Source organism: Dromiciops gliroides, chromosome 1 (genome assembly GCF_019393635.1).
Source record: "Dromiciops gliroides isolate mDroGli1 chromosome 1, mDroGli1.pri, whole genome shotgun sequence".
Classification (NCBI taxonomy): domain Eukaryota; kingdom Metazoa; phylum Chordata; class Mammalia; order Microbiotheria; family Microbiotheriidae; genus Dromiciops; species Dromiciops gliroides.
The window spans coordinates 486,713,005-487,001,362 of NC_057861.1; the positions used below are offsets into that span (position 1 = coordinate 486,713,005).

At 39.8% G+C, this 288,358-nt stretch overlaps 5 protein-coding genes and 2 pseudogenes across 6 annotated transcripts; 2 read left to right on the forward strand and 5 right to left on the reverse strand.

Moving 5' to 3' along the window:
• Nucleotides 1-9,271: 9,271 nt before the first annotated feature.
• Nucleotides 9,272-41,843, reverse strand: LOC122735819. The gene is made up of 5 exons (XM_043977616.1): nt 41,656-41,843; nt 23,170-23,346; nt 15,306-15,405; nt 14,035-14,165; nt 9,272-11,336 (listed from the first exon to the last, which is right to left on the reverse strand). Exons 1-5 carry the CDS (start codon nt 41,698-41,700, stop codon nt 11,073-11,075), a joined length of 717 nt encoding a protein of 238 aa, XP_043833551.1. The 5' UTR covers nt 41,701-41,843; the 3' UTR covers nt 9,272-11,072.
• A 2,698-nt stretch (nt 41,844-44,541) lies between these two features.
• EXOSC3 (exosome component 3) lies at nt 44,542-51,579 on the forward strand. Its single transcript, XM_043979804.1, has 4 exons — nt 44,542-45,100; nt 46,294-46,443; nt 49,141-49,292; nt 50,677-51,579. Exons 1-4 carry the CDS (start codon nt 44,795-44,797, stop codon nt 50,876-50,878), a joined length of 810 nt encoding a protein of 269 aa, XP_043835739.1. The 5' UTR covers nt 44,542-44,794; the 3' UTR covers nt 50,879-51,579.
• Nucleotides 51,580-67,864: 16,285 nt separating this feature from the next.
• TRMT10B (tRNA methyltransferase 10B) lies at nt 67,865-77,655 on the reverse strand. The gene is given in 10 exon segments (XM_043976580.1): nt 67,865-68,221; nt 68,224-68,283; nt 69,598-69,658; nt 69,660-69,722; nt 71,617-71,636; nt 71,639-71,683; nt 72,434-72,526; nt 76,692-76,798; nt 77,536-77,603; nt 77,605-77,655. Coding segments are annotated over 10 exon segments (612 nt in total). The 3' UTR covers nt 67,865-68,177.
• An 18,390-nt stretch (nt 77,656-96,045) lies between these two features.
• Nucleotides 96,046-238,696, reverse strand: FRMPD1 (FERM and PDZ domain containing 1). Of its 2 annotated transcripts, none has more exons than XM_043972109.1 (16): nt 238,368-238,696; nt 169,562-169,666; nt 143,613-143,770; nt 140,990-141,092; nt 137,823-137,868; nt 133,627-133,734; nt 128,762-128,857; nt 123,066-123,191; nt 121,486-121,605; nt 119,227-119,363; nt 114,620-114,746; nt 109,328-109,423; nt 103,201-103,383; nt 101,619-101,763; nt 99,880-100,716; nt 96,046-98,632 (listed from the first exon to the last, which is right to left on the reverse strand). In XM_043972109.1, exons 2-16 carry the CDS (start codon nt 169,660-169,662, stop codon nt 96,162-96,164), a joined length of 4,854 nt encoding a protein of 1,617 aa, XP_043828044.1. In that variant the 5' UTR covers nt 169,663-169,666; nt 238,368-238,696; the 3' UTR covers nt 96,046-96,161. The 2 variants fall into 2 exon arrangements, with proteins under 2 accessions (XP_043828044.1, XP_043828037.1); XM_043972102.1 differs by having other exon boundaries at nt 103,192-103,383.
• On the reverse strand, nt 129,951-130,567 carry LOC122731873 (annotated as a pseudogene).
• Nucleotides 148,730-149,734, reverse strand: LOC122731863 (glyceraldehyde-3-phosphate dehydrogenase-like). Its single transcript, XM_043972124.1, has one exon. The coding sequence runs from the start codon at nt 149,729-149,731 to the stop codon at nt 148,730-148,732; it is 1,002 nt and encodes a 333-aa protein (XP_043828059.1). The 5' UTR covers nt 149,732-149,734.
• Nucleotides 223,426-224,553, forward strand: LOC122731852 (annotated as a pseudogene).
• Nucleotides 238,697-288,358: the final 49,662 nt, after the last annotated feature.

Consider the following 288,358-nt stretch of genomic DNA (forward strand, 5'->3'; position numbering starts at 1 on the left):
ATGATGCCAAGTAATCATGTTTACTGTGGACTGGGAAAATATCTAACTTTTCTACAATGGACAGCTCCCCTCTGTGCAGCCGTTCAGCCCAGGCAAATGCTAGGATCATAGATTTAAAGCCTAGAATTCTCTCCCTCCTCATCTTCAAGGTCTCCCAAGCTTCCTTCAAGTCCCATCTAGAATCCCACCTTCTACAAGAAGCTTTTTCCTTGATTCTCCTTAATGCTAGCATTTCCCCTCTTTTATTATCTCCAATTTACTGTATATATCTTTTTTCCATAGTTGTTTAGGTAGTTCTCACTATTAGTCTGTGAGCAGCTTGTGAACAAAGACTGTCTTTTGCCTGTTTCCCCAGCACTTACCAAAGTGGTCGGCATGTAGTAGGTACTTATTAACTGACAGATCTTAATCATCTATAGCTAGACTAATCCTCTTATGTTTATAAAGCTACATTTCCAAGAGGTCAATTGACTTGACCAAAGTCGCACAGATAGTAAGTGGAAAAGCTGGGGTATGAACTCAGTACTTCGGATTTCAAATCCATCACTCCACTATATAAAACCAGATAATCTATAGTGCTTTGCAAACCTTAAGGGGCAGCTAAAGTGGTACAATAGATGGAACAATGAGCCTAGAGTCAAGAAGACCCAAGTTAAGACACTTCATAGCTGAATGGCTTAACTTCCATTTGCTTCAGTTTCCTCGTCTGTAAAATGGGGATAATAATAGTATCCAGTTCCCAGGATTGTTGTGAGGATCAAATGAGATAACTGTAAAGCACTTAGTAGAGGGCCTGTAAGTGCTATATAAATGTTAGCTAGTATTATTATCTAAAAGCATATAAAATATAAGCATTATATAAGCTAGTATTATTATCTAAAAGCATATAAAATATAAGCATTAACTCATAATCAATCATACCACAACCACCTCCATTCAGGAAGCAGCAGGGAGAGCTTGGATGGAAGGAGCAAGACTCAGGAAGAAGTCAGTTTTTAAAGTTTATAGGGTTAAATAACTTCTCCTTAAAACTGCTTAGGGGCAGGGGCAGTTAGGTGAACAATTACTAGCTGTGTGACCCTGGGCAAGTCATTTAACCCAAAATGCCTCACCAAAAAAAAAAAATGCTTAGGGGCAGCTAGGATGTCACAGTGGATAAAGCACCAGTCCTGGATTCAGGAGGACTTGAGTTCAAATCCGGCCTCAGACACTTGACACTAGCTGTGTGACCCTGGGCAAGTCACTTAACCCCCATTTCCCCCACAAAAAAAAGAAAAAAGAAACTTATTAGTATTTGTTTTTCTGGGTTCGTGTATATTAGTATATTAGCTTCTTGAAGAAAGGATTGTTTCATTTCTGTCTGTCTTCAGTACCCATCTTAGGACCTTTTATACCTAGTATGCATCTCATAAATGTTTATTGAATTGAATTTTGGAAAAAGACATTTGGAAGTGAGGGCTAGCAGTTAGAATTTGAAGTCAAAGACCCAGAGTTCAAACCCTCACTCTATGTGACCTAGACTTCAGTTTCCACACCTTTACTATGAGGTAGTTGGACTCAGGGATCTCTATGGGACCATCCATCTCTAAATGCATGATGCTATCAAATGCTGGTATAGACAATAAGCATTCCAAGACTTCAGGGAGACAATCCTGGGATTTGATTAATTCAAACCACCTGAATGAACTACATCCTTAAGTACTCAAAGGACACATGGATGTGATCACTGAGCTGCCATCAGAGATAGTTCATAGAATCACCACATTTTAAAATTGAAAAGGACCTTTGAGGGTACAGGTTAAGCTAGATGACTACTGAGGTCCTTTCTGACCAAAATTCTGTAATTGCTACACCAGTGAATGAGCTTTTATTAGCATGACAGTGACTCTTAGGTAGCCCTGCTTGTAAATCAAACATCCTGCAAAAGCCAAACACAATATTCTTGAATCTAGTTCTGACCTAGACAGGAGACTCATTATGACAGCCCATTATTGACAACTCCTCCAAACCACATTTAGGAAGTGATATTGGTCTGGTTCCTGACCAATATGGACAGGAAAAAAGCATGTTAGTGCTCCAAGCCTGGGGGCATGATTATGGGTCCCTTCTTGGGTAAGTTCTGTCAGAGTTAGGGTTATTAGATTCCACCAAAGAAGTTTCACTTTTCTGTAGGGCATGTGCCAAAGCAGTATCTCTCCTTGAGTCAATCCCTTCTGAAAGATCCAGCACCTTAAGGTTGGGGTTAGGATCCAAGGGTGCATTGCTGTTTGATATTTGGGGAAGAAAAGCATCGAATGCTAGACTAAGGGCTCTGAACTTGGATCAGAGAACAAGATGAACACAGTATTCATAGACTAAAAATGGAGAAGTTAGTTAGGAGGCCATTTCACTTTAGACCCTTAGTAACATTGTGCCTATACTATAACCATTTCCTTCTAAACATGTTTCTGTGATGAAAACTACACAAATACTTTTATTATTAAAATAGTCTAGAAGTCCTAGGCTCTGACATAAATGTCAGTAAAATGTAGGTGCTGGGGGTGGGGAGGGAGGGAGGAAGAGAATTTGGAACTCAAAGTTTTCAAAATCGATGTGAAAATTTCTTTATACATGTAACTTGGGGAAAATTCTAAAAAAAATATTTTTAAAAAAATTTTTTAAATAAAAAAGTAAAATGTAGGTGCTATGGCCCTACATCCCAAATTTTCCAGAATAGTTCAGATTGAGAAAATAAATTAAAATCAGCAATCTTTTGTTAAGATGCCTGCTGTATGCTAGTGATCAGGGAAATATACAATTTAGATAAAAGTCTCTGCCCTAATGGAACTTAGGGTCTAGTATTGAGGCTCTGAAAGCTATATCCTTTTTCAGACCACATCTCAATTTTTTGAATCTCAAAATATGGTCATATAAGAGACAACCTAACCAATATGATTTTAAACTCTTCTAATGGGTTGAACTGCCCACTCCTAGAATATCTATCCTACCAGTCTTCTATGGTTTGAAATTCTCATCATAGAATTGTGAGACAATAAAGGAATATTCTCTAGAACCTAGCTTCTTAAACTGTGCATCATGACTCCATATGGGGATGAATGTGGGGGTCACAAAAATTTGGCAACAGTAAAAGGTTATACATACCTATTTTGTATAATTATAGACCCAGGATTGCATAAAAATTACTCAAGCAAAAAGGGTTCAGGAGCTGAAAAAGTTTAAGCCCTGGTCTAGAATACTACGGTTAAAACATCCCTTACTATTAAAAAAAAAAATGCAGGGGCAGCTAGGTGGTGCAGTGGATAGAGCACTGGCCCTGGAGTCAGGAGTACCTGAGTTCAAATCTGGCCTCAGACACTTAACACTTACTAGCTGTGTGACCCTGGGCAAGTCACTTAACCCCAATTGCCTCACTAAAAAAAAAAAAATGCACAGTAGAGAACAGAAAGCCAGAAAGAATCATAGACAAGTAGAATAGCTTTAAAAGTCACATATTGAGTTTTCATATTATATTTTTAAAAAGCTACACACAATACAGCGACAAATTCCATTTGTGTTATGCTATGTTTATGGAAATGCTGGTCAGTTAACTAGCATTTATTAAGTGTCTACTATTGGGGCAGCTAGGTGGCACAGTGGATAGAGCACTGGCCCTGGATTCAGGAAGACCTGAATTCAAATCTGACCTCAGACACTTAACAATTACTAGCTGTGTGACCCTGGGCAAGTGACTTAACCCCAATTGATTACCAAAAAAAAAAAAGTGTCTACTATTTGCCTGGAACTGTGTGTTAAGCACTGCAGATACAAAGAAAGATCCATGATTTTTTTTGGGTTTTTTTGGTGAGGCAATTGGGGTTAAGTGACTTGCCCAGGGTCACACAGCTAGTAAGTGTCTGAGGCCGGATTTGAACTCAGGTACTCCTGAATCCAGGGCCGGTGCTTATCCACTGCGACATCTAGCTGCCCTGATCCATGATATTTTATATTTGTTAAGTTCAGAATTAAATGAATAACTTTTCTTACAAGCCATTAGGCATTAAGCAAGTTTAATTAATTAGGTTAGGTAGTTAACACTTTGAGTCACCAGAGGATAAGAGGGAAGAGTATCATGGGGAATTGGGGAAGAGAAATATTCTGTGTGGTAGTGCAAGAGATTCTTCGAAAGGAATAGAAGGGGGGAAAGCTAAGTGGCACAGTAGATAAAGCACCAGCTTGGATCCAGGAGGACCTGAGTTCAAATTCGGCCTCAGACGCTTGGCTTTTACTAGCTGTGTGACCTTGGGCAAGTCACTTAACCCTCATTGCCCCACAAAAACAACAACAACAACAAAAACCAAAAGTAATAAAAGGGGACCTGAAGAAAATTGCATTAAGCCAAAATTTTGCTTCCTAATTACTTCACTTCCCTGTATTTGTTTTGGTTTGGTTTCTTCATTTTAACCTTTATATACATTCCTAAGAAATAACATGTAAGAACGAATAACATAGTTAGAATGTACACAGCATTGTACTAAGCATTGTGAGGAAAATATACCAAGTTTAAGGAACGTATGATCCCTGTCATCAAGAAACTCATAGTCTTGGATTGAGGCAGGAAACCTAACATACAGGATATTCCTAAATAAATAAATAAATAAATAAGTAGTAATGGGTGAGATGCTCACTTAACCAGTCTTCCTCAGTCTAGCTCAAACCCTAGAGTTTGGTGAAGGTTTTTCCAGTGTCTATTAGCTATCAAATAGAGGAGAGAGAAGTGGGAAAGAATGGGAGCTCCTGGTGGCTTCATGCAGATGGGGGCTGTTGATCTGGACCCAGAAAGGAAAAGCATTCTAGACAAAGGAAAAAATGTTTGCAAAGGCATAAAGGTGAAGGAGTGCGGGTATTTGAGGAGTGGGAAGTAGTCTGGTTTGATGTGAGAATGGACTAAGTGTAGGGGAGTCTAGAAAGGTCAAATCACAGACAGCATTGAAGGCTAAGGAGTTTAAATTATGTTCAATAGGCATCGAGGATCACTATAGTGATAGGGACCTGATGTATTATTTCACTGGTTTAAGGAACTCCCAGGAAACATAGTTCCTTCTACCAATGCAGGTCAGCACCTGATCTGCAATTTGCAGTCTCAGAGATTTGTGTAGAACACTAAGGTTAAGAGACTTGCCCAAGGGTCACACAGCCAGTATGTATCAAAGGCAGGACTCGGAGCTCACGTTTTCCTTACTTCAAGGCCAACTCTCTTAACCATTAAACCATGCTACCTTTCATGGTCACCACGCTTTAGGGAAATTACTATGGCAGCAGTATGAGAATGGCTCCGGGAGTCTAGAGTTAGATAATTAAGCTTTGGACTAGGATGGAAGGAAAAGGCAAATGAGAAAGGCAGGAGGAAAAAAACCAAAGGACTCGAGATCCAGAAAGGAGAGTGAGGCAGAGGAGCACTATTTAGATACAGCAGATACTTGAGGAAGATCAGTCATTCTGCTCCTGTTGCTTTGGTCTGTGTTGACAAAGTAGAAAAAGAAATAGGTTGCAAGTCAGAATAGGAGGAAAGATTAACTCCCGCCAGATGCCTCCCTCTCTTTTCTCTCCCAACAGGTATAAATATTATTCAAGTTCATATAACAGGGGAATGCAGAGCTTCTTATTTTGCAGTTACTCTAATAGATAGGTAACTGTTCAGAGGATAAGGTACAATTTTCAGAGAAAAACAAACTAAGAAAAAAAATACCCCAAATCACTAAGAATGAATAGAATTGGAAATTAAAATGACTCTTGAGCTTTCATCTCACCTATCCAATTTGCAAAGAGGATTAAAAATAGGAAGTCCTTGATGAAGGAGAAGTGAATGGGGAAAGACAAGCACAGGGAAGCACTGTCGGTGTGGCTGTGATTTGGTCCACCTGCCCTGGAAAACAATTGGGAATTATAAGAGAAAAGTCGAGAAAGGATCTTTGACCCAGCGAGCCTACTAATGGGCATTTAGTCAAGAGTGGTCAATGACAGAAAGCAAGCTCCTTTTAACACAACAAAATACTCACAGTAGCACTTGGTGGTTACAAAAACCACCCACACACATGGCAGAAATTAGACATAGACCAACATCTTACATCTTATTCTAAAATAAGTTCAAGATGGGTACGTGATTTAGACATAAGAGGTGGTACCATAGGTAAATTAGGAGAGGAAGGAATAGTCTACTTTTCAGATTTTTGGAAAGGAGAACAGTTTATCACCAAATAAGAGATAGAGAATATTATGAAATGTAAAATAGATGATCTTGATTACATTAAATTAAAAAGGTTTTATACAAACAGAAGCAATGCACCCAAAATTAGAAGGGAGGCAGAAAGCTGGGAAACAATTTTTATGGCCAGTACTTCTGATAAAGGCCTCATTTCTAAAATATATAGGGAACTAAATCAAATTTTTAAGAATCCAAGTCATTCCCCAATTGAGAAATGGTCAAAGGATATGAACAGGCAGTTTTCTGATGAAGAAATCAAAGCTATCTATTCCCATATGAAAAAATGCTCTAAATCATATTGATTAGAGAGATGCAAATTAAAACAACTCTGAGGTACACCTATCAGATTGGCTAGTATGACAAAAAAAAGGAAAATAATAAATGTTGGAGCTGTGAAAAATTGGAACACTAATGCATTGTTGGTGGAGCTGTGAACTGATCCAACCATTCTGAAGAGCAATTTGGAATTATGCCAAAAGGGCTATAAAGCTCTGCATACCTTTTGACCCAGTAATACCACTTTTGGGTCTTTTTCCCAAAGAGATCATAAAAAAGGGAAAAGGACCCACATGTACAAAAATATTTACAGCTGCTCTTTTTGTGGTGGCAAGAAATTGGAAATTGAGGGGTTGCCCATCAATTGGGGAATGGCTGAACAAGTTGTGGTATATGAATGTAATGGAATTCTATTGTGCTGTAAGAAACAGTGAGCAAGAGGAGTTCAGAGAAACCTGGAAGGACTTGCACGAACTGATGATGAGTGAGATGAGCAAAACCAGAAGAACATTATACACAGTATCATCAACATTATGTGTTGATCAACTGTGATAGACTATTCTCACCAATACAACAGTACAAGAAAGTTCCAAAGGACTCATGATGGAAAAGGCTCTCCAAATCCAGAAAAAAAACAAACTGTGGAATATGGGTGCTGATCGAACCATACTATTTCTTTTGGTTAGGGTGCTGTTGTTTTTCTTTTTTGAGGTTTTACTTTATTGCTCGGATTCTTCTCTTATAACATGACTAATGCAGAAATATGTTTAATGTTTTATATATATATATATATATATAAACCTATATCAGATTACCTGCTGTCTAGAGGAGGGGAGGAGGGGAGAAAAATTGGAAATTGGAAATCTTATATAAACAAATGTTGAAAACCATCTCTACGTGTAACTGGAAAATAATAAATTACTTTTATTTAAAAAAAAAAACACCCATACACAACTTGTAGCAAAAATGGGCATTTGACAATTGGGGAATGGCTAAATAAATGGTACCTTATGAGTGCAATGAAATATTATTACACTGCAACAAATGATAAAGAGAAGAAATTCAAAGATACCTGGAAAGATTTGTATGTAGTGATACAGAGTGAAGAAAAACAATTTGCATAATGACTACAAACACATAACACTAAAAAGCGGTGGAACTCTAATGAATGGTGATAATCTTGATCCTACAGAATTTTATGGCCATACTCATCCCTTCCTCTTTCAAACTATGGATCTGGAACCTAGCTTCGTTTTTAGATATGGTTATGATGTTTCTTGGCTTTGCTTAAATGTTTTTGTTACCAGGGTAGCACCCCATCCCTCCAGGGCCAGGTCCCCATTTCCCACCCACATAAGCAGACTGGGTCCTGGGGGAAACCCCTGAGGTGATGGGATTTCTGTGGCTCACAAGCACCCACCAGTGTGTTCCCCCATTAATTAGCAGTCAGATTTTATTAGCTTTTAGAAAGGGTATAGCAGAGACAGTTGTTAAGAAACTACCCCCTCCCAACTGTAATTTTGAGTGGCTTCAGACTTGAGTAAAATGTGGTGCACATGTAACACAGGGATGACTCACAAGCCCTGGCTACTAAGAGTCCTTTTCTCCTTCCATAGATGTTAGATGTAGCTCTCTTCTGCACTTCAAGGGCCAGTCCCCATGTAGAGTCCATAGCCTGCATTTCTTTCAGCCCCTAAGGAATCATGACCTCTCAAGTTGCCTTTCTTCAGTGTACCTAAGGTTGTCCCTCAGTGTGCCTCTCCAAGAAACTTTCAATGCAGATGCTGCCATCTGTCACTGTGCTCCATGGACATTGCTACTGATGCCAATGAACTCCAGATCTTTCAAGCTTTTAAACATTCTTCTTCTTCTCTTTTTTTTTTGTAGGGCAATGGGGGTTAAGTGATTTGCCCAGGGTCACACAGCTAGTAAGTGTCAAGTGTCTGAGGCCGGATTTGAACTCAGGTACTCCTGAATCCAGGGCACCACCAAGCTTTTGAAAGCTTGAAAGGTTGTTGTCTGGGCAATGGGCTCCTCTAAAGGCAATTCATTTTTCTGGAGTCTTACCCCATTGGATTCGACCATCACTCAATTGACTAGCTTCAGACTACCTTATTATTTTCACGCATAACCCCATGGAGCCTGGGGAACCATATTTTCTTCAATCAGGCATAAGATAGTTCCTATGTGGCATCATCTCCTATCATCTAATGACTCAAAGCTCTATGATTCTTTTTAATTGGTTAAGGACTTAGTCACATGTAATTTACTTTTTTTTTTTTTTGCAGGGCAATGGGGGTTAAGTGACTTGCCCAGGGTCACACAGCTAATAAGTGTCAAGTGTCTGAGTCCGAATTTGAACTCAGGTCCTCCTGAATCCAGGGCCAGTGCTTTATCCACTGCGCCACCTAGCCGCCCCCATGTAATTTACTTTTGATAGGCTCAATCAAGATATCTGAACCTTCAGTGATCAGTTCGGGGTGGAGTTGGACTCTTCCCCTTCTACAAGTATGGGTTCATGGTGAGGAGGAGAGGGGGTAGAAATTAAGGAGAAATCACTGTAATGAAAAGACAAAAATACTTTTTTTTTTTCAAGGAAAGAGGGACCCCTTTTGAAATATTTCCTTGAAGGCCAAAAATTCCTGGCTTTGCCAATTCTTCAACAAGTCAGGATATAATACACTGATGACTCCTTGTTATGCTCAATTAGCGAATCTGGGATTTGTCAACACAACTTTCAATATTACACATTCATCGATTTAATTAACTTTATTTGTGAAATTAAATTAACCCTACTTTAAAAGGTTATATTCATGAGGTACAGTATTTGAGGTACAGTCAACAATTCCCTCATATTTGATATTTTTTCACAGACTCAATCCTATTTCACAGTTAAATATATCTCAGCTCTTAAAGTTCATTATGATTTGTTTACTGACTAATTCAGAAAATATTGAGAAAAGACATGACTAGAGAAAATACTATGTAGGCTTTATATAATTCTTATAACCACATAAAAGCTGTGAAAACACTTCAAAAAGTCAGAGTACCATACAAATGTAAAGAAGAAACAGCAGAATTACATAGAAACAATTCCCCTGTAAAATAGAGCTTGAAAGAATTGCTTCAATACAAGAAATCGCTATCAAGTTTTGTATTTCTTCTGCCCTTACTCAGTAAGAGGGTACCCATTGGCTTATGATATGAGCTCCTACACCTCTCACACAACTCTTATTTAAACCTAAAGTAGAATAGTTATTTATGGATCAAAATCCTATTTAAATGACTAATTTCACAATCCATTAGCAAAAGCCACTGGAGGTTGATAAACTGAGATAGAAGGCACCTAGTACACCTCAAGTACACTTAATACACATCAAGTACTCATTTAAAGGTTTAAAAAAAAAGACAGGAGGAAGTATCATAAAATAGGCTGTGTTACAATAAAATGTGTCTGCTCATACTGACATGTATTTCATTTGAGAGTCCCTTAATATACTTCAGAGAAGAATTAGCTTCAAATCATGTTTATACTTTGAACAGACTCATTTTTCATCTAACAACAAAACAGTTGTTGGAAAACAATGAATTTTTTTTTTTTGGACAGGGCAATTGGGGTTAAGTGACTTGCCCAGGGTCACACAGCTAGTAAGTGTCAAGTGTCTGAGGCCAGATTTGAACTCAGGTACTCCTGAATCCAGGGCCAGTGCTTTATCCACTGTGCCACCTAGCTGCCCCCAGAACAACAAAATCTTAAACCCTAAGGTTTTAAATTAAAATGGCTAATCCAATATAGTTGGTCATCAATTCTTAGAATTTCCCTGAGTCTCATCTCTGCTTCCCTTTCCTCCAAATGCTCTTTTTAGATCATCTAAAAGCAACAGTGTGCCAACACAATCATTGGGAAATGGCTCAATATATTGTAGCGCATGAACGTAATGGAATATTAGTGCACCACCAAAAAAAGTGAAGAATTCAAGAGAAACCTAGGAAGACTTATGAATGAAGGCAGCAGAATCAGTAATGTGCATAATGACAGCAATGTCAATCCAAGCTTAGCTCCAGAAAGGAGTTCAGAAAAATGTGCCTCCCTCCCTTCATAGAAGAGGTTGGAGATTACAGATGTGGAATGTTGCATATACCATCAGACTGAGTCAATGTACTGGGGTTGCTGGAATGTTATTATTCTTTTTAAATCTTTTTTTTTATAAGGGAATGTTATGTAAAGAGGAAAGTGGGAAGGATAGTTGGAAATGAAAGTAATTTATTTTCATATTAAAAATATGGAGGATAGCTTCCTTTATAGATAAATGGCCTTCTGAATTATCAATTATCAATGCTTACACAAGTGCTAAATTTCATCAAGTTTCAACAATTACCTTTAACTGTGATGAACTTAGCAAAAGCGGCATTACCAGGTAGAACAGCAAATTAGTTTTTTCCCAATGTATATATAGACTAAATATTAAGGGGAAACCTATTAATAGGCATAAAATAATTTGCACAAATAAAATAAATACACACATTTTATGGTGTCTCTGTGGTGGACATGCTTTTACAGATCTTGACCATTTGTTCTACCCAATGAATAAAATTCTTTGTTGGGTATCAGGTCAATAAAATGAGCAATACGGTTAGACATGCAAAAGAAAGCAGAAATGGAAGCTATGTCCCAAGCATCTTCTCGATCAAAACCCTGCAATTCCAGCTTTTTAAAATGTTCTTCTGTTATGTCATCAGCCCGACTAACAGCAAGGGCAAATTCTAGCATAGCTAACTCTCGAGGTGATAAGTCCGCCTTTTTCCAATTGACGATGACCTGTAGGAAAATAAGCGAGAAAAAATTTGGTGTGTCAGCATGCTTAGTAAACGAACTTGACATTAAGAATAAAATATTGGGGGGTAGCTAGGTGTCGCAGTGGATAAAGCACTGGCCTTGGATTCAGGAGGACCTGAGTTCAAATCCGGCCTCAGACACTTGACACTTAACTAGTTGTGTGACCCTGGGCAAGTCACTTAACCCTCATTGTCCTGCAAAAAAACAAAAACAAAAAACCCCCCAAAAACCAAAATAGAATAAATATTGGATTATACCAAAGAGTCAAAGTAAAAGGAAATAAACTGTCTAAAAGCATGATTTGCTTAGAAAGCTAAGTGATAAGCTGCCCTTTGGCAGTGGTTTTCAAACTATCTATAGTGATGCTTTCCTTACACTCCATGCCTTTTAAAAAAATTAATAAAAACACTGATTTTCACACACTTTTATTTAAATAATTTATGCGAATAATTCTCTCAGCTCATCTTTTCTAAGAAAATTTATAAAATGTATAATTTTCATAACAAATCTTAAATATAATAAAAATGTAACATACACAGATAGTTGAATTTTATTTATTTTAATTTTTAATTAAAAAAATTTTTTTTCCAGGGCAATGAGGGTTAAGTGACTTGCCCGGGGTCACACAGCTAGTAAGTGTCAAGTGTCTGAGGCTAGATTTGAACTCAGGTCCTCCTGAATCCAGGGTGGGTGCTCTATCCACTGTGCCACCTAGCTGCCCTGATAGTTGAATTTTAGGGTTATGGGTGGGATTCAGATATTTTTGACACAAAATATCTCATGTCATTGATAGTACTGCCACAAATTCTTTTTTTTCCCCACAAATTCTTTAGGGAATTATACTAATAAAGATAAAATATTTTTCTTTATGATAACTATAGTAAAAAGAAAAAATCCTGTTTTACATGACAACAGTTATGAAAAATATAAAAATCTGTATCATTTTTGTTCACTAAACCACAGAATTTTTTTCACCCACAGCCAAAAAATTCAAACATTTTTTTCAATGTACTATCAGAAGACAAGTCTATTAACTTTTCTTATTTAGATGGAATGAAACTATTGTATTTGTCCATGGCAAAAAAAAGTTTCTTATCCAATCATATTTAAAAGTATCTTTTGTTGTTTAGTTGTGTTCCATTCTTCATGACTCCATTTAGGGTTTTTTTGGTAAAGATAGCAGAATGGTTTGCCATTTCCTTCTCTAGCTCATTTTAAAGATGAGGAATTCCAGCAAACCCGGTCACATAGCTAGTAGCTAGTAAATGTCTGAGGTCACATTTGAACTCAGGAGGAGGAGTCTTCCTGATTCCAATTCCAGTGTTCTATCCACTGCACCACCTCGCTGCCTTAAAAGTATCTAAGTTTCACCCTGTTGGGAGCTTGATCATTTGTACAAAGCCAATTCAACAGTCATTCCTCATTGACAGTAACAGTATTTTGTAAGTTCCAATGCTATTTTCTCAATTTAGGCTTTTTATTTGGTGTTTCTGTATTTCTGATACTTAAATGGTGTCTTTTGTCTGTGAACATACTAAGTTTAGACCACTACAGTTGCTTTCTACCTCAAAATGATTATGTATTTATTCACATGAGGGGTATTTCACTCTTTTCTTTTTTTTAAGTGAGGCAATTGGGGTTAAGTGACTTGCCCAGGGTCACACAGCTAGTAAGTGTTAAGTGTCTGAGGCCGGATTTGAACTCAGGTACTCCTGACTCCAGGGTCGGTGCTCTATCCACTGCGCCACCTAGCTGCCCCGGTATTTCACTTTTTAAAAATGAAAGACTAAAAAACTTGAGTCACATTTGCTTGCTGAACATCTCACATGATTATAATTGTTCTCAAGTTATATCAATTTTTTAAAAAAGTTGCACATTTTTGGAAACCAGGTTCTTGTACTTATCAAAATGAATGTCATTGAGAAATGCAATAGATATTGATACTATTAACTTCCATATAAAAATTACTCCATTTCCAGTTTGTGTACATTACTACATCCCAGAAAGTTCATAAGTATGACAGAGCTATGACTAGAAATATTTTCACCTAGAACTAAAACACTTGTGCAAGGGAGAAGGTTGCTTTGAGCAGTGAGTACAGTATCACATGGCAGCATGTGACCATTATGTTAGCCCCAAGAAGGATGCATAAATATAAATTTAGGGAGAGTGTTAAGCTAACAACAACAAAAAATGGCTGCTAGCCAAAAGACAACTCAAATAATCTGCACAAACTGAATATTCACATCGAAGTATATGATCATCTAGTCTCAGTCTCTTGCTTTGCAGATAAGGAAACTGAGGCACAAGAAGATTAAATGACTTTGTCAGAGTCATGCAGCTAGCACCAACTTGTCATATTAGAAAATTAATAGTTAAGGGCAACTAGGTGGTGCAGCGAATAGAAAATTAATAGTTCAAAGAAGTTGCCAAATTCAACAGAGCATTGTATCGTATTAAATTGCCATGTGAAAAAAAAAGCAAAAGAACAAGAATTAAACCTCAAAGCACAAAACATTACTAATAGAGAACCAAAAACGATTTACAAGTGTAAAAGGCAGCAGCTACCCTGCCTTTTATACCATTAGTAAGTCGTTTAAGCAAGGTTTTGGAGTCAAATGACACTCTGACCCTCATAAAATTTATTTAGTAGGAAGAGGCTTTATTGTCAAATACTAACCTGATCGGCCAGAATGTCATTTTTGGAATATATTCTGTGCACAGCACTATGGGCAATTACACAGTAGGGACACCTATTACTAGCACTTGTGGCTACGATGATGAGTTCTTTATCAGCCTTGCTGAGACGTCCTATTAAAAAAAAAACCAACAACAATGAAAAAATATTTGTATACAAATCACTGGAATGGCAGATTTGTGTATAAAATAAATGCCCAGAGCTTAAAGCCATTTCAAAAAGAACAAAGTTTAAATAGAGACTGTCACCAAGGTTAGGTGTCTACATTTCAGTGTACTGACCAAAAGACATGTGGGGGAACTAAGCCATTTTGCAGCCCTGAATTTCACCAGTGAAAACCACCCAAATGAATCATTCAAGCCTAAAAAATCCTTTTCCCCTCTTTTGAGGCAGGCTTTTTTAATCTAAAAAATTCTATGAACTGTATGAGGTAGCTGGTGCTGCCTCCTGACCACCACTTTAGCATGAGGGCCGCTTTTCCTCATTATCTATTGCTATTTCCTGGTATCTGGAATGCAGGGCTCTTTCTTTTCCACCTATTCAGTTTCCCACCGTATCCTTCAAAGCTCCAGGTTCTCTGAAATGCCCTCCTCCTTCCCTGACCATTCCAGCTAGAAGCCTCAAGAGGGCTAGTCTTACAGCAAAGGGCACAGGGAAGAAACCAGACCGTGGAAGATAAAGAAGAAAACCGAAAGTTTGATGGTGAAAAGAGACATGGGATGGTAGAAAGAGATATGTGTCATTTTTTTTTCAAGCAAAGATTTTTTTTTAAGATGGAGGAGAGATATTCATATTTTAAGGAACCAGAAGGAGTCAGCAAAGTGGGAGACATTGAAGCTTCAAGATATAGAAGAAAGTGAAAAGAGATAAGATCAAGACCTAATTCATGATTCCTCTGGAATAATGCCCCAGCCTTGGCTTAACGGCTTTACACTAGACTAGAAAATACAGCTTATACTTGGTTCCTTTTAACTGATGTGAGCTGTGATTATTATTTTTATTTTTTTAAAAAGGGATCCATGAAATATGTTTTGTAGGACTTAATATGTATAATCAATATTATATTGCTTGTCTCCTCAAGGGGTAGGGTAAGGGCAGTAGGGAAGGAAAGAATTCAGAACTCTAATTTTTTTAAAAAAATAATGTTAAGAAAATTTTAATGTAATTTGTAAATATTTAACCAAATAAATAAAAATATATCTAAAAATCAAATTTAAAGTTTCCATGAATAATTGTGTTATCTTTTACTTTACCTGTTTCTTTGTTGATGATGGCATTGTAGTAAGCAAAAAAAGCTCTGAATTCCCCTGGACGATGTGCTAACACTTTAAAGATGTTTGGTAAAAATCCAGTCTGTGTTTTAAAAAAGAGAAATCATTATCAAAGATTGATATTTACTTAGCAATAACTACATGGAGTCGGCATCTACATCAGAAGTTGACATGACAATGGTCAGCATACTTTATTAATATCTTGATGCCACCACCCCCTCTTCCCTAGAAGACTGCCTACTCTATTGCTTCTATTCTCACTCCGATCTTGAATCTAACCCTATGTACTGGTTCATTCCCTGCTAGCTACAAACACATCCAGAACACCCCCATCCTCGAAAAAGATTCTCACTGGATCCTATCACCTGTGCTAGTTATCCTCTATGTCTTCTCCCCTGCTCCTTCAGTTAAACTGAAAAATCATCCACGCTCGGCCTACTTCCTCTCCTCTCTCTTCTAAACCCTTGCAGTTCTTAATCCCTCTCCAGGCTCCTGTCTAGATTCCTTTACCATGCCATAGAAGCCTCACTGTTGGAAATTCATCCTACTTCTGGACTTCTCACACCAGAAACACCCTACCTCAGCAGCCTCTTTATCTGATTGCCTGGTTCCTCACAGGACCTCCATTTTAAAGAAAACTTCCAGGCTAACCCAGGTCTAGGAGCCTGAAGGCTTCACTCTCACCCCCTCCTGACTTTCATGCTTTGATATGAGTTTCCTCACCTAGGAATATTATGATTAGGGCAAAATTGTTAAGGAGGTGAAGGTTGTTATTGGCAGTCTTGACCTTCCTCTTATAATGTCCCCTTCTCTCACCCTGCGTCCAGCATTTCATCCCCAAAGCTATGGCTCCTTTCCAAGATCTCATTGAGGTATAAGCTAATAACCACTCAGTGTTTCACCCCTCTAAGTATATCACTTTGAGTTCAGAACAAAAAAGATCCAAAGGAACGAATTTCTCATGGTGTAATTTCAGGTACCATGACAGGCTGATGGAACGTGGGACCTTCTCAAGGATCCTCAAATCACAGAGAGGCAACGAACACCCTACTCTGGCTTTTCTGTGCTTTGGTTCTCTAAGGGGCAGGTTGTTTCCAGAGGTCCTGTGGTAAGGGGAAAGGAGACAGACAAGCCAGATGAGCTGAACAGTGGCAAGGGGAGGGCCTTGTGTCCTCATCTGCCCTCGGATGATTTTTCTTCCCATGAGGATCTTGCTCTTCTTCTTGATCACCTTAATGATAATGTCTTCCCTTGGTGATGATCTGCAATTTAGCCTGTTTGTATATAGTTGTTTGCCTGTTGTCTCCACATTAGACTGTGAGCTTCTTGAGAGTTGAACCCGTCCTTTTGCCTTCCATTGGATCCCCAATGCTTTATAAATACTTCTTGACTTGATGTGGCTTCTTTCAAAAATCATACATTTTTACCTCAGGGACAAAGTCCTCCATTGAAATTCTTCTCCAGTGCCTCAATATAGTGTAGGGGTGCCCCAATGGGTTCTACCAAGAGGCTTCTGAGTGTGGTACCACTGATAAACTATATCTGTTGTCCAGTGACCAGCCTAAATTCATAGAGATTCATCACTAAAATATGGCCACATCTGATTGGCCACCGGATGATAAGATTTTTGGCCACAGCAAACAGAGGTGTTATGAAGAGTGTCAATGGAAGGAGTAAACGACAGCTCTTCTTAAAAAATAAAGTATGCTAATATGACAAAAAAGGAAAATAATAAAATGTTGGAGAAGCTGTGGAAAAATTGGTGGAGTTGTGAACTGATCCAACCATTCTAGAGAGCAATTTGGAACTATGCCCAAAGGGCTATAAAGCTATGCCCAAAGGCTATAAAGCTGTGTATACCCTTTGACCCAGCTATACCACTTTTGGGTCTTTTTCCCAAAGAGATCATAAAAAAGGGAAAAGGACCCACATGTACAAAAATATTTCTAGCTGTTCTTTTTGTGGTGGTAAGGAATTGGAAATTGAGGGGTTGCCCATGAATTGGGGAATGGCTGAACAAGTTGTGGTATATGAATGTAATGGAATTCTATTGTGCTGTAACAAACGATGAGCAGCTGATTCTTCTTGGATAAAATGACTAATGTATAACATGACTAATGCAGAAATATGTTTAATGTTATTCCTATATTAGATTACCTTCTGTCTAGGAGGGAGAGAGAGAGGGAGGGTAGGGAGGGAGAAAAATTGGAAATTGGAAATCTTATCCAAACAAATGTTGAAAACTAAAATAAATAAAGAAAAAAGAAACGATGAGCAGGAGTTCAGAGAAACCTGAAGGAGTTGCATGAATTGATGATGAGTGAGATGAGCAGAACCAGAAGAACATTATACACAGTATTATCAACATTATGTGTTGATCAACTGTGATAGACTAGATTCTTCTCACCAATACAACGGTACAAGAAAGTTCCAAAGGACTCATGATAGAAAAGGCTCTCCAAATCCAGGAAAAAAAAAAAAAGAACTGTGGAATATGGATGCTGATTGAACCATACTATTTCTTTTGTTTTGGGTGCTGTTGTTTTTCTTTTTTGAGGTTTTTCCTTTTTTGCTCGGATTCTTCTCTTATAACATGGCTAATGCAGAAATATGTTTAATGTTGATATAGGTTATATATATATATATATATATATATAAAAAACCTATATCAGATTACCTGCTGTCTAGGGGGGGGGGAGAAAAATTTGAAATTGAAAATCTTATATAAACAAATATTGAAAACTATCTCTATATGTAACTGGAAAATAATAAAATACTTTTATCAGGAAAAAAAGAAATAAAGCATGCATCTACTTATCACACATATTTTAAACACATTAAATCAATTTACTATTCACACAAATGATAGAGCCAGAAAAACACAGCTCATGAGAGATCTAATAAGAAGATATTCTATGAAGTGGGTAACTTTTTTTATTAGCACTGAAACCCTGAAGGCAATTTTCTTACAATTAGGATTGTCTTGAATTCCTTTTATCCTCTTTTTATAGATTTTGAAATTGTAGTCTAATTTTGAATGGATGAAAAAATAAAATTTCTATTTCTGTATGACTGAATGACATTTATTTTGGGGGTGGGGTGTGGGCTATTACAACCCACGGACCATAATACTACCTGTTTGTTTGGTTCACAATCTTGCAAACAGCTGACTGTTTGCATTGAGGATCTATGGTCACCATGGTTACTGAACATTAAGTCAGCAGGTTTGAGGTATGGGATGCCTGTGTTTTATTTCTTAAACAGATTTTTCAGGACTGGTAGCAGCTGCAGCTGATAGAAGCTGGGACAGGCCTTCCACAGCCTCCTTAATTTTTTCTGTTTAAAAAAAGCAAAAAAAAAAAAAGCCACACCACTGAATTGACTGGGAATACTAGGGTGGTCCTATTATATGCTGCCTAAATCAGAGATTTATGGTTATTTAAAAGGTATGCTCTGGGGCAGCTAGGTGGCACAGTGGATAAAGCACTGACCCTGGATTCAGGAGGACCTGAGTTTAAATCCAGCCTCAGACACTTGGCACTTACTAGCTGTGTGACCCTGGGCAAGTCACTTCACCCTCATTGCCCCACCAAATAAATAAATAAATAAATAAAAATAAAAAAGGTATGCTCTTTATTTGACTGTCCTTTAAAGCCAACTTCTTAAACTGTGGGTCAACACCCCACATGGAGTCACGTAACTGAATGTGAGGGTTGAAAAAAATTTGGCAACAGTAAAAGGTTACATAGGGGCAGCTAGGTGGCACAGTGGATAGAGCACCAGCCCTGGAATCAGGAGGACCTGAGTTCAAATCTGTCCCCAGCACTTGACACTTACTAGCTGTGTGACACCGAACAAGTCACTTAATCCCAACTGCCTCACCCCCCCCCCAAAAAAAAGGTTATGTATACCTATTTTATACCAATATATTCAGAGTCACACAAAAATTTCTCTGGCAAAAAGAGATCATGAGTGGAAAAAGTTAAAATTAGGCCTACCTTAAAATAGATGGGTCCACAACTGAAATCTAAAATGTAGATGGAAAACAGTCAACACAACACAAGATTTGAACCCAGGTCCTAATTCTAGATCCAGTGCTTGCCCATGGTAGCACATTTCTAAATTCTGTTTAGCTTAGCTAGTATTTTTTTTTTGGTGGGGCAACATAGGGTCACAAAGCTAGTAAGTGTCAAGTGTCTGAGGCCGGATTTGAACTCAGGTCTTCCTGAATCCAGGGCCAGTGCTTTATCCGCTGTGCCACCTAGCTGCCCCCCTAGCTTGTATTTTGTACTTTGAGAAAAGCAGGAAGCAAATCTGGAAGCTTGTCATAGAAAGATTGGCCTTTACCTGGTTGGGTGAGAAAAGAAAATTAAAATGAGAAGGGAAATGTGAGGCATCTTTTGTTCAAGGCCAATATAGGAATTTGTTTTGCTTGACTACATGTTTGTTACAAGGATTTTGTTTTCCTATTTTTTTCTTTTAAACTGGGGGGAGGGGCAGGAATAGAAAGGAGGGGGAAAATACTTGGTTAAAATTTAAACGATGGAAAAAGAAGCTACTTTAAAGTGTTAGGCATAGGGGGCAGCTAGGTGGCACAGTAGATAAAGCACCAGCCCTGGATTCAGGAGGACCTGAGTTCAAATCTGGCCTCAGACACTTGACACTTACTAGCTGTGTGACCCTGGGCAAGTCATTTAACCCTCATTGCCCCCCCCCAAAAAAAAAGTTAGGCACCTTAGGAAGGCAAGTCTCAAAGGAAAAAAAGAAACTGTCATGTCTGTCAGAAAGTATATCAGTATCTGACAGCTTAGTGCCTCAAACATTCATAGGTCCTATTACAAGGGTGTCAATAAATACTTGATCTGATTTACAAAAAGAAGTGTAAAAACCCATGTAAGATAATAACGTAAATGGAAACATCACTAAAAAGAAACACAATTCTAAGTGAAAAGCCAATAATGGGCCTGGAGAACACATAAAGAAATATACCTTTTCTTTTCTTACCACTGAGGACTAAAAGAACAGAATGTTGCCTAAATAGTTGGGTGCAACTGCTATACACTGGGGGTTTCTCCATCACCCTTTTTTTATTTCCAAAGAACAGTTGGGGGGGGGGAGAAAAAGAAGAAGGGTGTTCAGAAATGACTAATATAAAAACAAAAGGCACTGATAAGCCTTTTTTTAATAGAAAGGTAATAGACTAATATGCAGAACCACATTTTTGGAAGTGGCCAATATAGGAATTTGCTTTGCTTGACTATCTTATGTAATAATAACAAGGGTTGTTTCTGTTTTTCTTTCTTTTTCAGTGAATGAGAGATGGGAAGAAAAAGGACACAAGAATTAAATAAGTGCCTACTATGTGCCAGGCTGTGTACTCATGCTTTACAAATATTATCTCATTTGTACAGAATATATAATAATGAGATCCAGAAGCTGCTTTAAAATATAAACCAGGAGGGCTTTTAAAGAAGTAAATCACTTATACAGAGAACTGAATCAAATTTATAAGAAAACAAGACATTTCTCAATTGATCAATGGTCAAAGGATATGAACAGGCATTTTTTCAGATGAAATTAATGATGTCTGTAGTCATATGAAAAAATGTTCTCAATTACTATTGATTGGAGAAATGCAAATCAAAACAACTCTGAGGTACCACTTCAAACTTATCAGATTGGCTAATATGACAGCAAAGGAAAATGATAAATGTTGGAGAAGATGTGGGAAAATTGGAACACTAATGCATTGTTGGTGGAGTTGTGAACTGATCTAACCATTCTGGAAATCAATTTGGAACTATGCCCAAAAGGTTATAAAACTGTGCATGCCTTTTGATTCAGCCATACCATTGCTAGGTTTATATCCCAAAGCCATCCCCTCAAAGAGAAAAAGACCTATTTGTACAAAAAAATATTTATAGCAGCTCTTTTTGTGGTGCCTAAGAATTGGAAATCAAAGGAATGCCTATGAATTAGAGAATGGCTAAACAAGCTATGGTACATGAGCAATTTCTTGATAATTTTCTGACTTGTTTCCTCAAAAGTTTTCGTCACTTTAAAAAATAATTTCCATTCTGCTTCTTCAGTTTCATTCACCTCTTCTTCAAAATGTTTGTCTTTCAAGGACAGCTCTGACACTATTGTGTTGAATTTATTATATTTTTTCAAGTGTAAGTTGCAAATAATAGAGATTTGTGATTTCATGTCCAACCCTCTTTTTCTGGACATAGAAATACTCATGTTGTTTTTTGTTTTTGTTTCTGGTTGGGGTTTTTTTGTGAGGCAATGAGGGTCAAGTGACTTGCCCAGGGTCACACAGCTAGTAAGTGTCAAGTGTCTGAGGCCAGATTTGAACTCAGGTCCTCCTGACTCCAGGGCCGATGCTTTATCCACTGTGCCACCTAGCTGCCCCCAATACTCATGTTTGATGGCGTTTATCAAGTGAAGAATGAAAAAAATTAATATTTGTTTTTCATCACTTCCTTTGAGTCAAACTTAACATTTTTCTTTCGGTGCTTTTTTTTGGGGGGATTCTTTGCTAAAGGACAAACTTGTACATTTCACCTTGGAGATATAAAAGTTAATTTGTGGGTTACTGATGCATAGGCAGATTGAGAATTTCAGTAATGCACAACATCTATAAAGGACAAAACAGGATTAGAAACAATTATGATTTTGCCAAATGATGCTCAATGGAGAACAGAGAGAAGAGTCTGCTACATGGGGAGGGTTTTATTACATGTCTGAATACACATGAACATGTGTGTCAGCCAGTCCTACCTCACAATACATAAATTGGGACTTCCTAAAATATTCACAAGTCAAGTCATCAAGGGACTTCTCACTGCCCTCACTGAATCTTTCTGCTCCTCTCACTTGTGCCACATGTACTACTATTGTCTCATGTTGCATTATTGTGTTCAGTAGTTTCGGTCATGTCCATGCCTTCATGACTCCACTTGGGGTTTTCTTGGCAAGAATACAGGAGTGGTTTTTCATTTCCTTCTCCAGCTCACTTTGCAGATTAGGAAACTGAGGCAAACAGGGTGAAGTGACTTGCCCAGGGTGACACAGACAGTAAGTGTCTGAGGCCAAATTTGAAATCACGAAGATGAGTCTTCCCAATCACAAGCCCAGTGCTCTAACCATTTAGCCACCAGTTGCTCTCATATTGCATAGTTTATAGCTAATTCACATGTAACTTAATACCACCAAGTGACAGTTAAATTCCACTTACAGGTCCAAATTAATCATTTTTACATATATGTAAAACAACAAGAAATTTCTGTAAAGAGTAAGATATATGTATGACTTGTGTATATTACAGTGTTGTGAAGAGCAAATGAGATGATATGTATATATAGCACTTTGTAAACTGTAAAGTACTATATAAATATAAGACATGATCATTAATTATGATATAATATATCATAATATATTCTCTGTAGTTATCAATCATAATTACATTATTTTATGACATTATTATTGATGATAATGAAAGAATCCATAACATGATTAAATGCTATAATTAATTATATTAGAAATAAAATAATCAGCTATCATGATATATGTAATATTATCTAAATATAAATGTACCACATAAAATTAATGCAATTGTAAATATGATCATTAAGAATTATTTAAAATAACTATATAAAGGGGACCTAGCTAAACTATATGAGTGGGGGACAGATATTAAAACTAACCATTAACTATAGCAGTATTGTGACTAGTTAATATGATATGTCCATTAAAAGAAAAGCAAACCAGGCATACAAATAGGTATTAAAATAATTTTATAAATTCATGAGGCTGTATTTATTTCTGAAATTTTTAAACTTACCTTTTTTTCTACTTCTTCCATGAGCTCCACTATATCAAAAGGTAGTTCCTTCTTATAAGGAACAGGATAACGACCAATAGGCTTTTTGGATTCTTCTGGCTGAGTATCATTCAAATGGTTTGTTATTTTAGCTGTTGAAAGGGTCCCCAGTCCATTTGCCAATATTCGAGGAACGTACTAAAATAATAAGAGGGGGAGGAAAAACAAAGGTCATGTTCGTTTGATAATGAAATTTTTATTTTTTTCATTGCTTTAAATTTTTTTCTGTTAAAATTTTTAATTAATATAATTTTTCATATTTCCAAACATAGCTACTTCTACCCCCCACCCACCCATCCCTCATAACAAAAAAGAAATAAGAGGAAAAAAAAACAATTCAACAAAACCAAGTTTGACAGCACAGGCAGTGTTCCACACCCATAATCTTATACCTCCAAAAAGAAGGGAGAAAGGTTGACGTTGAAATTTAAAGAATTTTTTTCCCTCAAGAACATCTAAATATCTGGATGTAAGTAAATTTTGGTGTTTATCAATTAAAAATGTTCTTAATTTCTGCGTTTTAAGTTTTGCAAAGTGACTTAGACCATTTTATTAACTTAACATTGATAAGAGGCAAGTAAATTAAAATAACCCTGAGGTTTAACCACATACCCAGCAAATTGGAAAAAAAAATAACAAAATACAGAAATAATGCTGTAGAAAGACAAACATACTGCTTATTCTTTGTAAATTGTTCTAACCATTCTGAAAAATAATTTGCAATTATGGGAAGAGTCACTAAACTATTCATACCCTTTGTTTTAGTAATCCCATTGCTACACATAGACCTTAATCTAAAGAAAGAGAAGTCCTACATATATAAAAATATTCTTTACAATACATTTTAATGGTAACAAAACACTGGAATCTAAATGGATGCCCAATGGTTTAGGGGATGGCTAAACAAATTTATGGTTCATTAGTGTAATGGAATTCAAATTACAGGTGGAAATAGATAATAATACTGTAATGTTGAGGGACTTGAACTCTCAGAATTAGATAAATCTTAACAAAAAATAAAAAGATGTTAAGGAGGTGAATAGAATCTTAAGATAAGCTAGCATCATAAATATCTGGACAGATTGTGAATGGGAAATAGAATGAAATACACCTTTTTCTCTGTGGTACATGGTAACTTTTCAAAACTGACTACATATCAGGGCATAAAAATTTTATTGTTAAATGCAGAAAATTAGAAATGTTAAAGCATCCTTTCAGATCACAATGCAATAAAAATTATATTTAGTAAGAGACCACGGAAACAAAATTTGGGTTCAAGAAACAATAATTTCATTAAAGAGAATGACAATAATGAGACAACATATCAAAACCCATGAGATGCAACAAAAGCAGTAAGCAGAGGAAAATTTCTATCTCTAAATGCTTATATCATTAAAATAGAGAAAGAGCAGACCAATGAACTGGGTGTGCAATTAAATGAGAAAAAGAACATTTTTAAAATCCCAATTAAACACCAAATTGAAAATCTTTATTTTATTTTATTTTTGGTGGGGCAATGAGGATTAAGTGACTTGCCCAGGGGTCACACAGCTAGTAAGTGTCAAGCATCTGAGGCTGCATTTGAACTCAGTCCTCCTGAATCGAGGGCCAGTGCTTTATCCACTGCAACCACCTAGCTTCCCACTAAATCTTTAATTTTTAAGGTGAGATTAATAAAAAGAAAACCATTGATTTAATAAATAAAACTAGGAACTGGTTTTGTAGGAGAAAAACAATAATAAAATAATATGATTTAAAGAGGGAGAAGAAACCCAAATCACTAATATTAAAAATAAAAAGGATAAATATACTACTGGGTGAAGATGAATAAAAGCATCATAAGGAGTTACTTTTGCTCAATTATATGCCAATAAATGTAACAATTCAATTGAAGTGGAAGAATATTTGCAAAAAAAAAAATAAACTGCCTAGATTTTTTTTTTTGTGAGGCAATTGGAGTTAAGTGACTTGCCCAGGGTCACACAGCTAGTAAGTGTTAAGTTTTCTGAGGCCAGATTTGAACTCAGGTCCTCCTGAATCCAGGGCCGGTGCTCTATCCACTATGCCACCTAGCTGCCCCATAAACTGCCTAGATTAACAGAAAGGGAAATATAATATCTATATAAACCTATTTTAGAAAAAGAAACAAACAGGCCAAAATGAACTTCCTAAGAAAAAAGCCATCAGGACCAGATGGATTGACAAGTAAATTCTACCGAACATTTAAAGATCAACTAATTCCAATAAAATAAATTATGTGTAATAATAGGCAAAGACGGAGTCCTACCAAACTTCTTTTATGAAACAAATGTTATTGATACTTAAACCAGGACAAGCAAAAATGGAAAGAAAATTAAACTAATTTCATTAATGAATATAAATGCAAAAATCCTAAATAAAATACTATAACAATATATTACAAAGATTATACATTGTGACCAAGTGGGATTTATACCAGGAATACAAAGATGATTTAACATAAGGAAAACTATTGTCATAAATGATTATATCAACAACAAAAGGTACAAAAATCATATGATTACATCAATAGATGCAGAAAAATCTTTGATAAAACACAAACTAATTCTATTCAAAACTACTTGAAGACGGATTTTTCCTTAAAATTATAAGAAGCAGGGGGGCAGCTAGTGGCGCAGTGGATAAAGCACTGGCCCAGGATTCAGGAGGACCTGAGTTCAAATCTCACCTTAGACACTTGACACTTACTAGCTGTGTGACCTGGGCAAGTCCTTAACCCCCACTGCCAGCCCCCCCCCCAAAAAAAATTATAGGAAGCAGTTACCTAAAACCATCAGCAAGCATTATTTGTAATGGGGATGGGGATAAGCTAGGAAGCTTTCCCAATAAAATTAGGACTGAAACAAGAATGCCCATTGTCACCAATATTATTTAATATTCTGTTAGAAATGCTAGCAATACCTGTGCTCCCCCCACCCCCCAAAATGCTAGCAATAGCAATAAGAGAAGAAAAAGAAATTGAAGCAATCAGAAAGGGCAATGAAGTAATACAACTATCTCTTTTTTGTAGATGATAGGATGATATACTTGGAAAATCTATTACTATAATTTCTATGTATCACCAACAAAACCCTGCAGGAAGAGATAGTAAGAGATATCCTATTTAAAGTAACTTTAGACAATATAAAACATTTGGGAATATACCTACCAACAAACCCAGGAGCTATGTGAACATAATTACAAAACACTTTTTATAAAAATAAAGTCAGATTTAAATAATTGGAGAAGTATTAACTGTTCATGGGTAGACAGAGCCAATAAAATGAGTGCCAATTTTACCCAAACTAATCTATTTATTCAATGCAATTCCAATTAAATTACAAAAAAACCCTATTTTACTAAGGTAGAAAAATAACAGAATTCATTTGGAAGAACAAAAGGTCAAGAATATCAAAGGAATTGATGAAAAAAGTAAAGGAAGGAAGTTTAGAAGTACCAGGTCTTAAACTATACCAAAAAGCAGTAATTATCAAAACTATCTGGTAACTGGCTGAGAAACAGAAAGGTTGATCAGTACAACAGAATACTCATACAATACACAGTAGCAATCATTATAGTAACCTTGTGTTTGGTAAATTTAAAGATTTTAAGCTTTTGGGATAAGATTCATATTCAGTAAAAACTGGGAAGCTGGAAAGCAGTCTGGCATATATTAGGGCATAGACCAATATCTTACACCATTTACCTAGATACTGTCCAAATGGATACATGACCTTGATGTAAAGGAGCTATAAGAAAATCAGAAGAACATGGAACATATACTATTAGACTTATGGATAAGGGAAACAATTTATGAATAAACAAGAGATAGAGAACATTATAAGGTATAAAATGGATAGTTTCTATTACATTAAATGAAAAAGGGTTTATACAAACAAAACTACCTAGCCAAGATTAGGAGAAAAAATTGGAAGAAAAATTTTATGGACAGTTTCTTAGATAAAGATTTCATCTCAAATATATACTCTGCCAAATATATAAGAATATGAGTCATTCCCCAATTGATAAATAGTCAAAGGATATGAACAGGCAGTTTTTTGATGAAGAAATCAAAACTATGTATGTGTGTATATATACATACATACATGTGTATATATATATATATATATAATATAAAATCATGAAAAAATGCTCTAAATCATAGCTTCTTAAACTGTGGGTTATGATACCATATGGGGTCACATAACTGAATATGAGGGTTATAAAAATTTGGCAACAGTAAAAGGTTATGTATACCTATTTTACATACTTACATATGTTGGGTTGCATAAAAATTTCTCTGGCAAAAAGGGGTCACAAGTGGAAAAAGTTTAAGAAGCCCTGCTCTAAATAACCATTGATTAGAGAAATACAAATTAAAACAATTTTGAGATATCATCTTGCATTTATCAGACTGGCAAAAATGATAGAAGGGGAGAGCAACAACTGTTGGAAGGGATGTAGAAAAACTGGGACACTTATTCAACCTATTTTGGCGAGCAATCTGGAATTATGCCCAAGAGTTATAAAATTGTGTATATACCCTTTGACCTAGAAATATCACCATTAGTTCTGTTTCCCAAGGTGATTAGGGAAAAAGGAAAAGAACTTAAATGTTCTGAAATATTTAGAGCAGGTCTCTTTGTGATAGCAAAGAACTGGAAATTGAGGGGAAGTTCATCGATTGGGGAATGGCTAGACAAATTTTGGTATACAATAGTTATAGGATACTACCTGTGCTATAAGAAATGATCAGCAGGTTGAATTTAGAAAAACTTGGAAAGACTTGCACAAAACAAGGAAGAGTGAAATGAACAGAACCAAGAGTACACAGTAACAGCAGTACTATTCTAAGAACAACTTTGAACGACTAAATAATTTTGAGTTTTATAACTACAAAGGACTGATAAAGGAAGATGCTATCCACATCCAGAGAAAGAACTGGTAAATCGAAGTATGTGGGCAGCTAGGTGGCGCAGTGGATAGAGCCCGACCCTGGATTCAGGAGTACCTGAGTTCAAATCCGACCTCGGACACTTAACATTTACTAGCTGTGTGACCCTGGGCAAGTCACTTAACCCCAATTGCCTCACTAAAAATAATAATAATAACAAAAATAATAATAAATAGAAGTATGTATAGTATGGTTTTATGTGTGTATGTATATACACATACGCAGACATATCAAGTGTCTAGCCTTCTCTAGGATGTGCTGGGGAGGCAGGGAGAAAAAAAATGTAGCAGATAACAAAAATTTTAGAAGGGGGAGCAGCTAGGTGGTGCAGTGGAGAAAGCGCCGGCCCCGGATTCAGGAGGACCTGAGTTTCTGCCCTCAGACACTTGACATTTACTAGCTGGGTGACCCTGAGCAAGTCACTTAACTCTCATTGCCCCACAAAACAATAACAACTTAGAAGGAAGCACAGGAAAGTAGGTTAGCTTTGACAATGACAACTAATATTTGTCTTTATGTACTTAAATTCAAAATGAATATTTTTTAAAATTAAAAAAATATATACTTAAGGGGGGAAAAAGTCCTTTGTATCTGGCCCTTTCACCTCAGCTCATCCTGAATGCCCCTGATACTATTCTTATAGGGCTATGTCACTCTTTTTTTTTTGCATGCATATTAAGTTACCTGCTCCAGTTTCTATTTTATATACATGTCTTTGTTAAATTGGATTGAATTCCCTGTGTAGCCCTACGGATCTTTTTAGACCTTTCCCTTTCCTTGATCAATTAGATGGCCTTTGTGTCTTCTAAAAGGTTGGTGTTCCTTCCTTCCCTCTTGAGCTGACTTAGAAGTTTTAGGCCTAGAATTCTACCTGTCCTTGTTCTGATCTCTTTGAAGGATACATCAGATTATACCTCACTATTATCTCTATACCAATGATTCTCAAATCTACTTATCCAGCCCTGACCTCTCCTGCTGACCTCCAACTGCCTATTTGACATCTCAAAGGGGATGCCTCATATACAGCTTTTGTGTATGTGTGTTGCTAAGGTTCATTTTATTTTATTTTTTAAATAATTTTTTCCAATTACATGTAAAGACAATTTTAAACATTCAACTTTTAAAATTTTTGATTTCCAAATGTTCTCCCTATTTCCCTCATCTCCCCCCATACAAAGAGGATAAGCAATTTGATATAGTGGGTATGTATATATATATATATATATATATATATATATATATATATATGCATATATGTATAAAATCATGTAAAACACATTTCCACATTAGTCATGTTGTGAAAGAAGACAAAAAAACCCAAAAACCATGAAAAAAATAAAGTGAAAAATAGTAGACTCCAGCAGTTCCTTCTCTGGGTGTGGATAGCATTTTTCATTACCTCACATACATCTTAAACTCAACGAGTCCAAAACATAATTCATTATCATTTTTCCAAAACGTTCCCCTCCTCTTAAGTTTCCTATTCCTGTTGAGGGTACCACCATCCTCCCCAGTCACTCAGATTAGAAATGTAGGTGTAGGGGGCAGCTAGGTGGCGCAGTGTGAGTAGCAGCCCTGGATTCAGGAGGACCAGAGTTCAAATTTGACGTTAGACACTTGACACTTAATAGCTGTGTGACCCTGGGCAAGTCATTTAACCTCAATTGCCTCACCCCCCCCCCCACCCAAAATGTAGGTGTTGGGGCAGCTAGGTGGCTGTGTGAGCCTGTGCAATTCACTTAACACCAACTGCCTCACCAAAAAGAAAGAAAGAAACGTAGGTGTCATCCTTGACTTCTCACTCTTTCAACCTCCATATCCAATCTGTTGTCAAGGTTGATGTTACCTTAAATAAAATCTATCACATACACCCCCTTCTCTCCACCTTGGTGCAGGCCCCTCATGCTGGGACTACTGAAATAGCCTGCGGGTTTGTCTCCCTACCTTAAGTTTCACCCCAAACCAGTCTAATCTCCACTCAGCTGGCAAAATGACCTTCCTAAAAATCACTCAAAATATTATGCCTCTCCATCATCTCTAGGATCAACTACAAAATCCTGTTTGCTGTTAAAAGCCCTTCATAACCTGTCCTCTCCCTTACCTTTCCAGTCTTTTTCCTCCTTACAGCCCTCAAAGTACCCTTCAGTTCAGTAACACCGGACTCCTTGCTGTTTGTTGAACAAAACACTCAACTGTAGGCATTTACAATGACTGTCCCCCATAGCTGGAATGATCTCCCTCCTCAGCTCCAATCCTGGTTTCCTTCAAATTCCCACCTTCTCTAAGAAGGCTTTCCCTCTATTCATTATCTCCTGGTTATCTTGTTAGAACATAGTTCTTAGTGTAATGATTAGAATGATGCCACCTACTGGAGACTTGCTGTGGGAAAGCTCCGCCATGAGGAAAATGCCTCAGAGGCATTGTGGCTTTTCCTTGGCGTCAGGAAATGACTTTTACTCATGGGTGCTGTCTATCAAGGCTACCAGCCAATCAACTTGAGGAGCCTCCTATTTTCTGGGAGGAGACAGGAAGGAGGAAAGGGAGCCTACGCGGAGAGCTCTCTCTCTTTTGGGTTCCTGACTTGGTGGTGGTGGCGGCAGAGGACTTCACAGGAAATTTGAGGAAAGATAGGAATGCCAGGCTGTTGGAATTCTGTTCTCAATCTTTTTCTATTTTCCAATAAACCCTTAAAAACCTAAACTCGTTTTATCAGTGATTTTAGTCAGTTTCCCCCAAAACTGGGGGAACAGATTAGAATCCACATTTAGAATCTTAAATTACACATTAGGATGTTGTGATGACCTTGCGAGAAGCAACTGTCTTTTACCTCTATATTCCTAGCACTTCGCATAGTACCTGGCACATTGTAGGCACTTAATAAATGTTTATTGAATGACTGACTTTCCTCCTGTTACCACAAATCTTAAAATGGTTCACGCAAGGTTCTCATCATTTTAAACTCAGAAAACAATTCCTCCTTCCTGGTCAGAATATGATCTAAAAAAGAATAATCACCTTCATGGCTTCTTGTCACTTTTTTGCTGACATCATTATTATTATGTCAAATCAAGCACTTATCAGACGCCCAGAGGGAGCTTCAGCAGAATATCCAGCTGGCACTGGATCATGCCTCTCTAACTTTTCTTCATTTTTTTTCTTTCTAGTTGCTTGGAGAGTAAGAATACAAAATCATCTCTCCTTTCATTGATTCTCATCCTTTAGAAGCAGCTGGTGTTACAATGGATACAGCACTGGGCTTAGAATCAGAAAGACCTGAATTCAAATCTGACCTCACATACTTACTAGCTGTACGATCTTGGGCAAGTCACCTAACTTTCTTTTGCCTTAGTTTCCTCAACTATAAAATGGGGATGATAAGAGCTAGGGTGGTTGTGGGGATCAAATGAGATATTTGTAAAGCACTTAATGTAGTGCCTGGCACACAGTAGATGCCCTATAAATGCTTATCCCCTCCTCTTCCCCTTTTTTAGCTGATAGCCTTTAGAGCTGGAAGAGACTTTTAGAGATCAACTAATCCAGCCTCTTGTACTACTGGGGTGGAGTGGGGGGGTGGAGGAATAGAGCACCAGTCCAGAGTCAGGAAGAACTGAGTTCAAATCTGGCCTCAGACACTGTTATGGGGATAGGAAACTGGCCAGCTAAACTAAACACAAGTCTGGGGTAACTCTCCTTGAGAAGCTAGACCATAGGACAGACACACCTAAAGAAGCAAGGGAGATAAGCACCCCCTTGGACTAAGATAATTCCAGGACCACCACCCTTCCCAGTCTCCCTTGCCCCTGGGGAGATAATTCCATTAGGCATGGCTACTGCCCTGAGTGACACCAAGGGGACAGGTAAGTCCAGAAGTCAGGACCATCTCTCCTCATTCCAGCTTTCCCCATCCCCAAAGGGAACTTTCCATAGTGAGATGATCACCCCATCTGTCCCTCCACCATCTGAACTCTATAAAAGCTTTTGACTTTCTCCTGCTGCTCAAGGAAAACCCCAGACCCCTCTGGAGGTTTCCTTTCTGTAGCTCTTATTTTTTTAAATTTGTGTGTGTGTGTGTGTGTGTGTGTGTGTGTGTGTGTGTGTGTGTGGCAATGCAGGTTAAGTGACTTGCCCAGGGTCACACAGCTAGTAAGTGTCAAGTGTCTGAGGCCGGATTTGAACTCAGGTACTCCTGAACAGGGCCAGAGCTTTATCTAGTGTGCCACCTAGCTGCCCTGTAACACATTTATAATAGTTAATCTAGGGGCGGCTAGGTGGCGAAGTGGATAAAGCACCGGCCCTGGATTCAGGAGTACCTGAGTTCAAATCCGGCCTCAGACACTTGACACTTACTAGCTGTGTGACCCTGGGCAAGTCACTTAACCCCCATTGCCCCGCAAAAACAAACAAACAAACAAAAAAAAACAAAAACCCCAACAAAATAAAATAGTTAATCTATACTATATATGTATTAATTTTGTGATGTTGTCTCCATGTATTATAGTGAAGACTCAAATCTTTTGGGAGATAGTAATATGCAATTCTGTTATTTACTATGTCTTGTGGCCTTAGTGCATGTTTCATAATAAGCTGTAGCCAAAAATACTTCATCACCTAAAGTCCATAAGCTGGAGAATCTTTGGGAAGGGATAGTTTGTTTGGGGGCGATCCATAAGTCAATCAAGAGTCTGGAATTGACAAAGACTGGCTAGCCCCAGGCAATTCATTGTTCTTGTTCTCAGTAAATTTGTGGTTATCAATCTTTACTGTTGTTCAGTCTTTCAGCTCTGTGGGCCTCTTCATGACCCTGTGGACCATACTGTCCATGGGGTTTTCATGGCAAAGATACTGGAGTGGTTTGCCATTTCCTTCACTGTTGGATTAAAGCAAACAGGGGTAAAGTGACTTACCCAGGGTCCCACAGTTAGTAAGCGTGTATCACTGGAGAAATTGTTGGTGTGGTGGTCCTTATGATATAGGAGGCAAAAAAAAGGGTTAATAGAAAAACCTAAGATCCAAGCTCTAATTCAGATATTAGCTCTCAAAGGGAGTTAGATCCCAGTTAATGGATAACTTACAAGTCAGGATGCTAAGTTCTCATACCCACATAAATCAGTACCCATAACGGGAACAGAGGGAGCTAGGCCATGGAGACCTGAAGACAATAAAGGAAATGACAGCCTATAGAAATTCAGACTAGAAATAAAAGAAAAATGAATATGTTTTGAAACTAGCTATGGGAACCAGAAAGAGACATGCACAGAAAAAGCCAAATTTGTCCCTAAATTCACCTTATGAAGTGTAAACCCCCAAAACAGACCTCCACAGAAAAAGGTAGCCACCTTGGGGGTTGGCTTAGGACCCAGGAACTCCAAATAAGGATAAACCCTCCCCTGTACCTCCCCAAGGTGGAGAATATTATAATGAGACTGATAAATCAATTTATCTATACTATAAATATAACTGTCTTTTCTTTCACTATTAAAGAGATACCTTTCTTCTTCTCACAGCATTGCAATAAAACTTGAGAAACTTACTAGCTGTGTGACCCCGGGCAAGTCACTTAACCCTCATTGTCCAGCAAAAAAAAAAAAAAAAAGGTTATAGAAAGTCAATCATCAAGTGCCCATCTTCTGGAACCAAGTTCATGGTCTGGTGAGAGGGCTGAACTGGTGGGGCAGTGAGGGATGGGGGAGTCTATGGAGTATATGCAGGAGCTAAGGGGGATTTGGATGTCCTACCCCAGTGGAGAACCAGGAAGAAACCTTGAGGGGTGGCACCCCAGTTGGGGGACGGGTGCAAGCTTTCAGAGTTAACAACCAATAGCACACAAAGTTGTGCTGCTTGGTTAATTAGCAAGTTGGCCTGGGGTTATCTATGCAGACCAGAGAAAAAGGCCAAGTGAGTGAAGAAACTGCCCCTCATTAAATTATAACACCTGGGACCCCCTAAAGCTTGGGATAGTATAATCTGGAAGCAGGACCCCACACTAAGAAAGAGTTAAAAGTCAAGTAAAAGATGGGCAAGATGAGCAGGCAGAGAAAGCTGCAAACCATAGAAAACTTCTTTAGTGACAAGGAAGATGGAGGTGAACCCTCAGAAAAGGATAGCAACGTCAGGGCCCCTACATCTAAAGCTTCCAAGAAATATATGAATTGGCCTCAGGCCATACAGGCCCTCAAAAAAGACTTTGAAGAAAGTCAACTATCCTTCTAGTCACCCGGGTTTATAACTTTAGTGGCCATCTTTGATTTTCCTTGCTCCATTACCACCATATATCCAATTAAAGGCCATGTCTTAATTTATTAAGCACCTATTATCTGTAAAGCAAGTGTTAAGCTCTGTGGATACAAAGACAGACAGAAAACATCCCTGTCCTAAAGGAGCTCAGGGGTTGACAACACATAAAAAGAAGCTAAAAAGATTGTGGATGAATGAAATCAACAAAGTTAGAATTACAAGGGAAACAGTTAACTGGGAAATAATCTTTTCAGTAAGTTTCTAAAAGGAAAGTGCAAGCAAGCAATTGTAAAGGACTAAAAAATAACTATAAATTATAAAGGACCCAATGAAATAACATCTGTGAAACCACTTAGCACAGTATCTGGCACATAGTAGGTGCTATATAAATACTTATTCCTTTCTCTTTCCCCTTCACAAAGCAAAGATGAACTGTGTACATTCTAATATGGGGAGATGATACATGTGTCCCCACAGAACTGCATAAATCATCAAGGATAAAGGAAGTCTAATAAGACAGAGGACTTGGGATCAGTTTTTTTATGTTTTCATGATTTTAAAGAAGAGTGGAAAAAGAAGGGTGTGCAAGTAGAAGGCTTGTACAAACAAGAAGGGAGGGGCAGCTAGGTGGCACAGTGGATAGAGCACCGGCCCTGAAGTCGGGAGTACCGGAGGTCAAATCCGGCCTCAGACACTTAACACTTACTAGCTGTGTGACCCTGGGGAAGTCACTTAACCCCAATTGCCTCACTAAAAAAAAACAAAAACAAAAACAAAAAACCAAGAAGGGAGAGCAGGCAACACCTTAACCTCACTACCAGCTGAACTGGTGAAAGGAAGGAAGATACCTCCTCTCAACAGGGAAACAGGAAGAGGAAAAGGCAAGTAAAGAGAGAAGGTAGATTAAGAAAGGGAATAGTCTCAAACAAAACAGGGAAGAGGGATTTAAAAAGAATGAAAGGGTAAAATCCAGGGATTAGGCTCTGCTCAGGGAAAGAGATTAGGGGCAGGGAAGCTGAGATCAAGCCTAGATGTCTCCTCTCTCCCTACACTTTTCTTTATAAAGCAAGGACAGAGAAAACTGATAGACAATGAATAAGCACAAACAAACAATGAATAACCACAATTCCACAAGCAATATACTATACTCTTCCAGAGGAGGATAAGACTCAGGGTAGAGGTTAACACTTTTGTTTTCAGACAGGGCCAACACAGAAAATTTGTTTTCCTTAACTATGCCTATGGGGTGAGGATTTTGGTTTTCTTTATTTTTCAGTGTGTGTGGACAAGGGAGGAGAAGGTAGCTTTTGCCAATTAAAAACCCTAAATTTTAAAAATGAAATGATCAATCACCCCAGAGGTCACATGATAAAACATGCCAGAGGTGAGAGACTAGAGCAGCTGAATGAGACATCATTTTCAAAAATGGCCAAGAGAGGGGGCAGCTAGATGGCGCAGTGGTTAAAGCACCGGCCCTGGATTCAGGAGTACCTGAGTTCAAATCCGGCCTCAGACACTTGACACTTACTAGCTGTGTGACTCTGGGCAAGTCACTTAACCCCCATTGCCTAAAAAAAAAAAAAAAAAAATGGCCAAGAGATAAATGATCAGAGGATGTGAATATGCACTTCTCAAAAGAAATGCAAGCTATCAATCACCATATAAAAATTTATCCAAATCACTAATAACAGGAGAAATGTAAATTAAAATAACTCTAAAGCTCCACCTTAAACCATGAGCTTGACAAAAATAACAAAAAAGAAAAATGGCAATTGTAAAAAAGGAAATGAAAGGACAGATACTGATACATTGTTCATTGAGCTATGAATTCCTACAGTCGTTCTAGAAAGCAATTTGGAATTATATCTAAAAAAAATCACTAACTAAACTGACCTGACAATATCACTGCTAGGCATAGACCCCAAAGTGATCAATGAACGATCCACATGTATAAAAATATTTATAAAAAGCATTTTGGGGGGACAGCTAGGTGGTACAGTGGATAGAGCACTGGCCCTGGATTCAGGAGGACCTGAATTCAAATCTGACCTCAGACACTTAACACTGACTAGCAGTGTCACCCTGGGCAAGTCACTTAACCCTCATTGTGGGGGGGGGGCATTTTGTTGTAGTTGTAGCCAAGAACTGGAAACTTAAGGGGATACTCATTGATTAGCTTAACAAATCATGGTATATGAATGTAATGCATTTTAAGAAATTATGAAAGAAGGGGCAGCTAGGTGGTGGTGTGGATAAAGCACAGTCACTGTATTCAAATCTGGCCTCAGACACTTGACACTTACTAGCTGTGTGACCCTGAGCAAGTTACTTAACCCTCATTGCCCTTCCAAAAAAAAAGAAAGAAAGAAAGAAAAAAAAGAGATTATGAAAGGAACATGGAACAACTTATATAAACTGATTCAGAGTGAAGTGGGAAGAGTCAGGAGATTTTTACAATAACTAACTTCAAAGCAGAACAACTTTGAAAGACCTCTGAACTCTGATCAATGCATTGGCAACCTCAGTCGATCAGGAAACATGCTTCCCTCCACTTAACAGAGAGGATAGACTAGAAGTAAAGAATGAAACATAAATTTCCAGACACAGCCTATGTGTGGATTTATTTTCCTTGATCATACTTATTTGTTATGAAGAAGGGCTTTTCTGAGCAATTAATGATGCAAAAAAAAAAAAAAGAGAGAGAAAGAAAAGGGCATCAATGAAGCCCTTTTTATAAACAGAACAGAGTGAAAGGAAGTTCAGAAGGAAACAAAGATAAACAGGGCAATATTGGTAACACTGTATTAAATTTATTTTTATATATACATGAATACATGTATGTGTATCTATATCTTTTTTTAAAAAATTGAATGTTGAGCCAAGATGGCGGAGAGAAGCTAGGAACTTTCCTGAGCTTTCACGGATTTCCCTCAAAAACATTAAATCAAGCCTCTAAACAGATTCTGGAACTACAGAACCTACAAAAAGAGAGACAAAATCCTGCTACTTGAGATAATTTGGAAGACTTCAGAAAAGGTCTGTCTCCTGGTTGAAAGGGGAAGGCGGCTCAGCACGACTCGTCTCAGCTGGCAGGTCACCTCAGCAAAGCTTGGCTCAGTGGACTGCTTAACACTGTTGCAACTTGACACAGCCAAGAGTGGGGCAGCTGAGAGTGAAGCACCTGAGAGTGGGGCAGATGAAAGTGGGACAGCTGAGAGCAGTAAGAAGCTTGCAAGCGTGAACCCTGTGCCACAGGAGCAGACTTCAACTTGATAAGTTTAAAAATAGGCTACAACATGAGCAAGAAACTAAAAAAGACCCTTACTATTGACAACTTCTATGGTGAAAGGGAAGACCAAAACTCAAACTCAGGTGAGTTGATCAAAACGCCCACAAGTGAAGACTCAAGAGGGAAGATGATCTTATCTCCAGACCAAAAAGCCTTCTTTGAATAGCTCAAAAAGACTTTTAAAAACCAAATGAGAATATATAGATATAACCTATATCAGATTACCTGCAGTCTAGGGGAGGGGGGAGGGAGGGGAGGGAGGGAGAAAAATCTGAAATTGGAAAGCTTGTATAAACAAAAGTTGAGAACTATCTTTACATGTAACAGAAAAAATAAAATACCTTATACATTAAAAAAAAACAAATGAGAGAGGTAGAAGAAAAAATGGAAAAATAAATGAGAGAAATTAGAGTTACACTGCAAAAAGAAGCACAAAAAATGACTGAGGAAAACAATTCCTTGAAAAATTTGGTCAAATGGAAAAAGAAGTGCAAAAGCTTACCGTGGAAAATAAGGCCTTAAAATTAAAACTGAGCGGATAGAAGCTGATAACTCCATAAGACAACAAGAATCTGCCGAGCAGAATCAAAAGACTGAAAAAATAAAAGAAAATGTGAAATATCTCATTGGAAAAACAACTGACCTGGAAAATAGAACCAGGAGAGATAATCTGAGAATTATTGGACTACCTGAAAACCATGATTAAGAAAAGAGTCTAGACACTGTATTCCAGGAAATTATTAATGAGAATTGCCCTGAAATTGTAGAATCAGAGGATAAAATCATCAATGAAAGAATCCACCAATCACCTCCTGAAAGAGAACCCAAAAGGAACACTTCAAGGAATATTGTAGCCAAACTCCAGAATTGTCAGGTGAAGGAGAAAATACTCCAAGCAGCCAGAAAGAAACCATTTAAATACCATGGAGCCACAGTCAGGATCAACTACCAAGCAAAATTTCTGATTTATTCTAAGTCCAATGTCACAATGATGCTAGAGAGAATATATATATATATATATATATATATATATATTTTTTTTTTAGTGAGGCAATTGGGGTTAAGTGACTTGCCTAGAGTCACACAGCTAGTAAGTGTTAAGTGTCTGAGGCCGGATTTGAACTCGGGTACTCCTGACTCCAGGGCCGGTACTTTATCCACTGTGCCACCTAGCTGCCCTGAGAGAATACATTTTAAAAGGCTCCCAGAAATTAATCCTCAAGATATTTTGAAATGAGAAAGGGAGTAAAAGAAGAGGAAAAATAGGAGATGCTCAAGGAAGAACTTCTGAAAATACAAAGAGAGAGAATTCCAGCAAGGAGAAAAAAAAAAACCTAAGATTTGTCTGAAGAGAATGATGTGGATGGCCAAGGAAGCTCACCAACCAACTTAGATCTTAAAAAGAAATGTACTGAAGAAGAAAGCAAGAGTAAGTTTAAGAAAATGAATACAAGGGTGACCCAATCCTAAGGGGGGGGTGGGGAACGACACATCAAGAATACTAATGTTCAGAATAAATAGAAGGAAGCTGTTAAGGGAAGCAAAGGACAACAAAAAAAGAGTTTAGTTTTTGTTTTTTAGCTATACAAGGAGAAAAGGGAGAATCACAGAAGGGATAAGACCTTTTTTGGGAGGTTATATGGAATGAAGATTACTGACAACAGAAAGAAGAAAAGGCAGAACTACTCAATTCTTATTTCCTTTGTTTTTTTTGCCACAGAGAATGGAACTTTGCTCTGAAAATGACTGAACAAAAATTATTAACAGGGATTTCAAACATAGGATACAATAAGAGAAGATAGTAAGAGAGCACCTAGTTGCTCTTGACAAATTTTTATCACTTGGCCCAGAAGAACTATATCTTTGTGCACTAAAATAACTTCCAGATATGATTGGTGAATTAATAAAATCTGAAAGATCATGGGAAAAAAGGAGAGGCAACACAATACTAGAGGAGAAATGTCCACATTTTTTTAAAAATTGAAAAGACTAGAGTCTGCAAACTGTAAGCGAGTGAATATGACTAACTATTGAGAAATTTATTAAAGAGATAGTTCTTTGACATTTAGAGAGTCCCCCCTAGGAATCTTTGCTTGATCCTGTGCTGTTTAACTGGCACTAACTAACATAATTACTTCAAACTTCATCCTGTTCTGTTTAATTCACCAATACTATCTGTCACTGATACTTGTCAGATCACAATGGAGTAAATGCTGATTAAATTGAGTAGGGGTATTATCCTCCTGGCATGGGGATCCTGAAAATAGTTATAGGGAAATGCCAATAAGAAAACTCCCTCAACCAATGCAGACTGGCACTTGCTCTTCAATTTATAATTTGGGGAAGTTAACTGGAGACACTTAGAGGGAATAAATTACTTCCCCAAGGTCTCAAGATTAGAATGTGCCACTGGTGGGGCTTGAGCCTAGGCCTTCCTGACTATTTTTAGTCAGCTCTCTACTTACTCACTACACCATGCTGCCTCTTTATGACTTATAGCAGCTATGTAGTACAGTGGATAGGGTGCTGGATCTGGAGTAAAGCTAGACATGAGTTCAAATCTGGCCTCAGAAACTTAACTAGCTGTGTGACCTGGACAAGTCGTTTTATTTATTTAATTATTTTGCAGGGCAATGAGGGTTAAGTGACTTGCCCAGGGTCACACAGCTAGTGTCAAGTGCCTGAGGCCAGATTTGAACTCAGGTCCTCCTGAATCCAGGGCCTGTGTTTTATCCACTGTGCCACCTAACCATCCCCTGGACAAGTCATTTAACATCAGTTAGGTAGTTGTTATAACCATTTTACAGACACTGTAAAAGTATGACAGCAACTACCTCGAAGGGTTGTTGTGAGAATTATCCTGAAAATCAAATTAGATATTTATAAACCTCCTGGAGCATAGTAGACACTATATATGTTTATGCCTTTCCTATATGTGTATATGTATAAACAAATAATGCCAGTTTCATCTGAATTTTAACCCTTATGAACTGTGTGGGCAAGTCACTTCTCTGAGACTCAGTTTCCTCTATAATATAATCCCTCATATTTCAGGGCAACTATGTGGCATGGTGGATAGAGCACTGGCCCTCCAGTTGGGAGGACCTGTGTTCAAATGTCACCTCAGACACTTACTAGCTTATGTCACCACGGCCAGTCACTTAACTCCAAATGCCTTAAACATCCAAGGCCATCTCCAATCATCCTGATGTATATCTTGCCACTGGACCCAGATGGCTCTGAAGGAGACAGTGAGGCTGGTGACTTGCACAGCCCTGCCTCGCTTAAATCCAATTCACTGCAAGTCATGACATCATCCCTACGTCATGGTCCTCTTGGAGAAATTTATAAAAGGTTTGGAAAAAAAATCCTTGTAAAGAGGAAGGGGGCAATTATCATCTCTTCATTTTACCAATTATTTTTTCAGTATTACCACTTAGAGCTAGAAAGGTCGTTAGGGGTCACCTCCTCCTATCCCTGTAATATTACAGATGAAGAAACTGAGTCCTGAGAGAGGAAAATTAACTTGCCCCCAAGGTCACACGGTTAAGTACCAGCACCAAGATTCGAACCAAGAATCCGCTGAGACCCAAGCGCCGGAGACACTCAGGATCCCCCTGAAGCTTCTAAAAGTTTCACCTGGGCTGTGTGTGTGTGTGTGTGTGTGTGTGTGTGTGTGTGCGTGCGTGTTTGGGTGTGTGTTTGGGTATGAGTGTGCTGAGGCGGGTAAAGACTGCACGATGAACGCGGTGCATTCCGCTCGCAGGCACCACCGAAGTTCCAGGGGCGGTGGCATTGGCCGTGACCGTGACCCGCGCGGCACCCCTTCCCCCTCTCCTCCAGATTCTTCCCACCCCAGGCACGCTGCGTGTTTCCCCGTCCCCCACCCCCCGCGCGGCGCTGAGTTAAGCCTCTCTCTGGCCTCCCCCGGACCTCGGGCCCAGCAACTCACGGAAGCCAGCCCCGGGCGGAGAAGGCGAAGGAGGGGTCCCATCATGGAGCGTTCCGGACCCGCTCGGCTCCTGTCCTCGGGGTCGCTAGCCTTTCCCAACCAGGCTGACTTCTAGGGACTGAGAGTAAAACTGAGCTTGCGCCCGCAGGACTCGTCCCTACCCTTCCCCCCTTTCCCCACCCCGGGAAGGGTCTGCCCCACCGGGGGAGGGACGGCACAATTCCGCCCACTTCTTGCCCGCCCCTTCCTCTCTCTTCCCTGCATTCTCTTACCCCCTCCTACTTCGTGTCTTCTATACTTTCTCTCCCCTCTCTCTCCCAGCCTTCCTCTGCCCCTGTCTCTTCCCTTCCTCTTCTCCTCTCCTACTTCTCTTCCCTAGTCTCTCCCCGCTCCCTTCCAAACTTGCATTTTCCCTGCTCTCTCTTCCTTTTTTTGTCTCTTTCTCAGCCTGGAGTTCTAGGAATTCCAAACTCAGGCTGAGGGAGAGGAAGAGATTGCTTTCAAAACCAGCTCACTGATCTCAAAATTCCTGGGTTTTGACCCTGAGGATGCAACTGCCGGGGACCCATCGTTTTCCCGTTTCTGGCTTCAGTTTTCTCTTCAGTATTACTGTAGAAAGGATCAGCCTTGGCTGAGAAGTAATATTGGAACGATTATATTTTGTTTTCTCAGTAGGAAATAGCCCATTCACTAAGTAATTTCTCATCACCCTGTGGGGATGCAGAAGAAACACAGTTCTTGAAAACTCCATTTCCTTTGGCTATTTATCTTTTTTATTTTTGTTTTGTAGATGTTTGTCAGTTCTTTAGAGATTTTAGGAGTCAGACTTATCAGAGATACTTCAAGCAAGAGAAACAAATGGAAAGTTGACCTTAGAAACCAGAAAAGACTTAATACTATTTTTTTTTTTGGTAAGGCAATTGGGGTTAAGTGACTTGCCCAGAGTCACACAGCTAGTGTCAAGTGTCTAAGGTCGGATTTGAACTCAGGTCCTCCTGACTCTAGGGCCGGTGCCCTATCCACTGCGCCACCTAGCTGCCCCAAGACTTAATATTATTAAGTGGGGTATAATGAATGGAAACTGGCTTTAGAACCAGGAATAGTTAAATATTAGCATTTATATAGTGCTTTAAAGTTTGCAAAACTCTTTCTTTGAAGTAAGTGGTATTAACCGCATTTTACAGAAGAAGGATTTTGAGAAAGATCGCCCAGTGTCTCACAGTTAGGGAAGGTCTGAAGCATAATTTAAATTGAGGTCTTGCTAATTCCAGTCTATTCCTCTATCCACTGGGCTACCTAGCTGAAGAATACGAAAGGTCCATTCCGCACTGGATCTGTGATCCTCTTAAATTCTAAACCAGTCTGTGTGTTCATGGACAAGTCACTTAATCTCAGTACCCCAAGCAGCTCTTAAAACAAGTTACAAATGATTCGCAGAGCAGGGATAATTGCTAGGTCCAGATTAAAAAAACAAAAAAACTAATGCAATTTTTTTCTCCTGATCCATCTTTTTTCCTAATTTAGCCATATTTATTTTGTTTGTGCAAAATATTTTTAATTTTATAAAATTTGAATAGTTTGTGTATAAATCATTTTTTTAAAATTATCTCACTTTTTGGTACCTGTTTTTGGTACCTTTTTGGTACCTGTTGTGTGTGTGTGTGTATGTGTGTGGTTATATGCCTCAAAAGCTGGGGTTTTTTCAAAAGGTTCAGGACTCTGGATTTCTGAGAATACAAAATTATTACTATCATATCATATATCATATAATTATTGACTATAAAATTATCAATTTGTAAAAAAAATCATAGTCAAATCTAAGGAGTTTTCCTTTCAGAAGACAGAGCTCTTTGCTGATGACAGACAGTAGACATGGAGACGAAAATCTGGGATTTGGAATCAGAAACCTGGGGTATGAATCGTATCTGAGCTATTTATTACTGGGGTGCCATTGGGCAAGTCACTTTCCTTTTCTTGGCCTGTTTTGTGAAATGTTAAAATGTTTTATTTGGAGATATGGGGAACCATAGGAATGAGTTGTTGAATGATTTTGCTTGGTGATTTTTTTCCCTTTGTTGAAAAGAAGTCTCACTTGGAGAGAAGAAAAGGTAGAGGATTATATTAATATTTGACTTTGATGTAAAACAAAATTAAATAAAATGAGTTGCATTAGATGATCTCGAAAGTCCCATCTAAGATAAATCCTATGACCCCATGAATACAGAGAAGCCTTTGTTGCTCTCAGAAAAGTCCCTACTTAGGAGAGACCTGGAGGGCACGGGGTAATTCGGCTAAAATCCAGGAGCTGGCACCGACAGTGACAAGCTGAGGTGGGCGGGGGCGGCCTAGAGAGGCGGGGCTGGGGCGAAAGAGGGCGGAGTCTATGAGCCGTCCTGAGTCTGGTGTGCAGTTGCGGGGCGGAGCCCGAATGGAACCACAAGGGTGGCGAGTCTGGAGTGGATGGGGTTGGGACAGGGAGTGGAGGTTCAGGGCTCCTCCTCCTCTACTAAGGAGGGGGAAGGGGTTCTTGGGGGAAGGCCTGGACTGCTTCTAAGTTCACTTAGGATGGAGCAATCACGAAGGGCAGGGCCATGGTGGAAGGTTTAGGGCTACCCCTCTTCCATCCCCGAGGTTCAGGGGTTCAGGGTGGGAGGGGCTGAGTCAGAGTGAAAGAGTGGGTCAAGGTGGAGGGGAAAAAGCGGTGCTTTATCACGTGGAATGGACTCACAGGGAAAGGAGCGGGACCTGGGGACTGGGGGTGGGGGTGGGGCCCCGAGCAGCTACTTCACTGACGTGGGTTGGAACTACAGTGTAAGGGACGGGCCTGGGAGGGGTATGGGGTCGAGGTAAGGAAGAGAGGGGCGGAACCAGAGTGAAATCGTGAATCTTTGGTGGTCTTCTAGTCACGTGGAATGGAACCACAGTGGAAAGGCGGGGCCTTGGAGGCGTTGCTCCTTCTCCACTCACGTGAGATGGAGCCGCAGCGGAAGGGGCGGAGCCTGCAGGGGCCGGGGCAGGGCTGCTTCTCCACTCGGCCATAGAAACACAAAGGAAGGGGCGGTTCGGGGCATATTTCCTCCTCTCTCCTCCGGCCCGCAGGGGTCGCTCTAGAAGGCGCAGCCGAGGTAGTGCTCGAACAATGGCGGCCTCCGTGATCCCCGCCTCGGGTCCACGGGCGGCGCGGTCCATGCTGGGGCTTGTGGTACTGCCTGGGGAGGAGCTGCTGCTGCCCGAGTCGGCGGGGCCGGGCAGCGAGGGCTCCGCGGAGCAGACGCTGCGCTTGGGGTCAGTAGTGCGGCCTCGCGCGCGCGTGGTGTGCGGCCCGGGCCTACGGCGCTGCGGAGACCGCCTGCTGGTCACCAAGTGCGGGCGGCTCCGACACAAGGAGCCCAGCGGAGGCGGAGGCGGAGGCGGCGTATACTGGGTGGACTCCCAGCAGAAACGAGTAAGTGAAGGAGGCCCGGACCTCCAGGCTCGAACACGTGGAGACGACGCCCAGGCGGCACGCCTGGGTCCCTGCCTCAGTTCGGACGTCCCCGGCCTTTGTTTCCCCTCCTGTAAAATGAGAGAACCGGACTTGATCTTGAGGCACTGGGCCTCAGCCTCCCCATCTCTCCTTCCTGAATTCAAATTCAGAGCTTGATTGACTTAAGATCAGCATTTTCTTCTGTGCCTTGCTGGTCCTTCTCAGAATTCTTCCGGCTTTTAAAGGCTCTAGATTTTGGCACTTGTCATAGAGTGTTGTCTTCTCTGTGCATAACCGAACATTTTGTTTACAACCTAAGCACATACCACAATTCAAATATTTAAATGCCTAGTATATACAGGTCATTATTGCTAGGTTCCAGGAATACAAAGATAAATACAAAGTTTTTGCCCTCAAGGTAGGAGAGGCCAAATCACATGTACATAGATGAAGCATAGTAATAGATTCCATAAAGATTATGGAATGATGGGAGTAAAGGAGAGACTACTATAAACTCAAAGAATGTTTGAGGAAGAGAACGTTAAGGATGGATTGTTGATGGGAGAGACTGGGAGGGGGATGACCATTTAGGAGACAGTTACAGAGGTGCACTGTCATATTAGTTAATGCTATAGTTGCTTTTGTATGTGTAATATCCCTCTACTAGACTGTAAAAACTCCATGACAGTAGAGGTGGGTTGCATCCATCCTTAGTATCTCCCTCAGTGCCTATGTGGTAGATCAGTGTTATCTAATTGGTGCAAATATTCTCTCAGAAGACAACAGCCTGTCCCTGCTTGCCTATTCTGTGCAATTATTGTCTGTGACCTCTTCTAAGTTTGCCTGTAGATCCAAAACCCTAACCCTCAAACAGTTTATGTTTTTCAGCATACAGCTATGTATAGATATGGATATGGATATATCTATGTATGTATATATGTATACATACATACAAGAGGTCTCATTTATGGATATGGCCTGTACTTGAGGATTGCCTGTATTTAGACCATTGTGGTATTTATAAAATAATATTGACCCTGAAATGTTAAAATATTATATAGCCTTTTAAAAGCAGAAATATAAAAATCTGTTGGCAGTCTTTGGTGAAATTTTTTTTTCTATTTTCAGATACATGTCTATATGCTTGTGTTTTTGTGACTTTTCTCTTTCAGTATGTCCCTGTTAAAGGAGACCATGTGATAGGCATTGTGACTGCTAAATCTGGTGACTTGTTCAAGGTTGATGTTGGAGGAAGTGAGCCAGCTTCTCTGTCTTACTTAGCATTTGAAGGAGCAACCAAAAGAAACAGACCAAATGTACAGGTAACATTCGGTTTGTTATTTTTTCATTAAGTGATTATTTTTGCATTATCATAAGATCAAGTTAGATACTTGTAAAGTGCTTAGCACATTACCTGGTATAGTTGGTGCTTAATAAATGCATGTTCCCTTCTCCTGTCCCCTCTTCCATTTTTCTGAAAGAACAGTGTTCTGAAGTCAATGATGCCCCTACACCATGGTTTTACTCACATGTCGAACTATCTTATTTAGAAGTATTTGAGACTTACATAATTAGTCTTATTCTGATGCTCTTCATTTTCCTCATTTGTTACAGCTCCTCTGCCAGGCAAGACAGTTGATAAGTTAAATGATGAGTAGCAGTGGCTACCAGAAATCTCTCCCTAAATGAGCACATTAACTTATTGCCTGACATTCCCTGAAAATTAGACTCTTCAATAGACTCTTCTTAGCATAGGCCAAGTTCATTCTTTCCGTGCTGTAATAGTGAAAACAATAAATGTGCATTTGTGATTTGGCAAGGAATTTTTGTTGTTGGCCTCTTTGGGATTAGGGTGGAGAATTGAAACCTTGCTGCAAAAATTATTTTTCTGTGGGCAGATTTGCCACCCGGAAATTTACATGCAGTAGGGGTCTTCAACCTAAACTGCAAAGCTACCAGAATTGTGAGGATGAGAGAGAACTCAGAAATTCTCTTGAACATTTTGTATCTAGTTGTTGTTTGTCCTTTGTTCTCAGAGAGGACCAGGACATTGGGAGGTGATGTCTTCACTTTCAGTAGATTGGAGGTAAGTTAGGGAGGGCTGTGCAGAGTCACCAGCCTCACTCTCTCCTCCAGAGCCATCTGGGTCCAGTGGCAAGATATATATCAGGACAACTGGAAATGGCCCTGGATGTTTAAGGCAATTGGGGTTAAGTGACTTGCCCAGGATGACATAGCTAGCAAGTGTCTGAGGTGACATTTGAACTCAGGTCCTCCTGATTCTAGGACCTGTGCTCTATCTACTTTGCCACCTAACTGCCCTATATCCAGCTGAATGTAAGTTTGAAGGCAGGGATTGTTATTCATTTTGCTTATGTATCCCAGTATCTGTGAGAGGTAAATACAGAACTGGCCTTGCCTTGGAGCCAGAAAGACCTGGGTTCAAATCCTACCTCTAACACACTGGCATTCTGTTCCCAGCCAGATCACTTAATCTTTCAGACAATTTTAATTATGTAAGCTCCCCTGCCCAAGAAAGTTCCATGGCTTCTTTGATGCACATGGAATAAAATACAAACTCCTGCTTGGTATTTAAGGGCTTCACAGTCTCAAAATTCCAATCCATAACAAGTCACTTAGAGTTCTAAGCATGTTCAGTTTCCTAATCAGTTGGGTCCAAGACCTCCCTCATGGTCAGGGACCCTTCTGCTTGAGGAAAAGTTGCTGTTATAGCCCTCATGGGAGTACCAAAAATAGAATGGGGAGGTACAATTCCAAGGTTGTTCAGTTCCAGAAGTGAGGAAATCTTATGGTTGGCTAAGCAAAATGTCCCCACTTGGTCAGTATGTGGCAATTATCTAGGGTGCTGTTAATGTGGGGGTTAAGATTGTCCATGGGGCAGCTAGGTGGCACAATGGATAAAGCACCGGACCTGGATTCAGGAGGACCTGAGTTCAAATCCGGCCTCAGACACTTGACACTTACTAGCTGTGTGACCCTGGGCAAGTCACTTAACCCTCATTGCCCCCCCCCCCAATTGTCCAACCTGCCAGAAAAAAAAAAAAGATTGAGGCAGAGTCTGAGCCAGTGGCACTTTATTAAAGGGTCCATGGTCTCCTCTAATGAAGTGAACCGTAGATTTTCCTCAAGATCTGAGAGGCCAGGCCTCCTTCCAGGACCTTGTTTTTGTAAGGTTTGAGACTAGATCTATTATCTGGATGTTGTAAAGCAGCTATACACAGTACAGAATTCCATTGGTTGACATATGACACAAACTAAAATAAGCAAAAATGGTATGTCAGCAGGGCCATGAGTTGGGCAAAGCAAGGGGCTATCTCCTTTAACCAGATGGTCATAAGATGGTCACTTGCTCGTGTTGGACAAGAGAGAATGGTCTAGAGCTACAAAAATAAGTTGGAGGACTTTCCATGTAATTGAGTCACCTCCACCACACTGGGTAGGCTTGGTCACTACGACAAGGAAAAACAAGGGTGGAGGGCCTCTAATTAGCTTCCTGTGGTTATACAAGTGAATTTACAACCTGCAGTTCACAGTTCTAGAGCCTAATATACCGAACTTATAATCACTACCCCTATGGAACCATATCAAATTGATTCATACTGATTGGAATAAAGTAGGGGTCCAAATGAATTATTTTTCATAAGTTGGCCATCACAGATCATTGGTACAAGTAAGTCATCAACTGTTATTTTGTCTTAATATTAGTGCTTAATAGATGCTTGTTGAATTTGTCATTCACTGTTTGTGGTTGATAGGGAATAGCAACCGGAAAGTAGGTCATTGGGATGGAACGTTTACTGCCTTGTCTCTTATCACATAACTCTTTTTCTTTGTTTTTTTGTGGGGCAGTGAGGGTTAAGTGACTTGCCCAGGGTCACACAGCTAGTGTCAAGTGTCTGAGGCTGGATTTGAACTTAGGTTCTCCTGACTCCAGGGCCGGTGTTCTATCTACTGCACCACCTAGCTGCCCTCTCATCACATAACTCTTATTGTTTTAGGTGGGAGACCTCATTTATGGCCAATTTGTTGTTGCCAATAAGGACATGGAACCAGAGATGGTCTGTATTGATAGCAACGGAAGAGCCAATGGAATGGGTGTAATTGGACAAGATGGCCTGTTGTTTAAGGTGACACTGGGTTTAATCAGAAAGTAAGTACTGTAGTCTGGCCTTCAGTATGCTTTACAGGGAAAATACCCAAGTTTGAATTTTTGTTTTGCATCAGTAAGTCTGAAATTTTTTCCTGCAAGGTACAATGAATGGAAATTTCAGTACCTAATTTAAAGACAAAGTTTAGGTATCTCTGGTAGTCATATGGTTTCGTACAGCGTTTAGTCCATGACAGCATTTCCTGGCAGCAGAGTAGCTTCTTCTTTCCTTAATAATAACACCTTAAATCCATATACAGCCTTGTCATTTTCTAAGCACCACCATGTTGTACTGTGGTGTTCTGAAGAATGTAAGTGAAGAATCATAGTTGTTTGAAAGAATTAATTCTTTCCAAACACAAAACTTAGTCTAGAGGCAGCATCCTGGGGTAGAACTTAAATTAGGAGCCCTGAGTTTCAGTCCTAGCCCCCTGGCTGTGGAGGTTTGAGAAAATCCCTTCATCTTGCTGAGCCTCACTCTCCATCAGCAGGCACACTCATTGGACTGTCTCCCTCCAAGGGTTATTATGGAGAAAACACTACGTACCTTGAAAATGCTGTATCAATTATTGTTACTATGGCATCTGGCAGGAATAGTGTCCATGATCGGCTAACTCCAGTTATTAGGAAGGTAATGAGGGCATACGTGTGTTTGTAGGCATTCAGTAAATATTTGTTGCTTCAATTAACTTGATATTAAAAATAAGTTGTGGGGGCAGCTAGATGGCGCAGTGGATAGAGCACTGGCCCTGGATTCAGGAGGACCTTAGTTCAAATCTGGCTTCAGACACTTGACACTTACTAGCTGTATGACCCTGGGCAAGTCACTTAACCCCAAATGCCTCACCAAAAAAAAAAAAAGCTTCAAAAATAAGTTGTGGTTTTTGTTGTTGGTTTGTTTTTGCCTTGAAAGCATTTGGGGAGTTAAAGAGGATTTAGGGTTAGAAGGAACCTCAGAGTTTGTCTAAGCCAACCTCCTCATTTTACAGATTAGGTCTTACTATGTTTTTTTGGGGGGTTTTTTTTGCGGGGCAATGGGGGTTAAGTGACTTGCCCAGGGTCACACAGCTAGTAAGTGTCAAGTGTCTGAGGCCGGATTTGAACTCAGGTACTCCTGGATCCAGGGCCGGTGCTTTATCCACTGCGCCACCTAGCCGCCCCCCTTCCTATGGTTTTTGGTGCAAAGTCGGTGAAATGTGGGGGCTGATTTTATTAATTAACCCAAAAGCTCTTACATATTCAGAAATAGAAGACAGGGTGAGGATTGGTATGGGGGAAAAAAACAATCTATAAAATTTGTCATAGTTTATCATTGAAATCAGAGAAATTTGGGATGTTTCTATGATTTCCACTTTTAACTTCATTTATTTCTTCAATTCTGCACCAGGCTTTTAGCTCCTGAATGTGAAATTATCCAGGAGATAGGAAAACTCTACCCATTAGAAATAGTATTTGGAATGAATGGAAGAATATGGGTAAAAGCAAGAACTATTCAACAGACTTTAATTCTGGCGAATGTTTTAGAAGCCTGCGAACACATGACAACAGAGCAAAGAAAGCAGATATTTTCCAGGTTGTCAGAAAGTTGATGCTGCTTCTCCGCTTCATTCTTTTATGTGGAATATGATATGAACTAGTGGTAACACTGAGGCTTTTATAAGAACTTCTTCATCTTCAGATGAAACCTTTCCTTCTCACCAATTCCTTGGGATAATGTAAAATAAATTTTTTTTGAAAAAAATTTTTATTAGTAAGAAAGCCATTAATCTGAGCCATTAAAAAAAGCCATTTTCTGCGAGGATACCCCTTCTCAGTGAAGTAGCCAATCCCAACTGGGCTATCTTCAGTGGATCCAGGCCACAAGAAGAAGTGGTTCACAAAGAGCAAGAATGAGCTCGAGGTTGGGAAGGAATGGGGTAAGAATTATTGAGGACAGCAGCAGAGTTTGTTACTCCGCATGCCAACCCTGCAGTTCCCATTCCTGTCACCTGCCGTTTGGCCTCCTTTCTTGAAACTGAAACCACGGAGCTTGTGAATGCATGTCAGCTGTTAATAAATGGTTTTTAGTACATTCTTGGCTTTGCTGTATCTAGTGCTTGTTTTGTGCTTTCTCCCCCTTCCCCTCTCTCTCCATTTTCCTCTTTCAAAGCATGTGTTTTCTTGCAGATGAATGAAAACTGCCATCCTCATTGAGGGTGGGGACTCCTGGGGATGCAGTGCTCTTCTATTTCCCTTCTTAGCTTTCTCTGTTTTACTGTAGAAACACTGCGTAAACTTTGTTAAAACTCCAGTATTGTTTCTCTTGGATTTTCTTCACTTCTCTTCTGACCTACATGCTTGGTTCTGGGTTGCTCTGGCTCCAAAGACGCAAATAGGAAAGAATTCCCCAAGTTGTACCATTTGTTGACCTACATGTAGACTGTGCCACCTAGCTGCCCCTGGTCTTTGCTTTTTAAAAGATTACATTTATTTTTTAGTTTCACATGTTACATGTTTGGTAAGTAATTTTTAAATGCAGGTTTATACAAATAAAGTTGACTTTGTGTTGTGTTGGAAAGAGTGTTAAGCTCACTACCCTTTGCCACATATTTTGCATCTAGCCCCAGTGTTTCTTTGTCCCCAAGAGTAAAGAGTCAATAGTGAGATGCTGTGCTTCCCATTGTCATTTTTTAAAAATAGGTCATGAAAGGGGGCAGCTAGGTGGCACAGTGGATAAAGCACCAGCCCTGGATTCAGGAGTACCTGAGTTCAAATCTGGCCTCAGACACTTGACACTTACTAGCTGTGTGACCCTGGGCAAGTCACTTAACCCCCATTGCCCTGCAAAAAAAAAAAGGTCATGAGAGCTGACCCTAGGATCCTGGTGATGTTGTGTCTCATTCAAATTTGTCAAGAATCTTGAAGCATCTCATCATGGGTAGCTACAAAGTTGAAAACCTTTATCTCTTAGAAGCTGAAGGCTCAATGGGGAGTGTTTACTTTACACTTGCAAAATACTCAGGACAATAAAAGACAAGAGCTTTAAGGTTGGGGATACCAGTAGCTAAAAGGAAGCCAGCATAGGGCTTCTTGGAAACAGTGGCTACTTAGGTCAGTCCATGTAGACATCAGCATTGCTGTTGACTCCTGATTCCTGGCTTCAGTTAGTTATCTTTGTTCCATAGTTACAGCAACATATAGGACCCCTTCCTCCTCTTTACTGCTTCCTCCTTCCTTCCACCTGTCATTCCCTCTGCCCCTAAGATAAGAAACCATTTGTGTAACACCAAGTAATCCAAGAAAGACATCCATTATGTGGTTGTAATCACAATAGATACTTTCAGATGATTTACATCTTCAATGTGGAAAAGATTAAGAACAGCAACAAAAATCTCAACTAATGGTTAATCCAGTTGCATTTTAAATGTGAGAATGGAATTCCAAACACAACCCATTCTGATTTATGACAGAAGGTAAATTTACGGATCTGGTATTTTGTGAATGATCTCTTAACTAAAAGAAAAGCTTCAGTAGTTTTGTTAAAGCCACTAAAAAAAAGTCTTCTGCATATAGGTTGATTGAACTAAAGACAGTTAATAGCTGTTGCTTTATAAGACTTAGAGAGGCCTCGTTTTCAGTCCCTTTACCTTCTCTGCTTAAGCCAGGCCTTAGAATAAGCCACACAATCAGACATTGAACTTAAATATAAAATGGGATCTTGAAGGTTTGGGGTAGTAAGCATGCTTGTCACGATAGGTTAATTTGATGACAGGATTCAGAACTTATTGCTGACAGGCATATAGGAACATTTATTAAGCATTTATGACGCCAACAGTGACGATTTAAAAGGTTAACCATTTAAAACTTGACTGTCTAGAGTTAAAAAGCCAATGTTAAAAAAAGTTTCAGCCGCCTTTCTGCTGTTTCTTTAGCTGGCAGCTTTCCCCTTTTAGACAGAGATTGATGGTCCTTTGGAAGCCTGTGGTGGTACCCTAGTTCTTCAATTCTCTCATCTTTATCACTCTTGGAAAAGAACCATTGTGGGGTAAATTACTGAAGAAGAAATTTCACCTAAGGCAGAATGGGATCCCTGTCTTTGATCTATCTATCTATCTAAAGCAAGTATAGAACTCTGGGGAATAGTATTTTTTCTTTTAATGGAATTTATTAAAATGTGACATGGCTGATGCATTGTTAACTCACTTATTTAGATACATATAGATGAAATAAAACATCACAGTGCAGTAAAGAAGAAGTCTACATAAACCAAAGAAGCTAGCTTTAAACTTTTTCCCTTGGAGGTGGAAGCTGTGGAGTTAACTTGGATTCTTTTTTCCCCTACGTTCATTTTTTTATAAGATTTTGAGTTCCAAATTTTCTTCTCTCCAATCCCCCTTCCCCAAGATGGCAGGCAATCTGATAAAGGTTATACATGTGCAACCATGTAAACATTTCCACATTAGCCACGTTGTGAAAGAAGAAACAAAAAGAAAAGCCACAAAAAATAGTGAAAAGTATGTTTTGATTGGCATTCAAACTCCATAGTTCTTTCTCTAGATGTAGATAGCATTTTCTGTCATGAGACTTGGAGTTATCTTGGATCTTTGTATTGCTGAGACGAGCTAATTCAATCATAGTAGAAAATTTAGCAGGCAGGTTTTATTCCGTAGTTTCAGCAGAACCCAAGGGCACTTGAATCACCTTGATTCAGTAGGGTGACTTTAACTAGCATTTATTAAGGGCTTTCTACGTTTGAGGTGTTGTGATAGGACCTGGAGATTCAAACACAAAATTTAAACAACTACTGACAACTAGGGATTTTACTGGGATAGGCAACAAGTACATAAATCTGTACATAGAATAATATAGAGAAAAATACAAGGTGATGAAGGAAAGGGTTAGGGGGTGTGAGAAATAATCACCATACTGGGGGACCCAGAGATCTTTTTCTTAGTTCTCCCTCCTCTACTCAAAAGGCCAGCTCTCCTTGAGAAATTCTATCATCTGGGTCAAACACAACCCAAACTCAAGCTCACAAAGGAAAGATGGAGACTGATCCTTTTGTCTAGCTATCTCAAAGACTTATACTGCTGAGATTAAACCACACCTAAATGAATGGGTTTTGCTCTGACCAGCTTGAGTGGGGGTCTTGCATTCTTTTCTCTGATGTCATCCTGGAACTTTTTAATATAACCCACCTTCAAATCATGTCAACCAATTAGATTTGAATAATGCTAACCAATTAGATTTGTTTGCTGTGTGATGGTCCTCCTACAGTGGAAGGGTATATGAACTAAAACCTAACCAAGAGGAGGGGAGGGGTCTTTGGCCTGAGAAAGGCAGCCATATATCTGCCTCTTATTGAAAAGAGATTGGGGCAGCTAGATGGCACAGTGGATAGATCACCGGCCCTGGAGTCAGGAGTACATGAGTTCAAATCCGGCCTCAGACATTTGACACTAGCTGTGTGACCCTGGGCAAGTCACTTAACCCCAACTGCCTCACAAAAAAACCCAAAACAAACAAAAAAAGAGATTAAAAAACCTGGACAGGTAGCCATGCACTCTCTTGGGACAACAAGAAGGTCCCTTACTGGCATAAAATAATAAACTGATTATATGCTTACCCCAAACTTGTGTCTATAGTCATTATTTTCACCCTCATGGGGAAGGTGAGCATGAAGGAGGAGAAGGATTCCATGGTGCCCAAGTGAAGAAGGAGGCAGCCCTGATTCTGGGAACACTGGGCAAAGGCACAGAAATGGTATGCCATGGGTGAAGAAGAGAGACAGCCAGGGGGCTGCACTACAGGATTCTTCATCCTGGCCGTTTCCTACCCTGCCACTCCCAGTTTCTTCCTCAAAACTGCTCAAGAGAAACCAAGCCACCCTTCCTGTGTTGCAGGGATTGTGCAGCCTCATGTTCACTTGGCCATTTATACCCTGTGGTCAGGTAAGGACCATCCCCCCACTCCCTTTCCAGCTCTACCTCTAAGACTTGATTCAAATTGACATGAGTATTGCCTCTGGAAGGGGCCTATCAATCAACTCTGACCAGAGCTACTGTCTTTGGCACCATTCATCCTCCTCTTGGTGTTGTAGGGACTGTTGTTTTGATCACCAGTGTTTGACACTTAGTAAGTGCTTAATAAACTCTTCATTCTTTCATCAGTGCTAGACAGAGAGTGATATATAGTAAGGCTAGACAGAGGAGGCCAGGTTGTGAAGGGCTTTAAAAACTGAACAAGTGTTCATTGTATCCTAGAGGTAACAGCCACTGGAATTTAATGAGTAGGGGAGTTGACATGGTCCTATCAGTGCTTAAGTAAAGTCACTCACTGGCAGCAAGGTGGAGAATGTGCTAGAACTGGGAAAGATCTGAAGCAGGAAATGATTAGGAAAATATTGCAATAGTCAGTGCAAGAGGTGAAGGAGAGGGAAGAAAGGCAAAATTTGGTAAATATATGGGGCAAGGAATCAGGTATGGTGCTGAAGTTGACCTGGGTGACTGGAAGTACCTTTACAGAAGTAAAGAAGACTGGAAAAGGGTGAGTTTTGTGAGGAAAGAAAGAATTTTACTTAGGACATATTGAGCTTGAGATATCATCTTCAGGACAATCAGTTTGAAATGTCCATGAGGCCACTGGTAATAAAAGACTGAAACTCAGGAAAGAGTCTTGAAGCAGACACAGTGAAAGGGCTTGATAGAAATAAAGAAGTATAAAGGAGACTGAGGAGGGGTCAGATAGGTAGAAGGAGAAGCAGTAGAGAGTGTCATGAAAACCCAGAAGAGAGTATGCTGGAAATGAAGATGTCAATGCAGCGTGTGCAGCAGGGAGGGGAGGAGTTTGGGGACTGAGAAAAAAAAGTCATCCGATTTGGCAATTAGGAGATGATTGCTAACTTCGGAGAGAGCAGTTTCAACCCAGTAATGAGGTCTGATACCAAGCTGTAAGGTCTCAGGGTGGTGATGGGAAGGTAGAGGCAGTGTATACACAGGTTTTCCTAGGAGGTTACAGCTGAAAAGAGAAGGTGGGGAAAGGTTTTTTGGTGTCTGTGTTTAATTTTTAAGATGGGGGAGGTTGAGGGTATTAGGAAGCAAAGAAGGAACCAGTAGATAGGGAAAAGTGGACTCCAGAAAAAGGATGATTAAAGGGCCACCTGCTGGACAAGGTGGGTGAGGATGACAAAAGGCATGGAGAGGCATGAAGAGTCACTCCATTATCAGATACTTCAGGAGAAGAAAGAGTAGGGGAATGTCGATGTCTCTGCCGGATTCCTCCCACATTCTGGACCATATTCCATGTAACCTACTTTGATTTAAATTATATTCCAAGAGAAACCATTTAAAACCAGAAGGGGGAAAAATTGAAGTGATAAAAACTTTTAGAATCATAAAGAGAGGGTGGGGTAGTGGAGAGAAAATGGGATTTAGAACCAACATTTCGGTTCAAATCCCAGCTCTGACCCTTAATTACTATTTGATCTTAAACAAGTTATTTTACCATTTAGGGCCTTGGTTTCCTCAACTGTAAAATGAGGGGATTTGGACTATCTCTTTGGTCCTTTTCAGTATTAAATTCCTATGAGGGGCAGTTAGGTGGCTCACTGGGGTTGGAGTCAGAAAGACTTGAGTTCAGACCCAGCCTTCAGGCACTTAATAGCTTTGTATCCTTGAGCAAGTCACTTAATTTGTTTGCCTCAGCTTCAACTGTAAAATAAGCTGGAGAAGGATATGGAAAACCACTCCAGTATATTTGCAAGAAAACCCCAAATGGCGTCAAAAAGAGTCAGACACGACTGACATAACAAGAAACAAAGATAATATAAAGAAAAGAGTCACAAGGACTCACGATGGAAAATGCTCTCCACATCCAGAAAAAAGAACTGTGGAATCTGAATGCAGGTTGAACCATACTATTTCTACTTTTGTTTTTTGTTTTTTTGTTTCTTGAGGTTTTTTCCCTTATGTTCTGATTCTTCTTTCACAACATGACTAATGCAGAAATATTTTTAATGTGATTGTACATATTTAACCTATTATCAGATTGCTTTCTGTCTTGGGGAGGGAGGAGGGAAGTGAGGGAGGGAGAAAAATTTGGAACTCAATCTTACAAAAATGATGTTGAAAACTATTTTTACATGTAACTGGAAAAAAATACTATTAAGATTTGATCTTTTTTTGGTTATGGAATGAACAATGGTTGGCTGTACACTGTTGTTTTATCTGGTAAATTTTTTTTTTCAAAACAATGATTTTAGGTGAGGTGTGCAATGATAGCTAGATTTTTTTTTTTTTTGGTGAGGCAATGGGGGTTAAGTGACTTGCCAGGGTTACACAGCTAGTAAGTGTTAAGTGTCTGAGGCCGGATATGAACTCAGGTACTCCTGAATCCAGGGCCGGTGCTCTATCCACTGCGCCACCTGGCTGCCCCGGTAGCTAGATTTTTTAAAAAATCTATTATAAACAAAAGTATAATCTGTTATCTTTCATGCTCCCTCATGCTGTCACCCATATAAAAACTATATTGATTGTAACATCTTGCAAATTTACCCTTTTCAGGCTACAGAGCAGAGAGTACCAAATCTGAAGAATTATTTTCTTTCAGAATGAAATGTAGGATTTCTAGATCCCCCTTTATTTGCATACCTTTAATAAGAGAAGCAATAAAGAGAAAGGAAAAAAACAGAAAAAGGTGTTTTAGGGTTTTTCATTTAAGGGTCCCCTCAGTTATCAGGGATAGACACAGTTTAAGATCTAATCCCAATATAAACCAAAAAATAAATAGGATTGCAAGCTATGATGTAATGCAGCTGTTCAAAAGTTTGGACTTCCCCCAGCCACCAAAGGCAGTTTATAAGCTACACAAGGAAAATCAGTGCCTGCATTAGTGACCAATAATAGTATTAATCAGGCTTGATCATCCATTTGATTCATGTTACTTGGCTCCCAATGACTTTTGTTTGATCTAAATGCAGAAAGACACATGAAAAAGGGAAAAGACTTACCAGCTCTGTGATCTACTGCAAAGATTTTATGTCAGGACAAAGGGTTTAAATGCTAGTTCTGCTACTTACCTTGTTCAGTCGTGTCCTACTCTTTGTGACCCCATGACTTGTCCACAGGGTTTTCTTGGTGAAAATAGTGGAGCAGTTGCCATTTCCTTCTCCAGTGTGTCCCCATTTTACAGATGAGGCAAATAGGGGTTATGACTTGACTAGAGTCACACAACTAGTGCCTGAGGTAAAAACTGAACTCAGACCTTCCTGACTTCATGCCCAGTGTTCTATCCACAGCACTTCCGACTCCTTCTGACTTTCTATGTAACTCTGGGCAAATCACTTAACCTTTCTGGGCCTCAGATTTCTCCTCTATAAAATAAAAGTTTTGGGCTAGATTTTCTCTGATGCCCCTTCTAGTTCTAAATCTCTGACCTTATTAACAATTGAAGGGGGGCAGCTAGGTGGCGCAGTGGATAGAGCACCGGCCCTGGAGTCAGGAGTACCTGAGTTCAAATCCGGCCTCAGACACTTAACACTTACTAGCTGTGTGACCCTGGGCAAGTCACTTAACCCCAATTGCCTCACTAAAAAAACCCCAAAAAACAATTGAAGCTCTTCAAAAGAGTGGAGGTGATGGGAAGACTTAACATGAATTGATACAAAGTAAAGTGAGAAGAACCAGGAGAACATTGTACATAGTAGTTGTTTGTCCTTCATTCTCAAAGAGGACCATGACTTTGAGAAAGTGATATCATGATTTGCAGTGAATTGGATTTAAGTGATGGAGGGCTATGAAAAGTTACCAGCCTCACTCTCTCTTCCAGAGCCATCTGGGTCCAGTGGCAAGATATATATCAGAATGACAGGAGATGGACCCAAATGCAGTGGGAGAACTTGGTCTTTTTAAGCTCAGGCCTTTCCCAGGTCTCATATCTCAAAGACTTAGTTTCCAAAGGGAGAGGCCACTTCACCCAAAAAGGACTCCTCTCTGAAATCATTAGCAAAATAATCATACAAGAAAAGGAAGGAGAATATTGGGAAAATGCTGTTAGTAGAAAGTATCTCTTGAATTTACTTTTGATTAGGCTGATTCTTGGAGAGGGTTTTTTTTTATTATTTTTATTTTGTTTTTTAGTGAGGCAATTGGGGTTAAGTGACTTGCCAGGGTCACACAGCTAGTAAGTGTTAAGTGTCTGAGGCCGGATTTGAACTCAGGTACTCCTGACTCCAGGGCCGGTGCTCTATCCACTGAGCCACCTAGCTGCCCCATTGGAGAGGGTTTTTAAAGAGGGTTTATATGGTTTTGAGAAAATGATTCCTCAGGGTATGCTGAAAATTAAGTAACCATTGCTTTGTGTGATGAAGCAAAATATTAACTGAACTTTCATCTGAGGTCCATAACTATAATTTTATCTTATTGTGGAATTGTGTCTTTTGCTTGAGTATACTACAAATTGTAACTCAAATATGGCTCGTATTAGAGAGAAGTTTTCAAAGGCAGAGGTCATATACCCTTAGAATTCCTCTGCAGCTCAAAAATCAATAATGTCTGCAAAGGACGTGTGGAAACCTTCGTACATGATTTTCTCAGCTACGATTTATATAACTGATATCAATTCTCTTCCCCAGTCTAATCTAACCACTGCAAAAACAAATTTGACCATGTCACTTTCATGCTCAAAAATTTCCCTTGACTCTCCAATGTCTTGAGGATAAAGGTTAAACAAGTCAGCCTACCACTCTAGATTTTATGCAATATGGTTTGGCTTTGCCTATCCAACTTTGCCTCCCATTACTCTCCAACAGGAGTGATGTACTCAAACAAAGCTTTTTCCTTCCCATAAACATGTTCATTCCCAAACTACAATATATACATATATATATATATATTTTTTGCGGGGCAATGGGGGTTAAGTGACTTGCCCAGGGTCACACAGCTAGTAAGTGTCAAGTGTCTGAGGCCGGATTTGAACTCAGGTACTCCTGACTCCAGGGCCGGTGCTCTATCCACTGCGCCACCTAGCTGGCCCCCAAACTACAATATATTAAGAGATTTATTAATAATGATAATTAAGTACCAACTATATGCATGGAAATGTGCTGAAGGCGAGGGAACCAGAACAAAGAAGCATGGAAGTAATAATCGAGCTGTAGATACTTGGCAGCAGTAATCCCATCATAATTATTGGGGGTGGGGGTAATCTGGTAGCACTTTATTTTATTTTCTAATTACATGTAAAAATTGTTTTCAACATTCATTTTTGTAAAACTTTGAGTTCCAAAATTTTCCCCCTCACTCTCTTCCCTCCCCCCTGCCAAGATGGCAAGCAGATATAGGTCATACATGTACAATCATGTTATACATATCTCCATACTAGTCATGTTGTAAAAGAAGAATCAGAACAAATGAATCCCATTATAATAAAACATTTACATATGCATAAAAAGATAATCAACAAAACCAAGTAGAATAGAGGCAGAGACAGTAAGTCCTACATTGATTCCAGAGACAGGATAATAAAATCAGCATTTTTTTTTCCAAAATTGGGGCTTAGAGGATAGGGGGTTGTGGAAAGGGGGGATTCTTTCAATCTTATATAATTCCCAGACATCTATTTTTAAGCATAAAAGTGCCTACAAGGGGCAGATAACATTACTAATCTGTCCATCTTTAGAGTGGGATTAAAAATAAAATATTTTTTCCAAAGAATTGAAGCTATGATGCTTCGACCCAAAACAGAAGACTTGCTAATTCTTTTCAGATAAGATGATTTATTCTGCTTGCTCATAGCAAGATAAAAGAGATACCTTAGGACATTTTTCCTATCAGTTTTCCCTACCTGGTAACTGCTAGCCAAATTTTTAGGATGTTATTTCACCAAGAGAGTCACAACAACAATCACCTGACCAGAACTCTTTTGCTAGTCCTTCTGGAGATACACAATTAGGAAAAGCGAAGAGTACTAACTTATAACCATATTTTCTAAAACATAAAATGAGATTTGGGGAATCAAAACAATAGTGACAAAAGGTATTGGACTTGCCATTGGGAGGTGGAGAGGGAGGATTTAAAGCCAAGCTCTTACATACATATGCTGTGGATTTCTCCATCCCTACTTTTTGATTATTTCTCATGGGTTATTTATCCTTGGGTTATAGATTTCCCAATAGTTCATGACATCACAGCCCAGCAAGAATATAATCTCCCTAGGACTATGACTTTTGAAGTGGGCTGTAAAGTGAGAAAAGGAGGATAGGTAAATCACTATTACATAACACAGAGCCTGATTTTCTGGTCTCCGTACTTCACAATAAACAGAATGCCCACATAAGTGAAATAGTGTGTAAAACAACCTTCAAGGAGCTGAATTTCCACCTAGAGGCAGCTAAAACATGAAGATGATGTTAGCAACTGAGTGGACAATGTACAACACATTAATACTATAAAAGTGCTGAAAAACAAATTACCAAAATCAAAAATGAAAAGGGTGAATGCACCACCAATGAAGAGAAAATTAAAGCAATAATTAGGAGCTATTTTGCCCAACTGTATGCCAATAAATTTGATAATCTAAATAAAATGGGTGAATATTTACAAAAATATAAATTGACCAGATTGACAGAAGGGGAAATAAAATCCTTAAATATCCCATTTTAAAAAAAGAAATGAACAAGCCATCAATGAACTCCCTAAGAAATCTCCAAGGCCAGATGGATTTGCAAATGAATTCTACAAAACATTTAAAGAACAATTAACTCCAATATATACAAAACTTTTCGGGAAAATAGATGAAGGAGGAGACCTACCAAATTCCTTTTATGAGACAAATATGGTGCTGATACCTAAACCAGGAAGAGCGAAAATAGAGAAAGAAAATTATAGACCAATTTTGCTAATGAATATCAATGCAAACATTCTAAATAAAATATTAGCAAAGATATTACAATAATTTATCACGAGGATAATACATTATGACAGGTGAGAGTTATACCAGGAATGAAGGGCTGTTCAATATTAGGAAAACTATCAACATAATCAACCATATCAATAACAAAACTGACTGAAATCATATGATTATCTCAATAGATGCAGAGAAAGCTTTTGACAAAATACAGCAGCCGTTCCTATTAAAAACACTAAAGAACAAAGGAGTTAATGGAGCTTTCCTTAAAATAATAAGCAGTATCTATCTAAAACCACAAGCAAACTTTATATGTAATAGGGATAAATTAAAAACATTCCCAATAAGATCAGGGTGAACAACGATGCCCATTATCACCACTGTTATTGAATATGGTACTAGAAATGTTAGGTTAGCAATAAGAGAAGAAAAAGAAATTGAAGGAATTAGAATAGGCAAGGAGGAAATAAAACTATCACTCTTTGCAGATGACATGATGGTATACTTAGATAATCCTAAAGAATCAACTAAAAAACTACTTGAGACAACAACTTTAGCAAACTTTCAGGATATAAATAAACCCACATAAATCATCAGCATTTCTACATATGGCCAACAAAGCCCAGCAGCAAGAGATAGAAAGAGAAATTCCATTAAAATAACTATAGACAATATAAAATATTTGGGAATCTATTTGCCAAGACAAACCCAGGAACTATATGAACACAATTGCAAGATACTTTTCACTCAAATAAAATTAGATCTAAACAATTGGAAAAAATATCAATTGTTCATGGCTAGGCTGAGCTAATATAACGAAGATGACAATTCTACCTAAATTAATTTACTTTTCAGTGCCATACCAATCAAACTATCAAAAATATTTTATAGAGCTAGAAAATATAATAACAAAATGCATCTGGAAGAATCAAAGGTCAAGAATATCAAGGGAATTAATGAAAAAAAATTCAAAGGAAGGTGGCCTAGTCATACCAGATCTAAAACTATATTATAAAGCAGCAATCATAAAAACTATTTGGTACTGGATAAGTAATGGTGGTGGATCAGTGGAATAGGTTACACATACAAGACACAGTAGGAAATGACTATAGTAATCTACTGTTTGATAACCCAAAGACTACAACTTCTGGGATAAGGACTTACAAAAACTGCTGGGAAAACTGGAAAACAGTATGGCAGAAACTAGGCATAGACCAACACCTTACACTGTATACTAAAATAAGGTCAAAATGGATACATGATTTAGACATAAAGGGTGATACCATTGGCAAATTAGGAGAGGAAGGAATAGTTTACCTGTCAGATCTATGGAGAGGGTAAGAATTTATGACCAAAAAAGAAACAGAGAACCATTATGAAATGCAAAATGGATCGATTTGATTACATTAAATTAAAAAGGTTTTGCACAAACAAAACTAATGCAACCAAGATTAGAAGGAAAGCAGAAAGCTGGGAAACAATTTTTATAGCCAGTGTTTCTGATAAAGGCCTCATTTCTAAAATATATAGAGAAGTGAATCAAATTTATAAGAATACAAGTCATTCCCCAGTTGATAAATGGTCAAAGGATATGAACAAGCAGTTTTCAGATGAAGACATTAAAGCTATCTATAGTCATATGAAAAATGCTCTAAATCACTTGATCAGAGAAATGCAAATTAAAACAACTCTGAGGTACCACCTCATACCAAACAGATTGGCTAATATGGACAAAAAAGGAAAATGATAAATGTTGGAGAAGATGTGGGGAAATTGTGAACAGATCCAATCATTCTGGAGAGCAATTTGGAACTATACCAAAGAGACTGTAAATCTGTGCATACCTTTGACCCAGCAATATCACTGCTGGATCTGTATCCCAAAGAGATCATAAAAAAGGAAAAAGGACCCATATGTAAAAAAATATTTATAGGAGCTCTTTTTGTGGAAATTGAGGAGATGCATATCCATTGAGGAATGGCTGAACAAGTCGTAGTATATGAGTGTGATGGAATTCTATTGTGTTATAAGAAATAATGAACAAGTGGATTTCAGAAAAACCTGGAAAGACTTAAATGGACTGATACTGAGTGAAGTGAGCAGAACCAAGAGAACACTGTATATAGTAACAGCAACATTGTATGATCAACTGTGAAGGACTTGGCTCTCTCAGCAATGCAATGATTCAGGGCAATTACAAAAGAAAAGACTCTCCACATCCAGAAAAGAACTATGGAGTCTGAATGCAGATCAAATATACTATTTTCACTTTGTTGTTATTATTTTTTCTTATGGTTTTTCTCTTTTGTTCTGATTCTTATTTTACAAACATGATTAATATGGAAATATGTATAACATGATTGTACATGTATAACCTATATCTGATTGCGGAAGGGGGAGGAAGGAATGGAGGGAGAAAAATTTGGAACTGAAAATCTCAAAACCAATCTTTATATGTAATTGGAAAATAAAATAAAAATACTACTGAAATACTATAAAAATGCCAATACATGCCAACTATACAGTAGTACCTTCTCAATAGAGCATATGGTTTGGGTCTTAGGCATGCCAGTTTATACACGGTAACAGCAATATTGTATGATGATCAACTGTGAATGACTTAGCTTTTGTCAGTATACAATGATTTCAAAACAATAATTCTAAAGGACTCATGATGAAAAAATTCTCTCGACCTCCAGAGAAAGAACCTATGGAGTCTGAATGCAGATTAAAGCATATGTTTTTGTATCTTTCATTATTATTCTTGTTTTTTGTCTGTATTTCTTTCATAACATGGCTAATATATAATCTATATCCAATTGCTTGCCTTCTCAAGGAGGGGAGAAGGGAATGAGGGAGGAAGTCATTTTGTAACTTTAAATTTTAAAAAAAACCCAAATTCTTAGAAAAAACATTGTTTACACAATATAATAAAATAAAAATTAACGGTTTTTTTTTAAGAAAGAGTGGAGGTGAACATTCAGCTGTGGAAGAAGGTACCTCAGAGGCTCCCAATGAGTTAGCTTGATAAAGCTGGTGACACAGTGGATGAGACCTCTTGGGTCAGGAAGACCTGAATTCAATTACAACCTCAGGCACTTACTGTGTATCCTTCAGCAGACAAGCCAGTTCACCATGTTTGCCTCAGTTTCCTCAACTGTAAAATTGGGATAATAAGAACACCCACATTACAGAGTTGTTGTGAGATCAAATGATATAATACCTATGAAGTGCTTATACAGCACCTGGCACTTAGTAGGTGACATACAAATGATTTTTCCCTTCCTCCCTCCCACCATGCCATTGAGCACAGCTGTCAGGAGTCTTGGTGACTGCCCAGGGATATGGTTGCTAACATACATAAAGGAGCAGACTTAAGCAAGGGCACTCAGGAAGATGGCACTGTGGACAAGCCAGGTTTCTGATTCTGTTCCTTATATGTGGCCTTTTATGCATCTTGGATGCCTTCATCTAGGAAATTCATCAGAGTATCTGTGTGTGATGTTCATGCATGTGTCTCTGGCCTCAAAGTTAGGAGGGAGTGTGAACCCAGGGAAGCAGGGTCAGTAATGACAAGGTAAGGCCATGGTCAGTGGGTGCCTTGTCCTTTAGAATCCTCTTGCTGAGTGACTCCCCTCCTAAAAAATTTTATTCAGAGCCTGGGTCAGACATCCTGGTTGTTAGAAGTCATAGGCATGTTTCATACACGCGCTGAAGACAATTTCAAAAGTGCTTTGGGAAATGTATTGTGTTCAAAGAGGACAAAACCTATTTGGGTTTTTGTTGTTTTTGTTTTTGCAGGTCAAAGAGAGTTAAGTGACTTGCCAGGGTCACACAGCTAGTGTCAAGTATCTGAGGTTGGATTTGAACTCAGGTCCTCCGGAATCCAGGGCTGGTGCTTTATCCACTGCATCACCTAGCTGCCCAAAACCTATTTGAAGAGAAACATCTTAATTGTTTTCTTTTTGAAAATTAGCCATTACCTTCTAGTCACATGTTGTCCTATTCCTCTTGTTAGAAAATTCACGTGGCCTAGAAAAGGAAACAAATGCAGCTTTGGACTGATTTGTTGAGTCCTTGATGACATAGCAGAGTATAGCCAAAACAAATGCATCATCTTGCAAATAACCCCCCCAGGCATCAAGTGGGCCACACATTGCTAGCATCCATCAGCTATCCCATGAGGACTCCCCAGAAATCTGATTACTCATACTAAAGGATGACACTGATGTAGACCAAACACTAGAGACGATTGATTCACATTACTATATCTGCTCAAGAACAATTATTGTCCTCCAATGCCTTCTCCAAAAGAAAAGATTTCTCTTTTGCCAAGAAACAGATTACTCCATCCAGCCCGGATAAGCTGGCAAGGAGGAGCCTCCCAAACTGCCACTTGATCTAAGGCTCCTCACCTGAAAGACAAATTCCATCCTGCCACCAATTGATAGATGGTTCTTGGGTACCATTATCCTTACATTTATTGTTGTTCAGGGCTTTCAGTCATGTCTGACTCTTTATGGCCCCATTTGGATTTTTCTTGGCAAGGATACTTGAGTGGTTTGCCATTTCCTTCTCCAGCTCTTTTATAGATGAGGAAACTGAAACAAGCAGAGTTAAGTGACTTGCCTAGGGTCACCTCACTAGAAGTGTCTGAGGCCAGATTTGAACTTACACCTAAAAGGTTATATATGTGGACAGGATTCAGAGAAACCCCAAGAATTCACTTTATTTTATTTATTTATTTTTGGTGAAGTGATTGGAGTTAAGTGACTTGCCCAGGGTCACACAGCTAGTAAGTGTTAAGTGTCTGAGGCGGGATTTGAACTCCAGGTCCTCCTGAATCCAGGGCTGGTGCTCTATCCAAGGATTCACCTTTAAAAAAATAGTCAGCCAGGTGGCCAAATGACGCTCCCAAGGATATAAACTGCAAATAAACTTTATCATAGAAAAACTAGAAAGGATGGAAATCTTGAGAACTCTGAGGAGTGGAATCTATGAAGACAAGAACAGGAAGAGATTTTTATGGAGCTCTCTAGACTAAATCAACACAGAAATTTTTTATGTTCCAGGCCTTCAGGGATGGTTAAGATATTGCTTACAGCTGTTATTTTTCATGGTACAAACACCTATGGAAAACAAATTTCCCAGGTGAGTAACTTTTATGTAACAACAAATGTCAGTAACAAAGGAACATTTTTATACCATTTAAACAAATATTTAAACAAACGTCCAATTTTATTTGATAGACATTTATTTTTAATAGTATTTTATTTTTTTCAATTAAATGTAAACATTTATTTTGGGGGGCAGGTCGGTCAATGAGGGTTAAGTGACTTGCCCAGGGTCACACCAGTTAGTAAGTGTCAAGTGTCTGAGGCTGGATTTGAACTTAGGTCCTCCTGAATCCAGGGCCAGTGCTTTATCACTGAGCCACATAGCTGTCCCATGTAAACCAATTTTTAACATTCATTTTTTATAAAATTTGAGTTACAAATTTTCTCCTTCCCTCCCCCTCCCTTCTCCCCTAAGACAGGAAGTAATTTAATATATATATATGTGCAATCATGTGAAACATTTCCATATTAGTCACATTGTGAAAGAAGAAAGAGAACAAAAGAAAAAAACAGATAAAAAGTAAAGTGAAAATAGTATGCTTCAATTTGCATTCATACTCCATCAGTTCTTTCTCTGCATGTGGACAGAATTTTTAAGCATGAGTCTTTTGGAATTTGACAAGCATTTATTAATTTGACAAGCATTTATTAATGCCCAAGGGACGATGTTCAGCCCTGAAGATACAAAAAACAGAAAAGTCCATGCCTTCAATATCTGAAGTATAAGAAATACTTTTGAAGTAGAGTAGCTCACTTTTAACTATAAAAGTAAAAAATTCAGACCACCCTTTACTGACAATACAGCTGGTTTAAATAATCCCTCCCCAGCCATTACAACAGAAGAAAAGAAACACCTCTGGACATCATCTATAAAAGATATACCTATCTCTTATTCCATTGTATTTGGAATAACATAACCTTTTCCAAGAGAACTCCTGTTTTCAGTGCTTCAGGCCAATTTCGAGTCTCCACATATGTCAACAGGATATCAAACACTGTTTAAAAAGCAGAGAATAAACTAAGTGACTACAAGAGAGGAGAAATGATCGATTTCAAAGAGGAAGCATAATCTTGGATATTTTTTTTTGGTGAGGCAACTGGGGTTAAGTGACTTGCCCGGGGTCACACAACTATTAAGTGTCAAGTGTCTGAGGCTAAATCTGAACTCAGGTCCTCCTGACTCCAGGGCCGGTGCTCTATCCACTGCGCCACCTAGCTGCCCCTTGGATATTTAAAAAAAAAATTATTCTCCTAATCTGAGCAGTGTATTACTTGAAGTCTTCCCCACAAGATACACATTCAGGACTCTAATTCTTTTCATGCAGATAATGTCATGAAAGGAATTTAATTCCTCTTGATTAATGTCAAGAGCAGAATGAATGGGGGATATCAAATCATGCTTCAAAAATACAGCAACATTTCACTTCCCTAGAAAACTCAACTAAGTGGAATACAGTCAGAATGAGGATGTAAGCAGAAGAGGCCCCAAGCAGCCAAAGAGCTGTTAAAAAGCCCACCACCATGGTCTGTCTATTTAAGTCAGAGAAGAGCCCCTGGATTACTCTTACTTTTAGAGGCAATTCTAACAAGCTCAGTCATTTCCTTTCTGAGATCACATGAATTAAAGGGTGGACTGGGAAACAGGAGGCACATGTTCAGTGGAAAGGAATGACAGGTGACAACATGGGGAGGAGACAGAAAAGTACAAAAAGCACAGCAGACAAGAGGCATTCAATGCACAGGCAGGCAATTGTATTACACCTTAGTAGCATCACCATATTGTAGCCCAGGACACTAACTGATATTTATAATGATGAATCAAATCATTAAGAGATTATGTTCACTGTCCTTTACTTAAGAGAGAATCATGTAACATATTCTTCAAAGATTTCAGCAGTCATGGTTAAAATGAAAAATTGTTACAGTGCTTAAAGGGTTAAATTTTGATTATGTGGAAAATTCACTTTGTGTAAGGACTCATTCCTTGATAAGGCTGGATGGCTTAAGCACTGCTACTACCCTATGAAACTGAGAACTGATTTCTGCGTATGTGACACTCCATGTGACACTATGGGACATCTTGTCTGAACCTCAAAATTATTATAAAAGTGGGGCAGCTAGGTGGCGCAGTGGATAGAGCACCGGCCCTGGAGTCAGGAGGACCCGAGTTCAAATCTGGCTCAGACACTTAACATTTACTAGCTGTGTGACCCTGGGCAAGTCACTTAACCCAACTGCCTCACCAAAAAAAAAAAAAATATTATAAAAGCTTTAAAAAACGATCTAGAAGTGGTTAGCCCGATCATCACCTTGATTGATTGCCAGTATCTCTGAATGGTAGTTCTTGGCATTGGCATTTTTAACCATGTATTTCCTGGATTGGCAGGCGTGCAGTCTGGATTGAGTGTTCTTGAGCCTTCTGAAACGTCAGCTTCTAGAAATCATGCAATTAAATGTGTCATGTTAGGTTGTAAGTAACCAACATCAGGAACACTAGAGATTCTGGAAACCATACAAACGTTTGTCAAATGTAACATGGAGTTGAATTTGATTTTATTTCCATATCTAATAACACCTTGCTTACTTGGAGGCCAGCCAGTAATGTGGCAGCTGCACCTACCTGGAACAATATTAAGAAACAGAAAAAGCTCCTTGCCTGCCAAAATGTGTGTTGAAAAATCCATGCACTAAAGCTCAAGTCACCAGGAGACCTTCCTGGCTTTCACTCAGGGCCAATTTTTTCTTATATTGGGTACAATTCTAACCTGCATGTATATACATACATAATACAATAAATCCCTACTTTGGAGGAATTTACAACTCAGTGTCCTATTCCCTGCTAATTTAGAAGAAAAATAAGATTCTGTCTGAAGAGTCCTCTTCTTCCTAGGCTATTATTATTTAGAAGCTGAAATGCCAAAATGGAGTGATTCACTGTTGTAGAAGCAGCATGTTACACAGGGCAGGAAGCTGTATAGAAATCTTTATCCCAGGCAGTAAGATTCTTACTGACATAATTGCTGAGAGGAGAAGCAAAGGCAATTTGTAAAAGCTGCACATTTTAGATATTAAACAAGGTTACAGTCTCTGTACTTGAATGCCCAAATTCTCAAGTAGAACCAGTATCAATGATGTGGGAAAACAGTAACTCTGCTTGGTGATCAGATATTCTGCAAGAATCCTAATCATGCTAACAAAAAATGCCAACAAAAGGAAAAATCTATCTAACAGCCAAGTTTTAATGTCCCCTGAGCCCTCTAAGTATCAAACAAAATCCCATTCTCAAAGATTTTTTTTTTAAGTGAGGCAATTGGGGTTAAGTGACTTGCCCAGGGTCACACAGGTAGTAAGTGTTAAGTGTCTGAGGCCGAATTTGAACTCAAGGTACTCCTGACTCAGGGCTGGTGCTCTATCCACTGCGCCACCCTAGCTGCCCCCAAAGATTTTTAAAGACTTAAAAAGTGGATTTCCATAAGTATGGAAAGGGAGCTGGCTATTGTTTCAAAGATGGAAGAGGAATGTGGAAATGTCTTGCTTTGATATTCTACCTCTTCTTGATAAATCAGAAGAGAATAATTTTTAAAAGCCAGCTTCAGTAAAATGTAATACTGTCCCTTCACAAGGAAAGCGAGAGCCAGAGAAAGAAATTAGTCTATTTCTGGCATTCTGAATATACCACCCACTTGATTCAAGGCCTAACAGGTAGACCCAGATCCCTGACACAGTTCTTGATAAGTGAATGACAGAATTGTCAGAGAGGTGACCAGTTAAGGAAAGTTATACTTTTCTGCTTTTTACTCTAAATTCAGGTGGCACAGTAGGTAGAGTGCCAGGCCTGGAGTCAGGATGACTCATCTTCCTGAGTTCAAACTCTGGCCTCAGACACTTACTAGGCATGTGACCTGGACAATTCACGTAATCTGTTTTGTCACAGTTTCCTCATCAGTAAAATGAGCTGAAGAAGGAAATAGCAGACCATGCCAGTATCTTGCCAAGAAAACCCCAAAAGGTGTCATGAAGAATTGGACATGGCTGAAAAACAACCTGAACAACACCACCACACGATATTCTGAGCTCTTCAACCTTTCTTTGGGGGGGGGGGCAGGGCAATGGGGGTTAAGAGACCTGCCCAGGGTCACACAGCTAGTAGTGTCAAGTGTGTGAGGTTGGATTTGAACTCAGGTCCTCCTGAATCCAGAGCTGGTGCTTTATTCACTGAGCCACCTAGCTGCCCCTTCTTCAAAACCTTTCTTGAGTTGATGAGGCAGAATGTTTGAAATATATGTCAGTTGGGAAATACAGGTTTATATTTTGGAATGTTCACTCACCTTTTGAATGCTTTCATCACGAGTCCGCCAATGATATAAACCTTATCAAGATCCACGTCTTCAAGGGCTAACAATAAAATAAAGTAATTAGGTTCCTTCACAGAATAATTTTAAAACGAACAATCACAACATTTAGTAGTAGAACATTCAGTTTGGACAACACTCTTTCGGGTACTGTTAAAAGGATAGCCACCTGGTGCTGGTAAGATATTCATTTAACCTAACTTTTCATCACCCACTCTTAGCTTGGAAGGGAACTTCATTCAGTCCAACCTCCAACTCAGGCAGGATTTTTTTACTAGCATCTGTGAGAATATGCTGGAATGCTGAATGACAAATACTGAGAGCGCACTGCCACCTAATAAGGCAGACGATCCTGTTGCAGGGCCACTCCAACAGTTAAAGTTCTTCTTTATCTAGAGTTCAAATTGGCTTCCCTGAAAAGCCTGTCTTTGGTCCTAACCATAAAGAAAGAGGTGCTTTTAAACATTTTCCCAAGAGAATCAGGTACCTGAGATTTTTGTGCAATGTGCGGGATGCTGAGAAAGAATCACCACTTTCTGGTAGCTCCTTCTTTTTGGCATGCTAGGCTGACTTTGCACAGGGCCAAGAGGTTATGATACAGAAGGTGTATGACAAAATCAGCATTCTGGTTGATATGAGATCAGTTAGGAAAACTGTGAATGGTTTGTTACTATCAAGTCTATTATCTTTCTCTTCGTTTATCTCAATTTGTAAAAGGAATGTGGGAAGCCAAGACAGCATGATCCATCAGGTTGCACTGGCTGGGGAACCTTATCACAAGTAGAGTACGTACCATGCTCTGAATCAGGCGTTAGGTACACAAGGCTTTTCCAAGGAAATAAATGAAAACAGTCTTCTTCTGTTGTATCTATCTGAAAATGCAAGGTTTTAAATGTGGTGTTAGTTCACAGAAAACAGTAAAGTCTTCTTTATACCTTCCTACCTCAGGTCGAAAGTTATAAGTAAATAAACAGGGAAAATTTTTCATAACATGATTTGGCAGAGGTGATAATAACTCATCTGGGCTTGTTTACATTAGGGGACCACCTGTAGGTGGGTGTGCGAAGATATCACTTCCCTCTGAGATCACAGAATCTTAGGGGATTGTTAGTCATGTACATGCTGATCATGCGGTCACAGCATCAGAGAAGCAGAGGATATGGGGTAGGAAAGGCCCTCAGAGGAGATCACCCTCAGGTTTAGTGACTTACCTAAGGCTGGGAGGAGAACAGGCTTCCTGATGTCATGTCTGAAATGGTCCAATCAAAGCAAACTATTTTCTTGTTAAATCCCCACCCTCTCTGTCTTCTCATTCCCAAAGGGTTTTCTCTTCACCTAAGATTCAGGCTTCTTAATAATATACTCCAAGAATAAGAGAAAAGTGGTACACCTCAGGAAAAAAAATATATGGGGGGGCGGGGCAATGAGGGTTAAGTGACTTGCCCAGGGTCACACAGCTAGTAAGTGTCAAGTATCTGAGGCCAGATTTGAACTCAGGTGTTCCTGAATTTAGGGCCGGTGCTTTATCTACTGTGCCACCTAGCTGCCCCCAGGAAAAAAATTTAACATCACTTACTTCAGGTTCTAGATGAAAACAAAATTTCACACTATCTCCCTGAGTATCAGTCAAGAATTTTGTTAATTACCAAAAAAGTGAAAACAATAAAAAAATGTGAAGAAAATGTTGAGGGCTGATAAATTTCAGTCTGTCCTTAGCCTGCAATAATTATCAGATTATAAAATCACATCTTCACTTAGCACCAAACTAGAAACAATTTTAAAAGACAGTCCCAAATACTTAACTGACCAACAACCAGAATCAATTTCTCAGAGTAGCTTTGGAAAAATTTTATATGAAAACTATATATATATATAAATAATATATATATATATATGTATATATGTATATATATATATATAAATAATGTAATAAACTGAATGAATGAAAAAGTATTTATCAAGTGCTTATCTGCCAAGCACTGTGTGAAGCACCTAGGGATACAAATACAAAAGCAAAGACATTTCCTGTCCTCGAGGAACTCAACATATTAACAGGGGGTGGACAAACCACATGGGTGGTCAGGGCTGGGAGTTTGGTCTAAAACTACAGATGCTGGGTGGGGGGCCACAGCAGAGTGGCCTGACCAACAACAATGTAAGCAGAAAGAACAAAACCCAAATCTGGAATGGTACATTTAATTATAATGACCAAGGGTTTTTGGATCTGCTGAAAAGATAAGAAAATCTCTTCCCTTCTTTGTGGGGTGATGAGACTATGGGTGTGGACTAGCACATGTTTCTATTCAGGTTTTGCTGAACTGCTTTAATTCTTTTTTTAATAATAGTTTGCAGGCAATGGAGGATGAAGGCCAATGTACGGAAATGAAATGTCTTTAAAAACAAAAGCTATGAATACAATTGCCTTTTTTTAAAAAGAAAATTTCATGAAGACACTTACAAGATAGTTAGAGATCCATCATTCATCCTTAAAACACTCTTCATATAACAGGCTATCCAGTTGTGAACTCCAGTGAGGCAGATCCAGAACGGTTTCTTTGCTTTTTTGGTTGGAACCGTACAACCTTCTGATTTGTCCAGCCAATCCGGCTTAACTCCTTCAAAGAGATAACTCTAAGCTGCATATATTTCACCACTTAGGTCCGTTCATAAATACATCTAGTTAGTAAAGACTTTGTTCACTTTTTAGGTTCTTTTCATCCAAGGAGTTTGGGTTTGGATTCACATCAAGATTTGTTGCTGATCTTTCTAACATTTCTATGAGATACCCGACATGAGCCACATTTCACAGAAAGCGAAGCCCAAGATAGAAACAACGCCTTAAGAGGGAGCTGAGAACCTTCCCTCATTCCCTCCACCTGGAATGCCCTTCCAAGCTGTGATCCAATAATTTACACTCATGAACCACCTACTAGGCTCGCAGGGAGCAATGCTAGGCTCTTATCAAGACAAAACAGCCTTTGCCCTCAAGGAGCTGACGTTCATAGGAACATCTCTCTCTCTCTCTCTCACACACACACACACACACACACACACACACGCACACACACGCACACACACACGCACACACACGCACATGCACGCACGCGCGCTTGCACGCTCACGCTCACGAATGAAAGTCCAGAGAAATTCAATGACTTGGCTCAAGTCACACAGGTCGTGAGCAGCAAAGCTGAGGTTCAGACCTGGGTTGTTTGGCTCTAAACCTGTCATGCTTTTTCATTCACCAAGCTGCCTCAATTCATTCTGCCTCCTGGTAACTCTACAAAAGATGTCGGCCAATAGCATTTATTAAGCACCGGCTATGTCTACCAGACTCTGTGCTAAGTTCCAGGGATACAAAAAAGAAGCAAAGACAATCCCTTCCCCCAAGGAGCTCCTGATCTAACAAGGGAAGCAACAAGCCAACAAATACAATGGATTGTCATCATTCACAAAGTCACCACGAACACTGAATTAGAGCATACTGAACACTGCTCCTGGGAGGAACAGAGGAGGAGGATCCTTCCAGCCTCGGGTGACCACATTTACTTATCACTTTCTGAAGCAACTCACCTGCAGATGTCCTCTATTGTTGGTCATGAGCATCATACCTGAACAAAGCTTATTGAACTCATGTATTTTCTCCATAAGGCGCCCTCAGGAATACCAGGCAGCACTTCAGCATTACACTTGGGAGCTATTTTAATTTGTTTTTTTAATGAGGCAATTTGGGCTCAAGTGACTTGCCCAGGGTCACACAGCTAGTAAGTGTCAAGTGTCCGAGGCTGGATTTGAACTCAGGTACTCCTGGACTTCAGGGCCGGTGCCTATCACTGCACCATCTAGCTGCCCCTTCGAGCTATTTTAAACCAACAAAAAGAACAAAAATGCAGAAAGTGTGCCATTAAGTAGACTGTGACAAGGACACTTGTTTACAGTGTGAGAGCTGAAAGAAGGCCTTCCTTATTCAGCCTCAGCTGAGAACATGCTTATTGGGTGACTCAGATTTTCTGCTAATCTGTGTATGTCTGCAAATGATGAGTGTTAAGATACATATATATAAACAAGCTGTACAGGATCAACAGGAAATAACAGAGGAAAGAATAGCATTAAGAGGGGTTGGGAAAGACTTCTTATAGAAGAGATTATATTAAAACTGTATAAATCCAACAAGAAGAGAAGCTCCTGAGCTATGAGTAATATTTGGTTTCCGGTTCTAGGCTTTGGGTGAGATTTAACGATTACATGATCTAATCTCAGATTTTTGAATTCTGGTTCAATACCTATTCTCTGAAAACATCATGGTAACTTCCCTCATAGCCTAGGTTTCCCTTCTCTGTGTATCAGAGCAAAGGGATATGTTTCAGCCTTTTCCTTTTCCTTACTTTGAAAAGTGCAGTAATACCCCACATATCCAACAATTAGACATCTACCCATTATAACCTATTGGAATATACCCTTGAATAAGATAGGAAGAGCTGAGTTCAAATCCTAATTTTGCTGCTACTACCCTGTGTGACCTCAGGCAGCAATTTACTTACTCTTTTGGGGACTCAGTTTCCTCATTTGTGAAATGGAGTATCTCAGAATTACTGAAACACTTCTTTATTCATTCTGGTTGTGAATACCAACTCTAAAAAGTTATGATAAGGATGGCTGCAATTATCAGGTAGTATTTTATATATTAATTTTCAATCCTCCATTCTTTTGGTTTCTCCTCTATAGCTGTGGTTTCATTGGGCACACTCACTAACCCCTTACAAAGCTTTTCCGCCATTGTTCAAACCCTAGAACTCATCATTAATTCACATGGGAGCAGTACATCTGAGTGCTGATTATGTGAAAAGCACTGCTCATCTTCCTTCCCCAAACCAGCCTCTATTTGTTTTTAAAGTTTTTTCAGTCAATTTTCAGTGCAGCTGGATATATTCAGTCAAACTTAAGGGGAAAAAAATGCCTTCACCCTTCTATCATCCATACCAATAAGTAAAAACAACAAACAAAATGAATTTTAATATTCTGCCCAGCATTACCTTCTTAGTCATCCTATTGGTCATACTCAAGTCTATGCAAAGTTTGGGTCCTGAATTCTTGGCTGCCAAAAGTCTCTCTCTAGTCATGGCTTTCAGAACCCGCTTGCTCTGCTGAGGGCTCACACCTGGTACACAACCACAGGGAAAGAGCAAAGAATCTACATCAGTGAACACAATTTAACCAGGAAAATCTGGCTCAGCTTCCCCTTTCGGTGAAGTACTTTCGACATGTATGAAAGGAAACTTTCACTTCAAAAACGGTAATCAACAGAAAAAGTGAACATGGGCCTTCATTAGTTTCAAGTATCAAAATAAAGATATTCATTGGACAAGAGATAGTTTAATGATATAACTTGTAAAGTTGGTGCTTTGCTTCTACTTCTATACTTGTTGCTTGTCCTTTGTTCTTCAAGAGGACCATAACATGGGGTGATGTCATGACCTGCAATGAATTGGATGTGAGGGAGGGCTGTTGCAACTTCACTCCTCCAGAGCCATCCTGGTCCAGTGCAAGATAACATCAGGGACGATTGCAGATGGCCCTGGATGCTTAAGACAATTAGGGCTAAGTGACTTGCCCTGGGTCACACAGCAAATAAGTGTCTGAGGTCAAATTTGAACTCAGGTCCTCTTGACTCTAGGGCCAGTCATTTATCCACTGTGTCACCTAGCTGCCCTTATTTTTATACTACCCATCACAAAAAGAGGAACAAAACAGGGACAGTGCGTACAAATTCATGTGGATAATTCGGATTTTTCTCATTTACAGGGTTTACCATCTAACTAGCTATGTGAAGGTCACCATCACAGATACTCAATTAAAAGAAAACCTCAGCATATTCACAGTTGGGTTTATGGGTACCTGCATTTTCTGTACGTTGTGCTCTTCTTCTCTCTCTTTCCTGTTTTCTTTTGTTCTTCTTTGCTGGCTACTATCTTTTCCCAGTGCCTCTGTTTCCGCAAGACATTTTTCTTATGTCATCCAGAAAACAAAATATTTGAGAACCTCATAAGCATAAAAATTCAAAGTTATAGCTATTAAAGTTTAGAGGTAATAATCATTCCTTAACATTTCAATGTTAAACGTCAAAATCAATATTGAATGTCCAATATTTAAAAATTGAAATTTCAAAGATTCAAATATTGAAAATTTCAACATTTCAATAACACAACAAAATGTGGCAAGTCCTCAAAGACATGGGAGTAGCAAGCCAAGAAGCAACAGTTATAACTGAACATGGAACAACTTACTGTATTCAGATTGGAACAGAAGGGGCAGCTAGGAGGTGCAGTGGATAGTGGCCCTGGAGTCAGGAGGGCCCTGAGTTCAAATTTGACTTCTGACACTTACTAGCTGTGTGACCTTGGACAAGTCACTTAACCCCAACTGCCTCAAAAAAAAAAAAGATTGGAAAAGGAGTATGACAAGGCTATATATTGTCACCTTATTTGTTTAATTTATAAGCAGAGTACATCATTAAAAATGCCAGGCTGGATGAATCAAAAGGCTGGATTAAGGTTGTGGGGAGAATTATCAACAATCTCAGATATGCAGATGATTTAACTCTGATTATCCTGTTTATGGCTTGTTTGTACCTAAGTTATTAGCATGTTATCTCTCCTTTTGGACTGTGAGCCACTCAAGACAGTGATTATCTTTTGCCTTTCTTTTTATCCCCAGTGCTCAGCATGCTGCCTGGCACATAGTAGGAGCTTAAATGTTTAATGATTACCAATGATCAGCTTCAAGACAACTTATGAGGCAGGCAAGGCTGATTTTATCTCCAATCTGAAAATGGTAAAACAGAGATGCCCAGATTTGCAGACATTTTGGTCCAAGGCTCTTTCTACTAAATCACACTGTATCTATTCACTTTTCTTCATGAGAAAGGGTTTGTTTCTTTCTTTTTTCCTCCTTCACTCCAATGGAACTATCTGGGATAACATCAATCAAATGGACATTCATCTGTCCATCTAGATGTATTCCCTCTTTCCATTAATACAAGCTGAGAAGGGCTGTTTTTGCTCGCCCACCCCCTTAGTTTCTATATTTTTAATTTTAATTTATTTTAAATTTTTTTTTGTGGGGCATTGAGGGTTAAGTGACTTGCCCAGGGTCACACAGATAGTAAGTGTCAAATGTCTGGGGCCGGATTTGAACTCAGGTACTCCTGAATCCAAGGCCGGTGCTTTATCCACTGCACCACCTAGCTGCCCCCCCCCCTTAGTTTCTATAAAGTTCAAACACTGACACCTGTACATACCGAGCACCACATCTCTCCCTCCATGGGCAAGGCCCTTCCACTCTCAAACTCAATATCAATCTGCAAAAGCTGGAAACTCTCAAGGGCTATTTCTTCATCTCTGTCTTCCAGGAGGACTTCTTGCCTCTTTAGCAAGCAGATTCAGCTTTTGGGGGAAGACCCTTCCAGTTTGTGCTCCATGTCCTTAAGCATGCTTTTTTTTGCTTTTCCTACAGAGTACAGTTTGCAGAAAGAGAACAATTTTCAAGACAGTACATAAACTCATTGAAACTGCTATTCCCTGGCTAAATAAGTTGTGGTGTATGAATGTAATGGAATTACTATTGTGCTGTAAGAAATGATGAACAGGCAGATTTCAGAAATACCTGAAAGACTTATATGAACTGATGCTGAGTGAAGTGAGCGGAACCAAGAGGACATTGTACACAGTATCAACTGTGTGATGATCAACTGTGGTAGACTTAGCTCTTCTCAACAATGATCTAAGACAATTCCAAAGGACTCATGATGAAAAACGTTCTCCACATCCAGAAATACAACTATGGAGTCTGAATGTAGATTGAAGCAAACTATTTTCACTTTTGTTGTTGTTTCTTCTTTCTTGTATTTTTTCCCCTTTGTTCTGATTCTTCTTTCACAATATGACTAATGTGGAAATATGTTTAACATGATTGTAATGTATAACCTATATCAGATTGCTTGCTAGCTTCAGGAGGAGGGTGGTGGACAGGAAGGAGGGAAAAAAGTTTAGAACTCAAAATCTTATAAAAATGAATGTTGGGGCAGCTAGGTGGCACAGTGGATAAAGCACTGGCCCTGGATTCAGGAGTACCTGAGTTCAAATCCGGCCTCAGACAATTGACACTTACTAGCTGTGTGACCCTGGCAAGTCACTTAACCCCTATTGCCCCACGCAAAAAAAAAAAAAAAAGAAAGAAAAAAAGAATGTAAAAGAAAAAAGAATGTAAAAATTATCTTCAGGGGGCAGCTAAGTGGTGCAGCAGATAAAGCACTGGCCCTGGATTCAGGAGGACCCAAGTTCAAATCTGGCCTCAGGGGCAGCTAGGTGGCTCAGTGGATAAAGCACAGGCCATGTAGTCAGGTGTACCTGAGTTCAAATCTGGCTTCAGACACTTAACACTTACTAGCTGTGTGCCCCCTGGGCAAGTCACTTAACCCCAATTGCCTCACTAAAAACAAACAAACAAAAAAAACCCAAAAACAAATCAGGCCTCAGACACTTGACACTTACTAGTCACTTAACTCTACTTGCCTTGGCACCCCAAAAATATCTTTGGGGGGCAGTTAGGTGGTACAGCAGATAAAGCACCAGTCCTGGATTCAGGAGGACCAGAGTTCAAATCTGGCAAGTCACATAACCCTCACTGCCCCCACCAAAAAAAATCTTTATATGTAATTGGGGGGCAGCTAGGTGGGGCAGTGGATAGAGCACCAGCCCTGGAGTCAGGAGTAGAATACCTGAGTTCAAATCCAGCCTCAGACACTTAACACTTACTAGCTGTGTGACCCTGGGCAAGTCACTTAACCCCAATTACCTCACTTAAAAAAAAAAAGTTGAACTCATTATATGTAATTGGAAAAAATAAAATGAAATACTGTTTTTGGGGGCGGGGCAATGAGGTTAAGTGACTTGCTCAGGGTCACACAGCTAGTAACTGTCAAGTGTCTGAGGCCAGATTTGACCCAGGTCCTGACCCTTCTCCCTTCTTGAGGCAGCTTTTAAGAATACAAAAAAAATTCAAAGTAAATGGCAAAACCCACCACAAAACAGTAAAAGTTAATGTGGCAAAATTATACAGGCGCGTCCCCAAAGAAGAGATGAGACCCCCACTCCTTTTCAGGGGTGGGAAGTTCAGGGTGGTGGTATTTTGAAGGTTTTTTTAATGTTGATCAGTTTTGCTGCCTTTTTCCTCGTCCCCTTTTTCTTTCGGAATAAATGTCACTTGTTATATGAGATGTTTCTCTGGGAGAGGATTGGCGAGGAATACTGAGAGAAATTCTTGTGATGGAGAAAAACATTTCAATAAAATTTATTTTTAAAACAAACATATACATATGTATGTGTATATACGCTCGGTATATATGTATATTTAAAACACAGATTGTATAGAAATATTAATATATGTATGTATATATACACGTGGTAAAGTCTAATTCAACCCAGCACCCTTCAGACAGGTGCTCCCAGGGAGCAAAGACAGGGCCATGTGACCAACCAAAAGAAACCTAAAAGGCCAAATGTCCCAAAGTCCACGAAATGCAAAGCCCGGCAGGGGGCGCCGCCCTCCGCGGGAAACTCATCGTAGCCACGCCCACTTCTCCCAACTCCCACCATATCTCACCGAAGATAGCACCGGAAGGCAGCCCTGAGATCCCGTCTTCTCGAGTTTCCGCAAAGAATACGAAACCTTCCTGTAAGCTCCAGGACACAAAAGTTTCTAGAGGGTACGGCCCCTACTCCAGCACCACACACATGGATCCAGCTGCATTAAAACACCACCATAACGACCCCGCCCGCTTACATCACTTCCGGACCTGACCACCTCCCGTGATGTGCATTCTGGGAGTTGTAGTTCGGTGCGCGTTCTTTGTTATACTTTTCGTAATCTGATGAAATGACAACTGTCGAATTAGATGGTGACCGAGGGGTATCTTAGAATTAGATGACCTTAGAGATCATTCTCTTCACTTTACAGGGGACGAATCTGATTCATAGAGAAAATACGTTTCTTACCCAAGGTCATCAACATACAATCATTTAAAATCATCATTAAACATAAAAAGGCATTTAACCCTGAGACAGGGCAGCGATAGAGAGGTGTGTAATGAGGAAGGAGGCTATTCAAATAACACAGTCCTGTTGTTTTATAGTATTGGTGATAAGAGAGCTCCTTCTCTGTAGCCTAAGTAGCCGTCAGCCAATAAGCATGTATTAATTACCCACAGTGTGCCAGGCAGTGAGTTGTACTAAGCTCTGGGGATACAAAGAAAAGTTAAAGACAGTCTCTACCCTCAAGGAACTCACGTCTAATGAGGGAGAAAACATGCAAAAGAAATATATACAAACGAGCTACATACAGGACAAATCACAAATAACCAGCAAAGGAAATGCACTAGAATAAAGGGGGATGCAGAAAGGCATCTTGGAGAGGGCAGGATTTTTAGCTGGGACTTGACCAAGGAAGGCAGGAGGCAGAGATGAGGAGGGAGAGAATTCCTAGGCATGAGGAATAACCAGCGACAATGCCCCTTGTCCAGGGATGAATTGTCTTATTGGAGGAACAGCAAGGAGGCCACTGTCACTCGATCACAGAGTATGAAGGTGGGGCATATGGTGTAAGATGACTAGAAAGGTAGGTGGGGATCAGTTTATGTAGGACTTTGAATGCTAAACAGAGGATTTGATCCTGGAGGTGAGAGCCACTGGAGTTTATTGAGTATGGGGTGTGACATGGTCAGACCTGGGCTTCAGGAAGATCCCTTTGATAGTGGAGTAGAGAATGGACTAGGGTGGGGAGAGACTTGAGGCCGGGAACTCAACCAGAGGCCTTTGCAAAAGTCCAGGTATGAGATGTTGAGGTCCTACACCAGCATGGTGGCAAGAGAGGAGGAGGAGGAGAATAGGAGAGATGTTATGAAGATAAAAATGTCAGAGCTTGGCAACAGATCTCTCCTCACTACCCACCTCCACTGAGGGAAAAAACCAAACAAACAAGAAAACAAGAAAACAAAATCCTTTAAACAATGTAAATAGTCAAGAAAAAACATTTCCATATTGGCCATGTTCAAAATGTATATTTCATTCTGCATATTTATCCATCACCTCTGTCAGGAAATAGAGAGCATTCTTCCTTATTCATCAGAGTTCTTAAGTTTTTCACAGCTGTTCATTTTTACAATGTTATTATAGAAAGAATTGTTTTTCTGACCTGATATCTTTCATTTTGTATCAATTTATAGAAATCTTCCCAGGTTTCTCTGAAACCTTTATTGGTTTTTAAGTTGCTCACTTTTCTCCTTCCTTTTAGTGATCTTTAAATTTACACTGAATGATGAATCTGGTTCTCCTTACTTCACTGTTTCAGTTCACAGAAATGTATTATTTTCTCTAATTCCTCATGTTTAACATAGGTATACAATAATATTCCATAGTGTTATTTTTATTTTATTACTATTATTTCACATATGATTATATTTCACAATTACATTCATATACCAAAATTAAAAAAAACAACTATTCCCTAATTGGGTTACCCACTTTGTTTATAAATCACTGCTAGTGCACAGGGACACTATTTTGGTACATTCCTCTGTCTTGTCTTATACACAATAATATTCTACTACATTCATACACCATAATTTGCTTAACCATTCCCCAACTGATGAGTGCATTTTTTAATTTCCAGTTCTTTCCCACCACAAAAGGACCCCGCCATAAATATTTTTGTACACATGGGGCTGTTTTCTTTTTTCTTGGTCTCTTTGGGGGTATAAGCCTCGTAATGATATAATGGGTACACAAGGTGTGTACAGTTTAGTAAATTTTTAGGTATAGTTTCATATTGCTTTCCAGAATGGCTGGATAAATTGACAGCTCCACCAACAGTGGATTAATGTGCCTTTTCTCTCAAAGCCTCCACAGTTGTCATTTTCTTTTTCTTGGCCAGTTTTGCCAATCTGACAGGTGTGGGGCAGAACCTCAGAGTTACTTTAATTTGCATTCCCTAATCATTATGATTTGTAGCATTTTAAAAAATGTTGTTGTCATTGTTGTTGTTTCATTTCAGTCATGTCCAACTCTTCATGACCCCTTCTGAGGTTTTCTTGACAAAGATACTGGAATGATTTGCTACTTCCTTCTCTAGCTCATTTTATAGATGAGGAAACTGAAGCAAACAGGGTTAAGTAACTGGTCCAGGGTCATACAGCTACTAAGTATCTGAGGCAAAAATTTGAACACAAGTCTTCCTAATTCCAGGCCCATCACTCTATCCGCTATTTCACTAGCTGCTCCCTCTCTCCCCACCTTTTTTATTTTTAAACATAGCTGTAGATTACTTGGATTTTTTCCTTTAAGAATTACCTGTTCAGGGGGCGGCTAGGTGGCACAGTAGATAATGCACTGGCCCTGGATTCAGGAGTACCTGAGTTCAAATCCAGCCTCAGACACTTGACACTTACCAGCTGTGTGACCCTGGTCAAGTCACTTAACCCCCATTGCCCCGCAAAAAAAAAAAAAAAAGAAAAAGAAAAAGAAAAAAAAAGAATTACCTGTTCATAGAGACTGAGTTTCTAAATAAACAATCGTATAATCTCCAGATAATTGTATTTTTTTCCTCTTTTTAGATTATATCAATTCCTCTAACTAATTTTGTCTCTTGTTGCAATTCTTAGCATATCTAATGGTATACCAAACAGAAGTGTTGAGAGTAGGTACCCTTATTTTGTACTTCTTACTACTGGAAATGTTTCTAGTTTTTCTCTGTTGTATAGGATAATTTGTTGTTGTTTAGTTGTGTTCAACACTTTGTGACCCTATTTGGGAAAGATACTTGGCAAAGATACTGGAATGGTTTGTCATTTCCCTTCTCCAGTTCATTTTACAGATGAGGAAACTGAAAGCAAACAAAGTGAAGTGACTTGTCCAGGGTCACCCAACTAGTAAGTTGTCTGAGGCCAGATTCCTGACCTCCAAGCCTAATGCTGTCTCCACTGTGCCACTTAGCTGCCTAATCATAGGAATTTTTTTTTTTCAGGGTCACACAGCTAGTAAGTGTTAAGTGTCTGAGGCTGGATTTGAAACTCAGGTACTCCTGACTCCAGGGCCGGTGCTCTATCCACTGCGCCATCTAGCTGCCCCCTAATCATAGGATTTTATATTTATATATATGTATATATATATATATATATATATGTGTGTGTGTGTGTGTATATACATATATATATACATATAATAAAGATAGATAGATATAAATAGAAAGATAGATGGGATCTTAGAGGTAATCTAGTCCAATTCTATCATTGTATAGTTAAGAAAATTGGCCTCGTTGGCAATTTATTGATCTGACCTGTAATTTATTTATATTTTTCTTGTCAATATATTTCTTTTCTTAATATTAAGTAAATCTTGCACTCCTAGTATTCTATGAGATTAGTATTGTTTGCTATATTTAATTTGTTAATTTTTGTTTAATATTTTTACATCTATATTTATTTGAGATTGCCCTACAATTTTATTTTTGGTGTTATATTTATCAAACTTTAGAATAAAGTCTATATTTATCTGAGAAAAAGGATAGAGTAGCAATTACATATTTCTGTACAATTAGAAAATCTAGGGGGCGGCTAGGTGGTGCAGTGGATAAAGCACCAGCCCTGAAGTCAGGAGTACCTGAGTTCAAATCCGGCCTCAGACACTTAACACTTGCTAGCTGTGTGACCTTGGGTAAGTCACTTGACCCCAATTGCCTCACTAAAAAAAAAAAAAAAAGAAAAGAAAATCTATATGGAAGTTACTAGTGATGAGATGACGACCCATCACACACCTCCCAGAACATGTAATAATTGTTCATATCCTTCCATAAGTTTGCCATCAAAGATGTTTGGGTGCCTCCTCAATTTTTCCTGATACTATGAGGATACCAAAGAAGCCCATCTTTTTTTTTCTATCATAATTTTTGCTAACAATATCCATTATTAGACTTTCTTTGAATTGTCCTTATTTTTTATATATTATATCCAGTTTATACCCACTTTGAGTTTCTCCCTTTCCATTTGCATGATATTAATTTTCAATTCCTTGGATACTTATGTTTCATGACTCATAGTCATTTACAACACTACTAATAGAATATTGATTTTAAATATTGATATTTTTAAAATCCAGGGGTCTTTATTTATGGGAGAGGTTTGGGATCATGGAGGCAATTGGATAGAGAGTAGTTTCAGGGGAGATAGTTTAAAAAAGAGCTGGACTTGGAGTTAGGACGTTGTTGTTATTGAGTCATTTTCAGTCATGTACAATTCTTTGTGACCCCATTTTGGGGTTTTCTTGGCAAAGATACTGGGGTGGTTTGCCATTTTCTTCTCTGGCTCATTTTACAGATGGGAAAACTGTGGCACAATGGGTTAACTGACTTGCCCTGGGTCATACATTTGAACTCAGATCTTCCTGACTCCAGGCCTGATGCTCTATCCACCATACCACTTAGCTACCTTGAACTTAAGAAGACCTGGGTTTAAATCCTGACCCTGAGCAAGTCATGAAGAGGCCAGATTCAATGGACTCTAATACCCCTTCCAGCTCTAAATCTATGATCTTTTGTTCATTAAAGAAACTTTGCTACTTCCTGAGAACAACCCGGGATTCTTTTGTTCTCCTGTTAAATTCTGGGCCCAACTTGTCATCTGTCCTGTCTCCCAAATACACATAGCAATGAATAGACTCTATACGTTGTCTGTCTCATTGCATGCCATAATCCAGGCAACAGATGTTTTTAAATTTTCATTCTTAAAGACTGTATTTCAACAAGTTGCACATTATACATGGCTAAATTTCAAGATTTCTTGAAAAATATAACAGAGACAACGTTGTTTGACAATGCTCTGATCATAAATATCAGGCAAGGCATAAAACAAGGGCTGCTAGGTGGCGCCATAGGGTATCTTTCTGAGTTCAAATCTGCCCTCACTAGCTGTGTGACTGACCCTGGGCACCTGTTTGCTTCAGTTTCTCATCTATAAAATGAGCTGGAGAAAGAAATGGCAAAACCACTCCAGTATCTTTGTCAAGGAAACCCCAAATGGGGTCAGGGAGAGTCAGACACGACTGAAAACAACTCAACAGCAACAAAGCATCAAACAGGGAGATGTGTATTTGCCAAAGGTATTCTTTGTAGTGATGGAAGAGATTGAACATAGTGTTCAAGTTGAATTGGAAGTCTCTGTGGGTGAATTTGTGTAGATGATCTTGTTTTTGGATTCCATTGTTCTGGCTGGAACATTACAGAGCCTTTTAGAAGAGATCTATACTCGCTCAAAGAAGTTTGACCCATTAAGTACTAATACATTTTGCCTATTCATACTTTGTTGGCCATATCTCATTGACTTGCATAAGTGGTATTCACCTCATCACCATTTTTTTTCCTTTGGTCAATGTTTTTTTCTGGTTTTTCATCCTTTTATTTTCTTCTTTCTTTCTTTTCAAGGTGTTTTACTGATGTCTTTTGTCTTTACAGTTATTTCAACTTCCCCCTTTTCCCTTCAGGTTGAACCTTCCCTCGTAACAAAGAAAAACAATCAAGTAGAAACATCAGATAGTGACCCCCGGGGACAAGTATAAAGTATTCTGTTCTAGTAGGTCCCGCTCCTCTCTTTCAGGAGAGGGTAAGTATATTTTGTTATTTATTCTTCAGGACCTTGTTGGTTTTTACATTACTCACTTTTCATCTTTCTTTTAGTGATCTTTTGATTTACACTGAATCATGAAGAGTCAGACATGACTGAAAAAATGGCTGAACAATAATGATTGTTATCTTCAGGTCTTTGAAATGCTGTCATGTGGAAGAGAGATTAGCCTTGCTCTGCTGGGCCCCAGAGGAACAAATTACAAGGAAAGGGCAGAATTTGCAGAGAGGCAAATTTCAACTCCATGTCAGGAAAAACTCCCTAACAATATAACTGTTCAAAGTGGCCTGGCTTGCCTTGGGAGGTAGTGGGTTTCCTCTCACTGGAGGTCTTTGAGCTGGGTGAGATGACTATGATTTAGGTATGTTATTTGGAAATTAAAGAGATGATTATTGAACATTTAGGTACCAGTAATCAAAAAGAACCAGCATGGTGTCATCAAGTACAAGTCAAGTCATACCAGACTTCATTGCTTGCTTTTTTTTTTTAAACAGGGTTAGTAGATTGGCAGATCAGGGGAATGCTGTGGATACAATTTACTTAGACTTCGGCAAAGCATTCGATACAGCCTGTGTGTATCAGAAGCATTTGGTGTCTTGGGTTAGATGAGTGCTGATGGCCTCTGCAGTCCCTTCTGAGATTCTTTCAGATTTTCAACAAGAATCTTTGACATTGAGTCCATGAGAAAGTGGGGGTAGCATATTTGTATTCATGTTGGAACTTGAACCCAGGTCTTCCTGGGTTCTCTATCTATTACCTTGCGAAATTAACTCGTTTTTTAAAATTTATTTTTTTTTTTGGTGGGGCAGTGGGGGTTAAGTGACTTGCCCAAGGTCACACAGCTAGTAAGTATCAAGTGTCTGAGGTGGGATTTGAACTCAGGTACTCCTGAATCCAGGACGGGTGCTTTATTCACTGTGCTACCTAGCTGCCCCAACTAACTCGTTTTTTTTAATCCAGGTTAGCCTTCTTTTGGAGGTGTTTATTGCAGGGCTGAGTCTAAGGCAAGGTTTATGCCTGCCCAGAAGGAGTTTTTGCTACTTTAATTTAAACATTTGTCTGCCCTGGTAAAAGCCAGAGATGCCCTGTTGCTGTTTGAAAACAGTAAGTTCTTAAAAACAAGAGCCCGGGTCATGACTGAATAGCCATTGGTGATCTCTTAAAAATGGTGAACAGGATATGTTTCATAAGACTGGAGATAATTTTTCAGAAAGAGATAGGAGATAAAATCTTAAAATTACAGGTAGGTAAGCATGACTTCGATTTTTGAAAGAATTCTAGAATGTGGTGTTTGTTTTTTTGTGGGGCAATGAGGGTTAAGTGATTTGCCCAGGGTCACAAGCTAGTGTCAAGTGTCTGAGGCTGGATTTGAACTCAGGTCCTCCTGAATCCAGGGCCAGTACTTTATCCACTGCACCACCTAGCTGCCCCCATAGAATGCATTGGGGGGGGCAATGGGGGTTAAGTGACTTGCCCAGGGTCACATAGCTAGTAAGTGTCAAGTGTCTGAGGCTGGATTTTAACTGAGGTACTCCTGAATCCAGGGCTGGTGCTTTATCCACTGCGCCACCTAGCCACCCCTATAGAATGCATTTTTAAAGGGACATGTAGTTGATAAGGCCTTGAAAAGGGAAGCAGTAGTCACTAAGAACCCAAATGGCTTCATTATTTTTATAGCCAGTATTTCTGATAAAGGCCTCATTTCTAAAAAATATCAGGAACTAAATCAAATTTATAAGAATCCAAGTCATTCCCCAATTGAGAAATGATCACAGGATATGAACAGGCAGTTTCCTGATGAAGAAATCAAAGCAATCTATTCCCATATGAAAAAATGCTCTAAATCACTATTGATTAGAGAGATGAAAATTAAAGCAACTCTGAGGTACCACCTCACACCTATCAGATTGGCTAATATGACAAAAAAGGAAAATAATAAATGTTGGAGAAGCTGTGGAAAAATTGGAACACTAGTGCATTGTTGGTGGAGCTGTGAACTGATCCAACCATTCTGTAGAGCAATTTGGAATTATGCCCAAAGGGCTATAAAGCTGTGCATACCCTTTGATCCAGCAATACCACTTTTGGGTCTTTTTCCCAAAGAGATCATAAAAAAGGGAAAAAGACCCACATGTACAAAAATATTTATAGCTGCTCTTTTTGTGGTGGCAAGGAATTGGAAATTGAGGGGTTGCCAATCAACTGGGGAATGGCTGGACAAGTTGTGGTATATGAATGTAATGGAATACTATTGTGCTGTAAGAAACGATGAGCAGGCAGATCTCAGAGAAACCTGGAAGGACTTACATGAACTGATGCTGAGTGAGATAAGCAGAACTAAGAGAACATTGTACACAGTATCAACAACATTGTGTGTTGATCAACTGTGATAGACTTGACTCTTCTCAACAATACAATGGTCCAAGATAGTTCCAAAGGTCTCATGATGGAAAATGCTCTCCAAATCCAGAAAAAAAGAACTGTGGAATCTGGATGCAGATTGAACCATATTATTTCTACTTTTTTTTTTGTTTTTCCCTTTTGTTCTGATTCTTCTTTCATAGCATGACTAATGCAGAAATATGTTTAATGTGATTGTACATATATAACCTATATCAGATTGCTTGCTGTCTGGGGGAGGGGGAAGGGTAGGGAGGGAGGGAGAAAAATTTGAAACTAGAAATCTTATAAAAACAAATGTTGAAAACTATCTTTACATGTAACTACAATATTTTTATGATTTAAAAAATAGGTCAATGGGGCAGCTAGGTGGATAAAGCACTGGCCCTGGATTCAGCAGGACCTGAATTCAAATCCAGCCTCAGACACTTGACACTTACTAGCTGTGTGACCTTGGGCAAGTCACTTAACCCTCATTGTCCCCTCCCCCCGCAAAAAAAACCCAGAATAGGTCATTCTGTTTTTTTTGTTTGTTTGTTTTGTGGGGCCTCAGACACTTATTAGCTGTGTGACCCTGGACAAGTCACTTAACCTGTTTGCTTCAGTTTCCTCATCTGTCAAATGAGCAGGAGAAGGAAATGTCAAACCACTCCAATATCTTTGCCAGGAAAACCCCAAATGGGGTTATGAAGAGTCAGATACAACTGAAATGACTATCCAATATATGTCAGACCAACCCAATATCATTTTATGATAGCATTATTAGGTCAGTAGATCAGGGGAGAGATATAAACTTATATTTCTGTGAAGCATTTAACAAAGTTGCTAATAACATCCTCATAGACAAAATAGAGATGAATAATCCAGGTACATTTTTTCATTTTGTCTCTATCAATCAATTACTAAGTGGTTATTAAGCACTTACTCTGTATCAGGCTATGTCAAGTGCATGTGCTATAAATAAAAACCAAAAATAGTCCTTGCCCTCAAGGAACTTATATTCTAATGATAATATTGCTTTTTTGATGTGTCGTTGTTTTTTTTTTTTTTGGTGTGAGGCAATGAGGGTTAAGTGACTTGCACAAGGTCACACAACTAGTAAGTGTCAAGTGTCTGAGGTTGGATTTGAACTCAGGTCCTCCTGCTTTATCCACTTCACGTCTGTCTAATGATAATAGTGTGAATACTAATAATCACAATAGCTAGCATTTTATAAAACTTTAAGGTTTGCAAAGTGCTTTACAAATATCTTATTTTATCCTTACAACAACCCTGGGAGGTAGGTACTATTATCTTCATTTTATAGACGAGGAAGCTGAGGCAGAAGGAAGTTAAATGCCTTGCCCAGAGTCATACCACTACTAAGTTTCTGGGGTTGTTTGAATTCAGTTCTTCTTGAATCAAGGTCCAGTAATGTATCTATTATTCTACCTCTGCAGATCTTATTCAACAGCCGGGGGCGAGGGGAAGGTGATTAATAGTGTAGGGGCCAAATTTAATATATACAGAGTTAATTGGGTGGCTCACCATAATATTTGGACCTCTAGGTCCAAAACTTCCTCCCCTCCGAACTGCCTGCTTCCTTCTAAAACATGTCTAAGGAAATTCAGAATCTTTTAGATATTTATTAATGGGAATAAAATACACAGCAAAGGTGAAATTAATAAAGTCAAGGACAAGGGAATAGGGAAAGAGGAAAATGGATAATCTCCCTAACTCTAACAAAAGCTTATACAATCCCCAAACTCACTTCCAGCTCAGCTTATTCAAAGAACCAGACTTGTTTTTATTAACTCACCACCTGGGGTCTGTAGTTTCAATGGGAGACAGCTGTGCAGCCAAGGCCCACAGGACAAAACCACCAGGAAAAACTCTCCTCCGCTCCCAGAAGCTCACTGTCTGGAAAAGCCCGAGCTTCCCTCAGTGAACGTTTTCTCTCCCTCCCCCAAAAGGGAGGTCCTTCCAACTGCCTGTGGAGAGTGGTTTCCCTGCTGACATCAGCAGCATATGTCACTCAGGGCAGACCAGGTGTGGCCCATCTCCAATCATCCCTAGCAGGTTTTCCAAACACTACTAGATTCCTTCAGGTGAGACCCCTAGGCGTCTGCCAAATTCCATTATTTTACCACAATAGACTGATGTCGGTCTGGGAAAAGGTCTTTAAGCGTCATTCCACAGAAGTCTATTCATGGCCCTGTTCTGTTCAGAATTTTTTATAAAAGCACAGATGGCATGATTATTAAATTTATAACACAAAGCTAAAGGATATACCTAATAATTGGTAATCCAAAAATATTGAGGGCTTTGAATGATGGGTCAAATGTAATAATAAAATATTAGAAAATCAGTTGACTGTAGGATGAAGGAATCTTGGTTAGATAATAGGCCATGAGAATGGAACTGCATAGAAATTAGGGAGTATGGCATAGTGGATAAAGCATTGGCATTTGAAATGAGATCTGAAATCAAGTCTCCTGACTCTGACACTCACCAGCTATGTGATAAGGGGCAAACTCCTTAGCCTCTCAAAGCCTCAGTTTCCTTATATGTAAACCTCCCAGTGTTGTGGTAGGGAAAACATTTTGTAAGACCGATAGTGCTATGGAATGTGAGTTATCATTACGGCATGTCCAAAAAAGCTAATACAATCATAAGTCACATCATAAATGTCCAGAATCCGGATGAGGGTAAATGATGGTTCTGCTCTTTAGACCACATCTGGAGTCTTGCGTTTAGTTCTAGCACCATACTTTAATAAGGCATTTCCAGAGAGAGGTTCATACAGAGGATGGGGACTTGAAAACATACCATGTGACAACTAGTTGAAGGAACTGGTAATATTTAACCCTGAAAACGAGGACATTTAGACAACACACCTGTCTTCAAGAATTTAAAGGTAATCAATGCATACTATTTTCACTTTAGCTTTTTTCCTTTTGCTCTCTTTCTAATTTCACAACTAATAGACTAATATGTAAATATGATTTACATGATTGTACATATATAACCTATATAAAATTGTTTACTATCTTAAGGAGGGAGAAGGTGAAGGAGGGGAAAATTTGGAACTCAAAATCTTATAAAAATGAATGTTAAAAAGTGTCTTTACATATATTTTTAAGCATACTATTTTATTTATTTATTAAACCAAAATTTTTTGTTTTTTTTGCGGGGGCAATGGGGTTTAAGTGGCTTGCCCAGAGTCACCCAGCTAGTAAGTGTCAAGTCTCTGAGGTCAGATTTGAACTCAGGTCCTCCTGAATCCAGGGCTAGTGCTTTATCCATTGGGCCACCTAGCTGCCCCAAAACATACTATTTTCATTTTTATTTATTTATTGATTGATTGATTGAGGCAATTGGGGTTAAGTGACTTGCCCAGGGACACACAGCTAGTAAGTGTTAAGTGTCTGAGGCTGGCTTTGAACTCAGGTACTCCTGACTCCAGGGCTGGTGCTCTATCCACTGCACTACCTAGCTGCCCCAAAACATACTATTTTTAAAAGGGAAAGGGAAACCAGATTAGACTTGTTTTACTTGGCTCCAGAAAGTGGAACTAGGACCAGTGGATAGAATTTGCAGTCAAAATTTAAGATAGAAGGAGCTTCCGGGGCAGCTAGGTGGTGCAGTGGATAAGGCACTGGCCCTGGATTCAGGAGGACCTGAGTTCAAATCCGGCCTCAGACACTTAACACTTACTAGCTGTGTGACCCTGGGCAAGTCACTTAACCCCAATTGCCTCACTAAAAAAAAATGCACAGTAGAGAACAGAAAGCCAGAAAGAATCATAGACAAGTAGAATAGCTTTAAAAGTCACATATTGAGTTTTCATATTATATTTTTAAAAAGCTACACACAATACAGCGACAAATTCCATTTGTGTTATGCTATGTTTATGGAAATGCTGGTCAGTTAACTAGCATTTATTAAGTGTCTACTATTGGGGCAGCTAGGTGGCACAGAGGATAGAGCACTGGCCCTGGATTCAGGAAGACCTGAATTCAAATCTGACCTCAGACACTTGACACTTTCTAGCTGTGTGACCCTGGGCAAGTCACTTAACCCTCATTGCCCGGCTCCCCCCCCCCAAAAAAAAAGATGGAAGGAGCTTCTTTGAAAGATAGTGAAGTCCCCATTTCTGGTACTCCAAGCATGGTCTGGATGGCCATTTGTAGGGAATGTTAGAGAGTAGATTTCTGCTACCTAGTCCATTCCATCTACATCCTTCATTCATCTAAGAACAGATAAGAATAAATCAGAGGCAGCTGGCAGCAGGGGGCCATTGCTGCCACCATTGCTACCTCATCCTTTCTCCCCACCTGGAGGCTTTCAGTGTTCCTTGCTTCACTCACCACTGGGAGAGAGAAAAGAAGGCTCCTTTGGCTAGTTATTATCTTTTTGCCTCACACTCAGCAGCCAACCAAAAGACTTTTTCTTCATCAATTATCAATTACCAAATTGGTTAGGAAACAGTAATAGAATACCTGCATATGTTATGAAGTCCACATTGGTGACTGTTATCAGGCAGAGCCTGCTGCATGTGCTCATAAGGACTGGGCTGTCATTGACCATTCCTTAACTTTAGCAATCTGAATATGTGTAGGCATTTTCCTCACTTGGAGTACTGAATATTGATGAAGTCACAGGCCTAGATCAAAAGATTCAAGAGGCTAGGTCCTTCCTTGAGCTCTATAAAATGATAGTTGGCCCAAGTGAAATCTTTGAAGGTTTCCCACAGCATCTTTTTCTTAGATCTCTTTCAGGCCTAAATCCTGCTATCTCTGTCCTTTATTCCTGCATTCCCATGAACTTTTAGGAGCAAATATGTGATTTTTAAAATCTGTGTTGTTGTTGTTATTTCTCTTGGGCAAGTTCCTTTAAAAAGAGCTAACTAAAGGTGTTGGTGGATGACAGTAGCAACAAGGACATTAGTGAAGAATGAACAACCAGTTTCCTGAAAATAATAGGAAAAATGCTTAACCATCATGCATACCTTTAAAAAATACCAGTTCTTATGCCCAAAGGGCTATAAAACTGTGCATACCCTTTAATCCAGCAATACCACTGACCTCCCCCAAAGACATCCCTCAAAAGAGAAAAGGACCTATTTGTACAAAAATCTTTATAGCAGCTCTTTTTGTGGTGGCTAAGAATTAGAAATCAAAGGAATGCTTATCAATTGGGGAATAGCTAAACAAGCTATGATATATGATGGTGATGGAATATATTGTGCTATAAGAAATGACAAGCAGGACGATTTCAGAAAGGCCTGGAAAGATTTATATGAACTGATGGATGGATAGCGAGTTGAGCAGAACCTGGAGAATGTTGTGCACAGAGACAGCAATATTGTTTGATGAAGAATTGTGAATGACTGAACTATTCTCAGCAATACAATGATCCAAGACAATCCCCAAGGACTAATGATGAAGCAGACTATCCACCTCCAAAGAAAGAAATTATATTGATCGAACAGACTGAAGCATGCTATTTTTCACTTTCTTTCATTTTTTTCTTTTATTCGTCTTCTTATACAAAATTACTAACATGGTAATTTACATAATTGCACATGTATAACCTATATCTGATTGCTTACCGCCTCAGGGAGGGAGAGATAGAATTTGGAACTTTAAATAAAAATGTTTATTAAAAAAAATACTGGTTCTGCTCACAGGCTGTTCTGAGGGTAGAAGAATCATGCTGCAGGCTAAAAGTGCCTCTTGAGTATTCTGGTTGCATCCTGTAAGTAGGTACAACGATTGACCTAAATACTTTCTCCTTCTTTCAGTAGTCAATATATGCTCAAAGGTGGGTTTTGTATTTTTTTTTTGAGGGGGGGAGGAGAGTAATAATGCAAATAACATAGTACTTAGCTCTAGATTAAACAAAGGCAGATGTCCAATAGGTGCCTTTTAAAAAAGAATGGACTTTTAAAAAAATTTAAAGGAATTATTCTACACATAAGATCATAAAGGTTAGAATTAGACAGCACCTCAGAGGTCACCTAGTCCAACCTTCCTCTTTTATAGATGAAAAAAATGGAGGCAGAGATGTTCAATGACTTTCAGTCTGAAATTTCTCTTTTGCTTTTTTGGGAGGGTCTAGCATTCATCTCCACTCCCCCATTCCCATATCCTTCCTGCCTCCCACCAAACATGAAAAATACTACATCATGGAAAGTAGGCCAAAGATCTCCCTCTTCTCCCCACCATCCTCAACGAAAGGATATGGCCTGTGGTTCTCTCGTGAACCACACCTTATGACACATATGATACGGACTACCATTCAACATCAAGGTGTTTATTTTGAGAACTCTCTAAACAGTAAATGTGTGCGGGTTGTTTTTTAGGGTCATCCCCACGTAGATGGGATAGGAGTCAGTAAACTGGTGGGATGAGGTTCACAAGGCCATGGATGCCCGGAACTTCTGGGTGAGACAAAATACAGCTGCCGTGAGGGCGGTGCACTGGCGTGCTAATAATTTCACGCTCAAATCTCGATAGCCTTTCTCACAGGTCAGCTTCGCTGCCTGAACGAACTGATAGTAGGCGCAAACAACGTCTCTGAGGTTCACCATGACGTCTCTGTGCGTCCTCACGCAGCGGCCGCAGTTTGTAAACTGGAAGCACAAGCCCACCAGCTGGATGAGGTTTCGGAAGGTTTCTTGCACAGCGCTCTGCATTTCTTCAGGGGACTGGTCGATTTTAATCACGTGCTGACAGCTAGACATGAGCTTCTGGGATCCTGTACAGAGGCTATTCCTGTTTTCAGAAAAGTACCAGGCACATCTGTCTTGGGGGTGTTTGTTCCCATTCCCCCCAAACTGTTCTAAAATATCCTGTAATTCCACCACACGATCCAGGAGCTGGCAAAAGCCGTCTGGGGATTTGCATAGTCCAGCTTTCAACTGGTTTACGATTTTGGTATAATACTCAGACCAGAGGCAGTTGTTCCTTAGATGGGTCTCACTGCCGCTGCAGCTGTTGCTTCTGGTGAGCTCGGGTCTCCAATGCACAGAATACTGGCTTCCTGAGGAAGGGGGAGTCGTGAGCGGGGCCGAGGAGAGCGTCGTTTCTAAATCAGAGTTCTCATCATCGACCTCAGGGTCCAAGCCACGGAAACAAGTGGCGTAGGCTAACTGACAACTGCACTGCTCCATCCCGATTTTGGGTAAGATTACGTCTTTCATCCCTGCAAAATCCAAAGAACGGTCTGACCTGTGATTCGTGGAAACAGTAGGATTGCTTTTATGAACAAAACACAGGAGAGGCTTCTTTGAAGAAGGAGGCACGATACTAAGGCTTTCCTTGTCCGTTTCTAAGATATCACCACGCGCAGCAGAGAAATAGTTTGGACACTTCAGTTTCTTTAGACTGCAATCTGTTCCCTGCCCGAAAGCATCTCCCAGGTGATAGGAAGGTGGATTCTGTGGCGATTGCCCCTTCTTAAAATCCACGGGTAGGAGCGTGACACTAGGAGGCGCCTTTTCCCTCGTTTCATTGTCAAGGTGCTCTGGTACAGAACTACCTTCATGAAACGTCTGCAAGCCTATTGGAACGGACAGGTGCCCATGAAAGCCATCCGAGCCTAAATGCTTCTCTGACAATAATAACTCCTGCTCTTGGGGGAGGCCGGCTTGGCCTATACCAACGAGGTGGGCTGCTTCTCTGCCTTCTTGCTCGTGCCACAGTGATGCTTGATTAGTCTTTGTTCCAAATGCCTGCCACTTGGGCAGAGGGGCAATTTCACCAGAGAAGTCGTTGATTTCCAAAGGCAGCCTCACATTAGCTAAAGACGTTTTACCTGTATCATCCAAATCCTTCCTGGGTTCCTCCTGAAATAAAATGCCACTGTTCTGGTTGATGTCACAAATAGAAAGACCTGCCTCTTTGCTACCCCCAAAGGAAGGTTGCTTGAGGCGTTCCCCTCCTTGGTCTGTGATAGCAGAAAGAGGCACCTCCTCTTCTGAATTTTTAACACATTCACTATTTCTGGGTCGGTCCCCTGAAGAAAACAAAGGCTCTAGGCATTTTTGGATTGTTTCCTGTATTGGGTTTTCAAACAAATGCCTGAATCCCATTTCAAATTGTGGTTTTGTATTGACTCCTGGGATTCCCTGGCTTACTTCCTGTTGTTCTGGGCTGCCTGCTGAATTGTCTTTGGTTCCTGGAGGGACATTACAGGGATCTGAGGGGCAGGTCTGAGTCTCTGACATTTGGTCTTTGCAAACCCTGACATTTCCATCTTGAAGTTGAAAGGTTTTTTCAGAAGGATCTGACCGGTCATTTTGTTCAAACAAATCTGAAGAGCGATGATGGGGGACACTGCTTGGAGTGCTACTAGTGGTCAAAGGGGCAACACTAGAATTTTCTTTATTTTCTGGATCAATCCTAAGGCGAACTGCTGAAATGGAAGAAACAAAGGAATCAATAACTGATTTGGTTTCCATTGTTTCAGGTTCCATTTCCATTAAATCCGAGGAATGGTTTTTACTCTTGGCTTCCCTTGGAGAAGTCAATAGTCCAAGGGCCTTTGTTTCAAGAAGACCAGGTTCTCCTTGCATATCTTGTAACGATGACACAGTTGGTGAGTGAGAGACAAAGGAAAGGTAGGGCTCCCGTTCATAGTAGCACATGTGGTCTACACTTTCCAGGGAGTATGATGGAGCCAAAGGAAAGGTAACCTGAGATGTATAGTCAGTCTGTAAGAAAGACCTTCTTTTTCTCAGAGTCTTTGCATATTTCTTCACCCCCACTCTTCTGCTATGCTCTCTTTTATGTGGTCTTGGAGTCAGGCCTTCCTCTGAGTTCTCTCTTTTTTTAACTTTACATCCCAGATCACTCCATTCCTCGGTAGGGACCGTGCTGTGATCTAGATATAAAGAAAGGAAGTACATGACAAAGTTACTTATTGCACTTGATGTACCACCACCACAACAACGGTTACAATAAAGCTGTAGTCTCAGCACTACAGATAAAATTTTTGGTCATCTCCAGAAAAAGTATGCTTGTTGGGACTGAAAGGCAGAGTCATATCATTTAACTTGTTAATACCTCATCTCCTCAGTCCAGTCACTATTCTAGTGCATCATTCTGCCTTCCCTAGATGTGTATAGTTCCAACTTCTTTAAAAGATGATTTAAAAAAAAAGAAGGCTCCTTGAGGGAAGGGACTATTTTTTGCCTCTTTTTGTATCTCTAGCACTTAGCACAGTGCCTTGTACATACCAGGCACTTAATAACTGTTATAGGTTGATTGATTGTTTTAAGAAAAGATGATTTTCCCCTCCATGTCCTTCTTTAATTGTCAAGATACTATTACAAGATACTCTGTTTTTCAGAGCTAAGACCCAGGAAGCAAGCTGTGCCCTGAGCTTGGCATAACAAGAATCCTTTGTGCTCACCCTCTGGATGATCTCAGCCACAGCAAAATTCCAGAATTGTTTCATATAATTATTGTATTGCTTTGACTGGCACCAGGTATTCTCTGAGCTCAGACAAGTACCTGCTGTATCCATGTCCCTGTCATGAAGCCCTGCTATGAATCAAACTTGTCTTATTGTCAGGGCTACATTTCACTGCAGTAGCCATTGCTATAAGTATTGAGATCTCCCAACACCAAAGTGGGTTCCCCTCCTAAGAGGGTGCCCCGGTACATATATCTAATTTCCCTCCTTGCTTGGAAGCTGTTTCCCTCACTTGGAAATTAAATTTCTGTTTCATTCCTGACTCTCCTGTCTCTAGCCTGCTCTGTTGGACTCTGACCATCCACAGGTTAGAGGTTGGTCCAGTTGACATAATTTTGTGTGTGTGTGTGTGTGTGTGTGTGTGTGTGTGTGTGAACTTTGTAGAAGACTCTTTAGATAACTTGGGAATATGTGGGGGGGTATATATGTATGTCTCTCTGTCCTCTTGGGGTACAGGAGAATTATGGGCAGAGAGATACAGGATCTGGCAGAAATACATTCATAAAGCTCCCAACTTTCTCCACTGGAGAAACCCTGGAGCACCGCCAAGCCCTCTGGCACCATTACTAATTAGTAAGTACCTCCTTGTCTCACGGCACTTTCAACACTCCTCCAAGGTCACCGATGACAGATACAACCTACCATCAGCTCACCTGAGAGGGAATCTGAGGGTGTCAGTTTATCAGCTGCATCATAAAATTCATCATCCGAGCTGGTGTCTTCAAAACTTGGAGAAGGATTTAAAAGAAGGGATTCTACCACTGAGGCTGGAACAGCTTTCCAGACGCTCCCCTCCTGAACAGGCCGCGATGGCCCATTCCTAGAAGAACTGCTCTCTGAGCTGTTGCTTAGGACACTGGCAGGAGAAACGTTAGAACACAGATTGTAGTAGTCCATGCTGCTTCCGTCATAAAGCCTGGGGTCCACCGTGGATGCATGCAGCTCATTCCCTAGGCTAGATTTCAGGTCGCCTCTATAGTTGGAGAACTCGGTCTTCTGGAGCTCAGCATTGGCTCTCTGGTTTAAGTCCAGCAGGCAAAGGAAGCCACTGGTTTCAATTTGTCCCCTTTCCTCCCTGCCGTCCAGAGAAGGGGGCGGATTGTTTTTATCCAAACTTTCTTTAAAGTTGGCTGTATGGAAGTGGAAAAACTCAGGCCTGCTGGAGGAGCAGGCATCTAAGTCATCCTCTTCGAGGGCATCCATGGAGTCACTGGAGCCGCTGGTTTTGCAACCTCGGCTCTCGGTGTTGGCCGAATCGGAGCCTTCAGAGGTGTTGTCGGTGATGTTGCTGACTCCGTTGCAGATGCTCTTCTCAGCCTCTGTTGGGGTGATGCTCTCGTCTTTCTGCTCACTGAGCATTTCCTGTTCTTCCTCTTCACAGAGGGGACTTATGTGGTCAAATTTCACTGGGTGCTTGTCTGAGACGTATTCCAGGGAAGAGTCAACTTCTGAGGATTCCTCTGAGTCACTGCAAGCTCTTGATTCATAACCTGCAAAGAGAGACGTAGAGCAAGGACTCAGCTTTATTGTATCATGGAGCCCTCTGGCTGTCTGGAAAAGCCAGATTCCTTCTCACAATAAATAATGTTTCAAAATAATTGAAGGAAATAACCATGCCATATAGAGGTTAGTAAAAATAAAGATGCCATTTTTTCCCCCATCCAAGTTCACAGATCCCACTGAAAGTTCCCAAGTTAAGGACCCCTGAAGTAGAGAATGTATGCAAAACATACACATTTATCTGTCTATCCATTCATCCATCCACCCACCCATCCATCCATCCACCTATCCACCCATCCATCCACCAATCTAGTACCCATCCATTCATCCATTGACCCACCCATCCATCCATCCACCCATCTATCTATCTATCTATCTATCCATGTATTGCATGCACAAAGAGAAGTAATTAGCGTAGCTGGAAAGGTAGGTTGGGGTCAGGTTGTGAAGGGATTTAAACGTCAAACAAAGTAGTTCATGATTTATTCTAGAGGCAATGGGGGGCTATTAGAATTCATTGAGTAGGGAACTAACAGGATCAGACCTGCAATTAAGGAAAATAACTTTGTCAGTTATGTGGAGATGAATTGGAGGGAAGGAGAGACTTGAGGCCAGGACACATTGGGAGGCCATTGCAACAGTCCAGGCAAAAGGTGATGAAAGTCAGAACTAAGGTGTAAAGGAACAGCAAAAAGGACAGTTTGACTGGATTATAGAGTGTACAGAGGAGAGTAATAAGTAATTATATATATATATATATATATTTATATATCTACATATATATGCACGGGGCATATTCTGGGCTCCTGGATCTCACTTCGAATCATAACTCTCTCTGAGACCAGAAAAATAAGACTGTATTGTGATCCTTCCAAATAGCTCGGAGTCTTACCTTCTTCAGCAGAGATCCGATGAACTTGTTTATTTCTACCACAGAGGAATATGGAGGCAGTTGAGTCAACAAACAGTCTGTAGTAGCCAGCAATGAGGCAGGCAAGGTCTTTAGCACTATTAGATTCCAGCAACAGAGTGAGAAGCTTCAAAGGTAAAACAAGGTCTAATATTTATATAAGGACAAGAGAATTTTCAGAAGATAACGACGAGGCCTACACATGACCCACAGTCTGACATGGTCAATATATTCCACCATCCACTGCCATATTGGTAATGAAATGGATGAACCTATAAGGGTACTTGTGGTAGAGATGGGGAGGGCAGGGGAAAGAAAGTGGGAAGGTTTGCCCCTTTTGCCTCCCTCAGGGCAACTACCCTTCCTTAACACAATTATCTTTTTTTTTGTTTGTTTTTGGTGGGGCAATGAGGGTTAAGTGGCTTGCCCAGGGTCACACAGCTAGTAAGTGTCAAGTGTCTGAGGCTGAACTTGAACTCAGGTCCTCTTGAATCCAGGGCCAGTGCTTTATCCACTGCGCCACCTAGCTGCCCCCATAACGCAATTATCTTATAGTAATGACCCCTTCCCAACACAACCACTAAGCCTACCTCACCCTAACTTCTCCCTGCACCATTTTCCTTGAATCACAAAAGACAATGTAGTAAGAAGAGGGAGGAGGGAAAGGAATAAGCATTCACATACCACCTACTATGTGCTGGCTACTGTGCTAAGAGCTTTTACAAATATGACCTCATTTGAAGAGGGAGAGAGAGGGGCAGCTAGGTGGCGCAGTGGATAAAGCACTGGCCCTGGATTCAAGAGGACCTGAGTTCAAATCCAGCCTCAGACACTTGACACTAGCTATGTGACCCTGGGCAAGTCATTGCCCCACCAAAAAAAAAAAAAAAGAAAGAAGAGGGAGAGAGAGGCAAAGAAGTTGAAAGGGGAGGGGACAGTACAAGTACTGAAAAAAGTTGGATCAATTTAGGATTTCTAAGCATGCCAAGTCAATCTCCTGATTTTAGTTCCTATAATACCCCCCAATCTAGCTTCTTGAGCAACTGATCTGACCCCATGTGTATATGGTATAATCTCCTGGTCCTCACAGCTAAGCTTTACAACCATATCGCAATTTCCCCAACAGTTTATTTTCCCACTTTAATGTTTTTGTATTTTGTTTCAGGCAATGAAAACATTTCAGAATCTTCCCAGGGGTTGGTAGACTTCATTGTAATAGGCACAATCAACATTATGACTAGTGGACAACGTGATACATTTTCCTGGGCACGGATGCTTCATCTTTAATTTTATTTTTGTACAAATTACTTTTTTTTTTTTTTTAGTGAGGCAATTGGGGTTAAGTGACTTGCCCAGGGTCACACAGCTAGTAAGTGTTAAGTGTCTGAGGCCGGATTTGAACTCAGGTACTCCCAAGTCCAGGGCCGATGCTCTATCCACTGCACCACCTAGCTGCCCCACAAATTACTTTTTAATCTTAAAGCCATCACATCCCTTTGCCACAGAAGATTTATGGGGACAAGCTTTGGAACTTTGATACTTAGGGTTGTCTAACCTTAGTTACCTTGACATCCTGAAGATAAATTTTGACCATGCTCACTTTCTCCGACTCTTCCATCAGTTCTACTCGGCTAATATTTCCAAACTCTGCCAGTGTTGACATAATGTTGAGTTTACTGTTAATAATCTGGCTGATTCCATACTTGGCTCCAACTAGAAGGGCGATGTATGATTCCCTATCCTGTAACTATAGGAGAATAGACAAATGAGCAATCAATTTCCTCCCATATCCACAAGATAACACATTACATTCAGAATGAGAGAAGAAGGAAGGCAATTTATTTTTATTTAATAAAACATTCCTCATTCATCCAGTTGTCAAATTGGCACATGTGCTATTTCATGTTTTTTTGGTTTTGTTTTGTTTTTCATTGATGGGAACATTGTCTGGTTACTATTAATAAGAAGGCTTCTTGATTTCAGTTAACCCAAGGGCAATTACTGGCTATTTTAGGAATAAGGTGATGCTTGTGCTTCTTTCTATGAAAGATACCCACAATCACCTATCTGGTCATGTTTCCACGGCACCTTTCATAGGACATAAGGGTTTTGTTTTGTTTTTTTTAGTGAGGCAATTGGGGTTGTGACTTGCCCAGGGTCACACAGCTAGTAAGTGTTAAGTGTCTGAGGCTGGATTTGAATGCAGGTACTCCTGACTCCAGGGCTGGTGCTCTATCCACTGCGCCACCTAGCTGCCCCTCATAAGGGTTTTAATAGATAATGCATAAGATTCTTAGTAAGTCCAATACAGAGACCTTTACATTATTGTTGTTCAGTTGTATCTGACTCTTTGTGTCCCCATTTGGAGTTTTCTTGGCAAAGATACCAGAATGGTTTGCCATTTCCTTCTCCAGTTCATTTTATGGATAAGGCAAACAGGGTTAAGTGACTGGCCCAGGGTCACACAGCTAGTAAGTGTCTATGGCCATACTTGAACTCAGGAAAATGAGTCTTCTTGACTCCAGGCCTGGTGTTCTATTCACTATGCCATCTAGCTGCCCCTAATTATAGAGACCTAGACAATAACAATTAAAAGGAATAGAAGTGGAGACTCAGGAATACCAGCTGTTGCTAAGCAAACAGGACATACCCATCTCATAGCTAGGACTGAGACTGACAAAGGTTTCTATAATAATAAAAGCTCACATTTACATGGCATCTACTATATGCCAGGCACTGTGCTAAGTGCTTTATAATGATCTCATTTGATCCTCACAACAACGCTGGAAGGTAGGTTATCCCCATTTTACAGAGGAGGAAAATGAGGCAAACAGGTTAAAGTGACAGGCCCAGGGTTGTGCAACTATTAAGCGTCTAAGGTCACATATGGACTCAGGTCTTCCTGACTCCAGGTCTAGCCACTGCACCATCTGGCTGCCATCAGTACAGAATCTGTTACATGGGGTTAGTCTGTCCTTCTCAAACCCTTCTCCTCCCACAGCCTTTGACTGGACAGTCCAAGGAACTGGGGCACAAGGAGCTGATGAATTAAGTGACAGGGAGGAAGAAGGCGGGGGGGGGGGAGAGAGAGAGAGAGAGCAGGGACTAGAAAGGACCAGAAAGCAAGTAAAATTTGTTTTGTTGGCTCTCTTTCTAGGAAGAAGGGGGGGGGGGAGAGAGCAGGGACTAGAAAGGACCAGAAAGCAAGTAAAATTTGTTTTGTTGGCTCTCTTTCTCTTGTATCTCCCAATGTCCCTTCAGTCCTCCATCCTTCCCCCCCTCAAGCTAGACCCCAATCCCCCATTCAGGGGGATTGCTGCTCCAAAGTGGACCTTTATTTCTTCTCCTCCAATCCATTAAAAATCTGATTCTTGCAGCAGCTAGGTGGCACAGTGGATAGAGCACTGGCCCTGGATTCAGGAGGACCTGAGTTCAAATCCAGCCTCAGACACTTGACATTTACTAGCTGTGTGACCCTGGGCAAGTCACTTAACCCCAACTGCCTCACCCCAAATCCCCCCAAACCCCCAAAACCCCAAAAATCTAATTCTCAAAAAAAAATATCTGATTCTCTCCTTCCTTCTCCCCTAGGTGTAAAAAAAGGAACCAGGTTAAACCAACCCACACAGAAAGCTGGTAGGGAAAGCAGAACCGAGATCCTTCTCTTAGGGCCTCCTTCTAGCACAGGAAAGGAGTCACAAACTCTCCTTCCCCATCCCACTTCCATGATTTAATCAGATGGAGAATCAGGAAGGCCTGGCTATGATGTTCTAGATTCCGGGGCTCTTCAGAACATCTTCTGGCTCCACCAAATCACTTCTGCACAAGTGACCCCAGAAATGCTTGGTCTATCAGTTCAAAAGTAATATTAATTGGAGTTATTTATTATGAACAGCTTCCAATTTATGTCCAATTACTGTGGCAGAGAAAAATGATTATGCACAGCATTAAATATATTAGATGAAAACTTATGTTTTATTTGATTACAGCATTAAACTGTTTTCATGTGCTGTTGCCAGTGATTTGTAGCTTAGGCATCCACTCACAACTTAAAAAACAAAACAAAACCACATCACGCATTGGGTTCATATTCCTACAACTAACCAAACTATAATGGAGTCTTTATATATTGGTCATCTGGCTTTGACTCAAGATTAAAACACACACATGGGGCAGCTAGGTGGCACAGTGGATAGTGCACCGGCTCTGGATTCAGGAGTACCTGAGTTCAAATCTGGCCTCAGACACTTAACACTTACTAGCTTTGTGACCCTGGGCAAGTCACTTAACCCCAATTGCCCTGCAAAAAAAACAAAAACAAAAACAAAAAAACACACACATAATAAAATGGTATTTGATAGACTATCCACAACTTGCCTGATTATTTTTTTGGGTCAGGGGAACGGAGGGAGAGACGACAATACTGAGGGTGTCAACAGGGAACCCAGATCTGGTGTAGGGAACTTCTGGCGAGAAAACTCCCTCTACCAGTGCAGACTGCTGCCTGCTCAAGGAAGTTGCCTGGGGAAGCTGAGGAGCTAAACAATGAGCCTGGGGCAGCTAGGTGGCACAGTGGATAGAGCACTGGTCCTGGAGTCAGGAAGACCCGAGTTCAAACCCGGCCTCAGACACTTAACACTTACTAACTGTGTGACCCTGGGCAAGTCACTTAACCCTGTTTGCCTCACTAAACAAAACAATGAGCCTCCAGGCTCAGATACCTAGGAGGTATCAAAGGCAGGAGCAGAACCCATGGATTCAATTTCTGACTCTGGTTCTTGACTGGACACTAACTGGAAATCATGAAAGATTAAGACTGAATTATAGACACAGAATGTTAAGGTGGGAAGGGACCTTTTGAGATTATCTAATCCAGAGGTTTTTAGCTTGGGGTCTGTGAACTGTTAAATTTTTATTTATTTCTTTGCTTGTGGAGGCAATCGAGATTAAATGACTTGTCCAAGGTCACACAGCTAATAAATATCTGAGGCTGGATTTGATCTCAGGTACTCCTAACTCCAGGGCCCCTGCTCTATCACTGTGCCATTTAACTGCCCCTCTGTGAACTTAAAAAAAATTTTTTTGATAACTGTGTTTCAACATAATTGGTTTCCTTTGTAATCTAATGTATTTTATATTATGCATTTAAGAAAGATTATTCTGCTAAGGAGTCCCTATGTTTCACCAGATTGCCAAGAGGGGCCATTTACACAAAAAAGGTTAAGAATCTTTGCTCTTTGTCCAACAGCCTCATTTCACAGGTGAGGAAAGTTGAGTTCCTTCAAACACGGAAACACGGTTTGAAAAGTAGCTTCCAATCCCTTATTCACTGTAAGCTTGGACATCCTTGTTCTCTGGAAACTAAATGAAAGAAAAACAGCTTCCTCATGTGAGTAAAAAGCCAAGAATAATACAAAAAAAAATTCTGTAAAATCCTAAACCATATTGAAATTGATGTGAGTCTGTCACCAAAGGATGCTATTTCTCCTGATAGTTAAAAAAAACCCAACAAACCCAACATAGCAACTCCAAGATCCCAAGCAAATAGCAAGTCCTTAAAATATATAATCTCCAAGGTCCCTGTGAACTCTAACATTCTGATTCTCTATTCACACAATGTAAAAATAATATCCAACATTATCCAAAATGTTTGTATGCAGTGTTCTCAGAAACAAATGAAGTTACTGTGTAATTCCGGCCTTTTACCTTTGTTTTTGCTTTCAAGAACAGAATAAAAAAGGAAAAAACAAGCATGTGTTTCGCTGGTACAAGTATGATCAGGTAAACCATTTCTGTTTATAATAATTGGGTGGTTGATTCACTAGGAGCAGAGGCAGAGCCAGGAACAGAAATGATACAAAAAGTTCTCATCATTTTGGCCATCAAACATTCTGTACCTCAGGCAGGAGGCTACATCCTCCGGGAACTGGAATAAGAACACTTTCCTGGGAATAGCTGGGCCAATTCTCTGCTTGTATGGAAGCATAAGCCTTTAGGAACACTATTAGAAAGCAATGGGGCAGCTAGGTGGCTCAGTGGATAAAACACTGGCCCTGGATTCGGGAGGACCTGAGTTCAAATCTGACCTCAGACACTTAACACTTACCAGCTGTGTAACCTTGGGCAAGTCACTTAACCCTCATTGCCCTGCCTCCCCCCCCCAAAGAAGGCAATGAGCCTTTATTAAGCACCTACTATTCATCAGGCACTGTGCTAAGGGCATTTTACAAATATTATCTCATTTCCTTTCTGGAACATGGCTAAAGTATAAATAGGTTCTGCATGACTTCATATTTGTGATGGGTTTGATATCTCTTGCCTTCTCAATGGGTGGGGGTGAGGATGTGGGGACAGGGAGAGAATTTGTAACTGAAAATAAAACTGAATTTTAAAAGTAGTGTCTACATTACTACTAAGGTTGTATTCAATAAAGTTTCAATTTTGTGGCTTTTGGATAGGTAAAGTGACTTTACCTTTTCAAAAAAAACCTATAAGACTTCATAAACTTTTAAAATGTTAATCATTTTATATGAAGTATCACTTTGCTTTTATGATAGTACTCTCATATCTTCAACAAAAATTCACATTAAAAATAAACAACAGCACCGGCCTTGGATTCAGGAGTACCCGGGTTCAAATCCGGCCTCAGACACTTGACACTTACTAGCTGTGTGACCCTGGGCAGGTCAAAACTCCCATTGCCCCGCAAAAAAAAAAAATAAAATAAACAACAAAACCCCAAATACTATATCATTTGATCCTCACTAATAACCCTTGATTTTGTTGTTGTTCAGTTGTATCTGACTCTTAGTGATCCCATTTAGGGTTTTCTTGGCAAAGATAGTGGAGCAGTTTGCCATTTCCTTTTCTAGGAACAGGGTGAAGTGACTTGCCCAGGGTCACATAGTTAATAAGTATCTGGGATCAGATTTGAACTCAGGAAGTCTCTTCCTGACCCTAGGCAGGGTACTCTATCCACTGTACCACCTAGCTGCCCAAATAATAAACCATAGGAGGTATGTGCTGTTATTATCCCCATTTCACAGTTGCAAAAACAAGGCAGACAGGTTAAATGACTTGTTAGGGTTACACAGTTAGTAAGCATCTGAGGCTGGAGAGCAATTCAAGTCTTCCTTACTCCAGACCCTGAACTCTATCCACTGAACTTAGCTACCTCTAGAACCTGGAAAAGGGAAGAGGAGGAGCTTCAAGAAGAAACAAATGATAAAGGCTGAATAAGTATACATGGATGACAAAATGCACTAAATGAGCTTTTTCCCTTTATTCTTCAGTATTTGTACCAGGAAAGACCATGTGCAGCACGGTGCAAAGGGAAGAATGGAGTCAGAAGACCAGTGAGTTCATATCTAAATTCTGTTATTTAAAAACTTCTGTGACACTAGGCAAGTCATTTAATTTGGGGGGGGGTGTCAATTTTCTTAGCTGCAAAAAAAATGAGGTTGAACTCAATGACCTCTGTGTCCTCTGCCAGCCCTAAACCTAGGATCCAAAGGACATACTTTAACAGAACGAAGTACAATTGTTTGATACCTCAGGTCAATTTCTCCATTTCTGTCTTCTACTGACTGTGTAATCCCTCTGCATTATTTAGCCAAAGATAAAATGATCTACACAAATTCCATGAAATGACCTAGACCAAAAATCAATTTTTGCTTCTGACTGATACATACCATTAATGTGGCATTAAAGATTTTCCCGCCATACGTTTTCAGTTCTCCAAGGATTTGTAGATAGTTCAGACGCAGCTGTGCAGCGGATATAAGTTGCTTGAATAATAAAAGAGACAAAGATTGTTTTAAAAAGGGCAAATCGCCTCAACCCAAAATAGATCTGAGAATGATCTGAAAAATTTACAACAGAACTGAATGAATCTGAGAGAAAGGGCAAAAATAAGCTCACTGCAGAGGTATTGCAAGGGGAAACTAGAAAACTGTGATGGATAAAAAGCCTATAGATAAATACTCTGCACAACCATACTGAAAATGTACAATTAAAAAAAATCAATCAACAAACATTTATTAAGTACTTACTATGCGCCAGCACTGTGCTAAACACTGGAGATACAAAAAGATGCAAAAGCCAGTCCCTGCCCTCACAGAGCTTACAATCTAATGGTGGAAATTTGCAAACAAATATATGTGTACACAAAGCAAGTTATATACAGAATAAATAGAAGATAAGTAACAGGGGGAAGGCACTGGAATTAAGAAAGGTTGGAGAGGGGCAGCTAGGTGGCGCAGTGGATACAGCACCGGCCCTGGATTCAGGAGTACCTCAGACACTTGATACTTACTAGCTGTGTGACCCTGGGCAAGTCACTTAACCCTCATTGCCCCACCCAAAAAAAAAATACAAAAAAACCAAAAAACAGAAAGAAGAAAGGTTGGAGAAGGCTTTCTATAGAAGGTAGAATTTTGAAAACATACAATATGCTTAAAAGACTGAGCATTTCTTTTTTTTAATTAATAAAGTATTTTTTTTCCGTTACATGTAAAGATAGTTCTCAACTTTTGTTTATACAAGTTTTACAATTTCAGATTTTTCTCCCTCCTTCCCCTCCCTCCCCCCCCTCCCCTAGACAGCAGGTAATCTGATATAGGTTATATATATATATACACACACATAATAACATTAATCCTATTTCTGCAATAGTCATGTTATAAGAGAAAAAATCAGAGCAATGATGAAAAACCTCAAAATAGAAAAAAACAATAGCAACAAAAACAAAAGAAATAGTATGGTTCATTCAGCATCTATACTCCGCAGTTCTTTTTTTTTGAGCATTTCTTTTTTAAAAACATTTTCCAAAAAAAGATTTGTTCTAAACTTAACCTAATAAAAAACATTTCCATATACAAAACAGAATACAAAAAAGATTATGTATGAAACCATGAATCTCTATTATATACAGTCTGGCTTTAAAAAAATATTATGTTTGTTTTTGCAGGGCAATGAGGGTTAAGTGACTTGCACAGGGTCACACAGCTAGTAAGTGTCAAGTGTCTGAGGCCGAATTTGAACTCAGGTACTCCTGAATCCTGGGCCAGTGCTTTATCCACTGCGCCACCTAGCTGCCCCTTTAAAAAAATATTATAAATTCATCATGTGTGGGAGAAGCATTTCTAAGAGTATATGTGTGTTGCTCTTTAGTAATTTTAGTCATTGACCCCATTTGGGGTTTTCTTGGCAAAGATACTGGAGTGGTTGGCCATTTCTTTCTCCAATTCATTTTACAGATGAGGAAACTGAGGCAAACAGGGTTAAATGATTTGCCCAGGGTCACACAGCTAGTAAGTGTCTGAGGCGTGATTTGAACTCTGTGCACTGTGGCACCACCTAGCTGCACATATACTCCACCTCTCCCTGGAGTTCTATAGTGTAGTAGCAGCCTGGTAGGCCTGAGCCCAGTTAGGGATGCTGTGGCCCTGAGGGGGACACTATGACCCTGGAGAAATATGGGTGATCAGCTTGTTGGGGTCAGTTAGAGATTACTCTTTCCTTGGAGAAGCAAAGTAATTGATTAACCAGGTAGTGGTTGGTCAAACAGATAATAAAGCAGCCACCCAGAAAGGTGGGTTCCTTGAAATTTACAACATGAGCTTAGTTGGGACCCAGTTGTGTTTTACTGTGATTAGAATCACGTAGTGACAATAATTTTCAGTCTTAGGTCTCTATCCCCACCCCCTTCTCGCCTCTATAAAATTGTGATCTTCTCCTTTGTTCGGGGAGTTGAAGTTAGGCTTCTTCTCCCAGTCATATCTCTATGGCTGTCTGATTAAGGAACATGCCATAAACCTGTACCTCCCTGGGAATCGAAGTCTAGGCTTCTTCTCCCGGCCATGCCTCTGTGTGCCAAATAATAAAAACTTTTACTTCAATTTTGATCAGATTGTGTGGGCGAGTAATTCTTCGAAAGAGGAATGTTTTCAAGAACCCATCTAGCAGTAACAATAGGGTACACACAAAAAAGGGGTAGAATCAGCTAACAAATGTAGACCCGTTCCACTATACCTTTTGATTGCCAGTAACTACACCCCTGATAGTTTCAGAGAGCTGCATAGGACAAAGCTTCTTCAACTTTTTCCGCTCGTGACCCTTTTTCATCCAAGAAATTTTTACCAACCTCAATTATATAGGTATCTAACCTTTTACTATTGCCAAGTTTTTTGTGACCCCTCCCCCCACATTCAGTTATGGGGTTGTGACCCAAAGTTTAAGAAGCTTTGGGCTAGGGCAGAGGTGTGACTCTTGCTGGTCCAAATACAGCTATAACTCCCTATAACAGCCTGAACCTGAAAGTGGGAAATAGGTAATAAAAAAAAAATCAATAAAATATTATGCAACGTGGATAATGTTAATTTGTGATTTTCTAGGTCTGCCTGCTGTACTTTAGTTTGATAACACTCATCCAGGACATGGCAAGGTCATGGGGTTGTGGTGGCTTTGTTGTCACAGCCCCGATGGCCAACAGAAACCAGGACACTGATTCAGGATCACACCAGCCTGGATAACCACATCACAGGATTTTATCCCTGTCTCCTGCCTTCTCTTGACCTAGAATTCTGCAGCTCACCCTTCTAAGCCTAGCATCACTAACTTCCAGCAACTTCTGAACAGTCTTTCTCTCCCTAACCCCACTTTGGAATAAAGCTCTGAGATTTCTGCTCTTCAAAGAGAGCTATGTTAGATTAGGGGCAGCTGTGGGGCACAGTGGATAGAGCCTGAAGTCAGGAAGATGAGTCTTCCTGAGTTCAAATCTGGCCTCAGACACTTCCTAGCTGTGTGACCCTGGGCAAGTCACTTCACCCTATTTTCCTCAGTTTCCTTATCTGTAAAATGAGATGGCAAAGGAAATGGCAAACCACTCCAGTATCTCTGCCAAGAAAACCCTAAATGGGGCCACGAAGAGTCGGACACGACTGAAAATGACTAAACATTAATAAAACGTTTGCTCAGGTGCTGCTTTGAACACTCAGGGTGGGCATGCTACCTAAATTAATTATCTATTCTTTATCTATATTCATTATAGCAGTCTTGTCGAGCAAGTAATGCTTGGTCCAGACCTTCCCTCAAGAAACCACAGACATCCAGGTGTGGTCAAGTCATGAGTTTTCCTAACCTGCTTGTACATCGCTGCTAGGTTTCTGTAAGGTTGTACCTATCCTCCCCCCACAGACACTATGCATGGTGGGAAGAGTGTAGCCAAGATTTATGAACAGATCGTGCTTTGATTACCTTTGCTTTTGCTTTTCCCTTTAGTAAATGTTTCATATTTAAGAGTTAATGGCGTCCCTGTGACTGACTTGTGTAAATGGGAAACACGGTGTGGGCCCTCAGAAGTTAGACTTGTTAGCTGAGCTGTGCACACATAAAGGTTACTCCTAAAATGCTGACAGCCGGTTCTTAGCAAGGTGTCAGTCACATCGGCTGTGGCCAGCCCCAGCTCCGGGAAACCCAAGTCCCTTCTGACTGTAGATTTCCATTAAATTTCCTGTCTTCCTGGGCATCAGAGTTTATTTTATTTTATTTTTTATTTTTGCAGGGCAATGAGGGTTAAGTGACTTGCCCAGGGTCACACAGCTAATAATAATAATAATAATAAGTGTTAAGTGTCTGAGGCCAGATTTGAACTCAGGTGTTCCTGAAGCCAGGGCCAGTGCTTTATCCACTGCGCCACCTAGTTGCCTCCCAGAGTTTATTTTTGTTTGTTTTTTTGTCATTTCTCTGGCATGCACAAACTAGGGTTTACCAATTCCTAGGACTTATTTGCCTGTAACCTAAAGGATACTTGCTAAAGGCAGGAAATATCCAAACAGGGGCATTCCCACTAGGTCACTGGTACAAAAGAGTAGGCCTTTTCTCCTGGAAGCCAAAGGACAATATACTTCAGGAGAAAGGAGGAAAAACCCCTATTCTGAGAGTCTTCCTTTCTAACTATGTATTTGAAGGGGGAAGAGAAATTATAATCTCAAAGTAGAGAAGACATTCCGAAGAGGATGTACCATGAACCACCAGTGGGGTATATTTCAGCACTAACACTTTTGCCTTCCCCACCCCACCTTCTTGCAATCATCCAGCCTCATAAAAACAAGCAAACTCCTTGACTGGGGACAAGGCCTTCTTTCCACTCTGCTTCCTGCTTTTATCCATCTCAAATCTGATACTTCTCAGAACACAGGCATGTGCTTAAGCTCGTTCATTGATATTCAAATAGGATACCATGACATTTTAGCAACCCAAAGAAATATCAGACCAGTGTGGCCTATAACAGGAACAGAAATCCCAGGGGCCACTTGTCTCGGCTTAGACAATATAAACACAACCCCAAGGACTCTGAGGATTTTTGCCATTCTGAGAACTATAAAGGCCTGGAGGATTTAATATATTCCCAGTTCAATTCCCGGACATGCCCAAGGGCTTTATGTCACACAGGGGACATTCAAGGGTTCCCAGAAGGGTACATCAGGCAACGTCTGAACTGGAAGTCTAAGTAGAGGCAGTGTGTCTAAAACCTAAAGAGTTTTAGGCTATTAAAAATTCAGTCCAAATGTAATCACTTAACAACAACAACAACAATTATAGCATTTATATAGCACTTTAAGGTTTGCAAAGCTCTTTACATAATTTCTCATTTGATCCTCAAAACAACCCTGTAAAGTAGAAGTTATTTCCCTGTTTTGCAGATGAGAAAACTGAGGCTGAGATGCTGACATTCCCAGGGTCACATAGCTAAGCGGTGCCTGAGGCAGGATTTGAATTCAGATCCTCTTATCATGAATAGTCAGCTCATGTCAGGGACAGGATTCAAAACCACATCTCCCAATCCCAAGTTCACTGCCTGTGCTATAACCAATCTGATAGAATTTTAAGTGAAGTCTGAGAAAAATTTAATTAAAAAAACCCCAAACCCTCTCATGCTTACACAGGTCTCAATGACAGATTTATCATCAACAAAACCGTACCTTTTGCCTGGGCTCCAGTAAGCTCTGATTCCTCTTCATATGGAAGCTAATGGCTTTTTTTATATCTTTGCCTCGCATGTTCCGGAGCAAAGTTGGAGATATAAAATTCTCTATTCCCCAGTCTTTCCTGTCAGGAGACAAAGATGATGATTTTAAAGTGCACTTTACTCTGATGAAGAGTGTAATTATATTTTATCCCCTACTTATTGTTCCCACAAGCCTGTAATTAGGAGGCCATTTTGCCAGTGGAAGGCCCATTTATACCAACCTCCACAGCAATTATCAACAGCTATTCAGAAATTAAGCCGCAGCCAGTGACATTCCCTGTTCTTTGATAGAGCCAGTAGGGAGAGGGAATACAAACCTAACAAGGACAGAATGGGTGAGTGTCCAGGGCCCGGAGCTGATAATCAGTAGATAACTCTGTCTACAACTACCAACGTCCCTTCAACTCTGGGGATCACCCTGCAAGTCTCAGTTGTCATCCAGGTATATAAAGGGAATAACAGCCTATCTTATGGTGGATCAACAAGGCCACATGTGTGGGGCCAACATGGATGTATCTGAGGGCCTGGGGACCACTCACTGTTTCCCATGACTCCCAAGTAATATATAAAACATGTGTTATGCCATAAGGATGACCTTTAGAGCTTCTCACCAAAAGGGAACATGGATAGAAATAAGAACAGAGGTGACACCATCAAGTACATGTTGTAATTTCTGGGGTGTTTCTCAAATCCCTTCCACCTGTGCCATGCAGCACTCAACTACACCAACAAGTCAATATTTATTAAGTGCACACTTAATAACTTCCTGAGTTCAAATCTGGCCTCAGACACTTACTAGCTGTGTGACCCTGGGCAAGTCACTTCACCCCATTTGCCTCTGTTTCCTCATTTGTAAAATGAATTGGAGAAGGAAATGGCAAACCCCTCCACTGTCTTTGCTGAGAAAACCCCAAATGGGGTCAGGAAGAGTTGGACACAACAGAAATGACTGAATAACAACATATGATATGTTCTGGGGATATAAAGAAAGGCAAAAAGACAGTCCCTGTTCTCAAGGAACTCCTAGTTTAATGGGGAACCATACCTTGAAGGGTCAGCTCAAATACTGCCATTACTAATCTCCCTAACCAAAAATGATCTTTTCTTCTTTCTTATGGGTGTTGTCGGACGTACCCTTCGATATGGGCCATATTGGCTTCTACAGCAGTTAGTATGGCCATGTCTTTTTTTTTTGCAGGGCAATGGGGGTTAAGTGACTTGCCCAGGGTCACACAGCTAGTAAGTGTCAAGTGTCCAAGGCCGGATTTGAACTCAGGTACTCCTGAATCCAGGGCCAGTGCTTTATCCACTGTGCCACCTAGGCCATGTCTTTTTGCTACCATGCTTGGAAGGCCCTTCCCCTCACCTCTGCCTCCTGACTGCCATGGCTTCTTCAAGACACTTGAAATCTCACCTCCTGCATGAAGCCTTCATAGGACTTCTCATCTCTGTCTCTCTGAGATTACCATCCATTTATACATATAGAACTTGTATGCGTAGAGTTGTTTGCACAACTCCAATAGAATGTAAATTCCTTGAGGGTAGAAACTACGCTTCTGCCTTTCTCTGTACTCCCAGTGTTTAGCTTAGCCTGTCTAATAATACTAAGAAAGAAGGTACTCAGGGGCAGCTAGGTAGCACAGTGGATAAAGCACTGGCCCTGGATTCAGGAGGACCTGAGTTCAAATCCAACCTCAGACACTTGACACTTATTAGCTGTGTGACCCTGGGCAAGTCACTTAACCATCACTGCCCTGCCAAAAAAAAAAAAAAAAAGAGTACTCCCCACCCCAATGTTTTATTTCCCTCTCCCAATCTCATGTATCATAACAACAAAATATATTAGTTATCAATTATTACACATTGCTAACTACTTCTGTTACTTTAGCATTATGGGTACTAATGATGCTCTAATTGATGTTTTGATTATCTTTTGGTCTAATGGATTAATATGATGGTGAAAATGTATCAATACAATCACAGAATCCCAGAGCTTGTAGCTATCTTGTCTGGCTTGTAAATATTTGAACAAGAATATTTTCTATGATATGCCGAACAAGTAGTCATCCAGCCTGGACGTGAAGACTTCTTGCACGGGGAAAGCCACCGCTTCCTGTGGCAAGTCATTACAATTTTGGATCGCTCTACTGTTATGAAGTTTCTATCTCTATGGGGCCTATCTATGCTTCCCTACAAATTCTATCCACTGCTCCTATTCCTAACTTTTAGTGCGAGCAGAGGCATAAATCTAAAACTCCTATCACATGACGACTCTTCAATACCTGAAGACAACCTCAAAGCATTCTCTTCTGCAGCTAACTATTTCCAATTCCTTCAGCTGATCCTTTGGTGGCCTGGAAAATTGCCTTGGATTGCCTTTCTCTGCATACTCTTGACCTGGTCACCATGCTTCTAAATCACAAACTAATTCATTGTGTTACTTTCCACATTGATTCAAAAATCAAGATACTGGATAAAATAATTTTTGAACAGCGTCATAAGTTTAGACCCTAAGCTAGAATCTTTAGGGGGGGAAAAAGCACGAACTAAACAGTGTATCCCTAATGATCCTACTTTTTTTGAACCTTTTTTTCCCCCACAGTGACGCCCCTTGACTCTTTTTGATGATGAAAGAATCAGGCCATTGGAATTATCACACCTGCCAACTGGAGAGCTGAGTGGGGAGAGAGCTCGTCCCCAAACCTCCATCTAAGAGGGGACTCAGGTCAGCCCTTCTCCCCCACCCCCTCTTCAGCTTTCTGTGGGCCCTATTAGATCACAAACTCCTCCAGGGCAGGGACTGTTCTTGGCACATAGTAGGCACTTCTTAAATGTTTATTGACTGACAGTAACCTGGTAGCACCTTTTCTTCCTATTATCAGGGTCCTTTTCTAATTTGAAAAAAGCTGGGTGGTTAGTGAGCGGACCTTTGTTTCTCTGAGTGCTCCTCGTTTTATTCCTGATGTTTCTGACCTGGACAGATGTACCCTCTCTGGGTCCCCCTTTCCCAGGGGGTTACCATATTGATGAGGAACTTAGTGTGGACACCAGATTGGCACAGCACACAGTAGCCCAGAAAGTCCTGGGATCCTCCAGCCTCAGCCTCCCAAGTAGCTAGGACTACAGGCATGTGCCACCACACCCAGCATTCCTGAAGTTTTTGGCTGATTGATACATACTTTAAAAACAAATTACTTTTTTTTTTTCAGCAAACTAAAATCTATTTTCTTTCTCCCTGCCTTGGGGTAAAAATAGGAATATCAAAATCCTTGTAACTAACATGCATAATTTAATTAACCAAATTTCTGTATCAGCCATGTCCAAAAACAGCATGGTTCCCTGGCATTGAATCCATCACCTCTGTCAAGAGGCAGGTAGAACCCTTCATCATCAGTCCTCTAGAATCATCGATAGTCATTGCATTGATCCAAAGCTGTTTGTCTTTAAATGGTTCATATATAAATTGTTCCTCTGGTCCTGTTCACCTGATGTATGCTTACAACCATACTCTCTTTGTTTGCAGAGAGCTTGAACTTGCTATTCAGAGTCTATTCTACTTTTGTTTGGCTCCAGGCTTAGATATCCCCCAAAGAATGTTCTACACTCTAGCTTTGGGTTGTTTCCCTTGTGATTATGGGACTACAGCCTGTGCTGGGCTCCAGGAATCAGGGGATCACACATTTTGAGCTGGAAGGAATCTTCCCCCTTTGTTGTTGGGTTTTTTTTCAGGGCAATGAGGGTTAAGTGACTTGCCCAGGGTCACACAGCTAGTAAGTGTCAAGTGTCTGAGGCTGGATTTGAACTCAGGTCCTTCTGAATCCAGGGCCAGTGCTTTATCCACTGGGCCACCTAGCTGCCCTCCCCTTTGGTTTTAACAAAGGAGGAAAATAAGGCTCATCAATCAAGCCAGAAAGGTAGTACAGTTATAGAGCACTGTACTGGAAGTCAGGAAGACTTGAGTTCAGATGTGATCTCAGATACCAGCTAGTGGTATGACCCTGGGCTAGTCACTTAACCTATGTCCATTTTAGCTTCTTCATCTGTAAAATGGGGACAATAATCCCAGGGTTCTCGTGAGAATTAAATGAGATAACATTTATAAAACTGTTTGCAAATTTTTCAGAGCTATATAAATGTTATTATTATTGTCACCATCATTATTACTATTATTAGACATGTCCAAAGTTATATAGGTATCAAGCTTATCAAGGCAAATTAAAATCCAAGCCCTCTGGTTCCAAAACCCAGCTATCTTTCCATCACATCACACTAACTCAAAATTGATTCTCTCCATGCCTTTGCCTCTGCTGTGGCTTTTATGTATAGCCATGTTGATTTTTTTGTTGTTGTTCAACAGAAACAAGATGTCAATGTGATCCACATGGGTTACCAAGCCTCTCTGCTTGCTGCCTTTACAATCTATTTGATTACTCTGACCAAGTGCCTCAGGGATGGCCATACTGTCTATAATACCAAAGGTGAACCAAAGCCAATAATTCTGAATGAACCGCATATGGCAAGCCTCTGTGAGAGGAGAGAGTATCTGGGGATCCCACTTACTCTATGTATTTCAAAGAGATCTTCTGTGGCTGGGCACAAGCATAAATCCGTTCTTGAATGTGTAATGCTGCTAGTCGTAAGGCAGAGCTGCATTTCATTTCAACTGCGAACCTTTCCTGGAGCACGTCACTGCAGCTCTGAATTCAACAAAATTGAACCAATGAGAAAGCAGAACAGGCAGCTGTTAGATAGAGTGTTCATGGTCATAGGTTTGAGAATTAATGGGATAAAAAATTAGTGATGGCAAACTGGAAATAAAAGTTGGATAAGGCCCCCCCAAAACCCCACAAAAAAACAAAAACGACAAGTTGTTTAAGGTTTGGGGGCAGCACAATCCTACTAACTCCTGAGCAGTTTCTTTATTTGTAACATGTGGATAACTTCCAGGCATCTCCCTCAACAGTATCACACAGATTAGCTGAATGAGAGCCCTAGCAGTGGGTCAGGATGGAAAGAGAGCTCAGGCCTAAAAACTGGCCTTTTTATTTTTTTTTTACTAACTAGCTGTAGCAACTCAGGTAAGCTTCTATGAATCTCAGTTTCCTTAGCTATAAAATGAAGGGATGGAGAAGATATTTATTTTTTTTTGTGAGAAATAACCTCGGGGCAGCTAGGTGGCACAGTGGATAAAGCACTGGCCTTGGATTCCGGAGGACCTGAGTTCAAATCCAGCCTCAGACACTTGACACTTACTAGCTGTGTGACCTTGGGCAAGTCACTTAACCCTCATTGCCTTGAAAAAGTTTTTAAAAAAAGAGAGGGAGAAATAACCTCAATGATTAAAAAAAATATTTAAGTCATGTCATTTACACAGAATCATCAAGAACTAGATTTTCCTGAGTCTCAGACCTTCCATCAAAGAAACTTCATTAGTAACACAGGGAAACAATGAGGTTTTGGGGCTGGCCAGAATACCAGAATATAGTATAAAAGTCAGAGATTTTGCTGACACACACACATAATAAAGGAAGCAATGTGACCCAGGTGTTCTTCCTTGCCTTGTGTCCTTAATCTAACTTCACAGGCATGTTCTTCAAAAAGGAACTAGAGAGTGAGTAGCTCTCATGGCCCTAGTTCTACACAGCTTCTGTAGGTTTTAGAGTGTTGCAATAGGTTTTAAAGATGCAAGACCACAATCATAGAGGTAACAAGAGAATAAGAAATTTTCTAATCTTAAATCAGTCAGTCTACCACTAAGGACTTGGAATCAACACCAGACAAAGGTAGAAAAATAAAAGTCTCACCCAGTGGTGTTCTCTTATGGCTCTTGTGGCCTCTGTGACTCTTGGAGTAGCTGGTGGCCTTTGGCTATGCAGTGAAAGAGCTGTTGCTCTTTCCATCAGGGAGAGGCTTTACAGTCACTGCATCCCAGCACCGATAGTAGCAGAATGTAATAGCTAGCTCTAAAGAGGCTATCTATCTGAATCTCAGATGATAGTAGAGATGTGACAGAGAGCAAGTAGAAAAGCAACATCTATTGCAGACATGTTATACCCAGAAGCAATATCCAAGGAAGGATAGTAGAGAGGGGTATAGCGAAATCACCCAGAGAATGTTGACCATTCTAAAGCATCAGTTGCCTCAGATATGCTTGTTTTCTACCTATGTGTGCTCCCCTACTGGTGGTATGATAACTGGTAGGAGAATGCACAACATTTGTAAACATGAAGACCTTTTCTTATCACTTTAGTTGTTATGCTGGTTCATTAAATGTTATTTTTGGGGGGCTAATTTGTCCTTAGGAGCAGCTAGGTGGCACAAGAAGACTCATATTCCTCAGTTCAAATCTGGCCTCAGACACTAGCAAGTCACTTAACTCTGTTTGCTTCATGTTCTTCATCTATAAAATGAGCTGGAGAAGGAAATGGCAAACCATGCTAGTATCTTTGCTAAGGAAACCCCAAATGGGGTCACGAAGAGTCAAACACAACTAAAACAACATAATAACAACAATTTGTCCCTGGTTGCATGATAAAATAAAAACAAATCAGTGGGTGCACTTGAACTATGATTTTTGAATGGAAGTTTGAGAGAGCATCCCTGGTGTTACACTGAAAACAGAAAGCTAAGGAACAATCAAGGTTTTTTCTCTTGCAAGAAGAATTGATGTGTTTTGGAGGGTTTTTTTGGCCACAACATTGTGTTAACTATTTCTTTTCATTATTAAATCTTAACTTTTTTCCTTTTGAAAGATATCCTAACAAATATATCATCTTTTGAGAAGGAAATCCATCACTACATGATACAATACATACTCACCTGCAAATAGAGATATTCAAAGGCAACCGGATCTTCTTTCAGGAGATCCAATGGATCCTTTGGGACAAAACACAGTCTAAAAAGGCATCTATAGTCATGTGACTCTTTTCTTTGTACCACCTACAATGTTTAAGTTAAACACAATTAATCATTTTAATTTCAACCCCGATTACAAAAATAGCACTTAAAAAGGTAAGGCAGTAAAACACCGTTTTTGGAGATCCTAATTATAAGCAAATGCACAACCGGGGCGGGGGGGGGGGGACGGGTAATGAACCTTTGGGTTCAAATTTTGTACCAATCGTAATAGGAACAAGAGAAATAAAAAAAACAACACTTTACTGTTGGCTAAACAGGAAAATAAATGGGTTTGGGATTAGAATTCTTCTGTTATTAAAAATACTTTTAGACTCAATGAACATATTCTCTCTCTTAAATAGGAAAAAACTTTCTTCAAAGTCTTCATCAAGGAAATAACTAAGAATGTCAACATTCCATGAAGTATGACTAACTTCTTTCCCTCATTTCTCGTCTTCTAATTTCACAGACTCACATCATATCTCCTCTAATACAGATTTACAAGGTCCAACTATAGTAGTGGAGGGAAGGTGGGAGAGAATCCTATCATTGACCAATTTTAAAAGGCATATTTATATGTAGTTATACATACATATACATATATATACAGCTATACACACGTACACATATGCATACACACACGCATGCATGGATGGGGAAAAGGTTTACTGTTTTAGAAAATAATTACTGTAAGAAAGAAAAAGAAATAACTGTAAGAAATAGGTTCCTGATGGAAATGTAGAAAGTTTAACCAAGACAGGGGAGGAAAGGAAGGAGACAGAAGTATAAAGAAAAAAACACTTAAGAAGTAAAAAGGTCAGAGGAGCAACAAAAGAGAGAAAAGAAAACAGTTTTAAATCAACAAGTGCACATAAACACAATCCATTACTGCAGGGGTTTTTAACTTTTTAATGTCACTGACTTCTTTGGCAGTCTAATGCAGCCTATAGACCTCTTCTCAAAATAATGTTTTTAAATGCATAAAATAAAATACATAGAGATAAACAAAAGACAAAAAATTTGAAATAGCTATCAAAATATATTTTTAAAGTTCAGAAGTGGACACCAATAGGGCAATTTTGTTACTGCTTCATTAAAACTTTTATGCACCCTAAAATGTATAATATTTTCATATATAATGCTCTTCCTCCCTCATCTCTGTACATTCAAATATTTGTTTTCTGATGATTGTTAAGATTATAATTTTTTAAAAGGCAAGTGAAGAAAATACAAGTTTATTCATTATTGACTAAACAGATTTCTCTCATATCACATCTATTTTGGGGGGGGCGGGGCAATGGGGGTTAAATGACTCGCCCACACAGCTAGTAAGTGTCAAGTGTCTGAGGCTGAATTTGAACTCAGGTACTCCTGAATCCAGGGCCAGTGCTTTACCCACTGCACCACCTAGCTGCCCCTTTATCACATCTATTTTTAAGAGAAATAGATGTACTAGGGTCGACACAGAGTTTAATTCAGCACAGCATCTAGCACTGACTTACCTGCTCAATGAATTCATCTTCATGGAGAAGGTGCAACTTGGAGATATTATATTGCTCCTCCAGAGCAAGAGCAAAGTGGTCAATGCTATGGATGGACAGCTTCTCCTTCACAGTGAGGATGATGTCCTGGTAAGTAAGGAGAATAACCAGGGACATATTTCAATGATGATAGCATTACTGAAAACATCCTTGCCAGGGAACATCAAACGTTTCTTTGCTAGAAGAAGAGATAGGCTTTTGGCTATATGTTCAGGTTAGGTGACAAAGATAACAACAAGTTCTCCTTGGCTGTCTTCAGGGCACAGGTAGCCAAACTGGGATACATGAGCCCCTAGGGGTTATACAAGCTACTCGACAAGGGTGTATGAGGAATAGTTGGCAAATAATTGCACTGTTTTATTGGAATATTCCAAAAAGTAGTAGTATTGGTAGAAAAACTTATGTACTAAATAAAATTTTCTTTAGGAAAATTAATTTATTTGATTTTATTTCTTTTGTGAACATTCATGGTAGAATCTAGATTTCATTTCTTTTAACAGTGAAGATAATATACAGGGAAACTTATTCAAAAGGCACGGAATACAAGGATAGAAAAAGGTTGGAATGTGATGGAATTTTACTGTGCTATGAGACATGATGAGCAGATTGATTTTAGAGAAACATGGAAACACCTGCATGAAATGATGAAGAGTGAAATGGGCAGAACCAAGAGAATGTTATATGCAATAACAGCCATAGCTGAAGAACAAGTGTGAACAATTAAGTTATTCTGAATATTATAAATACTTAAATCAACCACAAAGGACCGAGGAAGGAAGATGCTATTCTCCTCCGGAGAAAGAACTGATTAAATAGAAATACATATAGTATAGTTTTACATATATATAAATATATGGATATCTGTATCAAATATAGATAAAGATATTGGTGTCAAACGGTGGCCTTCTCCAGGGCAGGGTGGGGAGGGAGTGAGAGAGACAGTTCAGGACTTAATTAAATTTTTAAAAAACAAAAAGTTTGGAAACTCCTATGTAGGAGAAGGGAATCTCTTGATCTAGGAAATTTGTTTTTCAAATCATCAGTGGGATTGCTAGCTATTGGTTTAAAGCAATGTATTAACTGTCAATAAAAACAAATATTAAAATACACAACAGTAAAATGATGATGCATGAAATAGGCAAACTTCATTATTTATGATCAAGTTAAAATGTACATTTTAATTTTAATAAGGTTTTTTTTTTGGGGGGGGGTTGGATTCATTTCACCAGTGTGGGAAGCTCCTTCCTACTAATACATATTGACAAGACTGTAACTTATAGTCTTAGAGAACTGCCAGAGAAACTGAGAGATTGATGTGACTTGTCTCCTAGCACAGTTAGTCTAGGTTGGAGGCAGACCATGGGCCCAGGGCTGGCTCTGTATTCACTTAAACCACATGATGTCCTCCTTTTAAACAAGATAATAACAAAATCCATCTCTGTTTTCATGGACTCCTATTTATTTTTTCAGATTTGAGTGCTATAGGGTGGACCAAAAGTCACAAAGGGATTTCAATATTTAATAACTCATTTTTTGGTTTTTAATTTACAATACCATAGCATCATATACAGTATATATAGGAAATAAATTTACATTACCTATGAAATCAAATCTCATAAATGGCAAAAATTAAAGAAAAAATAATTTTCAAAAAGCTATTAAAACAACGCGACTTTTGGCTCACCCTGTATAATGCTTAGTTGACGTTGAGTAATATGTATACAAATGTATATGTGTGGAGATAGATGTGTGTGTGTATTATATATATATATATATATATATATATATATTTAGAATTTTCCCCAAGTTTACATGTAAAAAAAACCAAAATTTTTTTCGCTGGATATATATTTCTTACTCTGTTTTATTCACTCCCAGCAGACTCTTCTCATTCTTCACCCAACAGACATCTCTCATATCCTTCCTTTCCTGACTCACTGAACAACACATGTAGGCAACAACAATGATTAACTACTAAATTGTTCTCCGAGGCCTCCTGGGTTGCATAAAAGTTGGATGCAAAATCTTTTGTCTTGAGGCATCCACCCAATGATGTTTCCCCCATAAGTTTGAAGAGCTAATAGTCTTTCCATCCCCTTCCCTGCTGCTTCCTTTTCATTTCAATTACTCATGGAAATGACACTAAATAATATGTATTATTCTCTGCCTTGCAGCTGGAACTTAAGGACCATTTGCCCTTCCCATTGGCCCTGAAGCTTAATCCTGTTTCTATGTGTTGTTTCACAGGCTCTCTGAGGTTTGCAAAGCACTTTGCATATTAGTATCTCATTTGATCTTCACAACAATCCTCTAAGGTAGATGGTATATTATCATCCTCATTTTACAGATGAGGAAACTGAGGCTGAGAAAGGTTAGGTTAAATAACTTGCCCAGCATCACCCAATTGATAATTATCTGAAGCAGGTGTTGAACTCTGGTCTTGCTGGCTAATTCCCAGGTCAGTCAGTCAATGAGAATTTATTAAGTGCCTATCATGTGCCAGGTGTTGTTCTAATCTCTAGGGATACAAAGAAAGGTAAAGACAAGTCCTGCTTTCAAGAAGCTTTTGGTCTAATGGGGAGACAATATGAAAACAACTCTGAACAAACAAGAGACATATAAGATAATGGGAAGGGGTCAGCTAGGTGCGCAGTGGATAGAGCACTGGCCCTGGAGTCAGGAGGACCTGAGTTCAAATCCGGCCTCAGACACTTAACACTTACTAGCTGTGTGACCCTGGGCAAGTCACTTAACCCCAATTGCCTTTAAAAAAAAAGATAATGGGAAATAATCAATAGAGGGAGGGCATTGGCATTAAGGGGTATCAGACAAGGCTACTCATAGAAGATGGGATTTTAGCTGTGAACTCATTGAGAAGAGGGACTGTCTTGCTTTTCTACTTACATTCCCAGCACTCAGCATGATTTGCATATGGTGAGCACTTAAAAAATATGGTTAGGGGGCAGCTAGGTGGAGCAGTGGATAAAGCACCAGCCCTGGATTCAGGAGGACCTGAGTTCAAATCTGGCTTCGGACACTTGACACTTACTAGCTGTGTGACCCTGGGCAAGTCACTTAACCCTCATTGCCCCCCCCCCAAAAAACGATAAATAAAATAAAAAATATGGTTATTCTTTCATTCATCTAATCCATTTTGGCCAAAGATGTTATGGACAATAACCCTACTGATATTGGTAAAAGGAGTTCACACACCAGGAGTTTCCATAGCTCATTCTTATATTCAATCATCAAATCTTCCTTTTCTGCTTTGACCATTTTTCCTAACTCTGAAATTTATCTCATACCAGGGGTATGTCAATGCACTAACTTCTTTTATTCTTTCTAAAAATACTCCAGGCATTCATTAAGCAAAGCCTAATGTCCAGAAAGAGGGTGATAATAATAGTCCCACTCCTAGGCAGACCATATCTGTTCAGTCCTGAGCACTACATTTAAAAATTTTTTTTTTTTTTTGGTGAGGCAATTGGGGTTAAGTGACTTTCCCAGAGCCACATAGCTAGTAAGTGTTAAGTGTCTGAGGCAGGATTTGAACTTCCCCCCACCCCCCACACCAGTACTACATTTTAGGAAGAACATTCATAGGTAGGGGAAGGGGTGATCTGGATGGTTGAAAACTTTGAGGATTAATGAGAGCTGAAGAAATCTGGGGGGGGGGGAAGAGTCTGGGGGGAGTCACAAGGGTAGAGGTAGGAGGGAAGGTTGATAACTGATATCTGATGTGATGCCATATGGAAAAAGGAATAGAAAAACCTTTCCTGATTTATCCCGCTTGATCCCCCAAAGGCAAAACTAAGAATGGGTAGAAGTATCAAAGTGACAGATCCAGACTGGTGATAAGAAAAAAAACATCCTTGCAACTAGAGTTACCCAAAAGTGAAACTGATTGTTTCACTAGAGGTTTTTGAGGAAAGGCTAGATGATCACTTATTGTGGGCACTGGAGCTATTAGTTATATTTCAAAGGGTTCAGGAGAAAGCTGGGTAAGAGATCTCATCGATTACAGGAAGTTATCCCAGGAGAGACGCAAAGAGGAAAAACTTTCTAAATCAGAGCTGTCCAAAAATGTCATGGCTCCCGCAAGACATATTGTCTTCCCATTTCTTAGAGGTCTTTGAAGCAGGAGTCATATAATTACTTGTTGGATACCTTATAATGAGAGTTCTAGATATGTATGGATGGGGCTAAATGGAAGCCTAAGTCCCTTCCAACTCTCAAGTTGTCTGATTTTTGTCTTTGGACTTGATGCCCCCAAGTTACCTTCCAATTTGGAGATTTTATAATCTCTCTCCACAAAATCACATGCAATCTATACTTAGTTTAAAAATAACTTAATGGGGGGGCAGCTAGATGGCGCAGTGGTAAAGCACCGGCCCTGGATTCAGGAGTACCTGAGTTCAAATCCGGCCTCAGACACTTGACACTTACTAGCTGTGTGACCCTGGGCAAGTCACTTAACCCTCATTGCCCTGCAAAAAAAAAAAAAAAAAAAAACAACAAAACAACTTAATGGGGCAGCTAGGTGGCGCAGTGGATAGAGTATCGGCCCTGGATTCAGGAGGACCTGAGTTCAAATTCGGCCTCAGACACTTAACACTTACTAGCTGTGTGACCCTGGGCAAGTCACTTAACCCCAATTACCTCACCAAAAACCAAAAACCAAAAAAACCTAACTTAATTCTCTCCTTCCTAGACATCATCTTGGATATAAAGAAACCATCTCAGGGGCAGCTAGGTGGTGCAGTGGTTAAAGCTCTGGCCCTGGATTCAAGAGGACCTGAGTTCAAATCTGGTCTCAGACCCTTGACACTTACTAGCTGTGTGACCCTGGGCAAGTCACTTAACCTTCATTGCCCTACAAAAAGTAAAAAAGAAAAAAAAAGAAAAAAAAAAGAAAAGAAACCACTTCTTTTGGGATGTTCTCCTTTCGGCTTATACCCAAGAAGAAGAGAGAATATGGGACCTGCCAAAGAAGGATTCCTACAGTGCCTAAGTTGTATACATGTATATGTTCTTGTTGTATGCACATTATATATGTATATATCTTAGCCATTATGTACTTCCTAGAGCTATATAATTCTAGTTAAACCTACTCTCCCACCCCCAAAGATGATAATTGGGAGCAGTGATTTATATTTCTCCAGAGTTTCAAAGTTCACAAAGCACTTTTGCAGGCAAAAATTCTGTTTTGATGATGGGTCTTTATGTGTGTCCTGATGCGAGACAAGTATTATAAATATTATTATCCCTAGTTTACAGGTGTGGAAACTGAGGGTTGAAGAGAATAAATGGCATTCTTAAAGTCAAATAGTAAATATCAGAGGTTGGATTTGAACCCACATCTTCTTGCTTCAAAGTCCAGTGCTCTATCCACTGGGCCAAGTTGCCTTAACATTTACTCCTGATACAGCTACAATATGAAATTAGTCCTCATTTTGTACACTGGAGTCTTACTATTACACTTTGTTTTAGAATGGCTATCAGTATCAGGGGGTTTATATTGGACTCCATGGAGTGTGCTTTACTATCTTCATCACCTAAGTGGTTTTACTATATGTCAGTCCTAAGGCAAAGAGCCCAAGGATATGATCACACACTACTATTTCTCTGAGGAAAAGATCGAAATGAACTCACAATACCTTCACAGTTGTGTTTTTCTCAAATTTGAAAGCTTTGGTCTGTCCATTCTCCAAGTATACCTTGAGAACATTGGGCATACATAGCAGAGCATTCCCCTGAAAAACAAAATCATTAGTTAGAAACCAATGGCCAGAAAGAGAGTCTCTGTTCTTTAATATGACACAATTTTTAATCAGGTGGATAGCTAAAATATAATCAATAGCTCCAGTTATTTAAAGCTTAATTGCAACACTAAGTGTATATGCCATATCCTTTGATAAAGGGGGAAAAAGGAAAGGTAGGCTTTTTTTTAACATCCAAGGAACTCTTAAAATGGAATAGAATCTGATAAAAATGAGTCATGTAACAGCCAGATTCTATTTCATTGTGATATTATTTTATGCATTCTTTATGGACCATTGCCTGTTATATTTTACTATTATTTTGGTCTTCAGTATTGTTTTGTGTGGGGTACTTTGTAAAAGACAATCTTTACCTTCCTCAAGGGTTGTTATATATTTTTAAAATTCTCTTATTTGTATTATAGACTTGAAAAACAGCAACAAATGCATCCATATGTTGGCCGTGCCTAAAAATATGTCTCATTGAGTGCCTCTGGTCCACCATCTCTGCCGAGAGGTAAGAAGCATGAAATAAGTGTGTTCTGTGTTTTCCTCCCTTTGGAAATGCCTTTCTGGCTAATTCATTTCCCCCTTTATTATTGGGTTCTACCTTCTTTTTTGGAATAGATTTTTATGGATATATTTGGTTTTATATAACACCAGAATTTCTCCCAGTATCCCCCCACTTCCCTTCTAGAGAGCCATCCTATTTAGGAGGAAGAAAAGATAAAATATCAGCAAAATTGATTAGTACATGAAAGAGTCTGAAAATGTATGCAATGTACCATGATTGTGGACCGCCTAACTTGGCAAGGAAGGAAGTATGTTGGGAGTGGTTATCTTTTTTTTTTTAATCTATTCCTTGGAGGTGTGTTTGTTCTTTGTAATTTTGCAACATTTACTTTTTTTTTTTAAAGGCTGCTCAAAGTTTATTAGTTTCTGTTGAGTACAAAGTAAACCAAGTTACTGAGGCTGCTGGAAAGCACACAGGTGATTTGGATAGTAAAAAAAACAAACAATAAGTGTGGTTTCTTTTACTTGTTTTTTGGTGTTTTGCTTTTGTTTTCCTTTTTTAAAAAACCACACACACAACAGAACTATTTCTACATTTAAGCGCCTGTCTATTCTAAGGGAATAGGTGGGAGAGGGAAAGGAAGGGAAGGGAGAGGGGGGAAGGGGAAATGGGCTCTGATGCCTAGCTCACTTCAGAAGTGGGGGATCAGCACAGAGGGTGCTGCTGCTCATGCAGAAGGCCCAGTGTTGGTTTTGCTGGGTTCGCTGACATGCCGCTTCCTCATGGCCTCCTGAGCCAGGTCACAGGTGATCGTGCCATGAGAAACCTGGAAAGTTCTTGAGTGCTCTGGGGATTCCAATACAGTTGTCATGAATGGATGACTCGACTTCCCGAAGAAGAAGCTCGCCCATCAGTGGCCTGGGTCTGATTTGGGAAGACCAGGATGGTGGGGGATCACTTCCCCAGAGTACTCAGCACTTCCACAGGAGCTGTTGCTGGAAGTGGAACCCAGACGTCTTCGGTAGTAGTCATGGGTTGCTGCAAGTGAACCGCTGGACGGGATTGCTGCCATGTTGCTTGGAGTTTCTTCTTGTGCTGATGTAAAACCTTAGTGGCGGCTCCCGAGCAGTCCCTGTAAGGCAGTGGGCTGCGGTGGACGATCACAGGTGACCTGGCTCTGGGGAAGGGGGCGCTAGGCCACAGAGCCCATTTGTAAAGGAGATAACGGGAGGATACTCCATGGCAACGGAAAATGCGAGAGTTCTTTGGGTTTCAAACATTTACTATTTTTGTGGTTGATGTTATTTCCATTTACATCTCAGTAGTCAGAGTCTATATTGGCTTCTTGGCTCAGGTTACTTTATTCTTCATTATATCATGTAAATCTTTCTATGCATCATATCTGTCATTTCATATAGCACGGTAATGTTCAATTACATTAATGTACCACAATTTGTTTAACCATTCCCCAATTGATGAGTATCTATATTGTAACAATTGGAATGACGCCACCTGCTGGATACTTACTGTAGAAGAGTTCTGCCCATGAAGGGAAGGTCTTTGAGGGCAAGACCAGGAGTCAGGAAGTGACGCGGGCTAGTGGGAGGAGGAAGGAAGAGACTGGCGCTCAGTCTCGCTCTCTTTCCTGGGGACGCTGGCGGAGAAGGGAGCTAGAAATGTGCTCTCCCTTTAATAGATAGGAATCTAGGCCTTTCTCTCTCTTTACCAAATTCTTATTCTCCTTAATAAATGCTTAAAAGTCTAACTCTTGCTAAAGCTTATAATTTATTGGCGACCACTCATTAGATATTTTAGACAGACTAGCTAGAATTTTAGCCCTTAACAATATGATTTCCAATTCCTTGATACCACAAAAAGTGCTGCTATAAATATTTTAGTCTACATGGGAACTTCTTATCAATGATCTCCTTGGGGTATAGGTCTAGTAGTGGAATCTTGTTTAAAAGGTATGGAAATTTTAGTCACTTTATTTCTACAAACTAGTTTCTAAAATGGCTGTACTGCCACAGCTCTACCAATAATGCACCAGTGTCTGCTTTCCAATCCATTCTGCTACATCCCTCTATTTAATGGATGAATTCATAACATTCACATTCATCATTATGATTGTTTTTTTTAAACATCATTATGATTGTTAATTGTGTAATTTCATCCATCTTCTTCTCATATATTTTCTCTTTCCTCCTTGCCCCATCTTGATAAAGAGGGTAAAGAAGATTATGAACTAGACCAGTAATTAGCAATTGAAGAGGTTTATTCTTATTCCTTAGCTCTTATTTTCTTCCTTAAACCCAGATTCCAAGTTTCAATTTTTGTACTTTTCTCTCTTTTTAATCCCCTCTTTTAGGACCAACTCTACAAAGCTGAAGTTTGTCTTGTGTGAGAATCAGGGTGCCACCCCCTGCTGAGAAAGACATTGTGAGAACCAGGGCAACTCCACCCTGAGGAGAAAGCATGTGACTTGGCATCCGGAAGTTGCCTGGTATCTGGAAGTTACGCTTATAGAACCGCCTGTAAGTCATGTCAATCAATGCTACCAGCCAATTACTTTGGAGTTGTGTGTGTGGACGGCCCTACTTCCTGTTTCACAGAGGGCTTCTCGGAGAAGCTGCTGAGATTCGCCCTTTTTGTCTGGGACTTTGGGTTGATGGCAAACAGAGAAAATGAGACCCTATGTGTTGTCTTTACTTTTTAATAAATACTTAAAAGCCTTAACTCTTGCTGAATTTATCAGTAAATCTAAGCTAGTTTCCCCCCCAAATTTGGGGGAGTCAGGTAAGGACACACATTAGATTTTAAACATCACACTGGTTTGTGACTATTTCCCGCTCTGTCCTCCCTCTTAAATCCTTCTTGTGCACTCCAATTATGCAAAATTGTGAGTTCTTCCCCATTTTTCCTCACCTCTTTTCCTGGTATATTAATTTCCCCTCTTATTTCCTCTTAAAAATTACGAAACAGAATAAACAACAGCTACCATTTTTATAGTGCTTATTACGTGCCAGGCAATGAGTTAAGTATTTTACAATTAATATCTCATTTGGTTCTCACAACAACAACCCTGGGAGGTAGGTGCTATTATTATCCCCATTTTACAGATGAGGAAATCGAGGCAAATAGAGGTTAAATGACTTGCTGGGGTCACACAGCTAGTAAGTGTTTAAGTCTGGATTTGAATTTAGGTCTTCCTGACTCCAAGCCCAGCCCTTTATTCACTGTGCTACCCAGCTAACTCAAATCAAAACCACAAAGTAATCCCCATGTGTATATGTTATTTAACTCCCTCTATGATCTTTGCATATAGTGGGACCCTGTACAGTTATTTGTCTCTTTTTCCTCATCATAATATAAGTTTTTCCTTATCATTTAGCTTCTTTTAATTGTTCACATATCACTATCTTTCCAGGTTTCTCTTGCTTTCTGTATTTTCTTGGCTAAAGTTTCTGCTCAGATTTTGTCTTTTTTAAAAATCAAAAATGGCTGAAATTCTGCTTTCTTAAAAATCAATGTTCACCCCTATAGGATGATGCTCAGTTTGATGTAGACTTGTGAAAAGCTGGGCAGTAACTTCAGAGCGCCAATGAAAGGCTATTCTTTGGCTGCTGAGATTCTTATACTAAGGCAATATTACTATTCTTTTCTAAGACTGTCAATGCTTAGGGATATTTTAGTTCTGAGTGGGAACTCATCAATGACTGATATTTAGGTTGGGTGGATATATAACTTCCAATTCCCATCCTGCTTTTATAATTCATGCAAATTATCCAGGAGCTTCACTAAACAACAGTGGAGGAGTGGGTTGGACCTGGTAACCTGAATTACTGTAGCTAAAATCTAGATTATTCTCTGTCTATGCAATGACTGTAAAACTCAAAAAGGTATTATAAATTATGTAGTTATGGCTATTAAAACTCAGTAATGGCGTATGTCAAGAAAACTAACCTCTGTCTCAAATACCAAACTCTTTTCAGTCTTTTACCAATTATTTGTTACAAAGGAGGGCTTTAAAGGTAGAGCATATTGTGTATGAGGGTATAATTTGGGAAGTGAAGGATTGAGTGGTAATGATAATAAAAGAAGAAAGAAAAGAGCATTAATGAAGCACTTTTATACTACTGAGGCTTATGGGTATCCATACTAATATGCGAAAGTATTGAATAAAATAATGGTAAAGGCTGAAATCTCTAGGATGATTCATCACAACCTTGATGAGCTAATGTTTACAGACCTGAGAATGACCATTCACGAGTACTTCTTCAGCAAAGTGCACCTTAACAGGATTGGTCTTTAGCCTGGCTCTCTTCTCTTCAGTTAGAAAGGAGGACTTAGGGACACCCTGTGGAAAAAACATATTAAGAACAAAAAACTGGCCCCTGGGAGGATGATTTTAATGAATGACATATTTATTAAAATTAATTTTCTTCACAAACATTGAGAATTTAAATAATACCCACAGGAAAAGATATACCTAACTAAAGATAGTTTTAAAAATACTGGGACTCCCAATATATTGTGGAAATACAATATATATGGGGCAAGGATACTGGAGTGGTTTGCCATTTCCTTCTCCAGCTCATTTTATAGATGAGCAAACTGAGGCAAACAGGGTGAAGTGACTTGCCCAGGGTCACACTGCTAGTAAGTGTTTGAGGCCACATTTGAACTCAGGAAGATGGGTCTTCCTGACTCCAGGCCATTTAGCTGTCAGTACTTATGGGCCTTAAGTATTTTCCTTAGAAGCTTCTCTCCATGAGAAAATCCCTAAGTCAGTCCTAGGCCTGCTGTACAGGTGGTAACCAAAAACAATGATGAATAATGAACATAAGGTGAGAGAACATAGACACTTCACTGCCAGGAAGGCCAAGCTAATTCAATAGATGAGAGAGGAAAGATCATAATAACAATAATATTAATTATAATAGATGGCGTTTATATAGGACTTTAAGGGTTACAAAATATTGTGGACACACAATCTCATTTGAACCTCCCAATAAGCCTCTAAAGTAAGGACTACAGCTCTTTTTTACAGAAGAAAAAACTGTTGAGAGAGATTGTCAATGTCCACCCAGCTAGGTGCCTCAGGCCTGAAGTCAGGAAGACATCTTCCTGAGTTCATATCTGGCCTCGACATTTACTAGCTATGTGATCCTGGCAGTTAACCCTGATCCAAGACACTAAACCCTGTTTTCCTCAGTTCCTCATCTATAAAATGAGTCGGAGAAGAAAATGGCAAAGTACTTTAATATCTTTGCCAAGAAAACCCCAAATGGAGTCATGAAGAGAGACACAACGGAAATGACTGAACAACAAAATGTTCGTGCATCTAACATTTCTGCATTTTGGTTAAATACATCAATGGCACAAGTATAGGTTGGAGGAAGGAAGAATTTCACGTGGAAAAAATCTGGGCATTTTCGTTGACCACAAACTTAATAATCTAATGTTGCGGTACAATTAAAAAACAAGACAAAACAAATCTAATGCAACATTAGGTGACATTAATAGAAGAATAAAGGGGCAGCTAGGTGGCGCAGTGGATAGAGCACCGGCCCTGGAGTCGGGAGGACCCGAGTTCAAAGCCAGCCTCAGACACTTAACACTTACTAGCTGTGTGACCCTGGGCAAGTCACTTAACCCCTAACTGCCTCTCAAAAAAAAAAAAAAATAGAAGAATAACATCTAGATCACAGGAGATAATATGCCCACTATAATCTTAGTGGTCAGATCATGTCAGAGTGTTGCATTTATTTCTGGGCACCTCAACAGTTAAAGAAGGACACTGACAAACTGTAAGGCATTCATACAGTAACCAGAGAACTGAAGATCAGGAAACCATGATCTGTAAGGAATGGTTGAAGGAGCTAGTGTTGTTTGGCCTTCAGAAGACAAGTAAAAATGAGGAGGCATGTTAGCCATATTGGATTTGAAATTAAAGTACCTGGGTTCGATTCCTGCTCTTCTAAATACTACATGTCAGGATCCCCATGCCAAGACCACTCTCTCTTTTCACTCCACTCTTTTTACTATTAGGAGACCCCCTGTTTTCCAGAGCTAAGGCTCAGCCAGCAAGCTGTTCCCTGAGCATGTTGTAACAACAATCCCTTGCACTCATTCTCTGGATAAACTCAACCACAGCAGAATCCCAGAATTGTTTCACACCAGCCCCAGGTGGTCCCTGAATTCAGATAAGCAGCTGCAGGACTGGTCATGAAGCCCTGCTATGAATCAAACTTGTCATATTGTTGCTATTAGCCCTCATTGTCAAGACTACAGCTCACTGCATAGCCACTGCTATATGTATTAAGATATGGCCTCACTAAAGCGGGTCTCCTTCTAGAGGAGGCCCCGGCACGTGTCTAGTTTCCCTCCTCCAAAAGAATGAAGAAAGCTTTTGGCTTATGACCACTGTTGGCCCTATTTTTAAATTTAAATTTATTTCTTAGAATTAACTATGGTTGTGTGATGACCTGTGTGAGCTCTTTGGTAATTTTAGAGTCAATAGCAGCTGCTATGATGATGATGTATCCAAAGTGGTGGTTTTTTTTCCCAATAATACATCCTAGAATTGTGTGTGTGTGTGTGAGGCAGTTGGAGTTAAGTGACTTGCCCAGGGTCACACAGCTAGTGTTAAGTGTCTGAGGCCAGATTTGAATTCAGGTACTCCTGAATCCAGGGCCAGTGCTCTATCCACTGCGCCACCTAGCTGCCCCCAAAGTGTTTACAAACCACACAGAGCTATATAAATGCCAGTGTAAACAGCTTTTACCTGAGGCTAGAGCATTTTGAAGGTTGTTACATAGGTGGAAATAGAGGTTACTCCTAATGGTGAAGAGATTTTGGACTTGATGCTAGGCACCCATGAGAGGGGAAGAGGAAGGGAGAACTCTGAAGATACACATAGTTCAAGACATTCTTGTTTATGAGTAAATGGTATCACAGCTGAGAATTTGGGGCTTCTACCAGATGGCCAGACAGCATCACACATGGACCTTGTTTCATCATGCCTACCTTCTCTGCCTCAGTTATCTGTGTATGATTGGGAATGAGAGCAAATGGCTGATGAGGGATTGATAGAAGCTAAGAAGAGCAGTGATGCTAGAAGACTCACACTGTTGACACAATGAGAAAGGTTGAAATTGTGTAATAGAACCTAGCTGCTTCAACTGTGGGTCATGACCCCATATGGGGTTGCATAACTGAATGTGGGGGTTGTGAAAAATTTGACAACAGTAAAAGGTTATGTATGACTATTTTATATACCTATACACTCTGGGTCACATATAAATTTCTCTAGTGAAAAGGGGTCATGAGTAGAAAAAGTTTAAGAAGCCCTGTAGTAGAGTCTGGTACTGGATTGTCACTGATCCTACCACAGTACCACTAAGTGATTGGTGCTGACCAGGGCACGTTGCAGAACCTTTACGTGGTGACTTTGGACATGTGGGTCAAGAGAGGGTTCTAGGACTACTAAGAACTAGGCATTTTATGGTCTGAAAGATATAGATGTTTCTAAGAGGTGTGACAATTGTGGTCATTTTGTACAAGAAAAAGTACTACAAACTAATGCTGCCTATCTGGAGAATGTAATCACCAGCAATGCAGCTAGGTGACACAATGGATTGCCAAGCCTGGAGTCAGGAAGACTCTTTTTTTTTTTTTAATTTTTGTGGAGCAATGAGGGCTAAATGACTTGTCCAATGTCACACAGCTGGTAAGTGTCAAGTGTCTGAGGCCAGATTGGAACTCAAGTCCTCCTGAATCCAGGGCCAGTACGCTATCCACTGCACCACCTAGCTACCCTGAGGAAGACTCATTTATATGAGTTTAATTTTGACCTCAGACACATTTGTAAAATGAGCTGGAGATGGAGATGGCAAACCACCCCAGTATTTTTGCCAAGAAAACCCCAAATGGGGTTAAGAAGAGTCAGACATGACTGAAATGATCAAACAACAACTGACTGAATCCAAGTATGCACTGACTTTCACAAACTTCAAAGCAATCAGGGTTAAGTGACTTATCCAGGGTCACAAAGCTAGTGAGTGTCTGAAGCTAGATTTGAATTCAGGTCCTCTTGGCTCCAGGGCCGATGCTGTATCCACTGTACCTCTAACTTCCCCTACATGTTGCTTTAGTAAGCACATGTCCCATTTCTCCACCTACACAATAAGACTATAAGGGAGGATCATGCCTCATTCTTCTACAGATCTCCCCAATACTAAGCTTATCTACAAACCAATAGGACTCCAAAATGGCTGACTGATTAAGTTGACTGATCTCATAAAAACCGATTCACTTCCAAAGAGCATTCATTCTCTGTAATCTGCCTCCTCTCCCCTTCTCTGGTGGATCTCCCATTTAGTGGGTATTAAGGATTTCTAGGTATTCAAATCTCAGCCCAACAAACACGATAAAGAAATTTACCGAGGTACATCGAGCAACAGTGACGGAAAGAGAATCTTCTGTTTCCCTGAAAAAGAGACAAAGAAATTTAGCTGTTTCAGGTGACGGGCAGGGAGTGGGGAATAATATCCTCAGCCAGAGCACTAAAATGATGCGTATAATTATAAAAGAAACCTCTCTCTTGTCAATTTGTCTTATTAAAACTTAGGAGTATGTATAGGTCAGGTTTGTATGTATGTAGTAGTATGTAGTATATAGTAGTTCAGGCTGTAGCAGGCGTGTTCTTTCCCATTACCAAGATAATGATCTCTGAGATGTCACAGACACAAGCCACGGGCACTCGAAGCAGCGTGGTATACTCAGGAACTATGGCACTGGACTTGGGAAGGGAACAAGTATTTATTAAGCACCCACCATGTGGCCAGGTACTAGGATAAGTTCTTTACAAATATCCCGTTTGATATGACAATCCTGTGAAGTGGATTCTATTGCTATCCCCATTTATCCCATTTGAAGAGACTTGATGCCTAGGGAAGTTGTGTCTGAGCTAGTAAGTGTCTGAGGCTGGGTTTGAACTCAAGTCTTCCTGACTCCAGGCCCATCACTCGATCCATCGTACCACCAGCTGCCTCTGACTTCTTGACTTGGGAGTTAGAGGATGGGCAGGAATAAACGAGTTCTGTTCAATGGTTTGTTGTTGTTCAGTTGTTTGAGTCATGTCTAACTCTTTCTGACCCCTTGTGTGGTTTTCTAGGCTAAGATAATAGAGTAGTTTCCCATTTTCTTTTCCAGATCATTTTACAGAAGAGGAAACTGAGGCAAACAGGTTGAAGTGACTTGCCCAGGGTCACACAGCTAGTAAGCGTCTGAGGCTGGATTTAAACTCAGGAAGATGAGTCTTCCTGACTTCAGGCCTGGCAATATCCACTGCGCCACCTGGCTGCTTTCATTCATTTGGGAGAGTATTAATGTTAATGAGATAACTAGTTCAATAAAGCTTCCAAGTAAGTTTTGGAAGAGTTTAATTTAATTTTTTGTGTGTGGGGGGAGGGCAATGGGGGTTAAGTGACTTGCCCACAGAGCTAGTAAGTGTCAAGTGTCTGAGGCTGGATTTGAACTCAGGTACTCCTGAATCCAGGGCCAGTGCTTTATCCACTGCGCCATCTAGCTGCCCTAATTTAATTTTTTATCAGTTGCAAAAAAACCCCAACACACTTTGGCTATCTATATACCTAGAAAGGAAATCAGTAACTAACTAATCTTGGTACTCTCCTATATGGTAACCTAGCAGACGTCTTATGGAGCACTTAGTTAGGCAGAGGATAAAATCCAGACCTGTGGTTTCCTCAATGCAGGTTACCTCCCATTGAGAAAATTCCTCTTCCTATGCAAACTATCTATCCCCTGTTCTTAGAGTTGTTTGGGGGCAACTCTGTAAAGTTAAATGACTTGCCAATCACAAAGCCCATAGGTGTCAGGGGTAGGACAACACATCATATATGTATTTTCTTCTTTTGCAGTTTTGATTATTTCCCCAAAGCATTTGTAGATGGTGATTAAAAAAAAATTTTTTTAGAATCATCTACTAAGAAGGTAAAAGAAGAGAGTGCACATTTAGTATAATCTTGGAAACCAGTGGTTCTCAAAGGGTGGTCCAAGAACCCTCGAAGATTCCCAAGACCCTTTCAGGGCATCTAGGAGGTCACAACTATTATAATAATACTAAACATTTAAATTTCCAATATGGTAAATATCCATAGGTAGAACATAGAGAAAGAAAAACTCTTCCATGTTTTCAATAACTTTTAAGAGTGAAAAAGGGGTCCTGAAACCAAACAGTTGGAGAACTGCTGATGTTGACATTTCTTTTCTCTCCAAGGAGGATGCTGCATCAGGAAATTTCTGTCTCTCTGCCTCTCTGTCTGTCTGTCTCTTCCTCCCTTCTCTCTCTCTTAGACTTCCTTTAGAACCAAAGTAAAACTCCAAGACCAGAACTACCATGGAAATCTCCCTTCTCTGGCTAATAGGTTGGATTAGTACAGGGTGGGTCAAAAGTCACGAAGGGGTCTGATGTTTTAATAATTTTTTTTTTTAAGTGAGGCAATTGGGGTTAAGTGACTTGCCCAGGGTCACACAGCTAGTAAGTGTTAAGTGTCTGAGGCCAGATTTGAACTCAGGTACTCCTGATTCCAGGGCCGGTGCTCTATCCACTGCGCCACCTAGCTGCCCCTGATGTTTTAATAATTTTTTGAAAATTATTTTTCCTTATTTCCTATATATATTTATTTCCTACATATACTGTATATGATGCTGTGGTATTGTAAATTAAAAACAAAAAATAAAGTAATTAGGGGGCAGCTAGGTGGCGCAGTGAATAATGTGCCGGTCCTGGATTCAGGAGTACCTGAGTTCAAGTGTGGCCTCAGACACTTGACACTTACTAGCTGTGTGACCCTGGGCAAATCACTTAACCCCTCACGGCCCTGCAAAAATAAATAAATAAATAAATAAATAAAATAAAGTAATTATTAAATGTTGAAACCCCTTTGTGATTTCGTGACTTCTGCTCCCTCCCCTTTCCCCTAATAAACATTTATACCCTAGAAACTAGCAAACACTGCAACTCAGGTCTTGATTTATTGCTTTAGTGATTTGGCTGGGCTTAAGAAAGTAATGGAGAAAATGTTAAAATTCAAATCAAACTTTAAAATGGCATATGACTACATATTTTTTGGGGGAGAGCTGATTGTTAAATATTTACCAGCACACCCCTGACTTGAGGGCAGGAGCCAGTTTTATATGTCTTTTATTAAATGCCTCCTGTATATGACATACCAGAAATAAAGACAAAAACCAAAAAGGCCCTGTATTTAACAAATTTCCTTTCTAATTGGATGTAACTTCTGTTTCTTAAGTGACAGGACTTAATTTAGCAAGAGAGTCAGGCAGAAAAGTTAATTTTTCTAGGGACTATTAATCTTACTGTATAGAAATGAAATTATAAAAATAAACTCATTCCTGTTTTAAGAAAAGAAAGAAAATGTATTATGTTCCTTTTGTATCCTTTTTCGTTTCTCTCAGTACCAGCGTGACTTCCTTTAAAGCTCTGCTAAATTGTATCTGTATCTATAGTTAATCCATACTTCTACCTATATATTCCTGTTAACATGAAACATACAATTTTGTACCTTAAAATATCAAGTGCTTGTTCATAGGAAAGGTCGTCCACGGACTGATTGTTCATTCGGAGGATCTGATCACCTGGCAGAAGTTTCCCGTCAGCCGTGCTTCCTAATTAAGACATAAAATTAGTAACTGTATAATTTGAATGCTTCTTGTAACCCAGCTTTCACGATGTATTTAAACTGGCCAAGTGGTCCAATTGCTAAGGTTCTAGACTAGATGCCGGCACCTCATTCTTATTCTGGCCTGCGTTTATGCGGATTTCAATTTTCTTGTTTGTAAAATGAGGAGGAATACAGACAAATGGTACAGTTTTGAAAATAACATGTTGCCTCCAATTTAGGATTTTCTTTTGTTTGACTCTGTGTGTGTGTATGTATATTACACACCCTTACATATATATGTTACAAGGACTTTATTTCTTTTCTTTTTGAACTTTAATAACATTTTATTTTTCCCAATTACATGTAAAAACAATTTTCAACATTCACTGTCTTGGGGGGGGCAGGGCAATGAGGGTTAAGTGACTTGCCCAGGGTCACACAGCTAGTATGTGTCAAGTGTCTGAGGCTGGATTTGAACTCAGGTCCTCCTGACTCCAGGGCCGGTGCTTTATCCACTGCACCACCTAGCTGCCCCTTTTTAAAATCTTTAGAGGAAATGTTACATTTTACTTAGTGAAAACAAAGATGTATTTTTTTCCCCCAGCAAATTTCACAGAACCCCTGAATTCTATCCATAGACTCCAGGTTAAGAATCCCTGACCTAGAAATTTGTGTAGCTAGTTGATGTATAGCAGAAGCTTTTCTTCCTATTTGGTGAGGTCTGGAGAGGGAAAGTTTGAATTTATTTGTATCCTTTAATTTATCACACACCAAACAAGATGAACGTTTCACATACAAAGCAGGACAGAATTATGTGAATCTGTACCATATTCATTGTGTGTCTCCCTCCACAACAAATTTAACATGCTATTTTTTCCTATTTGATAGAAATTTATTTAAACATTTTTAATAGATAACCATTTATAATTTTTAATTTCATTTTTTTTTCAGGGCAATGAGGGTTAAGTGACTTGCCCAGGGTCACACAGCTAGTAAGTGTCAAGTGCCGGATTTGAATCCAAATACTTTCATTAACTCGAGATAACTGATAACAAGCTTTGAATAGGAAGGATCCCCAAGAACAAATCAGGATGGGTTCTAGTACAAAATAACAAAAGCTGACATTAATGTAACACTTCAGAGGTTGACATCATCTGCTTGGGCTTCATAACACCCATGTGACATATGGACAGCAGGTACATATTACCCCTGTTTTACAGAAGAGGAAACTGAGGCTCAGGGATAGTAAATGATTTTCCCATGGTGACCTAGTAACAGCTAGTAACAGCTGGATGTGTAATGGGAAACTAGCTCTTCCTGACTCCAAGTCCAGCATTCTGTTCATCAGACTGCCATGCTTCTCAAAGAGCCACGGGGTGGATCCCTTCTCTCCTAATGTTTGTTTGTTTGTTTGTTTGTTTTTTAGTGAGGCAATTGGGGTTAAGTGACTTGCCCAGGGTCACACAGCCAGTAAGTGTTATGTGTCTGAGGCCGAATTTGAACTCAGGTACTCCTGACTCCAGGGCCGGTGCTCTATCCACTGCGTCACCTAGTTGCCCCTTCTCTCCTAATGTTAATGTTAGGAAATGCACAAAAGGCAAGAGATAAAAAAATCAACATATTAATTCCTGGAGTTTATCAACAAATCAAAAAGTGTTGATCTAGCTCTTATCATGGGCCAGGCATGTTGCTAAGCACTGAAGGGCAGAAAGAACGGCTGCTAGGTGGCATAGTGGATACATCATTGGGCTTGGAGATAAGAAGACCTGAGTTCAAATTCTGCCTTTGACACTTAATAGCTCTGTGACCTTGGTCAAGTCATTTAAGCTCGGTCTCAGTTTCCTCAACTGTGAAATAGGGATAATAACAGCCCGTAACCTCTTCCAGCTTTAGTTTTTCCTATCTGTAAAATAGGGATAATAAGAGCATCTATCTTACAGGGCTGTTGTGAGAATCCAATGAGATAATACATGCAAAGTACTTGTCAAACCTTAAAGCACTGTAAGTGTTATTATTATCAGCATTTAAAATAATAACACTCTTAAGACTTATTGTTATTTAAAACCACACCATAAGTGTTAGTTATTATTATCATTTAAAACAACACCATAAGTGTTATTATTAATAATTTAAAACAATAACACCACAAGGATCATAATTTAAAACAATACTATTGTGAGAATAAAATTGGATAATGTCACTTATTATTATTATTGAAAACAAGAACACTGTAAGTGCCATAATTTTAAAACACTGTGTTAGTTATTTAAATCAGTAACATCATAAGTGTTATTATTTAAAACAACACTATAAATGTTAGTTATTATCATTTAAAACAACAATCCTGTAAGTATTATTATGTAAAACAACACTGTGTTAGTTATTATTTAAAATAAGGGTACTTTAAAGTATTCGTTATCACTAATAAAAAATAGTCCGTGCCCTCTAAGAGCTTGCATCATAACAGGAAAGATAAAATATAAATAAATAGGTATATGATACATGATATATACAAAGATCCTACCTGTGATAACTGAGGAGATACTCAGAGGAAGGCTCTGTGAAATGTGAAATCCATAGTCCCCCAGGAACACATCTCTGTCTATCTTTACTGTATGCTTCACAGAGGCCAGTGTTTGGGTAAGGCACCCAGAGGAATTATCTGGTAAGGAAATCCTTCGCCTGGAAGAGAGTGAGAAAAAGCATCCGGTCAATAGATGTATGGATAGGGCTGATTCTAAGCAAGTTTATAAGGGTAGTCAAAACTAACCTCCTTGCTGTTCCTCAAACAAGACACTCCATTTCCCCATTCCAGACATTTTCTTTTCTTTTTCTTTTCTTTTTTGTTTTTCGTTTTTGTTTTTGTTTTTTGGTGAGGCAACTGGGGTTAGGTGACTTGCCCAAGGTCACATACCTAGTAAGTGTTAAGTGTCCGAGGCTGGATTTGAACTCAGGTCCTCCTGTCTCCAGGGCTGGTGCTCTATCCATTGTGTCACCTAGCTGCCCCCATTCCAAACATTTTCACTGGTTGTCACCCATACCTGGAATTTTGTGTCCCCTTATCCACAACTCCTGGCTTCCTTCAAATCTCAGCTAAAGTCCCACCTTCTACAAGAAGGCTTTCCCTTCCTTGCCCTCCTTAATCTTAGTGCCTTCCTTCTGAGAGTACCCCCGATTTATCCTGTTTATATCTTGTTTGCACATGGTTGTTTACTTGTGGTCTCCCCCACATTAGATTGGTTGTTGTCGTCCTTGTAGTTTGCCTTTCTTGATATCCTCAGTGCCTGCATAGTGGGTACTTGCTAGTTTACTGTCTCTACATCACTTTTGGAATCCTCTTTCTCTATACAAGATTCCCAATGTCCTGCTCATACTACCCTTTCCTCTCACTTTATCATCCCCAAAGAGAATGGTCTCTATAGGAAATGGTCCATGCTCTAAAATTACCTCTCTCTGAGGGGCAGCTAGGTGGCACAGTGGATAGAGCACCAGTCCTGGATTCAGGAGAACCTGAGTTCAAATCCGACCTCAGACACTTAACAGTTACTAGCCGTGTGACCCTGGGCAACTCACTTAACCCCAATTGCCTCACAAAAAAAAAAAAAAATTACCTCTCTCTGTCCTCCTCATCCATCAAATTCCTATTTCCTCAGTACTCTGGGAACTTTGGAATCCTTGCTCATGGGTCAGACCTTGCCCCTCTCTGGCTTTAATTTCATTTTTCTAAAAAAAAAAATTTCTTAAATGATGTCTGTTGGCTCCACAATCTCCAGCTGCTAAAATAAACATTTAATAGACTTCCTATCTAAGCAAGAGCTTTCTCAGTGTCCCATATCCCTTAATAGACAAAATCTTCATGACTCCCCTATTTCCAATTCAATTAAATATTTATTAAGTGTCCACTGCCTTATATGCATGAGATACACATTTTAGTTATAATAGGGTCTCTGTTTTCATGGACTTTACAGCCTAGTAGTAGTCTATTGAATTAAGTTGTATTATTATTATTATTATTATTATTAGTTTGGCAATTAAGATCCTCCAGCTTTATTATCTTAAAAAAACAAAACAACCAAAACCAAACCAAAACAAAAAAAAATCTACTTCTTTCCAGTCACTTATTCTCTCTCCCTCTCACCTCCGTGGCCCATGGTGGGTTGGGGGAGGGAAGCAAAACCCTGTATTTCCCACTACTCCCTGACACATACTCTATGCTCCACTCAAACTGGACTTATGGTCCTTCCTACCTTCCCTACCATACATTTCTACCCCTCTAGTTTTTATTTTTGTTGTTGTTGTTTTTAGTGAGGCAATTGGGGTTAAGTGACTTGCCCAGGGTCACACAGCTAGTAAGTGTTAAGTGTCTGAGGCCGGATTTGAACTCAGGTACTACTGACTCCAGGACCAGTGCTCTATCCACTGTGTCACCTAGCTGCCCCTACCCCTCTAGTTTTACTCCGGTTGTGCTTTCCACCTGCTACCTGGAAAGCCCCTTTCTCTGACAATCCACCATCGTTCTAAAACCTACACACCATTTCTATCTCAGACGTCACTTTCTTCACGAAACCTTTTTTATTCCTTCCTCTCAACCAGATGTTATCTTTTCCCCCTTTGTATCTATACATAGCCTGCCTTGCAAAACGATGTTGTATATTTACCACATTCCTTTCTAGAAACTATTTTACATAGTATTTTATTTATTGATACTATTTCATATTTTATACACAATTAACCAGGACTGTCCAGTTTTCCCTTAATTTTGAAATTTTTTACATCCATTTTTTTTTAAGATTTTGAGTTTCAAATTTTCTCCCTCCCCCACCCACTGAGAAGGAAAGCAATATGACATCAATTATATATGTCATTTATTTTTTCAATCTCCATGTACCCAGCATAGTGCTTTATACACAGATGGGGCTTAATATACATATTAGTTGCTATTGTTGTTATCTCCAGGGGGCATCCTCACCCCAGTGATTCATTCGGGGCCCAGGCCACTCAGAGACAGATGCTAAACAGATTGCCACAGCTAAATTTCTGCTATGTGGGTAGAATTAGAACAAAAGCATTGATCATGTGGCAGAGAACACCCTAGGCTTCAGCAAGTGAGGATTAGTAGGGATTCTAGGGATGGATGATTCTAGGGTTTGGGGCACCCGAGTAGTAGGAGGGAGATTTTCACATGCTAGGAAACATAAGGAGCTACCAGGTGGTAGGCTAGATCATCAGTATGCTAGGCTAGACCTTCAGTATAATAGACTACACCTTTAGTACACCAAACTGAAGGGAAGGTTGTAGAGAGGGTCACACAGCTAGTGTCAAATGTCTGAGGCTGGATTTGAACTCAGGTCCTCCTGAATCCAGGGCCAGTGCTTTATCCACTGCGCCACCTAGCTGCCCCCTGTACTTATTATGCTACTTGTGCACACTGTAATACATAAAAATAGAAATTTCAAAAGGATGAAACCTTTGAAAATAGTATTATTTATAAATGGCACAAAATCTTTTTTGTTGACAAATAAATATTGTTGATTAAATAGGTTTGATCTCATCTATTTACAAGGTGGTAAAAGTTCAACAGTGGAATCACAGGTCCAGATCCCCCCAAGCCTCCTAAAAAAGACAAGGTATATTGTACCTAGCAGAATCTTAATAAATGTTCATTGACTTGTTTTTATTGTCCCTTAGCATACAACCTAAATAAATTAACTTTATATGCAATTTTTTCCAGAGAATATGTCTATTATGTTTATTGTGGAATCCCTGGAAAAGATAATGGGGTGCATTAGGGAGATAAAATATGCACATAAGAACCCACTTAACATATATACCGAGAGTCCTCACTTGACATGTATTCAGTGTTTATTTTTAATGACATTGCAGTTGAATACATCTAATATGACAATGTTGTTCATCCTTTGTTCTTGAAGAGGACCAATGACATCACAAGGGTGATGTCTTGACTTGTGCATGAATTTGATTGAAGTCATCAGCCTCACTCCTCCAGAGTCATCAAAGCCCAGGGAGCAGATAAAAGTCAAGATGACTCGTCATGGCCTTTCTAAATTAAGGTTTTTCCCAGGCCTCAGTTTATGCCAATGTGAATGTTAAGAATCTAGTGATAGGGACTGCCTAACACGTCTTTAGAAGCAGATGATCAGCTGGATTCCCAAAGTATCTCAGTTTAATAGAATTTGGTAGACGCCCAGGGGTCTGACTTGATTGACTTAGTAGTGTTTGAAATGGGTGTAAATGAGGAACTACTGGGTACCCACTTAGAGGTGATTAGATCTTGAATTCGAATTTGGCCAACCCTGAAAAGGAGTGTTCTCAGAGGCTGTGGACTGATGCATTGGCAGGAGACCGCTTTCAGCCAATCAACTTGAAGAGCCTCCCTGGGAGGTGGACACAAAGTAGGAAGCAGATGCTGGCGGAGGGCTTCTTCCTCTTTGGTTCGAGACATCGGCTTGGTGGCAGGACTTCACGTGGGCAATTAGGAAGGCTAGGCTTTCCATGCTATAAGGAATCTGTTCTCAATCTTTCTCTCTTTACTATCTTATATCTTTTAATAAACCCTTAAAAGCCTAAACTCTTGGTGAATTTATCAGTGATTTTAGCCAGTTTCCCCCCTTTATATTATTGTTGCCACTTATTTTAAGTTTTTCTGTTAATTTTTTCTTGTCTTTTATATTCAGCATTGGTTTTTGTTTGTTTTTTTGCAGGGCAATGGGAGTTAAGTGACTTGTCCAGAGTCACACAGCTAATAAGTGTTAAGTGTCTGAGGCCAGATTTGAACTCAGGTACTCCTGACTCCAGGGCCCCTAGCATTGGTTTTTGGATCAAAGTAATACATAGCTATCTCACACTAGATTTGGGGCAGCTAGGTGGTGCAGTGCATAGAGCGCCAGGTCTGAAGTCAGGAAAGACTCATCTTTGTGAGTTCAAATCTGGCCTCAGACACACTTACTGGCTGGGTGACCCTGGGTAAGTCACTTCACCCTGTTTGCCTCACTTTCCTCATCTGTAAAATGAGGTGGAGAAGGAAAGGGCAAAATACTCCAGTATTTTTGCCAAGAACATCTCAAAAGGGGTCATGGAGAGTCAGATACAACTGAACAACAACAGAATATCTTTCTACTTCCCACTTTGGGGCAACACAAGATGTAAGGCAAAAAAAGCTTTGAGTAATACTCCCTAAGACTAGGGGCAGCTAGATAAAGTGGATAAAGTATTAGCCCTGGATTCAGGAGGACCTGAGTTCAAATCCAGCCTCAAACACTTGACACTTATTAGCTGTGTGACCCTGGGCAAGTCACTTAACCCTCATTGCCCCGCAAAAAACCAAACCAAAACAAAAATATTCCCTAAGACTAAGGTGGAGATAGAAAAAGCCACAGAGCAATAACTAGACAAAAAAGTCTTTCCTTTTTTTTTTTTTTTTTTGGCACTGAATATGTTGACTTTATTGATGGTGCATAACATAGGACTCAATGCTTCTTCCCCCTATTACAGGGGTACTTTGGGGCAAGGACTGTGAATGGGGCATGGAATCCCCAATAAAGGAAAATAGGTTAGGGATATGGACTCCCCAGGGTTGGAATTTCTCTTTTGACTGGGGATGAAGATCCACGGCTTTCCATTTTACTCCTTCGTGGCCATGTAGGCCATGAGGTCAACTACACGGTTGCTATAACCATACTCATTGTCATACCAGGAAATGAGCTTCACAAAATGGTCATTGAGGGCAATGCCAGCACCAGCATCAAAAGTAGAAGAGTGGGTGTCACTGAGGAAGTCAGTAGATACAACTTCGTCTTCTGTATAGCCCATGATGCCCTTTAAGGGTCCCTCGGACGCTTCCTTTATCGCTTTCTTAATATCGTCGTATTTGGCAGGTTTCTCCAGGCGGCAGGTCAGGTCCACAACAGATACATCAGGAGTAGGAACACGGAAGGCCATGCCTGTGAGTTTCCCATTGAGTGCCGGTATGACCTTGCCCACAGCCTTGGCGGCCCCAGTGGAGGCAGGGATGATGTTCTGGCCAGCACCACGTCCGTCTCGCCACATCTTGCCAGAGGGGCCATCCACTGTCTTCTGGGTCGCCGTAGTGGCATGAACTGTGGTCATGAGTCCTTCCACGATGCCAAACTTGTCATGAATGACCTTGGCCAGGGGGGCCAAGCAGTTGGTAGTGCAGGAGGCGTTACTGACAACAGTAAGGGAATTTTCATATTTGTCATGGTTCACTCCCATCACGAACATCGGGGCATCAGCAGAAGGGGCAGAGATAATGACCCGCTTAGCTCCACCCTTCAAGTGAGTCCCAGCCTTTTCCATGGTGGTAAAGACGCCAGTGGACTCTACAACATATAGAGCTCCGGCATCTCCCCACTTAATATTGGTGGGATCTCGCTCCTGGAAGATGGTAATGGCTTTTCCATTGATCACCAGTTTTCCATTCTCAGCCTTGACAGTGCCTTTGAACTTGCCATGGGTAGAATCATATTGGAACAGATAAACCATGTAGTTGACGTCAAGGAAGGGGTCATTAATGGCCACAATGTCCACCTTCTGTGAGATGACCGCAGCCCTAGTGACCAGACGCCCAATACGGCCAAATCCATTGATTCCAACATTCACCATCTTGTTTCAGTGATGCAGCCACAGCAGCGAATCCTGGCACCAAGTCTGGGAAAGGAGCTGAGAGCCTCCCTTCTTTTTACTGGTCAGACTCCCCGGATGTGAATCCACAACCAATATATATAGGTCCAAGTCCCTTAATGGAGAGGAATAGGGTGACTGCTTTAGCCTCTTGGGTAATTATTGTTACATCACAATAAGATATGATGTAAAGGGTGGCAGCAAAAGCTTTATTTATTTCTCAAATATAGAGAGAATCGAGTCAAATTTATAAGAATAGGAGTCATTTCCCAATTGGTAAATAGTCAAAGGATATGAACAGAGTTTTCAGTAGAAAAATAAATCAAAGTATCTGTAGTCATGTGAAAAAATGCTCTAAATCACTAATGATTTGTTGTCGTTCAGTCACATCTGACTCTTCATGACCCCCATGGACTTGTCCATAGGGTTTTCTTTACCATTTCCTTCTCCAGTGAGTCCCCATTTTACAGTTGAGGAACTGAGGTAAAAAAAGGGTTAAGTGACTTGCCCAGAGTCACGTAAACAGTAAGGATATGAGGTCAGATTTGAACTCAGGACTTTCTGATTCTATGCCCAGTGCTCTATCCACTGCACCACCTAGCTTGTCCCTCATTATTGATTAAGGAAATGCAAATTAAAACAACTCTGAGGTACCACCTCATACCTCTTAGATTGGCTAATATGACAGAAAAGGAAAAGGACAAATGCTGGAGGGGATGTGGAAAAATTGGGACACTAATGTACTGTTGGAGTTGTGAACTGATCTAAGCACTCTGGAGAGTAATTTGTAACTATGGTCAAAGAGCTATAAAACTGCATACCCTTTGACCCAGCAATAACACTACCAGGTCCATATCCCAAAGAGATCATAAAAAAGGGGAAAAAATATTTTGTAAGAAAAAAAAACAGCAGCTCATTTTGTGGTGGCAAAGAATTGAAAATTAAAGGGGTGCCCATCAATTGGGGAATGGTTGAACAAGTTGTGGTACACAGTTGTGGTAGAAAACCTGGAAAGAATTGCATGATACAAAGTGACATGAGCAGAACCAAGAAAACACTGTACACAGTAACAGCAATACTGTATGATGATCAACTGTGAATGAACTGTCTCAGCAATACAATGATCCAAGACAGTTCTGAAGGACTTATGATGAAAAATGCTATCCAATTCTAGAGAAAGAAATGGATTTAGAATGCAGATGAAAGCATACTTTTTTTTGTAATTAATTTTTTGGGGGGTGAGGCAATTGGTGTTAAGTGACTTGCCCAGGGTCACACAGCTAGCAAGTGTTAAGTGTCTGAGGCCGGATTTCAACTCAGGTCCTCCTGATTCCAGGGCCAGTCAGTGCTCTATCCACTGTACCACCTAGCTGCCCCGAAAGCACACTTTTTAAAAACTTTTTTTTGATGTTTTCTTTTATAACATGGTTAACATGGAAATATGTTTTGCATAATTATACAGGTAAAATCTATATAAAATAGCTTGCCTTCTCAAGGAAAGGGGAAGGAAGAAGGAATAAGAGAATTTGGAACTCAAAATTTTAAAAAACGTGTGTTAAAGACTGTTTTTACATGTAATTGGAAAAAATAAAATATAAAAAACTTTACATAAAGACAATAGGATATCATCAAAATGGAACCTTATCCCTTTAAGTAGCACAATTATCGTTACAAATTGTTTTTAAATTGATTTACATACTTCATGGACTTTTGAAACAGAAGATACTGAAAATAATTTAACTTTTCCTTGATGTTTCATGGTACTCACTGACTATCATAACATGTAGAATAGCCAAGTCAATAATGGTGTAGAGGACTATTTGCCCTTACACTGAGTGGTCCCAGCCTCTTATTCTTTCTGAGTTTTTAATAATTTTCCTAGTTTGACAGATATTATTTCTTGTTTCTCTCAGTATTATTTCCTGTCTCTAGTCACAAATCCCTTTAAGAAGTGATCTTCTTAAAGTAAGATCACTTATATAGTTAAAAACTAATGAAAATATCTGGAAATTGAGAAACTTCTCTAGTAGCTATGTTTAACTATACCTTTTTAGTCATTTTTTTTTCTGTAAGGAGTGCTATGAGTTCATTGCAGTCAGAAAAAAAGACAAAGGTTACCAACCCTTCAATCCCAGTAACCACCTTTTTTTTTTTTAAAAGGCCAGGCAATGAGGGTTAAGTGACTTGCCCAGGGTCACATAGCTATTAAGTTTCAAGTGTCTGAGGCCAGATTTGAACTCAGGTCCTGCAGAGTCTAGGGCCAGTACTTTAGCCACTGTACCACCTAGCTGCCCCTTGCCCCCCAGTAGCCACTTTTTTTGTGGGGTAATTGGGGTTAAGTGACTTGTCCAGGGTCACACAGCTAGTAAGTGTTAAGCGTCTGAGGCCGGATTTGAACTCAGGTCCTCCTGACTCCAGGACCAGCGCTTTATCCACTGCGCCACCTAGCTGCCCCCTTTCAATGAAATTTGAAGAGTAATTAGTAATAACCCAAAGAATGAGATTGTAAATGAAAGGAATTGTCTGACCCTAGCTCAAAGATTAGATTAATTTAAGGAGTTACAACAGAAGCAAAAGCAATGTAATTAAAAAGACACACATAAATGCCTACGTCCTTGGGGGGGGGGGGAGAGGTGTATGAGGGTAATGAGACAACCCACTTGGGGCTAAGAGCTAAAAAGAAGCAAAATCCCTCCTCCTCTCTAAGGCTGCATATGGGTTGTAATTCAGTCGACAGCCAGCAGATGACAGTGCGGCGGAGAGAATAGACCATGAGAGGGAGATAGCAATTTTCAGAAGCAGAGAAGGCAACCTGGAGCCCAATGACATCAACGGACCAGGGGTCACTGCAGGCATATGGGGTGGGATTCAGGAGGGACATGAGAGATGCCCTGCTTCTACATGTTCTCTGGCCACATGGTTTTCCTGCCTTTGTTTTCTCTGGATACAACATATTCTCCACTTATGTTTGTTCTTCCTCAGTGATTGCAGTAATCTGTGAGAAATGGGTACACTGAAGGGGGAGAGAGAATCTACATTTTCACTGATTCACTACTATTTCCTTAAATATATTTTTGCCTTGAACTAGCATGTCCTCTTATTTTTCTGATTTAAAACACACACACACACACACACACACACACACACACACACACACACACACACACACAGCCGAAGAGTTTAGTGAGCTGTGGTTTTGAATGGATGCTGACCCCAGGTGTGCCTTGCCCCTGAAGTCATTTTCAGGAGGTTTACAACTAAAACAGCCTTGAGCTACATTTCAAATGGTAGCCTAAGACTTTGGGTTATAAGATCACATTTATCTAGTCAAAGGCTGAATGATTTGCAGGGATCACATAGTAAGTATCAGGGCTGGTAAATATCCATTTCAGGCCTTCTGACCCCAAGACCAGTGTTATTTTCTCTATACTACATCCCTCAGTAAAATATTTACTGCCATTTTAGATGTATCTTGTACAGGCTTAGAGAATTGATTGTATGGACCATAGAAAAACCAACTGCTTAAAGTAAGGCACACTGGCAGCAAGAAGTAATAGCTGCTATCCCGATAGTAATGGGGAAATAGAAAAAAAAAAATTTAAGGACCAGTATATTCTCTTAAAATGTAAAGTTTTAGAGTTTGGGCTCAATTAGCTTCTATGACCATCATAATGTCATAATCTAACATGTGACATTCATAATAATGGCTTCCAGGGAATAAAAGAAAGGTTAGAGTATAAGTGGCATTTTAAAGATCTCCTTAATACCTTTCCTATGAAACTAACCCTCAATATTGGCCTGTGTGTATAGTGGTAAATGTTTAACAACTGGATCTCTGGGAGGAAAATTGCAGGATACAATTAAAAAATCTGCATGATTAACATTTTGTCCTTCATTTTCTTAAGTTTATATAATTAATAAAACAAAATATCAATCCCAGATTTGCTGCATTTCCAGCTCTACAAGGTATAAATGCTCAATCTGCTCTCACAAGCTAGTCAGGGTTGGCACTAGCACAAATCTGTGTATACACCTTGTTTGTACATACTTGTTTGCATGTTGTCTCCTTCCCCCGCCTCCCCCAAGACTGTGAACTGTGGTTTGGTTTTGCCATTCTTTATATCCCCAGGGCTTAGCATAGTGCCTTGAACACAAAAGGTATTTAATTAATGCTAAGTGACTGACTGACATTATGTTCAAACAATGCAAAGAGGCATGTAATATACTTTAGAAATATTTAGATCTAAAATAATAAAAATGTTGTCCTTAAGGGATAAATTTTAATTGTATGTAGAATTCACATCGTTGATGGTGCTAGATTATGGGGAAACAATTTATTTAATAGTTATCAAACAACTGGGAATACAGATAAGTCACTACCTTACATTTTTCCCCAAAGAAGGCTATACTTTCATTTTAATGAACTAATTTTTATTTTATTGTCATTAAATATTCTTTATTTATTTTAATTTTATTTGATAAAGGATTATGTAAGTATATGGCTATAGGTAATTATTTTTATGATAGCACTTCCATATTCAAAGCACTCAAAAATATCAATAAGCTTAGTCATCTAACTGCATGTTTTATTCTGCATTTACTGGCCACATTATAAAACCAATGTTATTCTTCTATTTTTACAATGGAAAAGTACAAATTCATTCACAATATTAAAGAAAGTTTTGTTCTGAAAATGACATTCGTTTTAGCTTCAAATCCTAAATTTTCTTCTCTATTCTCTCTACAATCTTTCCTTAAACTAATCTAAGACAGTCTCAACTACTACTTCTAGTCCTGACATTTCTCTCTGAAAAAATCAAATTGATACTGTCTCCATTTTTGTAACCGATTCTGTTCTGTATCATGGCCAACATTGTGTATACTAAGTCAACATTTCTTTGCCTCTGAGTTAAGTCCATAAGTTCAGCTTTCCTCTCTGAGTTAATTAAGTTTAGAAGTTCAGTTTTCCTGCTAATCCCTGTTCTATTCTATTCTTATGTCAAAGAATCTGTTATTCTTGAAGGATTCAGGTGGATTCCAGGTGAGTTTGGTCTGTTATCTCTGACTGTCCTTCAAGAAAGTCTGGTCTCAGGGGCAGCTAGGTGGTGAAGTGGGTAAAGCAGTAGCCCTGGTTTCAGGAGGACCTGAGTTCATATTTGACCTCAGATACCTGACACTTACTAGCTGTGTGACCTTGGGTAAGTCACTTAACCCCTCATTGCCACCCCCCCACAAAAAAAGTCTGGTCTCAAAATCTTATACCTTCTATCAAGATAAGGTCAAAATGGGTACATGATTTACACATCAATGGTGATAATACCATAAGTAAATTAGGAGAGCAAGAAATAGTTTACCTGTCAGATCTTTGGAAGAGGGAAGAATTTATAACCAAATAAGAGAGCATTATGAGATGTAAAATGGATAATTTTGATTATATTAAATTAAAGAGGTTTTGAACAAACAAAACCAATGCAATCAAGATTAGAAGGAAAGCAGAAAGATGGGAAATAATTTTTATAGAAGTGTCTCTGATAAAGGCCTCATTTCCCAAATATATAGAGAACGAAGTCAAATTCATAAGAATACAAGTCATTCTCTGATTGATAAATGGTCAAAAGATATGAACAGTTTTCAGAGGAAGAAATCAAAGTTATCTATAATCATGTGAAAAAATGCTCTAAATTGCTATTGACTAAAGAAATGCAAATTAAAACTACTCTGAGGTACCATCTCACATACTGGTTACTATGACAAAAAAGGAAAATGACAAAAGTTGGAGAAAACACTAATGCACTGTTGGTGGAGTTGTGAATTGATCCAACCATTCTGGAGAGCAATTTGGAACTTTGTCCAAAGGGCTATAGAATTTTGCATACCCTTTGATCCAGTAATACCACTACTGGGTCTGTATCCCAAAGATAGTTTTAAAAAGGGAAAAGGATCTATTTGTACAAAAATACTTATGGCAGCTCTTTTTGTGGTGGCAAAGAATTGGAAATTAAGGGGATACTCATCAATTGGGAATGGCTGAACAAGTTTTCTTATGTAAAAGTAATGGAATACTATTGTGCTGTAAGAAATGACAAGCAAGGATGCATTCAGAAAAAACCTGGGAAGACTTACATGAACTGATCCAAAGTGAAGTGAGCAGAACCAGGAGAACATCATACACAGTAACAGCAACGTTGTGCAATGATCAACTATGAATGAATTAGCTCTTCTCAGCAATACAATGATTCAAGACAATTCTGAAGGACTTATGATGAAAAATGTTATCCACCTCTAGAAAAAGAACTGATGAGTATTTTTTTTAAAAAAGAGGGTAGCTGGGTGGCACAGTGGATAGAGCATCAGCTCTGGAGCCAGGAGGACCTGAGTTCAAATCCGACCTCAGACAGTTTACACTTACTAGCTGTGTGACCTTAGGCAAATTACTTAACCCTCATTGCCCTGCAAAACCAAACCAAAACAAACAAACAAAAAAAAACCTGATGGAGTCTGAATGCATATTGAAGCATACAATTTTCACTTAAGTTTTTTTCATGGTCTTTTTCTTTCATTCTGGTTTTTTAAATTTCACAACATGACTAATATGTCTTACCTGATTGCATATATATAATCTTTATCAAATTGCTTACCATCTTAGGGAGGGGAGAAGCAGGGGAGGGAGAAAATTTGGAACTCAAAATTTTTTGAAAAATGAATATTAAACTTTTTCTTCATATGTAATTGGGAAAAATAAAATATTACTAAAAAAAGAAAGTCTGGCTGTTATCTCTGTGATATCAACTAGTGATACAGGTAGACCCCAGCAAAGAGCTTACCATAGCAACAAGATGGAAGGAGGGGTTGTCATTAGCCCTGCATTCTAAACTTCCAGCCAATCATATTGTTTTCCCATTTATGATGCTGCCTTCTAGGTTGTGGGTACTCTTTCTTTTGTCTGTAAAAATGATATCTCTGCCCTCATTCAAGGTATTTTTTCTTGTTGAAGAACTAAAGACCCCTTTAATTGGCAATTGCTAGCCTTACCAGTAAATTGAATATCCTTGGAAATTTGTGGCTTGGTTTACTTTAATTTCTATCATAACATCTTTAATATCGTCCATCTGGAAGACCCAGTTGCTGGCACTAATGATGGAAATAGGAACATCCAAAGGAAGAAGGAAGAACAGGTTTGAAAAGAAAGAGATGAAGTTTGGTTTTTGATGTCTAGTACTGACTCTCGACACCTACTTGCTTTGGGCAGGTCATTCCTAGAGGGTGGTTGGTTACTTCTTACCTCGAGGTCTTGGGGGTAACTTATGAAGAGTCAGGGGTTGGTTTCTCTAGTACTATGACCTACCACTGGTATACTCATAAATTACTTTCAGGTGATATAAATTAGCTATTTAGAGGTAATTAGACTTTGGAAGCCTCCGGTGGTGGGAAGTAAAGAAGAATTATGAAGCTTCTTGATGAGAATGAAAGAGGAGAGTGTAGAAGTTGGCTTGAAGCTTAATATCAAAAAAGCTAAGATCATGGCCTCTGGTTCCATCACTTCCTGACAAATAGAGGGAGAAGAAATGGAAGTAGTGTCAGATTTTATATTTTGGAGCTCAAAGATCCCTGCAGATGGTGACTAAAGCCATGAAATTAAACCATGCTTGAGGGGGCAGCTAGGTGGTGCAGTGGATAAAGCACCGGCCCTGGATTCAGGAGGACCCAAGTTCAAATCTGGCCTCAGACACTTGACACTTACTACTTGTGTGACCCTGGGCAAGTCACTTAACCCTCATTGCCCTGCAAAAAAAAAAAAACCCAAACAAACCAAAAACCTCCCAAACAAAACAAACAAAAAAACCCCCAAGCTTGCTTCTTGGAAGGAAAGCTATGGTCAATCTGGACAGTGGACTAAAAATCTGCTAAGTAAAAGCTATGGTTTTTCCAGAGGTAATGTATGACTGAGAGTTGGTCTATAAGGAAAGCTAAACACCATAGAATCGACGCTTTCAAATTGTGGTGCTGGGGAAGACTTTGTTTTTCTTTTTAGTGAGGCAGTTGGGGTTAAGTGACTTGCCCAGGGTCACACAGCTAGTAAGTGTTAAGTGTCCGAGGCCGGATTTGAACTCAGGTCCTCCTGACTCCAGAGCCGGTGCTCTATCCACTGCGCCACCTAGCTGCCCCTGGGGATGACTTTTGAGAGTTCCTTGGACAGCAAAGAGATCAAACCAGTCATTACTTAAAGAAGTTCATTTTGACTATTCATTGGAAGGACAAATACTGAATGAAGCTGAAGCGTAAACACTTTGGCCACATAATGAGAAGATAGGACTTATTGAAAAGGACTCTGATGCTGAAGAAGATTGAAGGCAGAAAGAAAAGGGGACAGCAGAGGATGAGGTGGATAGACGGTGTCATGGAAGCAACAAAAATGAGCTTAGAAAGATTTGGGGAGATAGCAGAGGACAGAAGGACCTGGCATGTGTAGAGAATTACTTGTTATTTGAGGTTTTTATGACCCCATCTTTTGGCTAGAATTTTAAGCTCTGCAAACGGCACGGTGCTCCACCCACTGGTTGTAGTCGTTGCCATGGTGCTGGCACCTCACGTCATCACCACTCGCAGATGCCTATATGGGCCTAGAAAATTATAATGATTGGAAGCCCAGTGAGGGTAGTCATGTGACTATCAGAGTGGCCAGCCAATTGGCTGGGGGCTGTGTGTGGTCAGCCTGAGGTCTGCTAGGAAGAAGGGAGATTTTTCGTCATTCTAGCTACAGGACGCTGCTGTGTGTTCTCAGCTGATTCCTGGGCGGTGGTGTTGTTCAGGTTGTATAATTTCCCTTTCCCCATTTTTATTTCCTTTCCCTTAATCCTACTGATCCTGTTTGTGTTTTTTTAAGTTCGTTCTTGTTAAATAAATCCTGCTCTGTTTTGAGGAAGGCTGTTGGTCTCCTTCCTTGCCCCAATATTGTGGCAAGCCGCCTAGCCCAATTAAAAATTGGTTCCTACACATGCTATGGTCCATGGAGTCACAAAGAGTCAACAGCAACACTGACTAAACTAATATAGTTACAGTTGGTGTCAAAACATTCCCCCAAAGTCTGGGATGCACCTTCTTCCAAATACATAAAGAGTCCAGGGGAGAAGAGATGCCAACTTGAAGCTTGTGTGGCCAAAGCATAAACTCATGGCTCCTGACTGAAGGGGTTTTTCTCCCTTCATGGAATCCTCAGGAGTTCCCCTGGGTTGGGTGTAGTTATCTGCTGGGCTCCATGGATTGGAGCTCTTTTAGAGGCCTAAAGTTGACTTTCCACATGTGTATCTAGTTTATTGCTTTTCAGGCCACTGATGATAAATTGGGACTCTGCTACCATTGTCAGTGGGAAGTCCAAATCTTCCATTCTCTGAAGTCAAGAAGTTTTTTCTCTGATTAAGGATTGGAGAAAGAGAGTGAAACATTCCCCTTGGCCCCAATATCTCTTCAAGGGAGGGGAACCACTATGCCAGCCAGATTTCCAACCTGGCTTGCTGTTTCTATCCAAGCCTCACAGGATGTGGTGGATTCTCTTCAACTAATCCTGATATGTATTATCTTGTTTCATAGTCAAGAGTCAATAAACATTTATTAACCACCTACTATGTATCAGGCATTAAAGAAAAACAGTCCCTGCCCTCAAGGAGCTTACAATCTAACAGGGGAAGACAACACACAAAAGGAAGCTGAAAGTGTGGGGGGGGGAAGACCCAACTTAGGGAGCCTGGTGAAGTCCCAAAGAAGTATAGCTTGGTAAGAAATGAGATGTATAAGCTGATGTCTCTCCTTGAATAGCAGTTTGGAGTTGATGGCCCCACCTCCTAATCAAAGAGGCAGTGAGTGGTTGATGATGAGGTGGAATACCAAAGCAAAGCATTTAACTCCTTCCAAATTGATCAAGGACTTTTAAATAACTAGTTTATAATTCATTAATTCAATAGAGGTATCTAGAAATGGTTTACACCTATTTTACACCTTGGAGTTACTGATTTGGTAACTAGAAGAAATGGTCTCACCTGTATCAGGGTGATCTTATTCATTACATTAATGGGATGTGGATGTGTTTAATTAAAATGGGAAGGAAAGAAAGAAACAAGCATTTACTATGTGTCAGGGACTGCTAAACACTTAGCAGATATTATCTCATTTGATCCTTACAACATTACCCTAGAAGATGGGTGCTATTATTATACCTATATAGAAGAGGAAATTGAGGCAGACAGAGGTTAAAGACTTGCCCAGAAGTGTCTCAGACTAAATTTGAATTCAGGTCTTCCTGCCTTTAGTTTCAGTGCTCTATCCACTGAACAGCTTAGCTGCCTCTAGTGGGGTCAGTTCCCACCCTTACAGATTTAACCAGCATCCAGGCTGAGGTATTCAGGGATGCAAGAACTTGTATTTGAATTATATCATATTGTCTATAAATTTTGTATCTCAGTTTAAAGACCTTATGTTATTGAAAGCATACTTTAAAAGTTATAGTATAATAAATTCTAGTAGTTCCAAGCTCATTAAAAGAAAGCAGATAAATCAAAACATCTGAGTTTACAATTCTCAATTTAGTTACTGAGTCTGAGAGCTTCAAATGGCAACGAGCTAAGACTAAGAAAAAAGGGGGGAGAGAAATCCTTTTGTAATAAAGAAAAATAGCAATTCTTAGGGTTTTACACTAGAAAATATCAATAAGCCTTCTCTCTTCCCCTACCCCCTTTGTGATTTCTGATCATGGAAAGAGCTCTGGGAAAAGGCTAGGAGTAGAGAACAGGAACCTTCTGACTGGTCAGCAAGTCTAGGAAGGCCAAATAAAGCCCTGACATTAAGTTGTTTTGTAGAAGCTTTTGACAAGAGTCAAGTTGGGGCAATTCAAAAGCAGCAATCTACTCCACTCCTGGGGGGAAGAGGAGAGGGGTGTTAAGAACCAGAGCTATATCAGTGTTTGAGGAACAGCGAGAAAGATACCAAAGCATACCTAAGGCATAGTTCTTTAAATCTCGTCCTATAAATATTACTTTTTCAACATATTGAAATTCAATCTAAAATATATTTCATTAGCTGCTTGAGTTCTCTTCTTGATAGAAAAAGTAAAATTGCGTAGAAAAACAGGTTTTATATATATATATATATATATATATATATATATATATATATCTCAGTCAATGACAAAACCATAACCAAGTGATGACTGTATACTTAGGTGTAGATTAACTTTTTTTTTTTGCGGGGCAATTGGGGTTAAGTGACTTGCCCAGGGTCACACAGCTAGTAAGTGTATAGATTAACTTTTTAAGTCAAAACACCTAAAGGAAGAAATGAACAGCTTGCAAAGCCAAAGCAACTTAGCTGTCCTTTAATATCCATTAAAAACATTTTTTTTTGAGTTCCAAATTTTCTCTCTCCCTCCTTCACCTCCCTGCTCCCTGAGACAGTAAGCAAGTTGACTGTTATATTTGTTCAATCATGCAAAACATTATTACCATGTTAGTCTTGTTGAGTCATAGGAGTTTATTAAGTAGCAGGAGGAAGGTCATGGTTAGAAATATCCTTTAGGATAATCACTTTGACAGTGATATAGAGGATGAATTGGCATAGAGAAGGGGGACCAATTAGAAGGCAACAGCAATAGTACTTGTGAAAAGTGATGAGGGCATGGAGTAGGATGCTGATTTTATGAGTGGAGAGAAGGGGATGAATGAGAGGTATTGAGAGGTAAGGAGTTGAGAATGACACTAAGGTACCAAACCTGGGTGAATGGAAAGATGGTGGTGCTCTTGGCAATAAGAGAGGACTTTTGGAAGAGGTTGGATTTTGGAGGAAAGATAACAAGTTTTCTTTAGGAGGAACTAAGTTTGGGATGACTATAGGACATCCAGTTTGAAATATCCAACAATTCAGGTATAAGTTTATCTATTCATTCTCATTTTTTGGGGGGTGGGGTGCGCCACCTAGCTGCCCCTCAAAGATATTTTAAAAACAATATCGTTGTTACTGTATACAGCGTTCCCGTGGCTCTGCCCCCATCCAGGGTTCTGGGAACCTTCTGAGAGGTGGGATAATAGCATGGAATGAATACTGGCTCTGCAGTTAGAGGATTTCAATACAATGCTTATGACCAGTATGACACTGGGCAAATCCTCCCTGAGACTCAGTTTCTCATCTACAAAATGAGGGAGTTGGGCTAGGTAGCTTCTGAGGATCCCCACCCCGCTTCCATCTCTCTAGATCTAAGATTCTCTATACCTGGCCATGAACCACAGAAGGTGACCTAGCCCTGAGGCCATACAGAGAATTCTGGCCTTGGGGGTCACCTGGGGAGTTTTTAGGAGGAAATGAAAAAAGCAATTGAGTCACTCCTATATTATGCTGGAATAATGATCAATCTTACTAAACTCCCTACCAATCAGAGGTAGTGAATAACCCAACAGAGTAAATGCTTATGTCAGTAAGCTTTCATTCTGGATTTTCACCCAGTCTGTCACTAAGAGTGCAAAAATATCTAGATCTCAGCACTATGTATAATTCATATAGATAGCTCATATTGATCCGGAGACAGAACAGCATGGCACTGTAGAAAGTACACTAGATTAAGAGCCTATTAAGGACTACAGCTCTGCCACTTAGCCGTGATACTGTTGGCAAATAATTTCCATCTCAGGGGGGTTTCTCCCCTATAAAATGAGAGAACTAGAAAGGGGACCCAAATATGGGTCTCAGATATGAATGAACACACATAACAAATCCTATTATGTAAATGGAGTAGACAGGGTCCCAGGTTTTGATACAGATCAGAGGATGGAAGAGAAAGGGCTAATTCAATACTGATTGTGGGAAGCAATGGAAGGAGAAGCTTAAAGAGGGAAAAAATAGAAAATCATCTGAGCTGTTCAGTGCTCTCTTGTTTTTGTTTCTTTGCAGGGAAATGAGGGTTAAGTGATTTGCCCAGGGTCACACAGCTAGTAAGTGTCAAGCATCTGAGGCCGCATTTGAACTCAGGTCCTCCTGAAAATCCAGGACTGGTGCTTTATCCACTGAACCACCTAGCTGCCCCCTTAGTGTTCTCTTGAAAGAAGACTTGGGAGCCACATCTCAAGGACATTTGGGGAGATGACTGCACATGACTCCACTGTACACAAACAGTTCTGGTTTTTTTCATGTTTAGTGAGGAGACAGAGGTGTTTCATATAGACTGGTTTTGTGGCTCGGTTATGTTCAATTTTTCGTGACCCCATTTGGGGATTTTCTTGGCAAAGATACTGGCGTGGTTTGCCATTTCCTTCTTCAGCTCATTTGACAAATGAGGAAACTGAAGCAAATAGGGGGGAAGTGACTTGCCCAAGGTCACACAACTAGGAGGTGTGTGGGGCCAAATTTGAACTCAGGAAGATGAGTCTTCCTAACTCCAGGCTTGGTGCTGTCCATATTGACTGGCCCTGGCCACTACATCACCTACTGGCTTTTCTAACGGTGCTTTCAATCCAGCGAGTTATCTTTCTGAAAATCTAAATTCAACTGATTCCCAGTTGGGATCTAATTCTTAGGGTTACAGAATATGGAGCTGAAAGGAAAATTAGATATTATCTAAAATACAACTTGCAATTAATTCTCCTCAAGCAATAATGAGGACAATTCTAACTTTAATTTTAAAACTTCCCATCAGAGCAATCTTTTGAAAGATAATTTCTCTGTAGGTAGACAGAAAGGAGGTAAGAAATATGGTAGCCTCCCCTACCTACTAAATGAAGGAGAAGAGGAACTCAAAAACCCACCTGAGTTAACCTGACAGAGTAAGAGCTATAGTGAGGGCAATGCTGCCTTTGCTCACATGCAAAGGAGTTTAAATATCAACTAGCTTCCAATTCTCCCATGTTCCCTCATGTTCCCCCAGGTCTGAGTCAGCATCAGTCCTGAACTTTGATCTACAACCCAGGTCCAACCTCTCTTCTCCCTGGCCCCAGGGCCTTGTCCTGTTTGACTCTGATAAGAACCCTATAAAAACCCACTGTTTTACTTAACTCCATCCAGGGTGTCCATCTTCCCTTATGACAACTTCATTTTCTCCCTCCCCTCTCTAAAGCCCGCTCATGTCACTTCCTCTTTGCCCTGTGGTACCATGCCTCCAAGTCACACCAGTTAAGATCCTAAGAACTAGTCACTTCTCGGAAGCATGAGCCATCATCCAGGACATGAGTAACCCTTTCAGCAGCCACACATATATGCCAAGTCTTTGACTTATAGAATGTAGAACTCAAGGGCTAGATCAGAACCATGTGCCTGGACAGCAGGGTTCCTCCGCTTCTTCTTCAATACTAAGGCTGTGACTAGAGGCCCTCAGGCTCCCCACCCCCACCCCAAAACCCCCTGCCCTGGCCACATAAGGGAGCTTGCTGTCTTCTCCTATACTGACTTTGGTATTCTAAACCTTCTTAAGTCTGCATTAAGACAGGCTCTTAGAGACTAGCATTTGGGAAATGTGGTCTCAAAGAGACTGTTGTTTTCCTTCTGCCCTAGGAGAGACTCAGAGACTCTTGAGAGCTCTGGGCAGAACTCCAGGGCAACAGCACAAAGAAGCTGGAGTTTGGGAGTTTCGTTTTAGGTTGGTGAAAGGAGGAGAAGCGGAGCCTAGGGAATGAATGGAAGTCAAGAGAGAAAGGCATTCTGCAATGAGTATCTAGAGACGGGGAATCTGAGCTCTGAAGAAATGTGCTTTGGATGATAAGCAGCTGGTGTGGGGCAGCTGGAGGCATTCGCAAGTAGGTGTGGAAGCATATTTCAAACACCTTTTTTAGTTTAACTGAAAATGTTTAAAAAAATAATAATATTTTATTCAGCCTAAAACCCTTCCCAGGCTTTTCCCCTTTAGCAAAGGGAGTAAAGCACAGATTTGACAATGTCACCCTGCCCTACTCAATAAAACCCCAGTGGCTTCCTATTTCCTGCAGGATGTAATAGAAAATCCTCCACTTAGCATTTAAAGTCCTTCACAACATGACCCTTTCCAGTCTTCCTACATCTTACCCTTCTACCCACTCAGTGATTCAGGGACACTGACATCATTGATGTTCATCAGCAAGACTCTCCTAACTCCATGCTTTTTCACTGGCTGTCCCCCCACCCCACCCCCCTACACCCATGCCTAGAATTCTCTTCCATCTCATCGCTACCTCTTGGCTTCCTACAAAGTTTCAGGTAAACTACCTCCTTTGTTGAGATGCCTTTCCTGATCCCCCTTTTTTTGAGGAGCAATGGGGGTTAAGTGACTTGCCCAGGGTCACACAACTAGTAAGTGTCAAGTGTCTGAGGCTGGATTTGAACTCAGGTCCTCCTGACTCCAGGGCCAGTGCTTCATCTACTACGCCACCTAGCTGCCCCTCCTGATCCCCTTTTATGTCTTAATAAATGCTTGCTGGCTTGATTTGGGTAGAAAAATAAGCTATATGGTTGAAAGAAGGTTGAAACCCCTGCCAAGATCAGTTTGCTGCCCCTCCACACCTTTAGACCTGCCACAACCCATCCAAAGACACTGTTTTCTTTTCTATTCAAAGTTAAGACACTGATCAGAGGGGCAGTTCTTTTGATTGACTTCAGGAGAATTAGAGGGTTAGGGATCAAGGAAGAAGCTTAGTAGTGACTGTTGTTTTGTAATGTTAACCCCAAATTGTATTTTAACATATTATGATCTTTTCCTTGTTCAAGATTCCTATAAATGTTACCTCAAGTCATTTTGGATAGACAGATGTCTGTGGATATGAAGGTGAGGTGGAAGGGGGCAGATTATGAAGTTTGAACATTTCTTTATTCTAGAAATACTTCAACCCGGGATATCAAAATGTTTTTGGTAGATTTATACATAAAACATAGAGTACAATATTAATATATTTTTTCTTCAAAAAGGAGAATAAGTATTGAACTATGAAGTTAGATCTTCCATTCATTCTCTTCCCTCTCCAATTGAAAAGGCAGAAGCAGATGCTTTGGTCATCTCTGTTCTCTCCCTTTACAAGTTCTGTTTAAGTTGCTTGAATTTACTAGATGTCCAGTAGACCTTAGATATTTCTGGTTGTGTATTCATTGTCTGTGAAGGGGAATCATGATGGAAGGGGCCAATATAGCAGGACATTATGCAGAGGCAAAGAAGTGAGCAGAGAGCAGAGATCCATTCAGCCTGGAATCTTACCAAAATGAACCTGGTTGGGGACTTGATTTCTTAATTATTATTAGCTTCCTAATATAGAAAGATTAAGCCATAAGAATGTAGACATGTTTCTCTCTCTCTCTCTCTCTCTCTCTCTCTCTCTCTCTCTCTCTCTCTCTCTCTCTCTCTCTCTCTCTCTCTCTCTCTCTCTCTCTCTCTTTCCTCCTCCTCCTCCCACAGCACACACCAAAAACTCTCTCAGAGGTCATTAGGATCAGGCAATTTATTCCCTCCATAGTTCTCTCCCAGTTCAAAGCACTCCATCAGATCCTGAATGAAGGGAGGACATACATGGGGCCACTGAAGGGAAGAATTGAGAAAGAATGACTCAACCCACATTACAAAAAGTGGGGGCTACCTAAAGTTTGGGCCCTGTATGTAGTTGGTTTGTCTGTGATACTAACATCTCCAAGTACAGACTCTTCTATAATGTCACTTCTATTTTTCTGAAAAAGGAGATTCAGAAACAAGATGATAGTTTTCTATTCCCTCATAGAAATTGGTACTTCAGAAATACTTGAACAAGCTGTGTTTCTCTCTTTGGCAAACTAGGCAGAGAGTCTGAGTAGGAAAATTAACACTATTCAAAACTGAATGCATTCAAAAGTTCTGCATCAGTAAAATTAGATCAGTATCTATCGGCTTTTATTTTAGGGTATAGAAGACTGTTTAAAATAGTAAAAGGGTCTAGAAGAAAGAAATGAGCTGTTAAAAGGCAGTACATACATGAGAAGGATATTAAATAGCAAATTGTTTGAATACATAATCACATTTTTCATCTTCCCTCTAAAACCTATCCTTCCCTCCTAACCTTCCTGGTTTCTGGTTATCTAGACTCTAAATCATCTATAGTGTTGTTTTTTTGATTGCTTATTTTTTACTTTCACCTCTTCTGCCATATCCTATGAGCTGTCAAGTCCTGCAAATTCTACCTCTAGAATATCTCTCTTTTGGGGGGTTCTTTTTTTGTTTACCGATTGATAATATTTTATTTTTTACAATTACTTGTTAGGACAATTTTTTACTTTCACTTTTTATAAAATTTTGAGTTACAAAGTTTCTCTCTCCCTCTCTTTTCCCCTCCCTCTAAGGAGGGTAAGTAGTTTGATATAGGTCATATATGTACAATAATGTAAAACCTATTTTCATATTAGTCATGTTGTAGAAGAAAAAACAGTTTGCAAGAAAATTACAGTTTGCCAAAGGAAAACACACACACACACACACACACACACACACACACACAAAACATAGTTCTTTCTCTGTCTATCGATAGCATTTTCCATCATGAGTCATTTGGAATTGTTTTGGATCATTGTATTGCTCAGAAGAACTAAGTCAATCATAGTGGATCGTGGCACAATATTGCTGTCACTGTGTACAATTTTTTCCTGGTTCTGCTCACTTTGCATCAGTTCATGTGAGTCTTTCCAGGTCAGAATATCTCTTGCATCTGTCCCTTCCTTTCCACTGCCACATCTAGTTCTGATGTGTTTTTTTCAAAGTCATCATCCTGTACTTCTTTGTTGCATAACTGTTGTTGTTTTTTTTTTTATTGTTGCATAACTGTTGACCTTCCTCTCTTCCTGGATACTCTTTCTTCTCTGGGCTTTTGTGATACTGCTCTCTCCTGGTTCTCCTCCTATCAGCCGGACTGCTTTCTTTCAGTCTCCTTTGCTCCTACTTTAGTTGTTCCCCAACATTCTTTCCTAAGTTCTCTTCTCGTCTTTTTTTTTTTTGTGGGGCAATGGGGGTTAAGTAACTTGCCCAGGGTCACACAGCTAGTAAGTGTCAAGTGTCTGAGGCCGGATTTGAACTCAGGTACTCCTGAATCCAGGGCCGGTGCTTTATCCACTGCGCCACCTAGCTGCCCCTGTTCTCTTCTCTTCTGTACTCTGAGTAACTTCACCAGTTCCTTAGGGTTTAACTAAGATAGTTAAACCACATACATGATTCACAGATCTATATATGCAGCCCCAAGTCTCTTTCCTGAGCTCAGACCCACAACACCAGTGAGTCAGTGAATCAATGAATAAACGTGTATTAAGTGCCAATTATGTGCCAGGTATTTCAGGCCATCTTGGAGACATCTCAAACTCTCAAACTAAATTCACTGCTTTTTCCCCATAAACTCTCCCCTTTCCTACTTCCCTGTTTTTCTTGAAGATAATACCTTCCTTCTAGCTTCCTCAGGTTCATAACCTTGGTATTATCCTCTCCTTTTTACTCTCCCTCACCTTGGAGAAGGCACTGGAGTTGGAATCAGAAAGAATTAAGTACAAAGCCTGTTTCGAACACTTATGACACTGCACAAATCACATAAATTCTTTCAGCTTCAGTTTACTTATCTGTAAAATGAAGACAATAATAGCACCTATCTCATTGAGTTTTGTAGGCATCAATCAAGATAATATATGTGGGGGCAGCTAGGTGGCTCAGTGGATAAAGCACTGGCCCGGGATTCAGGAGGACCTGAGTTCAAATTCAGCCTCAGACACTTGATATTTACTAGCTGTGTGACCCTGGGCAAATCACTTAACCCTCATTGCCTCGCAAAAAGAAAAGAAAAGAAAAGATAATATATGTGAAGGGCTTTGGAAACCTTAAAGCACCATATAAATGTTAGCTATTATTATTACTCATTCAGTTGCTAAATCATACCTTTTCTACTTCTACAATATCTCTTGCAATTAACCACTCTCTCCACTCATACAACTACCATCTTTGCAACAGCCTCCTCATTGGTCTTTCTGCCTTAAGTCATTCCATTTGGACCATCCTACACATTACTGCCAAAGTAATTTTCTTTAATGAAAAACTGTTCATGTGACTTCTCATTTTCAATCAGGTCCTTTGGCTTTCTGTGGTCTCAACTACAAAATAGAAACTCCTCTGTTAAGTCCTTCACAAGCTGCCCCCAACCTATCTTTCTAGTCTCATCAAATCCAATGATACTGTTCCCTCAGCTCTGGGCTTTTTCTCTGTCCCCACCATGACTGTTCCTCATGTCTGGAATGTTCTTCCTCATCTCCACCTCCAGCTTCCCTGTATTCCTTTTTTTTTTTTTCCAGGGCAATGACGGTTAAGTGACTTGCCCAGGGTCACACAGCTAGTAAATGTCAAGTGTCTGAGGATGGATTTGAACTCAGGTGCTCCTGAATCCAGGGCTGGTGTTTTATCCACTGCACCACCTAGCTGCATGCCGCCCCCTCCCCGCCCCGTATTCTTTCAAGTCCCAGTTAAAATTCTATCTTCTACATGAATCCCTCTTAATTCTCATGTTTTCTCTCTGTTGATTATTTCCTGTTTATTCCTGTATATAGCTTTTTGGGTATATATTTGTTTACATGATATTTCCCCCATTAGATTGTGAGCTCCTTGAGGGCAGGGACTGTCTTTTGCCTCTATTCATATCCCCAGTTTTTAGCACAGTGCCTGGAACTTAATAAATGTTTATTGACTAACTTTAAGAGATACAAGGAGAAATAAGATTAAAAAAAATTTTAAGGATGTATAGAAACAGCAAAACATTCAAGTGGCTTGATACTAGGTGATCCCAACTCTGAACAAAACATTTATAAAATAAAATCTCTGTTGAGCCTTACCTGGGTGAATTATCCCGGGATCGTCTGAGCCATTTTGCTACCATTTGTTCTATTCTATGTGCTTTTCTTGTCTGTAATAAATTGTTCTCCAGATCTTCCATTTACCTAAAAATAGAAGAAATAAGAATTTTCTTTTGGAAACCAAACAACATATATCACTAAACTATGTTCAGTCAAAACATAGGATGTTTCTGGCAAAAGTGTTTTCATTTTGCATATTTATATGCAGATATTGACTTTGACTAACATTTATCTAGCACTTTAGAGTTTACAAAATGCTTCATGTATACTCTCTTAGCTAGGTGGCACAGGAGAATGCTGGATTTGGGAGTCAGTAAAGACCCACATTCAAGTTTTGCTTCACTCATTAGCTATGTGACACTGAGCAAACCACTTAACTCATCTGTGCCTCACATTTAATAATAATACAGATTTAATAATAATAGCATCTACTTCCCAGGGTTGTTGTGAAGACAAAATGAGAAAACATATGTAAAATGCCTTACAACCCTTAAGGTGCATATACATGCTATAGTTGTGATTATTATTATTACTGCTTGAGCCTCACAAAAGCTCTATGAGATACTACATATATTATTATCCCCATTTTGCGCTTGAGGAAACAGATTCAGATAAAGTGAGTTGCCCTAGTTTATAGAGCTAGTAAGTTTTAGAAATGGGATTTTAATACAGGTTTCCTAACTGCAAATTCAGCACTCCTAATTACACCGTGGTTCTCTCTTCTGACTGAATTACAGTCATCCCTTCCCTGTTGTGGTGGGGGGTTAGGGACATGGTGCCCCCGAGATCTGGAAAATCCACATAAAAATTTTTGGCCCTCCCTTTGTACCAGAGAAGAATTCTGAATTATTATGGTATTAAAAGATAAAATATATTGTAATCATATAATACTATACAGATCTTTCAAGCTTTTAAACATTCTTCTTTTTTTTGTAGGGCAATGGAGGTTAAGTGACTTGCCCAGGGTCACACAGCTAGTAAGTGTCAAGTGTCTGAGGTCGGATTTGAACTCAGGTATTCCTGAATCCAGGGCTGGTGCTCTATCCACTGTGCCACCTAGCTGCCCCCACCTCCATAGCATTTTGATGTGACAATAACAATTATGTCTCTGCAATACCGTCTCACTTTCTATATCAAACAATTATAGGAGATGGATTCCCACACATTTAGCCAATGAGGTTAGGCAAAATATATTACTACCAACCTATAGGTTATCTTTTCCCCACTTCTGAAAAAAGTTTTGTGCCCCTACGTTGGGACAGAATTCCAAAAGGAAGTCCAAAATGACAAATTAGGGTGATTTTTCCAAGCCTGAGAGTTACTTAATTTTATTATCTCATAAGCCTCTTTTCCTCTAAAGAGCCTAGTTATGAGGCATTGACATAAAATTTCTTTTTTAATGCTTTGAACATTTCAAAGTGTTTATACAACTCTATGTCCCCAAAGACCTTGGCATGCTATGGTCCGCAGAGTCACAAAGAGCCAATCGGATACAACCGAACAACATGTCCACAAAGGTGTTTTTAATGTGAAGAAGTAAGAATATATAAATGTTATTATCATACTGAGATCAGCTAGAAGGGTTCTTGCCACACCTAGAAAACAAATAACAGCATATACATATGTTTCCTGGCTTCTCGCTTCATCTCTGGTATACATTCTCATCCATGTGGTTTAGTAATTGAAAGGCATATGTTTTCAATCCAATCTGCATTCCTTAGACTTGAAGAAATGTTCAACAGTGGAAGAATCCCAGGCTAATCACCCCAGAGATGACTGGTTGCCAGGAGTTAATAACTACAGTGACTGCTCTGTCAATTGCCAGAAGGAATTTAAAGGAAAAGGTTGTTTGATGCACACAAAGATAGACTATATTTACAGGTCCATAGTATTATAGACAGGGAGCTGACATAGACCTGAGAGGATGATTCCAAGCATTTAATACCTTGCCATCTTTCAGACATCTTGAAAATGAATCTTTCAACATCCTCAAAATTGTATCCCTTAGAAGTCTAGCAGTTTTTGCCATCTTTGTTTTCCTTGATGCCATTTCTACTTCTTCTTCTAAGGAATGATATGTTAGAGTCCAAGTGTGACAGATCTACCTTTACTGATGGAGGAAAGATATCATTATAGAAACATTTGGGGGCAACTAGGTGGTGCAATGGATAAAGCACAGGCCCTGGATTCAGGAAGACCTGAGTTCAAATTCGGCCTCAGACACTTGACACTTACTAGCTGTGTGACCCTGGGTAAGTCACTTAACCCTCATTGCCCCGCCCCCCCCAAAGGAATATTTCTAGGTCTTTTCCAATTTTTTCTCTTCCTTGTCCTCCTTCCAGTTTCATCTTCTAATGCCCTGAGGATGATATAGTTTAGTTGTCTTTCACCAATCTTTCTTTTCTATTTCTCCATTGTTTCTTCTTTGTTTTTAAGGCAATGCTGCTCATAAACTATGACTACCTTTCACCATAAAGACTTTCTAAGCAAGATTATATTCTGAACTAGCATATCTTCCCAGTCCTCCCTCTCTCCATTTGGCAAAGAGATCAGATATTTCCTGGCCAATGTAGATTCTAGGGTTGTTTCCCACCCCAATTGTGATTTATATTGCTTAAATTTCATTAGGAAATTAGGGTATTTGTATTGATGTCTATTCTTTTATCCATTTCCCATTTATTGCCATGAACAAGTAAATAGAAAAGGGATATAGCTGGAGAGGGAAAGCCAACTCAAGGTGGATAATGACGATGGGTTCATGGTAGCAAGATGAAGAGAATTGTTTTTACTTTATAAGGGAGATTCAGTAGAGAAATGAAAAGCCAAAAATTTCCACCTTCAGGTCTTCTCCTCTGCATGCATTTATTTAGTTTACTTTATTAATATTTTTGCATTTGTATTATCCCCCATATCCCTCCTACCACATTCTAGGCTCTCTGAGGGCATGGACTGTGTCGTTCTTTCATCTTTTTATCTCCAAAACCTGGCGCTGTGCCTTTGCACATAATGGGTGCTAGTTGTACTGAATCAGAAGTATTGTACATTCCACCTCTCATCTCTGTACTTTTGCACAAACTATCCTCCGTGCCTAGAATGCACTCATTCCTCATCCTCCACCTCTTAGAATCCCTAGAATTCTTCAAAATTTAACTTAGCACACCTTCTATAGGAAATCTATCCTGACCCTATCCACCCCTAGATATTAGTTTCCTCCTCCAAGAATTTTATTTATTGGACATGATTTCATTGATATTAAGCTCCAGTAGGGAAATCACCTTGACCAAACATATGACACCTATTCCACAACTTAGAGAATTAGATAGTTGTCTCTATAAGTTTAGTTCTGCATTCAAAGGCATCCCCCTTTATCAAAATAAGATATTAAAATCTTTTGTTATTACAGCCTTCTTAACAGGTACTGAAGTGCTACTTAAATTAATTAGGAAAACAAGGCATAGTTTAAAAAAAATAGCTTATACAGAATTCACTGGATATATAAATGTAACACATCTTTCTTTTTTGTTTGTTTGTTTTGTTTTTTGGTGAGGCAATTGGGGTTAAGTGACTTGCCCAGGGTCACACAGATAGTAAGTGTTAAGTGTCTGAGGCCGGATTTGAACTCAGGTACTCCTGACTCCAGGGCCGGTGCTCTATCCACTGCGCCATCTAGCTGCCCCGTAACACACCTTTCACTAAGGTCTCCCACAAGGGCAGCTATTGTATCTATCTCTTCCGACTGCTCCCTCTACTGTGGTAGATATGATGGTAGGTAAATAACTCAACTTAATGCTCTTTGCAAACCTTAAAGCACTATATAAACACCAGTTATTTAAAAACCTCCACTACTAAAGAAACAGTAGTTAAGCCATGCTTCTAATGACCATGGTTTCTAATGCGTGCAAGAGTAGGACATACCTAAGCAGCCTGGTGGTATGGTAGATTGAGTACCAACTAGACTTGGAGTCAGGAAACCTTTAGTTCCAATCCTACCTCAGACACCTGGCAAGTAATTTTTTCTCAGTCTCATTCTACTCATCTGTAAAATGGGGAGAATAATAACATGTAACACACAGGGTTGTTGTAACCCTCAAATAAGATAATGTATAAAAAATGCCTTACAAATGGAGACTGTTTGAACAAATTATTGTATATGAAGATAATGGAATGCTTTTGTACCACAATAAATGACAAAAGGAATAAAGGAGTTGACAGAAACCTGTGAAGACTTGTATGAATTAATGCGGAATGAAGAAGAAAGAAAAAGAGAACAATTTGTATAACATTTTAAAGACAAATAAGAAAAAGACAAGTTCTTTGATCAATGACCAACTATGATTCCAGAGGACTTATGATGATCCATGCTACCCACTCCTGACAGAGATCAGTGATTCAAAATAGAGAATGAGACATACAGTTTTGGACATGGATAATGTTGGAATCTGTACAATTGTTAACAAGAGTTTGGTTTTTCTTTTAAATTAGGGGAGTGGGAGGTAGAGAAAATAGAAGGGAGAGGAAAGGAAAAGGAAGCTCACCAGATTCAACAGGGAAAAGATGTTTTGGCAAAGTATTTCTGTCACTGGCTTTCTCATCCAGCAATAGCCTAAAGTCACTAGTCTGAAGAAGCTATTAAAATAGGCAGCTGGGGCCAGAGTGTTCACATTGAAACACTGCATTTGGCCCCTAGCTATAGACTAGCATGAGAACCACAGATAGCTCTTGGTTTCTCCCAGCCATCACAATTAGCTATTTAACTCTATGGTGTTAAATGACATAAGAAGGCAGGGAAATGATTTTTCTTCTGTCAGATTAAAGATATCATGTAGTAGGGGCAGCTAGGTGGTGCAGTAGATAAAGCAGCAGCCCTGAGTTCAAATCCGGCCTCAGACACTTAACACTAACTGTGTGACCCTGGGCAAGTCACTTAACCCTCATTGCACCCCCCCCCCCCGCAAAGATATCATGTAGTTATGGTCCTGACAACTATTTTCCTTTCAACTCCAGAATTCCTACCCCACTGTCCTTATTGATGAGTACTTCATGTGGCTGTGGCCCACTATTTCAGGCCATATTAGTTTCAACCACACCTCACTTTACTTTCCCTTCCCTCCTAGACAGGTAAGGGTTTCAACAGCATTAGTTAATACAAGATGCCTAATAGTGTGGTATTTGCAATCCTGTCCGTGGTCCTGATGGTTCAGAGAACCAGACACTTCTTCCACTTAGACCTGTTATGTAATTGTTCTATGTAAGCACTTTTACTGTGTTTATTTTCCCTCTCCAATATGAAAATAAATTGTTCTAAGGAACAGAAAACAGAAACAATCCCTGCAATAAAGGGCCTCTGCAATGCTTGGCACGTCATTCAATAAGCATTTATTGACCCCCTTATATGTGTATGGATGGAACTGTGCAAGATTCTGGGGATACAAAGATAAAAACGAAACAACAGTTTCTGTCCTCAGGGAGCTTACATTCTTTTGGGAGGAGAAACAACATGTACATAGAGAAGTAAATACAAATACTAAAGTTTATAGAACTTTAAGGTTTGTAGAGTGCTTAACAAATCTTATTATTTTAATTCTGTGAGGTAGATGCTATTAATGTTTCCATTTTACAGGAGAGGAAACTGAGGCTGAGAGAGGTTATGTGTCCAAGGTAACACAGTTAGTATCTGATCCTACTCTGTTATCTATTAAGCCACCAGTGTGTCCAAGTATAGCAGGGAAGAATGAGCAAATGACAGACCAGATTTTCTTTCTTTGGGGGGGGGGAGCAATAAACAGAAATAACAGTGTAATTGTAAATTTAGAAATTGAGGATTTCAATATGCTAAGCACCATGATAGAGAGAAGTAAGGTCAGACAAGGAGAAAGGCTAGGAGGTCATCTTGGACACTTCACATTTGAATGAATACAAGGAATAATATCTAGAAGATTATTTGACAACAGAGACTAAATAGAGTACACGAGATACAATATGACAACATTGGAAACAAATCTTTCCCTTTTGAAAATAGTGAGAAGAGAACTGAAGCAGATGACCTCTGACATCCCTAGAAGTTTCTAGATTGTTTTTTTTCCTGTATTTTTTTTTGAGACAATCAGGGTTAAGTGACTTGCCCAGGGTCACACTGCTAGTAAGTATCTATTGCTGCATTTGAATTTCTCCTGACCCCAAGGCCAGTGCTCTATCCACCGTGCCACCTGGCTGTCCCTAAAAGATTGTTGTTGTTATTGTTAAAAGAAAATGTTATGGAGTTAAAGATTGCTAACACCACAGAAGATAGACTGACTATACTGGAACATTAAGGGGAAGAACTACTCAACCAACAAATAAGCATTTATCAAGTACCTCTTATATTCTAGGTATTGGAGATACAAAGGAAAAAATAAATTAATCCATACCCTCAAAGTACTTACATTCAAAGAATTAGCTTGAAGGGGCAGCTGGGTGGCAAAGTGGATAGAGCCCTGGACTTGGAGTCAAGGAGACCTGAATCCAAATCAGGCCTCAGAAACGGTGAGAACCCAGCCAAGTCACCTTCTATATCTGGGCCTCACTTTCCTCATCTGTAAAAAGAGGGCAGGAACAGCCCCTGCATCCCAGGGTTGTTGTGATAATAAATTGCAAAGCATTTTGTAAACCTTAAAGTGCCATATAAATGCTAGCTATTATTTGTGGGGAAACAACATATACACACAATTTTCTATAAAATATGTACAAATAAACATAATGTAATTTGGGGAGGGTCAAGACAGGACTCATCTAGGCATGTGAACTGAGTTGTGCAGTAAAGCCAAGATTCTAAGGGGCAGAAGTGAGAAAGGAATACATTCCATCCAAAGAGCCAGGAGATGGATGTCCCATGGAAGGAATCCCAACAAGGCCAGTTTGGCTGACCTGAAGAGTGGGTAAAAGGGAGTATTGTATAATGAGCCTTGAAAAGGTAGCATGGAGTTGGATTGTGAAGGGCTTCAAATGCCAACCAGGAGTTTCTCATTTACCCCGGAGGCATTCCCTACTACAGGAATGTCATTTGGGAAGCTGTATGGAGGATGGACTGGAGAGACAGAGACTTGAGGCAAGGAATCACGTCCAAAGGCTGTTGCATGGGGGCAGCTAGGTGGCGCAGTGGATAAAACACTGGCCCTGGATTCAGGAATCTAGGAGCACCTGAGTTCAAATCCAGTCTCAGGCACTTGACACTTACTAGCTGTGTGACCCTGGGCAAGTCACTTAACCCTCATTGCCCTGCAAAAAACAAAACAAAACAAAACAAAACGCAAAGGCTGCTGCACCAAGAGACAATGAATGGGGGGCAGCTAGTTGGCGCAGTGGATAGAGCACTGGCCCTGGATTCAGGAGGACCTGAGTTCAAATGCAACCTCAGACACTTGACAATAGCTGGGTGACCCTGGACAAGTCACTTAACCCCAATTGCCTCACCAAAAGAGAGAGAGAGAGAGAGAAAGAGAGAGAGAGAGAGAGAGAGAGAGAGAGAGAGAGAGAGAGAGAGAGAGAGAGAATGAATGCCTGAAAAGGGGGGGGGGCCCACAGGGGTGGTGTGGAATGTAGAAATGGAGAGGAAGGGACAGATTTGAAAGATGTTGCTGAGCTAAATTTAATGACTAGATGAATGGTGAAAACAATAATAGTTCCTGCCTTTGGAGAGCTTACATTCTTCTGAAGATTGATGGCTGATATCCAAATAAGTGTCTGTGATCATTTGAAGGGGAAGTAGGTGGCATGGTGGATCAAGGCCTGGAGTCAAGAAGACTCATCTTCATAAGTTCAAATCTGGCCTCAGACACTTACTAGCTGTGTGACCCCAGGCAAGTCACTTAACTCTGTTTGCCTTAGTTCCTCATCTGTAAAATGAGCTGGAGAAGGCAATGGCAAACCACTGTAGTATCTTTGCCAAGAAAACCCCAAATGGGGTCACAAAGAGTCTGACACAACTAAAAAACAACAACATAAGATGGAAAGATTGAGGGGTCAAGGATAACATTAAATGCTGTGAACTTGGGATCATGGTACTCCTGACAGAAATAGGGAAGTACAGGAGAGGGGTAAGTTGGGCGGGGGGATACAACGAGAACAATTTGGGGCTTGCTGAATTCGGGATGCCTCCAAGACATACATCTAGTTTGAAATGTCCAGTAGCCAGCTGCTGCTGCAGGATTAGAATTCAGGAGAGATGACAAGGCCAGTTAACAGATCTGGGAGTTGTGATGATAGTTGAATCCATGACAGTTGGTGAGGTCACCAAGAGTCTGGAAAGAGAGAAAGAATAGAACTCAGGACAGAACCTTAGAGGGACATTTACAGTTGGGGGGATGTTGTATGGATGATGACCTAGCACAGGACACTGAGAAGGAGTGGTTGGGGGACGAGGAATGAGAATGGAATGAAAAGCTAGAGAGGGGACAGTGTCCAAAGAGAGGGTGGCGAACCGTGTCAAATGCTGCAGAGGCTAGAGGAACAGGAAAGGAGAGGCGAGATGACATGGGGAGTGGAGGGAAGGGTCAAAGAGAGGAGAGGAGAGGAAAGAGGAGAGACAGAGACAGACGATGATTGAAGGGACCATCTTCTAGAGAAGACAAGAGGGTATGGATGAGAATCAGTGTACATGTAGAGAGCAGGAGTTCTTAATTTATAGTCCATTAACTTAAAAAAAATTTTTGACACTACAGATTGGGGTTTGATTGTCCAGTCTTTTTTTTTGTTTGTTTGTTTTGTTTGTTTTAGCGAGGCAATTGGGGTTAAGTGACTTGCCCAGGGCCACACAGCTAGTAAGTGTCAAGTGTCTGAGGTCGGACCCGAACTCAGGTACTCCTGACTCCAGAGCCAGCGCTCCATCCACTGCGCCATCCAGCTGCCCCTGATTGTCCAGTCTTAAGAATGTCATCAAGAAAATGTTCATTCAAATTGAAAATATTTTAAACTATATTAATATAATTGGTTTCTATTGTAATTTTATGTGTTTTATTCATTTAAAACATTCTGAGGAAGGGTCTATGATACACATGATGTGGAGGATATAGGACTAGAGATTTAGAGTTAGAAGGCACCTCAGAGGCTGCATAGGGCAAGTCCCTCATTTTCTTTTTTTCTGGTGCAGGACAATGAGGGTTACGTGACTTGCCCAGGGTCACACAGCTAGCAAGTGTCTGAGGCTGGATTTGAACTCAGGTCCTCCTGAATCCAGGACTGGTGCTTTATCCACTGTGCCACCTAGCTGCTCCAAGTCCCAAATTTTAGAAATGGAGAAAGGAGACTGAAGACTAAGTGTCAGAAACACAGTTTCACCAGAAACAAAAGTATAGGAACATCACTGGCACACAGCCATGGGTTCTTGTGGTTCTCAAATAGGACTATAATCCTTCACGGTTCAAACGGTCTTTTTGGCATGTCCCTGGGCTCCTCAATCAATGGGTATAGAGGACTAGATTTATCATCATCTGATTGACAAATACCTTCTTATCATGCTTCTCATGTAATTGGAAGACAGGCCTTCTTTTAAGGAAACTATCATAGATAGGGTCAGAGATTTAGAGCTGAACTTAGAGGTCATCTAGTCCAACTAACTCTTTTTTTGCTGATTATCTTTTTATTTTTTTTATTTTTTATTTTTTGCTGGGCAATGGGGGTTAAGTGACTTGCCCAGGGTCACACAGCTAGTAAGTCAAGGGTCTGAGGCCGGATTTGAACTCGGGTACTCCTGAATCCAAGGCCGGTGCTTTATCCACTGCACCACCTAGCCGCCCCTTAACTCTTTTTTTTTTGGTAAGAAACTACAGCCTAGAGAAATGAATTCAGTTAGCCAGCATTTATTATTTACTATCTACCAATTGTTTTTGTTGTTCAGTCATTTTAGTCCTGTCTGAATCTTCATGACCCCATCTTGGGGTTTCCTTGGCAAAGGTACAAGCCATTTCCTTCTCCAGCTCATTTGACAGATGAGGAAACGGAGGCAGAGTACAGTGACTTGCCCAGGGTCACACAGCTGGTAAGTGTCTGAGGCCAGATTTGAACTCAGGAAGATGAGTCTTCCTGATTCCAAACCCACTGCTCAGTCCTAGTGCCACCTGGCTCCAGGTACTGTTGATAAATGCTGGATACAAAAAAGGGGGGGAAATTAAATACAGTTATTCCTTCCACATCATGACTTTCCCCACTGCAGTTTTTGATATGTTATGGGTCAGCATAAAAAATTAAATGGGAATTTTGGGGGAGTTTTGTGGAAGCCTCAGAAAACATGTGAAGGTCAGCAGATGCCACAGAAATAGTTCAGAAACTCAGAAATGCATAAAATATATGTATAGTATTGTATAATATCAACATATTTTATCTTTTAATACCATCATAATTCAGACTTCTGTTCTGGTACGAAGGGAGGGTCTAAAATTTTTGTGCGCATTTTCCAGATCAAGGGGGACCCCTGGCCCCTCTACCCAACCCCTCCCTCCCTCAATGTGGAAGGGATAACTGTAGTCCCTGCTCTCAAGAATCTCCGAGTCCAATGAGGTGACTAGCTGGAGGTCACTCAAGTAATAAGCAGGAGAGTTGGAACATAAACCCATTTCCTCCGATTCCAAATCTATCACTCTGTCTACCACACTATGATACCTCTTCCCCCCCGCCCTGGGCAATGTGGGTTAAGTGACTTGCCCAGGGTCACACAGCTAGTAAGTCAAGTGTCTGAGGCCAGATTTGAACTCAGGTATTCCTGAATCCAACGCTGGTGCTTTATCCACTGTGCCACCTAGCCGCCCACTATGATACCTCTCTTACAGAGGCAGTCTGGTGCTATACATAGTATACTAGCCTTGGAATCACTAAGACCTGGGTCCAAATACTGCCTCAGACCGTTACTAGCTGTGTGATCCTGGGCAAATTATTTCAATCCTCTCAGCTTCAGCTCCCTCTTACATAAAATGAGTAGGTTCAACTTTCTGACCTCCAAAGTCCTTCCAGTTCTCAATCTATGTGGCTATAAGAAAATGCTCTAGAAATTAAATGAAATGAGAGACATAAAACAAAGAAGCAGGGGGCGGCTAGGTGGCCCAGTGGATAGAGCACCGGCCCTGGATTCAGGAGTACCTGAGTTAGAATCCAGCCTCAGACACTTAACACTAGCTGTGTGACCCTGGGCAAGTCACTTAACCCCAATTGCCTCACAAAAACAAAAACAAACAAAAAAAAGAAGCAATGACCATCATTGTCTCTCATGGTTGGATGGCTTGCTGGGAGATGCCTGTAACGATTGGAATGACGCCACCTGCTGGATACTTACTGTAGAAGAGTTCTGCCCATGAAGCGAAGGTCTTTGAGGGCAAGACCAGGAGTCTTTTCTTTGGCGGGAGGAAGTGACGCGGACTAGTGGGAGGAGGAAGGAAGAGACTGGCGCTGACTCTGGGGCTCTTTCCTGAGGACGCTGGCGGAGAAGGGAGCTAAAAATGTGCTCTCCCTTTAATAGATAGAAATCTAGGCCTTTCTCTCTCTCTTTACCAAATTCTTATTCTCCTTAATAAATGCTTAAAAGTCTAACTCTTGCTAAAGCTTATAATTTATTGGCGACCACTCATTAGATATTTTAGACAGTTTAGTTAGAATTTTAGTCCTTAACATGCCCCAAAGGTAAGCCTGCCTTAACATCATGCACCAGCAAGGTTTTTATAGTCCATTTAACTGTCTGATATGCTGTGGGAAACGAGCAAACAAAATGATATTCTGTGGACCTGCCTTAATGTTAAAGAATGATTACTGTCCAAACTAGAAGACCAAGGAGAAGGTCATGTCATGCAGTGGACTAAAGTAAAAATAGTGTTGTAGTAATGGCAGATCAAACCATTGAAAATTCCAAGCCTTGGTTTAAATTCAAATTCTTTTCGTATCCTTCTGTAAGATCCAGGTTTTCTCTGTGGCCAAAGTATCAGCAACCAACATAAAAGAAACCAGTGGCAAGCAACCAGATAAGTAAGGAAAAATTACTCAGATCAGGATAAAGAGTGGTAGTGAACTCTCTCAAACAGTCAATCACTCCATCCTATTTAAAGTACCTAAACAAAATGCTATACCCTGATACCTTTATTGGGTAATGCTATGTTCCTCTAGAGAAAAAACTGGGGGCATGGGAATACAGACTGAAGCACACTATTTTCTCTCCCTTCATTACTTTGGAACTTGTATATCTTTAATATATACACATACACATACACATGCATATACACATGCATATACACATACATATACATATACATATACATATACATATACATATACATATACATATACATATATATGAAGACTTCCAGGTAAGAATGCAGCATGTATATATATATATATATATATACACACACACATATAGATATGAAGTGAGGACTTGCAGGTAAGATGGTAGCATGATTATATATATACACACACATACACACACATATAGATATGAAGTGAGGACTTGCAGGTAAGATGGTAGCATGATTATACACACACACACACACATACACACATATAGATACGAAGTAGGAGTAAGATGCAATGGCAAGGAAGCTGTTAGATTTCTAAACCCCTACCAGCTCAGCAGCAATAATACAGTCAAATGGTGGAAGGCTTTTTAAATTTGATTTAGAGGTACTGCTTTTCTTCTATTGCTCATTACATCCTTTTACAAGTAAGAAACAGGCACAAAGGAGCAGCTAGGTAGCACAGTGGATAAAGCACCAGCCCTGGATTCAGGAGTACCTGAGTTCAAATCCAGCCTCAGACACTTGACATTTATTAGCCGTGTGACCCTGGGCAAGTCACTTAATCCTCACTGCCCAGGAAAGAAAGAAGGAAAGAAAGAAAGAAAGAAAGAAAGAAAGAAAGAAAGAAAGAAAGAAAGAAAGAAAGAAAGAAAGAAAGAAAGAAAGAAAGAAGTGAGGACTTGCAGGTAAGATGGTAGCATGCATATATATGTATACACACACATATACTAATAGAATGTATATGTATACACACAAACACTCCTGTAAAGATCTAAAAAGGGCATAAGATCAAATAATGATCCAGAAAACCAAAGATAAATATCAATAAGTGTTTTTGTTCAGGCCAGTACTGAACAAAAAAAGCAATCCAGAAACTAACATACACTAAGAACTAAGAGCCTGCCAGGGAAGCGAGAATAAGCTCAGGTGAATAATCCAGAATCCTATAGTTTTGTTTTGTGGGGAGCCTCAACTGCTCAGATGGAGTTTTGGGGGAAGGGAGCTCAGAAACCCATAGTGCTCTGACCATAGGCATGGATAGGGGCCAAGAACTAACATCAGCCTTACTAGGATGACCCAAAGGAGCTAGAAGTCCATAGCACTATTACCTGATATGCCCTAGAGGTACCTATAGACTACAGTGAGCTGACCTGGAAAAATCCAAGGGGATCTAAAACTTGACACTTTGGGCACAGAAATTCTTGAGGAGATGGAAGCCAGCATAAGGAGCCTAGAGAGAGAAAAAACAAATAAGATCTGACCACCCTATTTAAGAATGAGTGAAGAGGTAGAATCTGGTCCTGACACAAAGTCTCAAATTAGAAATTAAGGCTGGAGATATGAATCCCTATGAAGCCCTTTGGGGGAAAAATTATGGGTTAAGAAACACCCAGAAGGTTAATTCAGAAGAGAATAACTCCACAAGAACTATAAGCCTCAGAGGAAAAAAAATTGCTTAGTCATACGAATTTTAAGAGTACTTGGACAAAATGGAACAAGAGATGTATGTAATATGAAATTACATGCTAAATAAAAGCTCCAGAGGGGGAAAAATGAAAGGAGAATAAATATCTTACTATTAATAGAAGACAGAAAATCTCACTCAAATAGTGGACTTCCTGAAAATTAGAATAGAGCAAACAGAACTGATTCCATGAGACAAAAAGAAACATTAGAACAAAATGTTGAAAAATTGAAACTGCAGGAGGAAATGCAAGGCATTTACTATTAATCGCAACTAACATAGAAAATAGGAAAAGGAGACATAATTTAAAAATCACTGGAATCCCCCAAAAAACCACAACCAAATAAAAAACCTGTTATATTTCAATGTCATAAATAAAAAACTGCCCTGATTTTAAAATGAAAATAGAAAGAACCAATCACTTTCTTTTTTTAAAAAATGTCAAAAATGAAAACATACATAGCTAAAATATTTTATATCTTTAATCCAGATTTTCTTCTTAAAACTATTTTCCCCAATTACATGTGAAAACAAGTTTAACATACATTTAAAAAAAAAAAAACTTTGAGGTCCAAATGTCGCCTTCCCTTTCCCCTCACTGAGAAGGCAAACAATTTGTTCAGTCATGCAAAACATATTTCCATATTAGTCATATTGTGAAAGAAAACACAAAAAGAAAAAGAAAAAGGAAAGTTAAAAAAGTATAATTTGTGAACCATACTGTTTATACTTTTTTGTTGTTTTTTTCTCTTTTTTGAGGTTTTTCCCTTTTGTTCTGATTCTTCTTTCACAACATGACTAATGCAGGAATGTGTTTAGTGTGATTGTACATATATAGCCTATATCAGACTGCTTTATGTCATGGCGGGGGGTGGGGGAGGGAATGGAGGTTGGGAGAAAAATTTGGAACTAAAAATCTTATGAAAATAAATCTTGAAAACTATTCTTACATGTAACTGGAAAATAATAAAATACTTTTATGATTAAAAAAGTATGATTTGATTTGCACTCTGCTGGACAGCATTTTTCATCATGAGTTCTTTGGAAATACCTTGGAGCATTGTATTTTTATTTATTTATTTTATTTTTGTGGGGCAATGAGGGTTAAGTGACTTGCCCAGGGTCACACAGCTAGTAAGTGTCAAGTGTCTGAGGTCGGATTTGAACTCAGGTCCTCCTGAATCCAGAGCCAGTGCTTTATCCACTGTGCCACCTAGCTGTCTGTGGAGCATTGTATTGATGAGAATAGCTAAGTCATACACTCACAGCTGATCATTGTACAATATTGCTGTTATGGTATACAATGTTCTCCAGGTTCTGCTCATCTCACTTTTCATCAATTCATGTTAAGTCTTTCCAGGTTTTTCTGAAAGCATTCTGCTCATCATTTCTTATAGCATTCCATCACAATCATATATGACAACTTTTTTAGCCATTATTCAATTGGTGGGCAATCCAGCTGTTTCCAATTCTTTGCCACCACAGAAAGGGCTGCTATAGATATTTTTTTACATATAAGTCTTCCCTCCATCTTTAAAAAAAATCTTGGGGCAGCTAGCTGGCGCAGTGGATAGAGAACCAGCCCTGGATTCAGGAGGACCTGAGTTCAAATTCGACCTCAGACACTTAACAATTACTAGCTGTGTGACCCTGGGCAAGTCACTTAGCCTCAATTGCCTTACCAAAAAAAAAAATCTCTTTGGGATACAGACCTAACAATGCTATTTCTGGTTCAAAAGGTATTCACAGTTTTATAGTCCTTTGGACATAGTTCCAAATTGTTCCCCAGAATGTTTCCCAGAACTCTACCAACAGTGCATTTGTGTCTCATTTTCCACATCCTCTCCAACATTTGTCATTTTCCTTTTCTGTCCTATTAGCCAATCTGATTCGTGTGAGATGGTACCTCAGAGTTGTTTTAATTTGCATTTCTCTAGTAAATAGTGACTTAGAGCATTTTTATATGACTACAGATAGCTTTTATTTCTTCATCTGAAAATTGTCTGTTCATATACTTTGAATACTTATCAATTGGGGAATGATTCATAGTCTAATAAATTTGACTTAGTTTTCCATATATTTGAGAAATGAGGTTTAACAGAGAAACTTAGTATAAAAAATCTCCCCCCATTTTCTGCTTCTAATCTTGGCTGCATTGGGTTTTTTGTGCAAAACCTTTTAAATTTAATCAAAATTATCCATTTTATGTTCCATAATGCTCTCTCTTTTCTTTCATCATTTCTTCCTTTTTCCAAAGTTCTGACTTGTAAATTATTCCATGCTCCCCTACTTTGCTTGTGGTATCTGTCACCCTTTATGTATAAATCATGTACCTAAAATTCAAATTTTATAATTCAAAGAAAAAGTTATACAAGCAGACAGAAAGCATTCTGGTGCTAAAGAGCCACAGTCAGGATCACACAAAACTGCAGACATTATCATAAAGGAGAAAATCTTGGAATACAACATTATAAAAGGTAAAAGATAGTCTTATACCTAAGAATAGCATACCCTACAAGATTGAGTATAATTCTATAAGGCAAAAATGTTTTAAAGGATCTTTAATGGAATAGAGGACTTTCAAACATTCACGATTTTTTCAAAAAGCTGTTTAAAAACTTTGAAATGCAACCAAAGGAGTAAAAAGAAACCTAGAAAGATAAGTATATTTGAGCAATTTGAAGTGGCGAAACAATGACGAAATATTATTTATAATAGGGGAGAAGGGACCAGTGTCCCTCTTCTGTACCCTAAGGCCTTTATAGATCAAAGAGTGAGTTAAATTAGGCAAACAGAAGGACTGAACGTGATGTTCTTAAGAATAAAGAAGGGGGGGGCAGCTAGGTGGCGCAGTGGATAGAGCACCGGCCCTGGAGTCAGGAGTACCTGGGTTTAAATCCAGCCTCAGACACTTAACACTTACTAGCTGTGTGACCCTGGGCAAGTCACTTAATCCCAATTGCCTCACTAAAAAAAAAAAAAAAAGAATAAAGAAGGGGGGCAGCTTAGGTGGCGCAGTGAATAGAGCACCGGCCTTGGAGTTAAGAGGATCTGAGTTCAAATCCTGACTCAGACACTTGACACTTACTAGCTGTATGACCCTGGGCAAGTCACTTAACCCCAACTGCCTCACACACACACATAAAAATTTTTAAAGGGGGAGGAATATCCTAGGGAAGAAATGAGAAGGGAATGCATCTGACTATTTTTACTAATTGGTACTGTGAGAGACTATGTAAAAATGGAGGAAGGGGTGAAGTGAGTAGGCATTACATAAACCTCACTCTTATCTGAACCAGACAAAGGAGAGTTGAACATACATACATACACATAGTGTTTAATGTAGAAATATATTAAACTCAGCAGGGAAATAGGGACAGAAAAAGGAGGGGGAAGGGTTTAAGAGGGAGGAAGGTCTGTGAGAGAATAGTTACAAGCAAATTTCAACTTTGGAGAGTGGCTCAAAAAAATTATATAAGCAAGAGATTAAGAAAAGGAGAAAAAGGAAAGAAAAGATAAGAATCAATAACTGTGGGTGAATGGAATGACAGTGGTGATGTGGAATGGAATCAATGACTACTATTGTTTATCATATTCCTTCAGAGAAAAAATGTATGATGAATATAATAAAGGGAAATACAAAATTAACAATGAATTCACTAAAAAATGGATTACAAAGCAGAATCCAACATGTTATTTACAAGGAATATGTTTGAAACAAAGACTGATAGAGTTAATATGGACTAGAATAGATTTTATTATGTTTAGGTAAACTCAAAAAAGGAAGAGGAGCTTTCATTAGCTCAGACATGGCAACAGTTTGGAAGTGATAAATAAGAAAACTATGGTGTGTTTAAAGACACCACAAAAAATGAAATAATACCAATACTTAATATATGTACCAAATGTCATAATATCTACTTAAAGGAAAAAGTAAATCTAATTAACTAGAATAGACAGCAAAAATTTAATAGGTACTTCAATGTACTACTTTCAGATCTAAACAAAGCTAACCAAAAGACAAATGAAAAAGAAGTTAAGGTCTCAAATAGAATTTTAGAAAGCAGATTTTTGGCAATTATTGAATGGAAATAGAAAAGAATGTACATATATCTAAACTGTGCTTGGCATCTTTGTAACAACTGACCATGTACCAGGGCATTAAATAAAACTTATAAACAAATGCAAAAAAGCAGAACTATTAAACATGTCCTTTATATACTATATTATCATAAAAAATATAATAAAGGTAGTCTCTTGAAAAAAGGAATTAAACTTAAATAGAGACTAATTAAGTACTAAAGAATTGGATGGGTTAAAAAACAACAAACCAAAACTGTTGGGATGAAGTCTGTAATGGGCTGATCTAACTCAGACTAGTCCATTTAGTTTCAGTTCAATAGAAAAATGAAATGAGACACTCATTTTTCACACTCAGTAGTTAACAAAAGGAAATTTACTTAGCTATAACATAGAAAGGATATTCAATATGATGCTGCGGCAATTAGCTTGGATGAATAAGGTTCCCCCTTATTTTATACTATTCCATGTCTGGTAAACAGGGCAGTTGAATATTTACCAAGTCTAAAATGGCCCAGGTCCACTCCAGGAAGCCACATCAATATATTCAGAGGCCACCAGGAAGTTGTCCATGATCACATCTATCATTTGATATAGTTTTAGAAATGCTAATTGTTGCAATAATACAAGAAAACAAAATTGGGGGAATAAACATACTCAAAGAGGAAACAAAATCCTATCTTTCTGGAGATGACATGATGGTATACTTAAAGAACACTAGAGTCACTTAAAAGACTAATTGAAAAAATAACTTCGACAAAGTAGCAAGATAGAAAATAAATCGTTAACATTTCTGTATATCAACAGTAGAAACAAATAAGAAGAGATAGAATGAAGAAAACTAGGTGGTAAAGTGGATAGAGTCAAAAGACTCATCTTCCTGAGTTCAAATCTGCCCTCAAGAGACACTTGCCAGCTGTGTAAACTTGGGCAAGTCACTTAACTCCATTTGCCTCAGTTTCCTCACCTGTAAAATGAGCTAGAGAAGGAAATGGCAAACCACTCCACTATCTTTGCCAAGAAAACCCCAAATGTGGTCACAAAGAATCAGACATGACTGAAATGACAATGAAAAGTCCATTCAAAATACCTACAAAATGCATAAAAGACTGGGGAATCTACCTACCAAGAATCATATAGGATCTATATGAATATAACTACAAGACAGACTTAACTGGAGAGATTAATTGCTTATGGTTAGACTGTGCCAATATGACAAAAACAGTAAGGCAACCTAAATTCACTTATTCTGTCATACCAATCAAACTACTAAAGAATTATACATCTCTATTAAAAAGCAACAACATTTGTACAGAGAAACTCAACATGAGAAATATCAAGGCAAATAATGGGGGGGGGAATGTCAGAAAGAAGGGGGCCTGGCAGTATCAGATCTCAAATTGTGTTACAAAGTAGTAATCATAAAACCTATTTGGTACCAATTCAAAAACAGGAAAACTGATCAGCAGAACATATCACACAGACAAAATCCAGAAGCAATTCAAAATACAAACATGTATGTTCAACAAACCCAAAGATTTTGATTATTGAAGTAAGGGCTCACTCTTTGATAAAAACTATTTGGAAAATTGGGCAGGTAGGTGGCACAGTGGATGGAGTACTAGGCCACTGGAGTTCAAATCCAGCCTGAGACACTTACTAGCTGTGTGATTCTGGGCAAGTCACTTCACCCTGTTTGCCTGTGTTCCTCATCTATAAAATGAGTAGAGAAGGAAATGACAAACCACTCCTGTATCTTTCTGAAGAAAACCTCAAATGGGGTCATGAAGAGTCAGACATGACTGAAACAACTGAACAACAACTGGAAAAACTGGAAAACAGTATGACAGAAATTGGGCTTAGGGGCAGTTAGGTGGTGCAATGGATAGAGCACTGGCCCTGGAGTCAGGAGTACTTGAGTTCAAAATTCGGCCGCAGACACTTAACACTTACTAGCTGTGTGACCCTGGGCAAATCACTTAACCCCAATCGTCTCATTAAAAAAATTAAAAAAAAAAAAAAGAAATTGGGCTTAGATCAATATCCCACAATACATATCACAATACTTTCTAAATGTATATATGACTTAAGATATAAAAGATCACAAGATAAACAATATGTAGGAGCAGGGCAAGTGATACCTTTTGCAACTATGGAAAGGGAAAAGAGTTCTTGACCAAACACAGGATGGAGAGATCACAGGAAATAAAACAGACAAATTTTTTGACATAAAAATGAAAAGCTTTTTCTAAAGAAAAGCAAGGATGTTTAAATTTGAAAGGAAACAGTTAACTAGGAAAAAATGTGCAGCAAATTTTTCCGATAAAGGTCTGATTTCCAAGAAATAGAGGGAACTAATTCAAATATATATTATTTATTTTATATATATATATGTATATGTATATATACACACACACAACTAATTATATATATACAACTAATTCAAATATATACATATATATAAACAAAAGCCACTCCCCAATTAATAAATGGTCAAGAGAGAAAATGGAAATTGTCAAAAGAAGAAAGTCAAATAATCAACCATATACGCAAAAAAATGTTCCAAATCACCAAATAAGAAATGCAAATTAAAACAACTCTGATGTTCCAACTCATTTGTATTATTAGACTGGCAGTCTGTCAATAGTAAATAAACATTTATTAAGCACCTTTTATATGTCAAACACTATACCAAGCTTTGGGGATACAAAGAATAGCAAAAAACAATCCCTACTCTCTAGTAACTCACAGTTTAATGCTAGAGACAATGCAAAATTAGCTATAATGAACAAGATAAATATGGGGTAAACTGGATGTAATTAACAGAGGGAAGGGACTAGCATTGAAGGGGATAGAAAAGATGACAAGAAAGGGAAAATGACAGTTGTTGAAAGGCCTGTGGGAGGACAGGCATACCAAAGTACTACTAAAAGATCTATGAATTGGTCCGGATATTCTGAGAATTTATAATTTTATTATTTTTTTGCTGGGACAATGAGGGTTAAGTGACTGGCTCAGAGTCACACAGCTAGTAAGTGTCAAGTGTCTGAGGCTGGACTTGAATTCAGGTTCTCCTGAATCCAGGGCTGATGATTTATCTACTGCGCCACCTAGCTGTCCCTGTCCCAGATATTCTGGAAAGCATTTTGGAGCTATACTCCAAGTCATTAAACTATGCATACCTTTTGACTCAGTGATACCTCTACTAGACTGAAATCCATGTGTACAAAATATTCATAGTGACACTGTTTGTTTTAGCAAAGGACTGTAACTATATGTAACTATAAATTAATAGCAACGAGGTGGTGCAGTGGATAAAGTGTGGGCCTGGGACAGGAAGACATCTTCATGAATTCAAATCTGGCCTCAGACACTTAGGGTTATGAAGAGTAAGACACAACTACATTTTTGAAAAATGACTGAACACATAAATTAAATGCTCACTAGAGTTGAAGAACAGATGAACAAATTATGCAAATTAATATAACAAGATATTATTGTGCCATAAAAAAAGATTAAAGGGATAGGTTCAGAGAAACCTGGAAAGACTTGTATGAATTGGTATAAGATGAAGTGAATAGAATCGGAACAACTTGTCTTTGTATCCCTAGAGCTTAGCATGGAGCATGTAGTAGACATTTAATAAATGATTGTTGAATGAATAGCTGTTAATGATAAAGTGAAATAAGAGAAATGATGAGCGTGATGGAAAGCATTCTCATATAAATGAAGAGCCTTCATTTTTTGGTTCTGCTTTTATGGAAATCTGATTTTATGGTAACATAAAAGATATCTATTTTTGATATTCTTAATTTGACAAAGATTAACAAACATGAGCAGCCTTCCTGCACTCAAGGTCTTCTGCAGGGAAGTAACAAGTAAATAGAAAATTAAGGACAAAACATATACAAAGTATGGGGCTGGGAACTATCAACTGGGGAAATCAAGAGGTTTTCTATGAGAGGAAACAGCATTCACAGCCAAAAAGAAAACAACTCGCTCATTTGAAAACTTCTGCTGATATGCTTCAAACTGTTCAAATTTTCAAGAGATGAACTCTCACTAAGTATAGATTAAAGGCCTCTTCTCCCACGACAAAGAAAGGACCAGGAAGTTCCTTGGACAAAGCAGAGGTAAGAAAAAGCCATTCCACATTCAGCATCTTCTAGAACTTGAGCTAGAAAGGTTTTTAGGGGTCATCTAGTCCAATCTGCTCATTTTGCAAATGAGGAAACTGAAATTTAATAAATGCGGAGCAGCCAGGTTGTGGATAAAGTGGATAAAGCACCGACCCTGGATTCAGGAGGACCTGGGTTCAAATCCAGCCTCAGACACTTGACACTTACTAGCTGTGTGACCCTGGGCAAGTCATTTAACCCCCACTGCCCTGAAAAAAAGATAAATAAATAAAGGTTACATGACCTTTCCAAGGTCACACAGCTGTTATGAGGGTTAAGGATTCCAATTCAAGTACCACAGGACTCTTAAGTTTTACATTCTCTCCACAGGGCCACCCTGTCTCCCCCCCCCGTTTGCATTCCAATTATTCTTGTGCACCTGACAGACTCAACTGATCTATCAGAATATATTCAAATTACTTGGGTTGGGGGGCAGCAGGGCAGAACTCTTGATGGCTTCTGTGGAAACCCAAATAGCAGAAAATTCCCCTTCTACATTCACTGGCCTAAACAAATCTCACAGTGTTGGCAATCACATCCTTCTCTCTCACTTCCTCACACCTGCTTACTTTCCATCAGCATCTGTGCTGCTGCAATGGAACATAGGCCGCCTTTAGTGGAACTGAATCACTTTCCCAAATCCTCCAAGCAGGATGAGAGAGAGAGAGCCTTAGTTTCCAGGAATTCGAAGACACTTTGCAGATCACCTAATCCACTCCAACTCTGCTTACTCTGCTGAGGACACAGCTGAGGCCCAGATAGGTATCTCACCCAAGGTCACATAGCAAAAGCCATTCCTTCAACCTCTTCTCAGCATATAAAGAGCCAGGAAGCAACACTTTGGCATACATACTACATGGCAGATGAGGTGAGGGAGAGAAAAGCCAAGCTAAACTGGCAAGAATAAGCAAGGCTTTTCATCATGGAGATACAGCTGCCCTGCAGATGTTTTTTTTCTTCCAGGAGGGCCAGAAGTTTCCTATTTTAGTTGGATTGAAAGGGAAAGGCAAGGAAGGGTATGGAAAGCCTTTTCAGTTCAAAGTGGCCCGATCTGCCAATTTTCTTGATACTTTAAATAATATTTGAGAGAAGCAACCATGATTGAATGAGTTAGTACTTAGTAAGTACCTCAAGTTCATGATGTACTTTTTTTTTTTTGGTGAGGCAAATGGGGTTAAGTAACTTGCCCAGGGTCACACAGCTAGTACGTGTCAAATGTTTGAGGTCAAATTTGAACTCAGGTCTTTCTGACTCCAGGGCCAGTGCTCTATCCACTGCACCATCTAGCTGCCCCTTTAAAAAAAATTATTTATTTTTGCAGGGCAATGAGGGTTAAGTGACTTGCCCAAGGTCACACAGATAGTAAGTGTCAGGTGTCTGAGGCTGGATTTGAACTCAAGTTCTCCTGAATCCAGGGTCAGTGTTTTATCCACTGTGCCACCTAGCTGCTCCCCATGATGTACATTTTTTTAATGTGTTTATTATGCCAACCATTTTGAAGCATAAGTTTGTCTTCTGGGTACCTAGCCTCTCCTCCTTTCCGGGACCTTTCCTCCTCTGTCATCCTCTCCTTACATCTTTCAGGCACCAAAGTGTCCTTTTGGTCTCTCGGCTCTCTCTTCATCCAAAACCTGGTTGTAGGAAAATATGAAGCTGAAGCTTGTAATAATGTTTTACATTTGTACAGCATGTTTTCAAAGGGCCTTCACAGATTATCTCCAGAAAAGATCTGTTAAACTCTTTCACACTAATGCAGAAAGAACTAATAAGGCTTAAGTATTACCCTTCTTGAGTTATTTGCAATTTGTCAGAGATCAAAGCCTTAAACTAAACTCAGACATAAACCAGTCCAGGGGGTATTTCAGAAGTCATCAATGGGGTCTTTTGGGGAGTCCAAATCTCTCTAAAAGGGAGGGGGTCCAAACCCACCTACTTTTAAACCTCCCTTTGCCTATTTTTATTTATTATTTTATTATATTTTATTTATTTATTATTATTTGCCTATATCGCCCAAGGTCATACATAGCAAATAAGTAAACCTACCTCCCATAAACCAAAATTACTCTTTCAGACCAGAGTCACACCCCAATACCCAGGCTATAAATATTTGTAGTTACTATGCTCTTCAATTTCAAAATACTCTTCTGAATTAGATCCACCTAAAGCATGTCATGGACCCCTTCTCAGAATGATGTTTTCAAATAATTGAAAGAAATGCTAAAGTTCGATTAGAAGTTAAGATGTCAATTTTTCCCCATCCAAGTTCACAGGTCCCCTGAAATCTATCCATGGACCCCTTGAGAATCTGTGAACCCCAAGTTAAGAAGGCATTTTCCCCTTTAAAACAAAAGGCATGGGGCAGCTAGGTGGAACAGTGGATAAAGCACTGGCCCTGGATTCAGGAGGACCTGAGTTCAAATCCAGCCTCAGACACTTGACACTTACTAGCTGTGTGACCCTGGACAAGTCACTTAGCCCTCATTGCCCCCCCCCAAAGGCCAAAGTTTCTTATTCAACTGCCCTATTACTGGTCATGGGTAATGGACATTTATTTGCAAAAATCACCATGTGGTGATGATCGTGACTTAGTCTCGCCCAAGGATTGTTTTATGATGTTTTATTTTTTTTTTTAGTGAGGCAATTGGGGTTAAGTGACTTGCCCAGGGTCACACAGCTAGTAAGTTTTAAGTGTCTGAGGCCGGATCTGAACCCAGGTACTCCTGACTCCAGGGCCGGTGCTCTATCCACTGCGCCACCTAGCTGCCCCGTGCCACCTAGCTGCCCCATGGTGTATTTTTGAGGCAGAATTCTTTTGGCTAGGAATTCCCTTCTCCATTTCTCTTTAGTCATGACTTACTGCCCACCTCAGCATGTACATCTCTAGTACAAGAAAAGGGTGCCCTGCAACAGAGAGAATATAAGAAAAGATAACATGGAAATGAAGAGAATAGAGGCTGTGTGATATAGGACAAAGTCAGTACCTGATGCTACAATTTATTAGCAGCATGAGCTTCCAGTAGTTGCTTTATTTCTCTGAAACCTGTTTTTCTCATCAGTAAAATAGGATTGCTATACTCATCTACTATTTTGTAAATAATTAGAGAAATATGAGCTAAAATGGGCAGCTAGGTGGCACAGTGGATAAAGTACCAGCCCTGGATTCAAGAGGACCTGAGTTCAAATGTGGCCTCAGACACTTGGCACTTACTAGCTGTGTGACCCTGGACAAGTCACTTAACTCTCACTGCCCCACAAAAAAGAAAAAAGAAAAAAAGAAAAAGAAAAGAAATATGAGCTAATTCAGCATTCATAAATACTCTTCTAACACTGATCCAATTCCTCTACAACAACTTTGGTTGTTTCGTTTACAATGAGGCTTGAGACTTGCCCTTTTGGGGCACTGACTCTTTTTTTATAGAAAGCTACAAGTGTTATAAATACTTTGGTAATCGCAACGGTAAATATTTGAACAATTGACAAAACACATTCTATGTTAGATCCTAATTTAATAGAATAGTAACTATTTAAGTAAACTCAGGTTATGGTAGCTTGGGAGGCAGGTTTTATTTTTGTTTTGTTTTGTTTTAATCCCAAATTCCATAGAATGAAAATCTGGGTCAGTGCACACAGAAGAGAAGAAATGTTCTGACATTTGAGTGCTTACCCAAATAAAAAGGAAGCAAATGAGGTCAGATGCTCGTTGATGATTTATTAGAGAATCTTTGGCAACTCTGGGCAAACCTAGTTCATGAAACAAAAGTTTGGTGGGTTGTTTTTTTTTCCCTTCAGAACCAATCATTTGATTTGGAAACAGAGAAAATGAAACTTGCAACTACCTACTTCGTAGGGTTATGGTGAGGAAGGAGCTTTATCAAGAGCTGCATAAAGGGGAATGATTATTTCTACCTCCGAAACTTTTCTCAAATCATTCCATTCCTTGAATGCCCTTCCTACTTCATGCCACCTATTCAAATTCCAGCCATTCTCTAGAGTCCCCTCCCCCCCCCGACGTGTGTCCTTGATTCTATTCCCCTTACTTCCCTAGCAATCTCTCCCTTCTATCATCTACACCTCTTCTTTATAGAATAGTTGGGTTGGTGAATGCCTAATAAATAAGTTGACCAGAAACAAAGGTGTAAGACATTTGTGAAAGGTCATGTTGGTGGGGGCAGCTAGGTGGAGCCGTGGATAAAGCACTGGACCTGGATTCAGGAGGACATGAGTTCAAATGCAGCTTCAAAAACTTGACACTTACTAGCTGTGTCACTTAACCCTCATTGTCCCGCCCCCCCCCCCCAAAGGTTATGTTGGTGATGACCTTATCTAGATTTCTGATTCTTGTATTATGTTCATTGTTTTCTACAATCTTCAGTCATTCCTTATCTTACTGGCTCCTTTCCAGCCACCTACAAACGTTGCCAAGTTTCTCTAAGTCTTAAAAATTCCTCACTAGACCATACCATCCCCTCAAACTACGGTCCTATTTCTCATGTCCCTTTTACAGACAAGCTCTTGGAAAAACTTGTCTAGAATCACTTTCTCTTTTCTCACCCCTCTGTAATCTGGTTTCAGACCTTAATTGCTCAACTAAAATTGCTCTCTACAAAGTTATTGATGATATCTTAATTGCTAAATCTATTGAGTTTTTTTAAAAATCAATTTTTATCAAGTGACTTTTCTGCAGCGTTTGACAATGTTGACTGCTTCCCCCCCCACCCATACTCTCTTTTCTCTGAGTTTTTGTAATTCTAATTTCTCTTGATTTTTCCTCCTACTTCTCAGTCTCTTTTGCTGAAATCATCCTCCATATCATATTTCCCTAACTGTGGAGGTACTTCAAGTCTCTGTCCTGGGGCCGGCTTCCCTTCTCCTGATAACGGTCTCATTTGAGGACCTAGATTTGAGGATCATCTCTTTGCTGATGACTCCCACATCTAAATATCTAGCCCTGCTCTCTCTCCTGAATTCTAGTCCCATACCACCAACTGCTTTTTGCACATTTTAAACTGGATGTTCCATGGGCATCTCAAATTCTACTTGACCAAAACAGAATTTATTATCTTCTCCTCCACCCCCATCTCAATTTCTGATAAGGGCAACATCATCCTTCTGAGTATCCAGTCTTACAACCGTGGTATCATCCTCAATACCTCACTATCACTCACCCTACACATAGCCAATCAGTTGCTAAATCTACCACCATAAGACATCTCTAGCATTTTTCCCCTTTACTATACTTATTGGGGTCATCACCCTAGCTCAGGCCCTCATCACCTCTGGCATCCTAATTGTTGGCCCTGCCTCATCTCCCCTTCCTCCAATCTATCCTCTACATAGTCACCAAAGCGATTTTTCTAAAGTACAACTCTGATCACACATTCCTCTGTTTAATAAACTCCAATCACTAGGAACAAATAAAAACTTTTCTGTTTGACATTTAAAATTCTTCAAAACTTAGGCCTTTCCAAAAACTGGAAGATAGTCTAGCAGAAATTAGGCATAGACCAACATCTTACACCTTATACTAAAATAAGGTCAAAATGGGTACATGAGTTAGACATAAAAGGTGATACCATAGGTAAATTAGGAGAGAAAGGAATAGTTTACCTTTCAGATCTTTGGAAAGGAGAACAGTTTATGACCAAACAAGAGACAGAGAATATTATGAAATGTGAAATGGATGATTTTGATTACATTAAATTAAAAAGGTTTTGTACAAACAGAAGCAATGCATCCAAAATTAGAAGGGAGGCAGAAAGCTGGGAAACAATTTTTATAGCCAGTACCTCTGATAAAGGCCTCCTTTCTAAAATATATCAGGAACTAAATCAAATTTACAAGAATCCAAGTCATTCCCCAATTGAGAAATGGTCAAAGGATATGAACAGGCAGTTTTCTGATGAAGAAATCAAAGCTATCTATTGCCATATGAAAAAATGCTCTAAATCATTATTGATTAGAGAAATGCACATTTTATTTTATTTTATTTTTATTTTTTGCAGGGCAATGAGGGTTAAGTGACTTGCCCAAGGTCACACAGCTAGTGTCAAGTCTCTGAGGCTGGATTTGAACTCAGGTCCTGCTGAATCCGAGGTCAATGTTTTATCCACTGCACCACCTAGATGCCCCTTGAGGAATGCAAATTAAAACAACTCTGAGGTACCACCTGACACCTATCAGATTGGCTAATATGACAAAAAAGGAAAATAATAAATGTTGGAGAAGCTGTGGAAAAATTAGAACACTAATGCATTGTTGGTGGAACTGTGAACTGATCCAACCATTCTGGAGAGAAATTTGGAATTATGCCCAAAGGGCTATAAAGCTGTGCATACCCTTTGACCCAGCAATACCACTATTGGATCTTTTTCCCAAAGAGATCATAAAAAAGGGAAAAGGACCCACATGTACAAAAATATTTATTGCTGCTCTTTTTGTGGTGGCAAGGAATTGGAAATTGAGGGGCTGCCCATCAATTGGAGAATGTCTAAACAAGTTGTGGTATATGAATGCAATGGAATTCTATTGTGCTGTAAGAAACGATGAGCAGGCGGATTTCAGAGAAACCTGGAAAGACTTGCATGAACTGATGATGAGTGAGATGAGCAGAACCAGGAGAGCCTTGTAAACAGTATCATCAACATTATGTGTTGATCAACTGTAATAGACTTGATTCTTCTCAGCAATACAATGGTCCAAGATAGTTCCAAAGGACTCATGATGGAAAAGGCTCTCCAAATCCAGAAAAAAACAACCTGTGGAATATGGATGCAGATTGAACCATACTATTTCTTTTGGTTTCAGTGCTGCTGTTTTTCTTTTTTGAGGTTTTTCCTATTTGCTCTGATTCTTCTCTGCTAAATCCCCTTATCTACTACATTCCATGATCTTGACACAACATGACTAATGCAGAAATATGTTTAATGTTATTGTACATATATAACCTATATCAGATTACTTGCTGTCTTGGGGAGGGATGGGTGAAGGGAGGGGAGGGAGGGGAAAAAATTTGAAATTAGAAATATCATAAAAACAAATGTTGAAAACTATCTTTACATGTAACTAGAAAATAATGAAATACTTTTATAATTAAAAAATAATAAAACAAAACAAAACTTAGGCACTTCCTACTTTTCTAGTCTTCTTAATACCTTATGCCTAGCTGTTTTTCATCAAGGAATGAAGGATGTACTAAATGTAATCTTTATGTGGGTTGATCAAAAAAAGTAGGATGATCTGGGTTCAAATTTTGCCTCTAACCCTTACTTCCTATTTGACCATGTGACAAACCACTTCATATCCTTGGGCTTCTTTCCTTATCTATAAAATGAGAGGACCCCATTAGATGGCTTTCCTCCAACACTAAGTCTATGATGCTATGATCTCTCTTCATCCTCATCCTCCTATACCTCCCCTACCTGTCATCCCTACCATCTTTATGGAAAAATTTGTCTGAATGTCTGATGTAAGGTTGATCACAAATGAGCATTAGCTACTAGGCTTCTTTCTGCCTCCTGAAATCCCTTTTAGGCACACCCTGGCTAACATGTTAATGGGTCTCCAGAAAACTAGTGAATTCAACTTGTAGGGAAAATAATAGGTGATTATCCAAACCCAGTTAGTCACAGAAGTGTTTTGAAACAATACAGTGGGGTTTGAGCACAATATATATTATTAGTAGTGCTATTTTTAAAATGATGTTTGCATGCACCGGCTGTGTTGACTTGCCGCAAATCACTTAACCTCTTACTGTCCCCAAGCAGGGATCTAGAACTATAAATTGCAACAAGCAAGTGCTGATTTGCTGATAAGGAAAATTCCCTCACTGCAAATTCCTATTTCAAAATGAAATCATAGGCCATGACAAAAAAAAATTATTAACAGTGTTGACTAGGGCAATCTTGTATAGAACGTGCCTGTAGGAGAATTTTAGCTACCAGTGAACTCAACAATAGAATCAAAGATTTAGATTAGAAAAGATCTTTGAGGCCATCAATTGCAGCCCCTTCTTTTTACAACTAAAGAAACTGAGGCACAGAGATTAAGTGACTTTCCATGGATCACAAACTAATAAATTGTCTAAGGAAGAATCTGAGCTCGGCTCTTTCTGACTCCAAGTGCTTTTGCCACTACTACGTGCTGGTTCCCTCACCTCACCCAAAGAGCCAGAACGGGAAGCCCCTATAGAAAACACAATTCCCAGGCCAGGATGAGCCTGTGCTTTCAAATTTGCTTAACTGGATTAGATTCAATTTAAATAGGGCTTGACCTCCCAACCACCCTTTCAGCCACTTATTAAGGATCACTGCAGATGGCCTCAATTAGCACTTGTGTGCTTGTCCCCAAGCAGAAGCCACAGACAGGGGATTTATTCTGTGCCTCTCTTTTCTTGGTAATCTGAAGTTCCCCCAAACCCAAACAACCTCCCTTTTTAAAGTAGTCAAACAGCTGGATGTGAAAGCCAGCTGTTTAGTAAGGCAGGTAAGAAGCCCAAGAAAACTGCTTAGCAAAGAAAAGGGAGTAATGAGCTAGGCAGTTCAAGTGGCTAACTATGAGGGATACTTAGAATATTATCCACCCAGCTGTCAAGGACCTAATCCAAACTCGTCTTTGTTTATTGAGGCCATGAAGGAAATGCAGTCCCTGAGCCCTCCCCCCACCCCCCAATAACAACTGCAAAGAACATTCACGCTGTGGATGGCTACACTGGGTGTCTCACTACTAGGCCAGTCTGGACAGGCAAAGTCTTGTGGACTCAAATTTGGGCTCACCAGCTGCTTGACTTTGAAAAAGTAACCTAACCTCTTAAGTCCACTTTCATCATGCAAGAAGATAATCACAGTTATCCCTTCCACATCGTGGGGGTTGGGGGTACGATGCCTGTCCCCACAATCTGGAAAAGCTGCATAGAATTTTTTGGCCTTCCCTTCATACCAGAGAAGTCTGAATTATTATAGTATTAAAGGATAAAACATGTTAGTATTATGCAATACTATACATAATTTTATGCATTTCTGAGTTTCTAAACTTTTTCTGGGTCATCTACTGGCTTTTTTGCTTGTTGTCTGCGGCTTCCACAAAACTCCCCAAAGATTCCCATTTCATTTCTTATGCCAGCCCGTGATATATAGAAGCTTCAATGGGGAAAGTCACCATGTGGAAGGGACAACTGTAAAGGGGACGTGGGAAAAATCAAAGTCACCACTGGCACCTTCCTGAAAGTCTACACAGACCATTGCCACAAAGACCAGACAATCTAAGGTCCCCATTTGCTCAAAATTGTATGATTTTATTAAAAAGAAAGCATAGGGGGGCAGCTAGGAGGTGTAGTGGATAAAGCACCAGCCCTGGATTCAGGAGGATCTGAGTTCAAATCTGGCCTCAGACACTTGACACTTACTATGTGATACTGGGCAAGTCACTTAACCCTCACTGCCCCGCAAAAAAAAAAAAAAAAAAAAAAATCAAAAAAAAAAAAAAAAGAAAGCATAGGGGTCGAATAGGTGGCGCAGTGGATAAAGCACCAGCCCTGGATTCAGGAGTACCTGAGTTCAAATCCAGCCTCAGACACTTGACACTTACCAGCTGTGTGACCCTGGGCAAGTCACTTAACCCCCATTGCCCCGCCAAAAAAAAAAAAAAAAAAAAGAAAGCATAGATCCTGCCTTATGCTATCTGACCTGACAAGTTCCCATATTCTCTTGCTGACTCCCTGCAAAACACACTTCTAAAGTTAATCTGAATTATTCATATTTTCTCCATCACTTTCTTAAGAAGACAATCAATGAAGCAATACATCAAGCACTGATTTTGTAGCATTTTCTGATTTCTGAGGCTCACATTAAAATAGCAGGATAGGAGATGACTCTCAGGTACCTCTGAACCGCTCTTGCTATGAAGAATGTAAGATTTCTCTTAACTCTCAGCATGACCTCCTCCCACTACCAGTTCAAAACTAGACCAGGACCTGTCGTTATCCTTTTTACCCTCGGTCTTTAAACGCCCTAAACAAAAACAGAGTCCCGACCTCAGGGAACTCTTGGGGAAAACATATACATGATATATAATAAAATTGATGAAAGGTGGTGGTGGTGGTTGTTGTTCCTTCGTTTTTAAAGAAGACCAATGACATCACTGATGCTGGGGTAAAATGGTGGATGATGGGTGATGTCCTGACTCGTGGATGAATTGGATTTAAGTAAGGCAGAGTTGCACAAAGTCATCAGCCTCATTTTCTCCTCCTGAGTCATGGAAGTCCAGGGGCAAGAAAAAAGTCAGGGTGACTGGAGATGGCCCAGGATGCAGTGCATGGATGACCTTGGTGTCTTCGATGTCTGACCAGATTCTAAGTGCTCCATAGCTCCTGCTATATGGATATTGGAATAATTTGTTCTCATCTTTCCCCACTGGGGAAAGTCTTAAAATGTTTGGGGTAGACATTCCCCCACTCACTGACAGGTTTGAGGCTTATTGGTTACCCTCAACCTGGTTTAGCCCATCTGCAGAGACAGTTTTACCAGGGTATGGCCTCTGCACTTGCCTTAGCTTCTTGGAGTCATAGCTGAGAGTTGGGTGACAGGTGGACAGTAAAGGTGGATGAGCAACTTGGAAAAAGGCTCAGCAAGCCCTCATATCAGAGGTGCTCAACACCTCATACACCTTGATGGAAGGTAACCTCAAAAGGGAAGGTACCTGGGGCAGATAGGTGGCACAGTGGATAGAGCACTGGCCCTGGATTCAGGAGGACCTGAGTTCAAATCCAGCCTCAGACACTTGACATTTACTAGCTGTGTGACCCTGGGCAAGTCACTTAACCCTCATTGCCCTGCAAAAAAAGAGGGGGGAGAAGGTACCAGCAGCTGAGGGGACTTGGAAAAGCTTCCTACAGAAGATGAGATTTGAGCTGAGAGGGACAAACAGGAACAAGTGTTTATATAGGACTCCAAGTTCATATCTACTATTCCACCTAACTCTGATGTTAGAAATACAGGACTGAGAGGTGGTGTTTTGGTGTTTTTTTTTTAGTTTAATATTTAATTTTTCCCCAATTACAATTTTTAACATTCCTTAAAAAAATTTTTTTTGAGTTCCAAATTCTCTTTCTTCCTCCTCCTTCCCCCCTCATTGAGAAGGAAACCAATTTGATATGGATTATACATGTGCAGTGACGCAAAATATTTTCATGTTAGGACTGAGAGTTTCACATCAGGATTAGAGACATAAGTCCAGAAGCCCTGAGCATACTGTTAGGTGGTTCTTTGTTAGAGGTGCCATTCTCTGTGAACTGTGAATGTTTTGCTGGCAGCCATTGTACTGGCTAGACAGTTAAAATCCAGGATTTGGTCATTCCAGAGGGGGAAGATGAAGTCTCAGATTTCTGACTTTGTCATCTTCCATATTCATTCATTCTTCCAGGGGGTTGTTATATGCTTTATTTGTTTGTATATTTGTGATTATACCTTTTGAAGTAAGTATTTCTGTGTAAATGCTAATCTGACTGTTAGCAGCTAAATGGAATGAGGTTAAAGGGAACTGCAACTGAGGGATCACCCACCATCAGTGGGGGCTGGAGCTATTTGCAGAGGGTCTAGACATTCCCCAATCCCATTAAGGGTGCTAGAAAAAAAAAGGGTGCTAGAGAACCCTGGGGAATGCAGTGAAAATATAACTTAACTGTCTTCAGGCAGTGACTGTCCAGAGAATATGCTTTGGTGGGGGCCCCCCCCCCCCCCGCAGGGTAATAAGGGTTAAGTGACTTGCCCAAGGTCACACAGCTAGTAAATGTCAAGTGTCTGAGGTCGAATTTGAACTCAAAACTGAATCCAGGGCCGGTGCTTTATTCACTTCGGCCACCTAGCTGCCCCTGAGAATATACTTTTAAGGTTAATCTGAGTAATTAACATTTTTCCATCACCTTCTTCAGTCTAGATAATCAATGAGACAATAAATCAGGCACTGGTTTGTGATTTCTCAAGTGTAAATGCTTGCCCCTGAGACCCCTCCCTCCCTCAGAAGAAGGTAGAGTGTGAAGACTTGGAGAGCCCCTCCCAGATCCCCCACAATTTAAGGAGGGTGCTCAGGGAATTCACCTCATCACTTCTTCCCTTACTACTTTCTTGGACTTCAGGATCTCCAAAAATTTATCATTTTGCAATATGAAATTGATGTAGGAGGTTAAAAAAAGGGGCGTTAACAAAAAAAACCTAAGACCGGAGCTCTAATTTAGATCTGAGCTCCAGGAGAGGCTATAACTTACAAACCCCAGCTCCGAAAGGGATTAAAGGAAGACTTGGGCCTTCATTAATACAAGTCAGGGCCTAGGTTCTTGTTACCCACATTAATCACCACTCGTAACAAGAACATAAAGAGGCAGGTCACAGAGACCCTAACTACAACAAAAACAGACAGGCTATAGAAATCCTAATTGATAAATGTTAATACCCATAAACTAGGCCTGGCAATGAAAAACATAGGGACACTCTGACCTTGGCAAGTTGAGGTAACATGCGCAGAAAAGGCCAACTTTGTCCCCAGATTCACCTTATGGCCCATAAACCCCCAAAACACACCTCCACGAAAAAGGTACCTGCCTCAGGGGTTTAGGATCCCAAGAAGTCCAAATTAGGATAAGCCCTCCCCTGTACCTCCCTAAAGTGGAGATTATTATAATGAGACTGATAATCAATTTATCCATACTATAAATATGACTGTCTTTTCTTTCCCTATTTGAGAGATACCTTTCCATTTTTCTGGTTCTCTCCCTGTGGTCAACAGTCTTTCAATAAAACTTGGTAAACTGAGTCACTGAGTCTTGTAATTCTTTTGGGATGCCTCACTATCAATTTGATCACCCTAATTCCATCCCACATCAAAATCAAATCTGAAATTCTCATGTTCTCAGATCATTTCCCAACCTGGCTGCCTACCCCACCCCTAACCCCAGTAAGCCATTACCTGCCCCAACCCTTTTCAGCTTCTTTTTTGTGTGTTGTCTTCCTCTATTAGATTGTAAACTCCTCGAGGGCAGGGATTTATGTCTTTCTTTGTATCTCCAGTGCTTAGCACAGTACTAAGCACTTAATAAATGTTTATTATTGACTAAAAACTTAATTGGCCTAGAAGACTAAAGTTAAAAGCACTGATGTTGCCTACTGATGATCTGAGTACTAAAGCCAGTTCATGAGTAGTTAGGGCTTACTCTTTCAGGCTTTAAATGGAGATAACTACACTCAGTAAACTTTCTCTCTCTCTCTCTCTCTCTCTCTCTCTCTCTCTCTCTCTCTCTCTCTCTCTCTCTCTCTCTCCCTCTCTCTCCCTCTCTCTCTCTCTCCCCCCCTCTCTCCCTCTCCCTCTCTCCCCCCCTCTCTCCCTCTCCCTCTCCCTCTCCCTCTCCCTCTCCCTCTCCCTCTCCCTCTCCCTCTCCCTCCCCCTCTCCCTCTCCCTCTCCCTTTCCCTCCCCTCTCCCTCCCCCCCTCTCTCAGGTAGGGCAACGAGGGTTAAATGACTTGCCCAGGGTCACACAACTAGTGTCAAGTGTCTTAGGCTGGATTTGAACTCAGGTCCTCCTGAATCCAGGGCCAGTGCCTTATCCACTCACTGCACCATCTAGCTGCCCCCCTTTCAGGCTTTAGACTGGAGGACCACCATGGCCAACACAAAGATCAGGGAAGCTTTGCTTAAATGAATCAACACTGTATCCTTGCTAAATATCTTCCCCATGCTAGAGCTCAGCAAACTTCCCTTTATTAGCTATTAGTTGGTCTAAATGTGTGTTATTTAGATTCTATCCTATACCTGAACCACCAGTTTGGTCTGAGTCAGGCATGGCCTACAATAATATGCAACAGGGGTTACAGACCTGGCAAACGGGGAAAGTTGGCAGCAGGAGGAAAGAATGGAGGAGTGGGGCAAGCCAGCAAGATTTTAAGAGGCAGGTATTGGCAGGCCAGTGACTCCAGAAGTGAAGAAACAGAAAAAGCCTTCTAAATCCTTTTTGCAATTTGTAGTTTGCGGCTTCTAACAGCTCCTAGATTTATCTGAAGCTTAAAGATCCTGTTATTTAGGTATTGTCCCTCCTAACTTTTTTCCTTTATCTCAGGGAGAAGAAGGCTGGCTTTAAATCAGTTTGAGAAAAAACAAATAGGAAGAATTTCATTTTGTAGAAAAAGTTTGATTTGCCGGATCTTTGTGAGCTTCTCCAATGATTGGGCGAATTGCCTAATCAATTAGAAGCAAAATCACTTAAAAGAAATTAGAATAAATTCTGCATCTACAAATTCTTAAAGGAAGAAATCAAATGGGAAATGTTTTACATGGCAACAAGGAAGAAACTGCCAGTAAGCCTAGATCTCTTACCTCAGATCACCTAAAGGCTAAGTATGGGTGTATCTGAGATGTAGAAGAAAGTTGGGTTTTGTTTACAAGGGAGGAAAGTTTCAATGGAGAAAAAGAAACTAGTTCTGAAAACACAATCTGAAACAGGATTTGAAAAAAGCAGAAAAGCGTAAGTTTGTGAAACTAACAGTATAAAGTAGAATTCAATTCCGTAATTTGCAATAATAATTATCCTGGATTAATCAAAGTCAGTAACTGGGGAAAAAAAAGGTTATTAAGAGAGTTGGCCACACGGACTTGAAGGTCAAAAATAACAATTATATAAAGATGTTCTTGAAAGTAGAACATTCTAAAAAATGTGACTCTGGCAGCTAGGAGGCGCAATGGATTCAGGGGGACCTGAGTTCAAATCCGGATACAGACACTTATTAGCTGTGTGACCCTGGGCAAGTCACTTAACCCACATTCCCCCCCCAAAAAAAAAAACCAAAGCAAAGCAAACAAACAAAAATAAACGAATGAAGAAATGAATGAATGGATGGATGAAGAAGTGAATAAATGAATAAATAAATACATAAATAAAAATAAAAATGTGACTCTGCACACAGTGGCATTAACTCATCTAGAACTCAGGTAAGGAGCCTTCAATTTCCGATGCATCAATGATAGGAAAATAGAATTAATGACTTGTCCCTTAAATGGGGACTGATAAGGTTGTCACACTTTTGCCAGCTATCATAATAATCTCCAGCATGGTCCAAGTAAAAAAGGCTGGAAAAGTCCAGGAATTGCAGAAAGTGGAAATTAAATTTTAAGGAAGTTTTGGCTTTTTTTTTTTAAGACCTCACTGAGAGATAAGAAAAGAGCAAGAGTAAGACAGATTGCCAATGCCTGTAGCACTGTGGATGCCACTTGGAGGGATGCTTGTTTTCCTTCCCAAAGACTTTGGGAGTTCATTTTGAGGTTTCTGATGATTCTCTATCTTTTTTTTTTTTTTGGTGAGGCAATTGGCTGTGTAGCCAGTAAGTGTCAAGTGTCTGAGGCCGGATTTGAACTCAGGTCCTCCTGAATCCAGGGCTGGTGCTTTATCCACTGCACCACCTAGCTGCCCCTTGATTCTCAATCTTAATTTCACAGAGTGGTATTTTTGTGAATTTGGAAAAGTAGTTGGAGTCATGTAATTAAAAATTTTAATTTACAGAACATTTAATAAATTATTTGGGGAAAATTTTTGTTGTGGAAGGAAGGAAGGAAGGAAGGAAGGAAGGAAGACAGGTTCAGGAGGCTAAAATGCAGGCTATGAACAAACTTTGGCATCTTTGTTTCTGCAGACTGCATGAAGGCTAAACCCAAGCAGTGGATTTTTCAGCTGTACTATCCAAAGCCAGGATAGCCAGGAAACTTAGAAAAAGATCTGGGCTGATTCCATGGCCAAGATCAGTGGTCTTTGACCTTTCAATGAAAACAATGATGACTATTTAACTTCTTCCACAGCTTTTATTAGTTGGTGGAGAAGACTTTGCTCTTCTTCAGGGCTGGCCCATTTACACCTTCCTAATCTTAACCCTGTGCTTGGTATAATGCAAGTGAACAGGGTGGGAAAAAATTTCTGTAATAATCCAACAATATTTTTGTACCTGCCTCATCAGCAAGGGAAGTAATGCTGGAAAACTAAAACAGAGAAAGTAGCATACATGATAGGTCCTTTCCTTTTGTTAATATTCAAATTTACTTTATTAAAAATCAAAACAAAAAACCCTAAATATTACAATGGTGAGTGTATCTTTGTTGGACTATATATTTGTTTGGGTTTTTTGGTGAGGCAATTGGGTTTAAGTGACTTGCCCAGGATCACATAGCTAGTGTCAAGTGTCTGAGGTCGCATTTGAACTCAGGTCTTCCTAAATCCAGGGCCGGTGCTCTATCCACTGAGCCACCTAGCTGCCCCAGACTATATATGTTTTTAGGATAAACTGAAGTTTAACTTACTGCTAAAATAAGACTCTAAAGCAGTCACAAAGAGAACTGCTGAAAGACTTTTATAACCAGATTTACTATTAACCTCTAAACATGACTCTGATAGGATCTTCGATACTGAGCTCTTGTATACCACTGTAAATACCACTGCTCCCATGGATTTCAAGGCAAAAGGACAAGGTGATGTTCTAATACTTTTTCCTCTACTCCAAAGAAGAGGATTTGTCACTCTAGAACATGTACCTTCTTTTAAAAAAATTACTTAAAACCCTTATTTCCCCCCAATTACATGTAAAAAATAATTTTAGCATTTGTTTCTTAAAACTTTAAGTTCCAAATTCTCTTCCTCCTCCCCCCTCCCCACTGAGAAGGCAATTTGACATAGGTTACACATGTTCAGTCATGCAAAACATATTTCCATGTTAGTCTAGAGCATGTACCTTCTGTTAGTAGGTCTACCATCTCAAGGACAAAAAGACTGTACATTAATTCCTGATGAATGACTTTCTGGAAGGAGCTGTGAAATGTGTAGCTGGGAAGCTGAGATGTATAAATTCTATTTTGGAACATCCGGATGCATGCATAGTTCTTTCCCTTTACCTGCCACTCACTTCCTACCTTGGTAACCACAAACATATTCTTTAAGAAGGTATTTTTTTTAAGTGTGTATACTACCATCCAAAATTCTATCATATACAAATTCATGAATCCTTACCACTGAGGACCATACTGTTCTTTACAATGATATTGCTGCATTTTTGTTAAGGTAATAGGATTTAGCCATGGTTCCTAGTACTGGTGATCTGGACAAGACGGGATAATATTTAAATTTAAAATTGGGAAAGAAGGTGGATTGTTGGGGTTTTTTAAAATCCCCATTTCTCTGGTTCTCTGATAGTTTCATTGCTCAGAGAGGACAGCTTTCTAACTGATACGACTTAGAGGTTTGGTTTTTCCCCCCCTACATAAACAGGCTGTCTTTTGTAAATAGCTATCAAAGTTTTAACCAATTCTTAGGAGTGTATGTGCTTAAACTTGTTTTCCTAGTAGTTATGGTAGATTCATGTTAATCTCTTCGTACCTTGTCACACTGACTTCTTTGACTTACTGAAAAAATACCTTTTTTATTTTGATGAGACAAATACGATTCTAGTCCCTACGCTCAGTCCTCCATAGCAACTGAATATCCATTACTTCTAGTTTCAAGCTTAGTTGATGTAATTCTAAAATCTGCTCTTTCACTACTTATTCTCCTCTTTCTGGGTTCAGACCCTTGCTTTTCTCTGAGAGCAGCCCCACCTTAGCTTAGTTAGTAAACAAATTCTTATCTTTGGTCTATAATAAGATAAATTACATTTGTCCTATAATCATAAATCTTTTCTGGTGTCCATGTCACTTCACCTCGCTACAGAGACTTGATTAACACCTGAGTGTTCTTTCTGCCTAGGAAAATTAAAGCAAGATCAAATTGGTCATCTGTGTGATAAAGCCAACACTGCAGTCTCAGTCTGGAAAGGACAAGAGGACCTAGAAAGAGATCACTGGTTGATAATGATTAGGAAAAAACACTGTCGGGGGCAGTTAGGTGGCACAGTGGATAGAGCACTGGCCCTGGATTCAGGAGGACCTGAGTTCAAATCCAGCCTCAGACACTTGATACTTACTAGCTGTGTGACCCTGGGCAAATCACCTAACCCCCATTGCCCTGCCAAAAAACCAAAAGAAAGCAAAACAAAGCAAAAAGAAGAAGAAGAAGAGGAAGAGGAAGAAGAGGAAGAAGAAGAGGAAGAAGAGGAAGAAGAAGAAGAAGAAGAAGAAGAAGAAGAAGCTCTGCCACAGAGCATTCATGCTTTGAGGACCAGAATTTTCTTGAATCACCAACCACGGACTCATGACAACTTCACTCATCAACACTGGCCTGACAGTTTAAAAAAATCAAGAATTCCTTCTGAGCTATGGCCATAGAGTTATGCTTGGAGGTTCTCAAGTTGTGCCTTCCATACATAAGGCCCCATGGAAGGAATCTGGGCCCTGACCCAGGGACTCTGAGAAAGATGCACAGAGAACTGAGTAACTTATCCTGATGTGAGAGAGAACAAGCCCCTGAAAAAGCCTATTCCATTTATTAGTGCTTCTGGAATAATGCCAGCTGCAGTACGTACAAACACATGAGATGATGTTTATAGCTGCAGTATATGAAAAGATTTGCTGAGCTCAATGGAGAATTGAAAGTCCTCTCCAGATGAGAGATAAAGGCAGCTAGCTATGTGGTACAAAGGATAGAGCACTGGATCTCAAGTCAGGAAGACCTAAGTTCAAATTTGATCTCTGACACATTATTTGTGTGATGCTGGGCAAGTCACTTAATCTCTGCCTGCCTCAGTTTCCTCATCCATAAAAGGGGGATAATAATAACATTGTAGGCAGCTAGGTGGAACAGTGCCCAGGGCCTGGAATCAGGAAGACTAATCTTCCCGAGTTCAAATCTGGCCTCAGATACTTACTAGCCGTGTCACCCTGGATGAGTCACCCAACCTCTGTTTGCCTCAGATGAGCTGGAGCAGGAAATGGAAAACTCACTCCAGTATCTTTGACATGAAAACCCCAAATAGGGTCATGAAAAGTTGGTCATGACTGAAGTGACTGAACAACAATAAATAGTATTTTACCTCCCTGAGTTCTTGAGAAGACGATTCACTGAGCCACCCACAAACGATTAGGTCAGGAGATTAAGGGGCTAGAGACTACCTTAAACATTAAGACTGGTCTCCACCACAAACCCAAAGGGTTAGGGGGCTGTGTGTACCCTTTGATCCAGCAATATCACTACTAGGTCTGTATCCCAAAGAGATCATAAAAAAGGGGAAAGGGGCAGCTAGGTGGCTCAGTGGATAGAGCACTGGCCCTGGAGTCAGGAGGACCTGAGTTCAGATCTGGCCTCAGACACTTAACACTTACTTAGCTGTGTGACCCTGGGCAAGTCACTTAACCCCAATTGCCTCACTAAAAAATAAATAAATAAATAAATAAATAAATAAATAAATAAATAAAAAAGGGAAAAGAGCAACATGTACAAAAATATTTATAGAAGTTCTTTTTGTGGTGGCAAAGAATTGGAAATCAAGGGAATGCCCATCAATTGGGGAATGGCTGAACAAGTTGTGGTATATGAATGTAATGGAATACTATTGTGCTGTAAGAAATGATGAGCAGGGGGCAGCGAGGTGGCGCAGTAGATAGAGCACCGGCCCTGGAGTCAGGAGTACCTGAATTCAGATCTGGCCTCAGACACTTAACACTTACTAGCTGTGTGACCCTGGGCAAGTCACTTAACCCCAATTGCCTCACTAAAAAAACAAAAACAAAAACAAACAAGAAATGATGAGCAGGCAGATTTCAGAAAACCCTGGAAAGAATTACATGAACTGATGATGAGTGAAATGAGCAGAACCAGAACACTGTACACAGCAACAGCAACATTGTGTTACCAGTTATGATAGACATAGCTCTTTACGGCAATACAATGATCAAAGACAGTTCAAAAGGACTCATGATAGAAAATGCTCTCCACATCCAAAGAAAAAACTATGGAGTCTGAAAGCAGATCGAAGCATACTGTTTTCACTTTTTTGTGCTTTTTTCCTTTTTCTTGGTTTTCCCCTTTTGTCCTGATTCTTCTTTCACAACATGATTAATGTGGAAATTTGTTTAAGATGGTTGCACATGCATAACCTATATCAGATTGCTTAATATCTTAGGGAAGGGGGAGGGGAGGGAAGGAAGGAGGAAAAATTGGAACTCAAAATCTTACAAAAATGAATGTTGAAAACTATTGTTACATGTAATTGGGGAAAAATAAAATACTATTGAAAGAAAAAATAAAGATTGGTCTCCACCTGCAGCATTACTTTCTGTACTCCAATTCAAGGCATTGTAATCTACCCTCTGTTACTTGTCATGTTGTTGTGGCATATAGTTTTTGTCTCCTCGTTGTCTTGCTGCATAGGATATATTAAAATAAGAAGCAAAAAAAAAATAAGATGAGGAGGGTGCCATAATTTAGACTGCATTGATTAATGTATCTTGCTTCTGATTAGCAGGTACAAAAATGAGATCCTCAAATTAATAGAGATGTGCTTCAAATGGTTGTATTCAGTACAAAATAGGAGAAATTTAGAAGCATATTAAAAACTTTTAGTTCAACTGAAAATATTAAGAAATTTCTCTAGGCTAAAGACTTTTCCCTTTGAGGAAATTTGTAAAAGGTGGGCCAAGGGCCTTGGAAAATGGATTTAGACAAAGTTAGAACCACAGATACTTTTTTTTACTTAATAGTATTTTTTCCCAATTAAATTTTCCCAATTTTCCCAATGTAAAGATAGTTTTCAACATTCATTTTTATAAGACTTGGAATGCCAAATTTTTCTCCCCTGCTACTCTCCCCCTGCCCCAAAAGGGCAAGCAATCTTATATATGTTATACAGTACAATCATGTTAAACATTTCCACATTAGTGAGAGAAGAATCAGAACAAAAGGGAGAAACCATGAGAAACAAAAAACAAAAGTGAAAATGGTATGCTTCAATCTTCATTCTTTCACGGGATGTGGAGAGCATTTTCCATCATGAATTCAGAATTGTCTTGTATCACTGTATTGCTGAGAAGAGCTAAATATCGCAGCTGATCATCACACAATGTTGCTGCTACTGTGTCCAATGTTCTTCTGGTTCTGCTCACTTCACTCAGTACAGACATACCTTTTGTCTAGGTAAGGCCATTGTCCTTCTATCACCCAAGGGCAGTAACCTCTATGTCACTCTTAAAGGAATAAGAGTATTGATCTAAAGGAGGAAGTCACTTTGATTACTTAGAGGAATGATCAAAGAAGGGACCTGGACCAGAAATTTTAGAATATTAAGTGATGATTATTCCATTAGACGGGGTAGGAAGACTTTTGACAACAAACTGTATTGTATTATATTATTCCCTTTCCCTTATTTAAGATTCCTATAAATGTTATCTCAAGTTGTCTTGGGGGAGAGATGTGTTAGGGCATGGGGCATAATGAAGTCAGTATGGTGTAATTCTTCTCTAATTTAAAAAGACTTGCATTTAGAATGATGTTAGATTAATAAAAATCGTTTCTGGCAAACTTGTGCCTAAAATACAGAGTAAAGTGTTATCCTTGAGTGAGGATTGGTTGAAGAAGCTACAGACATTTAGTCTAGATAAGAAATTTGATGGGGAAAGGGAGATGGCAATGAATGGTACCTGATGCTTGTCTTCAGGTATTCACTTGGTCCCAGGAGGCAGAAGTTGGAGCAATGGGTAGGAGTTACTGAGGCAGATTTAGGGATTTATATATGGAAAAAAGGCTTTCCAGCTTTCTAACAATTAAGCTGTCTTATACTTTCTAACGATTAAGTGCAATGAGCTATCTTGACAAGTAGTGAATTGTTCTTCAAAAGCCAAGGCTCAACTATATCACTTACTTGTTAGGCCTAGAATATTAAGTGATGATTGTAGAGGGGATTCTGTTCACATCTTGATGGGATAGATTATGTGGCCTCTGGTCCTTTCCAATTCTGAAGCTCTGTGGCAGCAGGGGGAAACTGGAAATGCAGTCCCCCCATCATGAAAGATGATACAAACTGACCCACCCTGGGACTGGACCTGTGTCCTTTTTCAATAGGTTCTGACCACTCAGGCCAATGATCCAAAACCCTGATAAAGATCATCTTACAGAAGAGCAAAGAAAACTTTCTATATGTACTTAGGCTAAAAGAACAAATTTCTTTAAAAGCCTAAATAAATTGATGAATATTTTCTAATCTACTTCTCCAATGTTTGTACTCAAAAAGAAAACAGTATTGTAAGAGCAGAAAATCCTTGATAAAAAGATTTAGACCCCAGTGGATTTTTAAGGAAGAAAATGTTGTAATATTATGAGAGGCCTGACTCAGCAGAAACCAGAGATAGGCACTCATTTTTTTTCATGTTCTTCCAAAGAATGGCTTTCAGCAAAGTGTCCTATAGAGTGGATTTCTGTTAAATGAATTGTATTTTATTGGTTCCCATTCACAAAATTGGGCATGTATGTGCCTAGGGGAAAAATTATTCCAAGGGTGCATATTTAAGAATTGAGTAAACCTCTTAAAATTACATACTTAAAAGGGGGGAAAGCTGATAAAGCTTTAACAACATTACATAAATATTAAAAGTTAATATTTTTGTGGCTAATGCAGAAATCTGTTTTGCATGACTTCATCTGTATAATGGATATCATATTTCTTGCCTTCTCAATGTGTGTGGGAGGGAGAAAACTTGGAACTGAAAATAAAAATAAAATTTAAAAATTTTAAGTTAATGTAATTTATAAATATTAGTGAGGATTTTTATATTCTAACTAAGCTACATATTTTTAAATTCTCAAAATGAAAACCAAAACTGTTTTATAAACTTCCAATTACAAAGGCAACTTACCATAAAGCTTTGGCAATGAGACTGTGCTTTTGGTTTGGTTTGGTTTAAATCAACCTCCAATTTCCTGTCTAGAGGAAGGTACCTATTCCCACCCCCCCCACCCCATAAAGGGTTAATCACTCCTTAAATCACTTAGCTGCTTTTAAAAACATTGACAGAATGACAGTAGAAACACTTGATTTGGAATCAAAGGACCTGGATTCAAATCCTGACTCTGCTACGTATGTGTGATTTTGAGCAAGTCACTTAACCCCTTGTTAACTAAAAGGGGTCTCTTCACATCTCAGGGCCCCTACACCTCACACCTTCTAGGTTTCTATTTTGTTCTCTATAAATGAGAAGGGATTGAACTAGATAACTTCTGGATTCCCTTCAATTCAATCTATCATCACAGCATCTAAAATTTTGCTCCTTAACCCTAGAATGAAGTAGGGCGATCAACCTTCTAGGCTAAGAAACCTAAAGAGCTATCACACTCAAAGTGGACTAATAGGGAAACAGTGCCTTAGATGAGCTTCTGGCTTATTACTGAATTCTCTTAACTGAATTTCTGTATGTTTATTTTGAAGACACTTATACGATAGTATAAACATTTACTTAACTGGATGAATACTTAGTGGGATTCTGTGGCCAAAAGCACGTGAAAAGCAAAAAGAAAACTTTCCTTTCTAGATAGTGTGTCCAAACTAAACAGTAAAAATTTTAACTGTAGGTTGGAATGGGGTGGGGGAAGAGAGGAGACCAAACAAGACTAAAATAACAACAAAAACAAAAGACCAACAACAAAATAACTGATGGACACCAAAAAGCTCTAATACTGCTGTTCACATTTCAAAAATTCCAGTTCTGCTACTGTATGTGACCTTGGGCAAGTTACTTTCTAATCTCAGTTTCCTTGTTTGAAAAGGAAGGGAGGAAGGCTATGGTCCCTGCTATCTCTAAATCCTTACAACCCTATGAAAATATGCAAGCAGCCTAGTTACCCAGGAACTTATAACAGAAATAGACAAATCATCACACCCAACTGAAATGTGAGGAGGAACCATGAAGTTGCAAATCTGATAATTACAAGGAAACAATCTATCTAGAATTCATGGATAATAGGCAGCCTAAATATATATTATCTAGAAAGGAGAAGGCACCTTGGGTAAAACCTAAAAGAGAATATCAGAACGTCAAAGATTATTAAATAATGACAGTCATCTTACCCACTGATGTTGACTAAAGCTTTTTCTCAAAAGGGAGAAAAGAAAACCCCACTCCTTGAGCAGTTGTATCCTTGAACCCCACACCGACAGGATCTAGGGCACCTCTGGCACACAGCTAATTTTAAAGCTAAAAGGTCACATTCCAAAGACTATAACCACAAATATGTTCATGTCAAATTACTTTCTTATATTTAGACAACAAAGCACAAACAAAATTGATTATTCTCCATCTGGGAAAACTTTGGTTTACTATGAAGGAGTTATTTCATTTCCTGTGTCTCCAACTGAGTCCACACATCTGAACTCGGCTCACTCTCCCCTCTCTCTCTCTCTCTCTCTCTCTCTCTTTGCTCCTCCCTCTCCCGAAATGGAGCACAACAGTGTTCATATAATGAAGCTTGGCTTCTTGCCTTTAATTATCATCTTTCCCAATGTTCTTCTGATTACATTCCAATTATCATGATAGCTATTTTTTTTTAGCCATTTGAACAATCTAAAAAGAAAAGAAAAATTCTGGCCAGAATCATCTTCGCTGTGCATCCTATACTTTAATTCAGAAAAGCATATTTTAAGGTGTTTACAAAATGAATACATTCTAAGAGAATCAAGTTTAATTTTATCAAGATGATACTGCGGTGGGGCAGCTAGGTGGCGCAGTGGATAGAGCACCGGCCCTGGAGTCAGGAGAACCTGAGTTCAAATCCGGCCTCAGACACTTAACACTTACTAGCTATGTGACCCTGGGCAAGTCACTTAACCCCAATTGCCTCACTTAAAAAAAAAAAAAAAAGATGATACTGTGGTACTGATGCTGAAGAGTTATCTTCCAATAAGGTTAATGCTCTATATGCAATATCATTATCTTCCTAAGCCTCCCAACATCCCTATGCAGTAAGGAAGCTCCAAGTACATTATCCCTGTTTAGAAGATTGGGTGATGACGTTCGTTACAGGAAGATTAAACAACTTGTCCGATGTCATGCAGAAATCTACAAGTGGAACAGAGCCTCTCAACCTTCCTGACTGCTCTTGACATTTCTTTTCTGGAATCCTGCTTACGGATAAATTGCCAAAAGATAAGCAAGGGAAAAAGTGAGATAAAAAGATACATAATGCATTCATCTACAACACAGATCTACAATTCAATGATATTCCCTTCGTACCTCTTTTTCCTCCTCTTCCCTAGAAGCAAAATACCAAGAAGATTTTTGATGCCCCCAAATTCAGTGATATCAGAGGTGTGCACTAAGGCAATGTAATTTATAGGATTACTTGAGAAGTATGGGAAAGTAAACATCCAACAAATGGCAAGTCTCTTTCACTTTTAAATTTGGTTTGTAGCCAGGAAATGTCCCAAATTTGTTGTTAGTATACTAAATATCCACTATATTCTGTCCCTAAATGGAGACCAGAATAGTTGCCAAATAATTATTACAGAAGAACGTTGTGAAAATGAATGATGAGGTAATGTCTGTGAAGTACTCAAATCACTTTAGAGAGCTGTGGTAAGAGGTACTGTTTTAATTAATATTTTAAAATATTCGGGGGCAGCTAGGTGGCCCAGTGGATAGAGCACTGGCCCTGGAGTCAGGAGTACCTGAGTTCAAATCCGGCCTCAGACACTTAACACTTACTAGCTGTGTGACCCTGGGCAAGTCACTTAACCCCAGTTGCCTCACTAAAAAACAAACAAACAAATAAAATATTCTACCCAGATCTGAGCTTTCTTTTCTCTGCAGAATAATTTCATAGACAAAATTCATACTACTTTGTCGATTAAATAAATTCATGTAACCAAGAGCATGCAAAATAAGCAGGGTACCCCATTCTACTTCCATGTGGATGATTATGCCCACCATTAGCCAAACAAAGAAGCAATTTATTAAGCAGTACTTGCTGATGACTCGGAGGCACAGGTTAAAACATGAAAAAGAGGAGAACAAATTTCAGAAGGTAGTCTTTACTAGAATTATACATTGCATCCCCATTTGAAAGATTGGGACAGAATCCAATAAGCATTTCCAAATGAAATGACTTCAGTGGCAGCCACATCCTAAGCCAGTTAACATTTTTAGTCCTAAAATCATGCACAAGGAGGGAAGGAACAAGAATAGCTACTTGGGTCCTATTACTAATGTGCTGTGAAAAATAATTTTAAAAGTTCAAGGGGAAAAAAATCAATCGTTTCCTTCCACAAAGCTTTCATTTCTATATGTATACCTGCAAAAAGAGACTAAAGGCTGTCCTTCATTTTGATAACATTACCAATGTAATATATACAAGGCTTATCATGCCCTAGTCTTTACCTCATTCTCTTTCTATTTTTGCCAACACAATAATTTTACTTTTTTTAAACTGTGTATCTCAGATGATTTTCTCACTTCTATGTAGTAACCATTCAGTGGTATGCAAAACCCTCCATTATTTGTCTATACCTTTCCTATTCAACCACCTCTCCCCAAACTACCCAATGTATAGCTTCTACTCCAGCCAAATCAGTCTCTACACCATTCTACACACGTGCCATGCTTATTCTCACAACTGTACCTAGATTCACGTAGCCTCATTTTGGGGAATATCTTCCCCTTTTCCTTTCTGCCTATTAAAAATCTATTCAAAACTGATGTGACCTAAGAGGTTCAAGGAGAGAGACTGAATGGAAGAGGACAGCTAGGTGGCACAGTGGATAAAGCACCAAGAGGACCTGCGTTTAAATCTGGCCTCAGATACTTGTCACTTACTAGCTGTGTGACCCTGTGTGACCTCATTGCCCCAGAAAAAAACAAAAACAAACAAAAAAAGAGACTGAATGGAATCTATCTCTTCACATAAACTTACCTAAACCTCCCTTTCTTCAACAAATACTAAAAAATACTTAAAATACAAAAGAAAAACGAACAAAGAAAAGCAACAATGCAATTTGAAAATCCTAGAGCATAACATGTTAATAATATAAAAATACTATAGAGTAAGATTGAAGAATAGTTAACATGGAATATTAATATCAAGAAATTTACAGAAAGGTCCAAAGCATGCTGGATAAACCCCCTGTGATGACTATATCAGAGAATATATGAACAATAGTTTCAAAAGGGTGAGATGGCAAAGACAAGTTATGATTTGCAAAATTGGAGAGAATTCTTTTATTGATGAGATCACATCAAAGTTAAAGCAAATGAATCAGGTAAGTACCAGAAGGAATACAGCTGGCAAAAAAGAAACCATGCAAGGTACCCCCAAACAATCATCAGACAGATAAATGGCATGTTCAAAGAAAAATAAGAATTTGCAAGGCTAAGAACATCACAAGATCAAATAACAGAATTTGTGGAAAGCAGAAGAATCACCCAAGGAGGTTAGATGAGAAAAGTTAATAAAGAACAGGGAAAACAAGTAACAAAATGATCGTTTAGTGACTTTAGTAAAAAAAAAAAAATCTTGGGGCAGCTAGGTGGCACAATGGATGAGCACCAGCCCTGGGTTCAGGAGGACCTGAGTTCAAATCCAGCCTCAGACACTTGACACTAACTAGCTGTATGACCCTGGGCAAGTCACTTAACCCTCATTGCTCAGCCAAAAAAATAAAAATTAAAAATCTTTTTAAAAATAAAAAAAGCATAATTGTAAATCATGTAGAATATTTGGAAAAAACAAGCTAAAAAAATTCACTGAGTTATTCAAACTACTAGAACAAAGTAATAGACATGAATTATAGATGACTATGAAGAAAAATCAGTATTGCTGATATTGCCAGATAGTTGGCAAAACAAAAAAAAGAAATCTAGGCACCATTTTTAAGGAAACTGACAAAGAAAATTTCCTGATTGCTGAAAACAACTGGAGAAGTACAATTAGAAACAATCCACAGCACATGGACAGGAAAGAACTCAAGATTTCATATGCCTAGGCACATCATAGTTAAGCTTCGAACTGCTAGAAAAAGTGAACAAATCAACTTTACAAGGAAAAAATAATTAGAATCACAGCAATCTTTTCAAGGAGATTATGTGAAGATGGCAGAAATTAGAATATAGTGTTTACAAACCTAAAAAGCATGGACTATGAATCCAGAACTATTACTCAGTGAAACTTAGCAAGATATAAAGATATGTACAAGTGATGAATATCTTAAAAGCAAACAGACTTTTAAAAGTTTACACAGACACAACCACTTCAAGGAAGTTTTCAAACAAGCCTCCCAATTCAAAAAGATAAGGGAAGGGGAAAGGAAAGGGAGTAAGCGTGTATATAGTACCTAGTACGTGCTAAGCACTTTTACAAATAAACTACTCTTATAAAACAAAATAGAACACTCATGACCTTGTTATCAGCTAAATCACTAAGTTTCAGAAGGATGTTTCAAATGAATAATGGGGAGAAAAATCAATTTGGAGGAAGGGGGTGGGGACAGAGAAATCCCAAAGAGCAGAGTTTATCTCTGATAAAGGCTATTAAGTCCAAGTTAAAGTAATATACATTTTTTTTTACCATAAGACAAAGGGAACCTTCTTTATAGTGGCTCTATTAAGTTTGAAATATAGAAAAATCCAAAAATTATAACCCTAAATGCAAATAGGCAAAACTCCCCAATAATAAAAGAGTTAAGGGAGAGATTAGAAAACAGAATCTGCCTGCTGTTTACAGGAAAACATAACTAATTCAAAAGATCTATAGATTTAAATTTAAGGGCTATTTTTAAATTGACCACCTTACTGTTAAAATACAAAAATCAGGAGTGGTACTAATTATATTAGATTAAATTCAATTCAAAACATAAAATAGCAATAGAGGAACATTACATAACAAGGACTGACACGTGCAGAATACCTTTGTGTCTTCTACATGGATGTGGCTGGAGGTTGGGGGTGGGGCAGTAAAACCACTTTCCTCTACTATTCCACCTTCCCTTCCATACTTTAAACTCTCTCTTTTAACAAATTATATTCTATTTTATTTTATTTTTTAGGAGCAATGAGGGTTAAGTGACTTGCCCAGGGTCACACAGCTAGTAAGTGTCAAGTGTCTGAGGCTGGATTTGAACTCAGGTCCTCCTGAATCCGGGGCTGGTGATTTATCCACTGTGCCACCTAGCTGACCCCAAGAAATGATATTTTAAAGAAAAAATTTAAATAATCAACAAAACTAAGCCACTTAACTACCCATTATGCTCTGCAAAGGTTGGAATATGTCTTCTGTGATGCCATGCAGAGCCAGTTGGTAAAGCAGTGCATAGAGGGCTGGACCTAAAATCAGGAAGACCTGAGTCCAAATGTGACTTTAGACACTTACTAGCTGTATGATCTTGGGCAAGTCACTTGTTTGCCTCAGTTACCTCAACTGTAAAATAGGGATAATAATAGCACACACTCCACAGAGTTGTTCTAAGTATCAAATGAAAAGCATTTGTAAAAAGTGCTGGGGCAGCTAGATGTCGCAGTGGATAGAGCACCGGCCCTGGAGTACCTGAGTTCAAATCTGGCCTCAGACACTTAACACTTACTAGCTGCGTGACCCTGAGCAAGTCACTTAACCCCAATTGCCTCACTAAAAAAAAAAAAATGCTTAGCACAGTACCTGGCACATAGTAGGTGCTATAAAAATGCATGTTCCCAGGGCAGCTGGGTGGCACAGTAGATAAAGCACCAGCCCTGGATTCAGGAGGACCGGAGTTCAAATCCGGTCTCAGACACTTGACACTACCCTGTGTGACCCCGGGCAAGTCACTTAGCCCTCATTGCTCCACCAAAACAAAACAAAACAAAAAAGACTAAAAATGTTTATTACTTTAAAAAAAGAGAGGTTGAGATGTCTCCTACCTCCATAGGTCTTCTCCATGGGGCTCATACCCAACTCAACCATATCTACCCTTCACCCATTACAACCTAATAATAATGCAAGCTCCCAGTCTTCCATGTCTGCCGTCATGGTAACATAATGTAAGCTTGAACCCATCAGCCACAGGAGTGGGTGTGCAGATGTCAATGGAAAATCCCTTTCTCCTCAATACACCAACCCATTCCCCTCCCCTTCAGATCACTTTGTGGCTTTGGCAGGAAAATGGAAGACTCTACTTAGGCAGTGACCAGTGAACAGACTTCCACTCCTACCCCTTCCAGTGAGTCACACAGGACGAGCAAGTAGGGATGCGTTGTGACCAGTTGAGGATTTCATTACATTATCTTGTCCTCCAAACCTGCCCCCTCTTGTCGATTTGCCTATTACTCTAAAGGGCACCTCTATTCTTCCCATCACCCAGGTTCACCTCCTTACTTTCATTCTTCCCAGGTATCCAAGCAGCAGCCAAGACCTATCATTTCTGTCTCTACAAACAACTTCCCTCACATCCTTTCCCTTGAAGCTCTCATCTATCTGTTGGACTTTTGCAATGACCTTTTAGCTGATATCACCACCCTCAAATATCCCTAGTCCCACTCCAATCCAATTATCTTTCTAATCCAATCTACACCCTTTCCCTTCTTCCCCACCCCCCAAGTAATCTTCCTGAAGAACTGGTCTGCCCATATCATCCTCCTCCCACCCACCCCCCCATCCCTCAATCAACAAACTACAATGACTTATTACCTCTTGAATCAGATATAAACTGTGTTTGCCATTTAAAGTCCTTCAAACCTGCCCCCAACTTAAGCTTTTAGATTTATTATATATCACTTCCCTTCCTGCACTCTACAACCCACGAAAATTGGCTTTCTCCAATACAAAAATACAAGTAAAATATCCAAACATGAATAGATAATTGAAGTATGATGCCATCCATTAAGCAGAACCATGTAAGGAAAGAGGAACAGATTGATACTGAAAGCTTTCTGAGTTGAAATCAGAGATAACACACTTTTGATTATTGTTTTTTCACCCATATACAAGTGAGTATCTACCCACAGGAAAACATGATTCCTGCTGAAAAATATGTTCACAAGACTAATGTGATTTTTTATTTGGTTGTTGCATTCTGTGTCTTTGAGTTTTAAAATATCTTTTAAAGGGCAGCTAGATGGCACAGTGGATAAAAGCACTGGCCCTGGATTCAGGAGGACCTGAGTTCAAAACTGATCTCAGACACTTGACTCGAGCTGTATGACCTTGGGCAAGTCACTTAACCCTCATTACCCTGTGCCCACCAAAACATTTTTCTTTTAAACATTCACCCATGTCAGTAGAGAGGAAGGCTTTGGAGAACAGGGATCTCCAGGGAGAACCCAGTACAAAGCCTAGCAGGATAGTAATTGATCTAGAAATAGATGGGGCATGATTGATGTAGAGACAACAATGAGGTGCTAATGAGTTTGGAACCAACACCTGAAGATGTCCCCTCTAACCTGGTTTTTCAAATTCTAGAGAATGTTAAAGAATTTTTCTGATTAATCCTCACAAAGGAGGGAAAGAGCCCCTGATAAGGGGTCTTTGTGTTGAGGTCTTCTAGTCCTTAACTAGCTGAGGTGACAAGCAGGCTGACAATAGGAGTGCTGTAACCAGGTGAGAACTCCCCTCTCCACTCTACTTCCAGAGACTATATAAGCCTGAGGGAACTCAGACTGAGCACATTCTGGTTGGAGGAGGCAGCTTCAGCAAGACCGGCTCCAGATACTTTCTCCAGGGCAAAAGAATCACCAGGAAAATGGCAGCCAGGGTGCTTGACTTCTTTGGTTTCTGAGGAGCTTGACAACAGAGCAGAAACACCAGATTCTCTGGCTGAATCTTCAGAAGACAAAGCTGTTCAGTCATTGCTCAACAAGCTGATGAGAAGCAACCTCGTGAACAACACCAATCAATTGGAGGTCCTATAGCGGGACCCGAATTCCCCCCACTATTCAGTGAAGTCTTTTGAGGAGCTTCGGCTGAAGCCACAGCTTCTGCAAGGGGTCTATGCCATGGGCTTTAACTGGCCATCTAAGATACAAGAGACAGCACTACCCATGATGCTTGCTGAACCCGCACAGAACCTGATCGCCCAGTCTCAGTCTGGTAATGGTAAAACAGCAGCCTTCGTCCTGGCTATGCTCAGCCAAGTGGAACCACTGAACAGATAACCCCAGTGTTTGTGCCTCTCACCCACTTATGAGCTGGCTCTTCAGACGGGAAAGGTGATTGAGCAGATGGGCAAATTTTATCCAGACCTTAAGCTGGCCTATGCTGCTCGAGGCAACAAGTTGGAAAGAGGTCAGAAGATCAGTGAGCAGATTGTAATTGGCACCCCTGGCACCATTCTGGATTGGTGCTCCAAGGTGAAATTCATCAACCCCAAAAAGATCAAGGTGTTTGTTCTGGACGAAGCTGATGTGATGATCGCTACCCAAGGCCATCAGGATCAGAGCATCCGCATCCAGAGAATGCTGCCTAAGGATTGTCAGATGCTGCTTTTCTCTGCCACCTTCGAAGATTCCGTGTGGAGGTTTGTTCAGAAAGTTGTCCCAGACCCCAACATCATCAAACTGAAGCGAGAAGAGGAAACTTTAGATAACATTAAGCAGTATTACGTTTTGTGCAATAACCGGGATGAGAAGTTCGAGGCCCTCTCTAATCTCTACAGGGCCATCACCACTGCACAAGCCATGATCTTCTGTCATACCCGCAAAACAGCTGGTTGGCTGGCAGCTGAACTATCCAAAGAAGGCCACCAGGTGGCGCTTCTGAGTGGCGAGATGACGGTGGAACAGAGAGCCACTGTGATTGAGCGTTTCCGAGAGGGCAAGGAGAAAGTGTTGGTGGCTACCAATGTGTGTGCTCGAGGTATTGATGTGGAACAGGTATCTGTGGTCATCAACTTTGACCTGCCAGTGGACAAGGATGGGAATCCAGACAATGAGACCTACCTCTATCGGATTGGGTACACAGGGCGCTTTGGCAAGCGAGGCCTGGCCGTGAACATGGTGGACAGCAAGCACAGCATGAACATTCTCAACAGAATCCAAGAACACTTTAATAAGAAGATAGAGAGATTGGACACCGATGATTTGGATGAGTTTGAGAAAATAGTCAACTGAAACTCCTTGTCTAGAGTTGACCCACACCCTTCAGATGTGTATCTCCAGCTCCATTTGGACTGTTTTTCAAATTGACACATTTCTGGGGCAACTAGATGTCGCAGTGGATAAAGCACTGGCCTTGGATTCGGGAGGACCTGAGTTCAAATCCAGCTTCAGACACTTGACACTAGCTGTGTGACCCTGAGCAAGTCGCTTAACTTTTACCTCATTGCTCCACAAAACAAAAAACAAATTGACACATTTCTTAGCCAGTCATCCAAAATGACTAAGGCGGGAATAAATAGAAATTACCTACCTCATTTCAAATTACATTTGGACTAACAACTGTAATTTAAATTTCTAAATGTGGGTTCTAATCTGTCCCCCCAGTTTTGGGGGGAAACTGACTAAAATCACTGATAAATGAGAAAAAAAAACATTCACCCGTACCACTACCTATGCTGGTCAAACTAACTGAATAATTAATTACTAATAAACAATTATTATTTTTACAAGTCTGCCCCATGCTCAGGACATTGACAAGAGATTTTTCAAAACAATACAACACAGTCAATCACATTGCTCTAAAGAGTAAAAATAGGGGCAGCTAGATGGCGCAGTGGTTAAAGCACTGGCCCTGGATTCAGGAGTACCTGAGTTCAAATCCGGCCTCAGACACTTGACACTTACTAGCTGTATGACCCTGGGCAAGTCACTTAACCCCCATTGCCTGCAAAAAAAAAAAAAAAAAGAAAGAAAGAAATAAAGAGTAAAAATAGATCTTTACATGTAATGGAAAAAATAAAATACCTCATACATTAAAAAAAAGAGTAAATATATATATATATATTTTGCATCATTAACACATTTTTAAACGTTCATTTTTTAAAATAAAAAAATAAAAACAAAACATTCATTTCATTTCATTTCTTACTCCTTTTTGTTGTTCAGTTCTATCTGACTCTTTGTGACCCTATTCAGGGTTTTCTTGGCAAGGTTACTAGAGTAGTTTGCCATTTTCTTCTCCAGTTTATTTTACAGATGAAGAAACCTCATCAAATAGGGTTAAGTGACTTGCCTAGGGTCACACTAATAGTGTCTGAAACTGGATTTGAATTTAGGTCTTCCTAACTCCAAGCACAGCCCTCTCTATGGTACCACCTAGCCGCCCAGCTCTCATCCCTTTAAAATGTTTATTTTTGTGAAATTTTATAATGTACATAATATATTAGTACAATGGTACAAGTCTACAATGTATAAACAGATATACATCTATTGGAGGTGCCTGCCTCCAATTTTATTAAAAATTTTTTTTTTTATAAAATCAATACAGTGCCTATATGTCTGATCAAGAGTTTGAAACTGGGGCAGCTAGGTGGTGCAGTGGATAAAAACGGCCCTGGATTCAGGAGGATCTGAATTCAAATCCAACCTCAGACATTTGACACTTACTAGCAGTGTGACCCTGGGCAAGTCACTTAACCTTCATTGCTGTGCCAAAAAAAAAAAAAAGAGTTTGAAACCACTGGACAGGACTACATTTTGAAAATCACCCACCTTCTCTCCCTTGCTACTCCCCCACCATCTCATAATGCTTTCTTTTACTGCTCCCTAATGCAAGTACTTATATATAACTTGCTGCATATTATAGTGAGCTATGTTTTCTTTATCATCCTAACAGATTGTAAGATCCATGGAGGAAGGAGATATGTCTTATCAGAAGTATCAATAGCCAACAACACTCCCAAATGCAGAAAAACTAAGAGTAAAATGGGGAAACATTTAACAAAATAAATAAAAATACAATAGAACAGATAATATTACATTTTAAAAGTAAGTCAATACAAGGCCCACAGGAATCTTTACGTATGTATTAGCGGACCCTAATTTCGGAGTCTGACATCACTGTCTTAGGTAAACTTTTGTTATCTCCCCAGTTCTCAGCACCAGGCACAGTGCTCTGAACCTGTAGCTTATTGAATTGAACTGAGAAAAGGGTTGGGGCCTAAGCAAGTGGCCTAATGTGCCAGCAGATTCTATTAAATTTTACTTTCAATTCAAACAAGCATTTATTCAAAACTGTTTCAGTCTATTACCTAATGTTTATAGATCGAGGCACTTGGGCACAGAGAATTTCAACAAAATTATACATGAGTAATTCACTGGCAGGACTAGGAAGGGACATCAGAAGGCCAACCTTCCATCTCCTTGGCTTCTTGTCTATGCAAAGCAGGTTCACTGTGAGATTTTCCTGGAAATACGAGAACTGGTAGTAAATGTTTTAATATTTACAGTACCTGTTTTTCCAGTAATAAAAAAAAAACAGCTTCATGAAATAATCTGATCACAGTTTAGTTAAGATGAGCAAACAGGCAAAAACCCTTTGGGGTTTTCTGTGAGGTTGGTTGTCTTGGATTTGGGGGGCAGCCATAAGAACCCTGAATTCAGTGAGTAAATCACTTAATGTCTCTGGGTTTCAGTATCCTCATCTGCAAATGATGAGGGTGGAGAAAACGACCTCTGAGGTTCTTTCCAGCTCACACATATGATCGTTAAGTGTGGAGAGGGTAGGTTCCTGAGTTGGCCTTCATGGCTACCTGGAGCTGAAGCAGTCTCTCTATACAAGATATAAACATCCTTACTAATACCACATTTACGAAGGATTGACCAAGACAGAACTAAGTCATACAAACTGAGCCACGTCCTTGGACCTAGTCTTTGAAAGGGAGAGCAAACACAGAAATGGGAAGGATCAGAAGTGGGAGAAGAAACCTATACATCTTCCAGACTACCATAGGGCACCGCAGGCCTCAGAAATGGCAGAGGAGAGAGGGGAGGGCAGAATTCCAGTGGTAATGAGTTCCTGGACAATGTGAGAAGCTACAGGAATGAGAGCCAAGAACAGAGGAATAGTTGTGAAGTGACAGGAGCTTCGGGACAAGCAGAGAATAGGGGACCAAGCTTCCTGGACATTAAACAGTAATTCTAGATAATACCAGGTTCCTGGACCATGTCTCCTGGAGAGAAGATGGTGAATCCCTAGACCATGTGGGAGCCGGAGCCAAAATAACCATTTGTAGCCTATGAGAGCAAGCCCAGACCTTGTTCTTTGCTAGTCCACTATAATATAGACAGTGTAGGTTTTGGGGTAGTGGGAAGGATGCATTTATTAGCAACCCCAAGCACTTTATTTTGGGGAGATACCCTAAAATGAATGCAACTGTACAAGCCTCTGGGAAGATGAAACTCACTGGGAGATGGGTCTATTCTGCATCAGTCCCCCAAATTTTTCCCTTGCTGCTTGGGGGCAGGTGGGAGGCTTCAATTTGAGAGTAATCCTCCTGGGGGTTGAAGACCTACCAGAGAGGAAAGGAGAGCAATCTTGATTGGTTACAGCAGAGATTTTTAACCTGGGGGTAAAGAACTTGTGGTGGTGGTTTTTGTAAAAGTATTTTGATCACTGCATTTCAATACAATTGACTTTTTGTAACCCTGTGTATTTTATTTTATGTGTTTTATGTGTTTGCTTTTGTTTGTTTTTTTGTGAGGCAATTGGGGTTAAGTGACTTGCCCAGCTAGTAGGGATTAAGTGTCTGAGGCTGGATTTGAACTCAAGTCCTCCTGAATCCAGTGCCAGTGCTCTATCCACTGCACCACCTAGCTGCCCCATTTTATGTGTTTTAAAAGAGTACATGGGTTTTACCAGACTGCTAAAAAGAACTCATAGTTTATCATTTTTGGCTTAAGCCTTCCCTGTTTTAAGAGTCAGGTTGCATAAAACCTGTCCTATATATTGATGCATTGTTAGCCTGAGTGCTTGCATGGGAATTGATAGTCCTTTGTGGTTTTGTGGGGTTTTTTTGGTTGTTTTTTGCACGTGGCAATGAAGATTAAGTGACTTGGCCAGGGTCACACAGCTAGTAAGTGTCAGGTATCTGAGGTCACATTTGAACTCCTGATTCCAGGGCTGCTGCTTTATCCACTGAACCACCTAGCTGCCTCCTGTTTGTTTATTTTTGCAGGGCAAAGAGGGTTAAGTGACTTGCCAAGGGTCATACAGCTAGTAGGTGTCAGGTGTCGGAGGCTGGATTTGAACTTATCCACTATGCCACCTAGCTGCCCCCTCCTTTGTGTTTTCTGTAGAGACTTAGACATAAGCTATGGAAGTTCCCAGGAAAGACTCTAGATAGTGGCAAAATGAGCCAAGTTCTGATGTTCCTAAAAGAAAATCTGCATGTAGAGGTATAAGCTAAAGGATACCTAATGAAACAACCCCAAGACCAACCCCACTATGTGTAAACCCAGGGTTTTGGCTCCAGAATACAGGCTACAGGTAAAATCATGATTATTATCAAGAAGCAAGTAGAGAAGAGATAGATATGAATGGATGAATAGACAGACAGATGGATGGATGGACGGATGAACAGATGGACGGGTGAATAGAATGATGATGAATTAAGCATACCACACTATTACAAAGGCACTGTGTAATGAAGCGTCAAATGAGTGCTATAGATCAGGAGTTCCAAGGTTCCAGTTCTTTGATTTAGAGCTCTTCTTCTGCCAACTGGAATGGTCAGAGTAGACCTGGTGGGTTTTGGACTTGGCCCTATAGAATGAGGATTTACAGGCATGCTTTGTGCCTACCAAGTAAGAAGAAAGCAGTTAATTAACAGCATAAGATTTAGAACAAGAATTTAGAATTTTAGAACGATTTTGAACAAAGGAGTCTTACAGGTTATCCAGGTCAATCCCTTCATTTTACAAGTAAGAAAACTGAAGCCTGGGAGGTTTTGACTCACCCAAGGTCACATAAGTAGCAAGTACAAGGTCTTGAACTTGGGTCAACTGATTCCTTTTTCTTTCTTTCTTTCTTTCTTTTTTTTTTTTTTTTGGTGAGGCAAATGGGGTTAAGTGACTTGCCCAGGGTCACACTGCTAGTATGTTAAGTGTCTGAGGCCAGATTTGAACTCAGGTACTCCTGACTCCAGGGCTGGTGCTCTATCCACTGTGCCATCTAGCTGTCCCTAGATTCTTTTTTTTTTTTAATTCTTTTTGTTTTTTGTTTTTGTAGGGCAATGAGGGTTAAGTGACTTGCCCAGGGTCACACAGCTAGTGTCAAGTGTCTGAGGCCGGATTTGAACTCAGGTCCTCCTGAATCCAGGGCTGGTGCTTTATCCACTGAGCCATCTAGCTGCCCCAGGTCAACTGATTCCAAATGTAGTTCTCTTACTGTGCTTGTCCATGACAAAAGTTCTTATTTTATTCAACAAAGGTTGAATCATATAATCTCTTTAAATCCAAGCTTTCTCAGAGGTTCCACCTTAACTAACTTGAGTTTGCAAAAGGATATTTGATGCTAGTTTGAGGGGGATGTGGGGGAAGGGCACGGGGGCATAGGAAGAGTAAACATGTTTTTAACTTTCTTTAAATTCCAAGCACTTAGTACAAGGCCTGGCACATAGTAAGCACTTAATAAATGTTTGTTTGGCGCTGACTCCCAGAAATAGGGAAATTAGGACAGGGAAGTAGCATGAATAAGCTCTACCTAATTGGAATTACAGCCATTAACACATACTTCGGGGCTTCATTGAATCTCCTAGGTTTTTGCTGTTGATTTTTGAAAGGAAACCAAAGAAACCACCTCCTGACTTTTAGCTGCAGTTTTAATGATCTTTACAAATAATGACTGATACTCCCTTCCTCTGCCCCCTCCCAAGCGGTTTTTTTTTTTTCCTATTGCTTTTTTCCTTGAATATCCTGTTGCCTTCCATTTTAAAGGATGGGGGGGGGGAAGCAAAATGAAAAAGTAACTCAGTGAAGTGAACAAAACCAGAAAAACAATATACACAATGACTCGATGAAAATGGGAAGAACAAAAAAAGGAAACTGAGGCTAAGAAATTATGACCACAATTGCCATCTTCCCCCACCCTAAATCATGAGAAAGATACAATTCCATCCCTTCTTTGTAGAGAGAAGGGGCTATGGGTGTGGAGCACTTGAGATAATATTAGAACTTGGGTTTGTTTGGGTTTTTTTAAAAGCACTAATCATTTAGCAGCTAGGCTATTACAGTCCAAAAGACGCTTCCCCATTGGTTTGTTTTTTTTTTTTTAACAATTTTATTTGTTTCGTTTGTTCGTTTTTCAGGGCAATGGGGGTTAAGTGACTTGCCCAGGGTCACACAGCTAGTAAGTGTCAAGTGTCTGAGGCCGGATTTGAACTCAGGTACTCCTGAATCCAGGGCCGGTGCTTTATCCACTGCACCACCTAGCCGCCCCCCCCTTCCCCCATTGGTTTTTTAAAGAAAAGTCTAGGGGCAGCTAGGTGGTGCAGTGGATAAAGCACCGGCCCTGGATTCAAGAGGACCTGAGTTCAAATCCGGCCTCAGATACTTGACACTTACTAGCTGTGTGACCCTGGGCAAGTCACTTAACCCCCACTGCCCGCCCCCCCCCCCCAAAAGTCTAAAACATCAGAACAACCTGTTCGTGGAAGTAACAGTTACTACATTTTGATCAACCCACTGATAACTTTCCAGCTCCTCTTAAATTGGGTTGTGAGACAGTCCTCACATCTGGGGAGTCACACCAGGGAAACTGTCAGCTAGGTGACACAGTGGAGGGAACGCCAGGCCTGGAGACAGGAAGACTCACCTTCCTGAGTTCAAAGCTGGCCTCAGACATTTACTAGCAGGATGACCCTAGGTAAGTCACTTTACTCTGTTTGCCTCGGTTTTCTTATCTATAAAATGGAGATAATAATAGTCCCTCCCTCCCACGATTGTTGTGAGGATTCAAAGATATAATATTTGTAAAAAATGCTTCACACAGTGCCTGGCACCTAGTAGGTACTATATAAATACTTAATCCTTTGTCTCCCCTTTAATAGCTAAAAGAATGACAATAATTATTTAAAAGCATTCTGCAATAAATAAGATCTTTTGTAAAGTCAACAAAACTGTCTATGAGAATAATAATTTCCCTAATTTATTTTAGATGTTGTTAGATGTTCATTTGTCTTTTTTTATTGTTTGTTTTTTAAAGCAGGACACGATGATTGAAAAGCAAAAATCAAGATTCTTCTTTGAGATAGCAACAGTTCTTTTATACTAGGCCAAGATCCAACACTAAAGCAATCTTTTTTTTTTTTTTAGTGAGGCAATTGGGGTTAAGTGACTTGCCCAGGGTCACACAGCTAGTAAGTGTTAAGTGTCTGAAGCCAGATTTGAACTCAGGTACTCCTGACTCCAGGGCTGGTGCTCTATCCACTGCGCCACCTAGCTGCCCCTAAAGCAATCTTGTATAAAAATTAAATCAGTGGATTTCCTTGCCATGACAATTCTTAGGCAACAGGGTACACTGAATAGAGTGTTAAGTGAGAGGACTCCACTGTCACTTACTACCTGTCTGGTCTTGGGCAAAGTACTTCACCTCTCTGGACATGGCTCTTCTATAAAATGATGTGGTTCATCTCCATATAGCCTCTAGATTCTTTCAGCTAGGCAGGTAAATGGCACAGTAGAAGACCTGAGTTCAAATCCTGCCTTAGGCATTTCCTAGCTGGGTGGACCCTGGGCAAGCTACTTAACCCCTGTTTGCCTCAGTTTCCTCATCTGTAAAATCAGGATGATAAATAGGACCTATTTCCCAGGGCTGCTGTGAGGACCAAAAGAAAGAATAACTGTAAGATGGTTTAGCACAGTGACCAGTGTACAGTAAGCGCTACATAAATGCTACCTATCATTATTATAATTATTATTACTATTGGGGCAGCTAGGTAGCGCAGTGGATAGAGCACCGGCCCTGGAGTCAGGAGTACCTGAGTTCAAATCTGACTTCAGACACTTAACACTTACTAGCTGTGTGACCCTGGGCAAGTCACTTAACCCCAACTGCCTCACTAAAAAAGAAGAAGAAGAAAAAAAAATTATTACTATCATCATCATCAAAGCTCTAAAATTCTAATCCTCTTGTCATGGGTAGTCTGATGGCTGTTCAGATGAATCAGCCTCTCCACCCGGAGGAGGCTGGAGAGCAGAGATCTGGGCTCATGATCTGGGAGAATCATGATATGTAGGAGAAATCCCTCAGAGAGACTCTGGAGCATGCAGAGTGATTCTGGAACTAGTTCAGGCTGGCCAATCACATGGTGAATGGGAGGCTCCAGCCAAGAAAGGGCTTTAAACGGTGGGTGTTAGTCTGCTTCTGCCATTGTTCTTTGCCTCTCTTCAATTCATTTGGATGAATGACTCTTGAGGAGCAGCTAGGTAGTGCAGTGGAAAGAGCTATGGGATTGGAATTAGAAAGACCTGTGTTCAAATGCAGTTTTGGGCACTGACTAGCTATGTGATCCTGGGCAAGTCATTTAACTTCTGTCTGTCTGTTTCCTGTAAAATGGGTATAACAACATCTCTCCCACAGGGTTAGTAAGGCTTAAATGAGATAATGTTTACTGAGTGCTCAGCACTTAATAAATGCTTGCTTTTTCACCTCTGTTAACACCATCTTGTGAGAGATCTTATAGTAAGGGGAAAGGATGTGGCTCCAAAAGGTTCTCAGTTCTTCACCTCTCTGTTTGTCTCTCCCATTAGACTGTAAACTCCTTGAGGATAGGGACTGTCTTTTGCCTCTTCTTTTGTAGTCCCAGCACTTAGAACAGTTCCTGGCACATAGTAAGTGCTTAATAAATGTTTATTGATTGATTAGTTGTCTATTTTCATTCCGGATAGAGGTAGAGTATCCACCACCTTGTGACTTTGAGAGGGTCTGCTGGGCACTCTGGCCTGCCAGCATTATAGGCTGGGTTTTGTAGCCAGCTGGCATCGATGCCCTGAGAAGCAGGAAGCACCCTTTTAAGCCCATGCCAATGAAAGCTGAAACAAGGCCTCAGGCAGCAGCAAAGCTATTTTTGCACATGAATTTGGTAAGACTAGTGCTATATAGCAAATGAGCTAAGTTTTAAGCCTATTCTTCCAGAGTCTAAGGTAATAGGAGGGGAGAGAACAGTCCGGAAGTATTGGGAGAATCAGGGCAGCTAGGTGGCACAGTGGATAAAGCACTGGCCCTGGAGTCAGGAGGACCTGAGTTCAAATCCAGCCTCAGACACTTGACACTTTCTAGCTGTGTGACCCTGGGCAAGTCATTTAACCCTCAGTGCCCCACCAAGAAACAAAAACAAACAAAAAACCCAGAAGTATTAGGAGAACCATTTGTCCATTTGTTCTTGCTTTATCATTGAAGTAAATACAGCTTTGTAAAAGGTTATTGATGTTAAATGGATAAATTGAATGGGGTGCTAGTAGCTGGGTGGGGGAGACACAGACAGGGATGTAACTATTAGGGACAGTGGAAAAAAACACCCCAACCTCTCAGGATTACCCCCACCCCCACCCCACCCCCTGCAATCCTGGGGGGAAGATATAGCATCCTGGCTCTGAGAGAGGAAGCCAAAGTATCCATATTATACTATGATCAGAGAGTTGGTCTGGGCTTTTAGCTCAGGAAGTCACACAACTAATGAGTTACCAACCCAGAGGAGACTAATGCTTAAATGCATAGTGATTGGAAAGCTCTGAATCTCTCTACTATATCTCTATTTTGGAGGCTGCAAATCAACAAGTACCATCATTTTAGGGGTGCTGCGCCTTCCTAAATTCCAGAACATTAGACCAATTCACTGATGCTCAGAGTCCCTGACTGATTTTCCCTTATCTTACAGAAATCCAAAGACTATTAGAACTGGAAGGATCGGGGCAGCTAGGTGGCGCAGTGGATAGAGCACCAGCCCTGGAGTCAGGAGTACCTGAGTTCAAATCTGGTCTCAGACACTTGACACTTACCAGCTGTGTGACCCTGGGCAGGTCACTTAACCCCAATTGCCTCACTTAAAAAAAAAAAAAAGAACTAGAAGGATCTCACGGAGCCCAAGATTCTCATTTAATGGGTGTAAGCTGAGGTGGTAGAGTGGATAGAGTGCTTGACCTCAGGAGTCAGGAGGACTCATCTTCCATAGTTTAAATCCCACCTTAGACATTTACTAGCTGTGTGACCCTGGGCAAACCACTTCACCCTGTTTGCCTCGGTTTCTTCAACTGTAAAACAAGCTGGGGAAGGAAATGACAAACCACTCCAGGACCTATGCCAAGAAAACCCTAAATGGGATCATGGCAGAGCTGGACGTGACCTTGACTAAACAACAACAGCATTGAGGCTCAGAGGTGAAGTGACTTGCCCAAAGTCACACATAAGCCAAGCCCTTTGACTCCAAGTTCCATCCTCTGAATTACGCCATATTGCTTCCCATATCCAACTTGTGGCACTGCTTGGCACTTGGAAAAGTGTCTGGTAAAAACACTATTCTTTTTTTCTCATATAAATATTTTATTATTTTCCAGTTACATTTAGAGATGATTTTCAACATTTGTTTTTATAAGATTTCTAGTTTCAAATTTTTCTCCATCCCTCCCCTCCCTCCCCCCTCCCCAAGACAGCAACCAATCTGATATAGGTTATATATGTACAATCACATTAGACATTTCTGCATTAGTCATGTAATGAGAGAAGAATCTGAGCAAAAAGGAAAAACCTCAAAAAAGAAAAACAACAACAACAACAACAACAGAAATAGTGTGGTTCAATCTGCATCCAGATTCAACAGTTTTTTTTTTTTTCTGGATTTGGGGAGCATTTTCCATCATGAGTCCTTTGGAACTGTCTTGGACCATTGTATTACTGAGAAGAATCGAGTCTATCACAGTTGATCAATACTCAATGTTGTTGATACTGTGTACAATGTTCTCCTGGTTCTGCTCATCTCACTCATCATCAGTTCATGCAAGTCCTTCCAGGTTTCTCTGATATCTGCCTGCTCGTTGTAAGAATACTATTCTTCAAGACATACTGAGACAGACAAATTAGAGGCAGACTCTTAACAAAGAAAGGAAATCATGGGTAGGATGAGATCCAAAGTGTGGGGTTGTTTTTCCACCTTTTGGAAGAGATTCCATCTCTTTATCATCTGTATAACATTTTGAGTCTCATCCCATCTATGAGATGTGTTAGGGAGGCTTACCAAGTCTAACAAATCCCCTGAAATATGATTTATGTGCTAAAAGAAGTACATTCAATAATCCAGGTTACTGTTGGGAAACAGTAGCACAAAAAACCGGTGGATAACAAACCTAATTTATTTTAGTAAATGAGATGTTATGTAGCTTTTTTCTCATCAAGTTCATCTTGACAATTATGTTTTGCTTCTTTTAATTAAAGTGGAAACTACCCTGAAATAAAATCCATTCTACATATATTTGATTCACCAATCCTCACAAAAATATTTGAGAGTTGGCTATAAATTTAGGAAGTATACCCTGGTAGACTCAAGTTGGGGGGGGGGTTGTATGAGTTTCAGAGAAGCTATTATTTTCTAGATTTGGTGCTTTGTACAATAGTACAAAACTCTAAAATTCAAATACATGGTTGTATACTATGGCAATATTTAAATTTCTAACAATACCTTTATAATAGTTTACAGTTTACCAATAGTCTCCAGGGAATCTTTTCTCATCCTATTCAATTTTCCTGGCTTTCTCCTTTAAATTTCATTTTCTTCTCCTTCCTTTGAAACATCTGTAAGCTTTTTTCAATTTACATAATAACAGAAGGTAAGTACAAATGACCCAAGCCACTATAGTGTGTGTATATATTAACATGCATATACCTATATATGGAGAGAGAGACAGAGAGAGGGAGGAAGAATATACCCATGGCGTATCTTCTTTGGAGAGGGTGGGGTGGGGGTAGGGAGACCTCCTCCCAGATCCTGTTTAAGGAAGGGGTCCCAAGCAGTCATCTTATCATTTCCCACTTGGCTATAGGACTACAGTACACTCCCACTGGCAAGTTGTAAATTGCAGAACCAGATTTAAACCTAGGTCTTTTGACTACACCCTTCTATCGTGTCTTTTCCATTAAGTCACGGTTGACCTAGAATGATCATGTTTGATAAATAAGATGGAAAAACAAATTGGTGAAAGGGAGAAGAGCTCTTGGGAAGGAGTGTTTAAATTTTAAAACATCCAATTAAAAAATATTTTACTATAAGGTCTTGTGCATATGAAATAACCTTGAGTTCAGAGTTTAGTTTGAAGAAGGCAAGAACCCCTAAAGGCGATATATAATGCACATTGTTATTTTTCTACTCTGTTCCCAACAGCCCTTTCTTATTTGGTCCTTTTCATTTCATCAAGTTCACAACTTAAAACCAAGTGATCTAAGAGAGAGAAAATCACTTCCATTAGAATTTTCTCATAATATATTTTATGTAGACACTGCTGAGGGGCTTACCCAGAGACACAAGGGAGACCAGATATGCAACTTGAGAACAAAGATAATCCTGCAATATTTCAGGATTAGCAGAATGATACCAATACCCATTTGCTGTGGCACAGCCAGAATTCACCTACTGTGTGTAAAGACAAATTGACCAAATCCCATGGACGAGTCAAGCCATAGGAGCCAGACAGGCAGAAAATGTTTTTAAATAGTATCAATTGGAAAGCATTTCAGAAATCACTTTATAGAATGGCAGGACAGCTGCAAGGATGCCATATCCACAGACTAAGTCAAAGGCCCTGCTTGAAAACAATAAATCTTTTCAAGTATACAGTTGTTGTTTTTTTTGGTGTGTGTGTGTGTGCTTTTGTAAAGTAGCCGGACACCACAAATAAACAGAAATGCTTCCTGATCTATAAAGTCACTTTGAAAACAAATCATTACAGCTGCTGAATATTTTATGACGACCCAAATCACTATCAGAGCCAATGACTCAAAAATTCTTGCCGTACCTATTTTGGGTTTTCTAAAACAAGCACACTGCAACTACATCTTTTTTACTTTATGTTAAAACAGAAGCAGGTTCTGTGTAGAACATGGCCAAGGACAAGAGAATATCAATCCCTCCCCATCACACTCACACACACACACACACACACACAGAGGCACACATAGACACACAGAGACAGGCGATCTCACACTCTGAACATATAGACGGAGACAGACAAGGCATTTATGCAGAAAGATGCGTGTCTCAGGACGTGTTTCTGCAGATGTGTCCACAGTCCCACGGAGCTAGAGAGAAGCTGACCCTTCTTGCCAGAGCCCAGAGCGCCGAGTCTGATGGAGGCTAACGATGCGCCTGCCACATGAGATCAGCCTATGTGCAGTCCCATCTTTCCCATACACCACGACAGACAGGCAGGCACCCCCTTTAACGACTGGTGAGGCTCACTGCAGGGATAGCCTCTCCCGAGCACAGGGGAAGGGCAGAGATGCTCAGGCTCCCGAGGCATTTGTGAAAACTTTTTATTTTTTTTTAAAGCAGGTTTTGCAAGAGCAATTTAACTGTTAAAGGCCCTGCCTTGGACTTCCAAAAATGCACGTCCGGCCCTGTAATCGCTGGATCGATATATTCTGTGGACCCGGGGCAAAGTACAGATCTTTTAGGGAAGCCTCTAGCCCTCCGCCTGACCCCAACCCCGCCGGCCTTCCCAGGGTGGGGGCTGGCTCCTCGCTCTGCGGAACTGGGGAAAGCCGGCTCCCATCCCAGACCCGCCCAAAGGAAACCCATTCACCGAGGGCGGCACGGAAAAAAGGGAGGGAAAGGTCTTTCAGCGGAGCATTCCCCATCTCCGGGAGGCACCGGGGCCCTGGGCAGAGACGTCGGGCTGGGAGGGGGCAGATCTCTTTTCTGCTTTCTTCAGTGTCCCATCCCAAGTCCCGGAAACTTTGCCCAAGCAGGACCCCCCTCCCCAGAGTACGTCCCCTGCCTTACCTGCAGAAGAGACACCGCCCTGGGCTCGGCTCCGCGGAGGGGGAGCACCGGCCACCAGACAGGTTCCAGAGCCAGGCCACCCCCTGGCCCGGCTGCTCCAGCTCCCGCCTCCTTTTTCTTGCTCTGTCTCTTCCTCCTCCTCCCCAAGCCACTGCAACCAGAGGAGGAGGAGGAGGGCTGGCCGGGGGCTGAGCCGAAGCTGGTGGCAGGTGCTGAGACTCAGCCTCAGGCTCAGGGTGGGGGCAGCGTTGCGACCACCCCGCCGAGGCTACGGGCGGAGGAGGAGGAGGAGAAGGAGGAGGAGCCAACCCCCCGGACTCCCCGCCTCCCAGGCAGGGGGGCAAGCTGGGTGACACAGAGGTGGGAGAAGCCCCTCCTGCCGCTGTCCGCCTTGGGCCCCGCCGCAGTGGGCGTGTCCGCCCCCTCCCCTGGCTGCCACCCCACCGCACCCCGGGGAGCCGGTCCCCAGCCTCGGGCGGTGCACAGCCAGCCCTCGGGGATTGCACCCCCCCCCCATGTCTGACCCAGATCTGCGGAATTCTCCCGAGGCTCCTCGCTGCACCCTAAAGTCACTCGACTTCTTCCCCCACCCCCTCCCGAAATCTCAACCTAAACTTGCTTTCCCTCTTTTCAATCAGTTTCCCCATGGCCCCCGCCCCCACCCCCGTCCATTGTCGCCCGAGATACCTGAACCTCCCTAGACTCGCTCCTTAATTCTCACCCCCTTACGGGCACCCGCTCAAATTTAACTCAAATCCTTCCCCAAGTTCTCGACTCCTACAGTGAAAATGTGTCCCCGAACTAGCTGAACAGCTTCGGGGACCACTGAAAATCTAATGACCCCTTCAATTTATAGGGTGTTTTATAGTCTATAAAATGCTTCCAGGCATCTCATTTGATTTTCACTATACTGTGAGGCAAGTGATCCCCTTCTCCTCCATCCTACAGAAGAGGAAAGTGAGATCCGATGAGGTTAAGGGGGGGGGGGAGAGGGGAAGGAAGGAAGCCTGTTATAGTTCCAGGCAAGCTATGTGCCAGTCACTTTTTTGGGGGGTGGGGCAATGAGGGTTAGGTGACTTGCCCAGGGTCATACAGCTAGTAAGTGTAAGGTGTCTGAGGCCGGATTTGAACTCAGGTCCTCCTGAATCCAGGGCCGGTTCTTTATCCACTGTGCCACCTAGCTGCCCCTGCCAGTCACTTTTACAAGTATCTCATTCGATCCTCGGGGCAACCTTATGATGTAGGGTGCTGTTAATATCTCCATTTTTTAAAAATTTATTTTTAAGTGAGGCAATTGGGGTTAAGTGACTTGCCCAGGGTCACACAGCTAGTAAGTGTTAAGTGTCTGAGGCCGGATTTGAACTCAGGTCCTCCTGACTCCAGGGCTGGTGCTTTATCCACTGTGCCATCTAGCTGCCCCAATATCTCCATTTTTACAGTTGAGGAAATTGAAGCAGAGGATAAGTGACTTGCCCAGGGTCACACACCTAGCTAGTTTATGAAGTTCGATTGGAACTCAGGTCTTCCTCACTTCAGACCCAGCGTTCTATCCCATGTGCCACCTAGCTGTAACTTGTCCATGTTCACATAGCTAAAAAGCCAGGTCGGAGTCTTCTTGTTGCTCACTAGTGTCCAACTCTTAGTTGACTCCATTTGGGGTTGTCTTTGCAAAGATACAGGAATAGTTTGACATTTCCGTCTCCAGCTCATTTTACAGAGGAGGAAACTGAGGCAAACCGATTTGCCCAGGTTCACCCAGCTAGTAAGTGTCTGAGGCTGGATTTGAACTCAGGAAGAGGAGTCTTACTGACTCCAGGCGGGGCTCTGTATCCACTGCGCCACCTAGCGGCCCCCACAATCTCGTCTCCTAATCATTCCACAAATCTACAATTACTATTTTAAAAAGTTTTGCCCTAAAAGCCCTCCCTCCCGTGTCTTCCTTTTCACCTTAACTTCACTCTAACTCACTTTTCAGTAGCTTTTCATTCTAATTCTTTCCCCCCTACCCCCACCTTGGTTGACCCAAGAGAATCTTCTTTGGGCAAAAGGACAACAAATCATCAGGGCCATTAGTACCTTTCAGACCCTGGATCAGTACAGCAATACATTTATTTTGGTTTTCCAGTGACTTGGAGTGATGGATGTAAGAGTGCTTTTTTGTCATCTGCCTGTGAGAGGGTTAGACTAGAGATCACCTTTAAGGGCCAACTGTGAAGTGTAAGGATTCCCAAGGCAATGCATTGGCACGGGAAAAATGGGACTGGACTCTCAAAGCCAAGCACCCTATCCTGCTTCTCAATTCCCCTAGACTTAGAATCGATCTACTCCACCCTCCTCTATTCTCATAAAGCAGATGAGAATGGGAGGACCAGAGAGTTCATGTCTTGCCCAAGGTCATATATATTTCCCACGCAGCTGCATTCATTTTGGTCATCTTTGACTGCTCTACCATGTCTCTAGTAAAAATCAATGGGAAAACAACATCCTGTAAGATCCAATAAGCCTTGGTACTCACACCCCATAAGTACCCTCCGCCCTTCTGAGTGGAGGGTGGAGCCATGAACTCCTCAACCTCCAATTAAGGAGAATTGAGAGTTGGGGCATCTCATCTCCCATCCTGCTACCCTCATTTTGGACTTCTTTGGATTCTGCCCCATGTCCCTACCTACCCCACACCCTCCCACTTTCCATTCTTCAGCCTTCTTTTATGCATTATCTCCCCCTCCTTAGATTGTAAACTCCGTGAGGGCAGGGATTTTTTTTTTTAATTTTGTATTCTTGAGTATTTGGCACATTGTAAGTACTTAATCAAAGTTTACTAACTAATGACAAGGTGATCTAAACAGTAAGGGGCAGAGTTAGAAGGTCATTCTAGGTCCCTTGACTGTAAACCCGGCAATCTTTCCAGAGCACCATAATGTTTTCCAGAATGTCAGCAGGAATATTACTGAGAACATTATGCTTTTTTAACAACATAATTTTTTTAAATTGCTAAATGCCTACTCCTGTGCAGAGCACTGCTAGATGTTATTTTTAAAATCACTGATACAATTTATCTTGACACAAGAGACACTTTCCAACAAACTCCCCAACAAATTCCCTTACAAAATATATTGCCAGACAACATTTATCATTAATAGAAAGCAGGGATGCACCCTTTAATTTTGACAGAATGTCACTAACACTGACCATTGTATTTGACTAGGGAGAACATTGTTTTTGAAAACAATTTTTAAAGTTATTCATAATGTTAACTTTCCTTTCTGTGTTAGAAAAGCACTGTCTTATAGGAGTCCTATCAGATCTCTGTTGTTGAGTTGATATTGGGAACAGGCAAGTGAGGAGGAAACCTACATGACTAAAATTAATTATAACAGAAATTACTCTGTGCAAAGCCCAATCTTTGAAGTCGTATTGCTACCTTCAATTTATTATTATTATTATTATTATTATTATTATTATTATTATTTTGGTAAGGCAATTGGGGTTAAGTGACTTGCCCAGGGTCACATAGCTCCTAAGTGTTAAGTGTCTGAGGTAGGATTTGAACTCAGGTACTCCTGAATCCAGGGCTGGTGCTTTATCCACTGCGCCACCTAGCTGCCCCAATTAATTATTTACAGGGAACAAAACACTAAATACTTTGGAGGGTAACAGATATCACCATACTGAACCACAGCACCCCTTAGCATTTGTACACAAGAACTTTTACATTTGAATTAGCAATTTTTAGAGGCAGAGGGTCTCTGGGTTCGAATTCCCCCTTTGACATTTGTACACAGGTACTTAAACCTCTATGCCTGTTTCCTCCTCTCTAAGATAGGGATAATATAATCTGTAATATCTACTTCATAGGGTTGTGGTGACGCTATAAGTAATGTATGTTAAGTGTTTTCTGCTATGTAGAAAGAATGATAATAATAGCTAACAATTGTGTTAAGCACTTTGCAACTATTATCTCATTTGATCCCCCAAACAATCCTGGGAGGTAGGTGTTATTATTATCTCCATTTTACAGTTGAGGAAACTGAGGCCAACAGAGGTTTAAGGGGCTTGCCCAGGGTCACATAGCTAGTGAGTATCTGAACTCTGGTCTTCCCAACACCTGGCCCAACATTCTGTGCACAGTCTATGCAAATGACACCACCTAGCTACCCCTTAACATCAGATTTGATTATCTTCTTTTCTAGGATTCTCTGTGTTATATTAGGAATAGAAACACTAGGTGATTTCAATTCAGCAGCTTGGGAGGCCAGACAATAATCCTTCCTTCTCTTGGAGAGTAGTGAGTTTTCTTTTTCAAAATTGTATGATATAGATTTGATGATATTGCATACATTGTTAATGTGTTACATGGCAATTAGGTGATAATAGTAAACAGTTAATGCAAATGGCTTTAGTTACTTTTGCTTTTACACAGCCCTGGTGATTTTTTAAAATTATTTTTTAAATTACTTCTAAAAATCCAAGATACACTTTTAAAAAAATGTATAAAACACAAGTTCAGGGATTCATACACAATCCCCCCTCTTGTTCTTATTTGGATATGTTCTAAGGATAGGGTTTAGTATAGATTTTTTAAAATTTGAGTTTTATTATTATGAACATCAACAAACATGAGATTTCTGCACTCAAAGAAAAATAGGAAAAGAGTACTATGTACAAAACCATTGATATCTCTTTATGTATAGCCTATTTTTATCAATAAATTTAACCAAGCAGTATCCCTGCCTATTCTAGTCTATTCAGTTTCCTTTAAAAGTCTTCTTCTTGTTCCTTTTTTAACATTTAAATCTGTGTGTTCTTGTCTAAACTTTCTTCTGCTCCCTTGTGTATTTTAATTTCCTTTTTATTATTATGAACTTAACAAACATCAACTAATATAAACATTTCATAACCTTGAATGTGAATGGTACAGACTTACTCCTAAAATAGAATATATTAGCAAGGATAACCCAACAAGATGTTGCATACAAGAAATAACTTGAAACATACAGTTTCAAATATGAAGAACTGGAGCAGAATTTATTATGCTTCAGAAAAATACAAAATAACAGGGATGGTAATCATGAACTCAGATGAAATGATAATAAAAATAGACGTGCTTAAAATATAAGCAAGGAAACTTCATTATGTTCAAAGGCTCAATGGGTAATAAAATACTATTTTTATATTCACCAAGTGGCATAGCGTCTAAGTACTTAAAGGAAGAGCTAATTGAATTACAGAAAAAACAGACAAGAGTTGAGGATCCCAGTATGCCCCTTCTCAGACCTAGACAAGTACAACATAATGATAAACGAGAAAGAATTTAAGGACCTGAATAGAATTTTAGGAACTCAGAAATTATAGATCTCTAGAAATTAATAAATGGGAACTGAAAGGACTATCCATATTTTATAGCTTTGCAAAAAAGTAATTTTACAACAAGTGACTAAGGGCTAGAAGGATAAACAATTGCAGAAAAGCAGAAATATTTAACATCCTTTACTGATCACAACACAATGACTTTTATAATCAGTAAGGAACATTTGAAGTAAGGATTTAAACTCAGATGAATATATATATATATATATACACACACACAGACATATATATAAAAACTTGTGAGTCAAAGTACAAATTATAGCAACAATTTTATTAAAGAAAATGATGAGATACCATACCAAAACTCTGGGGATATGGCCAAAGTAGTCCTTAGACAAATATATTAAATAGTTATATAAACAAAAGAGAAGTCAGATAAATGCATTAAATATGCAACCAAAGGAATCAGGAAAGCAATCAAAAAACTCTAAATAAATGCAAAAATAGAAATTCTAAAAATCAAAAAAAGGATTAATAAAATTCATAGGTCATTGGATTAGAGCCAGAAGAGAGTTTGGAGGACACCTAGCACTACTCTCTCATTTTATAATGGAGGAACCTAAGGCCCAGAGAGGTTAAGTGATTGAAGAAGGTTATACATATAACTAGTGACAGGATTTGAATCCAGATTTTCCAATTCCAAAGCCCTCTGCACTGTTGAAAGGAATTTTGGGAGATGAAATAGTTTGTTAAGAATCAACATAACTAATTTCATTCTGTACTGTATTTGCCTTTCTTTCCTTCTTTCTTTCTTTCTTTCTTCCTTCCTTCCTTCCTTCCTCCCTCCCTCCCTTCCTCCCTCCCTCCCTTCCTCCCTCCCTCCCTTCCTCCCTTCCTCCCTTCCTCCCTTTCTTCTTTCTTCCTTTCTTTCTTTTCTAAGCTTTGTGATGCCTCTGCATGTGCTGCAGGAACAGTTTAAAGCAGGCTGTCTCCTCCAATACCTCTTTTCCTCCTAGTCCTTAAGACTGCCAAAGAAAACTCAGAAGACTTTGATAGTTCAAGGAAGTTGTCAGCTTCTCCTTAACATATCTCAAAGTACAGCATAGGTACTAAACAAATATTTATTGACTGGTCAATTGACTGATATAGAAGATACTGTTTTCTTTGGTCTAGTGGAAATGGCTATGTTAACAAGGACATCCACTTTTGCTGTGATAATGACTATCTTTTCCTGCCTCCTGGTCTACCTGCTCCTATCAAACTACTCAGTAAAAAGCATATCTTCTCTATTGTTCTTACTCTGGTTCCTGTAATTTTGGAGGGAAGAATATACAAACGTCATCTTCCCAGTTATCGGGCACACATTTCTATCAACTCTTGCTAGGGTATGTCACGTTCTAAGTGTAAAATGTAAACTGCAGTAAAATCTGTCTCTGATTTGTGCTGGCTTATTGGCATTAGCTAGTCGAATGGGCAAGAAAAGTCATTCAACAGCATCATGCTGCCTCTTAAAAATTGAAAACAAAAGGGACCCCCCATAATTAAGAAATAAAACTAGGAATTTGAAGCTAGTTTTGTTTGTCTTTTGGCTGGGGAGAGAAGGGGAGGCTAACAAAATTAACAAGCTATTCCCTAATTTGGTAAGAGTGCACATAGAAAACCAAATTACCAAAACAAAGGAAAAAAAGAAAATTCATGATAAAGGAAGTAGAAATAAATTATTAGAAATTATTTTACCCAAATATATCCCAACAAAACTGATTACTGATATGGATGAATATTTAAAATACCAAGACTAATAGAATAAGAAATAGAGAATTTAAATAAAACTCTCAAAATGAAATTCAACAAGCCATAAATGAACGCCTGCTCTCCTCCAAAAAATAAAAAATTAACCTCAGGCCCAGCTGGATATACAAATGAATTCTACAAACATTCAAAGGCCCAATATTCATAAGTTATGAAAGTAGGGAAAGATAAGTAAGATAAAAATTATCCAAGGGTCCATTGATTAGATAGTGCTGTCAATCACTGAATCAACAACATATAGTTTCTGCAGTTTTATTATTCTCAGAGTGCAGGTTTCGCCAAACATAAATAAAGCTGGTGAGCCCAGAGCATCAGTTTCAGCATCCTCGTGTAGAATATGAATACATAAGTAGAATGAGTACAATGAAATTTTACAGAGAGCTGAAGGGAGAAAGTAAGGAAACAAACAACAGAAGCGGAAGATAAAAATGTTGGCATCAGAAAAGGTCTAGGAACTAGCTAGTCAAAATTGGAACTGAAGTTTATGTCCCGGGCGGTAAGCAGGATACATCAGTGATCTGCTTGCTTCAAGCAAACAGTGTAAGAAAGCTCATGACAGAGTGATAGAGTCTGGAGCAGTTTTTCTCTTTGCCACAGTGGTGGCAAGAGACCTGAACTAATTTCTCTTATCACAATAGAATGCTACCAAACTCTTTCCATAAGTTAAATATGGTACTGACACCCAAACTAGGGAGAGATGAAGTAAAGAAAAAGAGAGATAAGACCAATATCTCTAATAAGTATCAATTCAAAAATATTGAACAGAATATTAGCAAAGAGCTTATAGAAATATACTAAAAACAACATTTTCATACATGGTCAGTGTGTTGATTTGTTGTAGTTGGCTATACTTTTTTTTTTTTTTTGGTGGGACAATGGTGGTTAAGTGACTTGCCCAGGGTCACACAGCTAGTAAGTGTCGAGTGTCGAGTGTCTGAGGCTGGATTTAAACTCAGATACTCCTGAATTCAGGGCTGGTTGGTGCTTTATCTACTATACCACCTAGCTGCCTCTATACCTATTTTTTTTTTTACAAGAAAGGGCTTGTATTTAGGGTGGAAGTAATTTGTTGAGTAAGTGATAGTAATGAGAAAGGAAGGATGGAAGAAAGGATGGAAGGAAGAAAGGAAAGAAAGGAAGAAAGAAAGGAAGGAAGGAAGGAAGGAAGGAAGGAAGGAAGGAAGGAAGGAAGGAAGGAAGGAAGGAAGGAAGGAAGGAAGGAAGGAAGGAAAGGAACATCTACAAAATATTTTAAAAATACAAAATAAGAACAGAAGGAAATCCAGAAGGGTACTTAAAAAAGTAGGGCAGTTGTGAAACTACAGTTAAATTTTACATACATTCTTTTAAAAGAATAAACTGAATAACCAAAGTTCATAGTATCGTACAAAACTCTTTTGTCTGTTCCTTGTATATTAAAGTATTCGTATGATTAATGTTGACTGTCTAATTCAAAAGATAATTTTACAAAAGTTATCTGAAAGAGAACACTTGAAAACATTTGAACACTTGAAAAAATCATGGACCTTCTTATTTTGAAAAAGCAAACAAGAAAATATCAGTAACTATTGACCCATATGACTTTTGTCCGTCTCTACAATATTCTCAAGTAATCTATAGACACAGCAAGGGCATTTTTGATGGAAATTTGCGAGATGATCAGACAGGGTTTTCAAAAAGATATTCTATAGTAACTTCACAGTCACACAATTGACTGAATCATCTGTGAAAAAAAGGTCCCACTGTGTTTATTGTTTTTTATTCCTCCACCATGCTTTTGGGCCAAGTACCTTCAACCCACCTTCCTTTTCTTCACCACTTCTGCTTTTCAGCCTTCTTCCCCCGTGAGATTATAAAGGTAGGGATATCTTTCTTTTTCTTATGTCTTTGTATTCCTGGCATTTAGCACAGTGGCTGGCACACAGAGGCATTTAATAAATGTTTATTGACTGTCGACTATTGATATTGATTAAGATTCTTTCCCAACAAGGTGTTTTGCACGAATATGCCAAAAATCATAGAAGTTTCTATGGAAACACATTAAGAACCTCTTTTGGGGCAGCTAGGTGGTGTAGTGGATAGGGCACCAGCCCTGGATTCAGGAGGACCTGAGTTCAAATTCAGCCTCAGACACTCGACACTTACTAGCTGTGTGACCCTGGGCAAGTCACTTAACCCTCATTGCCCTGCCAATCCTTCAATCAGAAGGAAAAGGTCCCTTTAATTATTTCAGATCCCCTATGACCAGCAGCAGGAGGTTGGGAAAAGGTTGGGTCGAGGGGAGTCCTTAAGGAGAATCGTCAAAAAGAAGTCTCAGGAGAACGATTCTTTAGGGGCATTCCCCAAAAGATTAAGTGACTATTATTCTTTTAGAGGTAGAACGTTAACCCCAAATTGTGTTTTTTTCACATTGTGACATTTTCCTTGTACAAGATTCCTAAATAGATGTTTCTGCAAAATATCTTGTGTTAGAGAGATGTCAGAGAGCCATAAAGGAACTATGCCAGTTTGGACATTTCTCTCCAAGCAGAACAATGTTTGAATTTAGAATAGTTAAATTAATAAAAATATTTCTAACAGACTTTACTTAAAATGCATAATATAATAGTAATATTTTTCTTTGACAATTCCTTGAAAAACATAAGAGAAAATATTGTTTAACAACCAACTGATAATACATAATGCAGGGAGATGGCTTTTGCACCAAAGATGGTTGCCACTGTTGAATGTCCAACACACTATCCAAATGGACTAGAGATGGTGAGGTCCTCCAGATGCTAATATTTACAGATGACATTGAACTAGTTTCAACAAGCCCTGGAACATTGCAGAGCCTCCTAAACCAGAATCATGATCACTTTAAAAAGTTCAAACTAACAATATCCACGGGAAAAACCCAGTAGATGATAAATGCCTATTGTCCAGACTATGATATACAGTTGGATGGACATAAAGACATAAAACTGGTTAGTTAGTTAGTATATGGTTCTTGGACAGACACTGCAGATAGACAAAGAACTGGTCCTAGAATTAAATAGAGAGAAAAGAGCAAGCTGTATTGAATTTGGGTAATTGTGCAGTGATTTTAAATTATCTCAAATTTCTCCCTAAAGCAAAAATTTATCTTTCCAACATAAATACTCTTCCAGGCATGCTGTATGGTTGTGATACCACAATGTCTAAAGATCACCCAAAGGGAAATGGGAAAGCATATGGTGAGTATAAGCATATTATTAATTATGAATTGCAATTATCAGGGAGAAACTATATAAAGGATTTCTTCAGAGAGAGTTGATGAGAAAGGGAGGTGAGGCCATCATATAGCAAAATCTAAGAATAACTGAAAGGATTGAGTGTTCTGTTAGTATTCCCATAATGTGAATAGATGTAGAAAAAGATCCTCCCCCTTCCTCCAGCACATTAGGGAGGTCCCCTGTGGGAGATTTGTGGAAGGACATGGACAAGAATCAAAAAGGATGAGAAAGTATGGAAGGATCGGTACTAGAGGTGTGCTGATAAATGTTTAACAACCAGTCCTCTAGGGGAAAAAAATACGTGTGCATGATACACTCTAAAAATTTAATTTGCATGAACATTTTCTCCATTATTAAGTCTGTGCAATCTACAAAATAATAAATGAAGTCTTAATTTGTAGTATTTGTTGATTTTTGAAGTATAAATGCTCACACTAAAAATATAACAAATAGCTTTTGGGAACAGGTTCAAGCTGGCTCCAACATGCCCCCGGGTTGGTACACACATTAATGAGCAGGCCATGGAAGCTCTCAAAAGGGACTTTGAAGAGAAAGTAGGAGAAATAAAAAGAAGATGTAGAGAAAGGGAGGAAAGAATGGAAAGAGAAATAAGAGTGATGCAGGAGAGTCATGAGAAAAAAGTCAACAGTTTGAAAAGCCAAATGGAAAAGGAGATTTAAAAAACTGTCTGATGAGATCACAGATCTGTCACAACAATGAAGTATTCATATGCCACAATTCATTGAGTCAGCTCTTTCCTCCCCGCACCCCTAGTGTTACATGTGTATTCTGTTTCCAGCTTTTTGCTATTATAAATAATAATTTTGTAAAAAATTTTGTATATATAGGACCTTTTTTCCATTGTCCTTTTGGGGATGGGATTGCTGTATCAAAAAGTATGAACAGTTAATTAACTTTTCTCGCACAATTCTCAATTCTTTTCCAGAACAGTTGGATTAATTCCAAACTCCATCAGAATTGGCTTTTTTCATCTTTTACCATGTGTCAGTCGGATGGGTATGAGGTCATCTCTCAGAGTTGTTTTAATTTGCATTTCTTTTATTAAGAGTAGTTTTAATTACTATCTCATATGGTTACTAAGTTTATACTTCTTCCTGTATTTTTCCTCTGAACTTTGCTTCTTACTTCTGTTATTGCTTATGAAGTTTTCAAGCTTTTTCCCAGATGAGTTGTCTTTGATATTATTTTGTTGCACATTTTGCCACCTCTCCCAATTTGCCTTCCAGTCTGAGAATGTTTTGTTTTCTCTTGATTCCATTCCTTTATTCAACTTTGGGGATGCAGTTTTCTCCATTTGCTAACTTTTGCTCTCTATTTGCTTTGTTCTCTTTCTATTATTGTCATGTTCTAATTCTCTCATTACAAATGACAACTGCCTTTACTGACATTGGATTCTCTTTCATTTTCTGGTCTCCATGTTTATTCTCTAATTTAATGTGTCCTGTGCTAGGTCCAGTTTCATTTCTTGGATAATTGTTGAAGTTAATTTGTTATTTTATCCTTCTTGTGACTTCTCTCCAGGATATTTTAGCCCCTAATATTTACTTGCTCATTTCCTTGCCTTTTCTTTACCTGAGATGCTATTGTGTTTTGAAGGTCTTTGGATACCCTAATTTCTCTCCTCCTATATTTTTAATTACTTATTTTTTTTAATTGAAGGAGATTTTGTCTATTAATGATAGGGGGAAATGAGATAATTGGGGGGGGTGCTGGGCAATGAGGGTTAAGTGACTTGCCCAGGGTCACACAGCTAGTAAGTGTCAAGTGTCTGAGGCTGGATTTGAACTCAGCTCCTCCTTAATCCAGGGTCAGTGCTTTATCCACTGGGCCATCTAGCTGCCTTGAGATAAATTATTTTTACAACATATCATTTTCCCATCTTGCTAGTACATCTATTTTGTAAACCAGACTGGTGTGAGAATAGATCTATGATCATTTATATTTCTGTCCTCCAGTTTTAAATTCAAGAGTTCTAAAGTAGCCTTGACTTATAGCAAAATTCTAACCATCTTTTTAAAAACGTGGAGATATACGTAGGTTATAAAGAATAACTTAACCATCATCATTTTATTGTAAACAACTATTCTTATCTGTTTTTATTGTCATTTTGAAGATTCTTTCTGTGTATAAGGACAACAATAAAGAATCTGGTACTAATAAAGAGAAGAACTGAAATTTATCATATTTTAATTTTGCCCTCTTCCATCCCCATCAGATGTCTCTTTAGAAAAACAAAAATAAGGGGACAGCTAGGTGGCGCAGTGGATAAAGCACCAGCCCTGGATTCAGGAGTACCTGAGTTCAAATCCAGCCTCAGACACTTGACACTTACTAGCTGTGTGACCCTGGGCAAGTCACTTAACCCCCATTGCCCCGCAAAAAAACTAAAACTAAAACAAAAATGCCATATGATTGATCATAATGAAAAGAATCCATGCATCATAATGAGAATTCTTGCCAGATGGATCTTAAGTATATTTCCCATAAATAATATTTCTTTTTCCCCCCAGCTGATTAGCATACTTTTCTCTCCCTCCTACCTCCTCTACCCCACTGAGAAAGATAAAAAGAAAAACAAAACTCTTATAAAAAATACATAGTTCAGCAAAAAAAAAAAATCCCTCAATAGCTATGTTTAAAAACAAGTCTTATTATCAACTTGAGTTGATCACCTTTCTCAGGAAGTAGGTCATCAGTCTTTTGGAATTATGATGATCACTGAATTGATGAGAGTTTTTAAGTCTTTTGAAGTTGTGTCTTTACAATGTGGTTGTTATTTTATAAATTTTTTCTCCTAGTTCTGCTCACTTCACTTTGTATCATTTCACGCGTCTTCACAGATGTCTCTGAAACAGTCCCTTTCATCATTTCTTATATCACAAACCAATTACATTCATACACTATTAATTTTCAGCCTCTCCCCAATTGATGGGCATGCCCTTAGTTTCCAATTCTCTTGCACAACAGAAATAATTGCTAGGCAGAGACAGCAATATTGTTTGATGAAGAACTGTGAAAGACAATTCTCAACGATACAATGATCCAAGACAATCTCAAAAGACCATTGATGAAACATACTATCCATCTCCAAAAAATAACCGATATTGATAGAACACAGGCTGAAACATGCTATTTTTCATTTTCTTTCATTTTTTCTTTTATTCAGATTTTCTTATACAAAATGACTAATATGGTAATGTTTTACATAATCGTACATGTATAACCTATATCTGATTGCTTACTGCCTTAGGGAAGGGGGAGGGGAGGAGGGAAGAGGGGATAAAAATTGGAACCCCAAACTATAAATAAAAATGTTTATTACTTTGTTTTAAAAAGAGGGAAAAATAACTGCTAGGGATATTTCTGTGCATATGGATCTTTTTCTTCATTCTTTAACCTCTTTGGGTTAGAAGGAAATAGTATTTCAATAAATTGTTTCCCATAAATAATATTACATTTTAAGAGGATCTAAAATGAGGTCAGCCAATCATGTGGTGAGAATGACAAAGAAGACTATATAGCCTGAATAGTATACTAATACCTCTAATATATTAAAACAATATGTAAATATCCTGTGTAGAAGTTTTATGGAAAGATATAATGGACAAGGTGAAAGGGAACATTTGCATCAGTGAGAGGAATCACATCAGTGAAATCACAAATCCATTAAGGTATCAAAGTAAGGACATTTTAGATAAAAGTTCCTTATTTAAATAAATGCTATTTGTCCACAAGCTGTATTAGACAAAAACTACCATTACTATGCATATATTAATCTAATTTGCACCCCCAATAAGGTTTATAGTCAACAATACTGATTTTTCTATAAAAAAATGTCTTGGTATGTCCAGTTCTTTCATTTCGTTTCTATCGTTACCAGATTAATACTTCTAATTTGAAGTTTCAGTTTACTTATAGCAGTGATTTGGCTCAAATTTCTTTTCTTCCACAGGACAATCCCATTCCATAAGATTCAAATTTTTTTTTAAATGACACAATTATTTTTTGTATGTAGTGTTCTCATTTTTCATTAGAAAGTGAAAAAGGATTTAGTTTGTAATACTAGGTTATTTCAGTCAATTGGAAGTTTGTTTGTTTTGCGGGCAATGGGGGTTAAGTGACTTGCCCAGGGTCACACAGCTAGTAAGTGTCAAGTGTCTGAGGCTGGATTTGAACTCAGGCACTACTGAATCCAGGGCCGGTGCTTTATCCACTGCCTCACCAGCTGCCCCTTGGATGTTTTAATGATGTGATAGCCAATCACATACATAATTCTTAAACTAGTCTATAAATATTAGTTTAATAACTGCTAGTACTATTAATTTGTGATCCTCTTCCAATGACCCACTAATTGGCACTCTAGTATAGGAGATGAACCACATCCATATTGACATTTACATTATTAGTGGAACCATAAGGCACAAATAAGTTGTTGCTAAATGCAAGGATAGCTAACAAGCTCTCCTCAGAGGGACAAAGAAAATCAGTTCCATTGTACCCGCAGGCAACAAGAAATCATTTAATGGGACATTTTATCGTCTCATCTTATGCTATTCACAACAGACCACCATGAACATAATTACAGTTTATACCTGAAACTCCATTAAAAAAAAAACATGAAATGGAGAAATGTTATAAAGAATTTCACAGTATCTTAAAAATATGCAAACATATAGCTTAATACTCAGTAATTTTAATGTCCTAGACAATGTCACCTTCCATTCCCAATTCAATAACCTTCAAATGTAAAACCAAATTTCTAGGATCAAATATAAAAGCCACTGTTTGGTATTCAAAGCTCTTCTGACCTTTCCAGCCTTCTTATACCTTATTCCCCACAATGTTCTCTGCAATGCTGTGATACTGGCCTCCATGCTGTTCCTCAAACAAAACACTGTATCTACTAATTCTGTACGTTTTCACTGGCTGCCCTCATGCTTGTAATTTTCTTTCTCCTTTACCCATCTTTTGGCTTTATTGGCTTCCTTCAAGTCACAGCTAAAATCACATGTACCAGAAGCTTTTCCTGATCTTCCTTATTATAAGTGATATTCAAGCATTTTCAATCATGTCCAACTCTCTGTGACTCCATTTGGGGTTTTCTCAGCAAAGGCACTGGAGTGGTTTGCCATTTCCTTCTCCAGATCATTTTACAAATGAGGAAGCTGAGGCAAACAGGATTAAGTGACTTGCCCAGGGTCACACAGCTAGTGTCTGAGGCTAGATTTGAACTCATGAAGATGAATCTTCCTGACTCCAGGCCTGGCACTCTATCTACTGTGCCACTTAGTTGCAAGTGCCTCTGTCAGTTGATTATCTTAACCTTCTCCCATATAGATTTTATTTGTACATTGTTGTTGATGTGTTGTCTCCATCATAAGACTGAGCTTCTTAGGAGTTGGGACTGTTTTTTTGGTTTTTTTTGTTTTTTGGCTTTCTTTGTATCCTCAGCACTTAGCACAGTGCCTGGTACACAGTAGGTGCTTACTAAATGCTTACTGACTTGTTGTGACACAAATTGAGCAGGAGAGCAAAAACTTAAGCTCCTAGTGAACAACTTCTTCCACTAGTGCAGATCAGTCCCTTTTCTGAAATTTCTAGGCAAGGTTTAGAGTTACGTGGGACACTGGGGAATTACTAGGGTCACATGCCCAGAGGTAGAGGTAGGTTTACCCAGATTCATAATGTCTTGTCTCTGTAGTTCTATACTTCTGTTAATTAGATATAGATATATACATATGTACTATATGTAAAATGTATGTGTATATTATATGCATTTTATATTTAATATATATCTATACTATATGTAACCTTCATCAGGGGAGACCAATGCCTCCTCCTACATGAAGGGCAGAGGTGGAATTGGTGAGAGTAAAAGAGAAAAGAGCTTCTTCCCAGGCTGTTTTCCTTCAGTAACTTGACATGGGGTTGGCATCTTCCATCTTTTTTCTCCAAGGTGGAAGCCCCCGACACACCAGATGAAGAGACCTGAAGAGACTGGAGCCCTCCTCTATTGCCAACTCCACCCTCCCCTTTCCTCCACCTGACCCCTTTTGGAGGTGCCAGGGATTTATCTCCATCATTAAGGAGAGAAAGAAACAGTATGGAGAGGAGGAGGAGAAGGAGGAAGGGGAAGAGGAGGAGGAGGAAGACGCAGAGGAGGAGGAGGAGGAGGAAAGACAGAGACAGAGATAGAGATAGAGACAGAGAGACAGATACAGAGAGAGTATGTTTTGAAATTTTGGTGACATAAGCAATTATTATGGTGGAAGAAAGAAATGGTTATCTGACATCTGATACCCTGATTGTACACCCAAGTACCTTTTCTAGAAAGGATCCTGTTACCCACTTTAGGGGAGACCTTAGACATGAACCATATATAAACTTTGGTTAAGAGATTTCCTTGGGTGAGGATAATGAACCAGAGAGCAAAACTCGACAAATAGGTATTAGGAGTTGGGGCACTTAGCCCAGAATGAATCAATGCAATAGGACTGTCAGAGACTTGTAAGAGAGGTCCCCTGGGCAATGTATCACATAAATCAATAAAAAATATATAGATAATAATACAAAGTAATTTCTAAAAGGAGAACGCAAATAACCTGACAACGGAGATGGAATGTCACACATGGGGAGGAGCTAACAGGTCAGTTTGACTGGAAAAGAGAGTATGTGAAAGGTAATAAGTAGAAAATAAGACTAGGTTAGGGAAAGTTAGACTGTGGAGATTTTAAAATTCCAGACTGAAAACTTTCTTTTATCTTAGAGGCAATAGGGAGCTACTGAAGGGTTTAGAGTAGAGAGTTGTTTGAGATTGTATTTTCAGAAAATCACTTTGGAGAGATATTTTATGCATGCATTTTTTTTTCATGGGATTTCTTTTTTCTGTATTCTGGAATTCCTTGGTAACATACAAAAAGTCTATTGATTATTTTCTCTTACCCTTGAGAAAAGTCTTGAAACATGAAAGAAAGGATCCCCTAAAAGATCTCCAGATTGTAAGGTGGCGTCTCTATGAAGGATTTATAGAAAGATATAGACAGGAATTGCATAGGATGGGAAGAATTAGTAGATTTGTGGTATGTACCATTGGAGTTACAGATCACCTTAAATACACAATGTAAATAGTGAAAAGTACACTAGCTTTGGGTCAGCTAGGTAGAGCAGTGGATAGAGTGCTGGGCCTGAAGTCAGGAAGCTTCCTTTTCCTCTGAGTTCAAATCTGGTTTCAGACACTTACTAGCTGTGTGACCCTGGGCAAGTCACTTAACCCTGTTTGCCTCTGTTTTCTATCTGTCAAATGAAATGGAGCAGAAAATGACAAACCACCCCAGTGTCTCTGCCAAGAAAACTCCAAAAGGGGTCATGAAGAGTGGAACATGACTGAAAAACAACAACAAAATCCTAGCTTTGGAGTCATATGACCCTTGTTCAACTCCTACTTCTGACATTTACTATCTATATGGCACTGAACTAATCACTAAGGCTCCCTGGTCCTCAGTTCCCTTGTCTACAAATTGAAGGGATTGATTTAAATGAGCTCTGAAGCTCTTCCATGATTCCAAATATTTAAAATATCCAATTAATGGATAGGAATAAAGTCCAGGAGCTTTTGAAACCAAATCTAAGGCTTAGATCCTTGGGGTCAAAGAGGTTGAAGAGGAAAGGTACATCAGTAAATAGTTTGTCAAAACATAAAGGTGTGAAGAGGGCAATCCAGGGTCTACAAAACAGGTACCCAAAAGAAAGCCAGAAGAATCAGTGTTGGGTGTAACATATAGTCTGCTGTTTGCCCCATACCAATGGCTGCATAACGGATATCTAGAAATTAGATGGTGAACATCTAGCACAGTACATCATGCATAATATATCTTTAATAAATGGTTTTGGATGAATGGGTGGTTTCATAAGTCATTTTTATAGAATTGACTTTAAGAAAAATGGTCATTTAAATATAAACTGTTTATGCTGAATGGTCAGGTAATAAGTTGTTCTGTTCAATTTAATAACCTGGTTAGCAAAGATTGGTCATATACTACATAGACAGCATATCTCTTTTCAAGGGCTTATAAAATCCTCGTCTAAGCACCAAGGAAAAGATGTGATATAGGCAAGGAGCCCTTTCCTCACTCCCAAGATGCACAAAATGGCATAAATGGAGCGGATGCTGGGGCGGGGTGGGGGGTGGGGGGTGGGAATCAGAGTTCCTGGTCCCAGCCAAGATTGATTGATTGAATTATGTCTCTTTCTAGGCTTGTGGGGACTCTTCTCAACTGCCCTCTGGGGATAGGCTTGAATCACAATTCAGGGAGAAGATAATGACTTCAGTTTTGGACATGTTGAATTTGAGATGCCTATGAGGTATCTAGTTCAAAATATCCAACAGGGATATGATAGTAAATTTTTAACAACTGACTCTCTGGAGAGGGGAGGAGTGGGGGGAAGAATCAACACCAGACATACTTTTTTTTTTTTTTTGGTTTTTTTTGCAGGGCGATGAGGGTTAAGTGACTTGCCCAGGGTCACACAGCTAGTAAGTGTCAAGTGTCTGAGGCCAGATTTGAACTCAGGTACTCCTGAATCCAAGGCTGGTGTTTTACCACTGCGCCATCTAGCTGCCCTCAAGACATACTTTTAAGTTGAATCTACATTAATATTTTCTCCATTTAAGTCTAGAAGCTTTAATCCACACAGAGGAGGCCTAGTTGACTCCATGATGTTGATGGTCAGGAGACTGAAAGAATTCCCAAGGTTCACACTGTATTCCTTTCCCATCCTCTAATCCTTCATGTAGGGACAAAATGAAGTGTGGTCTAGGACCTATTTTGTTGGCCAATCAATGAGGACCAGAGTTATTTAGGTTTAAGGAGTGGTCCTCAGAAGACATCTTGCAGATGAACCCCAGGAAATCTTGTGATATTTCTGCAGACAAATTTGTATTCCTTTGGGCAGGGCAGCTGCAGGTGAGACTATGATTCCATATATGGAAATAAGGAGAGAAGGGAGAGAGAGGGAGAGAGAGAGAGAGAGAGAGAGAGAGAGAGAGAGAGAGAGAGAGAGAGAGAGAGAGAAAGGAGGTGGGGGGAGGAGGAAGAGGGAGGGAGGAAAGAAAGAAGGGAAGAAGGAAGGAAGGAAGGAAGGAAGGAAGGAAGGAAGGAAGGAAGGAAGGAAGGAAGGAAGGAAGGAAGGAAGGAAGGAAGGAAGGAAGGAAGTTTTCTGGGGTACATTTTCCTACCTGCTATGCTTCTGACTCTCCTGACTTGACAATCATTTCTCCACTGCCTTGTCACTATGGACCTTTTCTCAGCACCTGGGACTTTTTCACCCTAAAACATTCCTTTGCCATTCTGGCCCCCTTCTCCCATTGGTGACTTCCTGCCAGGGCCTCCATTTTGGGATGGGCCCAGGGTAGCACTGCTTCACTCACATCCTGGCTGTGCTTCTTACTGTTGGGATTTTGTTACCTGTTTCCTCTCTGGTCCCTCTCTCTTGCTTTTCCTCTTTTTAACTCCCTTCTATGTGATATCATGCCCCATGATAATGTAAGCTCCTTGAGTGCAGGAATTTTCTTGTTTTTAAATTGTATTTATGCTTAGCACAGTACACGCAATACACACTTAATAAATGCCCATTGCCTGAGAAGTTAAGCAACTTTCTCAATGCCCCCATGTATCAAAGGTAGGAAGTGAACCTACATCTTATTGACTCCAAGGCCAGCTCTCTTCTACATCTCAATTAGATTCTCAGACAGTGCAATTCAAACACCATCAACCCAGATGGTATGGTTCAAATACTATCATTTTGTTGTCAAAAATAAAGAAACTTGGCCGCAGATACTTGACACTAGCTATGTGACCCTGGGCAAGTCACTTAACCCTCATTGCCCTGCAAATAAACAAACAAACAAACAAACAAACAAATGAACAAATGAATGAATGGATAGATAAATAAAGAATGAATGAGAGGCAGCTAGGTGGCGCAGTGGAAGAGCATTGGCCCTGGATTCAGGAGGACCTGAGTTCAAATCCAGCCTCAGACACTTGACACTTACTAGCTGTATGACCCTAGGCAAGTCACTTAACCCCAGTTGCCTCACCAAAAAGAAAAGAAAAAGAATGAATGAACAAATAAACAAATAAATGAATAAATAAATGGAAGAAAAATAAAAATTAAAAATAAAGAAACTGAGCCTTAGAGGGGCCAAACAACTTGTTTAAGCTTACACAGTTCTCAAACAAGGCTTTTAAATCTGCTCATCCTTGTTCTGAGTTTGGATGCTTTGTTTTGTTTTTAACACAGACTGATTCAGAGAGCACGGTCCCTCCTCTGAAAAAGGATGCTGAAATCACCATAAAGACAAGGTGTCTCATCATACAAAGACAGATAGTTACCTATAGATAGGACTGAAAAAAACTATACTTTTTCATTATCTAGGAGCAACGTTAGGCCATTGAAAAGAGTCAGTGTATGATAAAATGAATAGAATGCAACCCAACAGCCAGAAAGCTCATAAAATAGATCCTACAAACCTAATCTTTAGCCATTTGAGAGGACTGGTTTCCCCTTGCATAAATAAAACAGAAGTCACTGGTTTTGAGAGGCAATGTAAACTTTCTCCCTTAAAATACACATGATTATGTACTTGGGTGACATGACAACTAATAGGATTATTGGGAGCCCCACAGTACAGTGGGGCATTTTACTGTAGACTGAAGTCATGCTAGATTTCACACAACAGTCTAAGAATTGTTGCTATTTTCCTTGGATTTCAGTGTTAAGAACATTCCAGGGCATATGGCACCATCAGCTGATTCTAATGTGTCCATTAGTGCAGTCCCAGTGGGAATTCGAGTCAGTGCCTGCAGAGAGATCACTTGGGAGATGGAAATAGCTTCAAGTGCATCTCTTGCACTCTCCATTTCTTTCCTTATTGGAGAAGAGGTCTGCTTTAAGGACATGTAAAGCCTCAAAGCCATCCCTTCATGGGGCAGAAGAGGGTTAGGAAGAGTGTCTCTTCCGCTGCACTGTGCCCCATGCATCTAACGTGTCTATTAGGCTCTATCCTCAGCTGTGCTAAAAGGGAGTGTGAGCTGTCCCTTTTGGAATTAAACTTCACTGAGAGATATACAGGCTGCTGTAAGTGCCTGGGTCATCTCTTTCACACAGGTATCGTTTCCTCTACCTATATGCCTATGGAAGAAAAAAAATATCTGACTGAGGTCCAAAGAATCAAGCACAGGAACAACTAAATAAACATAAATTTCGTTGTCGTTCAGTCGTGTCCAACTCTTCATGACCCCATTTAGTGTTTTCTTGGCAAAGATCCTGGAGTGGTTTGCCATTTCCTTCTCAAGCTCATTTTACAGATGAAGAAAGTTAGGCAAACAGGGTTAAGTGACTTCTTCAGGATCACACAGCTAGTAAGTGTCTGAGGCCGGTTTTGAATTTAGGAAGAGTGGTCTTCCTGACTCCAGGTCTTGTGCTCTGAACACTGTGGCACCCAGCAGCCCCAAAATAAACATACTACTATGTAACTAATATCCTGGTTTTGTGCAAAGTACAGACTGTCTCCAAAGGTACCTTTATGTGGAGGGCATTGAGTTGAGAGGCAGTGCAATATAGAGGCTAGAGACAAGAAGACCTTCAAATCCCACCTCTTACAAATATTGTGTGACCCTGATCAGGTCACTTAATGAGGCAGCTCTGTGACAATATTTTTAAAGTTATGAACTTAAATATAAACATTGCAATATGTAAACAGTGCAAAAAAGTATGAAAGTATGAACTTCCATTTCATAGAATATTTTAGTAAGGTATATATTAACAAGGTAGTAAGAAAATCACCTTTTGTTTGTGTCCCTTTCCGAACTTTTTTGTTTTCTTCTGTATATTTTTTCTTTTTTTTGCAGGGCAATGGAAGTTAAGTGACTTGCCCAGGGTCATACAGCTAATAAGTGTCAAGTGTTTGAGGCTGGATTTGAACTCAGGTCCTCCTGAATCCAGGGCCAGTGCTTTATCCACTGCTCCACCTAGCTGCCCCCTCTTCTGTATATTTTTTAATGCTTAATTGAAGCTCTTTGGGGGAGTAATTTATCCCTAACTCCCATAATACCCTTTGTTGTAATGAAAATGAATACTCAGGAAAAACAAGACAATACATTGTCTATATTTGAAAATGTATGTCTATTTCTGTACCTCTAATCCATCACCTCTCTTCCAAGGGTTGGGAGATATGCTCATCATCAATCTATAAGAATCTTGGTTGCAGAATAGTTGCTGATCTGCATTCATTGCTAGAGGAAATTTTCCCAATGGGAGTTTCTGGACTCATGAAATCACAAGATCTGGTCCAAAAACTATGCCATTGCTTCAAATCTTAGAACACTACAGGGTCCCCATAATGAGGTCTACAGACATGAATATAATGAGCAAAACTAAAGTGGAGCCATGGGGGCAGCTAGGTGGTGCAGTGGATAAAGCACTGGCCCTGGATTCAGGAAGACCGGAGTTCAAATCTGGCCTCAGACACTTGACACTTACTAGCTGTGTGACCCTAGGCAAGTCACTTAAACCTCATTATCCCACAAAAAGAGAGAGAGAGAGAATCAAATAAAGTGGAGCCATAAATAGTCCTTTCTCTTGTATTATATTTCCTAGAATGCCTGGATCCAGAGAACAATCACTCAATGGGAAGAGTTCCTAAGATTTTATTTCTTATGAAACTGTGTGCCTGCAGTGCTATGTGATTTTTGTCATGAGGAGACAATGGGACAAGGACTCTGGGGTTTGATCGAGGAAGCATATGAGACTAATTTAGGGACCTCAAATTCAAGAATTCTGGCATATTCCTAAAACCCTACAGAACAAGGAAATAGGGTTTCCAAAGATGGAAATGATCTAGAAGAATATGATACTGACAGGAAAAGTCTTCAAACAGGGATGGCAAGGATAGGTGTGGAGAAGACGTCTACCATTTCCATTCTACTTCCAGAGAGAGAGATTGCCAAGAGACCTTTCAGAATTTCAGAGGTTAGAGACGCTGATTTGCTAGGTTACTCTGATGAGAATTACATATGAGGTTGTAACCATTTGGGACTGTAAAGCTATACTGCTTTGCTTTGTAATTCTCTGATGATGAAATATATATATATATATATTTTTTTTAGTGAGGCAATTGGGGTTAAGTGACCTGCCCAGGGTCACACAGTTAGTAAGTGTTAAGTGTCTGAGGCCAGATTTGAACTCAGGTACTCCTGACTCCAGGGCCGGTGCTCTATCCACTGCACCACCTAGCTGCCCCCCTCTTTTTTTGATGATGATGAAATATTTTTACTATTTTAGTATATACTAACAGAAAAATAGAAATAGCATCTGATCTTATTGGTACAAGTAAAATTTAGGTAACTTTTGAGAGTTCCCATGAAATTGGGGATGAATCATGCCAGAGGGGATAATTATTATCCAAAATATCCCTTGATAATTAGTCTTTGAATCCAGAATTAAGTGGAAAATAGCTACACACAGAAGAAATTGGTCTACCAATTAACACTGGGTAAACTAAGTGGGTGAGGAAGGTATATTTCCCACACTATGAAACACAATTGATGGGCAACCATTGAGTTAATCCACAAGAATATTTGGAAAAGTAATGTAGATGGAAAATGAGCTGGGCCATCAGAATAAAATAAGAGGAGGAGACTGAGCTATATCATGTTTGAGAAAATGTAAAATACTTTCAATGACCCCTAAAATGTTCACTGGCATAATTATCTATCTTTCTAATGCCAAAATTCTTTTGATGATGCTATATGAATGTGAATCATGGAGTATCACAATCCATGGAGAATTAAGCATGGATGAACCATAGGACAATGGAAAAACTCACTGTAGGAATAAGTGGGCTTTAGCATGTTACCAAGGATGCCTTGCAAGTAAGACGTTACATAAAAGACACCATTAAGGACACGTGATGGCCAGAAAAGTTATGGATTGATCATATTGAAAGAGAAAGAATGAGCAAATGAACAGCCCAAGTATTAAATTGGTATCCATTTAATATAAAAGAATGTAGTAGAATGCCTTTTGCAAATAATAAGTAGATAAGAGGTGAACAAAGAAAGTAGGGTTACAAACTGCACTTAGAGAGGGAGAACTCATATCAGTGAAATCATGGCTCCCTCAAAGTATAGAATATCTAACAACAACAATTAGTAATGATAACATACTCTCTCTATATATATTTAAAAAAAAATTTTTTTAATTTAGTGAGGCAATTGGGGTTAAGTGACTTGCCCAAGGTCACACAGCTAGTAAGTGTTAAGTGTCTGAGGCCGCATTTGAACTCAGGTACTCCTGACTCCAGGGCCGGTGCTCTATCCACTGCGCCACCTAGCTGCCCTGATAACATGCTCTAAACGGCAGCTTAAAGTTTACAAAACACTTTGTTCACACAACTTTGTGATTTAGGTTGTATAAGTAGTGAGGAAACTGAAGATGGCTGGGGTTAACAGACTAACTACAGCTAGTCTCTGACTTGAACCCAATGATTATGATTTCAAGACCAAAGTTCTTTCCACTACATCACAAAGTATATGTTATCCGCAACATTGTGTGACGATCAACTGTGATAGACTTGGCTCTTCTCAGCAGTGCAATGATCCAAGACAATTCCAAAGAACTTATGATGGTAAATGTTCTCCATATGCAGAAAAAAGAACTGTGGATTCTGAATGCAGATTGAACCATACTGTTTCTACTTTTTTGTTTTCGGTTTTTTTTTTTTTTGAGGTTTTTCCCTTGTGTTCGGATTCTTCTTTCACAACACGACTAATGCAGAAAAATGTTTAATGTGATTATACATATATAACCTATATCAGATTGCTTTCTGTCTTGGGGAGGGAGGAGGGAAGGAAGGGAGGGAGAAAAATTTGGAATTAAAAATCTTATGAAAACAAATGTTGAAAACTATCTTTACATGTAACTGGAAAATAATAAAATACTTTTATGATAAAAAACAAAGTATATGTTATCAATGAATTATGTGAGCTTTCAAAATTTGATAGGTAGATAATTCAATGCAAGACATAATCATTGTATGAACTCTTTGATTTTAACCCACTATCGTCCTTCCTATGAGGAAGACTCATATTCCCTAGTTTAAATCTGACCTCAGAGACTTACTAGCTGTGTGACCCTAGGAAAGTCAATTCACCCTGTTTGCCTTGGTTTCCTTATCTGTAAAATGAGCTGGAGAAGCAAATGGCAAACCACTCCAGTATCTTTTCCAAGAAAACCCCAAATGGGGTCATGAAGAATCAGACAAAACTGAAAAACGACTGGAAAAAAAAGTCCTGCTCAGGCCCTCAGTGGATCCCTGCTGCCTCATGGCATGGTTAGAAAACCATATATTAACATGATCTATGTGGCATTGTATTTTCATTTATTTTGTTAAATATTTTCCAATTAGATTTGTTTGTTTGTTTGTTTGTTTGTTTGTTTTTTTAGTGAGGCAATAGAGGTTAAGTGACTTGCCCAGGGTCACACAGCTAGTAAGTGTCAAGTGTCCGAGGCCGGATTTGAACTCAGGTACTCCTGACTCCAGGGCCGGTGCTCTATCCACTGCACCATCCTCCAATTATATTTTAATCTGCTTAGTATGGTTGATAGAATGCTAGACATGGAATCAGGAAGATCTGGGTTCAAATTCTGTTTCATATGGCTTTGAGTGTAGGCCTGGTGATGGACTGTATGTCTATCATCTGAGGATCAGGCTAGCAAAGTTTGGAGAGGATTGCCATCACTGACCGTAGGGTCAGTGGTTCTTCAGGCTCAGAAGCTTTATACAACCATCTACTAAGTCATAGAAGGGTTGTAATCTGCATTGATATGTGACACAGCAGACCTGGAGTCATAAAGTTTTCAGTCTGATTCAACTCTTCATGACCTCATTTGGGGTTCTCTTAACAAAGGTACTGAAATAGTTTGCCATTTCCTTCTCCAGCTCATTTTACAGATAAGGAAACTGGGGCGGGGCAGCTAGGTGGCACAGTGGATAGAGCACCGGCCCTGGAGTCAGGAGGACCTGAGTTCAAATCCAGCCTCAGACACTTAACACTTACTAGCTGTGTGACCCTGGGCAAGTCACTTAACCCCAATTGTCTCACTTAAAAAAATTTAAATTAAAAAAAAAAAAGAAACTAGGGCAAACAGGGTTAAGTGACTTGCCAAGGGTCACACAACTAGGAAGTATCTGAGGCCAGATTTGAATCCAGGATGATGAGTCTTTCTGACACTAGAACCAGCACTCTATCTACAGCACCATCTAGCTGCCCTGCCCAGAGTCATAAAGACCTGAATTCAAATTCAATCTCCGATATTTGTCAGCTACAAGACCCTGGGGAAGTCACTTAACCTCTGTATGTAGGTCCCTCAACTGCATTATGGGGATAATAACAGCACCTACCTTTCAAGGGGTTGTTCTGAGGATAAAATGAGATAATATGTGGAAAATGCTTTGCAAACCATAAAGTATTTTATAAATGCCAGTTGCTCCTGCTAGTAGTAGTAGTGGTGGTGGTGGTGGTGGTAGTGGTGCAATCAATTAAATCACAGATACTTGAAGTATCCTCCAGGAAGTTAGCATGCCATTATGGATTGAGTGCTAGACAAGAAGACAGGAAGAAATGGGTTCAAATCCCACCTCAGATGCTAACTGTGTGAACTTCTGTCTGAGCCTCAGTCTACTCATTTGTAAATATGGTGATAATAATAGCATCTACCCTACAGACTTGTTGTGAGAGTCACACAAGCTTATCCTAGGAACATAGACCCAGAGTTAGAAGGGGCCTCAAAGTTCATCTAAACTAACTCTCCCCTCCTTCCTTCCTTCCTTCCTTCCTTCCTTCCTTCCTTCCTTCCTTCCTTCCTTCCTTCCTTCCTTCCTTCCTTCCTTCCTTCCTTCCTGCTTTCCTTCCTTCCTGCTTTCCTTCTTTTCTCCACTTATTTATTTGTTTATTTATTAGTGAGACCTAGGAAAGACCTTAGCTTAAAAAGGCCAAGGTCTCCCACTGCATCCAGGGGCCATCTCCCATTGTCCTGGACCCAAATGGGCTCTGGAGGAAAGAGTGAGGTTGGTGACTTTTCATAGCCTTGCCTTACTTATATCCAATTCATTTCAAGTCGTGACATCACCTCCATGATGTCATGGTCTTCTTCAAGAATTAAGGACAAACAACAACAACAACAGAACAACTCCCTTATTTTATGGAGGATGGAACAATGGCACAGAGAGGTTGATTTACCCAAGGTTACACAGGCAGTGTCAAAGGTAGGATTTAAACCTGGGTCCTTGGATTCCCAAGCCAGTGTTCTTCCCATTGCACCATGCTTAAAAGTCACATGAATGTTCACTATTATACATTTTCCAGATCTAATATTCTGTGATTTAATTTATTTTAATTTAATAAGCAATTTACCAGGCTGTGATGCATATACCCTTTCCTCTAGACACATCTCTCTGGGCAGTACTGACATGTTCTGTCTACTGGTAGGGATTTAGAATTGACGTAAGATCTAACCTGGTTGGTGTTACTGAATTTGCCTTGTCCTTATCTAATGGGGGTTTTCCTATAAATTATAGAGGCGCATTTTGCAGTGCAGTTAAGCAAGGTTTCCAACAACATGAACTGTCCAGAGGTGTTTGCTGGCATTTGGCATCTAGTTTCTGACTAATATAAATAACAAATCTTACCCTAGGAACTCACAGGACTTGACCTACTAAGGAACTCCACAGGACTTAGCAAAACCATCATATTTCATGAGGAAGAAAGATCCCTATTTTCTCTGTATTACAGAGGGAGGGATTGAGGCCCAGAACAGTCAAATGGCTATTTTGGTGCATGGTGGGGGAAGAACATAACTGTTAGGCGTGAACTCCCTACAACATTGGTTCTAAGGTAGCAATTTCACCCCTACAATGAACAAAGAGCAGAAGGGATAGTGCTTCAGCATATGAGAGGAAAGATTTACTGAAATGATTCGATTTGTTGCTGTTGTTCAGTCATTTCAGTTGTGTCTGACTCTTTGTGACCCCATTTGGATGTTTTCTTGGCAAAGATACTGGAGTGGCTTGCCATTTCCTTCTCCAGCTCATTTGACAGATGAGGAAACTGAGGCAAACAGGGTAAAGTGACTAGCCTAGCGTCACACGGCTAGTAAGTGTCTGAGGCCAGATTTAAACTCAGGAAGAGGAGTCTTCCTGACTCCTAGTCCAGCAACTACTCAAATTATTTATAGAATCACAGAATCTGAGTTGGGAGAAACATTAATAGCCATCAAGTGCAACTCATTCCTAAAAGGAATCTCCATGACATGGGTGACAAGTGGTCATCTGGCATCCAATTAAAGACCTCCAAGGAGGGGGGCATCCACCCACCTCCTCAGTATCCTATTCTCCTTTGCAACTAATCATTAGGAGGTATCTCCTGACGACAAGCCCAGAATTGCCTCTTTGATATATCTGCCCATTGCTCCTGCTTCTGCCCTCTGGGGCCAATCAGAACAGTCCTAGTCCTGCTTCCATTCTGCAGATCTTTGAATTCTTTTTTTTTTTTTTAAGAGAGTCAATTGGGGTTAAGTGACTTGCCCAGGGTCACACAGCTAGTAAGTGTCAAGTGTCTGAGGCTGGCTTTGAACTCAGGTCCTTCTGAATCCAGGGCCAGAGTTTTATCCACTGTGCCACCTAGCCGCCCCAGATCTTTGAATTCTTGAAGACACCTAGCATGCTTTGCTGAGTCGTCTCTTCTCTAGGCTAAACATGCCTTCAACCGATCCCCACGTGATATGGACTCAAAGCCTTTCACCATACTGGCTGCCTCTTCTGGACATCCTCTGGCTTATCAGCATCCTTCTTATACTGTGGTTCCAGAAACTGAACATCAGAGTGCCCTGATTTTACAGATGAGGAAACAGACTGAGAGAAATCGACTCTGTTGTTGCTGTTGTTGTTCTCCTTGAGTCATTTTTTCAGTCATGTCCAACTCTTTGTGACCCCATTTTGGGGTTTTCTCAGCAAAGGCGCTGGAGTGGTTTGCCATTTCCTTCTCCAGCTCATTTTACAGATGAGGAAACTGAGGCAAACAGGGAGAAGCGACTTGCCCAGGGTCACACAGCTAATTAAGTGTTAAGTGTTAAGTGTCTGAGGTCACATTTGAACTCAGGTCCTCCTGACTCCAGGGCCGGTGCTCTATCCACTGAGCCACCTAGCTGCCCCCTTTTGGCTACTTTTTGACAGAGATGGCCCTTCTTCTCCTTGTCAAGGCCATCCTCTGTATGTCTGCACTTGATAGCATCTCTTTTTGTCTTTTCCATCAGATTGCATAATCTATCCTTCTCCCCTCACCCCTCACCCCTCACCCCAAATCTTCAGTCTCTGGATTCAACCATCAACTGGTTCTTTTTCATCTTCATAAATGTCCAAGTCGCAGGCAGCTAGGTAGTATAGTAGATAAAGCACCGGCCCTGGATTCAGGAGGACCTGAGTTCAAATCCAGCCTCAGACACTTGACACTTACTAGCTGTGTGACCCTGGACAAGTCACTTAACCCTCATTGCCCTGCAAAAACAAAAAACAAAAACCAAACAAAAAAAAGTCCAAGTCTCCTCCACTCTTAAGAGATGTGAACTAGGTCTTTCTATTCCCTCAGGTTATTGTGCTATATCTCTCCTCCCTTTCTCAGACAAACTCCTAGAAAAATAACTATACTTGTGGCTTTTATTTCCTTCCCTTAACTGACAACTCACTCCTCAAATTTAAAAAAAAAATTTATTTTATTTTTAATTTATGGAATAGAGCAAGCATGTCTATAACAGTACAGTAAAAAAAAATGACTGCACATGAAACTGCAAATCTCCTATGCACAACTTGCTATTCCTTTCAAATATACAACAAAATTATCATGTAAGTTTTTTTTCCCATTTTTCTTCCCTCCCCCTCCCCCTCCCCTCCTAGAGATAGCTACCATTAGACACAAATAGGTATATATATATCCCAAAGACATCCCCCAAAAGAGAAAAAGACCTATTTGTAAAAAAAAAATATTTATAGCAGCTCTTTTTGTGGTGGCTAAGAATTAGAAATCAAAGGAATGCCCATCAAGCTATGGTATATGATGGCGATAGAATATTATTGTGCGATATGAAATGACAAGCAGGATGATTTCAGAAAGGCCTGGAAAGACTTGTATGAACTGATATATAGTGAAGTGAGAAGAATCAAGAGAACATTGTGGATAGAGACAGCTATATTGTTTGATGAAGAACTGTGAACGACAACTATTCTCAACAATACAATGATCCAAGAGAATCCCAAAGGACTATTGATGAAACATACTATCCACCTCAAAAAAAAAGAAGTGATATAAATTGAACACAGACTGAAGCATAGTCTTATTCAAGTTTTCTTATACAAAATCACTAATATGGTAATGTTTTACATAATTAGGCATGTATAACCTCTACCTAATTGTTTGCTGTCTATGGGAGGGGGGAAGAGGAGGTAGAGAAAGAGGGATAAAAATTGGAACCCAAAACTATAAATAAAAATGTTTATTACTTTCAAAAATAGGTGTGCATATATATGTAAATTTATTGTATACATACTTCCATTTATCAGTTCTTTCTCTGAATATAGAAAACATCTTGATATACCCTTTATCGTTAATTTGGGTATTTATAACAATCCAAATAATTTATTCACTCAAAGTCATTCTTAAAACAATATTGCTTATTACTGTATACAATGTTTATTGGTTCTGCTCATTTTGCTCTTCATTATTTCATGCAAGTCTTTCCATGTGTTTTTTTTTCTTTTTTTTCTTTTTGTTTTTTTTGCGGGGCAATAGGGGTTAAGTGACTTGCCCAGGGTCACACAGTAAGTGTCAAGTGTCTAAGGTCGGATTTGAACTCAGGTACTCCTGAATCCAAGGCCGATGCTTTATCCACTGCACTACCTAGCCTCCCCACCATGTATTTCACTCACTCCTCAATCTTTTGCAATCTACCTTCCAGTCTCATCATTCAACTGAAACTGCTCTTTCCAAAGTTACCAATGAAATCCTTTTGTTTTGTTTTGTGGGGCAATGGGGGTTAAGTGACTAGCCCAGGGTCACACAGCTAGTAAGTGTCAAGTGTCTGAGGCCAGATTTGAACTCAGGTACTCCTGAATCCAGGGCCAGTGCTCTATCCACTGCGCCACCTAGCTGCCCCTCGGATGCATTTTAGGCTCTTGACCACCCTTTCCTCCTGGATACTGTCTCAGCTCTGGTTTTTCCTATAACTTCCTGTTGATACCACATTTCTGACCACTCGCAGTCTCCTTTGTTACTCTGTCATCCACATACCTCTAATCCTGGGTATTTCCGTAGGTTTTGTCCTAGGTCCTTTTCTCTTCTCCCTCTGGCCTCTCTCACTTGGTGATTTCATCAGCTTCTGTGTGTTTAATTATCATTTCTATGTAAATGAGTCCCAGATCTAAATATATAGCTCCAGGCTTTCCTGGAGGTTTAGTCTCATATAGCTAATTGCCTATTGGGTATTTTAAACTGAAGATCACAGAATCACCTCAAAACTCAAAATACCCAAATCTGAGCTCATTCTCTCTCTTCCCAAATTCTCCCCTTTTCGAAACTTCCCTATTTCTGTTGAAGGCATCACCATCTCTTCAGTCTTAGAGCTTATCACTCCAGGATTATTATAAACTCCTCCCTGTCCCTCATCCAAACCTTTGCATTTCTACACCCACACATCTCTCCATCAGACTCTTCCTCACTCACACAATTACTTAGTTTGATCCTCTCCTTACCTCTTGCCCAGATAATTACAACTTCCCTGTCTCTCTCACTCAGATAGCTCCTCCAATCTAGTCTAGTCCATCACTGCCAATTTTTAAAAATTACTTTTCCAAAGTAATTTTCCTTAAAGTACAAATCTGGTGGGGTGACTCCCCTCCCTCAATCAACTTCAGAGGCTTTCTATTGCCTCTAGGATAAAACATAAATTACTCTGTTTAGTTTTTCTCTTTTTGTGGGGCAATGAGGGTTAAGTGACTTGCCCAGGGTCACACAGCTAGTGTCAAGTGTCTGAGGTCGGATTTGAACTCAGGTCCTCCTGAATCCAGGGCCGGTGCTCTATCCACTGCGCCACCTAGCTGCCCCTGTTTAATTTTTAAAGCCCTATACAACTTGTCCTCATCTATCTTTCCACCCTCATTAGACACCAGTCCCCCTCCTACACTGTGATATCCAGCCTTCTCTCTGTTCTTCACGTGCAACATTTGTTCTTCTATTTCCATGTCGTTGCACTAGCTGTCCTACATGCCTGTAATATATTCTCTCCTTAATTCTGTCTCAGAGAGACCTTCTCTTTCTTTAAGATGCAACTCAAACACTGTCTTTTACATGGTGTCCCTCCTGATTTTCTCATCTGCTAGTGTCCTCCTCTTCCCAAAGTATTATTGAACTATTTTGCATATATTTCTATTTATGTTAATACAGAGTGTCCTAAAAGTCTTAGAGAAATGTTAAGCTATTTGATGCTATTAAAGCTTCAAACTGCCCTAACACTTGTAGGATACACTGTATCTTTATGTATGCACTTGTCTTCCCCATTAGAATGTAGGCTCTTTAAAAACAGGGATTGCTTTATTCTTTATATTTGCCTCCCCAATACCGTAGCCTGGTACATAGTAGGCACTTAATAAACGATTGTTAATTGATTGTCCAAGATCATATTGGCAGTAAGTGGCAAAGGCAAGATTTTATCTTCTTAAAATATGAGCTTGGCACTGGTGACCACAGCTAGAACTGCAGTAAAAAGGCAAAACAAGTCCAGCACAGGAAGTCTATGCCAAGTTCTGTTTCCTAACCCCCGTGGCCAAAGCCAATTAGTATATAAAAGTATGGAGAATAGTTGGGGAAATGTGTGACTTTAACACCGAACAATATTTGAAGTGAAATGTCTGGTTCAGATCTCAGGCAATTTGTTTGAAATATTCCATAGAAATGGCGATTCAGAATCATGTTCTTGACGTAACGGAACGTGTCTCCTGCAAATGACTGGCACTAATGGAACGGAGAGGCCACAGAGAAGGTTGGAACTTGTGTGGGAGTCATTTTCCAGAATACTTGGGTTGCCATTTCCTTTGCTCTTGAAGAGATTTCCTGCTGCAAGTTTTTACAAGCTTGGAGGAGAAAAGAGACTCCATGTTGGGTTTCCCTTTGAGAAGCTGAAGGGAAGAAAATGGGAGGAGGGGGCTGGGCACACACTGCATACAGACGAGCAGGGTGGAGCAGAATGAAAACTGGGACCACTCCTGGAGAACTATGGGACCCAGGCAGAGCATTGGACCCCAGAAAGCCTAGAATACGTGAGAAACAGTGAAGTGGAAATGGAGCAGACCAGAGCTGATTTGAGGCGGATGAGATGAGCCTCCCATGAACCACAGCTGAGATGAGGCCAGCTGGAGACATGTCAACCTACAGCAAGCAGCACTCCCTCAAAGCATTTGCTGAGGCAAACCTTGGCAAATTTCAAAAACCTGTGAAACTCTACCCTTCTTTCCTCAGAACGGCTGCCGAGGAAATCTCAAGTTCTACAACTTGCCAATTTCTTTCTTTTTTCTTTCATCCCTTCTACCAGCTGGTAGTAGGGGCAGGGAAAGGGGGAGTACGCTTTGTATAGCAGGCTCATGGCTCATACTACTCGACCCCTGCTTTACAGTTCTGTTTTGTTTAGTTATACTATTGCTTGATGGTTATCTTATCAGGATTCAATAAATCACACAGCCATTAAGGGGGAAAAATAATAAATTGTTTGAATAAGAAGGGTGGACCCTCCCAAAATAGGGATGGGCACTTGACAGCAAAGACGAGATAGATTTTCCTATTTCTTGATATATCCAGGTCTTGTTCCTACATCTATAAAGAATTTGGGGCCTGAAGCAGCTGCTGCCTGGGGGAAGAGTGGATTTCTTCAAGGGGAGGTGGGTTACTTTGGTGTATTAAACCACCATCTGGTAAAAGCTGAGGAAGAGCCCTAATCGTTGGTGAGAGCTGGGTCATAAGCACTGTCCACCCTTTTGTAATCACTTGATTGGTGGCTCGAGGGTAGCACCACCTGGTGGCAAAATTATGTCCAACATATACATACAGATGGTTGGTTAATTAATTAGCTGATTAATTATGAAGCAGCACACTGCACTTTGCAGATACAAGAAGGCAGAGGAAGGAGCTGGGTGTGGTTAGATATAACTCAGACAGCACCACTAGGTGTAAACATAGCCCATTCATACCCCCTGTCATATTAATATTAATAATGATTGGCATTCATATAGTGTTTTAAGGTTTTCAAAGTGCTTTATGGATATCTCATTTTAACCTCACAACAACTCTGGGAAGTAGATACTATTTCTCTTATTTTACAAATGGGGAAACTGAGACAGATAGGCTAAGTGACTTGCTCAGGGTAGAAGGCAGGATTTGATCTCAGGTCTTCCTGACTCCAATTCTAGTGCTCTATCCTCTGCACTACCTAGCATTAAAAATAATCCATTCATCCAATCCCATCCCAGGATGGAAGTGGGGTGCAACTGTCCCACAGTGAGGGGTAATTTCCTCTGTTCCCACAGAGGAAAACAGCTTCAAAGCATTTAGGAAATCATCATCTTTCTCCCCAAGCATGAGTCTCTTCTAGACTTCCCTATTTCTGTTAATGATGCTACCATTGACCTAAGTTCATAAATTTGATGTCATTTTTCACTCCTCTCTCTCCCATACCTCATCAGTCACCAAAACCTGTGAATTCTATGTCTATCATATTTTTCCTGCTCATCCAGAACTAATAATTTTCACTGACATCTCTCTAGTCCAGATCTCTCATTACCTCTAGCACGGGCTGTTGCAGTAATCTCTTAACAAATCTCTCTTGTACCCCTGACTATTCCTACCTCTTAGGTACAGTCTAGCCCTGCCTATCTGAGTTATATCAGGAGAGCTTACTCCCAGCTTTTAATACCTTTAAATCACACCAAGACTTCTGGGACACCTTTGTGTAGAATAAATACAAATATATTTGAGTTTTGAGGTTTTGTTTTTTTCAGTCCTGAATGATTCATCATGACCCCATTTGGGGCTTTCTTAGCAAAGATAATGGAGTAGTTTCGCCATTTCCTTCACCCACTCATTTTACAGATGGAGAAACTGAGGCAAACAGGGTGAAGTGACTTCTTCAGGGTCACATAGCTGTTAAGTATCTGAGATCAGATTTGAATTCAGGAAGATGAGTCTTCCTGACTCCAGACCAGCACTCTAACCACTGAACCACGTAGCTGCCCTGTACAAATATGTACAAAGGAGTTTTGGAAGGAGGGCACTAGCCGATGAGAAAATGAGGAAAGACTTCATGCAGAAGATGATGCTTGAACTGCATCTTGAAAGACATTACTACCAGATTCCCCTTATTAGCACCAATGCCTCCCGACCCCAGATAGCTTATAACTGCTGAAACACAAGTATTCTGATAAAACTCACCTCTCTCCAAGGTCACCAATGAAATTTTTTTTTTTGGCAGGGTAATGAGGGTTAAGTGACTTGCCCAGGGTCACACAGCTAGTTAAGTGTCAAGTGTCTGAGGCCAGATTTGAACTCAGGTCCTCCTGAATCCAAGGACGGTACTTTATCCACTGTGCCACCCAGCTGCCCCGTTTTGTTCCTTTCTTTTTTTTAAAAAATTATTTATTTATTTATCTTTTAGTGAGGTGATTGGGGTTAAGTGACTTGCCCAGGGTCACACAGCTAGTAAGTGTTAAGTGTCTGAGGCTGGATTTGAACTCAGGTCCTCCTGACTCCAGGGCTGGTGCTCTATTCACTGCGCCACCTAGCTGCCCCCTGTTTTGTTCCTTTCTTACCATTTAGTTGTCATTCTCCTATCTACCTTCTCAGTTTCCTTTGTAGGATCAGCACCTGTGTCTTATTTCCTGTGTGTGAATGTACCCCAGGGTTCTGTCCTGGTTCTTCTCTTCCAGAGAGCTAAAGTCGGAGTTTCTTAACTTTTTTGTGTCATGGGCCTCTTTGGCAGTTTGGTGAAACCTACAGAATCCTCAGAATTATTTTTTTAAATGCATAAGATTTTTAAAAAACACCATAGAATTAATTCAGGATCTCCCTATTGCCTGTAGACTAAAAGACAAACTAATACCTAGAATGCTTTCCCTTTTTATATGTATCTTTTGTAATCCCTAGACTCCTCCAATAACTCATCTCAAAGGTTACCTTCTTTAAGAGATCTTCTTCCTTCATTCCCCCAGATGTTAGTATCTCACTGTACCTAAAAATAACTTTTGTTTATATATCTTGCATTTATATATGTGTCTACATGTTGTATCCACATAGTAGACTGTAAACTCCTGCAGGACAGAGACTGCCCTTTTCTTTAGTTTCCATCCCAGGTGCAATGCACAGTGCCCAGCCTGGAGTAGATTGTAGTTGTTGGTCCTTCATTTTTAAAGAGGACCAGTGACATCACGGGATGATGCCTTGACTTGCATATTAATTAGATTTAAGTGAAGCAGAGTTGCACAAGGTCAGCACCCTCTCCCTTCCTTCTAGAGTCATGGAAGTCCAGTGGCAAGACAAAAGTCAGGACAACTGTCGATGGCCCAGGATGCAGTGGATGGATGACCTTGGTGCTTTCCATGTCTGACCAGGTGCTAAGCGCTCCACAGCTCCTGCTTCAGATGCCTTCATGGCCATTGGAACAAATTGTTTTCATCCACTCATTCTGCCAGGGGAAGTTTTCACATGCTTAGGGTAGATACCCCCCTAACTCACCAATGAGTTTGAGGCCTATCTGTTACCTTAAGTCTGGTTTAACCCATCTGCAGAGACAGTTTGAGGTGTGGCCACTGTGCATGTTACAGCTTCTTGGAGTCACAGGTGAAGGTGGACACCAAAAGCTGATGAGCAGCCCTGAAAAGGGCTCAGCAAGCCCTCAAACCAGCAGTGCTAATCCTCCATGGACACCCCACACAATAGGCACTTAACGATTCAACAATAACAAGCATTAATGCATCATTAAATGTTATTATGGATATCAGTACTACATTAATATTCAAGCATTTATAAATGTTTATTGATTAATGTGCTCAAATAATATTCTTTTTCATATTTAAGCTTTCATAAACGCATACTGAATGATTACTATATATGCTGCATTATATGTATATGTATGTATATATATATACACATTAATTTTTTCCTTTCTCTTTACTATATCCAACATCAAAACTAGAGTATCTTGTGTTCCGTGTGGGTAATAAAACATTGTCCAAAACTCTGGCTCAAAATGCTAATTGTGCTCTCTCAGCAGGCTTCACTCTTCTTCCCTCAAGGACATAATCCAATCAAGCATAAATTCTCTCAATTTCCCTTTAACCAAGGCTAACTGACACTGCCCGAGAAAAGGCCAATGTGTCCTGCTGCCCAATGGGTGGAAATGTAATCACTGGCTCCTGCCATTGCCAACAAAATCTTGTGCTAAGGACAGAAACTGGGATTGAGTTCAACTGATATTAACTCAGGCAGTGCTAAACTGGATCTGATATCATAGCCTCATTACCATTCATTTGTTCTTCTTACTTCTGGATCTATATAGGCTCAGTAATAATAATAATAATAATAATAGCATTTATATAGCACTTTAAGGTTTACAAAAGGCTTTATGAAGATTATCTCACTTGATCCTCAACAACTTTGGGAGGGAGGCACTATTATTATTTCCATTTTACAAATAAGGAAACTGAGGCACTAGGAGGTTAAGTGACTTGCCACAGGTCACACAGCTAGTAAGTGTTTGAGGCTATATTTGAACTCAGTGGCCTGGACTGATACCAAATAATGTCTAGTCTTTGGCTCCATGAAACCACTTATATACCAGCAGCCTTCCTACTTCCTAAAACTTACTCAGGGCAGTCAACTTGCTAGTCATGCCTACTTTGGAGAGGATAATTCCTGATACCAATAATTTAATGGAGGGAGGAATCACATGTCACTCTCAGGGTCAGAGAAGGTTTCATGGAGGAGGAAGCATTTGAATTTTAAGGAATGGGTAGGACTTCAACTAACAATTTGTTTAGAATTGTGGTGCATGGATGTAATGGAATATTATTGTGCAGTAAGAAATGAGGTGTGTTATAGAAAAAGAGAAGCCTAGAAAGATCTGTATTAACTGATACAGAGTGAAGTAAACAGAACCAAAAAGACAACAGAGTAATTACAACAATGGAAAGGAGAATGACTGCACGTCTAAAAAATCAAAAATAAATGTAACAAAATTATAAAGAGCAAGCAAGACTTGAATGAAGAGACATGAGAAGATACCCCCACCTACCCTTTCATGGAGGTAAAAGGTTCACAGGTGTTACACATTGCACATGTTTTCATACTTTCTCAATGTATTAATCAGTTGTGCTGATTTTTTTTTCTCCTTCTCTAAAAAAAATACTGTTTATTATATAGGATAGCTTACTGGGAGAGGTAAGGATACTTAAATGTAAGCAACAGAAAATAACAATAAAATTTATTTTTAAATAATAAAAAACAAAAGATTAATTAAAAATAAAGACAAAAGAGAAATAAATAAAGAATTGATAGGATTTTGGTAAACCAGAACTGTGCCTGTACACAAGGAAGGAGAGAGAAAAAATTATTCTATATGCTAGGAAAACATTGTTTAGTTATTTCTTGAATGTGACAGATAAAAGCAGGACTGGTATTAAATGTGCTATCTAGTATTATTTCTTCTTTTTTTAAAGATCTATATCATCCAGGAAAACAATTTGACCACTCATATCTCTCATTTTCTAACATAGGGATTTTTGCTCAGAATCAGATTTTCCCATGAAGCATCCCAGAAAAGAACAAAAGAAATGTGTCTGAATAACTGTGTACTCAGAATGAAAGGGTCTTAATGGCCCTCCATTATCTTCAGCAGTTAATTGAGGCTAAAAGCTCTAGACACAGAATTTTAGGAGATTACACTTCATGATTAGCAGTATGTCTTCCCTGACATCTATCAGCATAATTACATTAAACTCTTTCGTTGACCAATGTGGTTAAAATCAGGATGTGAGGCCAGAGAAAAATTCTCAGGCACTGAGCTTGGAGTCTAGATGGTGGAATTCAATGTATGTTTCAGTCCCTGACTCACAGCATATTTCTTTTCGATAAGAAATGATTGGGGCAGCTAGGTGGCATAGTGGATAGAGCACCAGCCCTGGAGTCAGGAGGACCTGAGTTCAAATCCAGCCTCAGACACTAAACATTTACTAGCTTTGTGACCCTGGGCAAGTCACTTAACCCCAATTGCCTCACTTTAAAAAAAAAGAAAAGAAAAGAAAAGAAAAGAAAGAAATGATTGTGGTACAGTGGAAAGAGCCCTAGACTTGGGTTCGAATCCCAGATCTTCTGTTGACTTCCTATATGACTTCAGGCAAGTCAATTTCCCTAGCCCTTAGTTTTCTGAACTGTAAAATGAGAGGATTGTACTAAGTTTCTTCCCGTTTTAAATCTATGATCCTTTTGTAATGGGGGTCTGGATTCTAGGGCCTCTCCTTTCAATTATTTCCTTTTATGCTGTATATAGCATTTCTTGTTGTCTCCCCTATTAAATGATGACTTCCTTGAGACCAGGGGCTATCTTTCGCCCCTTTTTGTATCTTCCCCCAGTGCTTAGCACAGTTCCTTGTACATAATAGGTGTTTAATCAATGTTTATTGACAGGTTGAATGGTATACACGTAGAGTGCCTATACTGGCATCTCGCTGCATGGAGACCATGGTGGGGGCGGGGAACAGGATGGAATCCTGCTTCCAGAAGAGTCATGGTGATGTGGTGTAGCTGTATCTTGGAGAGACTGGGGAGCATGTGTAGACATTCTGTAACTGGTTCCAATTGGCTAACCGCATGGCAAAGAGGAGACTTTGATTGTCTGTAATAGGATTCAAAAAAGCCTATCAGTTTCAGCCTCTGTCATCTTTTGCCTCATTTATTCTTGGAGGGATCTTTATGGACTCTCTCACCACCTCTTATGAGAGTCCATGCTGTGACAGTAAAGACTGAGGGCCTCACGGGCAGCTAGGTGGTGCAGTGGATAGAGCAATGGCCCTGGATTCAGGAGGACCTGAGTTCAAATCCGATCTCAGACCCTTAATACTTACTAGCTGTATGACCCTGGGCAAGTCACTTAACCCCAATTGCCTCACCAAAAAAAAAAGAAAGAAAGAAAAGAAAAGACTGAGGGCCTCCTCCAACTCCAGGCCATATATCTGAAGAGGGTCCAAGTCCTAGGCTTCTGCATTTATTCTTTCCTGATTGAAGTGGAGGAAGCAGAATTTCTGTGACTATGGAGGGAACCCAGCATTCCAAGTTGTTTAGCAGTTAGCCCAATAGCAATGCCTTGAGGAAAAAAAGAGAAATCTTCTGTCCCCACGCAAGAGAAAACTAAAATGAGGATTCACCTGACAAGTGAAGCCACCTCTAGTCATGAATTTGGAGGGATCAATGCTATATAGGAATCGAGGTAAGTTTTGTGTATTCTTTCCCAGAACTCAGTAAGCTGATGTGGGGGAGGTACTGGGGAGTATATCAAAAGAGATAAATAGGGGGCAGCTAGGTGGTGCAGTGGATAAAGCACCGGCCCTGGATTCAGGAGGACCTGAGTTCAAATGCAGCCTCAGTCACTTGACATACTTACTAGCTGTGTGACTCTGGGCAAGTCACTTAACCCTCACTGCCCTGCAAAAGAGAGAGAGAGAGAGAGAGAGAGAGAGGTGGTATATAAATGCTTATTCCTTCCACTCCTTTCTTCTATTATATTTCACATATATGTATGTATATGTTTGTTATCACTTAGTAAAAGCTAATTGGCATTAAGTGGTTCAATGGAATTTGGATGCTAGTAATGGATTAATTAGAGGAAAATGCAGCCACTGGGGGCTCTAGTCAATGGCAGTAAAGAAGAGATACTAGGGGCAGCTAGGTGGCACAGTGGATAGAGCACTGGCCCTGGAGTCAGGAGGACCTGAGTTCAAATCCGATCTCAGATGCTTAATACTTACTAGCTGTGTGACCCTGGGCAAGTCACTTAATCCCATCTGCCAGAAGAAGAAGAAGAAGAAGGAGGAGGAGGAGGAGGAGGAGGAGGAGGAGGAGGAGGAGGAGGAGGAGGAGGAGGAGGAGGAGGAGGAGGAGAAGGAGAAGAAGAAGAAGAAGAAGAAGAAGAAGAAGAAGAAGAAGAAGAAGAAGAAGAAGAATACTGCTCACAAACCCCTCACAGTAACTGAGAACTTTAAGGGGTGATAAGTAAGTCTGACCCTGGGAGAGGATGCCAGTGCAAATACACTATATTATGATAACAACAGGCAGAAGTTGCTATTTGTGTTTGGGGAAATAGCTGAAGAAATGGTGATATGTGAGTATAATGGAATATTATTAAACCATAAGAAATGGCAAATGTGAAGAATCTAGAGAAGTTTAAAAAGATTCATGTCCTTATAAAGAGTTCATAAATATGTAAGTATGTAAGTTCATACATATATAAGTTATGATATAAGTTCATAAATAAGCGGATTAAGGAAAATAACATACACAGTAACTCCAACAATGTAAAGAGGAAGAATATTAATGATATGGACAACAGCTATTTGGTACACTGGGTAGAGTCCTGGGTGTGGAGTCAGAAAGACCTGAACTCAAATCCAGCCTCAGACTGTGTGACCCTGGGCAAGTCACTTAAACTTTGCCTCACTTTAATCATCTATAAAATGGGGATGATAATAGTACCTACCTCCCAGGATTGTTGTGAAGAACAAATGAAATAATAATTGTAAAGTCAATGCTATGCAAATGTTATTTAAATGTTAAAATAAATTTAATGTTAAATGTTAAAAAATTAAATGTTTGTTGTTATTATTATTATTAGAATCCTGGGTGTGCTTTGATGGGTATGCAAAGGGAACCTGAAACATACCCAATCTCTGGGAAACAGATCCTGAAGCCACCAGGGTCTTGGCTTTGACCTCTTGGAGCCACAGTGAGGGATGCAGCCAGCCTCTTGAAGTTCCCTGCCCTAGGAGACAGAGCCAGGCGGTATATGTTTACCTCAGAGCCCTTCAAGAGGCCTGGAGCCAGGGCTTCTGCCAGAACTAGAAGAGGAGTCAGTGGGTGACTGCCAAGGAAAGTGCCTGGGGGACCTATAATAGGGAGCCTTCCAGGAGAGACCAATAAACACGTTGATATCCAGTTGGAGCCTGACAGTGCAACAGCAGGAAGCAGGGTCAACTCCCTGTTGTTGATTGTTGTTGTTGTTGTTGTTGTTTTCCTTAGTTCTCAAAGAGGGAGAATGACATCAGGATGGTGATGTCTTGACTTGCAAGTGAATTGGATTTAAGTGAAGCAGAACTGTGCAAAGTCATCAGCATCACTCTCTCCTCCAGAGCCATCTGGGTCCAGGGACATGACATAGGTCAGGATGACTGATGATGACCCCAATGCAGTGGAAGACCTTGCCCTTTTTTTTTTTTTTTGGGTGAGGCAATTGGGGTTAAGTGACTTGCCCAGGGTCACACAGCTAGTAAGAATTAAGTGTCTGAGGCCAGATTTGAACTCAGGTCCTCCTGACTCCAGGGCCGGTGCTCTATCCACTGCGCCACCTAGCTGCCCAACCTTGCCCTTTTTAAGCTAAGGTCATTCCCAGGTCTCAGTTTGTCTGAGGCAACACCCATTCAGTGATCAGACTAGGTAAGAAATGATGGCCTCTTTTACCTACTAAAAAAAAAAAAATCAATCTGGGAGTAGAAGACCCTCAGAGTTTCTGGCCAGAACAGAAACAACTTCTATTTACACTCACTCTGAGCCATCAAAATCCAAATAATGATCAACAGAGGGTTGTGCTTGGACTTATTACTGGCCAATCAGTGAGAGCCAGAGTGATTTGGGTTTAAGGCATGGTCAAGTAGCTACAAGAACAGCAGTCACATTGGGCCACCAAGAAAAAAGGCAAAAGCCAATTTTTGTGACAGAGAGAGGGGACTGGTCTCACTCACTTCATCCAGAAGTGTGACATTCAAGGGAACAATACCAGGAGGAAGGGCCAGCCTAACCCCATTCAAAAGCATGGAGAGGGACCGACCTGGCTGTAGCTCAAAGTCCCAACCTAGGAAGTAAGACTGGATATATGAGAAAACAGAAGAAAAATCTAAATATAATGAAGAAATAGTATGAGTTAAGAGAAGTCCCATAGGTAATCCCAAAAGACAAGAGTAACTCCATAAAACTACCCAGATCTATTAGAACCACAATCAGGATCACACATGACTATGCTGCAACTATTTTAAAGGAGAGGAAACATTGGAATATGATATTACAAAAAGAAAAAGGCTAACAAGCAAAGCACTTGTCTAAGTTCATGGGTCATCTTCTTGCTTGGCCCTAACCTTTGCTCATAATACCTTTAACATTACATTAACAAACTCCATTGTTCTAATAGGACATCCCATTTACAAACAAATCTTGAAGCAAAACTCTTTGGGGACTGAGCTTCAACAAATTTAAGTTGTGATAATGATTCACTTCACATATAGCTTGAGTAAAGATTTTGCTCCAAAGTTTATAGCTCTGTTCATTTTATCAGCTAGCACTTTTCAAGTGGACTTGCCAGGGAGGAACAAGTTTTCATGCCTTTTCATTAAGTCATGAAAAACAATGATCATTATAAAGCTTTTCTTTCTTTTTCTGCTAGCAAGACCTAGTAGAAGTACAGTATTTATGCTACAAAATACATTCCTTCAAGTATCACAACTCCAACATCAAAATAAAGCAGAAGGCAAGATTTTCAGAATAGCTTCAATAACAGGACTCTGCCCCAAGATACCATAATAAGAGGTAGGGTTACCATAGCAACCTGAAGGGGTAGGTCAAGGGAGACTGAAGTACAGGAAAGGGGGATTCTAAGGAAAAGAAAAGTACTAAAATTTAAAAGGGTGCCCTTGAACTGATATTGGGTAATCACTGAGCAAATTATGATCTTTGAATATAATGGAATATTATTTTGCCATAATAAATGATGAGAGAGCAAATATCAGAGAATCCCAGATAGTACGAACTGTTGCAGAATAAAGTGAGCAGAACTAGGACAATGAATACAGTGATAACATTGTAAACAAAAAGGCTTTCAAAGACTTAGGGACTCTGATCTAGGTAGGCAATGGCCAAGCATATCTCCAGAGGAGAAATTATGAACTGAAGGTAGAGGAAGAAACATACTTTTTAAAAAATGTGGCCACTGTATAGATGTGTTTTGTTGACTATGCTTATTTGTTACTAGAGTTGTGTTTTTTTTCCCCTCTGATATTTTGTTGGGATTCAAAGTTGGGGATTGGGAGTAAAGAGGAGCAATAGAAATGAACCAAAAAAGGGCCACTTAAACATTTTTTTAAAATATACAAAAGAAAACAGAAGGGAGTTCAGAAAGAAACACAGATATGCAAGACAATTTTAAATGTAGGATTTGGGGGGGGGGGGCGAGGTGAGGTAATTGGTGTTAAGTGACTTGCCCAGGGTCATACAGCTAGTAAGTATCAAGTGTCTGAGACCAGATATGAACTCAGGTCCTTCTGAATCCAGGGCTGGTGCTCTATACACTGCGCCACCTAGCTGCCCCCCTATTATATACTTTTAAAAAAAGCAAACAGCATGAAATCAAGATTCATGGTTCCATATAGAATCTTTTTGGGGGGTTTTATAGTCTATATGGAAATACTCATTTTGAGGCATGTTTAAGTTCAAAATAAATATTTTTAAATTGCAAATTATAAATGCTCATATGAAAATCTGCTCCTAACCACTAATATATGTAAAATATAAACTAAGGCAATTCTGAGATTTAATTTCACACTTAGCAAAGTGGCAAAAAGACAACAAAAATGGAAATAGTAAATGATGAAGTGGTAAGAAGCTAGGCACAATAATTCAGTGTTGGTGGGGCTATCTATGCTTTGGTTTGACCATTCTGTATAACGATTTGAAAACATGCCAAATAAAAGAAAGAAAGAAAGAAAGAAAGAAAGAAAGAAAGAAAGAAAAAGGCCTGAATTATCCATACCTTTTGACCTAATTGATCTCATTACTGAGAATTTACTCCAAAAAGTAAGAGACAGAAGTAAAGGTCTAATTTATAACAAAATTTTCTTAGTAGTCGGTGACAAAGAACTGAGAATCAAACGGGGTATAAACTCACTGCTGTCACTTGTCCAAGCCAACTCTTGCTGCCAGTCCCTGTCCATAATAACTGTACCCACTTCCTTGCTTGGGCTAGTTATTGTCCTGTTTGCTGAATATTCTTGCTACATCACAAGGTGAGAGATAATTCTGTCGACCCTGCTGCTCTTGAGGAGATTTGGGGAGATGAGAGGTAGGTTGAAAGATACTGATGTCTTTAACAACCAAACTTCCTGGGGGATATGCCATACCTCCCCAAAGATGACTGCTGTTCTTGTTTAGTCATGTTGGATTCCTCATGACTTTCTATGGGGTTTTCTTGGCAAAGATACTGGAGTGGTTTGCCATTTCCTTCACCAGTGAATTAAGCCAAACAGAGGTTAAGTGACTTGCCCAAGGTCACATAGCTGGTCAGTATCCTTAGACTAGATTTGAACTCGGGTCTTCCTGACTCCAGGCCCAGTGCTCTATCCACTAAGCTGCCTCCACCATAACTGTACCCAACCATTAATGGCCCCCATCCTATAATAAAACTGAAGGTTTGTGTGCCCTGAAGGTGGGATCCTCAGAGCTTTCCCACATGCAGCAGGTGAGTTCCTCCAGACCTAGCCCTACCTTGTTCCACTCCTATGGTCTCTTCCTTGGTTCCCTTCTTTCACCACCACACTCATCTATCCCCATAATCTTAGACATCAGAATTTCTACTTATGGTTCTGCATGGGAAAATCATTACATTTAACTAGCAAACAAGAAACATTTAAATTCTGGGCCCTACAAAACAAATGTTCTCAGATCATCTCAGAAACTTATTTATGGAGTCCCTGCTTTAGATGGTTCTCTGTCTTAAGTTACACTTGTGTCCACTCGCACTTATGCAGCATACTTCCTGCAGTGTGATTTAATGAGCAAGCTACCATGTGCCTCATTCTTTTTTCAAAGAATGTAGTAGAAGAGGTTGTGTTTACTGGTGTAAAAGGCAGGTCCGGATGGGATGGGGTGGGGGTGGAGGGGTTGAGGATACAGTTCTTAGTCAATTAATTCTCATAGAGATCTTTAAAATGGTCCCCTTTCTGACTATATTTCTCAGAAATGTCCAGTAACTACAAAGATGTTTGCTTACTGGGTTTTTGCTTCCTAGGGTTATAAATATTACCAGTTTAACATTGTTATCAGGGGAGGTAGGGAAGAAGTCTTTTCTTGTCACTGGACCAAGTCAGGTAACTTCATCAAAAGGTGCCAACTAACCGTTCTCAGTCAGAAACCAGATCTCAGTTTTAAAATCAAGCTTCACAATGATACCCCAGGCTACTGTTGGTTACTGATCTTCCCTCTCACCTGTCAAGTCAAGGCACATTTATAAAGCACTTACTTTGTGCCAGGCATTGTCTTAAGCACAGAGAAGAAAGGTGAACAAAAACAGTTCCTGCTCTCAAAGAGCTCACAGTCTAATGGCCTGTTTGGCTCTATGCCTCTCAGCATTGTTTTAAATTACTTAAATTGGGGCATTTGGCCAAGGTCATTATCTCCTTTCTCATATGTATACCATTGGTACTAGTAGAGTTAGGCATTTGGCAGACACCACTAATAACAAAGCATACTACTGAATTTGACTTTGCTTCGGGTTTGGTGCTTCCTCAGATATCTACACTGAAAACCTGCTTTGACTCCTGGTCTGCCCAGGACTCAGGCTTGTTCTTTGCTGATTTGTTTAAGTTCTTGGTCACACACTCCTTTGCTACTGCACATGCAATTATATGCTGAGTGTATCTGAGAAGTTCTGGGAACTTTGAGAAGGTCTGAGTTACCTGTCAGGAAAGTGTAGATAAGTAAGGGGGTGGGATAGAATATACTTCAAAGGTAGGGATTGTTTTGTTTTTGTCTTTTTATCTCTAAGTGTCTGGTACTTAGCAGACAATAAACCCTAGCTCAATTACTGAATTGTTGATAGTAATTGTTTGCTAACTGAAAGTGTCAGATCCCTGATCTGACACTCAAAGCAGAATAAGGAATCAAATTTGAAAATTGTAGGTGGGTGGGAGAAAGAGACAGAGAAGAGGGAAAAGAAGAGAGAGGGATAGAGGGTGAAAGAGAGACAAAGAGATAGAAAGAGAAGAGGGAGGGAGGAAAAGAGAGTGAGGAGGGAGGGAGGAAGGGGAGGGGAAGAGAGAGAGAGAGAGAGAGAGGGAGAGAGAGAGAGAGAGAGAGAGAGAGAGAGAGAGAGAGAGAGAGAGAGAGAGAGCTGCTATTGAAAGCTACTGTTTAAGGTTTCATCAACTAGAGCCAGTTTCCTTGTTTCTTTTCAGATCTTTGAAAGAGTTTCCTCTCTTTACTCTCACTGTACCTTTCAGGAATAAGTACCGTCCTTTGAGTTGAGGAAAACTGGTGACTTAATAATGCTTAGCCTTCATATGGTACTTTAAGGGTTCCAAAGTCCTTCGCCTATATCATCAATCTAACTGGAAAGAACTGATTAGAAAGAACTATCTACCTCTCATTCAAGAGGCAGGATTGCAGTCAGAAGAATCAGGGAATCCCCACTGTACAAGGTCCTCAACCAGGAAAGACACCTGGAGATGTTAAGAAGGGTGGGAGGAAGAGAAGACAACAGATGGAGATGGATGAAGAGGGTGGCAGAGAAACCAATGAACCATGAAATTGTCAGGTGGATGTCATGACTTCTGGGGTGGAAACAGTATAAACATGTGTGGTTCATTTTGATCACACAAAAATCCAACTTTTGTGCTACCTTTAACCAATCGTTTATCAGCATCACCACCACAAGCTAATGCGTAGCATTAACCTGAGAGACTGACTAGTTTACAGCCTCAATATAAAATAAAACATCCCAAAATGGCTACTTGAGTTGAGAATTCACTTTCAATTTCATGACAGAGATTGGTCTCCTGGGCATTCTATCCCTCTCCAATGCATGCTTCATCTTATTGCCCAAGTCATCTTTCTAATATACTATTTGATCATGTATTTTCTACTCAAAAGCCATCAGTAACTACCTAGTGTCCACTGAGTAAAGTAAAACCTTCCAGAGAGGCTTTTAACTCCTTTTTTTTTTTTTCCGGGCAGGACAGGTTAAGTGACTTGCCCAGGGTCACACAGCTAGTAAGTGTCAAGTGTCTGTGGTCCGATTTGAACTCAGATACTCTTGAATCCAGGGCTGGTGCTTTATCCACTGCGCCACCTAGCTGCCCCCGAGGCTTTTAACTCTAAAGGCTGGAAAGTGTGAGGGCAGAAAGCAAAAGCTAAGGCACCTTCTTCTTGAGAGGACTTTTTTTTTTTAAACTCTTATCATGTGAAGAAGCTTTATAAAGATGTGTACCATACACACTTTGGCCCCATTATGTCAGGGCCAGGTCTCTTACATCTCCCTGCTCATTCTTCTCAGGTAACTTGAAAAGGTTTGAACTGGTTTCTTTCCTCTGCTATCGTTTTGAGCCCCCATTTTTAGGCCTGATGACTAACACTCTATTAACATTTGACCACTTAGCCTTTTAAAAGTAATTAAGGGGGGGCAGCTAGGTGGCACAGTGGATAGAGCACTGGCCCTGGAGTCAGGAGGACCTGAGTTCAAATCCACCCTCAGACACTTAACACTTACTAGCTGTGTGACCCTGGGCAAGTCACTTAACCCCAATTGCCTCACCAATAAATAAATAAATAATTTTAAAATAAAAAATAAAAGCAATTAAAACTTAAAACTTCACCAAACTTTTGGGACACCCTGTTAAAGTTTAAGTATCCTTGCCCCAGAAAGAGGATGGAGGCGGAGGAACAAAAATCATTCCAGTCAAAATTATTCCCTTAAAGAGCCTGTGATGCTAAAGAGGCACTGATTTCAGCTCCTTTTTTTATCGAAACTGTCAGAGAAACCCTTTGGGGATCATCCACTTGTCCCACTTTTAGTTCTCCAAACTGACAGGGGAGCTGATGCTTTTTCCTTGTGCAATGACCATTGGCAGTTCAACTTGTCTGGGGCATCATTGTGCTCAGAGTAACTGGCTCACTGTTTTCTCTTACCTCATTCATGGGCAGGACTCCCATCAGCATTTACTGAAGCTCTTCATGAAGAGAAAATTCTCTGGATGCAGATGAAAAAAATAATGTAAAACTCACTTTAAAACCTGTACCAAAGAAAGAATGAGAGGCTGAATGTAACCTATTCCTTTCGAAGAGCTCAGAGCCCAGTATAAAAAGGAAAAAATCTCGTTTCTTATATAATTTTCATTAGGCACTTTTATTGGAGCAATAAAGTGATTTT

Coding starts and splice junctions, on each gene's coding strand:
- LOC122735819 (XM_043977616.1), bottom strand. CDS start 41,700: ATGATGGGACCCCTCCTTCGCCTTCTCCGCCCGGGGCTGGCTTCC. Junction 14,166..15,305: donor CATCATCAACAAAGAAACAG/GTAAAGTAAAAG, acceptor TTTTTTTAATAG/GACGTCTCAGCAAGGCTGAT. Junction 11,337..14,034: donor ATGACATTCTGGCCGATCAG/GTTAGTATTTGA, acceptor ATTTTCCTACAG/GTCATCGTCAATTGGAAAAA.
- EXOSC3 (XM_043979804.1), top strand. CDS start 44,795: ATGGCGGCCTCCGTGATCCCCGCCTCGGGTCCACGGGCGGCGCGGTCC. Junction 45,101..46,293: donor TGGACTCCCAGCAGAAACGA/GTAAGTGAAGGA, acceptor TTTCTCTTTCAG/TATGTCCCTGTTAAAGGAGA. Junction 46,444..49,140: donor GAAACAGACCAAATGTACAG/GTAACATTCGGT, acceptor TTATTGTTTTAG/GTGGGAGACCTCATTTATGG.
- LOC122731863 (XM_043972124.1), bottom strand. CDS start 149,731: ATGGTGAATGTTGGAATCAATGGATTTGGCCGTATTGGGCGTCTGGTC.
- FRMPD1 (XM_043972102.1), bottom strand. CDS start 169,662: ATGGAAGATCTGGAGAACAATTTATTACAGACAAGAAAAGCACATAGA. Junction 141,093..143,612: donor TATCTCCTCAGTTATCACAG/GTAGGATCTTTG, acceptor TGTCTTAATTAG/GAAGCACGGCTGACGGGAAA. Junction 101,764..103,191: donor AGGATGTCAAGGTAACTAAG/GTTAGACAACCC, acceptor TTACCTTTGAAG/CTTCTCACTCTGTTGCTGGA.